This window comes from Dendrobates tinctorius, unplaced genomic scaffold (genome assembly GCF_039654945.1).
Source record: "Dendrobates tinctorius isolate UK_male_01 unplaced genomic scaffold, ASM3965494v1 ptg000079l, whole genome shotgun sequence".
Lineage (NCBI taxonomy): Eukaryota > Metazoa > Chordata > Amphibia > Anura > Dendrobatidae > Dendrobates > Dendrobates tinctorius.
In genome coordinates this window covers 16884927-17161064 of record NW_027361747.1, presented here as the reverse complement: position 1 = coordinate 17161064, position 276138 = coordinate 16884927, and the positions used below count along the sequence as shown (strand labels likewise).

The following is a 276138-nucleotide window of genomic DNA, read 5'->3' as shown; positions in this document are numbered from 1 at the left end:
GCGAGGTCTTCCATCAGAGAGAGGTGTGAGTATCTAACTCTGCTTAAATTGCATTTGTTGATACTAGAACAGAGTAAAATTCGTCCTTGTAGGCCACTGTAAATATGGAGTGGTTACGGAAGCAGGCAGAGAAATATGCTGGCACACCCCAGCTGGAGGGGGTTAATGTGGAAACCACGTGGTTAATTTGTATCCAGCAGTGAATGACCCTTGGCAGTATCAGCAGTATAATGGTCTTCAAATGGTTAACCCAGTCTCACAGGAGCCTTCTGCTCCTGCTTCTTCCCCGATAGCTCTCACTCATCTGCACCCAGAGGTCCATGCTCTTCAGGGAGGGGTCACTCCTCCTCGTCCCTATGCTCCACTGATTAGGGAGCTATGGGAACATGAGGACCGGACCCTGACTAGGGATCTCTTTGGGGTGGAGGTGCCAGCTGTTGGACGGAAGCCGTGTTCAGATGGGGATGATGGATTTTTTGGGCTTCCCACGGCAGGTAACACTGATTGATGGGGTGTACCCCCTGTTCCCCTTGCCCGCCTTGCCCACCTTTCCCTGGGCAATGATGGGAGATCTTATGTCAAAGGGCGAATAGAGGGGCTTCCATGGGAAGATATCCTCATCGATACAGGAGCCTCAGTTTCAGTAACAAGACACAAATTGTAGTCACCCCCTGGACTGCCTGAGACTACTACTTTGGTAGGATTTGAGGGCTCCTGTAGTCAAGCAGTAAAAAGTCGTCCAGTAAACCTGAGATTTCAGGACACAGGGGGGATCGAAGAAAAGGGGTCTTCGATGCGCTTTTTGGGTAAACCCACAGTTACGGTCCACTATTTTGGGAACTGATGTTTTGGGAGCAATGGGAATTGTTGTTGATATATGTAACGAAGTCCTGTGGTGGAATAAAGAAGCCACTATGTGTTCTGTAATTGTCCCTGTGGAGGAGGAGGAGAGTCACAAATTACCCATTGCTAGTTTGGGATTATGTACTGTTGAAAATGTTGAAAATGCTGACAATGATGCTTTAAAAAATGAATTGAAGCAAAGGTTCCCTGAATTGTGGATCTCAAAGAAAACTGATGGTGGGTTAATGCAAACTCAGGTTAAAATTGATGGTGAAAAACTGCCACCTTTCCAGCGTCAGTACCGTATTCCTGAGGATGCAATCCCTTACATAAGGGTTGCAGTCGGTGAATTGGAAAAGCAAGGTGTTGTTGTGAAAGCTAATTCCCCATGTATCAGTCCTATTCTACCTGTAAAAAAGGAAGATGGCAGTTTTCGAATTGTCATGATCCAGGACTGGGTTTCGCTTTGACCCGTCCTGATCAGACTAATTGTTCCACCTCTCTCTGACAGAGGGCGGCTATTTAATGCTCACTGGACCTAGGTCCAGTGTCAGTTATACTCCTGCCCTCAGCTGAGTTAGTTGACCTTGTGCGTACGTGTGCCTTGTGCCTGCTATCTTGCTTGCTTGTTTGGTTTTTGATCCGGTTCTGTCCCTGTTTCGAGTTCTGCCTGTCCCTCTTGTACTGCGCTACTTCTCGTGTATGACTCTCTGCTTGTGACCCGACTTCTCTCTGATTGTCCCCTTGGTACCACGTTGCCCTCTTCTGTATGACCTTTGGCTTTGTCTGATCACCCGTCTGTTTGTCCCTCCTGTGCCTCGTTTGCCCGGACTGTGTGTGACTTCTGTTTTGCCTGACTCTGAGTTGTTGTATGGTGTCCTGTCATCTCTGAAAGCAGGACGCTAAGCCCCGCCCCCTTGAAGTCACATGACCTAGGTCCTGTGCCAGCTTGCTAACTTCTGTGTCTGCAGGTCCTGTGCCTCTTTACTTTCCGGTGCTGACAGGTTCCTGACACCTATAACTTGAAGCACGCATTGTCACCTCTGCTGCCCTGCTCCACAGGTATCTTTTAGCACTATTTCTGTACTCAGGACACGCGCACTGGCTCAGTGAGCGAGTGTTGTGCGGGGTTTTCCTGACATTATAACTGACCGTTACAATTTTTTTTTTCTGCTCCCCTTCTCCTGTGTATGTGATGGATCCTATGCACGCTTTTTCTGAGCAGGTAAAGCTGCTGACTCAGATGTCTCAGAAACTCCTTGGAGAACGAGTCCTAGCTCAGTCTCAGCAGCTGGTCGCTGACACTGTGCAGGGGGTATTCTCATCAGGGGCTCGGGATGTTACATTAGTTTCCCCTGAGTCTCCGGTTAAGTTACCGGATACCTTTTCTGGAGCTAAAAGGAAGTTCAGAGTTTTCAAAGAGGGCTGTAAGCTTTTTTTTTCATTGAGACCACACTCTTCTGGGGATGAAGGTCAGAGAGTGGGGGTCATTATGTCTCTGTTAAGGGGAGCCACCCAAGCTTGGGCTTTCTCCCTTTCGGCCACGGCCCCTGAGCATATGAATGTGGATGCATTTTTTGAGGCCCTGGGGCATATTTATGATGAGCCTGATCAGATGCGTATGTGTTGTGAGTTCATTTTCCCCTTCACCATTGAGGTCTGATGAACTCCCTCTTCTGGTGAAGGAAGGTAGTGAGGCTGATTACCAAGCACCTGAGCAGGATGATGATTACTGGGTGACTGGAATTGCTGACTGGATATAAGGCAGCCGACGCCCTTCTGCCTTGCTGGTGATTTCCCTGAGGGATTCTAGGAGACCAGTCTGATTCCTGCTCCTCAAAAGCTAAGTTTTCTGCTCTGCTTTTTGCATTTGTGTTTTGGTTTTGTTTTGCCTTGTTTTTCTGGATTTCTGCCTTTCCCTGCTGGGTGTGCTGAATTCCTTTTTGCTCTGTCTTCAGATAATACCTGAGTACTGATATAGTCTTTTTGAAGCCTAGCGTCTTGAGGGGTTTTTTCCCTATCAGTCTGTTGGCTCTTGTTTTTGAGTGGGTTTTGGCGGACTGCAGACAGCAGCTTTACTATTCTGTCCTATTTAGTTAGCTTGGGCCCCATCATTTGCTCAGCCTATCTTTCTATCTGTGTGGGTGTTTTTTCATCTTGCTTCACCGTCATTATATGTTTGGGGCTGCCTATTGCTTTGGGGTCTGCTCTGGGGCAGTTTAGATTTCCCTTTCTGTCTTTAGGCTATTTAGTTCTCCGGCTGTGATCGAGGGATCTAGGGCACCATAGGAACCCCCCACGGCTACTGCTAGTTGTTGTTGTTAGGTTCAGGGGTCTGCAATCCGAAAGCTGCCAACTTCTCTGGTTTTCTGGACTTAGCTAGTATTTCTGTTTTTGCCTCCTATGGTGACTCATTCATAACACTCCTGTCCCCCTTGTGATCATGATGTCCAAGAACGCAATTTGATCACCTTCCAACTCATATGTGAATTTGAGACCCACATTACTGGAATTCAGGTGTGAGACAAATGACACAAAAGAATTTTTATCACCTGACCACAGGATGAGGATGTCATCAATGTACCGACCCAGAATTGAATCTGTGGGCATCATGTGACCTTCTCATCCTGGAAAATGACTGTATCCTTCCACCAGCCCAGGAGCAAGCTGGCATATGTGGGGGCTTGTGTACTGTTTATTGTAAAAAGTAGAGAGTGCACTCAGCTATAGTGTGAGCTTTTTGACACTATTCCAAAAAAAAACCCTCAGGGGTCAAATATTGCACACAGCCTAACATAAAGTCAATTAAAACATAACCTTTAATGAACATTAAAAGGACATAACACACCAAAACATTACAAAAAAGTGCTCATGTGGACCAGTGCTCAATATAAAATGGTTTGGTCTCACCATTGGTATTAGATATAGCATTCCAGCAATAGGGCGTATCCTGCTGGAGAGACGATCCACTCATGGGGAGCCGAGACATGGGAAAACCAGTGTTAATATAAAGTATTCCCCTACAGTCCCTGCCGTGCCTCAGTGTTACTCCTGTCCTAAAGGGCATGTCACACTAAGAGATATCGCTAGCAATATCGCTATAACTAGTGATGTTATAGCGATATTGCTAGCGATATCGCTATGTGTGATACTTACCTACGACCGGCTCCCCCGCTGGTTATCGCTGATCGCGCGAGAACGTTCAGGACTGTTTCTCGTCAGCTTCCTGCGGCGCTTCCTGCTGTGAGGACGAGTGACGCGTGGAGCCGGGCGGGAGGACGCAGGATCGCCTGGTGTGACAGGTAAGTAGCGATCCCCGTCCCCAGCGATGTCGCTGGTGAGATCTGCCTGTGTGGCAGCTCACTAGCGACCACTTAGCGATGTACCAGCGATCCTGACCGCATCATATCGCTGGTCGGGATCGCTGGTACATCGCTAAGTGTGACAAGGACAGGCCCTAAGTGGATCCTGTAGTGGACACCCCCACTGATAAGGGGAAAAATAGACAGAAGCTCCCTACGTGTTTCTTCCCCAATGGTGGGGATTCATCAGGGGAGTCAAATAGATATAAAGCAATAGGACAGGACCAAACCATTTTTTATTGAGCACTGGTTCACATGAGCACTTTTTTGTAATGTTTTGTGTGTTATGTCCTTTTAATAGTTCATTAAAGGTTATGTTTTAATTGACTTTATGTTGGATACTCTCTAGGCAGTGTGCAACATAAAAAGTAGAACGAAAAAATTTAGAAGAAACACTTAGAAGAAAAAAAAAGAAAAAATAAATCAGATGTGAAAAAAAAGTTTGTATAAAAAAATTAGGCTGGTTTCACACTTGCGTTTTTTTTTGCGGTATTTTAGCGCTAAATAGCGCATGCTTTTTTTCCTATACTTTGCATGGGATGCGCTTATGTGCGCATACACATGCGTTTGTACGCGTTTTTCCGCGCATGCGTTTTTTTGCGGTAGGCGCTCGGGCGCACAAAATGCATCCTGTTGCATTTTTTGGGCGTCCGACTTGCCTCAAAAAAACGCATGCGCGCGCAATGCGTTTTTTTACAGCAAGACACCCATTATAAGTCTATGGGTGCGCATATGTGCGCATTGGCATGCTTATGTATGCGTTTTTTTGCACATGCGTTTTTTTTGTTAACCATGGAATTTAGGGGTTTGGGTTAGAGTTAGGGTTAGTTAAGGGGGTTTAGGGTTAGGGTTAGGGTCAGGGTTAGGGTTAGGGTCAGGGTCAGGGTTAGTTAGGGTTTAGGGTTTGGGTTAGGGTTAAGTATGGTTTGGTTAAAGGTTAGGGTCAGGGTTAGGGTCAGGGTTAGGGTTAGGGTCAGGGTTAGGGTTAGGGTCAGGGTTAGGGTCAGGTTTAGGGTCAGGGTTAGGGTTAGGGTTAGGGTCAGGGTTAGGGTTAGGGTCAGGGTTAGGGTTAGGGTTAGGTTTAGGGTCAGGGTTAGGGTTAGTTAGGGTTTAGGGTTTGGGTTAGGGTTAAGTATGGTTTGGTTAAGGGTTAGGGTCAGGGTTAGGGTTAGGGTTAGGGTTAGTAAAGTCATGGTTTGGGTTAGTGTGAGGGGCCAGCTAATGTTTGGAAAAAACGCAAACGCGGTAAAAACGCACTAAAAACGCATACAAACGCATAAAAACGCTGGGTTTTTTTCATGCATGCTCATAAAAATGCTTGAAAAAAACGCAGCAGTTGTATGCTTTTGTATGCGTTTTTTCAATGCGTTTTTTTGCGGGAAAAACGCGCTGCAAAAAAAAGCAAGTGTGAAATTAGCCTTAGAGATGTTCACTACACTAATAGTGTATAAATTTACCAGGCGATAACTATTCTTTTTTTTTGCAAAAGAAAACCTGACGTCACCAACAATGATTATGCTCCCTTAATGCACTCGCTAAAAATCTACAAATAATTATTTGTTTGTAAAATAAAAATGATTATCACTAAAAATGCGACGTACGCTCCCCTAAAGCACTAGAAATTACCCGGTGATACCAATTTTTATTTTATGCAGAAAGATGCTACCTCTCTACCTATAAAGCTACTCTGTCTGATTTTTTTTTCTCTAAAACAAATTGGACGTCACCAAATACTGTTATGTCCGCTACTCTAACACGCTACCTCGCTACCTATAAAACTACTCTGTACAAACTACTATTATTTTTTTCTACACTGAAAATTCTGCCATGCTAACTAAAAAAAGAAAAAGTTCCTTGGCGCAGTCTCTGATCAGCAGCAATACAGATCGGACGCTGCGGCCACAGGAAGAGCACAAATGCTCAGCGCAGGAAGCTGGGCAAAAAAGTGCTAAAAATTCATTTGGGAGTGGGGGGAGGACTGGAACAGGGATGGGAGGGACTGGAACAAGGATTGAGGGGTTGCTGATACTGCTGTGATCACAGGTAGGTCACAGAGCAGCTTCTCAGGAGAAAGATCGCAGGAGGATCTCGGCAAAGGTGGATGCACCAGTAGGATGCAGGAGATCGCAGGGGGATCGCACTGGCCACCAGTAGATCTTTATCCCATGTACACAGGGGGTCTCACAACCACTCTGCATGCTAGCTCTGAGGTAAAGATGGTGTGCATAGTGGTGATCGCTATTTTAGATTAACCACTTTGGTGATGATTGGCCAGAAACTATTGTTCAGCCAATCAGCGCCAAAGGGGTTAATCAGGCGAGGTGATGTTGTGATAACCCTACCCATTGTGACGGCCGTGATTGGTGCTGTGTCACTGATCACAGCATGTCAAATTTTTTTTTTGCTTGTTTTTTTCAACTTTATTGACACATTGCTGTGATTGTCTGGTCAGAATTAATGTGATGCAACGTGGTGACCAGAAATAGTGGCGCCGTATATACTGCTCTTTGTGGGAATGCGGTTTCCGCAGAGCAGTATGTATATTGTGCATGTCGGGAAGGGGTTACTGTGACCTTTCTTTTCTAAAATGTAATAAAAGCATATTGATATTACATATTGAAATAACAGGACTTGTACAGACTGTGAGGCAGTGACCCCTGTTATAGCTAGGGGCACTGTGTGTTCTCTCCTGGATATGCACGGAGGCTTATTGAGGCTAGGAGGATGCATTGCGGACACATGCGTAGCTGGGATTGCAATGTGGAAGCAGTGACCAATATCACAGGTAAGGGTTGCTGTGCGTTCTCCCCAGGATGTGCACAGAGGTGTATGAAGGCCATAGGTGTGCATGGCAGTCACGGGCATAGCAGTGACTGCAATGCACACTGATAATAAAAGTGAATGTTAGTCTTGGACATGTTAATGTCCAAGGCAGAGGTACGGAAAACCTGCTCTGGATGTTGTGTTTGAAACAGATTGCAGTATGATAGTGTTGCAGTCTGTTCCATTCCAGATCCAGGTTTTCCATGTAGCTGAAAGCCACAGGTTTCTGTGATAAAAGCCCTGCAGAAAAGGGTTAGTGAGATCTGAGCAGCTCTGAGTGAGTCTCAGGTGTGTCAGGGCCAGAGAGAGGCCTGGCAACTCACCACGTACACAGAGATGCAAGTTGTTCACAGTGACTGGTCTCGGATGTGGACAGTCCTGTGCCCGGAGGTGAACCTGAGGTGGATGTCCTGTGCCCGAAAAATGTGTAGCGATTGCAAAACCGGAGGATATCCTGGACTGTGAACGGCTGTGTGAGTAAAGACACTGTGATGCAGCGGTGCAAGACACCCATGGGAACTAGTCAGAGGAGAACTAGCATGTGTAGTGCCTGCAACATGTAATGCTGTGTGAATAGAGTCTTGGAGACAGTGCATAGACACCCACGGGAACTAGTCAGAGGAAGACTGGCGTGTTTAGTGCCTGTAAAATGAAGGATGCCGTATAATATATATTCTGCAAATGGTGAAATGGATACTAATTATATGCACTGAAGTAACAAGCACTTGTGTGGATTGGACTTTTATGTGTGAAGACAACACATTAAAGGGAATCTGTCACCCCATTTTTCAAATATCAGCTGCCGGCACCGCCATCAGGGGCTTATCTACAGCATTCTTTAATGCTGTAGATAAGCCCCTGATGTAACCTGAAAGATAGGTGAGTTATATTATACTCCCTGTGGGGCGGTCCGGTGCCTCCCATCTTCTAATGGTGACGTCATCTTCTTTGCTGCTTGTCGTGGCTCCTGCACAGGCGCACTGCTCTGCCCTGTTGAGGGCAGAGCAGAATACTGCAGTGCGCAGGTGCCGGACCTCTCCCAGTGCCTGCGCACTGCAGTACTCTGCTCTGCCCTCAACAGGGTACAGCAGTGCGCATGCGCAGGAGTCACGATGGGAAGCAAAGGAGAGGACGTCACCGTTAGAAGATGGGAGGCGCCGGACCGGACCGAGACACCCTTCGGGCCATGACTGGACCCGGACCGCCCCTGGGTGAGTATAATGTAACTCGTTTTTCTTATCTTTTCAGATTACATCGGGGGCTTATGTACAGCATTACAGAATGCTGTAGATAAGCCCCTGATGACGGTGCCGGCAGCTGATACTCGGGGTGACAGATTCCCTTTAAAGAGACTTGTGTTTGAATTTTGTGGGTCACAGCCTCTTCACTGCGTACGGTGCTACCACTGCCTTACAAGACCCATGAAAGAAAAGAATCATGTCTCCTCCATACTGTGTCCCTGTACAGCGATGCTCCCAATTATCAGCTGTGCAGGGAAACAACGCAGCTCCAGGCACGTTTATAATGGCCGTGGGCGGCGAAAGTGCAGGAGAAAAGCCAAAAGGGACCTCATTTCTCTGCTATGTCTACAAGACCCCACTGATATGAATGCTACAGCATATCCTAGCTACATGTAATATTATTCTGACATGGAAACACTCTGAAAAGCTGATGGAGAAATTAAAAAAAACAAACAAACTTCAAATAGCAGCCAGTGATATCTGATTTTGAGATTTGTAATGAATATAAAACCGCAATCTTAGGACCATTAAATCCATTACCAGCCTACTTTATAGACGATTAATTGCCAACACAAGTTATTTTACCCACAAATATCTCTGCAGCTCCCCCTTTTAACTGTATGAAAAATATGAAGATTTATCAGTGTGTGCCCACATGTTATCTGTACAGCGCCATATATTAACCAAAATTATGTGAAATATATAATAAAATACACCATTAGTGCCTTGTCCCTTTAAATCTGCACATACTTCTGTCACCGTGGTAACGGCATTACTAAACAACCAATAGAATTGCTCAGTTTGTAGTTGAAAACAAACAACAAGTCCTATGTCATCAGTTTGTTACATCTCATCCGAGAGTGAAGACAGACACCTGCGATCAGCGAGAGATTAAAGGGAATCTGTCACCCATATTTAGTGATATCATGTAAAGATATCACCCAATTGTGCGTCCCATAAGGATTCTAGTAGGGCTTTTGACTCCCCCGACCCCGCACCTTTGAGGCATAAATACCTTTTTTATCTTGTTAGGGATGTATGCAAATCGCCGCTGTCTGGTCCGATGGGCGTGGCTTAGTTGCCTTCTCCCCCCCACCTCCTCGGCTTGCTGCACGTAATCTTCATCTGTGAATAGCACAGATAACGTTGGTTTCCACGCTTGCGCATTGTAAAGGCCTCTGGCGCCTGCGCAGTTTGCTTTGCTCAACTGTGAGCGAAGCATATAATCGCAGCATGCGCCGGTATTTTCCAGTGTGGTCTATACCCCGGAAGTGTGTCCTGCATAGTCCTGTGTCCTGGATCAACACTGTAGGCATAGGGTAGTATTAGTAGTGATAGGAAAGAAGAATAACACTGTAATAAGATAGGCGGGTATTAATAATAATAATAATAGTAAAAATATCAAATAGTTTTATTTACATAAACAACAAAAACGCATTTAAAAAAATAACTATAGTAGTACAATAAGTAGTGTAATATTAATTATATAACATGTAATGACATTATTAATTTTGATCCAGGGTTCTCGGACTGATCACCTTTTCCCGCGGTCAAGAAGGAATTTTTCCCCTGGGCACAAATTGGCTGAAGGTGTCCAGGGGTTTTTGCCTTCTTCTGGATCAACAGCTTTAGGCATAGGGATTTTAGCAATACCATTATTAGAATCACAAGATTAATAAAAAAAAATTTATAAAAATAAGTTAAAAAAATGATAAAAGTTACATTTTTATTTAAATATTGAAGCAATAATAAAAATGGTAATAATAATAAATTAGTGAGGCCTAGGCCCAGGTAGTTAGTAAGTCAGTGTTAAGTTAGTGTAGGGACCCATCTGAAGAGGTCGCCTTGTCGTTGGCAGATGGGCTCGCATTTTTCTCAAAATGTGCGCTAAGAACCTCATATTTCTATGTACAGATGTAGCAGTAATACCAATCAGCAGACAGATATCTGTGTACAGGCATTTTGTCATTTCCTTTTGTGCAGCAGCACAGGGCAGGTATACAGGTACAGGGTGCTCATATCTAGTGATATCATAACTGGGCCTTCAGGGTAAAATGCTGAAGATACTGGAAGCTAATAGGAAACTAGAACTTGTCAGTGACTGATTCCCAACAAGTGATGAATATGTACACAGCAGTCAGGTACCAGGACCCGCTCTATAGTGCACATTTTCATCAGGCAGGTGCCATCAGGGCACCTAAAAGATCCTGGTAACTTAACCCCTTATATAACACAGACAGTGGAAACCACAGCATCTTGACACTTTGGACAGAAGAGAGAGGTGTGATCATGGTGATGATGAGCTTCTATGGCAGCCGCGGATCTATCAATGGACCCACTGGCGTAACTACCGGGGTAGCAGCCAAAGCGGTTGCTTTGAGGCCCGGGCTATATAGGGGCCCGGGTCCCCGACTCCAATCGGCGCTACCCGGGTAGTGCAATTAAGTATACTCAGGACCCCATAATGGCTATCCCGGCTGAGGAAAGATCTATGAGGACACCGATCACAGTTATGTCTCCTGCTCTGCAGCTATTAGAAACACCTAGGACTGATTAGTTTGCTATTTGCAAATTTAGTCATTGCCCCATGCCCACAGTAACACTGTGCTAGGACTGGTGTGACCAGGACTACTGGGCTCCTAGAGTGGGCAGATGAGCTCATTTTCAGCAGTAGCCGGTTGAGGAGAGTGGAGTGACTTGTATGGAGATCCTGCACAAGGAGCAGCTCACAAGGTGGAGAGTTAGCTGTAGACGTGGTGCCCGGGCTGTGATATGCCGTGCAGGCTGCTTAGTTGCTGCCTCTTAGGACCCTAACTTCACCCCTAACAGACACAGCAGAGCTCGGAAGGCTGCAAGTGACCGGAGATCGGCTGATTAGCAACTGCTTCGTCTCCTGCAGCGGCACCTGTCACCTCAGAAAAGAGCCCTACAGAGCGGAGGCCAAGTAATGATGAGTACCGGGAAGAGTCCGCTACTCACATGCCCTATATGCAGCCTCCAAAAGTAAAGCCTCCCCTCGCACCCAGCGCCTCCTCCCTCCTTCACTGCTGGCAGGCTCCATTCCTTAAAGAGGTTGTCTGATGAAAACAAGCTATCACTTATCCACAGGCTCAGTGATAACTTACTGATCAGTGGGGTCCGACCACTGGGATCCATCGTCTGATCGGGAACTTTATTCTGTTAGAGATGAGCGGAAAAGCAGGAACCAACTGCAGCTCCATTCATTCTCTATGGGGTTGCCGGAAAAAGCCGAGCTCAGCGCTTGGGGGCCACATAGTGAATGATGGAGAGCACCCTGGAGTAATAACATGGACTCTGCTCCTCAGCTTTCTGTCTGTATAAGTGGCTCAGCCTTTTTCTACCCTTTTGCACCCGGCTTGTGAGGTGGTCAGGGCCGGACTGGGACTAAAATTCAGCCCTGGCATTTGAAGTTACACAGGCCCACTAGTCACATGGTGACTATATAATATCTTTGTACACTTGTAGTTATAATAATCTTTTAATAATAATCTTTATTTTTATATAGCGCTAACATATTCCGCAGCGCTTTACAGTTTGCACACATTTTCATCACTGTCCCCGGTGGGGCTCACAATCTATATTCCCTATCAGTATGTCTTTGGAGTGTGGGAGAAAACCGGAGTACCCGGAGGAAACCCACGCAAACACGAGGAGAACATACAAACTCCTTGCAGATGTTGTCCTTGGTGGGATTCGAACCACTGAGCCACCGTGCTGCCCAAGAGTAGTTGTAGTTTACAAGAAGTGAGAGGAGATTAACACGACTATATAACATGTAGTCACAGCTGTGCCCAGTATTTCAGCTCAGTCCTATTTATTGCTTTTAGGTACAGTACTCCTCCCAAATCTCTGTCCCCTTTTGTATGCATGATTACAGAATTCCTGGCAGAACTGCTCTCTATTGGGCAACCAGACCCCCTGGTCATAGCCACCCCTATCATACCTCCCAACTTTTGAAGAAGGGAAAGATGGACAAAGACTGCGGCGCGCGCAGCTGCAAATTTTTGGCCACGCCCAGCCACACCCATTTCACAACTAGTCACACCCATGTCCACACCTAATCGCACCCATATAGCACTGCTGATCACACTGACTGGTACTGAGGGCACAGTGGCTGGCATTATGGGCACACTGACTGGCACTAAGGAAGAGAGAAAACAGAGAGAGAGAGAGAAAAAAGAAAACAGAGCGAGAAAGAAAGAAAGGGGAAAGAAAGAAAGAACAGAGAGAGACAGAAAGAAGTAAAGAAAGAAAGAACAGAGAGAAAGAGAGGGAAGAAAGAACAGAGAGAGGAAAAAGAAAGATTAGAGAGAGAAAGAAAGAACAGAGAGAGAAAGAAAATGAGGGAAAGACAGAACAGAGAATGAAAGAACAGAGAAAGAAAGAAAAAGAGAAAGAAATAAAGAAAGATTCTACAAAGATACTATAGCAGCCCGGCTCCCATTGTAGTGCCCACCTGAGCCTCCCAGTGCAGGACCTATCATGATCCGCTCACATGGCCGGCATCCCCGATTCCAAGGCGATCCCGCTGTCAGTGCTGTCGGAGGAGGACACGGTGATGGATCTGAAGCATTCCTGGTTCCGTCACAATCTCCTCAAGAAATTATCTCATTTCCGGTCAGCTTCCAGCACATCACTTCAGGTGGAACGTCATGTGTGTGTTTTAAAATGCTCCTCGGGGCTCCGCCGTGTACTCCTGTGTCCGTGGGAAATGCCCGCTTTGTACACACTTGGCTCCGCTCCGTACATCCCGTACACATATGGCTCCACTCCATACACACATGGCTCCGCTCCGTACACCTCGTACACGCGCGGCTCCGCTCCGTACACCTCGTACACGCGCGGCTCCGCTCCGTACACCTCGTACACGCGCGGCTCCGCTCCGTACACCTCGTACACGCGCGGCTCCGCTCCGTACACCTCGTACACGCGCGGCTCCGCTCCGTACACCTCGTACACGCGCTGCTCCGCTCCGTACACCTCGTACACGCGCTGCTCCGCTCCGTACACCTCGTACACGCGCGGCTCCGCTCCGTACACGCGCGGCTCCGCTCCGTACACCTCGTACACCCGCGGCTCCGCTCCGTACACCTCGTACACCCGCGGCTCCGCTCCGTACACCTCGTACACCCGCGGCTCTGCTACATCCACACTGTAAATCCTGACCCCACACATACTTACCTCAACCAGCACCATGACAACAGCAAAGCAGAGTCTTGCAGACGGTAGAGGCAAGGCTGAGCGCACAGGACCTGTGATGAGGTCACAGGAGGGGCGGAGTCAGGGGTGACATGAACGGGGGTCTGCACAAAGGCTCCTGATCATGTGACCCCCTGACTCCTCCCCTCCTGTGACCTCATCACAGGTCCTGCGAACAGAGCGAGCAGGCAAGCGAGTGCGACGCTGTGAGTGGCTGCGGGGGGGAGGGGGTCTCATGCTAAGGGGGGGGGCGTGGCGTGGCGGCTTATCTCCCTGCAGTGCGGGAGGAACTTGAAACTATCACCGCCATGCCCGCAGAGGGCATGGCGGAGGGCAGGAGCAACAGTGGCCGCAGCAGCTGGCAAGCGGCCAGATGATCGGGCGCTGCCGCCCGCGGCCCACGTGACAGCGGCCCAGCGGGAAAATGCCCGGTTGGTTATATTGCCAATCCGGGCCTGGAGGTGGTCCCTGTGTACCTTCTCCTATGAAGAGGAGGAAGCCCCTTTTCCCCTTCTGCTCTCAGTAATCTGTGGCTTTTCATGATTGCTCAGTGCCGCTATTATATGTAATAAAGACCATTCCTCACCCCTTGTCTGGCCTCCTTCCCCCCCCAGTCCGACCAACAGACAAGATAAAAATGTGAGGTGGAAGATCCTTAAGTATTAGATGTGTTGTGAAAAGTCTCCACAGCAAATCCAGAGGAAACTACAGGGTGACCCACTTGTGAAAACTGTGCCAAGCCCAGCAGATTTTGGTGTGGATTTTTTTTTTTGCACATTTCATAGGTGGGGCAGCGCTTCCTTGTTTCCCCACCGCTTTTTGTATCCTGACATTCAGACATTTTGTTTGGTGACAATTTCCAAAAATTAAAAGTAGCAGAATATCAGTTAGGTAATAATCCACATTACTCAGGGAGGAAAGCAAGAATGTGATGTTCCAATTTACAAAGAAGCCTCCTCCTGACCGGATGAAGACGTCAGTGGAAGCACATCGCGGTTTTGTGTTCTCTGGCTGAATATCGCGGATTATGCGACGTCCCGCGGATTTTCAGCATCCATGTTGGGCTGTTGTACGACGTGTGGATTGCTCTGCTTGTTGGATTCTGGCGTTACCACCAGCACTGCCTTTACTTTGTGATTTCTGTGCCGCTTATCATTTCTATTGGCAGCATGATATACCAGCAAGTGATGGCTGCCACAATCATGGAACAACAGGTTATTGCTGGAGGCTGTGATACAGAGACCATCATGGACCAGATGGCACACAAGCACCAAGGCAGGGGGTGCAGGGGCTTCCTTTCATTTTTGCACTTATCTGGACTGTGTTTAGCTATAATAAACGAAAAAAAAGAAAATCATTGAAAAAAATAAATTTAGATTTTATTTGGCAAAATTGCCCATCGCCATCTAATGAACTGTTGATGTCCACCATCTCTGCCACTGCTGATGTGTATAATGTCATGGATCCCATCACCGTGTAGTGTAAGCCGACACTACACACTGGCGGGCACCACGCACATTAGCCGGCACCACGCATATCAGCCAGCACCACACACACTGGCCGGCACCTCGCACACTGGCGGGCACCTCCACACTGGCCGGCTCCACGCACATTAGCCGTCACCATGCATACTGGCCAGAACCACGCATATCGGCCAGCACCACACACACTGGCCGTCTCCTCGCACATCGGCCGTCTCCTCGCACATCGGCCGTCTCCTCGCACATCGGCCGTCTCCTCGCACATCGGCCGTCACCTCGCACATCGGCCGGCACCACACATACCGGCCGGCACCTCGCACATCGGCCGTCACCTCGCACATCGGCCGTCACCTCGCACATCGGCCGTCACCTCGCACATCGGCCGGCACCACACATATCGGCCGGCACCTCGCACATCGGCCGGCACCTCGCACACCGGCCGTCACCACGCACACCGGCCGTCACCACGCACACCGGCCGTCACCACGCACATCGGCCGGCACCAGGAAAAGCCACTCCTAGATATTCCTGATATGTGGAGAGACTCACAGGTCTTGTGTTGGTAGATGTTGTGATAACTAATAATCACTGCTCCAATGCCTCCAACGTTCTGGGATTAATTGACCCCAGTGGTGACTATTCTAAAAAAAAAACTAAATGAGGATTAGACATTCACTGAGCTCCAACCAAAAGTCCAACAGAAGTGCGACATTATTCACACCACGTGCGTAAAGAGTATTTTGTCCTCAAAGCTTAAAGTTAAAAAAAAAAAGATCACAAAACAGCAAGAAACACTGAGCTTGTAATTACTAATTTTGAGTGTAAAAAATTACTTGTGCCAGGTAGTGTTATCATAGTACATCAATCACTAATTAATCTATGTATATAAAGTATAACACTGCCTGGCACAAGTCATTTTCACACCTAATACCAGTAATTACTGATCGTTGAACTATGGTAACACTGCCTGGCACAAGTCACTTTCATATCTAATACCAGTGACTACTGATTGGTGGCACTGCCTGGCACAAGTATTTTTCACACTCAAGCTCAGTAATTACTGATCGGTATACTATGGTAACACTGCCTGGCACAAGTCATTTTCACACCCAAGCTTAGGAAATACTAATCGGTGTCTAAAAATTTAGCTACATTCTTTTACAATATATTAAATAAGAGAAACGGAAGTATCACCTGGTGTGCAACATGGCCTTGCCATGTGCACATTGCGGATTCTGCTGCGGATCCGTAGCGTTTCAGGCTCTGCAGGTCCGCAGAATTAGCTGCGTTGTACAGTACCATTGTTTTAAAAAAAAAAAATACACTGCGTACATGCTGCGGATTTTTCCGCGTGGATTTGCTGCGGATTCAAATCCACAGTACGTCAATTCTTTGTGCGGAATCCGCAGCGGTTTCACACCTTCTCCATTGTAGAGGTGTGAAACCCCAGGCTAATCCGCAGGTAAACTGCAGGTCTTTTGACCTGAGGATCCACCAATAAGGCTATGTGCACACGTCCGGAATTCCCGCGGATTTTATGCGTTTTTGCCACGGTTTTCGCCGCAAAAACGCTTACAATCCGCAATTCCGCACATGCTGTGCTAATGCTGCGTATTTTTCCGTGGCGGAATCGCATCGCAGAAAAATACGCAGCATGCTCATTCTTTTTGCGAAATCGCTGGAATTCCGCACACATAGGAATGCATTGTTCCGCTTATTTTCCGCATGTGTGCCCACCATGCACAAAGTAAGCGGAAAATGTGCAGATGGTACCCAGGGTCTGGAGGAGAGGAGACTCTCCTTCAGACCCTGGGTACCATATCCCTGTTTAAAAAGAAAAAAAAAAAAAAAATCGTGATATTCTCACTTTCCGGCGTCCCCCGCAGCGTTCCCAGGCCTCAGTGATGCTCCCGGCAGGTTCCGTTCCCAGTGATGCCTTGCGACAATGACCTCTGATGACGTAGTGGTCTCGCGAGCTTCTACGTCATCTGGGGTCATTGTCGCAAGGCGTCGCTGGGAACGGGACCTGCCGGGAGCATCACTGAGGCCTGGGAACGCTGCGGGGGACGCAGGAAGGTGAGAATATCACAATTTTTTTATTTTTTTTATTTTTAACATTATATATTTTTACTACTGATGTTGCATAGGCAGCCTCAATAGTAAAAAGGTAAAAAGTTGGTCACACTTGACAAGCGCTATGTTTGACAAGTGTGACCAACCTGTCAATCAGTTTTCCAAGCAATGCTACAGATCGCTTGTAAAACGCTAGCATTCTGCAAGCTACAGTTGTGGCCAAAAGTATTGACACCCCTGCAATTCTGTCAGATAATACTCAGTTTCTTCCTGAAAATGATTGCAATCACAAATTCTTTGGTATTATTATCTTCATTTAATTTGTCTTAAGTGAAAAAACACAAAAGAGAATGAAGCCAAAAGCAAAACATTAATCACTTCACGCAAAGCTCCAGAAATGGGCCAGACAAATGTATTGGCACCCTCAGCCTAATACTTGGTTGCACAACCTTTAGCCAAAATAACTGCGACCAACCGCTTCCGGTAACCATCAATGAGTTTCTTACAATGCTCTGCTGGAATTTTAGACCATTCTTCTTTGGCAAACTGCTACGGGTCCATGATATTTGAAGGGTGCCTTCTCCAAACTGCCATTTTTAGATCTCTCCACAGGTGTTCTATGGGATTCAGATCTGGACTCATTGCTGGCCACCTTAGAAGTCTCCAGTGCTTTCTCAAACCATTTTCTAGTGCTTTTTGAAGTGTGTTTTGGGTCATTGTCCTGCTGGAAGATCCATGACCTCTGAGGGAGACCCAGCTTTCTCACACTGGGCCCTACATTATGCTGCAAAATTTGTTGGTAGCCTTCTGACTTCATAAAGCCATGCACACGGTCAAGCAGTCCAGTGCCAGAGGCAGCAAAGCAACCCCAAAACATCAGGGAACCTCCACCATGTTTGACTGTAGGGACCGTATTCTTTTAAATGCCTCTTTTTTTTTTTTCTCCTGTAAACTCTATGTTGATGCCTTTGCCCAAAAAGCTCTACTTTTGTCTCATCTGACCAGAGAACATTTTTCCAAAACGTTTTAGGCTTTTTCAGGTAAGTTTTGGCAAACTCCAGCCTGGCTTTTTTATGTCTCGGGGTAAGAAGTGGGGTCTTCCTGGGTCTCCTACCATACAGTCCCTTTTCATTCAGACGCCGACGGATAGTATGGGTTGACACTGTTGTACCCTCGGACTGCAGGGCAGCTTGAACTTGTTTGGATGTTAGTCGAGGTTCTTTATCCAACATCCGCACAATCTTGCGTTGAAATCTCTTGTCAATTTTTCTTTTCCGTCCACAGCTAGGGAGGTTAGCCACAGTGCCATGGGATTTAAACTTCTTGATGACACTGCGCACGGTAGACACAGGAACATTCAGGTCTTTGGAGATGGACTTGTAGCCTTGAGATTGCTCATGCTTCCTCACAATTTGGTTTCTCAAGTCCTCAGACAGTTCTTTGGTCTTCTTTCTTTTCTCCATGCTCAATGTGGTACACACAAGGACACAGGACAGGGGTTGAGTCAACTTTAATCCATGTCAACAGGCTGCAAGTGTGATTTAGTTATTGCCAACACCTGTTAGGTGCCACAGGTAAGTTACAGGTGCTGTTAATTACACAAATTAGAGAAGCATCACGCGATTTTTCGAACAGTGCCAATACTTTTGTCCACCCTCTTTTTTTATGTTTGGTGTGGAATTATATCCAATTTGGCTTTAGGACAATTCTTTCTGTGTTTTTTCATTTAAGACAAATTAAATGAAGATAATAATAACAAAGAATTTGTGTTTGCAATCATTTTCAGGAAGAAACTGAGTATTATCTGACAGAATTGCAGGGGTGTCAATACTTTTGGCCACAACTGTAATTACGCTTGCAAAACGCTAGTTTTTCGCGGGAATTCCGCATGCGGATTTATAATAATAATAATAATAATTTTTATTTATATAGCGCCAACATATTCCGCAGCACTTTTACAATTAAGCGGGGACATGTACAGACAATAAATTCAATACAAGTTAAGACAATTTAAACAGTGACATTAGGAGTGAGGTCCCTGCTTGCAAGCTTACAATCTACAAGGAAATGGGGGGACACAGAAGGTGAAAAGTGCTTGTTAATTCAGGTCTGGCAATTATAATAGGGATTTTCATATAAAGCTGCATGATCCAGTCATCAGCCTGTGTGTTTAAGTGCAATAGTCAAGTATCAAGTGCAGTTATCGTGTGCATGGAGGGTGGAGACAGATGAATAGTAGGGTGCAGATTCAGAATAATATTTGGAAGGAGGGAACAGGGCAAAGTTAGTTTACTGAATAGTTGATGTGGTAGGCTTGTTTGAAGAGATGGGTTTTCAAAGCGTGCTTGAATAGATCGGGCTAGGTATCAGTCGGATCGTCTGGGGAAGTGCATTCCAGAGAGCTGGCGCAGCACGAGAGAAGTCTTGGAGACGGAGGTGCGAGGTTCGGATTACGGGGGATGTTAGTCTTAGGTCAATTGTAGAACGGAGGGCACGTGTAGGGCGATAGACAGAAATGAGTGAGGAGATATAAGGCGGTGCAGAACTGTGGAGAGCTTTGTGGGTGAGAGAGATGAGTTTATACTGGACCCTGTAGCGAAGAGGTAGCCAGTGTAATGACTGGCACAAGATGGAGGCATCGGTGAAGCGGCTGGACAGAAATATGACCCTGGCTGCCACATTCAAGATGGATTGGAGAGGAGAAAGTTTGGTAAGAGGGAGACGGATCAGAAGAGAGTTGCAGTAGTCCAGACGAGAATGAATAAGAGCGACAGTAAGAGTCTTAGCAGATTCAAAGGTGAGAAAAGGTCGGATTCTGGAGATGTTTTTAAGATGCAGGTAGCTGCGGAATTGCTGCGGAAAATCCGCATGTGTGCACATAGCCTAACAGTAGGCAGTGTCACAGCTGACCTTCTCCTCCTCCCTTCACAATCACATTTGTACTCGCTCATTAGATACTTCAGTACAAAAGATAGGAAGGGGTGTGACCATGGTGGCTAATGTATAGGTGTTGTTTCCCGATTCAAAAAAATCATCTGTACTCTGCATCTCCACAACCTCTCCAGGGTGAGGAACACAGTTTATGCTCCTGGAACTAATCTTAGCCCTGACCTCTAATTATAGCCACTCAAGCCGAATTCTAGTTAAAGGAGTACACCGAGGAAATAAAAAAATGTTTGTGCTGTCCCTAAACTATAAAGGTGAGACGCCAAATGCCGTTTTATTATCTTTACAAGACTTGTAATCAGAGTTACAGGTTCTGCTCCTCCTTCCTGTCTGGGACAATAAGTCACACAGACAGTCAGAGAAGATGGGCATGGCCTGCTACTGGACCTTAGTAGCAGCAGCCAGTCCCTGATAATGCCTCCCTCTCTGCAACAAGAGGCGAGGGGGACATGGCCTGCCCTCAACCTCTAGTAGTAGCCAGGCCTTTGATAATTTATCACCTTCTCTGCAGTGGGAGGTTAGGGGACATGGCCTGCCCTCAACTTCTAGTAGTAGCCAGGCCCATGATAATATCTCCTTCTCTGCCGCACAAGGTGAGGGGACATGGCCTGCCCTCAACTTTTAATAGCAAACGGTCCCTGATAATGTCTTCTTCTCTGCTTCACAAGGTGAGGGGACATGGCCTGCCCTCAACTTCTATTAGTAGCCAATCCCTGATAATATCTCCTACTCTGCAGCATGAAGTTAAGGGACATAACTTGCCCTCAACTTCTAGTAGAAGTGTGGCGCCCCTGAGGCTCAGTCGCCACAGAGGTACTGCACCTTCTCCTAAGGTGTAGTGCCCCACCACCTAGGTAAGTTGGGAGCTCCTTTCCACACTCCAACACTCGCATCCCACACGACAGGGTAGTTCAGCACAACCACATTGAGGGCTCTCTCTCCTCCTAGACATTAGGAGTGCCTTGGTGGTTCCCTGCTTGGAACACTGGATGTGCTGGGAGGTGGGCGGAGTTGAGATCCATATAAAAGTTTGGGAAGGTTTAGAATTACAGATCAGTCTGGGGTCAGTCTGACGGGAGGTCAGGCGAGAGGACAGTCAGTCAGGAGAGTCTGAGGACGGGTCTGAGGAGGAGTGCTGCAGCTGCCTCAGTGATCTGAGCCAGCTGGCACGGGAAAGGAACAGGAGAAAGACGTAGAACTGCAACCTAAGCTTCCAGAAGAGAGAGAAAGAACAGTGCGGAACGAAGGAGTAGGAGAACAGAGAGGAGACGTGGGTTGGAAGAGGAACCCTGTCTATAGGTTCTCAGCGCAAGGCCGGGGCCCGGTCCCCGAAGTTGTATGGACACTTATGGTTCTGCAGCAGACACCGGTGGAGTAGTTGGCTGTAAATTCACTACTCCCATCTAAGACTTGGGGCACAACAGCAACTGAATAGAGAGCCAGGACTCCGGAGAAGGGAGTCCCCGAGAGAGGCTACAGCTGTCTGCCATACGAGTAGAGTTGTTAGGAACATCTGACAGGAGGAACTCCAAAGTACCACGGTAATGGAGCTCTTTACATCTTAAGGCGCAATAGAGGAGTCATTCAGGAAAGGTACATGTTGGCGGAGTGTTGGAGAGGAGAATCCTGACTTGCCCGGGAGGTTGATTGAGTCTCTGCCCCGGAGGACACAGCACGGAGGCAGGCACCAGTGTGTACCACGGACTGTGAGTAAAGCTTTGGAACTGCAAGCCCTGGTGTCTTCCATTCATTTGTGCGCCAACACCGTCAGCACCGCTACATCTGGGTACCAGCATTCTCACACTGCCTGCGCCTCTTCTCATCTATTGCAATTACACTGCCCTGGGGTTACAGCTTCACCTGTGGGGAGCTACACCATCTATGCTGCAACACACCATCAGCCCCAGAGGATCTGCACGCAGCGTTGGCTTAATATCTTGCTTGCCAAACACCACAGGTGGCGTCACGAACTATTCCATCACATAAACTATATCACAAACCACCATTGATTTGGGCGCCCAGGGCCACGGACCGGGTCACCGCTGCTGTGACACATTTCCCCCTGACACCGGCCCAGTACCGAGTACCCCACAGCCCTGGGAGGGCGACCCAGAAGCCAGGCCCCTAATAATGTCTCCTTCTCTGCAGCACAAGGTGAGGGGACATGACCTTCCCTCAACCTCTAGTATTAAGCAGTGGCTGATATTGTCGCCTTCTCTGCAGCATGAGGTGAGGGGACATAGCCTGCTGTTATGAATGGGAAACCGAGGAGGAAAAAAAGACAACAAGCTAAGTCTCAGAAAACCAGAGAAGTTGGTAACTATGCAGATTGCAGATCCCTGATCTTAACCGCACAACTAGCAGCAGTTGTGGAGCGTTCCTACATTGGTCCTAGACGCCTCGTCTTATATCCAGTCTGATACTCCAGAGATCCAATCATTATCTTCCTCATCAGGTGGCAGATCACTACCACTTAAACCAACCGCACTACCTCCTGTCAACACCAGAGGGAGAACTCTCAACTGGTGGAGCAGAAAATGAGTTCATGACAGCCTTCCCTCAATCTCTAGTAGTAGCCAAGCCCTAATAATATCTCCGTCTCTACAGGGCTACTAGCAGGGAGCAGGCCACATCCCCTCTTCTGGACTGGCTGTTACTCATGGAGGGAAGCTTCACAGCTGTGTGACATATTGTCCAAGATGGGAAAGAAGAGCAGCCAGGAGCAGATCCTGTCACACAGGAGCAGATCCTGTCACATGGAATTACAAGTGTTCTAAAGATAAGAGAACTGCACTGGGCAAGTTATCTTTATACTGTAGTTTGTGAGAACTGGGACAGTACAAAAATGTTTTATCTTCCCGGAAAACCCCTTTAATCCTCTAGCCCTCATCTGTAATTATCTTTACACAGCGCTTGCATTTGGCCTCGTTGGAAACCATGTTTTTGGCTCGAGTTCTGTCAGTGAAAAATCTGCAGTAGGACCAGTGTTATTCAATTGGGTTGTTCAGATCACATCTTTGTTTTTCATGAGCTGAATGTCCATGTAAAAAATACAAATTTCAGAATGCACTATTTTCTTCTAGATTTACACCTATGTCTGGGTATGTTATAAGTCAGACCGGGGTAAAATACAGGCCGCAGCATGTTCTCACCCACCCATCGCCGCCCACGTGCCGATGCAGACAGCGGTGAAGACATTGGTGGGGGACAGAGCCACCAGCTCTTTCCTACCCCAATCAGCATGTGCTATTGAGACAGCCGATGTAAAGACATCACTACACTACATTTGCTGTGCAGAGTCAATGCACCATAGACGACAGCAGAGCACCAGGGGAACGGGAGCAAAGTGCGTATGTGGATTTTTTTCATTTGTGTACGGGATGAGTGCCTGTATAGAGGAGGGCTATGTGGGGTCTTATACTGTATATAGTGGGGCTATGTGTGGCTTATACTGTATATAGAGGCAGGAGTGTACATGGTGCTCCATAGCAGAAGTTCCAACTGGGTCCCCCCATTAACGAAGAAAAAGTCTGTGTGGTCACAGATGAGCACACCCCACAACTTTGCAGCCCTTACCAAGTTATTTTTCTCCTATTGAAGCCCCTTAGTGTTCTCACACATTAAAATACCCGCTTCATGGTCTCCAATAGTATTGTATAAGTAACCAAAATGGGGAAGTAAAAGAAGCCCAAATTGTAAAATAAACAACCAAAATGGGGAAGTAAAAGAAGCCCAAATTGTAAAATAAACAATCTTTATCAAGAAATATATTAAAAGGAACACAATTACAGAAAAGGCAAGAGAAATCCCCTGCATACAGGACCAATCAATATATCATAATATAGAATACATTATCTACAAACACTTTGAGTCAAAGGTGACTTGTAAAAGTAAAGTGCACGGTTGCAGTTAGATGATATGGGATGTAAACTGGAAGCAATCTTCAGCACTGAATATACTAAAATATAACACGGATCAGTAATGGCTTCTATTGGTCAGATGTGCGGTAGCAGTAAATATTGTTAACAGGTAGATGAAATTCAGAAAGATCAGTACAAATGTGGGTACAACAGGGACACCAATTGGTCAAATAAATGATTGCACTTTGTACTGTGATAAAGTCGATATACAATTTACCTGGCACCATATATGTAAATTGTATCAAGAATGATCACATGAATAAATACTGATATATTCAGTGGCTTGCAAAAGTATTCACCCCTCTTAGCATCTTTTGTGTTTTGCTACTTCACATCCTGGAGTTTCGCTTGTTTTATTTTTAACAGTTTGAAACAGTTCATGTAAAGAGTATGCCTACAACTGTGAATATTTGGTTTTCTTTGTGAAACAAACAACAAATAAGACAAAATCACTGAAAACTTCAGTGTGCATAACTATTCAACCCCTTAAACTCAGTACTTTCCAGAGCCTCCTTTTGCAGCAATTACAGTGGCACGTCGCTTTGGATAAGTCTCTATGAGTTTTCCACATCTTGCCACTGGGAGTTCTGCCCATTTCTCAAGGCAAAACTGCTCCAGCTCCTTGAAGTTAGATGGTTCCTCTGGTGACCAGCAATCTTCAAGTCTGACCACAGATTCTCAGTTGGATTAAGGTTTGGGCTTTGACTAGGCCACTCCAAAACATTTACGTTTCCACTTGAACCACTCAAGTGTTGCTTTAGCAGTATATTTTGGGTCATTCATTGTCTTGTTGGAAGATGAACCTTCCTCCCAATCTCAAATCACTGACAGACTGAAACAGGTGTTGCTTAATAATATTCCGGTATTTCACACCATCTTTTCTTTGACTCAATTTTACCTCTTCCTGCTGCCAAAAACCATCCCCACAGCATGATGCTGCCACCACGTTTCACTGTGAGGATGGCGTTCCTGGGGTGATGAGCTGTTTGTTTGGAGCCAGACCTAGTGTTTACTTTGGTAGCCAAAAGTTAAATTTTGGTCTCATTCGACCACAGCACCTTCCTCCATACATTTGGGGAGTCTCCCATGTCTTTTGGCAAACATAAAACAAGCCTTACAATTTTTGTGTTTAAGCTAAGGCTTTTTTCCTGCCCACTCTTCCATAAAAGCCACCTCTATGAAGTATATGGCTTATTGTGGTCGTAGGGACAGATATTCCAGTCTCTGTTTGGGAACTCTGCAGCTTCTCCAGGGTTACCTTTGGTCTCTGTGCTGCCTCTCTGGTTAATGCTATCCTTGCCCGGGCTGAGTTTTGGTGGGCGGCCCTCTCTTGGCAGGTTTGATGTGGTACCATATTCTTTCCATTTGATGATAATGGATTTGATGGTGCTCCGGAGAATAATTAGAGATTGGGATATTTTTTCATTATAACCCAACCCTGACTTGTACTTCTCAACAACTTTGTCCCTGACTTATTTGGAGATCTCCTTGGTCTTCATGGTGTTCGGTTAGTCGTGCCTCTTAAAGTTGTTGCAGCCTCTGTGGCCTTTCATAAAAGGTGTGTATACAGTTGTGGCCAAAAGTATTGACACCCCTGCAATTCTGTCAGCTAATAATCATTTTCAGGAAGAAACTGAGTGCAAACAAAAATTCTTTGGTATTATCTTTATTTAATTTGTCTTAAATGGAAAAAAACACAAAGAATTGTCCTAAAGCCAAATTGGATATAATTCCACACCAAACATAAAAAAAGAGGGTGGACAAAAGTATTGGCACTGTTCGAAAAATCATGTGATGCTTCTCTAATTTGTGTAATTAACAGCACCTGCAACTTACCTGTGGCACCTAACAGGTGTTGGCAATAACTAAATCACACTTGCAGCCAGTTGACATGGATAAAAGTTGACTCAACCTCTGTCCTGTGTCCTTGTGTGTACCACATTGAGCATGGAGAAAAGAAAGAAGACCAAAGAACTGTCTGAGGACTTGAGAAACCAAATTGTGAGGAAGCATGAGCAATCTCAAGGCTACAAGTCCATCTCCAAAGACCTGAATGTTCCTGTGTCTACCGTGCGCAGTGTCAAGAAATTTAAAGCCCATGGCACTGTGGCTAACCTCCCTAGATGTGGACGGAAAAGAAAAACTGACAAGAGATTTCAACGCAAGATTGTGCAGATGCTGGATAAAGAACCTCGACTAACATCCAAACAAGTTCAAGCTGCCCTGCAGTCCGAAGGTACAACAGTGTCAACCCGTACTATCCGTCGGCATCTGAATGAAAAGGGACTGTATGGTAGGAGACCCAGGAAGACCCCACTTCTTACCCGGAGACCTAAAAAAGCCAGGCTGGAGTTTGCCAAAACTTACCTGAAAAAGCCTAAAACATGTTGGAAAAATGTCCTCTGGTCAGATGAGACAAAAGTAGAGCTTTTTGGGCAAAGGCATCAACCTAGAGTTTACAGGAGAAAAAAAAAGAGGCATTTAAAAGAACACAGTCCCTACAGTCAAACCTGGTGGAGGTTCCCTGATGTTTTGGGGTTGCTTTGCTGCCTCTGGCACTGGACTGCTTGACCGTGTGCATGGCATTATGAAGTCAGAAGACTACCAACAAATTTTACAGCATAATATAGGGCCCAGTGTGAGAAAGCTGGGTCTCCCTCAGAGGTCATGGGTCTTTCAAATATCAGGGACCTGGAGCAGTTTGCCAAAGAAGAATGGTCTAAAATTCCAGCAGAGCATTGTAAGAAACTCATTGATGGTTACCGGAAGCGGTTGGTCGCAGTTATTTTGGCTAAAGGTTGTGCAACCAAGTATTAGGCTGAGGGTGCCAATACTTTTGTCTGGCCCATATTTGGAGTTTTGTGTGAAATGATCAATGTTTTGCTTTTTGCTTCATTCTCTTTTGTTTTTTCATTTAAGACAAATTAAATGAAGATAATAATACCAAAGAATTTGTGTTTGCAATCATTTTCAGGAAGAAACTATTATCTGACAGAATTGCAGGGGTATCAATACTTTTGGCCACAACTGTATACTGACAGGCCGTGGGACACTTAGATTGCACACAAGTACACTTCCTTTCACTAAGCGTCTGACTTATGAAGGGAATTACTTGCATCAGAAATTTTTAGAGGCTTCATAGCAAAAGAGGGGAATACATATGCACTTATATGCAATATTTAGTTACTTGATCCCATAAATTTAATTAATGGCTATATTTTTGTCACTTCATCAACTTAGACTGTTTAGTGCTAATGCATCACACCAAATCAGATTACAAACATATTTAACTACAAGTTATGTAACAAAACAGGGAAAAGTCAAGGGGGTAAATACTTTTTGCCAGCCACTGTATGATGCAGTGTTAATGCTGCACAACATTAAAAGTAGAATAATTGAAGTTGCAAAAACAAGAAAAGATACAGTACTGGTAATATTAAATACATATGAAAGTATGTATAAAAACATATGTAAGTAAATGGGAGGACTGCTGAGAACCTCAGTGACTCATATGCTCATTGCTGTTAGCATGGCAAACGGGTAAGAGTAAACATAAAGGTTAATATCTTGTCTTCTTCCTGGGGATGTCTGAATTGTAACTAACAGTATTTACTGCTACTTCACGTATGACCAATAAAAGCCATTACTGATCCATGTAATATTTTAGAATATTCAGCGGCTGAAGGTTGCTTCCATTTTCCATCCCATATCCTCTAACTGCAATTGTGCACTTTATCATAAGCCATTTTTAACTCACAAAATGTTTTTCTGACTCTGTGTTTGTAGGTAATGTGTGGCACCCCTGAGGGTTCATTCGCCACAGAGGTACTGCACCTCCTCCTGAGGTGTAGTATCCTACTCCCCAGGTAAGGTGGTAACACCTGACCAGACTCCAGCACCTACATCCAGCACAGACACCTTAGAACAGCAGAGCACCCTTTATGGCAGCTGCTTTGGTTCATGAAGGGTGCTGGGTGGTGGGTGGAGCTTAGAAACACTAGAGGGGAAAGCTGATAGGAAGTTAGGTCAGAATCCCCTGAGGGGGAGGAAGGCAGAGGTTCCCCGTAGGGGGGAGCAGAGAGAACTCTCGACAGTGATAATCCCCGGCGGGGGATAGTGATAAGGCGTAGATGCAGCAGCCTCCTGTAAGCTGGAGCTGTTTGCAAGGAAAAAGGAAGAAAGAAGGATCAGTTGTTCAGAAGGAAGATAGATAAGCATGGAACGTGAGGAGAGAGAGACTGGGGACTAGGGCTAGTGCGGAGCCATTCTCTAAGTTCATTGCTCCAAGGCCGGGCGCCGGTATCCGAGGCTGTTTGTGATACTAATGATCCTGCAGCAGAAACCAGAGGAATAGGAGTTGTGCCCGCTCTATTCCCACCAAAGACTCAAAGACACAGTGGCAACTTGTGTGTGAGCCGGGACATGATTGATGGAGTCTCCGAAGCAGGCTACAGCCGCCTGTCATACGAGTGGAGTTTAAGTAACATCAAGGAGGCACTTGAGTGTAATTCAGAACTGAAAGTACTTCAGATTAGCGCTAGAGAGGAGACGTTCAGAAAGGCATATTTGGAAGGGAGTGCTGGAAGGGTTAATCCATCTGCCTGGGAAGTTGGCCGAGTCCCTGACCTGGAAGCTGCAGCACTGAAGCGGGCACCTGTCCGTGCCAGAACGTGAGTAAAAGAATTGGAACTGCATTCAGCTGCGTCTTTGCCTTCTTCCTGCGCAACCCACTCAGCACTGCTACATCTCTGTACCTAACACTACACCATCTACCTCAACACCTACTACTACTGCCCTGGGACTACAGCTCTACCTGTAGAGAGCTTTTACATCTTTGCTGCGCCCACCAATCTGTCCCAGAGGATCTGCACTGCAGCGTTGGCTTAACACCTTCCTTACAGAGCACCACAGGTGGCGTCACGAATCATCTACCTATAAACTTTATTCAGCTACAATTTCACCCATTTTACATGGACACCCAGGGCCACGGACCGGGTCACCTCCACCATGACATCCCTTTGATACACCGGCCCGATACCGAGTGATCCCCACAATTGCCCTGGGGGTGATCCATAATATATTCTATTATACATTTTTTGAAAAGCAAACACAAGTGGGCACCATCCAACTAGTATTAGAGAAATAATACCACGGGGGATCACCACATGCAAGTATACTGAACCAGAAGGCAATATAAAAAAGAGCTATGCATATAAGTAGGATCACCACGCAGAGAACATCTTATACAAAAAGTACATATAATTTTTATTAGCAAAAAAAGCATCAGAAACACCACACGAAAGGTTAAAAACAATCATGAGGACAAGAGAGAGTCACCAGGAAATCACAGAGGTGATTGATAACATGTGAACCACTGGCTGCAGGAAAATATTGCACTCAAAGAAATTAGGCAGATCCTACAGTATAGTCAAGCTACTAATCTAGCTCACTTCCACACAATATCAACAGACGTAAATACAGAGGCAAATCAACAATAAAAAGTATATATGAATATACATAATAAAGTGAACTGTATTATTCAGACCACTAGTGGTTATAAACCATGTGTGAATTACAGACGGGTATGTACCCTAAATAAAGGGTCAGATTGTTCCTGTTAGGGAGAACCAGGCTACAAGCAATGACAGCTTTTGAGCCCTACCAAGCAGTCTTCCAACAATCATCATAGATTTCTCAAACAGAGAGGACTCCTAATAGTAATGAGAAGATAAGTGGCGCCGACCCTAATACAGAATCCAATACTTCACCACAGAGTAGTCAGTCAAATAAACAGTCAGTCGCCCCATCGTCTGAAAGGAGTGCTAGCAGCCAGAGCGGTATGCGGAGACCCACGCGTTCCAACACCTAAAGTGTCTTTCTCAAGGTGAGTGTAGCTGATGCTGTTCCATGCAGCTATTTAAACCCAAATAATCAAAATTCAATCATTACCAGCTGGCAGCTTGCGGCGTGCAGGTACCAGGAAGCATGGCGCAGACGCGGAGGGGTCACCCCCGGAAGTAGACCCTGTTCCGGGTCAGATAGCTAACAATGAAGTGTAACAAGCGCGTCACTGGGAGGCGACCGCTTGTGAGCGATGCTAAAATGAAAGTAGCCGGCCTAGCATAATGACTACACGATCTACCTCAACACCTATTACTACTGCCCTGGGACTACAGCTCTACCTGTAGCGAGCTTTTACATCTTTGCTGCGCCCACCAATCTGACCCAGAGGATCTGCACTGCAGCGTTGGCTTAACACCCTCCTTACAGAGCACCACAGGTGGCGTCACGAATCATCTACCTATAAACTTTATTCAGCTACAATTTCACCCATTTTACATGGACACCCAGGGCTACGGACCGGGTCACCACCACCATGACACATCCCTTTGATACACCGGCCCGGTACCGAGTGATCCCCACACCTGCCCTGGGGGATGATCCATAATATATTGTATATTATATTGATTGGTCCTGTATGCAGGGGATTTCTCTTGCCTTTTATTGTTAATGAATTTCTCACTAAAGATTGTATTACTATTTGGGTTTCTTTCGCTTCCCCTTTTTTGGTTACTTATTCTTATTTGGAAATGCCCCATTAGATATTGGCCTTATATAGGTATTCAGTCCCACAAAGTATGATGCCAACAAATGGGCTAACAAACACAGAATACCCCCACAGTGAATTCTTACACATCACCCTCCAGACGCATAGTTTGATGACCCTACATTACCCCCACACTCCAAAGTATAGATCCACAGTGACTCCAACACAGTATGATGGCCCTGACACAGCCCTCCAAACAGTAAGATGTCGCCCACACACAGCATGATGGCCCTGACACAGCCGTCCAAACAGTAAGACGTCGTCCACACACAGTATGATGGCCCTGACACAGCCCTCCATACAGTATAATGGCCCTTACACCCCTCCACAAAATATGATGCCGCCCACACAGTATAATGACCCTGACACAGTCATCCATACAGTATAATGACCCTGAGAAAACAAAAAGCAAAAAACACAAATATCCTGAACTAAAAAGTAAACTGCAAATAATGCATAAAGGTAATAATAATAAGGGTATTTAGTAAACATAATTTTGATCAAAATAATGTACAAGCCATCCCGCCACGTCACGGCATCCCTTGTGGGACAGTCCCTACTCTAGTATTTAAAACCTTTTCACTTGCCAAGTGACGTGAATGTGAACAAGGATCGAGCGACTGAACCACTAGTAAAAGCTTAGGCCAGACAGGATGGTTTTCCCAGCTCAGAAAGAGGGCGGTCACACCCATATATGCACTGAATGCACAATGAAATGAATAAAAAACGAATCTGAACTGAAAAAGTAAGTTAATGTGTATGCACAATGTAAGTGCATATTAACACATGACCATTAACCAGAGAAAACAAAAAGCAAAAAACACAAATATCCTGAACTAAAAAGTAAATTACACCCCTCCACACAGTAAGATGTCACCCACACACAGTATAATGACCCTGACAGTCATCCATACAGTATAATGACCCTGACACAGTCATCCATACAGTATAATGGACCTTAAAGCCCCGTCACACAGAGCGAGATCGCGGAGTGCGACATGGATCAGCGACCGGCCCCCCCTGCCGGGTATCGCTGATCGCGCTCGAACGTCCTGGGCCGTTTTTTGATCGTTGGTCTCCCGCTGGCCAGCGCGCATCGCTGCGTGTGGCAGCGGGAGAGCAACAATCAGCGACACTGGTTTCCAAGGTAAATAGGGGGTATCTAAGAGCCGCACGGCTCTTACATACCCGCTGTTTACATTGGAAACCAACTTGCTCGCTGGTCCTGATCGCTGGAGGGGCTGTCTATGTGACAGCTCACCAGCGATCAGCTATGTCACAGCGATCCCATCCACGTCGGATCGTTGGGACATTGATACATGTGACGGGGCCCTTACGCCCCTCCACACAGTAGGATGTCGCCCACACAGTATGATGGCCCTGACACAGCCCTCCATACAGTATGATGGCCCTTACACCCCGCCACACAGTAGGATGTCGCCCACACACAGTATGATGGCCCTGACACAGCCCTCCATACAGTATGATGGCCCTTACGCCCCGCCACAGTAAGATGTCGCCCACACACAGTATGATGGCCCTGACACAGCCCTCCATACAGTATGATGGCTCTTACCCCTCGCCACACAGTAGGATGTCGCCCACACACAGTATGATGGCCCTGACACAGCCCTCCATACAGTATGATGGCCCTTACGCCCCGCCACACAGTAGGATGTCGCCCACACACAGTATGATGGCCCTGACACAGCCCTCCATACAGTATGATGGCCCTTATGCCCCGCCACACAGTAGGTAGTCGCCCACACACAGTATGATGGCCCTTACACAGCCCTCCATACAGTATGATGGCCCTTACACCCCGCCACACAGTAGGTAGTCGCCCACACACAGTATGATGGCCCTTACACAGCCCTCCATACAGTATGATGGCCCTTACACCCCGCCACACAGTAGGTAGTCGCCCACACACAGTATGATGGCCCTTACACAGCCCTCCATACAGTATGATGGCCCTTACGCCCCGCCACACAGTAGGATGTCGCCCACACACAGTATGATGGCCCTTACACCCCGCCACAGTAGGATGTCGCCCACACACAGTATGATGGCCCTGACACAGCCCTCCATACAGTATGATGGCCCTTACGCCCCGCCACACAGTATGATGGCCCTTACACAGCCCTCCATACAGTATGATGGCTCTTACGCCCCGCCACACAGTAGGATGTCGCCCACACACAGTATGATGGCCCTGACAACCCTCCATACAGCATGATGGCCATAACACCCTGCCACACAGTAGGATGTCGCCCACACACAGTATGATGGCCCTGACAACCCTCCATACAGCATGATGGCCCTTACACCCCGCCACACAGTAGGATGTCGCCCACACACAGTATGATGGCCCTTACGCCCCGCCACACAGTAGGTAGTCACCCACACACAGTATGATGGCCCTGACACAGGCCTCCATACAGTATGATGGCCCTCACGCCCCGCCACACAGTAGGATGTCGCCCACACAGTATATCAGCATACACATAGCCCTACAAACAGTATAACGCACCCCACGAGCCCTCCTAACAGTATGACGGAACCCTGGAAGAAAAAAATAAAATGCAAAGACGAAAAAAGGTAAAAAACGTAATAATTGTCCTTCTTTGCACTAGTTTGCCGCCAGTGAGCTCCCGCTGCACCTTCTCGCTGCAGTGCACGGCGCCGTGCATACACAGGTACAGCGCAGCCTGACCGCTCTGGAGGCGGCTATCCTCAGCACCGGGAGGAGAGATCACGTGTCCTCACCAGGCGCCTGCGCACTACAATGTATTCCCTGTTGTGTCCTAGAATCTCCCTGTCGCTGTTTCCTGGGCCGGGCTGCGCCTGCGCAGTGTTGTGGCATTAGTGATGGTGGTAGAGTGACGAGCTTGGCGCTCGTAGTGCGCAGACAGCGGGAATTATCTCTGCCACGTTGTAGAGGAGCGGAAGGAGGCCCTGAGCGGAGAGCGGCGGGGACGGCTCGGTGCTGCGCAGCTGTGTGGTGAGTGTCGTGCGGCCGTGTGCATGCTGTGTGGGAGGCGTGTCCTCCTTGTGTAACACACTTGTGCTCCTGATAGGACACACCCCCTGATGTACAGACAACTTTCCAGCTGCCCCTGGTCGTGCCCACATGGGCAGGGGTGTTATCCATACGGTAGGCCTGCCATGTATGACTCATGGTGTGTGTGTGACCCCCATCTGTAGCAGTGGGCTACGCCGGCCCCAGTGTGTCCTGTGCTGTGGAGCAGCAGCTGTCTGCAGGGTGCTGTGTACTGCACCTTCCGGGCCAGCCCCGGGCTCTGCATCCATTATACAGGCTCATGGGTTCTGCTTGTCTGTTATTACATATTCATGTTGTGTAATCTCCTAACATGGTGCAGGCTGTACTCCCCATCATGGCCGTAGGGGGCAGTCATGGAGCCCTGTCTGGACTGTTAGCTGTGGGTGCTGACCGATGTAACATGACTTCTATGCTGTGAAGTAGGGCTACAAGCAGATAGTCCATATGACCCACATGCTGTCCTGGCACAGGGAACCCTGCAGTGTGTCTGCCCCCGCTAGGGGCTTATCCCAGGGGGTGATGACGGTAAGCGCACACGACTGCCTCCTCTCCATCTGAGAAAAACGGGCCCCTTCTGATCAGAGGTTGAAAAAAAGTTCTCTTCCCCCCCCCCCTTCTCCACGCTGTCAGTCCGTGAAAATCTGACTGCGCTCCGATGTTTGTCACGGACCCATAGATTTGCATTGCCAATATTGATCCGACACTTGGACATGTCTCTGATTTTTATTACTGGGACCACTTGTATGGAAATAGATCAGACGTGCACAGCCCTATAGGTGCCAGGGCTATCCCTGAAAACCGCAGATGGCACGTACAGTCAGTGACGTGCCTGCGCCCTAACGCTGCAGATCCTCCTGAGTAGTACTGATGATGGGGTTATGGTAACATGTCTGTGATAACCGGTGTTTTTTTTCAGGAGGGTGGGAAGCCTGTGTGTCCCGTCTGTGCAGAGATTTTGTAATAGCTAATGCGTACAATCTAAGGCCACCGTCACACTATCAGTATTTGGTGAGTTTTCTACCCCAGTATTTATAAGCCCAAACCAGGAGTGGGTGATAAATCCAGAAGTGGTGACGTGTTTCTATTATACTTCTCCCATGATTGTTCCTCTCTTCCTCTCCTGGTTTTGCCTTAGGGCCCCGTCACACATAGCGACTCACCAGCGATCCCGACAACCATATCAACGTGTCAGGATCGCTGGTGCGTCGCTACATGATTGCTGGTGAGCTGTCAAACAGGCAGCTCCACAAGGGACGCCGAGCGGGCGCATCGCTGTGTACGTTAGTTACCAGCGCGCTGATGCAGGGAGCTGGTAACTAAGGTACACATCGGGTTTCTAAGCACCGTGCGCTGCTTAGAAACCCTGCGTTTACCTTGGTTACCAGCGCGCTGATCGCTGGTCATTGCTCTCCCGCCTGTCACACGCAGCGATGTGTGAGGGCCAGCGGGAGAGCAACGACCCAAAAAAAGTCTTGACCTTTCAGGAACGATCAGCGATACCCGGCAGGGGGGCCGGATGCTGATAGCTGTTATGTCTCAAAACTTGTAACTCAGCAGCGATCTCGCTATGTGTGACGGGGGCTTTACAAATACTGAGGTAAAAAACTGACCAAATACTGATAGTGTTGACCATGGCCTAAGGCTAAGTGCACACGTAGCAGAAAATTTCTGCTCAAAAACCTGACTCCCTTCCCAGAAACCGCGCGTTTTCAAAACGCATAGAAATAACCAGAAACGCAGAAAAATCCGTGAAATTAATGAGCATGCTGCGTTTTTTACCGCAATGCGTTTTTTTCACAGTAAAAAACGCATCAGTATGCACAAAGTGCAAAATGCATAGAAATGAATGGGCAGCTTATTTTTAGTGGTTTTATTGGAAAAACCTCTAAAAATACCACTAAAAAAATGCTGTGTGTGAACACAGCCTAAGGCTATGTGCACACGCTGCGGTTCCGCTGCGGTTTTGACCGCAGCAGTTCTGCAGACAGTACAGTAGCATGTTATCCTATGGGATTTACATTCTGCTGTGCACATGATGCGGCTTTTTAACTAATGAAAAGCTGCGTTTTTGGAAACCGCAGAAACAATTGACATGTCAATTATTTCTGCGGATTCTGCTGCGGTTTGCCACCTATTCATTGTCCAAGTGGCAAACCGCAGGGCAAAACTGCAGGTAAAACCAGTTCTGCAGATGAAAAAATCCACAGGTGAATCTGCAGTGTTTGCACATAGCCTTAGGCTTCTTCCAGACAAAGCCATCATTTTCTTAAGTGCTTTTTGTTACGATTTTCGTCAGTGTTTCAGATTTCATAATATGTGATTTTTCTGGTCTAAAAAAATTAAAAAAAAAAAAAAAACTCTCCTGCCCATTGCACTATTACAACTAGACAGGGCACATAGATGACAATGTGTTCTGTAAGTGCGTCTACATGGGACCCATCGACTTGTATGGGTAAAAAAGAGACGTGATTCAGGTAAAAAAAAAAAAAAGACATGTTTTATTATTATTTATTTATTTATTTATTTATTTTTTTTACAGACTACTATAATGGGTAAAAGTTCTATCCATGAAACACGTAAATGATTCACAAACGTTTGAGTAAGACCTTGGGTGACATCCAGGAGTTATCGTGTGTATTCCTATGTAGAGGTTGATGGTTGGTGTATTAGCATTTACGACGCAACCCGACAATTTGCAGACGCAGATTATAAAAAATGTGAATATTAGAACATTTCATCCTGTCCTCATCACGTCCTCGTGGACATTACTGTGCAGGTGCTCATTAAAATTAAGAGGAGCAATCCATGCCATCTCTGGACGCCACTCTTGACTTTAGACGCCTCCTGACAAAGGTTTTGGGTTAAACACGTGTGAAGGTACTGTCACACTTAGCGATGTACCAGCGATTCCGACCAGAGATATGACGCGATCAGGATCGCTGGTGCATCGCTAAGTGGTCGCTAGTGAGCTGCCACACAGGCAGATCTCACCAGCGACATCGCTGGGGACGGGGGTCGCTACTTACCTGTCACACCAGGCGATCCTGCGTCCTCCCGCCCGGCTCCACGCTCGTCTCTCCACAGGAAGCGCCGCAGGAAGCTGACGACGAGAAACAGTACAGGACGTTTTCCTGCGCGATCAGCGATAACCAGCGAGGGAGCGGTCGGAGGTAAGTATCAGACATAGCGATATCGCTTAGTGTGACAGGCCCTTTAGAGTTACTGAATCTTGGCGAGGTACTTATGGTTTACACTTTAACCCCTTTACTCCCAAGGGCGGTTTGCACGTTCATGACCGGGCCAATTTTTACAATTCTGACCACTGTCCGTTTATGAGGTAATAACTCTGGAACTTTTCCATGGATCCCGGTGATCCTGACATTGTTTTCTCGTGACATATTGTACTTCATGTTTGGTAAAATTTCATTTATATAACTTGCGTTTTTTGTGAAAAAAAATGGAAATTTGGCGAAAATTTTGAAAATTTCGCAATTTTCCAACTGAATTTTTATGCTCTTAAATCACAGAGATATGGCACACAAAAAACTTAGTAAATAACATTTCACATATGTTTACTCTACATCAGCACAATTTGGGGACCAAAATTTTTTTTTTGTTAGGAAGTTATAAGGGTTAAAAGTTGACCAGCGATTTCTCATTTTTACAACACCATTTTATTTTTAGGGACCACATCACATTTGAAGTCACTTTGAGGGGTCTATATGATAGAAAATACCCAAGTGACACCATTCTAAAAACTGCACCCCTCAAGGTGCTCAAAACCACATTCAAGAAGTTTATTAACCCTTCTGGTGCTTCACAGGAATTTTGAATGTTTAAAAAAAAATGAACATTTAACTTTTTGTCACAAAAAAAGTTCAGGTTCAATTTTTTTTATTTTGCCAAGGGTAACAGGAGAAATTGGACTGGAAAAGTTATTGTGCACTTTGTCGTGAGTACGCCGATACCTGATATGTTGGGGGAACCACTGTTTGGGCGTATGGCAGAGCTCGGAAGGGAAGGAGCGCCGTTTGACTTTTTCACTGCAAAATTGGCTGGATTTCAGATTGGACGCCATGTCACGTTTAGAGAGCCTCTGATGTGCCTAAACAGTGGAAACCCCCCACAAGTGACCCCATTTTGGAAACTAGACCCCCCATGGAACTTATCTAGATATGTGGTGAGCACTTTGAACCCCCAAGGGCTTCACAGAAGTTTATAACATACAGCCGTACAATTAAAAAAATCATATTTTTTCCACAAAAATGATCTTTTCACAAACAATTTTTATTTTCCCAAGAGTAACAGGACCCCAAAAGTTATTGTGCAATTTGTCCTGAGTACGCTGATACCCCATTTGGGCACAAGGCAGTTTAACCACTATTTGGGCACATGGCAGAGCTCGGAAGGGAAGCAGCGCCATTTAACTTTTCTGGCTGGAATTGAGATCGGACACCATGTCGCGTTTGGAAAGCCCCTGATGTACCTAAACAGTGGAAATCCCCCAATTCTAACTCCAACCCTAACCTAACCCTAGCCCTAATGGGAAAATGGAAATAAATAAATTTGTTTTTATTTTATTATTTTTCCCTAACTAAGGGGGTGATAACTGGGGGTTTGATTTACTATTTATGGCAGGTTTTTATTTTTGGCAGCTGTCGCACGCTAAAAGACGCTTTTTATTGTAAAATTAGTTTTTGCATCACCACATATAGAGAGCTATAATTTTTCCATATTTTGACCCACCGAGTCATGTGAGGTCTTATTTTTTGCGGGACGAGTTGACATTTTTATTGGTACCATTTTCGGGCATGTGACATTTTTTGATCACTTTTTATTCTCATTTTTCGGACGCAGAATGAACAAAAACAAGCGTTTCATGAATTTCTTTTGGGGGGGTGCGTTTACACCGTTCCGCGTGCGATAAAATTGATAAAGCAGTTTTATTCTTTGGGTCAGTACGGTTACAGCGATACCTCATTTAGGTCGTTTTTTTATGTTTTGGCGGTTTTATGCAATGAAAACTATTTTATATAAAAAATAATTATTTTTGCATCGCTTTATTCTGCGAGCTATAACTTTTATTTTATCACTGTAGATGCTGTGTGGCGGCTCGTTTATTGCGGGACAAGATGACGTTTTTAGCGGTTCCATGGATATTTATATGCATCTTTTTGATCGCGCGTTATTGCACTTTTTGTTCGGCGTTATGATAATAAATCATTTTTTTTGCTTCGTTTTTTATTTTTCAAGGGGTTAACTAATGGGACAGTTTTATAGGGTGAGTCATTACGGACGAGGCGATACCAAATATGTGTTCTTTTATTGTTTTTTGTTTTTTTATTTTCAAAAAATGAATTTATTAGGGAATATTTTTTTTTTTTTAATTAGCGATTTTTTTTTTTTAAAAATTATTTTTACACTTTTTTTTACTTTATTATAATGTCCCATGGGGGACCTCACTGTCCTGTGACAGATCGCTGTGACAGATCAGCGATCTGTCACAGGCACTGCTGCAGGCTTCCTCATGCCTGCGCTCTGCGGGCAGTGCGGAAGCCAGCTCCCTGCAGGCCCCCGAAGGTCCCCGTCGCCATATTGTATCCGGGGACCTGCAGGGAAGGCGACCCCCGCAGCGGCGCTGCACATCGCGCTGCTGTGGGGGTCGCAGGGAAGCACAGAGGGAGCCCCCTCCCTGCCGATGCTTCCTTTAACCCCCGGTACACCGCGATCATGTTTGATCGCGGTGTGCCAGGGGTTAACGTGTCAGGGGCGATTCGTGACCACCCCTGACACATTGTGCCTGGTGTCAGCTGTGATAATTAGCTGACACCCGGCCACGATCAGCTCCGCTCCCCCCGTGAGCGCAGCTGATCGCGCTAGACTTACTATTCCGTCCTTGGGACTTAGGTCCCAGGTCACATGGACGGAATAGTATGTCTAAGGCCTCTTTCACACTTCAGTTATTTGCATCAGTTAAAATCCGCCAAAAAGGCAGACAAGCGGATCCGTTCTCAACTGATGTGAACGGATGGCATAGGATCCGTTTTTAGACGGATCCTGAAAATGAGGAAATTTAAAGGAACCGCTGGCCAGAGAGAGAGAGATCGAGAGACTGAAAGAGGCCTAATGTAGGAAAGGGGTTAAAGGGACTGTCGGCACAGAATGTTCAAATCAAGTACAGGCACTCGGTGCATCATGGCAGAGCCAATCATTTTTATACACCTTCCCTCCTGCTTGTTTTCCATCTATCGCTGCCATTTTCTGGCTCTATGAAGCCAGAGCTCTCAATCAAAGAAGGGTGTGGAGATTGAGGGAAAACAAGCTGGTAGAAAGGGGTATATTTTAGATGATAAGACGCTCCGGATTATAAGACGCACCCCAGATTTTGAGGAGAAAAATAGGATTTTTTGTTTTTTAATAAAATGGTGCTTCTTATAATCCATGCATCTTATTTCTTACCAGGGGATGGTGGCTGCAGTGAAGCGGGGTCCCAGGTTCGATGCTGGAAGAGGCAGGAGTGGGGTGATGCTGCAGGCTGGGATGAAGGGGTGTTCCGATGTGGGGCGCACCGCTTCGGGTGTCTCCGATGCTGCGGGGGGGCTCTGCTGACATTTTGTGAAAGGCCGGAACCCCCGCAGTTCCATGGTTTCCTATGCGATGGACTCCGGGAAGATGGCCGCCGGGGCAGTGCATGCACGGATGGAGAGCCCGGGAGATGAGATCTGTGCTGATATCTCATCTCCCGAGAACTTGACACCGAGCTCTCCATCTGCGCATGCGCCGCCCCCGGCGGCCATCTTCCCGGAGTCCACCGCATAGGAATCTATGGAACTGCGAGGGCTCCGGCCTTTCACAAAATGTCGGCAGAGCCCCCGCAGCACTGCCAGACACCCCCTCATCCCAGCCTGCGGCCTGCAGCAATAGTATATCCGCATTATAAGATGCATCCCCATTTTCCCCCCAAATTTTGGGGGAAAAAAGTGCATCTTATAATCCAAAAAATACAGTAAATTATTGGCCCTGCCATGGTGCACTGGGAGTCGGGACTTAGTTTGAACAATCATTTTGTGCCAACATAATCCATTTAAGAACAATGGGGCATTGTATTATTATGTTTTCATATGCAAAAGAGGGTAAGCTTACTGAGTGGCATTCATCAAGTTTGACTCCGCACACATTGATTTCAGCTGAACCCTCTGATATCAGTGGGTTTGGACAACGGTCTAATATGTATGGGAGCACCAGCGACTGATGATCGGGAGAGATGTCAACCACACATGTTTGATTTTGGACTGCTGATGGTATTGTTCTCCGGGAGATAAGTCATCGGCCAATGTGTCAGTCGGCGGCCTAAAGGTACTGTCACACTTAGCGATGTACCAGCGATATGGTGCGGTCAGGATCGCTGGTACATCGCTAAGGCCTGTTTCACACTTGCTTTTTTTTGCAGCGCGTTTTTCCCGCAAAAAAACGCATTGAAAAACGCATACAAAAGCATACAACTGCTGCGTTTTTTTCAAGCATTTTTATGAGCATGCATGAAAAAAACGCAGCGTTTTTATGCGTTTTTATGCGTTTTTATGCGTTTTTATGCGTTTTTAGTGCGTTTTTACCGCGTTTGCGTTTTTTCCAACATTAGGTGGCCCCTCACACTAACCCAAACCATGACTTTACTAACCCTGACCCTGACCCTAACCCTGACCCTAACCCTGACCCTAACCCTGACCCTAACCCTGACCCTAACCCTGACCCTGACCCTAACCCTAACCCTTAACCAAACCATACTTAACCCTAACCCTGACCCTAACCCTTAACCAAACCATACTTAACCCTAACCCTAACTAACCTTAACCCTAACCCTTAACCAAACCATACTTAACCTTAACCCTAACCCTGACCCTAACCCTTAACCAAACCATACTTAACCCTAACCCTGACCCTAACCCTGACCCTAACCCTTAACCAAACCATACTTAACCTTAACCCTAACCCTGACCCTAACCCTTAACCAAACCATACTTAACCTTAACCCTAACCCTTAACCAAACCATACTTGACCCTGACCCTAACCCTGACCCTAACCCTTAACCAAACCATACTTGACCCTAACCCTGACCCTATCCCTAACCCTAACCCTGACCCTAACCCTTAACCAAACCATACTTGACCCTAACCCTAACCCTTAACCAAACCATACTTAACCTTAACCCTGACCCTGACCCTAACCCTTAACCAAACCATACTTGACCCTAACCCTGACCCTAACCCTTAACCAAACCATACTTAACCCTAACCCTGACCCTAACCCTAACCCTAAACCCCCTTAACTAACCCTAACTTTACCCAAACCCCTAAATTCCATTGTCTAAACTAATGGTAAAAAAAAAACGCATGTGCAAAAAAACGCATACATAAGCATGCCAATGCGCACATATGCTCACCATAGACTTATAATGGGTGTCTTGCTGTAAAAAAACGCATTGCGCGCGCATGCGTTTTTTTGAGGCAAATCGGACGCACAAAAAATGCAACAAGTTGCATTTTGTGCGCCCGAGCGCATACCGCAAAAAAACGCATGCGCAGTAAAACGCGTACAAACGCATGTGTATGCGCACATAAGCGCATACCATGCAAAGTATAGGAAAAAAAACGCATGCGCTATTTAGCGCTAAATTACCGCGAAAAAAAACGCAAATGTGAAACCAGCCTAAGTGGTCGCTAGTGAGCTGCCACACAGGCAGATCTCACCAGCGACATCGCTGGGGACGGGGGTCGCTACTTACGTGTCACACTAGGCGATCCTAACGTCCTCCTGCCCGGCACAACAGGAAGCGCCGCAGGAAGCTGACAACGAGAAACAGTCCAGGACGTTCTCGCGCAATCAGAGATAACCAGCGGGGGAGCGGGACGTAGGTAAGTATCAGACACAGTGATATCGCTAGCAATATCGCTATAACGTCACAAGTTATAGCGATATTGCTAGCGATATCGCTTAGTGTGACAGTACCTTTACAAGCGCTCGTGTATGGGAGAGTTGGCTGAGATAGTTGTCAACCAAAAGATCATCCGAAGCATCGTTTGGCCGACAGCTATTGTGTGTGGCCAGCCTTACTGTTTCGCCATTTTGGCTTCATCGTGTGTGTCTGAATAAAGTCTCTTACAGTCTCAGTGCTCTTCTAATGGATATTGTGGATGTTCCCTTTTTTTTTTTTTTTTTTTTTTTTTTTTTTTTAACATTTTGTTGTTGCCTACAGGCTGACTCATCACACAGTTTCTGCCAATTTTCTGTAGTAAAACTGTTTTTCTATTGCACACAAATGTTGAGACTTTTAATGTTTTTATGCCAGTCTTTACCACCCACCCACACTTTTTGAAAGAGGTGAATATATAATCATTTTCTCCACTGAAGTGAAGTAAATTACAACACCGTGTATTCCAATCCCTGACTGGAGTACATTTCTTGCTGTGATGCATGGCAGCTGAAAGATGCACCAAATTCATTAAAGGATGCCGCTTGGATGGCTTCCAAGATATCAGTCTCGATGAGTAAGGACCTTTTATGTTCTATTAATTCTACTTGTGTTAGTGCTCTTACTTACACATTGTAGATTGGTTCAATACTTTACATTTTTATTTTGAGACCAACATCAGTTTGCAATAGAGAATATAATCTTTTCTATTATATTTACCCTGTGCTCTGAATCCAGGCCTGATTTTAGCTTACAAACAGAGGCAAAATATGGCTTAAATCAAGAGTGTGAACGAGACCAGGCGGTGCCAACCACAATCACATACAGAGGCCAATGGACTGGCCATTCACTTCTGAATGTGGGTATTTATTATTCGCTCCTCCTTGAAGAGTCAATTTGCATAATTAGCGCATTTCCCAGTGGAACATTGCAGCATTAAGCCTCCTCATCTCGACATGCTTAGCATGTCATTCTCCACAAGGAGAAATGATACTTTTTGGATATCGATCAGACGCCTCTCACAGCCATATCAGATCTCACACTTTGCACTGACGAGGGGCAGTACCCCGAAACACAGTGTCTGCAAATTGAGATTCTGGCTTGGCTTTTATCCTAAGTCATGTAACAAGGCTCGTTAAAGGGTCAACATTGACTTTTAGGATTGCTGCTTCCAATAGGTGGCGTTAGAGTTCTAGTCCTCTTCCTCTCTGAAGAGACAATTTGCATAATTAGCATATTTCCCAGAGGAGCATTGCAGCTTTAAGTCTCCTCACCTCGACATGCTTAGCATGTCATTCTCTGCAAGGAGAAATTATACTTCTTGGATATTGATGCGAGAAACTCACACGAATTTACGAAGTTGGGACACATTATTCATGTACAGTTGTGGCCAAAAGTATTGACACCCCTGCAATTCTGTCAGATAATACTCAGTTTCTTCCTGAAAATGATTTCAAACACATTCTTTGGTATTATCTTCATTTAATTTGTCTTAAATCAAAAAACACAAAAAGAATTGTCCTAAAGCCAACTTGGATATAATTCCACACCAAACATAAAAAAGAGGGTGGACAAAAGTATTGGCACTGTTCGAAAAATCATGTGATGCTTCTCTAATTTGTGTAATTAACAGCACCTGTAACTTACCTGTGGCACCTAACAGGTGTTGGCAATAACTAAATCACACTTTCAGCCAGTTGACATGGATTAAAGTCGACTCAACCTGTGTCCTTGTGTGTACCACATTGAGCATGGAGAAAAGAAAGAAGACCAAAGAACTGTCTGAGGACTTGAGAAACCAAATTGTGAGGAAGCATGAGCAATCTCAAGGCTACAAGTCCATCTCCAAAGACCTGAATGTTCCTGTGTCTACCGTGCGCAGTGTCATCAAGAAGTTTAAAGCCCATGGCACTGTGGCTAACCTCCCTACATGTGGACGGAAAAGCAAAATTGACAAGAGATTTCTACGCAAGATTGTGCGGATGTTGGATAAAGAACCCCGACTAACATCCAAACAAGTTCAAGCTGCCCTGCAGTCCGAGAGTACAGCAGTGTCAACCCGTACTATCCGTCGGCGTCTGAATGAAAAGGGACTGTATGGTAGGAGACCCAGGAAGACCCCACTTCTTACCCCAAGACATAAAAAAGCCAGGCTGGAGTTTGCCAAAACTTACCTGAAAAAGCCTAAAACGTTTTGGAAGAATGTTCTCTGGTCAGATGAGACAAAAGTAGAGCTTTTTGGGCAAAGGCATCAACATAGAGTTTACAGGAGAAAAAAGAGGCATTCAAAGAAACGAACATGGTCCCTACAGTCAAACATGGCGGAGGTTCCCTGATGTTTTGGGGTTGCTTTGCTGCCTCTGGCACTGGACTGCTTGACCGTGTGCATGGCATTATGAAGTCTGAAGACTACCAACAAATTTTGCAGCATAATTTAGGGCCCAGTGTGAGAAAGCTGGGTCTCCCTCAGAGGTCATGGGTCTTCCAGCAGGACAATGACCCAAAACACACTTCAAAAAGCAATAGAAAATGGTTTGAGAGAAAGCACTGGAGACTTCTAAGGTAGCCAGCAATGAGGCCAGACCTGAATCCCATAGAACACCTGTGGAGAGATCTAAAAATGGCAGTTTGGAGAATACACCCTTCAAATATCAGGGACCTGGAGCAGTTTGCCAAAGAAGAATGGTCTAAAATTCCAGGAGAGCATTGTAAGAAACTTATTGATGGTTACCGGAAGCGGTTGGTCGCAGTTATTTTGGCTAAAGGTTGTGCAACCAAGTATTAGGCTGAGGGTGCCAATACTTTTGTCTGGCCCATTTTTTGAGTTTTGTGTGAAATGATCAATGTTTTGCTTTTTGCTTCATTCTCTTTTGTGTTTTTTCATTTAAGACAAATTAAATGAAGATAATAATACCAAAGAATTTGTGTTTGCAATCATTTTCAGGAAGAAACTGAATATTATCTGACAAAATTGCAGGGGTGTCAATACCTTTGGTCACAACTGTATGTGAGGTCATAAAAACTGGCACCCCTGAAGGTGGATATATGCAAAATTGCCTTTATTTTCTGCCAAACGAACAGGAGAGAAAAAGGAAAAATGACGGGTGCGTTCACACGTCTCAGTACACGAGTGTTCTATCCTCAGCATGTTACAGTAGCAGCAAAGTGAAGGATGTTTTGCAAAATGTATCCACGAGCAGCGGTAAAACAATCTGTAGCAGAAGTTGACCTGCGGCGCTCATGTCATATCCGTGGCAGGCTAATGTGTGCTGCGGATTTCTACCTTGCATGGTGTATGTGGAGGTACAGAAGTGTGCAGGAATAGCAAACTCAGCTGCGCTCATAAGTCTAATGTTGGCAGATGATAAGTTTAATGTTTTGCTATCCGCTTTGAAAGGAGAAAGACCTGTTATGGCAGAGGCTGCACCCAGTGTTACTGAGAGGGAGGACCTGGTGTAGGAGCAGTGGCAGCATACAGTGACCAGGGTTTATCAGGAATTTGGGCTAATGGCATTCTGGCTAATGGCATTCTGAATTGTCGCGTTGTTTTCGTCCCTAATATATATATATTGGATCTAGTCGTGGAATCATGGAATCATAGAATCATAGAATCGTAGAGTTGGAAGGGACCTCCTGGGCCATCTGGTCCAACCCCCTGCTCAAAGCAGGATTCGCTAAATCTTCCCAGTCAGATGTCTGTCCAGCCTCTGTTTGAAGACTTCCATTGAAGGAGAACTCACCACTTCTCGTGGCAGCCTGTTCCACTCATTGATCACTCTAACTGTCAAAAAGTTTTCTAATATCTAATCTGTGTCTCCTCCCATTCAGTTTCATCCCATTGCTTCTAGTCTTTCCTTGTGCAAATGAGAACAAAGTTGATCCTTCTACAATGTGACAGCCCTTTAGATATTTGTAGACAGCAATTAAGTCTCCTCTCAGTCTTCTCTTTTGCAAACTAAACATTCCCAAATCCTGCAACCTTTCCTCATAAGACAGGGAATGAAGTGATCTTATACTCAGTGGTTATAACACAGGCAAGTACCCTTGTTAAGCATGGATGATTGAGCACAGGCTGCTCCTGAAGCAGGGTCCACTCTGTTCGGAAGTCGCAGGATCTTTGTAGCCAGTGATTGACAGCAGCGGTCAGGTAACTTGAAGAATGCATCATCGGAAAAACATCTGCACTCTTCAAGTCACCTGACCGCTGCTGCCAGTCACAGGCTACAGGCGGTCCTGTGACTTCCTAACAAGGCACAGACTTCCGGGGGAGCTTTCCGCCAGATCTGCAATGGCTCTGGATGGCTAAAATAATAAGCAGTATGAGACCATTGTAGCATATGTTGCAGCTTTGCATTATGACATGGCTTATTTTTTTCCTACCTGTAAAGACAAACAGCAGGATGAGGAGTATGATCTGTCTATCATTGCTCCTGTTCTACACATTGGCATTACTGGATGGATCATGGGTTGGGCCAGAATGGCAGCAGATATTGTCAGACACTTACGTGCAATGCTTTTCTCATGGTTTGGATGCTGCAGTAATTGTTGGTTGCAGTGTAACCCTAATGGCCACATCTGCAGCTTTTGGAAGAATGGCAGCTAAATTACGGAGGTGGAAGTGCACTCCCAGCAGAAACAGCTGTCTAATTACTAATGAATTAACAAGCCTGTGTTGTAGGGTATCCTCCTGTGCCTCGGGGAACTCTGCTATGTAGCTATGAGGAGTAGTTAAGAAGATAGGTAAAATAAGGAACTGGACTGAAGAAAAGCTCATCTCACCCTTGTGGAACTTGAATAGGAGGAATTCCTGTATCAGAACTGCTCCTGTTCTAAGCAGCGCTCGTCTCCTGGTGCGTTCACTGAAGAATAGCCTGAAGATTGGTTCAACTGTAACAAGGTCTTTTCTTTATACTTGTGCATGCCTTGTCCACGTTTAGAAATCCGTGAGCTTCTAAGGGTACGTTTCCACGTACCGTTCTTGCTGCGCTTTGGATGGAGCGGAAAACCCAGTCTGCCCAAAGCCCCGTCCCCGTCTGGCCGCGCGGTGATTCCGGATGTGCTCAGGGAACACATCCGGAATCACCGCAGGGTAGCCAGAGAGTAGACAGTTTACCTTGCGGAGACTGAGCGTTAGGGTACCGTTACACATAGCGATGCACCAGCGATCCCGACAACGATATGGATCGCTGGTGCATCGCTAAGTGGTCACTAGTGAGCTGCCACACAGGCAGATCTCACCAGCGACATCGCTGGGGTCGGGGGTTGCTACTTACCTGTCAGACGCGGCGATCCTGACGTCTTCCTGCCCGGCTCCACGCGTCGCTCGTCGGCGCCACAGGAAGCGCCCGATGAGAAATGATCCAGGAGCTTCTCGCGCGACGAACGATGAGCAGCGGGGGAGCCGGTCCGAGGTAAGTATCACATGCAGCGATATCGCTAGCAATATCACTGCAATGTCACAAAATCGGTGACTTTACAGCGATATTGCTAGCGATATCGCAGTGTGTAACGGGGGCTTTAGCCTTAAATCGATAATTGTTTGAATGCTTGTTTAAACAGGCAGACCAAAGTAAGCGATACACACTCAGCGACCACTTAGTGCACACAGGCTGCCGTTGTTCTCAGCAGTGCGGGTCCTGATTACACAGGATGAGGCATCACAGATCTTCACACTGCATAAAAGATCTTTCCAACCGATGCACAAGCGATTTGCAAAACGCTCAGTAATTGTTTAATCAGTAGCCTGTTTACATGACAAGATAATCATGAAACATTTTATACAAAAAAAAACGCTCATTCACACTTATCAAAAGCAGTGTAAATGCTCTTTGAGAGGTTATCCGGGGCGTTGTAAAAAAAGAAAACATGGTGCCTAGGCACCAACAGGTAGGGAATTGCAACTTGCCTGCCTGTTGTGCCGGCGCCATTCTCCCCCGGCACAGAGCGATCACAGACTGGGAGTCAGCTGTCTCTGCTGACACAACGGTGCGGGACTTCTGCCATCATTTTAATTGACATCCAGATCCCCAGTTAGGCAGCGGGAAGACAGCTGTCAGTCAAAATGACTCCGGAAGTCCCCGCCCTGTCTACGGAGCAGAAAAGAAGCCTCTGCTCTGTAGATGGGACATCAGCAGAGGCAGCTGAATCCCTGGCAGGAGTCGTATGTGACAGCTCTTGGTCGGTTAAGAACTTCTCCGTGCACAACAGGCAGGTAGGTTGCAATTGCTGCCTGTTAGTGCTTAGGCATGTTTTTTGTCTAGGATACTCCCTTTTAAGGTTCAGTAGTCATCCTTTAGAAAGGATCCAGCAGCCATCCATTGACAAAAAAAAGCAGGGCTATGGAGTGGGTAAGCCAAACCTCCGATTAAATATCCATGACTCTGATCCCTCTGTCCGGCCTTACTATTGAGCCTGTACATAAAGTGCAGCACAGATTCACCTCAACTACAACTCCACAGCATCGGTCACTACTGAGAATGTACATAAAGGGCAGCACAGATTCATCTTATCTACGACTCCACAGCACTGGTCACTACTGAGCATGGACATAAAGTGCAGCACAGATTCATTCCCCCCTACGACTCCACAGCACTGGTTAATACGAAGCATGTACATAAAATGCAGCACAGATTCATCTCATCTACGACTCCACAGCAACGGTCACTACTGAGCAATGTGCATAAAGTGCAGCACAGATGCTTCTCATCTACGACTCCACAGCAATGGTCACTACTGAGCAATGGGCATAAATGCAGCAAAGATTCATTCGCCCCTACGACTCCACAGCACTGGTCACTACTGAGCATGTACATAAAATGCAGCACAGATTCATCTTATCTACGACTCTCCAGCAACGGTCACTACTGAGCATGTACATAAAATGCAGCACAGATTCATCTCACCTCTGACTCCACAGCACTGGTCACTACTAAGCATGTACATAAAGTGCAGCACAGATTCATCTCATCTACGACTCCACAACACTGGTCACTACTGAGCATGTACATAAAGTGCAGCACAGATTCATCTCATCTACGACTCCACAGCAATGGTCACTACTGAGCAATGTGCATAAATGCAGCAAAGATTCATCTCATCTACGACTCGCCAGCACTGGTCACTACTGAGCATGTACATAAAGTGCAGCACAGATTCATTTCCCCCTACGACTCCACAGCACTGGTCAATACTAAGCATGTACATAAAATGCAGCACAGATTCATCTCATCTACGACTCGCCAGCAACGGTCACTACTGAGCATGTACATAAAGCGCAGCACAGATTCATCTCATCTATGACCCCACACCACTGGTCACTACTGAGCATGGACATAAAGTGCAGCACAGATTTATCTCATCTATGCCTCCACAGCACTGGTCACTACTGAGCCTGTACATAAAGTGCAGCACAGATTCATCTCAACTATGACTCCACAGCACTGGTCACTACTGAGCCTGTACATAAAGTGCAGCACAGATTCATCTCATCTATGACTTCACAGCACTGGTCACTACTGAGCATGTACATAAAGTGCAGCAAAGATTCATCTCACCTCTGACTCCACAGCACTGGTCACTACTGAGCATGTGCATAAAGTGCAGCACAGATTCATCTCACCTCTGACCCCACACCACTGGTCACTACTGAGCAAGTAGATAAAGTGCAGCACAGATTTATCTCATCTATGACTCCACAGCACTGGTCACTCCTGAGCCTGTACATAAAGTGCAGCACAGATTTATCTCATCTATGACTCCACAGCACTGGTTACTAAGCATGTACATAAAGTGCAGCACAGATTCATCTCAACTAAAAGCCCAGATCCTTAGATCAGGAACAGAACAGACATTTATAGGACATTTCATAACTCTCCCAAATTCTTATGAAAACATTTACAGCACAGCCTGCATTGTACTCCTGTACCCAATTTATTATATATTTTAGTAGTCGGCCTATTTTATTCCCAAAACAGTTGTGCTGACAACTTTTTTTGTCCACCTGAAAAAATTTGATCTCCATTGGATTTGTTTTTTCAACATTGAAGTCTGTGGAAAATGGATCGGTTAATTAGCCATCAGTTTTTCTCCCATTTGAAAAGGATCTGTTCTTTTGCTTACTGGAGGTGGAAAAGTGAATATTTACTGGATGTGAGCATACAAGTAATTAACTTTATGAAACATATCCAGTAAATAAAAAACGGATCCATATCAAATGGAAGCACAATGGCTAATTAACAGATCTGTTTTCCATAGACTTAAATGCAAAATGGAAAAATGGATCCAGTTGAAATCCGGCAAAGCGGAGGGGATTTACAGAAATCTCATGCCCTCTGTTACTTTTAAACGCATCGTAAACTCACCTGTGCGCGTTTCAGATTTGCAACGTCTGTTACGGGTACGCTGAATTTCCCCATATACTTGCATTAGGTGCGGAATTTCCACAGGTAAAATATGCACTTGCGTTTTTAGAGCATTTCCTGCACGCATCAAAACGTAGGTAATCCGCATCTGAGCATGTCTATAAACTTTATGAAAGCCAAATTCTGCACTGCCACTGATGACATGACTGATTTATACCTGTCTCTTTTCTGCCTTAATATTATTTGCTGCTCCATTTCCTTTTGTGCCTGACAGTCACCTTTGTTTCTTTTACTATCATGAAAGGGTACACATCCGGCTGTGAAGGGGTTGAAGGGTCCTGAAGGAAGTGGAGAGGTGGCGTATGTCTGAAGAGTTTACCCCTCTGTAAATCGGAGCCTGCTCCATCCCATCAGGTCACTGCACTTTTTATGGGAACCAGTAAGCAGATATTTGCTCCCCAATAGAAGGCATGGAATAAATCTGGCCCCCAATAGTCAGAATTATGCCATGTATTGCAAATTTGTCCCAACATAGCCAGTGCTTCTGATTCTGCTGTAATTGGCCGGCTTTTATCTAATGTGCATGGCCAGTTTTCAATTTGACCCAATGTATTTTTTGCAAGTTTCAAGGTTACTCCGGTGGAGGCTTTTACTCCCTTGGTTCCGGTTACACTCAGCCCTGTTTAATTTACGGAAATGTTTTTTTTTGTTTTTTTGTTTTTTTTATATAAAGGTCATAAAATATTTGGGCAGTTGTGATACTAACAAAGTATTTACTCTTTTTTTAATCTCCTGCTGCATTATTGATGTGCCCATCTGGCCACCTCACCGCTGCAGTCAATCACTGGCCTCTACAGTGATTATTTGGTTGTTTTATCACTTTATGGTGAACTAGAAACCTGTTTTGGAACTCTGGCATCTTGGTTACCCGAGGTATGCAGGTCAGATGTAACCAAATTTAGAAGTAAATAGTTTTGGTATTTTTTCAAATATTCATGTGAGTGAAAAAAGTGTCTGATAAGAATTAAAGCCGGTCTGTCACCAGTTCCTGCAAATTTAAACCGTATACGTTATTAAATAGACCTAATGAGCCTGTTGTGCTTACTCTGTATATCATGTAAGGATGGTAGCATGATCCTGATATTATATCATCATATTATGAATACAGCTAATAAGTCAGTACATTCAGTCTTGACAACCTGACCTAGTGATTAACACCCTCTGTAGTTCAGGGGTCCCGAGTTCAAATTCCATCAAGGAACAACATCTGCATAGAAACTTATGTTCCTCACATTTTTGCGTGGGTTTCCACTTGGTGCTCCAGGTTCCTCCCATATTGACCTCCCAGCAGTCCTCCCAATCTGTGCATGCGCTGCCACGGCACCACTTTTTTTGTTCTAGTGCTGCCCTCAGGAGGCAGGTCACTCACAAGGCAGTGATCTGTCGTACAGACACCAGAAGCTGGCAGAGGGGCCAGGGCAGAGCCGTAGACTCCACACCCAGTCCTGCCCTTATACACTTAAAGCTTATTCCACCAAAATTTCAAATGTGGATTAAAGAACAACCGCAATGTGGAATTCTTCATAAAGGGAACAGATCATGTCCTTTGTAGCATGTGAATTGTGCTCAGTGCGTTGATAGTGATACAATGTGCATCACCGACGTGTTTTTTTTCATTAAAAACTGTGCTGTAATCACGTGCAAAAAGCACTTTATATAGTTAGATTGTACCTGCTCATTTAGTCACAGGGGTGTGCTTCATTCAAGCAGAAAGGTAGAAATTCAGCACTCCCAAATGGAGATAGCTTAAGTCTTAGTCTTTATTAGAAGTCTACAAAATCACGAACCAGAACAGGTGACATGTTAAAGTTGACGCGTTTCTGGCAACAGCTCTTAGTCATAGAATGACTTCTATGACTAAGGTCCCAGCTTCACTGACTATGCGGCCGGAGCTGCTCGTCAGAACGCGTGTGCAGCTCCCCGACACTGCGCAGGCGGGGCTCTGCCATACACTGCGCAGGCGGGGCTCTGCCATACACTGCGCAGGCGGGGCTCTGCCATACACTGCGCAGGCGGGGCTCTGCCATACACTGCACAAAAGCAGGATTTTTCAAAGCGGATTTGAGTGACGTTGGCGCCACCCCGGGAACATCATTCAAATTGCACGGGCGGCAACATGCATGACTGAATAAAATGAAGCACACCCCTATGACTAAATGAGCAGGTACAATCTATATAAAGTGCTTTTTTTTCCACACGATTACACCGCCGTTATTAATGAAGAAAGGCGTTAGTGATGCACATTGCGTCCCTGACAACACACTGGGGGCAGATTACATGTTAAAAAGGACGTGACAGGTTCCCTTTAAAGGTAGCAGAGCCATTGTGGCCGAGCCTCTACTTTACATTGCTAGATCATGCTGACAGATTCTCTTGAAGCGATGGCATATTCATGTCATCACTGTATAAAACCAAAATACCTCATCAATGACGGAGCCCCATACAGCGTAATTTGCTATTAAAATGGTGGATGTGTATCTGTGCCCCAGCTGCACAGGTGCAGTGACAATTCGAGTGCATGTGTACATATTATCCAGGATAAGGTCTTTAAAACTACTCAGCAAAATATCTTCATTTTTATTGCCTTCCTGGTGACTAGTTGTTCTGTGACACCTGACCTGTCACTGTTGTCAGGGATGGGCAGGGTTAGCGAGCCAAACAATTGTCTACATTCATATAATGTGTAAGGAATCTGAGACTATTGAGAGTTATCTTATGAGATGCTGTCTGTAAGGGCTGGTTTATGTGTTATTGTTTTGTGACTTTCCAAATTGCTTATTATGAGAAGCGTTTACTGTGTGCACATAACCTAAAGGGTAACTGTACGTCTCAATTTGCAACTCTGAGCTGTTGAGAGAGTTGTTGCCCATGAGATGGACTCCTGCTCTTCACTTCTTAGTCATCACACAGAGTAGAAGTATGGAGGAAATTATACCGTGTTATTGAGCTGTGTCTATGTGAATCCTTCTCTGAGGTTTAAAAAAAATTGTTAGAAAGCTGAGCACCATCTCTGTCTCTCCCTCTGCCTGTTTCTTCACATTGTTCCTGACTCTTTACACAGAGTATATTAAGAGGTATACCCTGTCACATCACTGTGCTTGGCAGTCAATCTAATTAGTGGGGAAGGAAGCAGAATTCTCCGATCCGACATTAGTTACTTTTTCACATGTACTATTGCCTTTTGAAAAGTTTATTGAAGCGACCATTCCCTTTTAATGCTATTTCACATACAACATGCATGTCAAACTCTGGTCCGTGAGCCGAATCTGGCCCACAGGGTGATAAATTTGACCTGTGATACCAGAACCAAGACCCCTATGTGGGGGCCCTTATTCTGTAAGGAGGACTTTGTGTGACCCATTATACTATAAGGAGGACAGAGGGGCCATTATACTGTTTGTAGGACTTTGTGGGGCCCGTTGTTCTGTATGGAGGACTGTATGTGACCCCATTATACTGTATACTGGTTGGCTGGCAACTTCTACGAGTTTTTAATTTTGTCCCTCTGCGCGTTTGAGTTTGCCATCCCTGACATAGACGTGCCACATATACAGAAAATCTAATTTGTCGGGAGTGATTTGTTCATTTGAACCCCATAGAGCTCCATCCTAATGTTGAAAATGTTTAGGATTAATCTATCTCTGGTGTGTACAACCAAAGTTTTGTGCTCTTTTATTAATGATTTTCCCCTTATAAACAAAGCATGTGCATTAATGCATATGGTCCAATGCTATGTAAAATGAATCCAGAAGACAAGAATGTTTTGTGTGCTTTACCCTGCAGTTTTGGTTGTTCCTTCCAATCATAAATGAGTGGGGTTGTGGGTTTGCCAGGATGACTCACTAGTAAAGTGTTCTCCTGATACTACATCAGCCCATGCTTCATGCTCTGGCATGCTGACATACCCACCTTCTCACTAGGTTAAAGACAATTTTTTATTATGAATTTAGATTTATTTTATTACATTTTTTGCTGTATTGTGCTTTTATTCTGGGAAGAAAAATAGAGAAATGTTTATACTGATAAAGAAATCTGAGTGTCTAAATTCCCACCTTTTATCTGCTACTTTGGTTTAATTTTTAATGTTGACTAGTTATAAAAAAAATGTTCCTGCTAGATTTTCTTTAATGTCCCAAAAAATGTTTAGACCATAAATTATTTTTCTTTACATATTTTACCTGTAAATGGAAGAAGAAATGACAGCCTTAAAGGGCATCTGTCAGTAGGAACAACAGTCAGCCGTCTATATGGGCTTTTAGATCATAGGATAAATTGATGCCTTGATATCTGATCCGATATCTTATTCCAAAAAAATCAACGTTTTTCTTAATATGTAAATGAGCCTCCAGAACTTATTTTGTATGAAAGGAGGACTTTCCAGTTTTGTGATGCAACAACGACATCGCTGTGTGTGACACGTATCAGCGACCGCCCCCCCTGCCGGGTATCGCTGATCGTGATGGATCGTCCTGGGCCGTTTTTTGATCGTTGGTCTCCCGCTGGCCAGCACGCATGGCTGCGTGTGGCAGCAGGAGAGCATCGATCAGCGATGCTGCACGCTGGAATCCAATGTAAACAGCGGGTATCTAGGAGCCGCGCGGCTCTTAGATACCCGCTGTTTACATTGGAAACCAGCTTGCTCGCTGGTCCTGATCGCTGGTGTGTCTTTATAACCAGGGCTGTGGAGTCGGAGTCAGTTTTGGTTGGAGTCGGTAGAAATGTACCGACTCAGACTCCAGCTTTTTAAAAAATGTATTAATATTTCATAATTGAACTTTCATATGAATTTTATAAATGTTACTCAAATATATGTGTTCTATCAAACTATGAACAACAGTGATAAGCAGTTCTGCTGGAGATAGACATTTCTTACTTCTTGTGTGTCACTGTTCTCCACTGCCCTTATCTAATCTTATACTTGGTTAACCTCATGCTGCCCCAACCCCCCTACTTACAATGTATGAAACTGAAAGTGAAAATGTGTTGCAAATTCTTAGTAGTAAAGCTCCTCCTCTAGACTAGATCATAGTAGGTGTGCGTCATCCAAGCATCTCACAGCTGCCTGCTACTCAGAAGAGGAAGACTGTAAGAAGTATTATCCTTTCAACAAACTTTGCATCAGTTAACTGTGAGTACATGAGGAATAATAACAGTATTACTGACCACTATATCAGTTGTACGACCTGGCAATAATTTTGTACAATTGTTTTTAGGAAAAACAATTGTCATTTGGATTGTGAATGCAGAATTAAAAACCTGAGAATGTCAAAGAAGCATCACATTAAATCAGCTGTATTTGAACATTTCACCATCACTCAAGATAGAAAACATTATGTCTGTCAGTGTATGACAAATGATCCAGACGAAAACAAATGCTGTGAAGCCAAGATGAGTGCATATTCAGGCAAAGATAAAAATGCTCCTACCAGAGCTTCTAATCTAAAGAGACATTTACAGCGCTTTCATCCAGAAGTACTGAAAGCAGTGGATGAGAAAGACTGCATCCAAACCAATGAACCAGTGCCCAGCTCTTCCAGCCAAACAAAGGAGCAGAGAACTTTGCAGCCATCAGTTGCAAGATATTTTGTCAGTGACAAAGTTACTGTGACAATGACAGTAGTTACATTTAAAAAACAGATCATAGAGCTTGTTGTAAAGGATAGTGTGCCTATTGCATTATTTTCACGACCAGCTTTTATGTGTCTGAATGGGGAAATGGCCCGACCAGCTTTTGTGTGTCTGAATGGGGAAATGGCCCGCAAGCTTGGTGTTTCTCTGGAGAGAGAGAGTATTAGAAAATTAGTAATCGAAGAAGCTTTTAAACAAAAGGAAGAACTTAAAAAAACTCTCAAGGGACGCTTTCTGTTTCTTAAAATGGATGCCTGCACACGTCACAGAGTGAACTATTTTGCCATCAATGTCCGATTTGTTTGTGACAAAAATGAAATAGTTACCAAGACATTGGCAGTAAAAGACACCAAAGCTCATCACACCAGTGAGTTTCTCCAGGTCTTGGTGGAAAAGGTTCTGCAAGACTATGAACTTAAAAAAGAGCAAGTTCTTTCTGTCGTAACTGACAATGCTTCAAATATGATAAGTACTATTAAGCTAATGAATGAGAGTAATGATGGTGACCAGCAGCTAGAAGAACATTCTGGGTCCACAGACACAGAAATGTTTGAAATAGAGGAACACAGTATTGTAACTGAGGAGCAAACTGAAGTTGCTTCAGATGAACAGCAACATGATAGTTTAGATGATCTTGTTGAAACTGTGTCAATATGTTCTTTCATTCATCACATGTGCTGTGTTGTGCATACGCTACAGCTGGCTATAAGAGACAGTCTGCAAGAAGGACATGCTGCTGCACTGATTGGCAAGGTGAGAAAATTGGCTACTGTTGCCAGAACCCCTAAAGTTGACTCGATTTTGAAGAGACGTGCTGGAAAAGGGGCAATTATTGATCAAGCCACACGATGGGGCAGTACTTAATGATTCAGCGCATGGTTGAACTGAAAACCTTTCTTGTAGACATGGCTAACCCTCAACTGACGCTAAATGAAAGTCAGTGGAATCAGGTGACTGAGCTGGAAAAATTGTTAGAGCACCCATTTACAGTGACTAAAAAATTACAAGCAGAGGACTTAACTCCAGGTATTTTCTTAAAGGAGTGGAAGAACCTGATGTTTCGCCTGTCCCAAAGAGGAGGGTTAATTGCAAGTGGCATTGCTACATCAATGAAACAGAGAGAGGAGCTACTATTACAAAATAACATTCTTTTGGCAGCTGTTTATGTAGACCCAATGCATCGGATTCTTCTAGATGATCAACAGCTAAGTAAAGGAAAATAAGCTCTGTTTGAAATAGCAGTAAGGATGAAAGGGTTGCAGAACAGTCAGGAGGAACAAGAAGAATTTGGTCGTCCTGCCACATCTTCACCCTCATCATCAACTGATGAAGAATTTAATTTCGAAAAATATTTGGATCACAAGGACCGTGCAAAGCGTTCCCGCATAGAAGAGTCATCCCCATCAAGGAACACAGCCAGTACATTTCAGCAGAATTTTTCATGTGCACTAAAAGAAATTGAGAAATTTGACCGTTCATCAAAAATAACAGTGCAACAAGCGATTCCTCTGTATCCTGACATTGTCAGATGTTGCCCGAGTGGTTACTGCTTTGTCACCAACACAAGTTAGTGTAGAGAGGTTGTTCTCTGCTCTCAAAATAATTAGATCAGATTTGAGGGCATCCATGAAGGAGGATCTGACAGAGGCAATACTTTTTCTGAGGACAAATTTATAGATTTCTTCTTATTAACTGCATAAAAGTGTTTATTGCATATTTACTTACAGTTTAGAAAAGTTTATAAAAGTTATTTGCTATATTCTAATTGTATTCTAATAAATGTAGTTTTTGCTCTAAGTGGTCTGATTACTTATATGATGGTGAGAAACTGAATAAGCACGATGTTTAATATTTTACAACAGTAAATTTGTTGTTATGAATTGGCCATTTATGAAGGAGTCGGAGCCTGATAAAATCCAGGAGTCGGAGTCGCAACTGTGGCTTACCGACTCCACAGCCCTGTGTCTAACGATGTCCCAGCGATCCCATCTATGTCGGATCATTGGTGGGATCGCTGGGACGCTGTTATGTGTAATGGGGCCTTAAGCGAGCCAAGTCTCTGCAGATCCCTAGAGTCACTAATCTCTATGTAAACATTCTGTAAATTCTTCCTGCTTAATTGCATAACCAAACTGTAAGGGTACCGTTACACTTAGCGATGCACCAGCCAGAGGTCGCATTAACGCCTGTCTGGGCGTCTATGACGCACAGGCAAGCGAAAAAACGCCTTCAGATTAGTATGATACGTCCAAGGGACGCATCGTTCTAAGCTACAGTGGCAGCGAGTTGGACGGAGATGGGGAAAGGGCAGTATCAGATGTTGCGGAGCGACTCACGTCATCGCGGCGCACCCTCTGTGCTTGTCTCTCAGCGGGTGGTAGCGTGCAGCAGCGGCCGTACGGACACGTGACCTGCGTGACTGACGTCATCGCGGCGCGCGTGTGTAGCATCAGTCGGCCTCTCCGCGGCCAATGGCAGCCGGGGGCAGGGCTTGCTGGCTGTGCGTTAATGGCGGCATGTGACGTGGGTGTCACTCGTACGGTGGTCAGCACTATTATGGAGATGGGGGTGCAGTATACGCATAGTGGGGTGTTGGGCATAGTTATGTTAGAGAAATCCTGATAGCATTTTTGCATTCTCCCTTTTTTTGTCTAGATTAGCGATGGAGTCTGGTAAACGAAAGCAAGTGAGCTTGTTGAACTATTTTAGCAAGAGCAGCACGTCCAAGATAATTGCAAATACTGAAAATAGTCAGGAGGAGACAGAACATAGCCCTCATACTGAGTACTGTGCTCACTCCATACAGAACGATGTTGAACTTGAGTCATTTGCTATTCAGGCTGAGGACAATCCCGGCTGCAGTAGTATTAATGATAGTGACCCTAACATACCAAGTCTTTCAGAGGCAATAAGTAATGATGGCACTACTCATCCACCCTCAAACAAAAAAAATAAGTTGCATAAAAAGTTCTTACACAAGTGGCTGCGTGAATTTGTTTGGCTCGAATACGATGGAAAAAACTTACCGTGCTTTCTGTCGTGACTGTAGGGCAGCAAAAATGAAAATAATCATGGCCACAAGTGGTGCTGTTAACTTGCAGCGTTCAACATTTCTGCGCCATGAAGAGACAATGGAACATAGAACATCTTTGTCCTCTCTTAACCAAAAAAACCTTTAGCTAAACCATTTCTGGTACCCAGCAATGAAGCCACTGCTGGAGAAATAGCTGTGTTCAAAACACTTTACACAATGGCAAAAGAAGAAATGCCTCAATCAAGATTTAAACCTATGATGATAATGAAATCACTAGGGAATAATGATATCAAAGAAAAGCACATTTGCCTTCACCATCAGATGCTTTCTGAGGTGCAGTCAGTAATGTCTGAAATACTTGCTTCTGACATAGATAATGAAGTGAAGAAAAGTCCATGTATTTCCTTGCTGATTGATGAATCCACAGATGTTGCAGTGCATCATAAAATGATACTTTATGTTAGAACAATTAATGACACTTTGCCACAGACACACTTTTGGGCCAATGTAGAGGTCACTGGAGAATGTTCAGCCGAAGCCATTGTTAATGTTTTGAAAGACTTTTTGGAGAAAAAAGGTGTGTCTGTTAGTCAAGTCATTGGCCTTGCTACTGATGGTGCAGCCGTGATGATGGCTAGGCACAGTGGAGTAGGGAAAAGGCTGCAAGCAATGTTTCCAGTAATGTTACATTTTCATTGCATTGCTCATCGGTTGGCTCTAGCAATATCACAGGCATCTGAAGGCATCCCTCAGATGATAAATGAACAGCATCTCATTGGAACACTGGATTCGTATTTTAACAGCTCTACGATACGGCATGAAAGCCTGCGAAAAATGCAGGAAGTGTTAGAACACGATCAAATCTCTCTTAAGGAGATTCACACAGTGAGATGGCTTTCTCTTGGCAGGGCTGTTGACGCTTTACATGAAAGCTTTGATGCAGTAATTTTAGTTCTTACAGATTTTGTGGCCACAAAGAAGCGCAGTGTAGGTGAAAGAGCTCCTGGATTACTTAAAGCATGCTCAGAATATGGCTTCATTACCATTCTTTGTTTACTTAGAGATGTTCTTGAACTAATCAATAGAGCCTGCAGAGTATTCCAGTCTGAAGATATCAACTTTTCTATTTTACTTAACGAACTGACTTCTGAAACTGCTTTACTAGAAAAAATGAAAGCGACCTCAGGAAAGCATCTTACAGCTTTATCTGAAATGTCTGCAAGTGAATGCTATTACAGAGACATAAAAATTAATGTTCGCAGTACATCTCAAACCGAGTTTCAAACTGTAAAGGAAAAGTTTCTGAACAATTTATTGCATAATTTGAGCGAGCGTTTCAGTTTCACAGAATTGTCCATTTTAACAGATCTAGATCAGATTTTAAATCCAACGTGTCTTCCTCAAGTCCTTTTAAAGGATGAGTCATTTGAAAACATTGTTCACAAGTTTTGTGTGCCAGAATCTGAAGTTTCCACCTATCAGTGCAAACTTCCAAATGAGTCAGGTTTACAGAAAGAATGGCTAGAAGTCTCAGACCTCCTTAAGACTGTGTGCACACGCTGCGGATTAGGTGCGGATTTTGTAAAATCCGCAGGTGCGGATTGCTCTGTGGTTTTTCATCTCCTCAATGGAGGAGATGGCAAACCGCAGCGGAATCCGCAGAAAGAACTGACATGTCAATTCTTTCTGCGGATTGAAAACCGCAGATAATCCGCGCGGAAAATTCCGCACCGTCTGCATTGCGGTTTTTGATTCCCATAGGGAATCATGGTACTGTACACCGCAGCAAAATCCGCAGCGTGTGCACACAGCCTTAAAGGTACAGAGGCCGCCTGAAAATGGTTGACTTTTGTCAGTTTATTATTTCCTACAAAATCGATGATATGGCAATTTATCCTGAATTTTCGGCTCTTGCTTCAATCGCACTTACTCTTCCATTATCGACGGCAAGCTGTGAACGTGGATTTTCTACACAAAACAGGATCAAGTCAAAGAAACGAAGTCGACTAACAGATATACATCTTGAAGATCTGTCAAGAATTTCTGAAGAAGGACCTTCATTTTCTCTTACAAATGAGACTGTTCAATGCAGTTTTGATATTCAGGCAGCAGTTGCACTCTTGAAGCAAAAAAAATCGCAGGTTGAATTTCTAATTTTTTTCACATTGGGGATTTAATGCACAAGACTTTCTGCTAGCCTTAGTTTCACTGTTCCAGTTCATCTTTTTTTCAAATGTTCTTCTGTTGACCTCTGTTTACATGGTCTATTGTCCTGGTCCTTGAGTGACGGATTTTGTTCAAGAAAGGTAAGGATTCACAGAATCTAACTTGACAGTGCATGATATAAAATGTGTTTTGAATTCTCCAATTTCTCTATTTGTGTAAAAAATCATTGTGTGAAGTTCTAATAACGTTTCCTAATGTTTTTTTTAATAGCACGGCAATGTATACCCCTGTATGGCCAATTTTAATTCATACAAATTGCGTACTCCTCCGTGGTGAAAAATACTCCTCAAAAATATTGGGAGGAGTATTTTTACTCCTCTGAAAAATATGTAGCGCGACCTCTGGCACCAGCGATCCCGACAACGATATGGATCACTGGTGCATCACTAAGTGGTCGCTAGTGAGCTGCCACACAGGCAGATCTCACCAGCGACATTGCAGGAGTCGGGGGTCGCTACTTACCTGTCAGATGCGGCGATCCTGATGTCCTCCCGCCCGCGTCCACGCGTCGCTCGTCGGCGCCACAGGAAGCCGAGCAGGAAGTGCCCGACGAGAAATGGCCCAGGACGTTCTCGCGCGACCAGCAATGAGCAGCGGGGGAGCCGGTCGGAGGTAAGTATCAGACATAGTGATATCGCTAGCAATATCGCTATAACGTCACAAAATCGGTGATGTTACAGCGATATTGCTAGCGATATCGCTATGTGTAACGGGGGCTTTAGACTAAAGGTACTGTCACACTTAGCGATGCACCAGCGATCCCGACCAGCGATATGACACGGTCAGGATCGCTGGTGCATCACTAAGTGGTCGCTAGTGAGCTGCCACACAGGCAGATCTCACCAGCGACATAGCAGGGGTCGGGGGTCGCTACTTACCTGTCAGACGAGGCGATCCTGACGTCCTCCCGCCTGCGTCCATGCGTCGCTCGTCTCCACAGCAGGAAGCCCAGCAGGAAGCTGACGGCGAGAAAAAGTGCAGGACGTTCTCGCGCGATCAGCGATAACCACGGGGGAGCCGGTCAGAGGTAAGTATCAGACATAGCGATATCGCTAGCAATATCGCTATAACGTCACAAAAAACAGTGACGTTATAGCGATATTGCTAGCGATATCGCTTAGTGTGACAGGCCTTTAAAACGCCTATTACTGGGAATTTCTCATATCTTTACCACTTTTTCCAGAAATAATTTGTGTCCTGCCTCTGAAATCCCCAATTAATATATTTCCAAGCAATGGTTTTAGTACTGCAATTCTAATTTGCCATTTATCTAACACCCAGTACCCAATTATAATTTGCCTGTTCCAGTGCACATTAGATAGCTGTTGGCCAAATAGTTATTCAGCTGATGGCTGTATCTCCTAAGTCCTCCATGTACAGTAGGGCTCAGCTTTCACTTCCTCAATTGATCTTTCGCTCTTGATTCACTGGTGAAATCTATCTTAAGGCCTCTTTCAGACCTCAGTGTGTCCGCTACGTTAGGGTACCGTCACACTTGGCGACGCACCAGCGATCCCTACAACGATATGACCTGTAGGGATCGCTGGTGCGTCGCTACATGGTCGCTGGTGAGATGTCAAATAGTCAGATCTCACCAGTGAAGCAGCAGCGATACGAAACGATACGACGGTCATTGGGACCCTGTCTCTCGGACTTGTAGTATTAAGGTCGTTCGTCGTTGTCCCTGTCAAACACAGCGATGCATGCTGACCAGCGATTAAAAAAAAAAAATGGCCCAGGACATTCGAGCATGATCAGCGACATTGCAGCAGGGGCCCGATTGCCGCTATGTGTCACACGTAGTGAGATCACTGTTGCGTTACAAAATCGGTGACGCAAGTCACGCAACAGCGATCTCGCTATGTGAGACGGGGTCTTTACACACGTACAGTATACCCATTCAAGGTGAATGGGTCTGTGCACATGTTAGTGCGTCTCCACTGACCGTGTGTCTATTGTCAAAATACGCTGACATGTCCGTATTTTAACAGCAACACGGGCCGCAATACCGTCCCGCACATATGCACACTGATAACACATGGATGACCTCAGCACCGTGAGAAAAAGTCACTGAGTTCAGGTCAGTGATTTCACCGCAGATTTGACTTTTTTTCTCACGATTCTGAGGTCACCGCAGTTCAGCCCCGGCTGAGAACACATCCTCAGTGACTCGCGCCGGTAACCTCTATGAGTTCACCGCTGCTAACTGACGTTGTGCTTGCAGCTGTTCAGTCACCAGTGGTTTTTAACCTGGACGGTCGTATCATGGCACCATTCAAGTTGACAACTATTTATCCCCCGACATGGATTATGGCATGGGACTGAACGTCGGACAGGTGAGGGATATTGTTGTTTTTTGTTTTATTACAGGACATGAGGAATTCAGTGGAATTAAGCGTTAGGTGAATATAAGCGTTTCGTTATTTTTAAATAAAAATGGTAAACTGTGTTTTTGTTTTGATTTCAAATGAAAGACTTTAATCTGGCTGTGTGTGTATTTACCATGTTAACTATAGGATTAGTAATGGATGGGTATCTTACAGATGTCTCTCCATTACTAAGCCGTGGGCATGATGTCACCTGACAATGCAGACCCCACAAATATGAATCCCACTTGTCACTGCTACAGGGCAAGTGGGAAAAGCCGAGCAAAGCGCCAGAATTGGCACATCTAATAGATGTGCCTTTTCTGGGCAGTTGCAGGCTGCTATTTTTAGTCTGGGAGGGGGTCAATATCCATAGCCCCTTACCAGCGTGAGAATACCAGCCCCCAGCGGTGAGCTTTTAGCAAGGCTGGTTGTCAAAAATGGGGGGGACTCCACACCATTTTTAAAAAAAAAATTATTTAAATAATAAAAAAACACCATGAGGGCCCCTCTATTCTTGATAAGCAGCCTTACTAACACTGACAGCTGAGGGTTGCAGCCCACAGCGGTCAGTTTTGCCTGGCTGGTTATCAAAGCTACAGGCAAAACCACGCTGTCTTTTTTAAAATTTATTGAAATATTTATAGCGCAGGAGGCGGGTGATGAATACTCCCATCAGCCAACGCCTGCTCTCACTGTTATTAGTGGCAACAGGTGTACGCTGATGGGAGTAGTAGTCCCATCAGCCACCGCCTGCTGTCGCTGTTATCAGTTGAAGAGAACTCAACGTTCTCCCCTACTCGCTCTGATCACTGGCAGAGCACGGGATAATGATGAGAATCGTCTTCAGCTCCCGGCGCCGGGGAACAATTCTAACTGTAGAACTGCTTCCCAGGTGGCAGTACATGTGTTCGCCACATGTATGACACACATGGACATGGTTATCTCCGGTATGGGAAATATCAGGATGTGTGAAACCAGCCTTAAGGGAGTAGAGACTTTCCCATTAGTGCAATGGGAGACGACAGTTGGTGCTCATTATATTCAGTGGATGGGAGGAGCTAGAGGCAGACCCAGACTTTCTGCTGTAAATTCATCGGGGGCGACAGACTTCAAGCTGAATTTTTTTTTTTTTTTTTTTAATAAGGGTAATCTGTCTCTGCTCACTTGTACATTGGGAGATGAGGGGCCAGTTATGCCACATTTATGGATATTTGCTGACTTGTGAGTCTTGGGTATCAGGCACCTATCCTGAGGCTCATTACCCCTTTAAGGGCTTTTATGTCTCAGCCTGAATCTAATCCAATTGCTTTGGAGTGCCGCTTATGACAGGCAGCAAATTGTTTTTTTTTATTTCTTCTTTTTTCTTCTCCTCTTTGCTGCAGAGCTTTGAAGGTAATTTTAGCTATAGTTGCTAGGAGAGATCTTTATCTACCTGATTCGTGAAATGGCACACATTTTTTTTTTTTCTTAATAAGAACTTTACTGTTACGGTGTGGAAAATAAAGGAGGGACCTGGAGGTGGACCCTCTGGGTCACGGCTCCAGAGCCCCCGAGGGCGAGCTGACCAGGTGAAACCCACCCCCTATACAGGGAGCGTTAGGAGCAGGCCCCCGAGGGATGGAACCGTAACAGCCAGAGCCAAAGGGACGACCAGGGCTAGAAATATGAGAGTCTGTGGCGAGGAGGGACAGAGTCCAGGAGCACGAAGGGACTGCAGGAACTAGGGAGAATAGAGACAAGCAGGACCGGGAGCATTAGAGGCAGACGGAGGCTGGTGACTGTGGGCGAGAGAGGAAGGAGAGCCAGGTACGGACAACACACAGAGGCCGGACGGATAGCAGAGGGTAACGGACCAGAGATGCACTAAGGACAAGACAGAGACACTGGACAAGGCAGGTGGGGCCACAGAGCAGAGAAGCTACCGGGGCAGCGCAAACAGGACAGAAGGATAGCGCAGAGGATACAGGGACCTGAGAGGAGCGGAAACGCTAGGGCAGGAACAGCGTCACCGCAGAAGATAATCAGGCATCTTACCTGACAAGATGCCTTGCTGAAATAGCCGGTGGGCGCCGCCATGTTGTGGGCGGAGCCACTGCGTCACTGCTCCCAGAGGTCCGAGCGCCAAGGGAATAGACCGGCGCAGGCGCGCAGGAACGACGACGGGGAGTCCGGATGTCTGGAGCGGGGACGCGACGTGGAGCAGGAGCGCGCCGGGAGGCGTGCAGGAGGGCAGCGGGGCCGCGCTGGTAAGTATGGCCGGTAGGGGGCATGAAATTTGCCTTAGAGAAGGATGTAAAACTCCGGCTGACCCTGCTTCTTAATACATCCAGTCAATACGGACATAGCTTCTCAAGTTTTTATTCTGTGTAAGTGGGGGGGGATTTGTTTCAGAATTTCTGTGCATCCATATGAATGTTGTTGTCTGTTTAGCTTAACGTTAGTGTATTGCTGAAATGAACTGGTACTGAATGTTCTGCACAGACTGGAGTGTTCTCTTGTCAGCTTTTATAGCTTCAGTAAGTCTGCCTATGTCTATTTGGGAGCCTAGAGAACATCCACACGAATAAGATAAGGGAACGACTACAATAATGACCGTTCTGACCACTCTCTTTATTTGGCCGGTTCCAAGTGTCTGACCTACAGTTGAAACCAGAAGTTTACGTAGACTATATAAAAAGACACACATGTCTGCTTTTCTCAATATCTGACATGAAATCAGAATAAACCTTTCCTGTTTTAGGTCAATTAGGATTACCATAATTATTAATATTTGCCAAATGCCAGAATAATGAGCGAGAAGGTTCTAGGCATCTTTTATTACTTACTGCAAAGTCAAAAGTTTACATACACTAAGATTACCATGCTTTGAAACAATTCTGGACTGCCCATATGATGTTGTGTTTGGAAGCTTCCGATAGATTTGTTTTGTAATACATATGAAAGAAACTTTGTAATATATCATATTAGAGAAATCTGCTTTTTTCTTCTATTGGACTGATCATTTGTTCTCAAAATTCTCATTTTACTGGTAAAATCTGTCTTCAGTGAATAATAATAAATAATAATACATTTTATTTCTGTAGCGCCGACATATTCCGCAGCACAGACATGACCATTATCTTGATCTCAGGCCCCAGTAGAAATAGTTTGAGAAACCCCAATATAGAGGATACCTCCTTTTTGAAGGTTCAAAAGCCTTCTTCACCAGTAACTGGTGTGGTGGGCATTTTAGTACGCCAGGGGCCAGCATTATGGCTCCTCAACAATGTGACCAAGGTCAAGCCCAAATGAGTGGATAAATATAGAGAACAACGCAAACAAGTTACAGGAGGCAAAAAAGTGACACAGTAGACTGATATAAGGAATTCACAGAAAGTGAGAAACCGTGCTGGCAAGTTACGCTCGAACAGTCAGTCACCAGGGATCCAAATATCAATATCCAAGGTCTAGTCAAGGTGACAACTGGTAGTGAGCCAGGCATAACAAAAGTGCAGCAAGAGAAAGCAGAGCCAAAATGTATATTCTATCTCAGCCGTGATCGGCACCATCTTTGGCATTCATGGAATATTCCAAAGACCTACTGATAGGGAAGCTAGATTGTGAGCCCCATCGGGGACAGTGCCAATGATGTATGTAAAGCGCTGTGGAATTAATGGCGCTATATATGTGATTTTTTTTTTCCTGAAAAACCTGCTCTAAGCTTTTGTGGGGGCATGCCCCCCCATGTGTTGCCTATGATTGGTCAACCTCATGTAGGGGAAGAAGTGCACGCTCCATTCATTCTCATTGTAGTGCTGAAGACCAGGAGCACATCTCTTGGCTATTTTCAGTGGCTCCATCAAAAATAAATGGAGCATTAGTGAGCATGAGCTCACTCCTCTGTGAATGGAGCAGTGGTTAATAATGTACATTGCCACTCCTTTGATTCTTATGGGGGTGCAAATAGCGCTTGGCTATCTCTGGTGATCCAGTAGAGAATTAACCCCTTCATGACCTTCGACGTACCCAGTACATCCCGGTTGGGAATAACTTGCCAACCTTGGACGTACTAGGTGCGTCCTGGCTATTTAGCGCGAACAAGAGCTGTGCGTGCACGATTGCTGCCGGGTATTTGGCTAATACCATAGGAATGGTGCCCGCACCACTTCCGGCAGTTTAACCCCCCCCAAATGCTGCTCAATATCTGCCCTCCGATCGGCAAAACATGCCCCCCCCCCGCAACGTCATTGCGGGGGTTGATCGTTGCCATGGTGTCCCAACGTTGTTTTAACTACATCTGGGACACCAGGCTGCAGCAAGCTTGTTGGACTATCCTAAGAGCATGGTCTAACAAGTTAGTGTGAGAGCAGACTGACAGTTTTAACGCAATGCAATGCTGGTGCATTATAAGTCTATGTTCCCACGATGAGGAATAGTAGTGTTTTGGATGCAGCAAATTTTCACAGAGTTCTAATTAACACCCTTGTTTGTCAGTAGATGCAGATTCACTGCATGTAATGAAATACAATTGTTTAAAACGAGCAGACAGCAATCAGAAGTTGACATGCTGCGGCTCTTAAACCACGTCACTTGGAGATTTAGATGGAAACCCCAAAGTAAGTGCTCAGTGTAGAGCACTGGAAAAATATGATCCCAAATTTTTCGTAAAATGTTCTCAACAAAAACTTCAAATCAATCCACAAAAAAGCAAGTATACAGGACATGCAAGTTACTGGTAGTACACAGGCTCTGGAAAAGTGAAATGGCTCCTTGCTCCCAAAAAGAAATTTGGCAAATTTTGTGCTCCCAAATCCAAAAGCTCCCCTCCCTTTTGAGCCACAGTGTGCTCATCAAGAGAATGCCAAGAGTGTGCAAAGCAGTAATCAAAGCAAAAGGTGGCTACTTTGAAGAACCTAGAATATACCGTATTTTCCGATTTGTAAGATGCACTTTTTTCCCCCCAAACTTGGGGGGAAAATGGGGGTGCGTCTTACAAAGAGGATATACATTACCGGGTGTAGGCCGCAGGGTTGTCCGGCTGTCCGTCGGCGCTGTGGGTGTCTCCGGGTGCCCAGCCGTGTCTCCACGTGCCCAGCGGTGTCTCTGGTTCCAATCCCGGTGCTCTAGCGACATTTTGCGACAGGCCAGAGCCCCGGGGCTCCCTCTCGGTTCCCTCTGTTTTGGGCTCCGGCAATATGGCGGCGCATGCGCTGATGGTGATCTCGGGACAGATCTCGCTGAAATCTCATCTCTCGAGATCTCAGTCCCGAGACACGCACAGCGCCAACGGACACCCGGTAAATGTGGGCAGAGCCCCCTGGCAGCAGTACAGCCCCCCCTGGCAGCAGCGCAAGCCCCCCCTGGTAGCAGCATGAGCCCCCCCCTGGCAGCAGCGCAAGCCCCCCCTGGAAGTACAGCCCCCCTGGAAGCAGCACGAGCCCCCCTGGCAGCAGCATGAGCCCCCCCCCCTGGTAGCAGCACAGACCCCCCCCTGGCAGCAGTACAGCCCACCTGGCAGCAGTACAGCCCACCTGGCAGCAGCGCGAGCCCCCCTGGTAGCAACACAGACCCCCCCCTGGCAGCAGCGTGAGCCCCCCTGGTAGCAGCATGAGCCCCCCTGGTAGCAGCACGAGCCCCCCTGGCAGCAAAATGCACATCGGAGCACCATCTCATCCCATCCTGCGGCCTGCAGTATCACCCCACTCCTGCCTCCTCCAGCAGCGACCCTGGGACCCCACTTCACCGCAGCCACCACCCCCAATAAGACACCTGGATTATAAGAGGCACCACCATTTTATTAAAAAAAACATTTTTTCCTATTTTTCTCCTCAAAATTTGTGGTGCGTCTTATAATCCGGAGCGTCTTATAAAGCGAAAAATACGGTAAGACATATTTTCAGTTGTTTCACACTTTTTTGTTAATTATATCATTCCACATATGTTAATTCATAGTTTTGATGCCTTCAGAATGAATCTACAATTTTCATAGTCATGAAATAAAAGAAAACTCTTTGAATGAGAAGGTGTGTCCAAACTTTTGGTCTGTACTGTATATATGTAATCGATATTACATAATGTATTGCATATTTACAATTTATTACAGTTTTTTGTGTTCTAAAGTTGTATTCCAATAAATAGAACAGAATATCTATCTAAATATCTTGATTATTGGATCATAAAAATCATTAAATGTCTGATGTTCACATTGTACTACAATAAATTTTTCACTTAAATATAAGCAATATGTGTGGGAGTTGGAGTCGGTGTAAGGGAAATTGAGGAGTCGGAGTCGCAGGTTTGGCTTACCGACTCCACAGCCCTGGGTAGTACAGTGGTTTCCAGTACATGGACCTTAGCTGTACATTGGTACTTTATACAATGCTTTTAGGGCTAATGCACACAAGCTGTCACCCATACCCTGCTGTTGGATACCTCTGATTTTATACATATTGCAGTGTACACATACCAGCAGATTTTCAGATCGACCGCTGACCCCAAAAATCCTTTTTTCCATCCTATTTGAATGTTTTAGGTTTTATTTTATCTTGTTTTCGACCTTAAATTTCTTGCCAACTTTTCTATCCTTAAGTGATGTCATCTTGCTGGGATTCCCCTTCATGTTAATGGAGTCGTGCTGTATTTACCCTGGGAAAGCTAATGACAGAGCATGCCCGATCAGCAGTGTCATACCTGTCCGTACTTGTCCTTCAGACACACCAGGTGCTCTACTTACTTTCCCTTTTAATGTTGTATGTGACCTTCGGCCTTGTCCTCATACAAACTCCATGAACTCATTGACCTGCATGTGTTAAGAATGCAGGAGTGTTTTCTATTACTGCTGATAACAATTGATATTCGTTTGCACATTTTGCAAGATAACCACGATCACTGCAAAAGTCGTAATGTTTTCACTAAAATGTAGCATTCAATGTAAAGCCCCCTTTACATTTAGCGATGCACCCGCAATCCCGACAACGATACGGCCCGGTCAGGATCGCTGGTGCATCGCGAAATGGTCGCTAGTGAGCTTCCACACAGGCAGATCTCACAGCGATGCAGCAGCGATACAGCGGTCGTCACTTACCTGTCAGACGCGGCGCTCCTGACGTCCACGCGTCACTCGTCGGCTCCAGCAAGAAGCCCAGCAGGAAGCGCCCGACGAGAAATGGAGCTGCACGATCTCGCGCGATCAGCGACAGACAGCGGGGGAGCCGGTCGGAGGTAAGTGTCACATGTAGCGATATCGCTGCTGCGTCACAAAATCGGTGACGCTTTAGTGATATCGCTATGTGTAAAGGCCCCTTAAGTGTTTGCGTAAATATTATGACACTGACATACTGTGTGTACATACAGTGCCTTGCATCCCCCTGGAACTTTTCAACCTTTTCCCACGTATCATGCTTCAAACATAAAGATACCAAATGTAAATTTTTGGTGAAGAATCAACAAGTGGGACACAATTGTGAAGTTGAATGAAATTTATTGGTTATTTTAAATTTTTGTGAAAAACTGAAAAGTGGGGCGTTCAATATTATTCGACCCCTTTACTTTCAGTGCAGCAAACTCACTCCAGAAGTTCATTGTGGATCTCTGAATGATCCAATGTTGTCCTAAATGACTAATGATGATAAATATAATCCACCTGTGTGTAATCAAGTCTCCGTATAAATGCACGTGCTCTGTGATGGTCTCAGGGTTCTGTGTGAAGCACAGAGAGCATTATGAAGACCAAGGAACACAACAGGCAGGTTCGTGATACTGTTGTAGAGAAGTTTAAAGCTGGATTTGGATACAAAATGATACATAAATATTTTTCTATATTTAGCACCTTGTAATATGTGCACAACAGTGTAAATATCATCTTTGGGGGAATATTTGTTTGCTGCATCAACTTTTTTGTGGTATATATTGGTTGTTGAGGTACTCCCGTTGTTTACCCACCTTTTTCTTCTTGTACTGGTGGTCCCTGCCTTGTTTTTACTAATTTATGTGTCATTAATAAAGATTTTGTCTATTGTCATTAAATGGCCCTGTGTGAAGTGTTTTTGTAGGTTTTTTATGTAGTCTGCTTCATTGCCTTATTTAACCCCTTCCTGACATGAGACGTACTATCCCGTCCATGGGACCCGGGCCCCTATGCCCATGGACGGGATAGTACGTCTAGCGCGATCAGCGGCGCCCACGTGAGCGCCGCTGATCGCAGCCGGGTGTCAGCTGATTATCACAGCTGACACCCGGCACAATGTGTCAGGGGCGGTCACGGACCGCCCCCGACACGTTAACCCCTTGCACACGGCGATCAAACATGATCGCGGTGTACCGGGGGTTAAAGGGAAGCGTCGGCAGGGAGGGGGCTCCCTCTGTGCTTCCCTGAGCCCCCCACGGCAGCGCAATGTGCAGCGCTGCTGCGGGGGGCTCCTTTCCTCCAGGCCCCCGAATCCAAGATGGCGTCGGGGGCCTGAGGAAGCTGGCTTCCTCAGTGCCTGCAAAGCGCAGGCATGAGGAAGCCTTCTGCAGTGCCTGTGTCAGATCGCTGATCTGTCACAGTGATCTGTGATGTGACAGATCAGCGATCTGTCACAGAACAGTGATGTCCCACCTGGGACTATTTAATAAAGTAAAAAAAAAATAAAAAGTGTTAAAATAATTAAAAAAAAATCGCCAAATAAATTAGAAAAAAAAAAAAAAAATATTCCCCCAATAAATCCATTTTTTGGAAATAATAAAAAAAAAAACAATAAAAGTACACATATTAGGTATCGCCGCGTCCGTAATGACCCGCCCTATAAAACTGTCTCATTAGTTAACCCCTTTAGCGAACCCCTTAAAAAATAAAAATAAAAAACGAAGCAAAAAATAATGATTTATTATCATACCGCCAAACAAAAAGTGTAATAACGCGCGATCAAAAAGACGCATATAAATATCCATGGTACCGCTGAAAACGTCATCTTGTCCCTCAAAAAACGAGCCGCCACACAGCATCATCAGCGAAAAAATTATAGCTCGCAGAATAAAGCGATGCAAAAATAATTATTTTTTATATAAATTAGTTTTCATTGCGACAAAAACATAAAAAAAGACATAAATGAGGTATCGCTGTAACCGTACTGACCCGAAGAATAAAACCGCTTTATCAATTTTACCGCACGCGGAACGGTGTAAACGCACCCCCCCAAAAGAAATTCATGAAACGCTGGTTTTTGTTCATTCTGTGTCCCAAAAATAGGAATAAAAAGCGATCAAAAAATGTCACGTGCCCGAAAATGGTACCAATAAAAACGTCAACTCGTCCCTCAAAAAATAAGACCTCACATAGAATCATAGAATCGTAGAGTTGGAAGGGACCTCCTGGGCCATCTGGTCCAACCCCCTGCTCAAAGCAGGATTCGCTAAATCATCCCAGTCAGATGTCTGTCCAGCCTCTGAAGACTTCCATTGAAGGAGAACTCACCACTTCTCGTGGCAGCCTGTTCCACTCATTGATCACTCTAACTGTCAAAAAGTTTTTTCTAATATCTAATCTGTGTCTCTTCCCATTCAGTTTCATCCCATTGCTTCTAGTCTTTCCTTGTGCAAATGAGAATAAAGTTGATCCTTCTACAATGTGACAGCCCTTTAGATATTTGTAGACAGCTATTAAGTCTCCTCTCAGTCTTCTCTTTTGCAAACTAAACATTCCCAAATCCTGCAACCTTTCCTCATAAGACAGGGTTTGCAGACCGGTCACCATTCTGGTCGCTCTTTTCTGAACTTGCTCCAGTTTGTTGATGTCTTTTTTTAAAATGTGGTGCCCAAAACTGGACACAATATTCCAGATGAGGTCTGACCAAAGAGGAGTAGAGGGAAATAATGACTTCACGTGATCTAGACTGTATGCTTCTGTTAATACATCCTAGAATTGCATTTGCCTTTTTTGCTGCTGCATCACACTGTTGACTCATATTCAGTCTGTGATCTATTAGTATACCCAAGTCTTTTTCACATGTGCTGTCACTTAGCCCTATTCCTCCCATTCTATATATGCTTTTTTCATTTTTATTGCCCAGATGTAGTACTTTGCATTTCTCCCTGTTAAAAACCATTCTGTTAGTTGCTGCCCACTTCTCCAGTTTATTTAAATCTTTTTGAATCCTCTCTCTCTCTTCTCTAGTATTAGCTATCCCTCCTAGCTTTGTGTCATCAGCAAATTTAATCAGTTTACCCTCAATTCCTTCATCTAAATCGTTGATAAAGATGTTGAACAATACAGGGCCCAGGACAGAGCCCTGTGGTACCCCACTTGAGACATTCTTCCAACTGGATGTGCAGCCATTTACGACCACTCTTTGGGTCCGATCACTAAGCCAGTTATGAATCCACCTAACAGTTGCCTTGTCCATTCCATACTTAGTCATTTTTTCAATAAGGATTGTATGAGAGACTTTGTCAAATGCTTTGCTGAAGTCAAGATATACTATATCTACAGCATTTCCTTGATCCACCCAATCAGTGATACCGTCATAGAAGGAAATTAAGTTAGTCTGACATGACTTATTAGTTAGAAACCCATGCTGACTCTGTTTAATCACTTCATTCTTATTCAGGTATTGACATACATGTTGTTTAATAATTTGTTCAAAGATCTTTCCTGGTATAGAAGTCAGACTCACCGGCCTATAGTTGCCTGGGTCCACCTTCTTCCCCTTTTTGAAGATAGGAACAACATTTGCTCTTCTCCAGTCTTCTGGCACTTCTCCTGTTCTCCAAGAATTTTCAAAGATTATGGAGAGGGGTTCAAAAATTTCTTCTGCTATCTCCTTCAGTACTCTGGGGTGTAATTCATCTGGACCTGGAGACTTGAATTCATTTAGGTTAGCTAAGTGTTTCCTCACTATCTTTCTGTTTATAGATATCCTGGATTCTTCTATTCCCTTAATAGGACAGTGAATAACAGTTGATGTTGCATTTCCTTTCTGAAGGACTCGGTGGGTCAAAATACGGAAAAATTATAGCTCTCAATATGTGGTGATGCAAAAACTATTTTTACAATAAAAAGTGTCTTTTAGCGTGCGACAGCTGCCAAATATAAAAACCGCCATAAATAGTAAATCAAACCCCCCGTCATCACCCCCTTAGTTAGGGAAAAATAATAAAATTTTAAAAAAAAGTATTTATCTCCATTTTCCCATTAGGGTTAGGGCTAGGGTTAGGGCTAGGGTTAGGGCTCAGATTAGGGTTAGGGGTGTGTTGGGGTTAGGGTTGGAGTTATAATTGGGGGGTTTCCACTGTTTGGGCACATCAGGGGCTCTCCAAATGCAACATGGCGTCTGATCTCAATTCCAGCCAATTCTGAGTTGGAAAAAGTCAAATGTTGCTCCTTCCCTTCCAAGCTCTGCCACGCGCCCAAACAGTGTTTTACCCCACATGTAGGGTATCAATCTACTCAGGACAAATTGCAAAACAATTTTTGGGGTCCAATTTCTCCTGTTACCCTTAAGAAAATAAAAAATTGGCAAAAATATCATTTTTGTGGAAAAAAATGATTTTTTTATTTTCACGTCCGAGTGTTATAAACTTCTGTGAAGCACTTGGGGGTTCAAAGTGCTCACCACACATCTAGATAAGTTCCGTGGGGGGTCTAGTGTCCAAAATGGGGTCACTTGTGGGGAGTTTCAATAGTTTAGGTACATCAGGGGCTCTCCAAACACACATGACACCCGCAGACCATTCCATCAAAGTCTGCATTCCAAAACGTCACTGCTTCCCTTCCGAGCCCCGACGTGTGTCCATACAGTAGTTTTCTCCCACATATGGGGTGTCAGCGTACTCAGGCCAAATTGGACAACAACTTTTGGGGGTCCAATTTCTCCTGTTACCCTTGGGAAAATGAAAAAATTGGGGACTAATTGATCATGTTTCTGGAAAAAATACGATTTTATTTTCATGCCCTGGCATTATAAACTTCTGTGAAGCTCTTGGGGGTTCAAAGTGCTCACCTCACATCTAGATAAGTTCCATAGTGGGTCTAGTTTTCAAAATGGGGTCATTTGTGGGGGGTTTCCACTGTTTAGGTACATTAGGGGCTCTCCAAAGGCAACATGAACCCGCAGACCATTCCATCAAAGTCTGCATTCCAAAACGTCACTACTTCCCTTCCGAGCCCCGACGTGTGCCCATACAGTAGTTTTCTCCCACATATGGGGTATCAGCATACTCAGGACAAATTGGACAACAACTTTTGGGGTCCAATTTCTCCTGGTACCCTTGGGAAAATAAAAAAAAGGTGACTAAAAGATCATGTTTGTGGGAAAAACACAAATTTTTTATTTTCACGCCCGGGCATTATAAACTTCTGTGAAGCACTGGGGGGGTCAAAGTGCTCACCACACATCTAGATAAGTTCCTTAGGGGGTCTAGTTTCCAAAATGGTGTCATTTGTGGGGGGTTTCCACTGTTTTGGTACGTCAGGAGTTTTCCAAACGCGACATGGTGTCCGATCTCAATTCCAGGCAAAAACGTCAAATGGCGCTGCTTCCCTTCCGAGCTCTGCCATGCGCCCAAATAGTGGTTTACCCCCACATGTGGGGTATCAGCGTACTCAGGACAAATTGCACAATAACTTTTACGGTCCTGTTACCCTTGGAAAAATAAGAATTGAGGGTGAAAAGATCATTTTTGTGGAAAAAATATGATTTTTTAATTGTACCGCTGTACGTTATAAACTTCTGTAAAGCCCTTGTGGGTTCAAAGTTCTCACCACATATCTAGATAAGTTCCTTGGGGGGTCTAGTTTCCAAAATGGGGTCACTTGTAGGGGGTTTCCACTGTTTAGGTACATCAGGGACTCTCCAAACGTGACATGGCGTCCAATCTGAATTCCAGCCAATTTTGCATTGAAAAAGTCAAACGGCGCTCCTTCCATTCTGAGCTCTGCCATGCACCGAAACAGTGGTTCCCCCCCCACATATCAGGTATCTTCGTACTCAGTACAAATTGCACAATAACTTTTGCAGTCCAGTTTCTCCTGTTACCCTTGGTAAAATAAAAAAAATTGAACCTGAAGTATTTTTTTTATGAAAAAAAGTTAGATCATTTTTTTTTAAATATTCAAAAAAATTCCTGTGACGCACCTAAAGGGTTAATAAACTTCTTGAATGTGGTTTTGAGCACTTTAAGGGGTGCAGTTTTTAGAATGGTGTCACTTTTGGGAATTTTCTATCATATAGACCCCTCAAAGTGGCTTCAAATGTGATGTGGTCCTAAAAATAAAATGGTGTTGTAAAAATGAGAAATCGCTGGTCAACTTTTAACCCTTATAACTTCCTAACAAAAAAAAATGTTGGTTCCAAAATTGTGCTGATGTAAAGTAAACATGTGGGAAATGTTAGTTATCAAGTTTTTTGTGTGCCGTATCTCTGTGATTTAAGGGCATAAAAATTCAAAGTTGGAAAATTGCGAAATTTTCAAAATTTTCGCCAAATTTCCGTTTTTCTCACAAATAAACGCAAGTTATTTGAATGAAATTTTACCACTAACATGAAGTACAATTTGTCACGAGAAAACAATGTCAGAATCACCGGGATCCATGGAAGCGTTCCAGAGTTATGACCTCATAAAGGTACAGTGGTCAGAATTGTAAAAATTGGCCCGGTCATGAACGTGCAAACCACCCTTGGGGGTGAAGGGGTTAAGGGATATATTTAGGTGTCTTTCAAAATTGTACGAGCCAAGTGTCAGCGACGGTGACCATGTCAGATGGACCCTGAATTCGCCTCTCCTTGTGCCTAGTAAATAATGCTTTAAGTTTTAACCCACAATTTAATAAAACAAAATGACATTGCAAGCAGTAAAAAGTCTTTGATCAAGAAAAAAAATTGACTTTTAGACGTGCTACTACTAAAAAAAAAAAACCTAAAACTGTCTGATCATTAACAGTGAAGTCTGGTTAAACATTTTTGTTTCGTCCTGTTCATAAATACAAACCTGAAGCTATGCGAGCATGTGTAGAGGAAAGTAGGTAACTGGGCCAGCAGGTTACTAGGACACTGGAGAATAAGCGAGTTCATTGACTTGCTCTTTTACAGCCTGCGCCAGATAAATCCCTTCAGGTCTGTTTACACAGCCCTGTGTTATGATGATATTCCCACAGTATCTAGTAAAGGAGGCTTTCTTCGCTTGTGACAGGCGCCTGTGTCAGTGAGATCAGCACTTTTTATAGAATGGACGTCGCTACCGCAGTCTCCATTACTGCCATCTTTAATCACTGCCTTTGAAAGAGAGGAGGGAGGTTAGTATGTTAAATCACAACTGTAGCACGATTATTGCAAAGGACCATCAGCACCCGAACGATCACTTGTGTAATCTGTCATTCACATCACTATTATTGCAAAATTGTGGTAATTGTTTGTCACACATCCCCATGTGCAAGTGGGCAGCTATCTGCTGTTGGTAATGGGGAAAAGGGACAATATTTCTGCGAACAAATATATGCCCCCATACAAATCAGACTAAAGCTGGCCATAACCGTTTATGATGATTATTGATTTTGTGTACAGATAATGTCAAGGAAAAGAATGTACGACACGTTGGGTTTGCGACAGCTGATCTTTTCGGTCTCTGGGATAAAAGTTGCTGCCGAGTATGACAATAATTTTCTCATAGAGCAAACAGGAAGGCTCAGTTGAGCCAAGTGTTCTGTGTATGGGGGCTGGAAGATGTATGAATGTTCAGCTGGCAACGATCCAATTTGTTAATGTGTGTGGGGGAATTTTTGGTTAGTATAACATACAAATCGACTTGCTACATCATTTTTTTTGTATCTGTCTTCCTCTTACCAGACTTTCTCTAATCCATCCTGAATGCAGCAGCCAGGGATGAATTTCTATCCAGCCACTACACCGATGCCTCCACCCTGTGCCAGTCATTGCACTTGTTACCCATTTGCTGCAGAGTGCAATATCTTATCTCTCTCATTCACTAAGCTTTCCACAGTTCTGCACTACTGTACATCTCTTCCCTTATCTCTATGACCCTATCCGTACTCTCCGTTCTGCAACTGATGTAAGACTAGCATCATTCACAATCCAAACCTCCTACTTCCATCTCCAAGACTTCTCTCATGCTGTGACAGTTAACTGGAATTTACTACCTCAGACCATCTCATTAATACCTAGTCCTCTCATTTTTAAGCGTGTTTTAAAAACATCACTTTAGACAGGACTATCATCTCACTTCAGTAATCTAACTCTTCCCTGTTCCAACTTTCTACATTTTACCCACAATCTGCTTCCTCCTATTCCTGACTCCACATCCTCCATGCGCCCAGGAGTAGCACTTGGCAACTGTACTTATAATGGCTGATGACCTGATCATGCAGCTTTATATCAAAAAACCCATATTTATTATGATGGCCGAGCCATATGTGACTAGCACTTTTTACCTCTTGTGTCCCCCTTATTCCCTCATAGGTTGTAATCATGCGAGCAGGGTCCTCGCTCCTTCGGTAACTGTTGAACTATGAGTTACTTTGAAATGTCTTGTGTCTGTACATGTCTCCCCTTAATTGTAAAGTTCTGTGGAATATGTTGGCGCTATAGAAATATAATTATTTTTTTCTCGCTTACGCAGCACCATCATATTCCACTGCACTTTACAGACATTATCATTACTGTCCACATTAGGGCTCACAATCTAAATTCCCTATAAGAGTGTCTTTGCAGTGTTGGAGGAAAACAAAGTTACCCAGGGGGAGGGTTTGAGCCCAGGACTAGAGTTGAGCAAATTTTTCAAAATTCGGTTCCGAATACGATCAGCGGCGAATTTTGTTTTTGTAATATTCGCCGAATGTCATTGGAGTCAATGGGAATAGAAATGACCGAATATGTTCAGAATCGATCCTCAATCATAAATTCGGCACGAATAGGGTACCAATATGTCACGAATATGGCAAGTTCAGCTTCGGAGACAAATTTCGAACATATTCGCTTAACTCTACCCAGGACTCCAGCCCTGCAAATTAACAGTGTTAATCACCGAGTCATTGTGCTGACATCAATATGTGCTCATTTTAGTCGGTATAGCTGCCCGTCGAAACGCTCCTAATGGGAAGCTGACGCGTCCTGCCTGATGCACAGCCGGCATATATCAGACGGTGGCATTGAAGCCATGTATGCTTAACTCTGTAATGCTGTATTGTTTCAGAGAAAAGCATAGCTTAAAAGCTGCTAGGGATTGAGCCGTACGAGTGCCTACTTGTCTTCTCCCAAGTTAGACAGGTCCCACTGGGTGAGACCTGTCACTGCAGGGCAGGGAAAAGGCAATGGAGGACGCACCTGTCCGACTAGTCTGTCATGCGGCTCGGTCCCCGGCAGAGTTTAACTGTTTTTTCTCTGAAACGCAGTAGTGTTCCATAGTTGACCATACCTAGAGGTAATCATACAGCCAGTGTCTGATGCATGCTGCCTGCTCCACGGGCATCACGTATCAGTTGGCAGGTTCTTTTTAAGGCTCTCGTTCATACGTGCTTTTTACGACAGGGCGTGTGGATGACAATAGTGGCAGTCTTTGGTACTAATGTTTCCATCCGATATCGAGAATACACAATCCAGAGCCTCCTCTCAAGACTGTGTAGGGTAAAAACAATTACTCTATTCTAAAAGTCATGGAACTGACCCCTCATGTCACCGGTACAAGCCGACACAGTCATAAAATTGTAGTAGCTTGTTTTCTGAATGAGGCTGCATTTGTATTTCTGCAGATCGATATGTGTCCTGCTTTGTTCTGCAAGCTGCATTAATATCCGATCAGACCAGATCCTATTATGCTGCAAAACACATCTTTTTAACATCTATTGATTTTGCAGATTTGTTCAGAATATTGTGGAATAAGTTAAAATGGATAGTAGGTGAGAAGAATGCTGAGCTTCTGTGAGAAGGCATGTAGCTGGAGTTACAACATTAGTAACTTGGTTTGTTCAGGGAGTTTTCTGGGATCAGGTGAATTTGTCCATGGCTAGAAAATAGGGTAAAACGATAGAAGACCAAGCACTCGCCTAGTAAATCCCCTTATTGTTAGTGCAGTTGACCATTTTCTCTACAAATGAGAAAATCGGTCCGGCTCGTTTCATTATTAGGTTTGTGGTCTCTTATTACCACAAAATGAAGCTCACAGGTTTTTACTTTTTGGCCCCTGAATAGGGCCGTCTCCACGTTTTCGTGGGCCGGCCCCGGACGAGAGTCTCTCAGTGGCCCCTCACAGGGCCCAGCCTGCCACCCTCATCCTTCACATAAATCACTCCACCAGGGCCTAGCCTGCCTCCTCCTTCACGTATATGACACCCCCACTTCATCCTTTTGCTTACAGCCAGAAAAGGTGGGAGCACTGTCTGGGAGAGGAACTTAGAGCCACCAGGAGCCCAGGATGCTGCTGCGCTACTGCCTGACGTGAGGCGTGAGGGTGTCCTCCCTGGTACTTTTTTGATGGAATCTCACGGCAAGGGCCCCACCCCCTGCAATTGCCGCACATCCGTAAGGAGCAAGTGATGGGCGGCATTAGCAGGATGGATACCCAAGAGCAGGATCAGACTCAACGGAAAATGGATGCCCGCAAACTGCACGAACGGTGTCCCCGATGGCCAGTGGGTCCCCGCACTTGCCTGGGTGCGCCAGGTGGTGACGCTGGCCCTGAACCTGGATGCTAATTACTGGGGAGTTTTACTCTGCAGCATTTTGAAGGCTTTTTCCATAATGGTCACTCATTACCTATTCATAGGATAGATACAGTCAGGTCCATATATATTTGGACAGAGACATTTTTCTAATTTTGGTTCTAGACATTACCACAATGAATTTTAACAAAACAATTCAGATGCAGTTGAAGTTCAGACTTTCAGCTTTCATTTGAGGGTATCCACATTAAAATTGGATGAAGGGTTTAGGAGTTTCAGCTCCTTAACATGTGCCACCCTGTGTTCTCTGGCCATTTCCTCCACCAATCAGCATGTGAAATAGCTGACACAATGACATCATCTCATTGTATCAGCTGTGTACCGCCAGAGAGAAGAGCAGAGCGCCTGGGAACGAGACAAAGGTGAGTATGTGGTGTTTTTTATTTTTTTTTTTTCATGTGTGTGAACATGGGGATTCTATGGGGGTGAACATGGGGATTCTATATGGGTGACAGACAGCACAAGGGGATTCTATAGGGGTGACATACAGCACATGGGGATTCCATGGGGGTGACATACAGCACATGGGGATTCTATGGGGGTGGCAAACAGTACATGGGGATTCTATGGGGGGTGGCAGACAGTACATGGGGATTCTATGGGGGGTGGCAGACAGCACATGGGGATTCTATGGGGGGTGGCAGACAGCACATGGGGATTCTATGGGGGGTGGCAGACAGCACATGGGGATTCTATGGGGGGTGGCAGACAGCACATGGGGATTCTATGGGGGGTGGCAGACAGCACATGGGGATTCTATGGGGGGTGGCAGACAGCACATGGGGATTCTATGGGGGGTGGCAGACAGCACATGGGGATTCTATGGGGGGTGGCAGACAGCACATGGGGATTCTATGGGGGGTGGCAGACAGCACATGGGGATTCTATGGGGGGTGGCAGACAGCACATGGGGATTCTATGGGGGGTGGCAGACAGCACATGGGGATTCTATGGGGGGTGGCAGACAGCACATGGGGATTCTATGGGGGGTGGCAGACAGCACATGGGGATTCTATGGGGGGTGGCAGACAGCACATGGGGATTCTATGGGGGGTGGCAGACAGCACATGGGGATTCTATGGGGGGTGGCAGACAGCACATGGGGATTCTATGGGGGTGGCAGACAGTACATGGGGATTCAATGGGGGGGTGGTAGACAGCACATGGGGATTCTATGGGGCTGTCATGCAGAACATGGGGAGGCTATGGAGGTGACATGTAGCACATGGGGAGGCTATGGGGGTGACATGTAGCACATGGGGAGGCTATGGGGGTGACATGTAGCACATGGGGAGGCTATGGGGGTGACATGTAGCACATGGGGAGGCTATGGGGGTGACATGTAGCACATGGGGAGGCTATGGGGGTGACATGTAGCACATGGGAAGCTATGGGGGTGACATTCTCTGCATGGGGAAGCTATGGGGGTGACATGCTCTGCATGGGGAAGCTATGGGGGTGACATGCTCTGCATGGGGAAGCTTTGGGGTTATCTTGCAGAACATGGGATGCTACGAGGGTGACATGCTGCACGTGGGGAGGCTACGGGGGTGACGTGCTGTACATGGTGAGGCTATGGGACCTCATGCAGTATATGGGAAGGCTGTGTGGGGCTCATGCTGTATATGGGAAGGCTGTGTGGGGCTCATGCAGTGTATATATAGGGAGGCTGTGTGGGGCTCATGCAGTGTATATATAGGGAGGCTGTGTGGGGCTCATGCTGTATATGGGGAGGCTATGTGAGGCTCATGCAGTGTATATATAGGGAGGCTGTGTGGGGCTCATGCAATATATGGGGAAGCTGTGTGGGGCTCATGCAGTATATAGGGAGGCTGTGTTGGGCTAATGCAGTATATAGGGAGGCTGTGTTGGGCTCATGCAGTATATAGGGAGGCTGTGTTTAGCTAATGCAGTATATTTAGGGAGGCTGTGTTGGGCTCATTCTGTATTTGGGGAGGTTGTGTGAGGCTCATGCTGTATATGGGGAGGCTGTGTGAGGCTCATGCAGTGTATATATAGGGAGGCTGTGTGAGGCTCATGCTGTATGAGGAGGCTGTGTGAGACTCATGCTGTATATGAGGAGGCTGTGTGAGGCTCATGCTTTATATGGGGAGGCTGTGTGAGGCTCATGCTATATATGGGGAGGCTGTGTGAGGCTCATGCTGTATATGGGGAGGCTGTGTGAGGCTCATGCTGTATATGGGGAGGCTGTGTGAGGCTCATGCTGTATATGGGGAGGCTGTGTGAGGCTCATGCTGTATATGGGGAGGCTGTGTGAGGCTCATGCTGTATATGGGGAGACTGTGAGGCTCATGCTGCATATGAGGAGGCTGTGTGAGGCTCATGCTATATATGGGGAAGCTGTGGGGCTCATGCAGTATATAGGGAGGCTGTGTTGGGCTCATGCAGTATATAGGGAGGCTGTGTTGGGCTCATGCAGTATATAGGGAGGCTGTGTTGGGCTAATGCAGTATATAGGGAGGCTGTGTTGGGCTCATGCAGTATATAGGGAGACTGTGTTGGGCTCATTCTGTATTTGGGGAGGTTGTGTGAGGCTCATGCTGTATATGAGGAGGCTGTGTGAGACTTATGATGTATATGAGGAGGATGTGTGAGGCTCATGCTGTATATGGGGAGGCTGTGTGAGGCTCATGCTGTATATGGGGAGACGGTGAGGCTCATGCTGCATATGAGGAGGCTGTGTGAGGTTCATGCTAAATATGGGGAAGCTGTGGGGCTCATGCAGTATATAGGGAGGCTGTGTTGGGCTAATGCAGTATATAGGGAGGCTGTGTTGGGCTCATGCAGTATATAGGGAGACTGTGTTGGGCTCATTCTGTATTTGGGGAGGTTGTGTGAGGCTCATGCTGTATATGGGGAGGCTGTATGAGGCTCATGCTGTATATGGGGAGGCTGTGTGAGGCTCATGCTGTATATGGGGAGACTGTGTGAGGCTCATGCTGCATATGAGGAGACTGTGTGAGGCTCATGCTATATATGGGGAAGCTGTGGGGCTCTTGCAGTATATAGGGAGGCTGCCTTGGGCTCATGCAATGTATAGGGAGGCTGTGTTGGGCTAATGCAGTATAAAGGGAGACTGTGTTGGGCTCATTCTGTATTTGGGGAGGTTGTGTGAGGCTCATGCTGTATATGAGGAGGCTGTGTGAGACTTATGCTGTATATGAGGAGGATGTGTGAGGCTCATGCTATATATGGGGAGGCTGTGTGAGGCTCATGCTGTATATGGGGAGGCTGTGTGAGGCTCATGTTGTCTATGAGGAGGCTGTGTGAGGCTCATGTTGTCTATGAGGAGGCTGTGTGAGGCTCATGCTGTCTATGGGGAGGCTGTGTGAGGCTCATGCTGTCTATGGGGAGGCTGTGTGAGGCTCATGCTGTATATGGGGAGGCTGTGTGAGGCTCATGCTGTATATGGGGAGGCTGTGTGAGGCTCATGCTGTATATGGGGAGGCTGTGTGAGGCTCATGCTGTATATGGGGAGGCTGTGTGAGGCTCTTGCTGTATATGGGGAGGCTGTTTGCGGTTTCATGCTGTATATGTGGAGACTGTGAGGTTCATTCTATATGAGGCTCATGCTGTATATAAGGGACTGTGGGAGGTTCATACGATATACAGAAGGGGCTGTTCTTGGGTTCAAAGATAATATAGGGGGGTGTCAGCATACTTAATTCTGCTCAATATTAAGTGATACAATTAATATTAATATATTAATATTGAGTAGAATTAATTTCAAGCTATTGGTTCAGCCCTCTACAACAGTCATGATCTCTCATGTGGCCCCTCGGGAAAATTAATGGCCCACCCCTGATTCAATGACATGTTTACCAGGAGCCTCCCGAGAAGGATTGATCATTTTGAATGATAATGTCCTAGACTTCTACTTTTGCCAAGAGAAGGCCGTCTTCAGAAGAGGCTGGCAGTGGCTTACTCTGCTCATGCCATGAAGATCGCTTGAACATTAGGTCTCACGGTCATTACTTCTTGCAGAAAATGTGATCCCTCTAATGAATCTTTTATTTGTGTACTTGATGCCTTACCCTTCTAGCAATGACTCTGGTTGCCAGAGGAGAGCAGCGCAATATCCATGCCCCTGTAGCCTGAGCAAAAGCCATTAAGCCACATGCTCCCAGTACTCTTACCATCTGTATTGCGGAGATATTTTTATGCAGTAAATAATTTAATTTTTTTTTATACATATCAGTGTCTGATTGCCGTACAACAGAGCTCTCTGAGTTAGTACCACTCGTGACAGATTCTCCCGTCTTGCCCTGCCTCTCTGGAAATATTGTAATGATGGCACAGATACAGTAACTATGGAAATGCGTGCCATATTCGGCAGTGAATCATCAATTCATTTCTAACTATTTACAAGTTTTCTGTCGATTCTGCATGTTGGATTTAATAACATATAGGAGGATACTTGATTTCTGTACATTTTTGTAAGTTTAATGGGAGTGATAGGAAAAGAAGGCGACGTTCCCTTGTATACAGACATATCCTCACGTTTGGATGGCTGTAACACGCATGTTGTATGTAGAGCTCTGCACTCAAGATAACATAATTGTATTTATTGTCTTTCTTCCAGAGTTTAATCTGAAGATGCTGAAGACTGGAGGATTGTGAAGATTTACCTCTCTTGGTACCCACCCGCACTGCAGGGGAGACCCTTCACTCCGAACACACAGAGAAGGTAACCACAGATGCTGGCTGTAAGATTGGTGGGTAAGGGGATGGGCACAAATGTCAATATTAATAGTCTCCGGTGATAAAAACAGCACTGCAATGCTGAAGCATGGATCCTGGTGAGGATAGCTGCACTCTGTAGATTCATATTTTCCCAATATATGGTCCCTGATTAAGTTCTTGTCAACCAACAATGTAACAAGGGCAATTACACAGATACAGTGCTAGAGTTGGCACCTCTCACACACAGGGCTGTGAGCCATCAAGCCTCATTTAGATGCACATTTTAATTATCATTTTGTTACTGGCTGCATAAAGTGTGTGTGTGTGTGTATATGTATATGTATATATATATATATATATATATATATATATATATATATATATATATTCCATATTCAGGACCCACCCTAAGAAAGAGAATATCTACCCTGTCAAAGAAACGCTTCTGAGTCCTGATGACATTTTTGTATATTGAAGCCATGGAGAGCTTAAAGTGGAATCAAATGCATAGATATCTGCTTTGGTTGAATAGTGGCAGATGTGTCTTTAATGTGGGGATATTGATGTATGCGGGGATTGGAATCATATCCCTATGATAACACTGAAAATGCTGCCTGATGATTTTTGTCTTATATACAGTAGTTATATCAGCAGTGAATTAGTAAGGTCCGGTCAGCAGGCGAAAAGTGGGCAGTAGTTGATCATTTTATGGTCTTTACAAGGAGGTGTTTTTTCATAGGATCCTCCGGGATGTGTCTTTAGGCTGCTCCGCATAATTACCCTGTGAACATCCCCGGTTTGGTAAAGACTATGAAGATTAGACTAAATAAAAAGGCCCGTATCTTTTTAACTGTGTGATGGCTTTAGTAAAAAAAAAAAGCATACTCAGTAGAGCCTCAGAAATATAAAATAAGAACAACTGGCTACTCTTTGACCTGGTGATAAGTCCTCTTTAATGGAGTGCACATTTGTCTTTTACTTGGATGGGTATTTTGTTGCTTCTCTTTTTACATTTAAGTGTCTCTAAAAACAAAGTGTCTGTTATTGTTTTTCCTCTGTCTGCTCGGAGCTGTGTCAGGTCTTGTTTTTCTCCTCGCGCATCTAGTGAACTTTGTTTGCTTTCGACTGTTGTTTACTTAAATTGGCAACTTGGCAGCTGCCCGGTCACGATTACACCGGCATAAAGTAAATACGGAGGAGAATCAGCCGGCGCGGAGGACTCTGGGAGCCGCTCACCGAGCAGCAGGTTAATCATTAGGAGTCCTATTATAGGCTGTAAATTAGAGATGATCGAATCGGTCATATACCGAATTTCCTTCCTGATTGGTGTCCGGACTCGCTCTTAATCACTTCTCATCTTTTCGCAGACCACACCAGCTTCCAAATGTCTCCTACAAGGTTAAAGTGTGGGGTTTTGTGTTCTCTTCCATAAGAAGCCATAAGATGAGCTCCATTGCAGACAGGTATGTTTATCTGATATAAGCTTACAATTCTGCTATATAACCCATGATATCGGCGCCGCTAGACTTTCCATAACTCCACCATTGCTGAATTTTTTTTTTGACATGTAAGGCTCATTATTTTGTCACTTCTGCATATGTGATGGGGAAAACTCCGGGCACATACGTCAAACCCATCCATAGACCCCAAGCCTGTCTCGGGCTCCCTTTATGACTGGGCACAATATCCTGAATCATTCCGTACGGATTCATGCCACACAAAAAAACACCTTATGTGAATTTGTGAATTTCATGTACCTCACACTTCAGTGTGAACCGACACTCGCCTATACTGGCTGATTACGTTTGGAAACCATCATGATGCAAATGGGCGTCATCCAGATGTTCACAGACCCAATATAGTATGTAAAGCTGCACTGTACTAGAGTGCTTCTCTATAATATTCAAATGGATATTAATGTGTTAAAGTGTTTCCGGTCAATAAAATATAGTGAATGTTGGTGCTTTTCATATTGGCGAGCAGAAGGCTGTCCGATCGCACACGTACTGTGGAGCTGTTGGTATTTCTATGGGTGCCATATAAGGTTTTGTCCATGTAGAAGTCTAAGAAAAGCCTAGAAAAACGATGCAAAACCTAGAAATGAAAAGGAATCTAGAAGGGTTTCTGCTATCTACCTTCTAGATCCCCTCTGAAATGTAAAGTGCTGCGGAATATGTCGGCGCTATAAAAATAAAATTTATTATTATTATTATTATTATTATTATTATTATTATTATTATTATTATTATTCTAGCCAAAGGACAGAAATCCTAGGAACCTTCTTTTTTTTTGTATATTTCGAAAATGAAAGAGGGACTGAGTAAGGGCTCGTGCACACGACCGTATGTTTGGTACGAGTGCTATCTGTTAAAAAAATAAATAAATGGATCACCCCCAGACCAGTGTTATTCAGTGGGGAAGGGCAGATGAATGATTTTTTTTTCACAGACCAATTCCGCATGTGAAAAAAAAAAAATCACAGCATGCCCGATTTTCCCCCAGAAATCAAATGACTCAGCCATTCAAGTCTATGGATGCGAGAAAAAAATTGCCTGCCATACGGAGACACAATATAGCATCCTATCTTTACGGAGACGTTGCAATTCTGTAACATAGGAAGCTGGTCCTGTAAATGATTATTAGCTGCTGGTATAAAAAAAAGAAAAAAAAATGGATTGCATACGGATGAAAAGGAGAAAAAGAATCGTCCCACGGTCCTGGATGAAACCCTGAACTATTTATTTATACAGGTGAACCTGCCTATAGAGTGATCGGCACACTGCTGTCTTGTAGAGACAGATTTTTTAAATTATTTTTTGGATTGCGTTGCGAGCTGCAGTGAGCCAAAAGCAAAGGAGGTAGTCATGGTCATTACCACCAATGGCTGTGTTTTTTTTATCTTTCAAATTTTGACCTTAAAATTCCAGCGAATAGGTAAGCAACGTAATTTCTAATGTTCGTTTGGTACCAGGAGCTATACAAAAAGTCTCCACCGTCCCCTTGGGATGCAATGAGTGTAGATCATTTAAAAGAATAGAGAAAAAATTAGTCTCACACACACACGGAGATGATCCTGTCCCAGGATGGACGCGCATGGATAGTGTCAGAGTAACCATTTCATGTATACAAAGGAAGAATGCAGCTGTGACACATCATGACGGGTACATATATAAAACGTCACCTTTATTTCAGCTACGGCGGTAAGCCTTATTTGTGGTCTCCTGAATAAGCTTACCGCCGAAACTCGTAAACTAAATAAAAATCAAGTTTTATACATTACCCTGGAATGATGCCTCCGCGCTGGATTCCTCCTCCTTTAGTATATTTTGTTTAAAGTATTACTTTTATTACATTATTTAATAGTATATTGCATACATTTGCATCTCCACACACATTTGCTGCAGGAGCCATGTTTAGGTGTATGCATGTAGATTATGCTGTTGTTAATTTTTCATCTTTGGTAACAATATTTTTGTCTTCCTAGAGATGACGGGAGTAATTTTGATGGACTTTTGGAAGAAGATGACCGGGATAAAGCAAAACGGTATTTTGTTTTCATTCAACCATATTTAATTCCCTTAGACGAGCTTCTACACGTCCTAGAAAGAGAAATTTAGTTTGCATGAAAAATTAGTGGAAAAGGGTTTATTAAGCTAATATTCAAAAAATGTGTCATACCAAGGACCACAGACAAGGATTACAGGAAATTTCAAACTATAGAAAAATTGCATATGTGTATCTATCGGCAATAGACTCCAAAATGTTTATGTAATGTCTGCACATTAGTGCCATGAGCATGTGTAGAGCTGGCCTTATACTGTAGATGGCTGTTGGCTGGACAATATTTTATCGATACGCTGGGGCGCTCCTAAGGCTGGGGCGCTCCTATGGCTGGGGCGCTCCTATGGCTGGGGCTCTCCTATGGCTGGGGCTCTCCTATGGCTGGGGCGCTCCTATGGCTGGGGCGCTCCTATGGCTGGGGCGCTCCTATGGCTGGGGCTCTCCTATGGCTGGGGCTCTCCTAAGGCTGGGGCGCTCCTGTGTTCTCTATAAGAAAGCTGCTGAATGACACATCAGTGGACGGCTTTTCTCCGAAGAACACTGCGATTAGCAGTCTGAAATCGGACATGTGCACTCGACATCTGCTCCCACCATCAGTCAGTCTTTGCCCCGTACACATTAGACCATCGCTTGAACCCGTTGATATTGGTGAGCTGTATATGAGGGCCCATCTGTCTTTGTTGAGCAGATTTTGGTTACCTTCGCAGACAATCATTATATTTCCCATTAATCCAGAAAGATACAATATTTGTTGATTTAAGAGTTAGATTAGATAGGACAAATCTTGTCCCAAAACATGTTTCGAACGTGAAGACCAGATCTTTAGTCCTATACAGATTGTAAGGCAGGCATCGGTATAAATAACCATATATTCACAATGCACAATTGTACTCACGAATGCCCATGACTGACTGCATTTATCTTTATCTATAGGGTGTCACGGAATAGGTCGGAGAAGAAGCGCAGAGACCAGTTCAATGTGCTCATTAAGGAGCTTGGGTCTATGCTGCCCGGAAATGCCCGCAAGATGGACAAATCCACAGTGTTGCAAAAGAGTATTGACTTTCTGCGGAAACACAAAGGTGTGAATGGGCATTGTCCAGTTGTTTTTCATCTTGCCTTAAGGCCCCGTCACACTTAGCAATGCACCAGCGATCCCGACCACGATATGACCGGTCAGGATCGCTGGTGCATCGCTAAGTGTCAAATAGGCAGATCTCACCAGCGACGCAGCAGCGGTCGTTACCTGTCAGACGCAGAGATGAAGACGTCCTCCCGCCCGCGTCCACGCGTCGCTCGTCGGCGCCAGCAGGGAATCCCAGCAGGAAGCAGCCGACGAGAAACGGCCCAGGACGTTCTTGCACAATAAGCGATAACCAGCGGGGGAGCCGGTCGGAGGTAAGTATCAGACATAGCGATATCGCTAGCAATTTCGCTGCTACGTCACAAAATCGGTGACGCTTTAGCGATATCGCTAGCGATATTGCTTAGTGTGACGGGGCCTTTAGTCTCATTATGTCATTTAGTTTGTGTTTAATAGAATAAGAAACTCTATATCCCGCCCTGGTTTCCTTATGATTGCTTTCTTAGGGTGCGCTTACCCTGCACAATTATCGTCTACCAGCACACCTAGGAACACTCAGTTCCCGATAATCGGCCAGTGAGAACAGGCCACCAGTCATTCGACAAATAAGTAAAATATTTGTTAAGGAAAATAATTTTTAAGCCTCATAAAAAATCCATTCTCAGCAGCACATCGTGTGTAAACAGGACCTTAGCTGCCGAGAACAATGGCTGCCTATGTGCACAAAACAATCGGTTACCCATTGTTTTGTGTTTATGGTGGCACATTCTGTCTGTGTAAATTGTGTAAGGCCGGGCAGACATCTGGGATGGTTTAGTGAATCCTGCTTTGAGTAGGAGGTTGGACCAGATGGCCCAGAGGGTCCCTTCCAACTCTACCATTCTAGGATTCTAAAACAGTGGAAGTCTCAGAGAGCCCCAGAGCTTTCAATAGGGCAATGCACTGGGTCTGGACATACAGCTTGCCTTTGTGACATTATCGCTCAGTGCACAAGCAGAGAAGTAACACTGAATCCATTACAAAACCGGTGCAAACTGAAGCAGAAGGGCCCCAATACTGCATGCTGTGGACACAACATCATGGCACTAAATTGGTGCAAGCCAGGATCTTTCAGCCTTCTCCCTACACCGTTTACTAGTAAAAAACAAAATACCTTGGTAGGAGATTGTTCACTTCTTGCTGCCATCTTGATGGTGTTACCGATAGTGAAGACGCATCCTTGCTCCTGTTTGGCAGATTATGACCCTGTGTGAAGGGAATGTAACACTGACCAGCCCATCAATGGGTCTTCCTACATGGGACTGCCAAGCTCACAGCCCGATCATCATTTTACATTATCAGCTCTGCACATACTACATAAATATAACTCCGATATTAAGGTTCAGGCACAATCTTATTCGTTCTATTTTTTTCTGTACCCCAATAAATGATGCTGAATATATGATTTTTTTACCCACAGAAATTAGTGCACAGTCTGACGCCAGTGAAATCAGACAAGACTGGAAGCCCGCTTTCCTTAGCAATGAGGAGTTTACACAGCTCATGTTGGAGGTAAGTGCCATTGTCTCTGCCATTGTATTCACCAGTGCCCCCTAATAAAACCACTGGAGTAGTTTGCTGATGCCAACTTTTGCATTCACATAAGGTCACATTATTCTGTGCATTTGGTTTCTGATTGTCTGCAATCTCACACACTGTGGCGCATGTGCTCAGAATAGTCAGTTGGTCTTAAGCGGGAGTCACACATAGCAATCTCGCTAGCGAGATCGCTGCTGAGTCACAACTTTTGTGACATAAGAGCGATCTCACCAGCGATCTCACCAGCTTAAAGCTGGAGTCACACATAGCGACTTACCAGCGATACCGACACTGATATCAAGGTGTCATGATCGCTGGTAAGTCGCTATATGATCGCTGGTGAGCTGTCACACAGACAGCTTCACCAGCGATCAGCACAGCGATGCCGAGCGCCCGGCATCGCTGGCTATCGCTGTAGAAAATAGATTCAAAATAAAAAATATTGTTATTCTCACCTTCCGACGTCCTGCGCAGAATAACCACAAGACGTCACGGTCTCGCAGGAGCGCGAAGTCTCGCGGTCATTCGTGCAAAGGATCACTGGGACCGGAGCGTGGAGAGAGGCGGGAATGCTGCGCGGGACGTCGGAAGGTGAGAATAACAATATTTTTTATTTTAATTCTATTTTTTACAGCTGATCGCTGGTCTCCCGCCTGTCACATGCAGCGATGCATGCTGGCCAGCGGGAGACCAGCGACCAAAAAAAATGTCCAGAGGTTTCTTACAGCGATCAGCGATACCGGCAGAGGGGCCGGTCGCTGATCGCTGTCACACACAGCGATCTCTCTGGTGAGATCGCTGTTACATCACAAAAGTTGTGACTCAGCAGCGATATCGCTAGCGAGATTGCTATGTGTGACTCCTGCTTTAGTCTATATTTTGATAGTTATGCTAATTTATATGTTTCCACAGGGGACCTGTATGTAGTATTTACTTAGGACTGATATAGCTTGCATGACTGAATGACCATACAGAAAGGTATTGCAAGTCATTTGCCTTTCCATTATGGGATTTTCTTCTGACAACAGCATTTAAACCAAATGGAAGCAAAAAATGTGTCACTGATCACTCCGGGCCAGGCTTTTCTAATGCCATCGAAAAGCATGGAAATGTGTTGTTTAAATTAATGACAGATCAGAAAACAAATGGATGACTCAAGGCCACCATAGCTGGTCTTTGTGGGTGGCTTTCTTCTGTGCCATTTAAGACCTATTCCAAGTAGGGACTATATATATATATATATATATATATATATATATATATATATATATATATATATATATATATATATATATATATATACACATATGCTCTGTTAAGGCACATCAGCATGGATTGTTTTTAGGAAATTTGTTTAAAAGAAAGCCGTGAGCTGATTCATACTGCCAGATCCACATGCACCAGAACCTCATGCACCATGACTCAAACATTGGCTGTTTTTGTAGCCATAGATGTTCCACTCTGAATGTTGCAGCATTTCCAAGAAAAGATTTATTTACAAAGCTGTATAGGGATGCTGACTAGTCAGAGTCCGGTCCATGGTGGCTTCTCCCTGTCCCTCTCCCATTGACTGGCAGGTCTCGCCCTACATGTGTGTGTATAATGTCAGTCTAGATGAGCAGAGTGCGGAGAAGTCGCCATATCTTGGACTAGTGATTCTTGTTGCATCCTTCCCATCAGACATTCAAATGTACTTTGCAGCATTTCAGTGAAAACATACACGGCTGCCATAACGGAGACTGTCCCAGATTCATGCAGCCCGTGGTTCTGGCAGCCGGCATGAATCAGCTCTCCAGTGTCCTTCAAAGTTTCACATCTTTTTCAAGACTATATTTTCTTTGAATTCCTGTAGGTAACTATATACAGTATGTGTCTCCCTTAGGCGAGTTGATTTTGGCAGCTTTAAATGTATTTCTACGTTGTTTCCATTAGGATTGGTGGCCAGAAGGTGACGGCTACATTGCAGAACCCAGCCAATATGCTGTAGGGATAGTTCAGAGAGACATTTATCGCCTAGCCACAGAATAGGCAACACTTGTCTGGTCACCAAATCCATCATTGGCTCCATTCAGACTGCGCAAACCCCCTATTCTGTGCTCGGGAGAGAGATCTCTTCTTTGGGCCAATGTAGAAGCTGTAGATTCAGGTCTGCTAGTCGCACCTTCATGGAATCAATACAGCTTGATTAATTGGGAAGTATTTTTTAATGCAGTTTTTAATTGATGAATTCTTCTTTCCGTTCTAGGCCCTGGACGGATTCTTCCTGGCTGTTATGACTGATGGAAATATCATCTATGTATCAGAGAGTGTTACACCGTTACTTGAACACTTACCTGTAAGTGTTGATGGCTGATCAATATTTTTGGAATTTACTATGGATGTGATTGGTGTCATTCGTGCAGCAAGGCCCCTGCTGTAAATATCATTGTTGCACTGAGCTGGCCTTGAGCTTTTATGATGAAAGTGAGAGTTTAACCTACCAGGCCACATCCATAAATGACGCACACCCTGCCCAAGACCCCGGGACTGGCACTGCAGCATGCGGCGCTCAGTAAGGGCAGCACAAATTAGCTGACTAGTTACTGATAAAGCAGGTCTGTCACTACATAGCCCACATACATGATTAAATGAATATCTTAGACCTGATGAGGCTGGTGTACATACTTTGAAAATCCATGTATGAATGTTTGTAAAATCCTCTGAACGTCATCAAGCCTGACATTAAAATGATCATTACTCTGTCGCCTCATTGGGGGACACAGGACCTTGGGTGTTATGCTTTCTGTCCACTAGGAGGCGACACTATGCTTAATCTGAAAAAGATTTGGCTCTGGCTCCTCCTCCACAGTATACACCCCTGGGCGGCATCCGCCTTACCTCAGTTTTTGCTTAGTGTCGCAAGGAGGCACACCTAAGAAGATTCTTCTTGACACAAATGAAGAAAAGAGGGTCTCTCGGAGACTCCCGGCATGGCTCCCTCCTCGGTCCTCTTTTTAGCGGTACCCGATTGAGGTAGAGATGGCTCTTCCCCATGTCGCTCCCTCCCCAGCCCTTCGGGTGCATGGTTCGAGGTCGAGAACTCCCTCCTTCCCCAGGCCCTGGGCCTTTTTGGGTTGAGGCTGAGGTGAGGAAGAATTCCTCCTGATGGCGGTGAAGCGCCCTCCCTAACCCCCTCTAGGGATGTTATGTTGAGACGCCACAGGTAGGAGCTGCGTTCGCAGCGCTAACTTTATTGTAGCCCCAGCACTGCTGTGGTCTGCTATGGGGCCTGGGGCTGTCATATTTGGGCCACAGTATGCAGGGATTCCTGTCCCTGCGGCAGCATCAGCCCTCTAAAGAGGTCAAAAAGACCCTTCATAGGGCTGCGCTGCATATATAGGGGCGTCCGGGCGATATGGCACTCATCCGGGGGGGTTTTGGTTCGTTTTCCGCCCCCCCTCCGGACTACCGCGCCGCTCTGGAGCCCTTCCCGGGCAGGATTTTGTACTTTAGACCGCGGCTTTGGCCTAAGCTGAAGCCGCCGCCCTTGTTACCGCTCCCGGCCTGCCCCCCTGGATGATGATAATGACGCTGCACAGCGTCATACAGGGGGCGGATCGAGCCAGGAAGGCGCGGTTTTGCCTGTCTGCGCGCCCTTTTTCTGCTCTCCGCCCCTCCTCCCTCCCACCTTTTTACCTCAGGGAAGAGAGCAGCGCTGCTATATTGCTCAAGAACGCTGCACAGTCTCCAGGGGGCGCAGAACCGAAGTTTTTCTGCTGGCGCCGGATCTAGGAGCACACCGGTGGGGTAAGGCACAGCAGGATATTATCCTGCTATGAACGCAGACTCCCTATAGGTTCCCTATAGCGCTCCTCTGCATAGCCACCCCTGTAAGGTTTTTGGTCATAGAATAGCCTGCCGGCACTCAGTGCACTATGTCGGTCTCCAGGTCCGAAGGAAAAAAAAAACAGGTTTATCTGCTGTTACGCAGTCTGTTCAGCCTGCAAAGCCAATCTTCCCAGTGGCAACATGCACCGTACTGCTAGAGTTGTTCCCAAAATGCTGGGTCAGTGCCCCAAGAGGCTCCTGTCGCTGTTTCAACTCCACTGACATGCCGGTATGGGCCGCATCTATGTCACAGTCCATAGATACGCTGACTTCCACATTGCTTCAGGCTATGCAGGGTCATATCCCAGCTAAAAGCGGACAGGCAGTCCCTGGCAATGCTAGTAGTGAACGGTCCCATAGGTCACGTTCAGCTACGTTCTCCCATGGCTCACGGTCGTCCCGCTCTAGGCAGAGACACCGTAATTCTAGGTCTCCTAGACCGTCTCGTTCCAAAGACGGGCGCAGCAGAACTCCACAGAGATCTTCGGGCATGGAAAAGCGGCGGTCCAAGATCCCCTCCAGGCAACGCCTCAGCGATGCGCAGGATTCAGAGGGCATCTGTGACTCCGAATCAGAAAAGGAAACATAGGAATCTCAGGCTCCTTGTCCTCCTAGCAATACAGCGCTAGTTGAGGACATTATCACTTCTATTCATCGGGTGCTGGTTTTATCCGATGCTCCCCAAGAACCCCCAAAACATAAGATCTGTTTTGAGGGGTCCCTGAAGTCCCTAAAGTTTTTTTTCTGATCACCCAAGCTTTCAGGACATCCTTGATAAGCATTTTTCGCAGCCTGCCAAAAAATTCGCCAACCGTAAATAAAACCGTAAAAAAGGGCTAGATACCCTTTTTTCTCAAAAAGACCAAGAAGTGGACAGATCGACCGGAAATCGATCCCCCTATCTCTAGGCTTGCAGCACAGTCTCTCCTCTCGCTGCCAGATAGCTCAACCCTGAAGGATACAGCAGATCGGCAGGTTGAGCGCATGGCTCGTTCAATTTTTGAGGCTGCAGGAGCCTCCCTAGCTCCCGCGTTCACCTCAACGTGGGCAGCCACGGCCATTCTGGAATGGGCCAAAAGATTGCAGGAGAGCCTCCAAAAGTTTTCTCCTCAGATGTTCGATCAACTAGTTCAGATAGCGGTGGTGGCAGATTACATACGCCTTGCAACTTTTGATTCTGCAAGAGGCGTAGCAGGTATAGCAGCGAATGTAATTACAATCAGACGTATCCTCTGGCTGTGAGAATGGGAAGCGGAAGCGTCTTCAAACAAGTCTTTTACGGATCTCCCGTACGTCAGTGGGAGATTTTTTTTCGGGGAAAAATTAGACAAGATGATTTCCAATACCACGGGGGGGTAAGAGTACCTTTCTTCCCCAACCGCAACCTAAACGTACGTTTAAGCGATGTAACCAGGCTAGGTTCTGGTCTTTTCGGAACTCCTCAGGCTAGGCCGCTTCACGTCCTTCACAGAATTACAACCGTTCCCCCTCACAGGGACAACCAAAGGATATAGTGAGGACATGATGTTAGACACAGCGTTTAGACAATCGGCCGTGTTTTCTAGAAAGGCTGGCGTGATGTCAGGAGAAGAAGCGAATAATTGGGTGTCATCAGCATAGAGATGGTACTAGAAACCAAATCTACCGATTGTTTGACCAAAAGGGGCAGTGTACAAGGAGAAGAGGAGGGGGCCTAGAACCGATCCTTGAGGAACCCTAACAGTAAGGGGAAGGTGAGAGGAGGAGGAACCGGCAAAAGATACAGTAAAGGAGCGGTCAGAGAGATAGGAGGAGAACCAGGAGAGAACGGTGTCCTTGAGGCCAATGGAACGGAGCATAGTGAGGAGGAGCTGATGATCCACAGTGTTGAATGCTGCAGAGAGATCCAAGAGAATTAGCATGGAGTAATGACCATTTGATTTAGCTGTTAGTAGATCATTAGAGACTTTAGCGAGGGCAGTTTCAGCGGAAACCGGATTGGAGAGGGTCGAGAAGAGAGTTATCAAAGAGATGGCGGATAAGATGGGAGTGGACCAGGCGTTTCAGGAGTTTAGAGATGAAGGGAAGATTAGAGACAGGTCTATAGTTAGCGGCACAGTTTTGGTCGAGGGATGGTTTTTTAAATAGTGGATGTATGATGGCATGCTTAAATGAGGAGGGAAAGATACCAGAAGAGAGAGAGAGAGAGAGGTTAAATATTTTAGTTAGGTGAGGGGTGACAGCAGGGGAAAGGAACTGGAGGAGATGTGACGGAGATGGGTCACTGATGCAAGTGGTTGGGCGAGAAGATGCAAGGAGCCCGCTTACTTCTTCTTCTGTGACTGGTTCAAAATCAGAGAGTGAGCTAGTGAGGGAGAGAGGACAGTGCATGATATGAGGTGATTGGGAGATAATTTCCTGTCAAATCTGGTCAATTCTTACTTTGAGGTAATTGGCCAGATCGTCAGCTCGGAGCTCCGTGGTTGGGGCCTGTACTCTTGGGTTGAGTAGAGAATGAAAAGTGTCAGAGACGTTTCGGGTTATTGGACAGTGAGGTGATGAGGGTGTTTGAAATAGGTTTGTTTGGAGAGGTGAACGGCAGTGTTGTATGTTCTAAGCATAAACTTATAATGGATGAAATCTTCATGTAGATTGGATTTTCTCCACAGACGTTCGGCGCACCTGGAGCACCGCTGCAGGAAACGTGTTTGCAGGGTGTGCCAGGGTTGTCGCCGTCTGTGTTGTGATGTTCTATTTATAGGGGGTGCAAATTCATCCAGGGCACTTTGAAGTGTTTCATTGTAATGCTTCAGTGCAGAATCAGGACATGAGAGGGAGGAGATAGGGGCCAATGAAGACTGCAAGTTCTTCATAAGTTTCTGGGTGTTAATGGTCTGTATGTTTCTATAAGTATGGACAGTGGGGGTGACCTGAGCCGCCTGGCAGTTCTTGATAGAGAATGAAAGAAGATTGTGGTCAGAGAGCGGGTGAGGGGAGTTTGCAAAATCATCCACTGCACAAAGCCGAGAGAAGACCAAGTCGAGGGAGTTTCCGTCTTCATGCGTTGGAGAATTAGTAAGCAGGCGAAACGAGGAGGTTAGAGGCATTGACCTGGTCTTTAATCTGAGCTGCTGTTAACCTGCGATTTTTGAGGCTCGTGACTCGGATGAACTTATCCTCCGCAGCAGAGGTGACTCTTGGTCTTCCTTTCCTGGGCCGGTCCTCATGTGAGCCAGTTTCTTTGTAGCGCTTGATGGTTTTTGCCACTGCACTTGGGGACACTTTCAAAGTTTTTCCAATTTTTTTGACTGACTGACCTTCATTTCTTAAAGTAATGATGGCCACTCGTTTTTCTTTACTTAGCTGTTTTTTTTCTTGCCATAATACAAATTCTAACAGTCTATTCAGCTGTGTATCCACCAGACTTCTGCACAACACAACTGATGGTCCCAATCCCATTTATAAGGCAAGAAATCCCACTTATGAAACCTGACAGGGCACACCTGTGAAGTGAAAACCATTTCCGGTGACTACCTCTGAGCTCATCAAGAGAATGCAAAGAGTGTGCAAAGCAGTAATCAAACCGAAAGGTGGCTACTTTGAAGAACCTAGAATATAAGACATATTTTCACTTGTTTCACACTTTTTTGTTAATTATATAATTCCACATGTGTTCATAGTTTTGATGCCTTCAGAGTGAATCTACAATTTTCATAGTCATGAAAATAAAGAAAACTCTTTGAATGAGAAGGTGTGTCCAAACTTTTGGTCTGTAATGTATATGGATAGCTAACACCAATAGCAATCAAGAAGAAGCAAATTATCAAAAATAGTAGATAACAATTTTTATTTAAATATATAGAGAAAAAAACAATTAGCAACATAGTAACAGGACTACAAGTGCAATGGTCTCACTCAATTGCATTAAGGCATATCAAATATGATATATATGAAATGTGAATAGCATAATGGATTTTGGAATTTAGAAAAAACATATGAGATGCTTAGCACAAAATTTGGCCAAAAGATGTGAGCCCATTCACCAACGTCAAGGTGATCTCATTGAACGGGTCCCTGTTCTAACTGCCTCATGTAAACTACTGGCTAATAACAAGATAAAGCCTATATTTATAGCAAGATAGGAACCAAAAAGTGATTGGATGTAATTAAAATCACAGCTTGATGAAGGTCGGAGTGCTCTGTCAGAAAGCTAACATACAAATGACAGAAAAAACTGACGGCACATCCTAGTCTGAATAGGTGCATACCAAAAAACAGCTTACATATCAAAATAAGGAAATTACATCCAATCACTTTTTGGTTCCTATCTTCCCATAAATATAGGCTTTACCTTGTGTGGTTGAGTAACCACTGAGTCCGCTAGGGAGCGCTGTGTGGATGTCCCAGGAGAAAGGATGAATGGCAGAATACGGAATGGCCGTTATGTATCCCAAAGTGGGTGGCTTTGGGATGGAGACTTATGTGTTGTTCAGCAATGATATTGCTGAGGTGTTGCTTCAATGTATAAGGGAGAAGTCTCCAGGTAACTAGAGATATGGGCTGCCCTGGTTACCTACAAATCCACCTAGGGGTGTGTTTAAGAGTGTCATAATAAAGTATATGTGTGGCTGTGTGTAATAGGACCTTTAGTGAGGTCATAGCCATGTGATCACCTGTGGGTGTGGTTATGGACCATATAAGGTACCTGAGGTCCGGTCACATCTGATTGGGCCATGTGGAAGGTCCCGGCAGGCCTTGGTAGAGGAAGGTGTGCTACCTTCCTGAAGACCACGTGTTGAGGCTGCTGACCCGGTGAGGCCTGTGGATATTGGCTGTATGTGAGGACGGATAAGCCTCCTGTGTTTGCTGAGGCTCCAGGACTGAGCCCTAAATAATGGACACTTATACTTGTTTTCGCCTGAGCTATAGGCTATTCCTTATGTTATGTGCTGGTTTATGGGTTATGGAGCAATAAACCCTATGAACTTTTAAAGGAACGTGCCTTTTGATTGATTCCCGTGGCTCCTGAGCGAGTTGAATCCCTACACTTGTTATTAGCCAGTAGTTCACATGAGGCAGTTAGAATAGGGACCCGTTCAATGAGATCACCTTGACGTTGGTGAATGGGCTCACATCTTTTGGCCAAATTTTGTGCTAAGTACCTCATATGTTTTTTCTAAATTCCAAAAGCCATTATGCTATTCACATTTCATATATTTCATATTTGATATGCCTTAATGCAATTGAGTGCAACCATTTCCTTATTTTGATATGTAAGCTGTTTTTTTGTATACACCTATTCAGACTAGGATGTGCCGTCAGTTTTTTCTGTCATTTACAAGTGCAATGGGACATAGAAACAGAGAACAGCAGGTGCATACCCCATTCAGTAGATAGCTTATTAATGAAGTATGACTTGGTAATATGTCCGGGCATAGCTTAGTTAAGCAATTGTAAATTGACAGTATGTCCAGACATAATAGCAATAATCTTTATTTTTATATAGCGCTAACATATTCCGCAGCGCTTTACAGTTTTCACACATTATCATCGCTGTCCCAGATGGGACTCAAAATCTAGATTCCCTATCCGTATGTCTTTGCAATTTGGGAGGAAACCGGAGAACCCGGGGGAAACCCACACAAACACGGGGAGAACATACAAACTACTTGCAGATGTTTCCTTGGTGGGACTTGAACCCAGGACTCCAGAGGTGCAAGGCTGCAGTGTTAACCATTGAGCCACCGTGCTGCCCAGACATGAGATAATCAGTACTGAATACCTATCTTAATAGATGGTACTATGGTACAAATAAGAGATAAATAGTATTGAATGTAGTAACAAGAAACATGTTACTAGTATACTAGTCAAGATTGCCAACAAGTCATACCACAGTTTCACAATAAAGTACTGAATCACATGCAGTTATTACAAATAGTTAGATTCAAATACCTGTAGCCATAGTTAGTAGGGTATGCAGTTTGCTCACAAGCACCTCAACGCGCGTTTCACCACATCTCTATGTTACTATGTTGCTAATTGTTTTTTCTATATACATTTAATTAAAAATTGTCATTTACTATAATTGTATACCTGCGCTAGGCTGGGATGGGCTACAGGACAATAGGCAAGCAGCTTGGTGAGAAGGCAACAACTGTTGGCACAATTATTATAAAATGGAAGATACAGAAGATGACGGTCAATCTTCTGTGGTCTGGGGCTCCGTGCAAGATCTCGACTCGTGAGGTAAGGATGATTCTGAGAATGATGAAGAATCAGCCCAGAACTACACAGAAGGACCTGGTTAATTGCTTAAAGAGAGCTGAGACCACAGTCTCAAACATTACCGTTAGTAACACACTACGCCGTCATAGATTAAAGTCCTGCTGGGCCACACAAGGTCCCCCTGCTCACGCCATAACATTTCCAGGTGTGTTTGAAGTTTGAGAATGACCATCTGGATGATCCAGAGGAAGCATGGGAGAAGGTCATGTGGTCAGATGAGACCAAGATAGAACTTTTTGGTTACGACTGCACTTGCCATGTTTGGAGGATGAAGGATGAGTATAAGACAAAGAACTCCATCCCAACCGTGAAGCATGGTGGGGGAAATGTCATACTTTGGGAGTGCTTTTCTGCAAATGGAACGGCATGACTGCATCGTATTGAAGGGATGGATGGGGTCATGCATCGTGAGATTTTGGCCAACAACCACCTTCCCTCAGTAAGAGAATTAAAGGTGGGTCGTGGCTGGGTCTTCTAGCATGACAATGACCCGAAACACACAACCAGGGCAACTAAGGAGCGGCTCTGTAAGATGCAGTTCAAGGTCCTGGAGTGGCCTAGCCAGTCTCCAGAGCTGAACCCAATAGCAAATCTTTGGAGGAAGCTGAAACTCATTGTTGCCCAGTGACAGTCCAAACCTGAAAGATCTGGAGAAGATCTGTAATTGCAAACAAAGGTTTCTGTACCAAATATTAAGTTCTGTTTTTCTATTGTATCAAATATATATTTCATGTAATAAAATACAAATTAATTATGCAAAACTCATACAATGTGATTCTCTGATTTTTATTTTTAGATTCTGTCTCTCACAGTTGGAGTGTTCTTATGATAAAAATTACAGCCCTCTCCATTCTTTGTAGGTGGGAAAACTTGTAAATTCGTCAGTGTATCCTATACTTATTTTCCCCATTGTCTCTGTTTCTAGGTCAGACCTATAGGTTGTGGCCTATTACACCTTGTGTATTATTTTCTTAACTTTCTGACTCTCTTCTCTTTCAGTCTGATCTTGTTGATCAGAGTATATTTAATTTTATCCCCGAGGGGGAACATTCAGAAATCTATAAAATCCTGTCTACGCACATGATGGAAAGTGCTTCTTTGGCTTCAGATTATCTGAAAAGTAAGTGTCTTTACATTAATTCTTATTAATCGTAAGTGTCTTATTTCATTGTAGACCGCCAGGATTTTAACTCCTTCACGTCATGACTACTTTACTTTTATTTTGTTGTAGTTTTTTCCTCACCTTCTTCCACAAGCCATAACTTCTTTACTTTTCCATCGACAGTCATGAGTGCTTGTGTTTTGCAGTGCAACCATTAATCGCCTCTTGCCAATTCTGGCGTTTTGATTGTTTTGTCATTACAAAGTTTCTAGATCAGGCTATTTCATGTAATATTTTTATATATTGGACCTTTAGGGATGCAATTATGGATATTTTTTTTTAATATTCCTTATTTTTAATGGGGAAAGGGGGGGGGGCGTGAATTGAACTTTTATATTTATTTTTGTTCCATATTTTTAAAAACATTTTTATTTCACATGAACATCATCACAGACCAGAATCTGGTGTTCACAGAACCATCATGGTAAACATGGGAATTTTCAGCAGACCACCGGTCATCATTGCAACCCATCGAAGCCCCGTGATCGCTTCACATGCGCGCCAACTGGCTGTCAGAGCAGCGTGTCCCCTTACTAGAGATTGACACTGGCATTTAACAGGTTAACAGATGCCCTTTTGAGGACGTCCTGTTTAAGGGGGGAATTGTAGAAGCTGCTGGGAAGTGACTGCAGGGCCATCCTCCTGTGATGTCCCATTTGAGACTCCCCTGAAATGAAACGTCACAGGACATAAAAAAAAAATATAGGGATCAGCTGTATGGGAGAATAATAGGGATTATTAAAATATAGGAAGTGGTCAGGTGAGCAACGCCAGTCTTAAAGGGAATCTGTCAGCAGGTTTTTGCTATGCAGTTTTGACAGCACCATGGTGTAAGGGTACAGACCCTGATTTCAGCTATGTATCACTTAGTTTACTAGGTGCAGCAGTTATCATAGAATAACAGTTTTCATTGCTGCAGAACTCAGAATGCTCAGCCCTATATAACCCCGCCCACACCACTGATTGGCAGCTTTTTGTATAGTGACAGAAAGCTGCTAATCAACTCTGGGGGTGTGGCTGGACCAAAAGGCACTAGTCCTATAGTGATAATCTCCTGCTCATAAAAGACAGCCCAGTAAGTGACACATCACTTGAATCAAGGTCTCTGCTACTACATTATAACGCTCTCGGGTTACATAGCAAAAACCTGATGACAGATGACCTTAATTGAATCGACCCTTAATGTAGATTCATGCTTTTATGCCATACTACATTAAAATGCGAGTAACTATGACTCATGCTGGTAGAAAAGGGCCCAGATGGTGAACAAAGTGGTTACTAAAGCAACCATGAATTTACAAATGGCAATTAGAATTTTTAGTCTTGTGACCATTTACAACTAGCCCTGCTGTGTAGTTCTGTAGTTTGTAATTCTCTCCTGCACCTAACTGATGTGCCACATGCAAGGCAGGCTGCTAGAAGAGCCAGGGCTGAGGCACATACTGCCTGTCAGAGGAGCGAGAAAGCTACTCCACAGTGAAAAAAGCACTCCTCCTCCTCCCATCAAAACGTTTATCCCCTTAATATGTTGCACTCATTAGATTATATAGCACTGGGTGCTCACAATTGCTCATTTGCCCTTCCATTTTGCTAATTTAAGAAGATATCAACTTTGATTGGAGTGCTGCAAAGAATAAAAGGATATATATGCATGTCCTCAACTTGCATAAGTTCCCGATTGTATGTGTGTGTATATATATATACAGCAACCTGCATGTTACTCTTACTGCAGTCTTTGTTACATAAACATGCTACCGTGGCCTACAGCATCTCTGGACTTGTCTCCGATTGAGCACGTCTGGAATGTCATTGGTCGGCAATTGCAAAAGTTGCTGCCAGCAGCAGATCTTGATGATTTGCCCAAGTGCATTCAGTGCAGCAGAACATTCCTCAGACATCCATTAATAACCTCAATGATGGCAGCCAAGACTGTAAATGCTTGGATTTCTGCACATGGTGTTTTAAAAAATCTGCTTCCATTTTCTTGTCATGTCATTAAAATGTCTTTTAATTTCCTCAATTCCATGACTTTTTTTTTCGTGGTGGTAATGCAATTTCAATGTTATTCAGGGTAATATAAATGACTATAAATTTGGTATTGCTGTAATTGAACCGATTTGTTGAATCAAACTTCTAAAACATGTCTTTAAAGGGAATCTGTCAGCAGGTTTTTACTGTTTAATCTGAGAGCAGCATAGTATAAAGCAAAAAAACCCTGTGTTATCAGGAGATTATCACCACACCGCTGGACTAGGTCTCCCATGCTACCCAATCCGACTAATCTGTGTAACACTGTCCCCATCACACTGCCAGCTTGCTGACAATGTACAGTGCACACATGGAACTCCCAATACAGGGGTGTGGGTGGTTATACACAGCTCCACATTATGGCCACTGCTACATCTACAACAGAGAAAACGCCACAACTACGCCAAGCAGCCCAGTACATTGCTGTATCAGGGCATTTTGCCCTATATTCTACTGCTCTTGGATTACATTGAAGAAAAGAACATATTACAGGCACTGGATACCCCAGTGGATGGTAAAAAATCTGACGCATTTCAACTCAAGAGTCTTAATCTTGGATACAATCCATGTAATATGTTTGTTTAATGAAAGAAATAAAGGAATAATTTTTACACTTGCCTTCCTGCCTCAGATCACTGGAGATTACTGTGTATATATAAATCAATGGTGCTATATAAATAAATAATAACTATCAAATATGCTTCTTTTTTTGTAATGGCAAACATTGGGTGATTTGAAATTTTAGGCTTTATTATTTATTTATTATATATAATATGTATGTCACCATATGATGCATGAACCTGTTTGATACCTTATTTAATGCACTGCAATTCATTAGTGGTACATTATATTGTCAAATTAACTACAGTGGTTTGCAAAAGTATTCACTCCCTTGGCAGTTTTCCTGTTTATGTTCCCACCTCACAACTTGGAATTTCAGATTTTTTTTTTTTTTTTAGGGTTTCCATCAGTTCATGTAAAGAACATGTCTACAACTGTGAACATATGCTTTTATTGTGAAGCAAACAACAAGTGGGAAAAATAACTGAAAACTTCAGTGTGCATAACTATTAACCCCCCCTAAAGTCAGTACTTTGTAGACCCTCCTTTAGCGGCAATTACAGCTGCAGGTTGCTTTGGATAAGTCCCTATGAGCTTTTCACATCTTCCCACTGGGATTTTTGCCAGTTCCTCAAGGCTAAACTGCTCCAGCTCCGTCAAGTTAGATGGTTTCCTCTGGTGAACATCAATCTTCAAGTCTGACCACAGATTCTCAGTTGGGATAAGGTCTGGACTTTGACTAGGCCACTCCAAAACATTTACACCTTTCCCCTTAAACCACTCGAGTGTTGCTTTAGCAGTATACTTTGGGTCATTGTCTTGTTGGACGGTGAACCTCCGTCTCAGTCTCAAATCACTGACAGACTGAAACAGGTTTTACTCACAAATATCCCTATATTCCATCTTCTCCTCGACTCGACCATTTCCCCTGTCCCTGCTGCCGAAAAACATCCCCACCGCATGATGCTGCCACCACCATGTTTCACTGTGGGGATGGTGTTCTTGGGGTGATGAGATGTGTTGGTTTGGCGCCAGACATGGCGTTTACCTTGGTGGCCAGAAAGTTCAATTTTGGTCTCATGTGGACACGGCACCATTCTCCATACATATGTGTAGTCTCCCATGTGTCTTTTGGCAAAATCAAAACAAGCCTTACAATTTTTGTGTGCAAGTAAAGGATTTTTTCTGCCCAATTTTTCATAAAGATCACCTCGGTGGAGTGTAAGACTTATTGTGGTCATATTAACAGTTATTTTTTAAAACCCAACCCTGACTTATACTTTTCAATAACTCTGTCCCTGACTTGTTTGGAGATCTTCTTGGTCTTCATGATGGTGTCTGGTTAGTGATGACTCTTGCTTAATGGTGTTACAGCCTCTGTGGCCTTTATGAAAAGGTAAAGGGTATACACTGACATACCCTATGACACTTAGATTGCACACAGATGGGCTTCCTTTCACTAAGTATGGTAGTAACCGTTTTTTGCAGATTAAAAGACGCACCGGATTCTAAGATGTACCTCAAATTTTGAGAAAAATGTGTAAAAAATTTTTTTAATAAAATGGTGGTGCTTCTTATAATCCATTGCTTACTGGGGTGGTGGCTGTGGTGAAGCGAGGTCCCAGGGTGGAGGAGGCAAGAGTAGAGCGTCGCTGCAGGCAGGGATGAGGGGGTGTTCAGATGTGTGGAGCTGCAGGTGTTCAGTGCTGCGGGGGCTCTGCCGACATCTTGTGAAAGGCCATAGCCCCCGCAGATACATGGTTTCCTATGCGGTGGACTGGACTCCGGGAAAATGGCTGCCGGGGGCGGGGCATGCGCAGATGGAGATCTCAGCACCAAGATCTTAGGAGATGAGATCTCCCGAGATCTCCATCTGCGTATGCGCCGCCCCCAGCCGGCAGCCATTTTCCCGGAGTCCAGTCCACCGCATAGGAAACCATGTAACTGCGGGGTCTCTGGGCTTCCACAAGATGTCGGCAGGGCCCCCGCAGCACCGAACAGCCACACTGCACATCCGAACCACTCATCCCAGCCTGTGCCGGTAAGTAATATCTGCATTATGAGACGCACCCCCATTTTCCCCCCAAATTTGGGGGGGAAAAAGTGCATCTTATAATCCGAAAAATACGGTATGTAATTGCTTGGAACAGAAATTTTTAGGGGCTACATAGCAAAAAGACAAGACATATGCACATACCAATTTTTAGTTATTTGATCCCATAAGTTTAATTTTTGCCTATATTTTTCTCATTTCACTTCAGCAACTTAGATTATATAGTGTTGATGCATGACACAAGAAATCAAATTACAAAAATATTTAAATACATGTTGTAATTTAACAAAATAAGTAAAAAGACAAGGGAGTGAATACTTTTGCAAGCCACTGTATCTTCAGTGAAGAAGACGTTTATAGCGGTCCTCTGCCTTTTTTGACAAGACCCTGCAATCATGTGGGAGGCTGACATTATGTAATCTAGGGATATGTTCAGCCGCACAGGGGCCCAGGAATTAGGGGGCCACATCAAGCTTCAAAGCTGGTGTGATTTTTCATTCTGATAAATTACAGATTACAAAGAGCCCATATACTGTTTTTGCACAGGGGCCCTCTTCTGTCTGAGTCTGCCAGTGGTGTCATCTGTATGAATATAACTTGCCAGGGCGGTTTAGAAGAAAATCTTAGTTTGATAAGATGTACTTTTTAGCAATCATGTATTTTTCTTTCAGCAAAAAATGAACTTGAATTCTGTTGCCACATGCTGCGGGGAACGGTGGACCCAAAAGAACCAGCCACATACGAATTTGTAAAATGCATTGGAAATTTCAAGTCTTTAAACAATGGTAAGTTGTATCAGTCTGCACCATGAACACTGGAGAGCTCCAGTCTGTATGCAATGGGGACTGCGTTTACTGTGGTCAGCGGTTCACTTTATTCCAGAAAATCCCTTTAAATTGTTCGGTCACTCAGTGGAGAGCGTCGTGCTAAGTCTGCCATAGTCTATTTATTTTACTCACTTATATAGCACCATTTAATTCCACAGCGCTTTACAGACATTATTGTCACTGTCCCCATTGGGGTTCACAATCTAGATTCCTTGTCAGTATGTTTGTGGAGTGTGGGAGGAAACCGGAGAACCCGGAGGAAACCCACGCAAACACGGGGAGAACATACAAACTCCTTGCAGATGTCCTTGGTGGAATTTGAACCCAGGACCCCAGCGTCACAAGGCTGCAGTGCTAACCACTGAACCACCGTGCTAGTTGGAAGCGAGACCCAAGCACAGGACCACTGTTTTTGATGGTCATATACTCTAATAGGCTACACTGTGTATTGTCAAAGATTGAACGGTGAAAGATTGGAGCCCCCACAATACCTTGTAGAAGATATGAGCTTATATACAGATCTTACAGTAATTCTTTGCTTTATTTTAGTACCAAACTCCACGCACAATGGCTTTGATGGAGCATTACAGAGGTCGCTCAGGCCCACGTATGAAGAGCGAGTGTGTTTTGTAGCTACTGTACGGCTAGCTACACCTCAGTTTATTAAGGTATATCTTCTCTGAGGTTTGCAGTGATCAATTTCAAGACCTAAATATCTGCTGCCCTTCTTTTGCTTCCTTAGGAAAAGTCCCTACATGCTGGAGCTGGCTGTGTTATACATCTTACACATCAGTCTACCTGTGGCATCAGAGACACAGACAACCTGTCAGCATTATTGTGCACAGTAAACTACAGACAGTGTCAGGTCGGCGCCGTTACACTGATTACAATTATACCTGGGTTGATCAAATCCATCTTGTGGTTGTTGTCAGCAGTCTGCATTATGAATACGTAATCCGAGCACCACATGAAGACCCCCACAGGCCGCCCCGGAGCACGAGCATATCAGTAACTCAAAATAAGGATTAACCCCTTCCTGACATGAGACGTACTATCCCGTCCATGGGACCCGGGCCCCTATGCCCATGGACGGGATAAGCCGGATTACTTACCGGTAATGCTCTTTTAATGAGTCCACGACAGCACCCACTGGAGGTATCGGATCCGCCCATTTGGAACAGGAAACCCTACAGGAAAGATAAAAGGGGCGGTCCGCCTTTCCTCCTCAGTTTTACGTTTCAGAGTACCAGAAGGACCGCCAAGGATTAGGCAATGTTCTCTTATTTTAACATCTTTCTTATCCATTATTTGGTAATACTTTAACTATTGATATCTTTAGGGGTGGAAGTGAACGGGTGCTGTCGTGGACTCATTAAAAGAGCATTACCGGTAAGTAATCCGGCTTTTTACTCTTCGCCACGACAGCACCCACTGGAGAGATTCCAGAGACCATCACCTGGGTGGGACCACCGTGCCAAGGATAGTCCTGCCAAAGCTTAAGTCAGAGGTTGATGAAAGATCAAGTCTGTAGTGGTTATAGAAGGTAGAAGGGGATGACCAAACTGCCGCCTTACATATAGTTTCAATCGGAACATCTCCCTTTTCCGCCCAAGAGGTTGCCATTGCCCTGGTGGAATGCGCCCTGATGTTCCCTGGAGGATCTTCGTTTTTTGCGGAGTAGGCTAAACGAATGGCCTCTCTGATCCACCGGGAAATGGTGCTCTTCGTGACTCCATACCCCTTCTTACAGCCCTGAAATGAAACAAATAGGGCCCTACTCTGCCTCCAACTGTTGGACCTCTCAATACATTTTAGGACAGTTCTTTTGACGTCCAGAGTATGGAACCTCTGCTCTTCCGGAGTAGAGGGATTTTTATAGAAGGTTGGGAGGAGTATCTCCTGAGATCTATGGTATTTTGTTGCCACTTTTGGCAGGTAGGCAGGGTCTGGTTTTAATACCAATCTGTCTTGGTATTCTTGAAAAAAAGGTGGATCTATTGACAAGGCCTGAATATCACCCACTCTTCTAGCTGAGGTTAGTGATACTAAGAGGGCCATTTTAAGTGCTAAGTATTTGAAGGGTATTGTGTCGATCGGCTCAAAGGGGTCTACCGTTAGGGCGTCTAAGACCAGATTTAGATCCCATGTAGGGACGGAGGGTATGTGGATTGGAGTTATTCGTTCACATGCTGTAATAAAACGAGTTATCCATTTGTTGCCTGCTATATTATGGCCATATAGTGCTCCTAATGCCGATATTTGTACTCTCAGTGTATTTACTGCTAAGCCTAAGTCTTTCCCCTTCTGCAGAAATTCAAAGATTGGGATTATCGGAACTTCTGTTGTATGAGGTACTGTATGGAATTGAAGAAATTTTTTCCATATTCTAATGTAAATCTGGGTCGTGGACTGTTTTCTACTTTGTAGTAGTGTAGTAATTAAGGACTCCGAGAATCCTCTTGTCCTCAATAACTGCCTCTCAAATTCCACGCCGTCAAGTGCAAGCTGAGCACTTGAGGGTGGAAAAAGGGGCCTTGGGAGAGTAGATTGGCAGTCGGAAGGACCCAAGGATCTGTTATCGACATAATCTGCAGCCACGAAAACCACGGTCTTTTTGGCCAGAACGGTGCTATTAAGATTATTCTTGCTTTGTCGTCTCTGATCTTCCGAATTACTTGAGGTAGGAGGATCAATGGAGGGAACGCATACGATAGGTTGAAATTCCATGGAACTAGAAAGGCGTCCAGTATGTTTGGGTGATCTGACGGAGATAGGGAGGCAAAGGTTTTTATCTGCCTGTTCTCCCTTGTGGCAAAAAGATCCACCTCGGGTTGTCCCCATGCGGCTACTATGTCCCTGAAGACCTTCCGATTGAGGCACCACTCTCCTTGTCGTAGAGTGTGACGGCTTAGGAAGTCTGCCTTTTGATTGCTCTCGCCTCTTATATGAAGGGCCGAGAGGGACAAAAAATAGTTTTCTGCTAAGTTTAAAATTTTTGCCGCTGAAGACATCAGAGTCTCTGATCGAGTTCCTCCTTGTCTGTTTATATATGCCACTGTGGTGGTATTGTCCGACAGGATCCTTACATGCTTCTGTTGGAGCTGCGGAAGGAAGTTGTATAGAGCATAGAACACTGCAGTCAGTTCTTTTAAATTAGATGAGTAATCACATTCCTCTTTACTCCACCTTCCCTGATAAAACCCATTCTCCATGTGGGCTCCCCAGCCCTGGGGACTGGCATCGGTGGTTACAATACAGGATGGAACTATAACCCATGGGACTCCTGAACATAAATGGTCATCGTCTAACCACCACTCTAGGGAAGTCAAGACTTCTTGTGACAGGGTTATTTTGCTCTGTAAACGACCACTATGTCGCTTATCCTCCTGGAGGATCTGGTGTTGTAGTGTACGGACATGGTACTGGGCCCACCGGACTGCCGGGGTGCAAGAATTTAGTGATCCTAATAGTGACATTGCTCCTCTTAAGGATACACGTGGTTTATCTATAGCTGCTTGTATTTTTTGTTTTGTGAGGATGATTTTTACCTGGGGTAGTAGACATCTCTGGGTCAAGGAATCTAGTTGAAATCCTAGAAATGTCTGGAGAGATTGCGGATCGAGTCTGGACTTTTGGATATTGATGATCCAGCCAAGGCTCTGAAAAGAGGAGACTGCGTCAGTCACGCGTTCAGTACATTGTTTGACTGAATTCCCAATTACTAGGAAGTCGTCTAGATATGGTACAATTAGTGTGTCCTTTTGGCGAAGGTAGGCCATCACTTCTGCCATCACCTTGGTAAATATTCTTGGTGCCGTGGAAAGCCCGAAGGGCATGGCCGCGTATTGGAAATGACGAATCCTGCCCTCGACTTCCACTGCGACTCTTAGGTATTTCTGGAATCTGTTGTGTATAGGGAGATGATAATAAGCATCTTTTAAATCAATCCCTGCCATTACGCAATTTGGGAAAAGAAGCTTTATAGTGGATCTAATCGATTCCATTTTGAACTTATAATTTTTTATAAATGAATTTAGCTTCTTTAAATTAATAATGGTTCTAAATGTACCGTCTGGTTTAGACACCAAAAACAGGGGAGAGTAAAAGCCTCTACCCTGTTGTTCCTCAGGGACGTCAACTAAAACTTTTTTAGCTAGCAGGACTCGAATCTCGTCTTCGAGAGCCTTTTGCTGAAGTGAGGAATTAAGGCGAGTTATAACAAAGAACTCATAGGGGATTCGAAGGAATTCAATCTTTATTCCTTCCTTGATTATATTCAAAATCCATGGGTTTAACGTAATTTGTTCCCATTTGGTAAAAAAAAAATTTTAATCTGCCCCCAACCGGTGGGTCTAAACTTTTAATTTTTTTCTCTCCTATATGTTGGCCCTCTGAAGATGGTACCCTTCTGCTTTTCGTCTTTCGTGGCCCATCTCGTTCTGTCCGATTGTCTTCTTCTCCCGAATGGCCGTCTTTTAAAGGTTTTCCTATAAAACGGAATGGGAGAATCACTGAAGGCCTTTTTTCTTTCTTTTGCCTTGGCGAGAATTTCGTCTAAGGCTTTTCCGAAGAGGAACTCACCCTCGCATGGGGTTGCACTAATTTTGGATTTTGATTGTGCATCCCCTTTCCAGCTTTTTATCCAAAGCGCGCGTCTGGCGTTATTCACCAGGGCTGCCGACCTTGCTGCAAGTCTTAGGGTGTCCGCTGAAGCGTCTGCCATAAAGGCAGCTGCCCCTCTTATCAACGGGATGGCTGCACGCAGTTTCTCCCTTGACACTCTTTGCTCAATCTGCTGGTCTAATTGATCTAGCCATACCAGCATTGACCTAGCAGTACATGTGCTGGCTATTGCGGGTTTGAATACCCCGGTGGTGGACTCCCAGGACCTTTTGAGCGAGGATTCAGCCTTTCGGTCCAATGGGTCTGCTAACAATCCAGCGTCCTCGACCGGGATCGAGGTTTGTTTGGAAGTGGAGGATATGACAGCGTCCACCTTTGGTATTTTAGACCATTTTAATAGATCTTCATCAGTGAACGGGTACTTCCGTTTTGAAGCGGATGGGAGAAAACCCCTCTGGTCGTGTTTTTCCCATTCCCTTTTGATGAGATCTTTAATTGCCGGTATTACTGGAAATGATCTCCTCTTTTTTTCTGCCAATCCCGCAAACATAATGTCCTGCGCGGTCTGGGCTCCCCTTTCCTCTTCACACCCCATAGTATTCCTAACCGCTTTTACCAGGTTATCTACGCTGTCCAGAGGAAAACATGCGCGTCCTTCCGCCTCCGAGGATGATGATGAGGACGTGGATGCGGAGCCTGAGTTTAACCCCTGTTCTTCCTCTGACTCTGAACTGACAATAACCTGTTTTCTATGCCTGGACTCTGCGGGAGTGCTGGCGCGGTTGATGGCTTGTATTTCCTCCCTAATTATGGCTCGGATATCCTGAGAAGATATCGTCGGCCCCTGCCTGGTCTCTTTCATGCATTGTTTGCAGAGTTTTTTGGGGTAGGAGTCAGGGAGAGGCTCTGAACATAATGCACATTCTTTGTTTTGTTTTTCCTTTTTTCTTTGACTGAAACGGGAGGTCAAAGGTAAAGAGAGGGGGGAGGGGGGGGGGAGGAGAGGAGGTTAGCTTAATAGGTAGAGCATATGCTTTGCACACTCACCCAGTGAAGCTTAATACCGGTTCAGATGGCTGAGACGGTTTGGATCGGGTTTCTGCTGCCTCGCTCCTGCGGGCAGTCTCCGTCCTGGCGCTGCGGTCCCTGGTGGAGTTTCCCCCAGCTGAATCCCCTGCTGGGGTTTGCGACTCTGCGGGGGACGACATGTTCCAATGTTGCAGCGCTGCAGCGCTGTTTTATCTGTATCGTTGCCCCGGAAGTCGCCCTGTCACAGGGCGCATGCGCCGCGTCATCGCCATCTTACCCCGGAAGTTCAACCATTACTTCCGGGGTATGGGAGCGTCGGGCGCCGGCCTGCTCCCGCGCCACCGCTATTAACACACGCGGCTCGCGCGCACATGGCCTCACCATCCACGCTATACCCCCACCGATGGGAATGGGGGGGGGGGAAATCTCCCGGATGCCAGACCGGCGCGCTCCCTGGTAAGACCGGGCGGCCCTCCCCGGACCCGGCCATTACCACTATGCCACCAGACGAGGGGGGAGCCGTCAAACGGAGTCTCCCCCGACGCTGCCTCCGGACCGCAGCCCCTGCCGTTCCCGAAGAGACCGCACAGGCGGATGCATGGCCCAGGTAAGATCCTGCAGGATCCTGCTCCATTTGGAACAGGAAACCAAAACTGAGGAGGAAAGGCGGACCGCCCCTTTTATCTTTCCTGTAGGGTTTCCTGTTCCAAATGGGCGGATCCGATACCTCCAGTGGGTGCTGTCGTGGCGAAGAGTAAAAGTACGTCTTGCGCGATCAGCGGCGCCCACGTGGTGAGCGCCGCTGATCGCGGCCGGGTGTCAGCTGATTATCACAGCTGACACCCGGTACAATGTGTCAGGGGCGGTCACGGACCGCCCCCGACACGTTAACCCCTTGCACACGGCGATCAAACATGATCGCGGTGTACCGGGGGTTAAAGGAAAGCATCGGCAGGGAGGGGGCTCCCTCCGTGCTTCCCTGAGCCCCCCACGGCAGCGCAATGTGCAGCGCTGCTGCGGGGGGCTCCTTTCCTCCAGGCCCCCGAATCCAAGATGGCGACGGGGGCCTTCGGGGGCCTGAGGAAATGGCTTCCTCAGTGCCTGCAAAGCGCAGGCATGAGGAAGCATTCTACAGTGCCTGTCAGATCGCTGATCTGTCACAGTGATCTGTGATGTGACAGATCAGCGATCTGTCACAGGACAGTGATGTCCCACCTGGGACTATTTAATAAAGTAAAAAAAATAAGTGTTAAAATAATTAAAAAAAAAAAATCGCCAAATAAATTAGAAAAAAAAAAAAAAATATTCCCCCAATAAATCCATTTTTTGGAAATAATAAAAAAAAAAAACAATAAAAGTACACATATTAGGTATCGCCGCGTCCGTAATGACCCGCCCTATAAAACTGTCCCATTAGTTAACCCCTTTAGCGAACCCCTTAAAAAATAAAAATAAAAAACGAAGCAAAAAATAATGATTTATTATCATACCGCCAAACAAAAAGTGTAATAACGCGCGATCAAAAAGACGCATATAAATATCCATGGTACCGCTGAAAACATCATCTTGTCCCGCAAAAAACAAGCCACCACACAGCATCATCAGCGAAAAAATAAAAAAGTTATAGCTCGCAGAATAAAGCGATGCAAAAATAATTATTTTTTATATAAAATAGTTTACATTGCATAAAACCGACAAAAACATAAAAAAATGACATAAATGAGGTATCGCTGTAACCGTACTGACCCGAAGAATAAAACTGCTTTATCGATTTTACCGCATGCGGAACGGTGTAAACGCACCCCCCCAAAAGAAATTCATGAAACGCTGGTTTTTGTTCATTCTGTGTCCCAAAAATAGGAATAAAAAGCGATCAAAAAATGTCACGTGCCCGAAAATGGTACCAATAAAAACGTCAACTCGTCCCGCAAAAAATAAGACCTCACATGACTCGGTGGGTCAAAATACGGAAAAATTATAGCTCTCAATATGTGGTGATGCAAAAACTATTTTTACAATAAAAAGCGTCTTTTAGCGTGCGACAGCTGCCAAATATAAAAACCGCCATAAATAGTAAATCAAACCCCCGTCATCACCCCCTTAGTTAGGGAAAAGTATTTATCTCCATTTTCCGGTTAGGGTTAGGGCTGGGTTAGGGCTAGGGTTAGGGCTCATATTAGGGTTAGGGGTGTGTTGGGGTTAGGGTTGGAGTTATAATTGGGGGGTTTCCACTGTTTGGGCACATCAGGGGCTCTCCAAATGCAACATGGCGTCTGATCTCAATTCCAGCCAATTCTGAGTTGAAAAAGTCAAATGTTGCTCCTTCCCTTCCAAGCTCTGCCATGCGCCCAAACAGTGTTTTACCCCACATGTAGGGTATCAACCTGCTCAGGACAAATTGCAAAACAATTTTTGGGGTCCAATTTCTCCTGTTACCCTTAAGAAAATAAAAAATTATTTTTGTGGAAAAAAATGATTTTTTTATTTTCACGTCCGAGTGTTATAAACTTCTGTGAAGCACTTGGGGGTTCAAAGTGCTCACCACACATCTAGATAAGTTCCGTGGGGGGTCTAGTGTCCAAAATGGGGTCACTTGTGGGGAGTTTCAATAGTTTAGGTACATCAGGGGCTCTCCAAACGCACATGACACCCGCAGACCATTCCATCAAAGTCTGCATTCCAAAACGTCACTGCTTCCCTTCCGAGCCCCGACGTGTGTCCATACAGTAGTTTTCTCCCACATATGGGGTGTCAGCGTACTCAGGCCAAATTGGACAACAACTTTTGGGGGTCCAATTTCTCCTGTTACCCTTGGGAAAATAAAAAAATGGTGACTAAAAGATCATGTTTGTGGAAAAAATACGAATTTTTTATTTTCACGCCCGGGCGTTATAAACTTCTGTGAAGCACTGGGGGGTTCAAAGTGCTCACCACACATCTAGATAAGTTCCTTGGGGGGTCTAGTTTACAAAATGGTGTCATTTGTGGGGGGTTTCCACTGTTTAGGTACATTAGGGGCTCTCCAAAGGCAACATGACACCCGCAGACCATTCCATCAAAGTCTGCATTCCAAAACGTCACTACTTCCCTTCCGAGCCCCGACGTGTGCCCATACAGTAGTTTTCTCCCACATATGGGGTATCAGCATACTCAGGACAAATTGGACAACAACTTTTGGGGTCCAATTTCTCCTGGTACCCTTGGGAAAATAAAAAAATGGTGACTAAAAGATCATGTTTGTGGAAAAAATACGAATTTTTTATTTTCACGCCCGGGCATTATAAACTTCTGTGAAGCACTGGGGGGGTCAAAGTGCTCACCACACATCTAGATAAGTTCCTTAGGGGGTCTCGTTTCCAAAATGGTGTCATTTGTGGGGGGTTTCCACTGTTTTGGTACATCATGAGTTTTCCAAACGCGACATGGTGTCCGATCTCAATTCCAGCCAAAAGCGTCAAATGGCGCTGCTTCCCTTCCGAGCTCTGCCATGCGCCCAAATAGTGGTTTACCCCCACATGTGGGGTATCAGCGTACTCAGGACAAATTGCACAATAACTTTTACGGTCCTGTTACCCTTGGAAAAATAAGAATTGAGGGTGAAAAGATCATTTTTGTGGAAAAAATATGATTTTTTAATTGTACCACTGTACGTTATAAACTTCTGTAAAGCCCTTGTGGGTTCAAAGTTCTCACCACATATCTAGATAAGTTCCTTGGGGGGTCTAGTTTCCAAAATGGGGTCACTTGTAGGGGGTTTCCACTGTTTAGGTACATCAGGGACTCTCCAAACTTGACATGGCGTCCAATCTGAATTCCAGCCAATTTTGCATTGAAAAAGTCAAACGGCGCTCCTTCCATTCTGAGCTCTGCCATGCACCGAAACAGTGGTTCCCCCCCACATATCAGGTATCTGCGTACTCAGGACAAATTGCACAATAACTTTTGCAGTCCAATTTCTCCTGTTACCCTTGGTAAAATAAAAAAAATTGAACCTGAAGTATTTTTTTTATGAAAAAAAGTTAGATGTTCATTTTTTTTTAAATATTCAAAAAAATTCCTGTGACGCACCTAAAGGGTTAATAAACTTCTTGAATGTGGTTTTGAGCACTTTAAGGGGTGCAGTTTTTAGAATGGTGTCACTTTTGGGTATTTTCTATCATATAGACCCCTCAAAGTGGCTTCAAATGTGATGTGGTCCTAAAAATAAAATGGTGTTGTAAAAATGAGAAATCGCTGGTCAACTTTTAACCCTTATAACTTCCTAACAAAAAAAAATTTTGGTTCCAAAATTGTGCTGATGTAAAGTAAACATGTGGGAAATGTTAGTTATCAAGTTTTTTGTGTGCCGTATCTCTGTGATTTAAGGGCATAAAAATTCAAAGTTGGAAAATTGCGAAATTTTCAAAATTTTCGCCAAATTTCCGTTTCTCTCACAAATAAACGCAAGTTATTTGAATGAAATTTTACCACTAACATGAAGTACAATATGTCACGAGAAAACAATGTCAGAATCACCGGGATCCATGGAAGCGTTCCAGAGTTATGACCTCATAAAGGTACAGTGGTCAGAATTGTTAAAATTGGCCCGGTCATGAACGTGCAAACCACCCTTGGGGGTGAAGGGGTTAAACAACAACCACAAGACGGATTTCATTAACCAATGTATCATTGTAATCAGTATAACTGCGTTGACCTGACACTGTGTGTAGGTTACTGAGCACAGTCCTGCTGACAGGTTCCCTTTAAATGGCACCATCCATAGTGACCTCAGCATCTAAGTTGTTTTACAGAAGGGGTGGGCTATCTTACTGTAAGCCCATCACCGCCTTGTGCCCCTATTACAAGGGTGTGAATTGTATGCCCTGGAAGTGCCCTAATATTTGTACAATATTAGATTAACATATCTTCAAAAACATTTATTTAAATAAGAAAATTTTTAAAACAAAAAAAACTGTATAAACTTGGAATTTGTTGTAATTGCAATGATGCATAGTATGAAAAAACATAATCATCATGGAGTAAGATGTCGAAGTCAGAATGTACTCAGTCACTGTTGTGTCATAAATTAGTTAGTCTGTCGCTTCACTATGCAAGTGCCTCCAGCTTATATTGCTTCATTTCAAGTTGGTGTAAAAAAAATAATTACAAAATGGACAAAATTAAGCATTGTGTAAAAAATGTGACTCTTGTTTTCTTTCCAAAAATTATGTCATCATTAGGCCCCTTTCACACATCAGTTTTTTTACGTCAGTCACAATCCGTCTGGTCGACGGATCCGTCGCAGATTGTGAAAAACTGATGCGACGGGCGCATCCGTTTTTTCATCCGATTCTTCCGTTTTTCGAAGGATCCGTTTTTTAAAACTCCCACAGACAGATCTATAGATAGATAAATATGGGATAGATAGAATATATAGACATATCTATGGATATATCTATGGATAGATATAGATAGATAGATAAATAATAGCAAGGCCAATGTTTATTAATGAACAATATGTTTTATTTTTAAAAAAAACGGAAAAAAATGGCGTGGGCTCCCGCACAATTTTCTGCACCAGACGGGGAAAGCCGACATCTGGGGGCCAATATTTGTAGCCTGGGAAGGGGGTAATACACATGTCCCCTTCCCAGGCTATGAATATCAGCTCGCAGCTGTCTGCATAGCCTTTACTGGCTATTAAAATAGGGGTACCCCCCAAAAAAAATGATGTGGGATCCCTGTTGTGAATTCTCTTTCTGGCCTCCCTCTGGTTATTACTGAAGGTAGTGGAGCTGGTCAGATTGACAGAGGGGTTGCGAGTTCTCTTTCTGGGCTCCCTCTGGTGGTTACTGGAGGTAGTGTAGCTGATCTAATTGACAGAGGCTTGCCACCTGATAATGAGGATGACGATTGGAGATCTGGGGTTTCAGATTGGGATTTAAGACAGCCGACTCCTTCTATCCCTGCTGGTGTTTTTCTTCCTTTGCCTTCAGAGGTCTGATGTCTCCTGCTCTGTCCCTGCATGATTCAGCTAAGTGGTTCATTTGCTTTTCTTTTTGCATTTGATCTGGTTTTGTCTATCTCTGCTTTGTGCAGGTCAGCCAGCTCCGGCAGGGGCTGTGCTGAATCACCGTCCATATGTTACTGCTTAAAATCATAGAATCATAGAATCGTAGAGTTGGAAGGGACCTCCTGGGCCATCTGGTCCAACCCCCTGCTCAAAGCAGGATTCGCTAAATCATCCCAGTCAGATGTCTGTCCAGCCTCTGTTTGAAGACTTCCATTGAAGGAGAACTCACCACTTCTCGTGGCAGCCTGTTCCACTCATTGATCACTCTAACTGTCAAAAAGTTTTTTCTAATATCTAATCTGTGTCTCCTCCCATTCAGTTTCATCCCACTGCTTCTAGTCTTTCCTTGTGCAAATGAGAATAAAGTTGATCCTTCTACAATGTGACAGCCCTTTAGATATTTGTAGACAGCTATTAAGTCTCCTCTCAGTCTTCTCTTTTGCAAACTAAACATTCCCAAATCCTGCAACCTTTCCTCATAAGACAGGGTTTGCAGACCGGTCACCATTCTGGTCGCTCTTTTCTGAACTTGCTCCAGTTTGTTGATGTCTTTTTTAAAATGTGGTGCCCAAAACTGGACACAATATTCCAGATGAGGTCTGACCAAAGAGGAGTAGAGGGAAATAATGACTTCACGTGATCTAGACTGTATGCTTCTGTTAATACATCCTAGAATTGCATTTGCCTTTTTTGCTGCTGCATCACACTGTGGACTCATATTCAGTCTGTGATCTATTAGTATACCCAAGTCTTTTTCACATGTGCTGTCACTTAGCCCTATTCCTCCCATTCTATATATGCTTTTTCCATTTTTATTGCCCAGATGTAGTACTTTGCATTTCTCCCTGTTAAAAACCATTCTGTTTGTTGCTGCCCACTTCTCCAGTTTATTTAAATCTTTTTGAATCCTCTCTCTCTCTTCTCTAGTATTAGCTATCCCTCCTAGCTTTGTGTCATCAGCTTGTGCCACTTTGTTTTGTCCCCTGTTATATTGGTCTCTTTTTGCTTTGCTTTCAGAATATACCAGAGTGCTGATATAATGGGGGCAAAGTCGTGCAACTTCAGTGTTTTTGTGCATCAGACGTGTTGGACTTTTTCAGGGTTTTTTGCGTGATTGCAGACAGTGTCTTTCCTTTCCTGTCCTGTCTAGTCAGTGTGGGCCCCATCATTTGCTCAGTCTATTTCCCTACCTGCGTTTGTGTTTTCATCTTGTCTGACCGACAATATATGTTTTGGGGCTATCTATTACTTTGGGGTCTGCTCTGGGGCAGTTTAGATTTCCCCTTTCTTGCTTTAGGCTTAGTTAGCTCTCCGGCTGTGCCGAGGCCTCTAGGATCATCGTAGGTACGCTCCACGGCTACTGCTAGTTGTGTGGATAGGATTAGGGGTCTGCAATCCGCATAGTTACCTACCTCTCTGGTTTTCTGTGGATTAGCTTGGGCCTGCTATCCTCCTCGGTGACCCATTCATAACAGGTTCTCCTATATTTTATAGCCAGAAAGGCTACGCAGACAGTTGCAGGCTGATATTCATAGCCTAGGAAGGGGCACTTAACCCCTCTCTTCCCACTGCGGTGTAGTGGTGGCATATGGGGTAATAAGGGGTTAATGTCACCTTGCAATTGTAAGGTGACATTAAGCCTGGTTAATAATGGAGAGGCGTCAATAAGACGCCTCTCCATTATTAATCTTATATTAATAAAGGGTTAAAAAACACACACACATAAGAAAAAAGTATTTTAATGAGATAAAACATGACACCTTTTTTTCAAAATTTTTATTGTACGCCTATCCAGTCGAAGCCATCGATCACCTGCAAAAAAATAAACAAACAAACCAACAATATACTCCCTGTCCAACGTAATCCCATTAATAACGATTGTCCCACGACGATCTCCCCTATAGAGCTGTCACATCAGCAGATGTGACCTCTCTATAGGCCTCCGATGACACACTGACCGGAGATAACTCTGTGGCAATGTGTCATTGGAGATAAGCCTCTCGCTTTACGGCACTACAGCGTGAGAACATTTTAATGCCGCAAAGTGACAGGTGAACTCCGGTGACTTGTAATCCCATCGGACGATGCCTGCACACACAAGCACACCCCCGCACAGAGCCCCGTAGACCCACCCGCAGACCCCCCTCCACACATGCACACACACATAGCCCGCGCACACCCGTGTTGGAGCATGCGCAGTTAAAAAAACAAAAAAACAAAACACGAGTCTGACACCGGATTCCGTCATTTGTCGGACAGCGACAGCCGCCCATAGGCTTCCATTCTAGCAAAAATTGGACAGTGACGGATTTGTCGCTGTCCGATTTTTCGACGTAGACAAAAAATGTTCCTATGTCTGTCGTCTCTGGCCGCCGGACAAAGAATTTCCGACGGATCCGTCGAACGATGGATGAAACGTGTGGCCATCAGTCGCTAATACAAGTCTATGAGAAGAAAACTGATCCAGCGGCATCAATCGCCGGATCCGTTCTTTTCAAAATTCGACAGAATGTGACTGATGGCAAAAAACTCATGTGTGAAAGGAGCCTTAACAGGAGACACAATATAATAACCCAATCCTGCAGACATATTACCTTATATCCATCTTCAACTTATGTCTAATCTACCATGTTTGTGTGTATGAAGTAGGGGACAGATGGAAGAGAGAATAGCTGCAGGATCATACTAATTTTCTTTGCAGTCTGGTACCATGGTGATTCTTTGCTCCAAATACATGCAGAAGCCAAAGATTTGTGATTTGGAAAGTTGTTTTGTGTTCAGTGCATTGAAAAAAAAAAGTACAGTATGTCCTGTGTTTGATGGTTTATTGATGCAGATTGTTACAGTGCTGTTTTCTGTCCCTGATGCCAGGAAATGTGCACTGTGGAGGAGCCTAATGAGGAGTTCACATCTAGGCACAGCTTGGAATGGAAGTTCCTCTTCTTAGACCACAGGTAGGTAGATCATGAAGCCTGTGAGTGGTTTTTGTGTAGGATGAGTATCTCTTCTTAGTTTACTGCTAGGCAGCTCTCCATAATAAAAGGGAACCTGTCAGCTGATACATGCTTCCTGGTCCACAGGCGCCATATATCAGACGCTGGCTGCATGGGTTCAACCATGATGTTCTTCTTGTTTCAGACGCTGGCTGCATGGGTTTAACCATGATGATCTTGTATCTGATGCTGACAGCATGGGTTCAACCATGACATTCTTCTTGTAGCAGACGTTGGCTGCATGAGTTCAACCATGACATTCTTCTTGTAGGAGACGCTGGCTGCATGGGTTAAACCATGACGTTCTTCTTGTATCTGATGCTGGCTGCATGGGTTCAACCATGACGTCGTTCTTGTATCTGATGCTGGCTGCATGGGTTCAACCATGACGTTCTTCTTGTATCTGATGCTGGCTGCATGGGTTCAACCATGACGTTCTTCTTGTATCTGATGCTGGCTGCATGGGTTCAACCATGACGTTCTTCTTGTATCTGATGCTGGCTGCATGGGTTCAACCATGATGTTCTTCTTGTATCTGATGCTGGCTGCATGGGTTCAACCATGACGTTCTTCTTGCATCAGATGCTGGCTGCATGGGTTCAACCATGACGACGTTCTTTTTGCATCAGATGCTGGCTGCATGGGTTCAACCATGACGTTCTTTTTGCATCAGATGCTGGCTGCATGGGTTCAGCAATAACGTTCTTGTATCAGACGCTGGCTGCCATGACATTCTTCTTGTATCAGATGCTGGCTGCATGGGTTCAACCATAATGTAGTTCTTTGAAAAGATACGTTGTTTCAGCGAAAAACGTACTTTATAACCTTCCAGGGGCTGAACCTCATGGGAGGCTAGTCCCTGGCAGCTTCTCCTCACCCACTATCCTGGAGCAACAGGTCTTTGCCTACGTGCATGAGTGTATGGCAAGAGACCTGTCAGTCATTGGCAAACGTACCTGGCTGAAATCATGCTTCCAGTGTTTGATGCTTGCTGTTCGTGGATTGGCTGTCAGGGTCCCTTATAAAACTATCCCCCCTTCAAAGTCATTTTATTTAATTGCACAACCTTTCTACTAATCTCCATATTTAGAATCCTTAGTCTTTTGTGCTTTTTATTATTCATGACTGTTATACCTAATCCAACTCCCACTGCATTTCTAAGCTGATGTTTGGTATAAGGTAATTTTTTTTTTAATCATTTTTTTTCTTTTTAAATAGCTTTTGCCATGTGACTGAGCCATTCAATATCTATGAATGATAAATGTCAGATGCAATTGAAAACTTTTTTTTATTTTATGATGCATACCATGTAAATGAGAGTAATGGCTATAATTTTATTATTTTTGAACCATTACTTACCTCTGCTAAGCCGCTTGAAAACATCTTGGCGTATAATACACAATATGCTTTTAGAATAAGGAGTCTTCCATGCTGTTTATTAGCTTCAATCACCTTTCAGCTGCACAGTTTACTCTGTACAGTATAGGGCAGAGAGGAGATTTGACTTACTGAAGTCCTTTACTTCCTCCCTGCTGCAAGAATAACATCTTGCGCATACACAATTTACAAGCTGTTTGCCAAAGGATATATATTTGTATGTATATGTAATATATATATTTTATGTATGTATTTTTTCAATACACTTAGCTGATGTCTACTTTCTTTGTATTCTAGGGCTCCTCCAATAATCGGATATTTGCCGTTTGAGGTTCTCGGCACTTCAGGCTATGATTACTATCACGTGGACGACTTGGAGAACCTTGCAAAATGCCATGAGCATTGTAAGTGGTTTAGTACTATTTTTAGAGCATTTTACGATTATTGTAGGAGTTAATGACCTTGTTTAAAAGGGTTTTCTTATTTCCACTGTTCATGAATATGTATGCACCAGCTGCAGGAGGGGATTACTCTGGGAACAGGCGAGCAGGTTTTTGTTACTCGGGGCTTGTGCAAGTACCGTAACCTGCCGTGCTGCGCGGTGTCCTTAACTCCTGTTAGCGTACATCGCTATGGGAATGGCAAAGCACTGGCTGCTAGGTTGCTTCTGTAACTTTGGCCCCTTTTAGCCAGTGCATAAGCACATCAATTCTGGTCTCCATAATAAATGGATGAAATGGGAAATACCGTTTAACTCCTTAGCGAGCTGGACCAGAATGAGGAGCTGAGCCCTCTACATACCGAGGAGATGTCAGCTGTATCATACAGCCTGGATCTGCCTGTAACCACAATGACCAGAGCTAGTTCACTTTAATCACCTCTGTTTTAACCATTTAAATGCTGCTTAGATGTGAATGCAGAAAGCCAATGGTTTTCAATGGCAGCTGGGGACCTGCAGAACACCCTCCATGATTGCCATCTTAGTCCTTTTATGAAGACCAGCTTCTGTCTGGGCTTCATAGGATAAGATCAGTCACAATACAAACTGTAGTACTGGGAATCTTGTATCCAGGTCATTTCAACCACAAAATAAACACTGAAATCAAAATCCAAAAAATAAACGCAGAATTGTGTTTTGTCTTCTTCACTATTGCACCCAACTTGAATTCTTTTTTTAACCACATTACATTACTCTATATGATAAAAATGAATTGCGTTATTCAAAACTAAAGCTTTGTCCCGTCAAAATGAAGCCCTCATACATCTATGTTCACAGGTAAATATAAACTGCAGGAGAAAGAAGAAATGTTCCAGTTTCTGGTAAAATTTTCAGAGTAATCTTTATTCCATCAAAAAACAATTAAAAAAAAAATATGTATGTGTGTGTATGTGTATATATATATATAATACACACATACATATTTTTTTTATATATATATATGTATGTTGGACAGGAACAGGAGCAAGCGACGCGTTTCGTACACATTTGTTCTTAATCAAGCTTACTTGAAAATGACCAAACACCGGTCTTAAATACACAGGTGCAATTAAACAAGACACGAGAAATAATTAGCTGATTAAAACTAACACACTATGAAAGGAAAAAAAGGGAAAGGGAGCAAATACAAAAAGGTGAATAAATGTTAAAATCCAAATAGATAATAAAACGAAAACAAAGGAATAAGAGATAAATGGGATGTGACAACATAAGAAAATATACAAAATCTCAATAATGAAAAGCTTTTTCGATTCTCAGATTCAATCCCAAAGGGGAACGAGTGCCCAAGTTAAAAATCCAGAACACCTCCCTCACCATTAGGTATCTCTGCGTGTCACCACCTCGAGCCGGTCTAGTAATTGTCTCAAAACCAAAAACCTTGAGAGATGAGAGAGTGCCTCTTGTATGTCAATAAAGTGTTTGGATGCAGAGGATATATGCCTATTGTATGATTATTACCAGTAATATCATTAATATGTTCGTTAATACGAACTTTTAATTTGCGAGACGTACATCCAATGTACAGCTCATTACAGGCTGCACATTCAGTGGCATAAACAACGTCATCGGTGTTACAGTTAATGAATTGCTTAATGCTAAAGCTCTGACTGTTGTTAGATTTAAAATCTTTTTACAAGGGCACACTCCCGTTTTAAACAATTTGTTAATTCTAAGGACAGGAATGTTTTTTTAAGAAATCCACGAGACGGGGCGGAAGGAAACATAGGAAAACCGCAAGGTATGGTTACCCGCCAACGGAGGCCTCTCCAACTTTAAGTCCAGAACACAACGTATTGAACTTACCATCACGAACATTCTCACCAGAACAAATGACATTACTTTCTTATGGTCTTAATTTCATCCCTGACCAAAATTCTTATTTATTTGCAACAATTTGTGATGTTAATCGTTTTCTATGTACTTTGACAATCAAAAGACATTTTTGGTTTGATGTTTCAAGTGATGATTTACCTGAAAATATTATTTCCAACCGTTATCGCTGCTTTAATTTTAAAGAACAAGTCTAACCATTACATTATCAGGATACTCTTTCAGCACCTGCATTCATTACTAAAAATCCTTTTTTTTTTTTTTTTTTTTTTTTAACCCAGTTCAGTCCTGTACAGGCTGCATGGATAGATTTCAGGACACAGTGGACAAGGAATTAAAAAGTCTTTATGATGTAACCCATAACAAGAATTTGGCGGGACACAACCTCTCCCTGTCCTTGAAATCTGAATTGTCTCTTATGGAAGATATTATATTTAAAATGTCTGACAAGGGAGTGTGGTGGTTATAATGGACAAGGTACTTTATGCAACTCAACTCAACAGTATTTTGGAGGATCGTTCCACTTATTACAAATTGTTATCGGATCCCACTTCCAATTACTAACAACATACTGTTGATTTGATGAAGGTTTTGCTTTCAGGGTTCTTATGAAAAAACAGACTGATTACCTTATTGTAAAACACCCAGTTACCCCCATTTTACATGCATTGCCCAAAGTACATAAGGAAACTAATCCACCTCCCATGCGGCCCATTATAAATGGAATTGGCTCTGCAAAATAATTTTTTCGTGATTGGTTTGATACTCTTTTACAGCCTTTAGCCCAATGTTCTCCTGGAGATATCAAAAACTCTAATGATATTTTCAAAATTCTGTTCGATAACATGTAATGTAATTTCTGTGTACACTTCCATCCCACAACACACACCATTGGAAGCATTGACTTTTCATCTCCATAAATACAGTAACTATAATCCAACCCTTCAAATTTATATAACTTAAGTCACTTCATTTCTCATGTCTCATAACTACTTATTTGATGGCTCCTACTATTTACAACATCGAGGAGTGTCGATGGGGGTGAAATTCTCCCCTTCATTAGCAAATCTGATGACGTCTTATTGGGAGGAATTATTTTTGTATTCTCCAGGTAATCCATTTTTGGAGTCCATTGATTGGTATGGCAGATACATTGATGATACACTTCTTATTTGGGGTGGCGATGTGTCTGCCATACCACTCTTTGGCAAATACATAAATTCAAATGAATTTAACCTTCAATTTACCATCAACCGTGATCCTTCCAGGATCACATTTCTGGATTTGGAGCTAACTGGGGTGGTGGATGAATTTGTTGTCTCCTCCATTTTTAGAAAACCACTTTCAGGCAATACCATCATGCACCATAGGAGTAGTCAGCCCAAACATGCAGCTAAAGCAGTTCCCACTGGTGAACACATTCGTATCAAAAGAAATTGTAGTAACCCCACTGACTGCAGTTTTCAAAGCAGTCAATTAAATTACAGATTTGCCAAACGGGGATACCCCCCCCCCCCCCCCCCCATGTACTGAAAAGAGCACAATCCAACAATCCATTTGTGATTTAAAAAAAAAAAAAAAAAAAAAAACAGATCTTCATTGCTTGTTCTCAAGGAACCTAATCACAATATCACACACTCAAACCAGTTTTTTTCCACCCAGTAAACAGCCCACAATTCTTTAGCAATAATCAGATTGTACTAAGTCACTTGGCTTTACTGTTTGAGGATGATGTTTTTTCTTCCATTCTCAAATCTGGATGTTCTGTACTTGTCAAAAAAGAACCTTCACTGGCAAATGGACTTTCTCCCAGCTTTTTTTCCAAGATCCAAATCTGCAGGTACCTGGCTTAATTTTAAAGGCTTTTTCCGTTGTGGAGCCCGGCGCTGCAGAACCTGCAGCTTTGCGTGAGAGTGCTCTTCCTTTTCTAATTCTGACAACAGTCAGAGCTTTAGCATTAAGCAATTCATTAATTGTAACACCGATCACGTTGTTTATGCCATTGAACGTACAGCCTGTAATGAGCTGTACATTGGATGTACGCCTCGCAAACTAAAGGTTCGTATTACCGAACATATTAATGATATTACTGATTAATGATATTATTAATCATAATAGGTACCGTATATACTCGTGTATAAGCCGAGTTTTTCAGCCCCTTTTTAGGGCTGAAAAAGACCCTCTCGGCTCATACACAAGTCATATACCCAGAAAGCTGGCAGGGGACGGGGAGCAGGAGACATAATTCTCACCCTCCTGGCGTCTGCATATCCAGCTCTGCTACATCTCAGTCCCGGGGTCTGCATCTCCCTTCCTGTCTTCTTCCTGTGCTGCTCACATGGTACCACTCATTAAAGTCATGAATATGGACGTGTCTCCACTCCCATAGGGGTGGAGCCTTATATTCATGACTTTAATGAGCGGTACCATGTGACCAGCACAGGAAGAAGACAGGAAGGGAGATGCAGACGTGAGGACTGAGATGTAGCAGAGCCGGATATGCAGACGCCAGAAGGGTGAGTAGGACTGGCGGAGGGTGAGCCATGCCATATTCACCTGTCCCCGTTCAACCGCTGCGCTCAGTCTCCCAGGTCCTCTGGCTGTGACGTTCAAATAACAGGGCGTGATGACGGGTTTAGTACGCGCCCTCTGCCTGAACAGTCACTGCAGAGCCAGCGACGTTGAGGAGCAGCAAGGAGAGGCGAGTATGTCATATTTTTTTTTAAATCGCAGCAGCATTATATGGGGCATATATTATTATGGAGAATCTTATGGGGCCACCATTAACCTTTGTGCAGCATTAGATGGAGCATCTTATGGGGCCACCATTAACCTTTGTGCAGCATTATATGGGGCATATTTTAATATGGAGCATCTTATTGGGGCCACCATTTTACTTTTATTAGTATCTATTTTTATTTTTGAAATTTACCAGTAGCTGCTGCATTTTCCACCCTTGGCTTATACTCGAGTCAATAAGTTTTCCCAGTTTTTTGTGGCAAAATTAGGGGCCTCCGCTTATACTCAGGTCAGCTTATACACGAGTATATACGGTGTATCCTCTGCATCTAAACACTTTATTGACATACATAGAGGCAATCTCTCAAGGTTTTTGGTTTTGAGAAAATGATTAGATTGGCTCGAAGTGGCGATAAGCGGAGACGCTTAATGATGAGGGACGCATTCTGGATTTTTAACTTGGGTACTCGTTCCCCTTTGGGATTGAATCTGAGAAATGAAATAGCTTATCATTATTGAGAGTTTGCATATTTTCTTGTTTTCACTTTATCCCATTTATCGCTTATTCCTCTGTTTTCATTTTATTATCTCTTTGGATTTTAACATTTATTCACCTTTTTGTATTTCCTTCCTTTCCCTTTTTTTCACAGTGTGTTAGCTTTAATTTGCTAATTATTTCTCATTTGTGTTTAATTGCACCTGTGTATTTAATTGCACCTGTGTATTTAAGATTGGTGTTTGATCATTTTCAAGTAAGCTTGAAACATGTCTCTTGCTCCTGTTCCTGTCCACTATATATATATTTTTTTTTGATGGAGTAAAGATTACCGTACTTCGAAAATTTTACCAGAAGCTGGAACATTACTTCTTTTTCCTGCAATTGCTACACATGAGTGGTCGGCTCGTGGTTCCATGTACGCTGGATTCCTATAAACTTCAACGGGGAGCTGCCATTATCCTTCTCTGTTTTCTAAATATAAACTATATTTATATATAACTTTCTAAAAATGGCTCTTGGCAGAGGAATAAAAAATGAAAGAGCAAAACTGAAGAAATCACCAGTTCTAGGAGAGGTTAATGCGTAAGGCTCAGTGCACACTGCCTCTTAGGCTGGTTTCACATTTGCGTTTTTTAGCGCTGGAAAAAAACGCATATGTGCGCATGCGTTTTTCCCCTATATTTAACATGGGTGCGCATACCTGCGCGCTTGTAAGCGCATGTATGCGATTTTCATGCGCTGCGTTTTTTTGGGGTGTGCGTTTGTATTTTCCAGACGCAGCATGTTGCATTTTTTGGCCCTGCAAAAAAGCGCATGCGCACATATGCGCACGTTTCGCGCTAAAAATGGCCATTATAGCCTATGGATGCGCATATGTGCGCACTGGCATGCTCATGTATGCGTTTTTTTGCATATGCGTTTTTTTTTTTAACCATGGAATTTAGGGGTTTGGGTTAGAGTTAGGGTTAGTTAAGGGGGTTTAGGGTTAGGGTTAGGGTCAGGGTTAGGGTTTGGGTCAGGGTTAGGGTTAAGTATGGTTTGGTTAAGGGTTAGGGTCAGGGTTAGGGTCAGGATTAGGGTTAAGTATGGTTTGGTTAAGGGTTAGGGTCAGGGTTAGGGTTAGGGTTAAGTATGGTATTGTTAAGGGTTAGGGTCAGGGTTAGGGTCAGGATTAGGGTTAAGTATGGTTTGGTTAAGGGTTAGGGTCAGGGTTAGGGTCAGGGTTAGGGTTAAGTATGGTTTTGTTAAGTGTTAGGGTCAGGGTTAGGGTCAGGATTAGGGTTAAGTATGGTTTGGTTAAGGGTCAGGGTTAGGGTTAGGGTCAGGGTTAGGGTTAAGTATGGTTTTGTTAAGGGTTAGGGTCAGGGTTAGGGTCAGGATTAGGGTTAAGTATGGTTTGGTTAAGGGTTAGGGTCAGGGTTAGGGTCAGGGTTAGGGTTAAGTATGGTTTGGTTAAGGGTCAGGGTTAGGGTTAGGGTCAGGGTTAGGGTTAAGTATGGTTTTGTTAAGTGTTAGGGTCAGGGTTAGGGTCAGGATTAGGGTTAAGTATGGTTTGGTTAAGGGTTAGGGTCAGGGTTAGGGTTAAGTATGGTTTTGTTAAGGATTAGGGTCAGGGTTAGGGTCAGGGTTAGGGTTAGGGCTTAGGGTTTGGGTTAGGGTTAAGTATGATTTGGTTAAGGGTTAGGGTCAGGGTTAGGGTCAGGGTTAGGGTTAGGGTCAGGGTTAGGGTTAGTAAAGTCATGGTTTGGGTTAGTGTGAGGGGCCACCTAATGTTGGAAAAAAACGCAAACGCGGTAAAAACGCACTAAAAACGCATACAAACGCATAAAAACGCTGCGTTTTTTTCATGCATGCTCATAAAAATGCTTGAAAAAAACGCAGCAGTTGTATGCTTTTGTATGCGTTTTTTCAATGCGTTTTTTTGCAGGAAAAACGCGCTGCAAAAAAAAGCAAGTGTGAAACTAGCCTTAGCCATATTTTCCAGCATATATGTTAAATGTTAACGTTAGTTGTCATACAGCTCCATTCACTGGACAGAAGGCAAGAATGTCCTATTTACCTCTATTGGGGCAGTGTGTGTGATTACACATTCTTTTTTTTTTTTGGGCTTAGGAAAGTGCAGCAGATTTCGCTGTTCTTTATGGAGAGCTGCAAAAAAAAAACCCTTCATGCCATGTGATTATTATCACTATGGGCAATGCCCCTGTGTGTCTGTTCCTACATACTTCTGTACCTTGCTTATCAATTGCAAATAAAGACAGAAAAATGGAGTAGCCATGAACCACAGGAATAGAATAAAAGGTGAGGGGAAAAAAAGAGGAACAACAAGTATGATGGGGTGTTCCTACCCATCAAAATTATCCTCCATTGGACAAAAATCACCAACTATTAAAATAATGTACCTAGGTGATGAGTGACTAGTGTGAACTAGCTCAAGGTTCTGAAATTTAAAGCCTATGAAAACATTCAGTGCATGTAGAAACTCCGAGGAGTAAAAGAGAGGATAGATATGCTAACTTTAAAAGTGTTCAATGTAATGCAAACTGCAAATTATGCTGATTTCATAAATTTCATCAAGGACAGTCAAGTAAATCATAGTGCACAAATACCCATATATGTAATATAGACCACTACTAGTCGCAAATCAATAATAGGATCCGCAACTTATCCATGGTGTATGGCGACGGAACGTCCTACACTGCCCTGACGCGCGTTTCGCTATCTCAAGGGAAGGTGTCGGAATCTCTAGTATTATATTGTTTTTTTTACCCCCTTTTTATTATAGTAATGCAGTATGGAAAAGGCAAGTCTTGTTACTATAGATTCTTGACAAAGGGGCAACAGTGGATTTGGTTGCAAACTCGCTATTATATCACCTACCATCAGTGGAACTCCAGACCCGAGTTCATAGTGTGCACACACACTGTCGTAAGGTAAGATCTGCGAGTATCGGTCATAATTCAGGAGTGTTATGTCTGTATATGTTTGATATACATAGCATAGGGCATTATTGCACTGTTACTAATACGAGGGGCTGCTGATAAGTCTTTGGCTTTACCCAGAAAGAAACGAGATAGGAAGATGAAACTTTACATTTATTCCACATACTCTCCACTGATTTCAACACACTTCTTACATCGGCATTCCAAGTTCTGAAAGCCTTTCAAAAAGAAGGATTTTGGTTGTGACTGAAACCAGGCATCAGTAACAAAGGGCATCAGAAATTGTGAGAAATTTGGTACCCTGGAGGTGTTTCTTCAGGTTTGGAAACCAGTCGGAGGGAGCTAGATCTGGTGAATAAGGTGGGTAGTCAACCAGCTGGAAGCCCAGCTCCGCCAGTTTTGCCTTGGTCGCTTGTGCAGTGTGAGCGGAGGCGTTGTTTTGCAAGAATAAGATTCCTTTGGACAGCTTGCCGTGCCTTTTGGCCTTCAGAACTGCCTTCAATTGGTTCAAAAGTTCACTGTAATGCATTGCATTGATGGTGGAACCCTTTTGAAGGTAGTCCACTAGCCGCACGCCCTCCTTATCCCAGAACACAGACGCCATCACCATAGTGACTGATTTTTACACCCTGAACTTCTTTGGATGAGGAGAACCACTGTTCCTCCACTCTTTTGACTGCTCCTTGCTTTCAGAGTCATACAAATAAATCCAGGTCTCGTCCATAGTGACCAGTCAGTCCAGGAAGTTCTTTTGGGGTCTGGAAATGCTGACAAATGGACCAGGAAGTTTTCACTCACATGCCTTTCTGATCTGTTGTCAAACATTTGGGAAATCACTTTACAGATAGGTTCTTCATGTCCAAATTTTCATGGATAATTACACAAACACGTTCATGGGAAATCCCCATGATGTCTGCTATTGGTTTATCTGAAATTCGTTGATTCTCCAGTATGAGGTTGTGCGCAGAATTGACGATCTCCGGAACAACAACCACTCTCGGTCGTCCAGGACGTTCCTCATCGTTGGTGTTGAAATAGCCCGTTTTAAATTTGGCAACCCAGTTCTTAACTGTAGAATATGAAGGGCATTGATCCCCCAATGTCTGAGACATATCACCATAGCTTTCGCAGACTTTTATTGCAGAAACAAGAATTTTATCACTTCTCTGCTCTCATTTGCTGTGAATCGTTGCCATAGAAACAAAAAAAAAAATCACAAAGCCAAAGCCTTATCAGCAGCCCCTCGTAACCCCTGAACCACCAATAACCAGTCTTTTTTAGTTATTTTTTCTGCCTATTTTGTTTCTGAACTATTTAGGAACATATATAAATGATAGCATAATGTTATACACGATTTTTTGTTAAAGCAAATAATTACAAATTATACCCTCTTTGGCATGATTTTTATTGTTTTTTTTGTGCTGTTCACATTATAAAATCCTTTTGAGCTAATTCTTAAGGTTATTACAATCGTAATAACTTTTTACCGGGTAGATTTTCTTTTGTGTAGTGTATGTGGAATATTTTTTTTTTTCTAGTAACTTTTTTCATATTTTTGGTTTATTGAACTTGTAACATTCTTTTTCTTTATATTTTATCATCTTGTATATTAGGTTCCCTACAAACTCATAAAAGAACTTTGGGGACCAGTATTGTTTGTGGTGTTCAGTGTTTTTTTTTTTATTGTAATACACATGGGCTTATTTCAACTGGTCTCCCCGCTAATAAATTAAACTGTTGGTGTGAGACTTACCTTAGGCTATATTCACACATTGCGGCCATGGTGTATGTATATTTTAATTTTTCTTTTTATTTTGTTTTCTTCCAACACCGCAAAAATTCATCATTTCTCCTTTGCCTCATTGGGGGACACAGGTCTGTGGATGTATGCTACTGCCGCTTGGAGGCTGACAAAAAGTGAAAAAAAGAGGTTAGCTCCTCCTCCGCCATATACACCCTCGCCCCGATTGCGGTCGGAAACCAGTTCATGCTTAGTGTCCATTGGAGGCAACACGTCTGTCTTTTTCCAGACTTGTTTTTCTATGAAGATGAGACAGGGGCGACGGACCCTACTGAAAGGGTCCGATCTCTCCAAACCAACAACGGGCGAGCACTTGCGAGTGTCGCCTTCAAGTATCCTCTCCCGCAATGTGGGACATGATGCCGGACTTAGCCCTGACCACCCTAAGGTATTGAAACCCTAGGCTGTACAGAGGCACAAGCACAGTCCGTGTGGCCCCCACTGCACCACCAATGCAAGACTGCGGTGCTGCTAGGCGGCGGACGGTCCCTCTCCTCATCCCTGGGAGGGAAAGATGGAGCTAGGGTGCCTGCACCGTCCTTTATGCGGCCCTCCCCAATAACCTGAGCTGAAGCGTCATCACGGAGGAGGATGGCCTGGGAGGGCTCCTGCAGCAGCGTTCCACAGGTCTGGCGGCCCTTAGCCTGGTGCAGCTTCCGCTACAGGATAGCGCTATCGCGCGTTTCCGGGCATCCGGCAGCGCCGGCCCCTTGTTCCCAGTCTAGGCCTCCGTGGCCGGCGGGTCTCCCCCCCGTTGTGGGCGGACACTAAAAATCCAACTCCCGGCTTCGGCCGTCGCGTCACTTCCGGCGGGCCCGCCCCCGTGGCCTGGGCGGGCGCCAAAGAAATTTAGCCCCCGGCTTCGGACCGACGCTAGACCGCAGGCGGAAGTACTGACCCCAGGACTCCTTCCGGTGGCCCGCCCGCAGCTGAGGCGCGCACTTTTTTGAATTAAGCGGCGCTCTGCACTTCCAGGATGTGAGGGAGCACAGGACTAGGGTAAGTGCTACCCCCCAAGAGGCCACTCTAGGTGAAAACAAAGAGTGCACACTCTCCCCGGTGGTCTGCATAGCTGATGCCTGGCAGATACAGCCTGTCCGGAAAAGCTAAGACACACACGTTTCTATACGCTGCATGCATCTCCTGTCGGTCCGCTTTTCCACAGGCGCAGAGCAAGTGATTATGTGAAGCCTGTGATTCCGAACGCGCCCAGGAGCCCTCCCCTGCGACAAAGCCCAGTGTACCAAGTCCCCCGGAATGGGTTCTATCTCTGTCACAACAGTCTATGGTGTCACGAGAGCAATCGAGTCCCTTTGCGCCCCAGATAGGGGCAGGGATAGTGGCTCGCCTGTTTGAGGGGTCCTCCACCTCACAGGAGCCTCTGGCCTGCAGGTGCCGCTCTCACTCCAGGCAGACGCAGGGGAAACAAACCCACACAGCGTCTCCCGTTGCCTCGGCATCTGTGAGTTCTGATTCTCGCTCTCCTTCACCAGTAGTCGATAGCGAGCAAAGCTCAGATTACGACTCGGACAAGCCCCTTGACCTAGATACTCTAGGTCATCAGGAAACAGTTGACAGCCTCATTGAGGCCGTCAACCAGACTCTGGGGATTGAGGATGATTCCACCTTGACTTCAGGCCATAAGGTGTCATTTAAGCCATGGTTCCCCAACTCCAGTCCTCAAGGCCCACCAACAGATCATGTTTTCAGGATTTCCTTTGTATTGCACAGGTGAAGCAATTATCACCTGAGCAATACTAAGGAAATCCTGAAAACATGATCTGTTGGTGGGCCTTGAGAACTGGAGTTGGGGAACCCTGATTTAAGCGAGTCAAGCGGCCTTACAGAGTATTTTGCACTCACCCAGAGTTTGAGGACATAGTGCAACGATACAGGGAACGGCAAGACAGGCGCTTCTCGGGCCAGAAGGCGCTCGAGGCAAGGTATCCGTTTGCCCAGGATCTCCGTAAAAAATGGGCGGAATCCCCAACGGTAGATCCACCCGTGTCACGCTTGGCCTCTAAAACCATGTTATCCGTACCTAGTGGTTCTTCTATTAGGGATCCCACTAATCATCTCATAGACAGCTTGGCTCGCTCAGTGTTTGAGGCATCAGGGTCAGCACTCTGTCCCTCGTTCGCGGCAACGTGGGTAGCCAAGGCCATGATTTCTTGGTCAGAATCATTGAACAGAGCCTTGCAAGATATGGACCTACCAGCAGAGGTATCAGATTACTATGGCCAGTGACTACTTAATCAATGCATCTTTAGATGCGGCCAACTGTGTGGCACTTGCTGCCGCAAATGCAATTTCCATTAGGAGAGCTCTATGGTTAAGGACATGGCGGGCCGATTCAACCTCCAAGAAGTCCTTGACTTCTCTGCCTTATCAGAGCGGCCGCCTGTTCGCAGGCCTCTATCGATATCCAGGACGCCTACCTACATATCCCCATTTTCCCTCCGCATCAAAGATTTCTACGCTTCGCCATCAACGGTCTACATTTCCACTTCGCAGCACTGCCCTTCGGACCAGCCATCACCCCCAGAGTGTTAACAAAGGTCATGGCAGTCGTCATGGCCATCCTGCGCTCCTGGGGCATAGTCGTCTTACCTTACCTAGACGACCTCTTGGTCAAGGGCCCTTCATTTCGGGCATGCGAGGAGAGTGTCAACATCACGTTAGATACTTTCCCACTTAGGGTGGTTGGTCAACCTGAAGAAATCTTCCCTTGTTCCAGCTCAGAGGTTTTCCTTTTTAAGAATGATCTTCGACACCTCCCGAGAGTTGGTAATTCTAGCTCTCCAGCAGGGAGTCCGGACACTTCGCCAACCAGTCCCTCATACCATCCGTTTCTGCATGAGGATTCTAGGGAGAATGGTGGCAGCAATGGAAGTGATTCCTGTTGTGAGTTCATTCTCTGGTTCACCAGTTGTGAGTTCTCCTTCCAGACTCCCTCTGGTGGTAACAGGAGGTAGAGAGGCTGATTTGATCGGTGAAAATCTGCCACCTGAGAATGAGGATGACGATTGGATCTCAGGAGTCTCATATTGGATTTAAGACAGCCGACGCCCTATTCAGTTGCTGGTGATTCCTTCTGGCTTGTCAGCTCTTGGTTTTCAGCTCTGTTCCAGTCATCTAAAGCGAAGTTTTTCTGCTAATGTTCACACTTGATTTTGTTGGTCTATTCAGTTTTTTGTGTGGTCTGCCAGCCCCGGCTGGGGGCTGAGCTGAATTTCCACTCTTATTTATCAGTATTTTGCCAATTGGCTTTTTGTCCCTTACTAGTTCTGTATCTTTTTGCTCTGTCTCAGAATATTTCACAGTGCTGATATAGTGGGAGAAGTCTAGTGACTTCAGGGTTAGTTTTGCTATCAGAAGTGTTGGACATTATTTTTGTAGTGTTTTATGCAGGTTGCAGACAGTGTCTTTTCTTTCCTTTCCTTTCTAGTTAGTTTGGGCCCCATCATTTGCGCAGCCTATTTTCCTGCCTGTGTTTGTGCCTTCATCTTGTTTCACCGTCAATACATGTGTGGGGGCTATCCAGGGCTGTGGAGTCGGAGTCGTGGAGTCGGAGTCGGAGTCGGTGCTCATTTTGGTGGAGTCGGAGTTGGAGTCGGTATAAAATGGACCGACTCCGACTCCTAAAATATATAATAAATTGGGTACAGTAATTCAATGCAGGATGTGCTGAATATTTTTTCATAGGAGTTTGGGAAAGTTATGAAATGTCATATAAATGGCTGTTATATTCCTGATCTAAGGCTACATTCACACACAGCGTTTTTCCTGTGTTTTTTGAGGATACGTTTTTCAGCTGCAAAAGCTGATCATCTTTTTAAAAAACTGCATCACCTGAAAGGTTTTTGAGCTCATAGATAATGTTTTCAATAGCAAAAGCAGATTAGAAATCTGCTCTATCTATATATCCATATCTGTCTATCCATATCGTATCTGTACCAAAAAGAATGAAAACCGGGTAGTACACCAATATATATTCTGTTCTATCTAAATATCTTGATTATTGGATCATAAAAATGATTAAATGTCTGAGGTTCACATTGTACTACAATAAATTTTTCACTTAAATATAAGCAATATATGTGGGAGTTGGAGTCGGAGTCGGTGTAAGGGAAATTGAGGAGTCGGAGTCGCAGGTTTGGCTTACCGACTCCACAGCCCTGGGGCTATCTATTCCTTTGGGGTCTGCTCTGGGGCAGTTAGTTTTCCCTTTTCTTGCTTTAGGCTTATGTAGTCCTCCGGCCGTGATGTGGCATCTAGGTTCATCGTAGGCACGCTCCACGGCTACTGCTAGTTGTGTGGTAAGATCAGGGATCTGCAATCTGCATAGTTACCAACTACTCTGGTTTTCTGTGGATTAGCTTGTTTTGCTTTTTTCTCCTCGGTGACCCATTCATAACACCGCCCCGTCCGGATTCAATCGGACAACGCCACGGCGGTGGCTTACATAAATCATCAGGAGGGGCACCCGCAGCAGAGCAACCATGCGCGAGGTGGGGCACGTTCTTCACTGGGCCGAGAGGAACCACTCGGTGATATAGGCAGTCCACATTCCGGGTGTAGAGAACTGGGCGGCAGACTTCCTCATCCGGCAGTGTCTTGTATCTGGGGAATGGTCACTACACCCCGAGGTCTTCCAGCAATTTTGCCAACAGTAGGGAACACCGGATGTGGACCTGATGGCCTCCAGGGTGAACGCCAAGGTGCCCGCATTCGTCGCTCTGTCCAGGGACCCGCAGGCAAACGCCGTGGATGCGTTGGTTCTGCCATGGAACCAGTTTCGCCTTCCATACCTATTCCCCCCGATACCACTGCTTCCGAGAGTCATCAAGAAGATCAAGGCAGAAGGGGTTCCATTGATTCTGCTGGCCCCAGACTGGCCCCGTCGGACATTGTACGCAGACCTAGTGCAGCTACTCCCCGACGTTCCCTGGCGGCTGCCAGAGCGTCCAGATCTATTTTCCCATGGCCTGATTTTCCACCCGAACTCAGGGGCCCTGTGTTTGCCGGCTTGGCCGTTTAATTTTGGATTCTGACCCAGGAGTCTTACCGTATCAGAGGCGCATCGTTTCCAGCAGGGATCAGAGCACACTGTACTCGGGCTGTGGGCACCTCTTGGGCTCTTCGGCACCAGGCATCGGCAGAATAGGTTTGCAAGGCGGCAACCTGGTTCAGCCTGCACACATTCGCAAAGCGCTACAATATCCATACTCGGGCTTCAGTGGGCGCGAGCCTGGGTAGAAGGATTCTCCAAGCAGCGGTGGCGCACCTTTAGATAGGAGGTGCATGTAGCTTGGATCGGTGAGTCAACTTCTGACCGAGGGACTGCTTTAGGACGTCCCACAGTCCTATGTCCCCCAATGGGGTGAAGGAGAAACATTGTTTTTTGTGATCACTCACCGTAAAATCCTTTTTTCCGAGACGCTCATGGGGGACACAGCACCCACCCTGTTAGCCATTTGGCCCTTGTTTGTTTAATGTTATCTGCATTAAAGTTGATTTTGTCTTATTTTTTGATCTACTGCTTTTGCACCAAAGTGGTTTCCGCCCGCAATCGGGGCAAGGGTGTATACAGCGGAGGAGGAGCTAACCTCTTTTTTTCACTTGGCGTCAGTCTCCAGGCGGCAGTAGCATACACCCACAGTCCTGTGTCCCCCAATGAGCGTCTCGGAGAAAAGGATTTTGTGAGTTATCACAAAAATCCATGTTTTTCAGCGATTTTTGTAAAAATAGTGGCAAAAACATTGCAGTTTTACTGTATCCGTGGCAAGAAAAACACAGTGGCCACAATGTATGAACTCATTTTTAACAAGAACCAAAATTTGCTGAGTTGTTAGCCTTGTAATAAACGCATTTTAGTTTAAAGGGAATCTGTCACCTCAATTTTGCGCTGTATGTAAATACTTCACAGAAAAAGGAAAGTCCAAGGAGTAAAATCCAGAATTTTCTTTATTTGTTCCATTAAAATACAAGCATACAGAATACAATATTATTCTGAGTCTATGAGCATATACCGCTCGAAACGCGTACAGAACCTCCTGGGCACTCTCTGTGCGGCTATCCCATGCCAGGGTAAAAACCGTAATGATGACTATAGCAGCCATGCTTGTATTTTAATGGAACAAATAAAGAAAATTCTGGATTTTACTCCTTGAGCTGGACTTTCCTTTTTCTATTAAGTATTTCAAGACGTCTAAGTGGAGACGTGTCCTTGCTCGGACCTTGCTGCAGCATCAATGAGGGGTGAGCTGAACTAAATCCTTTTTTTTTTTTTTTTTCCCGCTGTATGTAAATGAGTTTGGTCCCATGGGCGGTGTTTTGGCTCCTTCCCTTCACCCCTCCTTGGCCGCTGTACGCAATATTTCAGGTAATTTCCGTAGTTGTCCGTAGTACTTGCGTGCGCATTGCAGTCTCCAATCGCGCATGCGCAGTATGCTTTGCCCAACTGCCGGCAAAGCCGAAAAGCATTAGTGCGCATGGAGAAATGGCAGAGAAATACCTCCGGGACATAGTTCACCGGCGCATGCGCACTAATGTTTTTCGGCTTTGCCAGCAGTTGGGCAAAGCATACTGCGCACGCGCGATTGAAGATTGCAATGCACACGCGCGTAATATGGGTGACAACTATGGAAATCACCTAAAACAACGGCCAAGGAGGGGTGGATAGAAGGAGCCAAAACACTCATTTACATACAGCGCCAAATTGAGGTGACAGATTCCCTTTAACATATTTTGAAAAAGATGCAAGAAATGCCAGACGTAATAAATCTGCAAAAATAAAAAGACCAGCTCACCTATATTTCCAACTCTTAATCTTGTGGGGCTCAGAGCAAAAGCTGCTGCAAGACGATAATCCATTGGAAAAAGGATGATTTGTTTCATTCAGTCTGAATGGAGTAAAATAAACATTTCATTTCAAATCCATGATAGAGATGTTTAGAAATAATGGTTAGTTTACTATATTTGGATAGAGTTGGACAAATCCATGATCCTTTTTCCATTTAATAAATGTGCTCTTTGTGTGTGTAAGAATGTGTGTATACATGTATGTGTATGAAGAATAAAATAATATTTTGAAGGATGAAATCAATTATTAACATGTACTAAATACATTAAAGCGCCACTCCAGCATTTCATTTTTTTGTTCATTGCTGGAGTGGAGCTTTAAAAGTAAGCCTCGTGCCCTAGTCATGTAGTCTTCACCATTTTACGGAGCCTTTCCAGTCCCATGGCGCCGTCTTGTGAGCACAGCTTCTGACTGGCCGGAGGTCATAAGTTTTCTCACAAGCTTTCAATGCAAGTCTGAGAGGCAGAACGAGGATCTCATAGACTTACACTGATTAGTGACCTCCAGCTCGCTCCTGCAGCAGCTGGCAGGTCACAAACTCCAGGAGATGGACCAGAGCGGCGACGAAGACGGATGAAAAAAACGGAAGGTGAGTTTCAGATAGGGGATTTAGATTTTAGGCACCACTCCATAGGTGAATTAAAAAAAAACGCTGAATTGGTGCTTTAAATGACTAACGAGTTACATCCCATGATAGGAGTTTGGCTTTAAAGTTTCTTTTCAGTGGATAAAGGTGGTGAGGTTTGCCTGAAATAACATATATTCAGTAGTTGCACCATATTCTTCGACATGCAGTGTTTTGTGAAATACAAGCTACTGGTAGATACATGTAAGGCGTCGTTTTTCATATGCCTGTTCTGATTTTCACAGAACACAGACCATTGTATTCTATGGTACAGTTCCAATTTCCATGTTTTTTTGCAGACCATGTGTTTCCAACAAAAAGTCTGAAATATCTGTTCTGTATGAATGTCACTTGTGAAAATGACCCATACTGGTCAATGGGTTTATGAAAATCATGGATGGCATCATTGTCCAATCTGTGTACTGTCCGTGAATTGCAGTGAATAGGAGAAACTTTATTTTTACTCTTCGCCACGACAGCACCCACTGGAGGTATCGGATCCGCCCATTTGGAACAGGAAACCCTACAGGAAAGATAAAAGGGGCGGTCCGCCTTTCCTCCTCAGTTTTGGTTTCCTGTTCCAAATGGAGCAGGATCCTGCAGGATCTTACCTGGGCCATGCATCCGCCTGTGCGGTCTCTTCGGGAACGGCAGGGGCTGCGGTCCGGAGGCAGCGTCGGGGGAGACTCCGTTTGACGGCTCCCCCCTCGTCTGGTGGCACAGTGGTAATGGCCGGGTCCGGGGAGGGCCGCCCGGTCTTACCAGGGAGCGCGCCGGTCTGGCATCCGGGAGATTTTCCCCCCCCCCCATTCCCATCGGTGGGGGTATAGCGTGGATGGTGAGGCCATGTGCGCGCGAGCCACGTGTTACTAGCGGTGGCGCGGGAGCAGGCCGGCGCCCGACGCTCCCATACCCCGGAAGTAATGGTTGAACTTCCGGGGTAAGATGGCGATGACGCGGCGCATGCGCCCTGTGACAGGGCGACTTCCGGGGCAACGATACAGGTAAAACAGCGCTGCAGCGCTGCAACATTGGAACATGTCGTCCCCCGCAGAGTCGCAAACCCCAGCAGGGGATTCAGCTGGGGGCAACTCCACCAGGGACCGCAGCGCCAGGACGGAGACCGCCCGCAGGAGCGAGGCAGCAGAAACCCGATCCAAACCGTCTCAGCCATCTGAACCGGTATTAAGCTTCACTGGGTGAGTGTGCAAAGCAGATGCTCTACCTATTAAGCTAACCTCCTCTCCTCCCCCCCCCCCTCCCCCCTCTCTTTACCTTTGACCTCCCGTTTCAGTCAAAGAAAAAAGGAAAAACAAAACATAAAGAATGTGCATTATGTTCAGAGCCTCTCCCTGACTCCTACCCCAAAAAACTCTGCAAACAATGCATGAAAGAGACCAGGCAGGGTCTTTCTTCTCAGGATATCCGAGCCATAATTAGGGAGGAAATACAAGCCATCAACCGCGCCAGCACTCCCGCAGAGTCCAGGCATAGAAAACAGGTTATTGTCAGTTCAGAGTCAGAGGAAGAACAGGGGTTAAACTCAGGCTCCGCATCCACGTCCTCATCATCATCCTCGGAGGCGGAAGGACGCGCATGTTTTCCTCTGGACAGCGTAGATAACCTGGTAAAAGCGGTTAGGAATACCATGGGGTGTGAAGAGGAAAGGGGAGCCCAGACCGCGCAGGACATTATGTTTGCGGGATTGGCAGAAAAAAAGAGGAGATCATTTCCAGTAATACCGGCAATTAAAGATCTCATCAAAAGGGAATGGGAAAAACACGACCAGAGGGGTTTTCTCCCATCCGCTTCAAAACGGAAGTACCCGTTCACTGATGAAGATCTATTAAAATGGTCTAAAATACCAAAGGTGGACGCTGTCATATCCTCCACTTCCAAACAAACCTCGATCCCGGTCGAGGACGCAGGATTGTTAGCAGACCCATTGGACCGAAAGGCTGAATCCTCGCTCAAAAGGTCCTGGGAGTCCACCACCGGGGTATTCAAACCCGCAATAGCCAGCACATGTACTGCTAGGTCAATGCTGGTATGGCTAGATCAATTAGACCAGCAGATTGAGCAAAGAGTGTCAAGGGAGAAACTGCGTGCAGCCATCCCGTTGATAAGAGGGGCAGCTGCCTTTATGGCAGACGCTTCAGCGGACACCCTAAGACTTGCAGCAAGGTCGGCAGCCCTGGTGAATAACGCCAGACGCGCGCTTTGGATAAAAAGCTGGAAAGGGGATGCACAATCAAAATCCAAAATTAGTGCAACCCCATGCGAGGGTGAGTTCCTCTTCGGAAAAGCCTTAGACGAAATTCTCGCCAAGGCAAAAGAAAGGAAAAAGGCCTTCAGTGATTCTCCCATTCCGTTTTATAGGAAAACCTTTAAAAGACGGCCATTCGGGAGAAGAAGACAATCGGACAGAACAAGATGGGCCACGAAAGACGAAAAGCAGAAGGGTACCATCTTCAGAGGGCCAACATATAGGAGAGAAAAAAATTAAAAGTTTAGACCCACCGGTTGGGGGCAGATTAAAATTTTTTTTTACCAAATGGGAACAAATTACGTTAAACCCATGGATTTTGAATATAATCAGGGAAGGAATAAAGATTGAATTCCTTCGAATCCCCTATGAGTTCTTTGTTATAACTCGCCTTAATTCCTCACTTCAGCAAAAGGCTCTCGAAGACGAGATTCGAGTCCTGCTAGCTAAAAAAGTTTTAGTTGACGTCCCTGAGGAACAACAGGGTAGAGGCTTTTACTCTCCCCTGTTTTTGGTGTCTAAACCAGACGGTACATTTAGAACCATTATTAATTTAAAGAAGCTAAATTCATTTATAAAAAATTATAAGTTCAAAATGGAATCGATTAGATCCACTATAAAGCTTCTTTTCCCAAATTGCGTAATGGCAGGGATTGATTTAAAAGATGCTTATTATCATCTCCCTATACACAACAGATTCCAGAAATACCTAAGAGTCGCAGTGGAAGTCGAGGGCAGGATTCGTCATTTCCAATACGCGGCCATGCCCTTCGGGCTTTCCACGGCACCAAGAATATTTACCAAGGTAATGGCAGAAGTAATGGCCTACCTTCGCCAAAAGGACACACTAATTGTACCATATCTAGACGACTTCCTAGTAATTGGGAATTCAGTCAAACAATGTACTGAGCGTGTGACTGACGCAGTCTCCTCTTTTCAGAGCCTTGGCTGGATCATCAATATCCAAAAGTCCAGACTCGATCCGCAATCTCTCCAGACATTTCTAGGATTTCAACTAGATTCCTTGACCCAGAGATGTCTACTACCCCAGGTAAAAATCATCCTCACAAAACAAAAAATACAAGCAGCTATAGATAAACCACGTGTATCCTTAAGAGGAGCAATGTCACTATTAGGATCACTAAATTCTTGCACCCCGGCAGTCCGGTGGGCCCAATACCATGTCCGTACACTACAACACCAGATCCTCCAGGAGGATAAGCGACATAGTGGTCGTTTACAGAGTAAAATAACCCTGTCACAAGAAGTCTTGACTTCCCTAGAGTGGTGGTTAGACGATGACCATTTATGTTCAGGAGTCCCATGGGTTATAGTTCCATCCTGTATTGTAACCACCGATGCCAGTCCCCAGGGCTGGGGAGCCCACATGGAGAATGGGTTTTATCAGGGAAGGTGGAGTAAAGAGGAATGTGATTACTCATCTAATTTAAAAGAACTGACTGCAGTGTTCTATGCTCTATACAACTTCCTTCCACAGCTCCAACAGAAGCATGTAAGGATCCTGTCGGACAATACCACCACAGTGGCATATATAAACAGACAAGGAGGAACTCGATCAGAGACTCTGATGTCTTCAGCGGCAAAAATTTTAAACTTAGCAGAAAACTATTTTTTGTCCCTCTCGGCCCTTCATATAAGAGGCGAGAGCAATCAAAAGGCAGACTTCCTAAGCCGTCACACTCTACGACAAGGAGAGTGGTGCCTCAATCGGAAGGTCTTCAGGGACATAGTAGCCGCATGGGGACAACCCGAGGTGGATCTTTTTGCCACAAGGGAGAACAGGCAGATAAAAACCTTTGCCTCCCTATCTCCGTCAGATCACCCAAACATACTGGACGCCTTTCTAGTTCCATGGAATTTCAACCTAGCATATGCGTTCCCTCCATTGATCCTCCTACCTCAAGTAATTCGGAAGATCAGAGACGACAAAGCAAGAATAATCTTAATAGCACCGTTCTGGCCAAAAAGACCGTGGTTTTCGTGGCTGCAGATTATGTCGATAACAGATCCTTGGGTCCTTCCGACTGCCAATCTACTCTCCCAAGGCCCCTTTTTCCACCCTCAAGTACTCAGCTTGCACTTGACGGCGTGGAATTTGAGAGGCAGTTATTGAGGACAAGAGGATTCTCGGAGTCCTTAATTGCTACACTACTACAAAGTAGAAAACAGTCCACGACCCAGATTTACATTAGAATATGGAAAAAATTTCTTCAATTCCATACAGTACCTCATACAACAGAAGTTCCGATAATCCCAATCTTGGAATTTCTGCAGAAGGGGAAAGACTTAGGCTTAGCAGTAAATACACTGAAAGTACAAATATCGGCATTAGGAGCACTATATGGCCATAATATAGCAGGCAACAAATGGATAACTCGTTTTATTACAGCATGTGAACGAATAACTCCAATCCACATACCCTCCGTCCCTACATGGGATCTAAATCTGGTCTTAGACGCCCTAACGGTAGACCCCTTTGAGCCGATCGACACAATACCCTTCAAATACTTAGCACTTAAAATGGCCCTCTTAGTATCACTAACCTCAGCTAGAAGAGTGGGTGATATTCAGGCCTTATCAATAGATCCACCCTTTTTTCAAGAATACCAAGACAGATTGGTATTAAAACCAGACCCTGCCTACCTGCCAAAAGTGGCAACAAAATACCATAGATCTCAGGAGATACTCCTCCCAACCTTCTATAAAAATCCCTCTACTCCGGAAGAGCAGAGGTTCCATACTCTGGACGTCAAAAGAACTGTCCTAAAATGTATTGAGAGGTCCAACAGTTGGAGGCAGAGTAGGGCCCTATTTGTTTCATTTCAGGGCTGTAAGAAGGGGTATGGAGTCACGAAGAGCACCATTTCCCGGTGGATCAGAGAGGCCATTCGTTTAGCCTACTCCGCAAAAAACGAAGATCCTCCAGGGAACATCAGGGCGCATTCCACCAGGGCAATGGCAACCTCTTGGGCGGAAAAGGGAGATGTTCCGATTGAAACTATATGTAAGGCGGCAGTTTGGTCATCCCCTTCTACCTTCTATAACCACTACAGACTTGATCTTTCATCAACCTCTGACTTAAGCTTTGGCAGGACTATCCTTGGCACGGTGGTCCCACCCAGGTGATGGTCTCTGGAATCTCTCCAGTGGGTGCTGTCGTGGCGAAGAGTAAAAAGCCGGATTACTTACCGGTAATGCTCTTTTAATGAGTCCACGACAGCACCCGTTCACTTCCCCCCCTAAATATATCAATAGTTAAAGTATTACCAAATAATGGATAAGAAAGATGTTAAAATAAGAGAACATTGCCTAATCCTTGGCGGTCCTTCTGGTACTCTGAAACGTAAAACTGAGGAGGAAAGGCGGACCGCCCCTTTTATCTTTCCTGTAGGGTTTCCTGTTCCAAATGGGCGGATCCGATACCTCCAGTGGGTGCTGTCGTGGACTCATTAAAAGAGCATTACCGGTAAGTAATCCGGCTTTTTCCATATGTGATAATTCGATAATGGTAAAAACTGCATCACTGACATTTGGATGGAAAACACTGATGATACTTGTACCTTTTTATTGCACAAGTGAAAAATCATTGAGGTCTGAATGAGTACGAGGGTAGAGTATAATTAGACACACTCTAATGTCAGTACATATGTGCAGGGACGAGGACTGCACTGAGGTTGGAAGTCCGAGGTGCTGGTGAAGTGAGGTGTAGCACAACGTACTGTAAGTAGAGATTCACTGCACACTCCTTTATGTATGCAAACAGTTTATTATACATGTAATGTTTTTGACATAAGCACTGGCCTGAAAAAGTGCAGGGATAGGCGGCATAAATAATGTTTAAATCCCTTAGGCCTCTTTCACACTTCAGTTTTTTACAATCAGTCACAATCCGCCAGGTTTTGAAAAAAACGGATCTGCAATTTTCTTTTGAGGATCCGTTTTTTTCCCCCATTGACTTCCATTATTGGCGGATTGTGACAGATTGCCGTCCGTTGAATCCATTTTTTTTGTGAGGATCCGCCAAAAGTTGCTGTCCGTCACCATCCTCAAAGATTTCAAAACGGAGCTTGCAACGTTTTTTTCTCTGACGGATCCTCCAGACACTGAATTAACCCGAAATTCTTTCTGGGTGCCGGACAAAAAAAAAAATCTCTCTTTCTCTTTCTCTTTCCAGGCTGAGATTCCTTTAAAAATGTTGTCATCAGTACTAAAACGGATCCGCCATCCGTCCTTTTGGCGGATTTTGACTGATGCAAAAAACTGAAGTGTGAAAGAGGCCTTAGCTGTGCCACAGGTTTGAATATAGAAATCATCCTCCTGTTCATGCAGGACTATATTGAATGTCAAGGCAAAATTGGGTTGAGTGTATTCTAAAGTTTGATTTGGTTAGGCGATCAGATGTGGCTTCAAGGCCCCTGTTGTGGGTAATTGACATGTACAGGTCATTGACATCTAGTGTGACTAGTGAGCTGTCTACAGTTACCGACTTGAGGTTACTAATGAATTGGAGAAAGTGGCCTGTATCTAGAAAGTATTATCGTTTTGTTTTTATGGTAAGAAGGGTGACTATTTTCTCCAGATAGATCGATAATGGAGTCTGTAGATGTCACTATGGGGTGTCCGGGGGGGGGGGATTTGTCAGTGATTTGTGTATGATTGGTAGAATGTAGAAAACCGGTGTAATTGGGTGTGGATTGGTGAGGAATGAACCTGTGTTTTGATCTATGGTGTTCTTTTGGAAGTATGGTCTGTTGGATTTTGTCCCTAATTCTAGCAGTTTGGTCCCTAGCGACCTTCTTGTAGGTCCTACAGGACGGATGTCCTGTAAACCACTGAAGATTGTACAGGTGCATCTCACAAAATTAGAATAGCATCAAAAAGTTAATTTATTTCAGTTCTTCAATACAACAAGTGAAACTCCTATAGAGTCATTACAAACAGAGTGATCTATTTCACATGTTTATTTCTGTTAATGCTGATGATTCTGGCTTTTAGCCAATGAAAACCCAAAAGTCATTATCTCAGGAAATTAGAATACTTTATAACACCAGCTTGAGAAAAGATTTTTAAAATCTGAAATGTTGGCCTAGTGAAATGTATGTTCAGTAAATGCCCCTCAATACTTTGTCGGGGCTCCTTTTGCATTACTTACTGCATCAGTGCGGCGTGGCATGGAGGCGATCAGCCTGTGGCACTGCTGAGGTGTTATGGAAGCCCAGGTTGCTTTGATAGCAGCCTTCAGCTCGTCTGCATTGTGGGGTCTGGTGTCTCTCATCTTCCTCTTGACAATACCCCATAGATTCTCTATAGGGTTAAGGTCAGGTGAGTTTTCTGGCCAATCAAGCACAGTGATACTGTTTGTAAACCAGGTATTGGTACTTTTGGCAGTGGGGACAGGTGCCAAGTCCTGCTGGAGAATGAAATTTCCATCTCCAAAAAGCTTGTCGGCAGAGTGAAGCATGAAGTGCTTAAAAATTTCCTGGTAGACGGCTGAGCTGACTTTGGTCTTGATGAGATACAGTGGACCTACACCAGCAGATGACATGGCTCCCCAAACCATCACTGATTGTGGAAACTTCACACTAGACCTCAAGCAGCTTGAATTGTGGCCTCTCCATTCTTCCTCCAGACTCTGGGACCTTGATTTCCAAGGTCTAATGTGAAGTACGGGGTATTGTCAAGAGGAAGATGAGAGACACCAGACCCAACAATGCAGACAAGCTGAAAGCTGCTATCAAAGCAACCTGGGCTTCCATAACACCTCAGCAGTGCCACAGGCTGATCGCCTCCATGCCACGCCACATTGATGCAGTAATTGATGCCAAAGGAGCCCAGACCAAGTATTGAGTGCATTTACTGAGCATACATTTCAGTAGGCCAACATTTTTTATTTTAAAATCATTTTTTCAAGTTGGTGTTATAAAGTATTCTTATTAAGGCTACGTGCACATGTTGCGGATTTTGATGCGGATCCACAGCGTTTTTGGACTTTCGGAATTGCATCAAATCCGCAGTGTCTTGCCCTGCTAATATTGGTCAATGGTAAATTAAGAATTACTGTGCAGATGCTGCGGAAAAATCTGTGCAGATTTGCAGCATTTTTTCCCCCACAGCATGTCCATTCTTTTTGCGGATCCGCAGCAGCGTTTTCAGTCTGGTACATATATATTCTCTCCCTCTCCCTGCATTTTCATGACAATATATGAAAGGCTTATTTAAATAATTTTTTAAATATGTATTTGCGCCATGATATTTTTTGATTTTTGCCCTTTTTCTTTTTTCACAGCGACATTATGAATAAGACCCTGGCAGTTTTGAAATGTGAAATTATTTATGATGCACCTTTTCATGCCCGTGCTTAATGTCTAAAACACTACCTGTATAATAAACTGTTTGCATACAAAAAAGGAGTGTGCAATGAATCTCTTCGTACAGTATAATTGTGTAAACAGGGCATGGGATCATTATTTTTGTGTTAAATAATTTCTCTCCTTGATATTGCAGCTATGCGGAGGTCGGCTCGGAGAGGAGGCGCGAGCTTGGGATTGACGATTCCCCACCAGAGATCATCTCGGATAAAGTGAGTGCTTGTCACTTGTCTTCTTGATTTACAGGATCTTTGCTGCTTGGATAACTTTATTAAAAATGTCTATTTTTACCTTAAAAAAATGCATATCTGCATGTAATGTTCAGTATGGTTTGTGTATGCAGCACACATGATTTTTTGTCAGAAATTAGTGTGGTTCCTGATGCAAAGCATTAATAATATCCTGTATCATTGGTGCCACGTTAATACACCCACATATTCCTGAGAGCTACACCCCACTGGCCAGGGCAGCATACGATTTCCATCTAAAGTTGCATCTCACCTCTCATGATCTGCACCACCGGGTGCGGAGTATCTGTCCATAGTTAATATTAGGACATTGCACAGTCCAGTTTGTGAGAAGAACATGGCGTTCATTGATTGTGTCTTTTCAGAATCAGGACAGTGCTTCAGACAATCATATAAATAAGGACAGCCTGAAGGATGCCTTGGAAAGGTTTGATGACAGCAGGACACCATCTCCATCATCCAAGAGTTCAATCAAGTCATCTTCTCACACAGCAGTGTCTGATCCATCATGTGAGTATTGAGAAGCCATACATTAAAAAGTACTTCTGTATTCATCTGATTTATTCTCTAGACCGAGCAGACATTGTTGTGTCGCATCCTAAATGAATGTTCTGTCCTGTTTCCGATGTGTGCGTATCTCCAGCTACACCTACCAAGATTCCCATAGATACCGGTACACCTCCACGACAAGCTCTATCAGGCATGGACAAGAGGCGCTCCTCCATCAGCAGCCAGGTGAGACGGCTTAGTCATGTGCCAGAATGATTAAGTAATCTACTAGTAGTCCTCTGTTCTCTTTATGTGCTTATTATTTGTCCTTCTAGTCAATCAGCTCGCAGTCTCTGAACCAGTCCCTCTCGCAGCCAGTACAGAAGCAGCCCGCTCCTGCCATCCACCTGCAGACGGGGATAAGTCAGGTGAGCCGCAGTGTTGTCCGACATCCTATCTATAGCTTTGGATGTGTGTCTGGGGTAGAGACTGTTTCCGCTTCTTTTTTTTACTACCCTGTTAAGTGTATTTTGGAAGGGTTTGAGCTGTTGCCATTTTTTTAATGATCTTCAGCCCATATTTCAGTTTACGGCACAGTTCGGAGCCATGAAGCACCTTAAGGATCAGCTGGAGCAAAGGACACGCATTATAGAAGAGAACATCCACCGGCAGCAGGAGGAATTGCGGAAGATTCAGGAGCAGCTGCAGATGGTCCATGGTCAGGGTTTCCAGGTACTGGCCTGTGGCTCACTATACATTGCTTCTACCTTATTTGCATTATAAATGATTTTCCCATTATAACTACAAGATTTTATATTGTATACTGTTTTATGACAACCACATCTCCACTGAAATAACAGCACTTAACCCAGAGTAATTTGGAGTCGATTGTGGGAAATTAATTTTTCAAATATCCAACTTCATCTATTATTACTGGAGAATAAATATGGAATCGTCCACCTTTAAAAGGAATCTGTCACCAGGTGTTTACTACCTCATCTAAGAGCAGCATAAAGTAGAGACAGAGAGCCTGATATATCACTTACTGGGCTGCTTGCTGTAGTTTTGACAAAATCCCTGTTTTATCTGCTGTAGACCTAGCAGTTCTCTAAATACTGAGCTCTGTATAACCCCGCTCCCACCACTGATTTGCAGCTCTGTGTGCACTGCGTAGGCAGAAAGCTGCCAGTCAGTGGTGGGGGTGGGGTATACAGAGCCCATGAATATCGGGAAATACTTGGCAGCAGGTTTATTAGTACTTTATTAGTTCTCTAGTGATCTCCTGCTGATAAAATTGTGATTTGTGTTAAAAATTGCTGTAGGCAGCACAGTAAGTGACACATCACTGGAATCGGGGTCAATCTCAATACATTATTCTGCTCTCAGATTAGGTGACAGAAACCTGCCTTCAAATTACCTTTTAATTATTCAATTTTGTTGCAGCGGATTTCCTTTTGAAAATCCATATCCCTGTATTAAAAATAATAAATGTATTTTCTACTCGCCTTCCCCAGGTCCAACGCTGCTTGTCCGCCTCTGCTTTGATGATTGATCACAGGCTGCAATGGTAACAATAAGTCTACACAGCGGCTCATATGACCCCGTGACTGCTGCAGCTTGTAAATAATCTCTGGAGCACAGACACAGTAACTGTAGTTGGATTATTTTTACTAGGTGGATGAGTATTTTGGATAGAAGGTTGGATATGGAAAACCCCATTTAACGCCTTAATGTCCAATGACGGAAATAGTCCGTCACTGGACATTTCCCCCTCTTTGATGTGGGCTCCGCAGGAGAGCCCACATCAAAGCCGGGACATGTCAGCTGTTTTGAACAGCTGACATGTGCCCGCAACAGGCGTGAGCGGAATCGCAATCTGCCCGCGCATATTATCTAGTTAAATGCCGCTGTCAAACGCGGACAGCGGCATTTAACCAGCGCTTTCGGCCGTGCAGCCGGAAATGTGTGCATCGTTGACGCCCGTCACGTGATTGGGAGTCAGCGATATGTTGGCAAAGCAACCAGAGGTCTCCTGGAGACCTCTATGGTTGTTGATGCCAGATTGCTATGAGCGACACCTGGTGGTTGGTGCTCATAGCAATGCTGTAGTTCTGCTACATATAGGCGATCTGCTCATCGCCTATATGTAGCAGAGGCGATCAAGTATGGGATGCTATAAGCCTCCCATGGAGGCTATTGAAGAATGCCAAATATTAAAAAAAAAAAATGTTTTTAAAAATATGGAAAAAATAAAAAAAAAATATAAAAGTTCAAATAACCCCCCTTTCACCCCATTCAAAATAAAAGAATAAAAGAAAAATCAAATATACACATATTGGGTATTGTCGCATTCAGAATCGCCCGATCTATAAAAAAAAAAAAAAAAGAGGCTTAACCCGATCGCTAAATGGTGTAGCTAGAAAAAAAAATCAAAACGCCAGAATTTCGTTTTTTTGGTCTCTAACATTACATTAAAATGCAAAAACGGGCGATCAAAAGAACGTATCTGCACAAAAGTGGTATCATTAAAAACATCAGCTCGTCACGCAAACAATAAACCCTCACCCAACCCTATATGACAAAAATTGTAGACGCTACGGGCCTCGGAAGATGGCGCAATTGTTTGTTGTTTTTTTTTTAAACAAATTTTGTAATTTTTTTTTCACCACTTAGATAAAAATGAACCTAGACATATTTGGTGTGTATGAACTCGTAATGACCTGGAGAATCATAATGGCAGGTCACTTTTATCATTTAGTGAACCTAGCAAAGAAACAAGTGTGGGATTACACTTTTTTTTGCAATTTCACAGCACTTGGAATTTTATTCCCGTTTTGTAGTACATGACATGGTAAAAACAATGGTGTCTTTCAAAAGTACAACTCATCCCGCAAACACAAAGCCCTCACATGGCCATATTGACGGAAAAATAAAAAACTTATGGCTCTGGAAAGAAGGGGAGGGAAAAATGAAAATGCGAAACCAAAAATACCTCTGGTCGTTAAGGGGTTAAGTCAGAGAATTTGTGCAACCTATCTTGCAACATACAGTAAAAAATAATCTAACTTTTTAGATAGGAGCCTGTGGCTGGCATCTGTCAATCATCCAGTAAAAAAATAAAATGTCTACTTTGTGTAATGTGATGGCTCATCGGACCTGTACAGTGTGTTTTGTTATTGTTAGTGATGTGAGCGCATTTCTGTATATACAGTGCACTCAGTTATGTAAAAGCAAGCCGCCAATCTCTTCCCATACAGAACAATCCTGAGTTTTATTGTGAACACATTCTGTAATATGTCAGGTTTCTCTTCCTCTATTTTATGTTATATTTTGTGTATTGCTTCTTATATATAATTATTTTTGTCTTGGAGATGTTTCTGCAGCAGCCCACCCCTGGCTTAAACTTTGGACCTGTGCAGGTTTCATCTGGAAACGGCTCCAACATGCAGCAGCTACCGCAGCTGACAATGCAGGGCCAAGTGGTGCAGACTAACCAGCTGCAGGGGGCTATGAACCCCGGCCACATGGGAGCGCCGCACATGCTCCAGCAGCAGTCCATGCAAAGCAGCAGCCAGGTACCACCTGTACTCACTGAAGGAATGGCAGGGATGCCTTGTGTTCTGTTCTCTAAGCCGACCCTCTCCTATCACAGGGCCAGCAAAACCTACATGGAGGGCATTCACAGCAGACATCGATGTCCAGCCAGGCACCACTGTACAACACTATGGTCATCTCTCAGCCATCCTCTGCCAGTATGGTGCAGATGCCGTCCAGCATGCAGCAGAATAACCAGGGAGCCGTAACTACGTTTCCTCAAGACCGACAGATAAGGCAAGTAATAAGAAAGCCGACGCTAGTAACGAATGGAAATGTAGGCGCTTGTCTGTGACTGGACAAGGCCTTGTCAGGTTACAAGGCAGGAAGGGAAAAACATGGGTGTCTTTGTAGCCTGCTCTGTATTGTAGGCTTGGACTCTTGACCTTTCCTTACAGCAAATTTGGAATTTACATACAATCCTAAATTTATTACAGGTTTTCACAAGCGCAACAGATAGTAACCAAACTTGTGACTACACCAGTGGCTTGTGGGGCAGTCATGGTTCCTAGCACAATGTTCATGGGGCCGGTGGTAACTGCGTATCCAACGTTCGCCACTCAGCAGCAACAGCCGCAGGCCATTTCCATCACCCAGCAGCAACAGAGCCAGCAAGAGCAACCGCAGCAGCTGCAGTCTGTGCCGCAACAGCAAGCACAGCTCGGCCAGCAGCCGCAGCAGTTCTTACAGGTAATGCTCTCCTCCAAGTGGCTAAGGCTACATCCGGTGTATGTCATGAAGGTTGTGTTTGGAGGCTGAAACTTTAGACTTTAGGAACTTTAACCTATAATTGTCAGTGTGTGATTTTTTCCTGTTTCTTCTGTTTCTTCAGGCCTCCAGGCTAGTTCATGGAAACCAGTCTGCTCAGCTCATCCTCTCCTCTTTTCCTGTACAACAAGGCACTTTCGCTCCATCCCACCAGCAGCAGCTATCTCGGCATAGGACTGACAGCATGAGCGAGTCCTCTAAAGTCCAGCAGTTGTAGGAATGTCTTATGGTGGACACTTCAAACAGGTCCCGGATGGAAGTATTAAGGGACAGTATTGCGGTTGATGATCACTACTAAAGCAGCACGATGAATGTTTGGTACGAGATGGTGGCGCTTATTCGCTGGCAGCCAACACTTCTTTGTATTGTTGGTCCTTCTATAACACAGACATGATCTATGGTCAGCACTGGGGTGAATTATTATATTTTGGGGGATCTTCTGATCCTAGAGATGCCTGCAAAGCCTCACCTCTCTGTGGTAACAGTGTCTTATGTTCTAGTTTTAATGCAAAACTAATCTTTTCCAGTTTTAGCATTTTAAATGCTATGCCAGTTTTTATTACCTTTTACCTCTTCATATATACACCACGTGGTGTATAACCCCCCTATGTTTACGTGTCTTTCACTGGATGCGGAAAGGGCGTTTGCTATTGAACAAATTCATAGGCATTAAGTATCCTTCATGCCTTTTTTCTTTTATCTTCTTGAAATCTAAAACAAAAAAATAACTACCTGTTGTCATATTTAAAGGGGTTGTCTATGGTTTGGGAAAAAAAATCTACTTCATGTTACAAAAGCTAATACACTCTTTAGCCTTGGGATGAGCTGCAATACCAGACACAGCCTGCGGATTAAAGTGGCGCTGTTTCAGGGGCAAAAATAAAGTTGTGTAATCTTTGGCAATCCCTCTAATGGGATTTTCCCATTAAACACATTTATAGTACATTGATTGTCATCTCTGAGACCTAAAAGATCCCTGGTTCCTGGCTCTTTAATCTCAGGGATTTTTATCAGACTATAGTTAGTACTACATCTACAAAGGATTCAGTTCTCTTGAACCCTTCAGTAAGATCAATAGTCCCATGAAGTTCTATTTCCATGACATTAAATTGGAAGTATACCTTCTCACAATAGCTTGAAGAACCTTACATGAGTGTCAAATTAACGGTTGGCCCTTATGTATATCTACGCACAAGTTCAGGCTTTTTTCCGTCTTTTCCCTTGTAATTATTGGGATAGCCCCTTGCTGTCATTGTGTTTTATATGTTTTTGGCAGAAGTGATGATGTTTGCTCTTTTCAGGAAGCGGTAATGTTTGCGCGGCATACGTAGCAGTGCAGCGACATCGGTTAGACTTTCTTGGTGCATCAGAGAAACAGTCAAAAGCCAAAGCATATGCTGGGTATCGCATCTCATTTAAGTCAAAGACTTTCTACATAATTTACCCTTAGTGTGGGTCATAAATGACTGACATTGTCCTATACCCACCTAGAGGATCGGATACCAAATCAAATTTACTATGCTTTTTGCTTACTTATTGCTTTGGTCTTTGGCAAGCTTGAGTGTCAGATGACAACATGGTATGTTGTGTGCAGTTGTCTTACTCACCGGTCACTTCACCTGCCACCTCTTCCTGACCACTGTAGTAGTGGTCTAAGCAGGTTAAGGTGCCCATCCAGGTTCCATAACTGTCAGCATAATGCTTATTCAGCCAACAGCTATGCCTTCCGACACCCTTATGCTCTCCAGTAACGACAGCGGGCCCACAGAGAGTGAATTAATGAAGCGGAGGAATATATGACTGACCACCCCTCCATTTGGGGGCCCAATGGTTAGACCCCCAGAGACTGGAGAGAGAGAGGAGACCCTAAAACACAAAGGAAAGTCTGTGTATGGTCACCTTCAGTTCACTTTTACTTCTGAGCTGCATTACATAAAATAAAGCAATGCGACAGGATGTGAAGGGTAACAGGTCTGGATGTTGAGAGAAGGGAGGGATAAGAGCGGCTTCAGAGGAACATCCACTGAAGTTTGGACTTGAAGCTCCATATGCAAGCAGGTGTAAAAAAGTGATCCAAAAACCTGTGTTTAAGGAGTGTTCTCAAGTTCTTAAAGAGCTTTAATTAGGTAACAAGAAAATAAGCAATTTTGCAATGGACTTGCTATCTGCAGTCGTTCTTCTACAGTGAGTGATTTTGGCCCCAATTTATCAAGACTGGCATTGTTCTCTGGCATTGGATTAATGAATCAGGAGTGTCGGATGAGTCACGTGTGTGTGCCTGACCATGCCCCTGTCCTGCCTCAGCTCCATCCACTTTCACCTAGCTGGGCAGAAATGGTGTGAGAAGTTAACAAGTCACAAAGTTTAACACCAGAGTTCTGATGTAAAATCTTTGAATCAAAACCATTTGTCTTTCATAGTGTACAGCTGGTTTCCATGCAGCTCTGCCTCTAGTGTCTGGCTGAGAGTGCACAGTAGTTACTTTCCAGAAGAGGAGTTAACTCTTAACATCCCATTCAGCTCTCTCCAGTCCATTGATTTCTGTGTGCTTGGTTCAAATGCCCTGTAACTACAAGGATAACAGTGCATACTCCTAAACAAACCATTTATGGCTAAATGTGCCAGCAGAACTTGCACTTTATAGTTCTACTAATAGTACAGTTCTGTTCATTAGAGCTGTCACACGAGGAGGAGATCCTTCTGTGCTAAACAGCTGGATGTAAAGAAGCTGTAAGGAGACTGCATTGCCTTGCACTGCTCAATAAGGGTGTATTCTCAAGTTCTCTATAGGATTATTCCAGTGCTATTCATTTTCACATTTAGAGGTGATGTCACATCTACAGATACTGGTTAAAGACGGTTTCACATTTGCGCTTGTGTCCACAACGTTTCTGACGCATACATCCGCATGTGTCGTGTTTTCCTATCTTTAACGTTGTGGGTGCAGGTACATGCGTTTGTATGCATTCGACCGCGTTTGCTTGTGCATGTGTCGCTTCGGGTTGTGCAAGCGGGGCGCGGCTAACGCAACATGTTGCAATTTTTGTGGCGTCAAATTGCCGCCTCCAAACGCATGCGGATGCTTGCGGAAGGAATGCGTCTAAACAACGCATTAGTCTATGGGAACGCATGCGTACACAAGCACATGCGTGCGCTTTGCGTTTGCATACGCAAGAATTTACATAAGACACTCCCGTTGAGCGTGGCTTATGTACATTCAAAATTTCGCCGTGAAAATAGCACTTGCCAATCGTCCGCAACAGCAAACGCGTGCATGCGGTTGCGGACGATACGCTGCGTACTCAACCGCAAATGTGAACCTAGCCTAATATAGACACTTGTACTATGTGTTAGAATAAGACATGTGAATGATACCCATGATATCGTGAAGAGATTCAGAAGGCATAGCTGTCTACCAGACAAGATGTAAGGTGATGACTATTGAAGGTGTGTGGGCACCTTAACCTGCTCTGCAGAAGTGAGCGGTGGCAGGAGGAACATACAGGTCAAAAATTTACTTATTGAAAATCTGATTCATCCTTTAAAAAAAAAAAGCAAAAAACTTTTATTCTGCACTTTGGGACATATTTTTTTGTGATATGGTCGGTCTTCTGGGACTAAAGGATTTGCAGGTCCTACCCTGTGCATTGTATTATGCCTGAATTTTGTGTTTTTAAGCTTTAAAAACGTTCTCTCCAAATCCCCGGTCATTTACATTTGTCATTTTTGAGCAGGTCTTTGCAGGAACCTCTAGAACCAAAGGTCATCTGTGTGGTGGGGACAGTGGTTGGCATGTTACCCATCATGCCTGTAAGAAAACAAGAAGGTGTAATCAGTGCTATTTTTTGTAAACCACATTTACACACATTACCACATTTTGTAACACTATTTTGAGGATGTTTTGAAGATTTATTGTTGTATAGATGGTGTAAAATATTCTGTAAATATCTACATATATATATGGATAATATAAAAATAACCGAATTTTATATGCTGCATGGCCGTAGGCTTTATGTCCTGAGTTTTGTCATGCCGCCTCATTGTCCTTATTGTTTTTTATTTTTGGTAATTTTTGTGTATTATAATTTTGTCCCGTGTTGTACTGTTCACCATTTGTTTGTGCGATGTTGTGGGATTAGTACGCTTGTGCATTGTGTGTGTGGGTTTTTGTTTGTTTTTCCCTTTTTTTTTTTTTTATTTTGGTGGTAATTTATAAATATATCAAAATGACAGAATAATTTGACAGCCATCCCCACTTTGGCGACTTCTCATGCTGTTTTCCCCATACCTGTTCATATGTTGAAATTTGCACTTTTTTCCTCTCGGAAGCTATTTTTATGTATTGGGAGAGATATTTTGATCAGAGATTTTAAGAAACTACATATTGAAAGTTCCGTTCTAGGAGTAATTTGCACAAAAAAAAAATATATATATATATAAATATATCTATACATGTACAATGTATTTTTGTCAGCCCTGCGCTATTATTACTGTCTATAGAGGGCTATGATCCGAACCGTGGCCAGCGGAGATTCTTCTATACAGTGCCTTGTACTTATATTCAGGGTAGAACACGGAAGAGGACGGAGCACTTTCTGCATCTACCTTTTACGCTCTGCAGCAGCATTTATTTCATGTGTAACCCAAGTAGATAAAGGTAGACAGTGTATACAGACATATTGGTCTGGGACTACAACGTGAAAGATGTCACATAGATGTGACGTTTGTGGAAAAGGGTTTGTGCACAACGTAAGGTGCGCGATTCCTGCTGATCGCACGTACCCTACCGGCAGGTCATCGGTAAATGTGATGCTCACGCCTCGATGTGGAAGTAAGTGGAGCACAACTAACCCTTTTAAGTATTTTTTTTTTTTTTTTTTTTAGAAAATTTTACTATATAATTTTTATAAGCTTTAAATCACTTAAAGTGGTTTTCCAATATAATGCAAATTTGGTCAGAGGTAGAAAACTGTGTTTTTGGTCTGACTGCAGTCTATGGAACAAAACTGACACCATACAGACAGCACTAGGATCAATGTTATTGAATGGGGCTGTTCAGATGACGGTTTGTTTTCCTCTTTTTTACATGGACCGAATGTCCATGTGAAAAAAATCACTGCGTACACTATTATTTCATATGACCGAAACCTATTATAGTCTATGGGTGCGTCAAAAAAAAAAAATGGAATCCCATAGGGATCGAGTATAGCATCTGTTTATTTTTACTGATACATTGTCATTAATAATATAGGAAACTGGGTTTGGGCTTATAAATTGCATTCAATGCCGCTTTGTATAAAAATAATGCCATATAGGTGACAACACAGAGCAAAAATTCTCCTTTTTTTTTCTTTTTACGCTCGTATGAACTTAGGCCGGTCTCACATTTGCGCTTGTGTCCGCAGCGTTTGACGCATACATCCGCATGCGTCGTGTTTTCCTATCTTTAATGTTGTGGACGCAGGTACATGCGTTTGTATGCTTTCAACCGCGTTTGCTTATGCATGCGTCGTTTCGGGTTGTGCGGCGGGGAGCGGCTAACGCACCATGTTGCAATTTTGGAGGTGGCAAATTTCCGCCTCCAAACGCCGGCGGACGCTTGCGGAAGGAATGCGTCTAAACAGTGCATTGCAGTCTATGGGAATGCATGTGTACTCAAGCACATGCGTACGCTTTGTGTTTGCATACGCATGAATTTACATAAGACACGCCCATTGGGCGTGGCTTGTGTACATTCAAAAATTTGCCTGGAAAATAGCACTTGCCAGTCGTCCACAAACGCATGCATGCATTTGCGGACGATACGCTGCGTACTCAACTGCAAATGTGAACCTAGCCTTAGCCTCACAGTGTAGCTGACAAAGCCCCCAGACAATGATGGAAGAGGGTGAGGATCGAATCATGAGTTTTAAATGACCGATCTGTTGTTCCTATGAGAGAAGCAACCAGCGGTGTTTCATGCTATTGAAAACAGATGCATGTGCGGCAGGTACAGAGGTGACGTTTGGCTCTATAGGGGGCGTATGACAGCTGATGTGTATGTCTGACTGGCCTAAAGCCCATCTCATGTTATCTCTCCAGCTGAACCATTCTATTGCTCTTTATTAACCACTTCAGGCCACTGACTAATGTTCTGGGTTTGATGTTACTTTGGCTGAATTCATTTCTCCATGTTTCACGGTTGGTATGAGACCCTGGACTAACTACAGATTGACCTGAACAAACAGTCTCATAGGTATATACATGGACCTGGCATAGTGGTACGTATATAGACGCAAACACGGACTTTCAAATTTAGCCTTAGCCTTTTTTTTTCAGTTTCGGAAGATCCCGGTTCCCCAGTTTCAGTTCATTTTAAAATAACAAACATAGCTTTACTCAACCTCTCCTGGTCCAGGGCTGGGTCTCTGCCACTGCTCCTGATGTCAGAGGCTTTAGCCGCATCCCTGACATCATGTCAACAATGCAGCTACAACAGCTAATCAATGAGGTCAGCGGCTTGTGCTGACATGATGTTACCACTGCAAACAAGATCATACACCAAGATCAGCAGTGGAGACTCCGCAGTGCAGCCAAGGTGGGTGAGCGCAGTAATACACAAGTTAAAACAAAATGCAACTGGAAGACTGGTGTTTACTGAAACTGAAAAAAACCCTTTACAGAAAGCCCAGAAGCATGTCTGCCCCCATGATGACTTGTATTTTCTATAAATATGTTGCTAGTACATAATCCCTTATGGTCATTAGATCGGTAAATTGACTTAAAGATGTTGTCCATGACGTTACCATTGATGACCTAAGTCTGATCGGTGGAGATGCGAAGCTAAGTGCTTAGTTAAGGAGCTGCACCGTCTAATGGCAAGTGGGGTACATCAGCTCCCTATTAATTTAGTAGGGAGGGATGTGCAGTACCTGGCCGCGGCCACTATCAGTAGATGGAGCAGCTCCGGAAGTGAGCCCTTTTGGCTGCCATCTACATCGGGAAAAGCCGATTGGTGAGGGTGCCGGATGTCGCACCCCCCAATAAGACATTGATGACCTCAAAGATGGGTAAAGATATTTCTACCTTGTCTTATTCTAATTTCATGCAAACACATTTTTATCTGTTGTAGTGTATTTGGAAAAATGAATGTGTGCACAGAATAGAAGGCCCAGGTACTTTACCAGGTTTTGTTAGAGAAAAAGGTGTGAGCCTGGGGCTGGTTCCCCTCCATTATTAAAAAACATTACAGAAGTTACACATGTTTATTTTCATATACCACCCTTAATCATTGCTATATAGTTAGTATATATGAATTTATATCACTTTTTGCCATGAATTCTCTTGCAGAAAAAAAAATCGGTCTTTATTAAACGGTCAAGATGCAGAACCAAAGAAGTGTTCTGGGAACTCCACTTAATGTTGAGCAAATGTGTCCAAACTGTTCAATTCACTTTGGTTGTCTGTAGAGACCGTGTATGTTGTATTGTTTTTCCTAGGACATTAAATGTTTTAATTTTGTAAAGAAAAAAAAACAAATGTGGTTATTTTTGTTTTGACTTTTGTATTGGATGTGTGTTTTGTTTTGTATTTTTTTTTTGTTCAGCTTGGAATCCAGAGAGGTCAAACACTTAGTAATTAAAAGACACTAATTGTTTGGATTGAAAAATGGTGCCATCAGTTGTTCAAATTTTGTTTAGATTTTTATTTACACAAATAATTGGACAGCCTAACATCTTTAATATATGCAGCATAGGCAACTTTTCCTCGTGTCGAGGAGCATGTGGGTTGGATGTCGACCAAGTCATTTTGGCGCCAACTAAACTTAGGTGCAGTATTCAAAGCAGCCACGATACAGCTTTCCAAATTATACAAATACTTTTTTTTTTCTCTGATTTTCCTAAATGGTTGATACAAATTCATATAATTCACACAAGTTCATACAGTGTTCAAATCATCAACCGTTAGAGGATAAATCACATTTTATTGGACAAAACTTCAAATGATAACAGTATTTTTTTCAAAACTAAATAACTCATAATGCATTGTTCCAAATTATTATGCACAACAGATTTTCCAAACATTTCATAGGTTGAAAACAACTGAAAACGGTAATTTGTTGAATTTGCAGCTTTAAGAGGTCACATATACTGAGCTTTTTCAATCAAAAACATCTCAACAGGCGTAAAGGGAATTTCTCACCCCCGGGACGTATTCCTTTTTAGTATAAGGAAATAAGAGACTATTTTTCAGCAACAAGACCGCAGATATGAGGCATACAGGTAAGACTAGTGTAACGTTTCTATCGCTTGTATGCCCATATTAATATTTTATATACATCCGAGGGGGTGACAGATTCCCGTTAACACAGGACCCCTTCTTTGACATCACCTTCACAGTTCTTGCATCCATTGAAATTGAGAGTTTTTGGATGGTTTCTGCTTTTATTTCTTTGCAGGATCTCAGAATAGCCTCCCACAGCTGATTTGATATGAACTGCCCCCACACATACAGATCTTTTTCTTGAGGATACTCCAAAGATTCACAATAGGGTTGAGGTCAGGGAAGTATGGTGGCCACGCCTTTAAGGGTATATTTCCACGGGCCGGAATCCTTCAGGATTTGCTGCGGATTGGACGCTGTGTACAGCCGCAGCGTCCAGATGTTACAGCATAGTGGAGGAGATTTTATGAAATCCCGTCTCCACTAAGCGTGCTTGGCCGCATCTGGCTTCCCTGCGTAACCAGACATGCGGCGCATCTTTATAGACCGCAACATGTCTATTTATCTTGCGGAGATGCTCAGTCTCGGCAAGATAAATAACAGTCTATGAATATATAAAGTACAAATCGTCCCGCAAAAAACAAGCCCTCACATGGCCATATTGACGGTAAAACAAAGTTATGGCTCCGGGAAGAAGAGGAGCGAAAAACAAATGCAAAAATTAAAAAAGCCGCGGGGTGAAGGAACCTGTCTTTCTGAGATCAGAAATGTTACAGATTGAAGTTAATTATGAAGACGACGCTGAGGAAGGGAAACGGCGTATTTATCGTATATCCTAAATAAATAATTTCTGTAGGTCGATAATGGATTTCTCCCAATTTACCATCTATCCCAACTTCCTCAGCAGCAAGCAACTGATAAAGATGGTCCTGAAGAGTCGCTTCAGATGCTGCCGGCAAGGGCCAGTTGTCTAGGTAGAGAACTACACAAATACCTCTTTCTGTGAAGATTGCAATGACAGAGGAAACAACTTTTGTGAATATAATGGGAGATTATATAATTCCAATGGTCTGGAGCTGAAGATGTTTCACAGTAGCCCTGATGAAGACTGCGATTTTTCGGTATTTTTGACACTGGACCTCTATGAAAATGTGGAAGTAAGCATCTTTTAGGTTTAAGGACATCATAGCATTTCCCTGACAAAGAGGGAGGACAGACTGAACAGCCTCCATTCTCAAGTGCTTCTTCACTATACGTCTGTTGAAGTGTTATAGTTTATGAGGAATTGGTATTTCTCTTATTATTTGGGAACTAGGAAGAGCTGAGAATAAACCACTAAGGACCCATGAAATGTTCCAGGTGCTAGTCCTCCGTTTGCGTCCCTCTGTCCATGGCAGGTGACAGGTTCCATTCCTACCATCCCTTGTATACCGCCTTCTCCTCTTCCTCGCTACAACATGCTCAGACCTTCCGTCTTCATACTAGGGTTTCCTGCTCAGAGGTTCATCCAGGTCCGCCCCAAGAAGCCGACTTGGACGAAATTTGATGTTGCAGAGAATGCTCTTAGGCTGAGTTCCCAAGGTGAGTTTTTGATGTTGCAGATTTCCTGCACCATTTCTGCACCCATTGAGTAAATTAGATTTACTTGCATGTTTTAAAAAATATACAGCATCAAAAACTCATTGTGGGAATTTATCCTTAGACTTCCAATCTACATTCCAGAGTTTGATTTAGATGGCTCTTGTACCAGCTGAGGAAAGAGCCATAGATCTGACTCATAGCATGGTTTGTGTAACAGCAGCATCAGAAAAAAAAATCCACTGCCACAACAATCTACTGAACTTGAATGCTGACAGCATGTCTTTTCTTGAACCCTTGAACTCCAGTTCTTCCTGGTCACGATGGATCCACTTCCTGAGCGCTTCAATTGTATCACAGGAAACAAAACTGATCTTGGCCTGGAATGCGGCTGCATCTGAGCGTGCAGTCAGATCTGCTATCCATAGGTTCCTTAAGGGAAAGTTCTCTGAAGGAACCAGAATTCATCTGGACAGTTTGGCTTCAGCTATGTACACCTAGGGGGACATCAACAAGACAAGATTCTGTTAACTTTCACTGAGGAACATGAGCTTGACTTTTTTTTTTTGCTAACATAAAAGTGGCTTTATGTATAATTTTCTGACTTGGTGGGCATAAGTAATGTGAGTTCATCTACTCTGGAGACCCCTCTGAATGAGTAGACTTGCTTATCCCTCAAGACTGCTGAGAGAGGTGACCCTTTGGGCCTCCAACCAGATTACTTGGATAAGTTTGGGAGTTTCAGAATCACACTCGGCTTCTTTGTGTCTGCATTTTCAAAGGAAGAATTTACAACATCCAGAACTTTCATCTCTATCCTCAAATTGGGAGATGTCCTCTCAGCCCCTGAGCAAGTTGTTCGAGGGAAGATTTTATTTCATTTTTAAGCTCCAGAATGTTAGAATGGACATAATCCTTCACCCAAATCACAGGGTCCCTGTTTCAGGGTGGACTTCAGGACAGGTTTGATGGCATACAGTCCTGACTATAGAACAACTCGCTGCCATCAGGCACATGATAGTTGCATCCTTTATGAGCAAGATGTCTCCTATTTCCTGGACACTTTTTAGGGGCAGGTTCCATAAACATGTGAATAAATAATGTTATTAGCAAAATCGCAATAAGTAGAGATGCACTGGAAAAAACATTGTGTAATACACACATATGGCCACAAGGTGGCAGTAGAGCACAGTCTTGAATCAGTACAACATACAGGCATCCTAATAGCAAACCAGAACTCAAGGCAGCAAGGGCACAATGGAGAGCGGACAGAAGCCTTATGTCATGTTGACACGTTCAGTATTTTCCATCAGTATTTGTAAGCCAAAACCAGCACAGGGTGATAAATACAAAAGTGGTGACGTAGTTCTATTATACTTTTCCAAGAATTGTTCCTTTCCTGGTTTTGGCTTACAAATACTGATGGAAAATACTGACCAAATACTGAAAGTGTGCACATGGCCTTACAGGAGTTGTCCAGCTGTTATATTGATGGCTATCCTAAGGGATAGGTCATCGATATCAAAGCAGTGGGGGATAAGGCTAGTTTCACACTAGCGTTTGTGAGCGCAGCGACGGCCTGCGCACGGCCGCCACTAAGCCCCGCCTCCACCGGTATCTCCGCCTCCGGGCGCATGACGTTGCATGCGTCATGCGTCCCCTATCTTCATCACAGAGGGCGCAGGCCGTGCGCAGTCTGCGCACAGTCTGCGTTTGGCGCCGCATGCGTCCTTTTGACGGTGCACCGAGCACAACCAAAATGCAACAGGTTGCGTTTGGCGCTGCTCGGCGCACCGTCAAAAGGACGCATGCGGCGCCAAACGCAGACTGTGCGCAGACTGCGCACGGCCTGCGCCCTCTGTGATGAAGATAGGGGACGCATGACGCATGCAACGTCATGCGCCCGGAGGCGGAGATACCGTGGGGGCGGGGCTTAGCGACGGCCGTGCGCAGGCCGTCGTTGCGCTCACAAACGCTAGTGTGAAACTAGCCTAAGACACTTGGCACACCTGCCAATTAGCTGTTCCCGTTGCCGGCCTTATGTGATTAGTTGCAGGGCTGAACTTCACAGCCCAACTGTATAGTGGATGTGGCACCATGCTGCACACAAGTCCCCATTCGAATGAATAAGAAAGGATGTGCAGTACCCCCCCCCCCCCCCACTATAAAGTTTAGGAACCTGAGCTACTCTGCAATTGAGTACATCCAGCCGACAGGATGAACAGCTGATTGGTGGGGGTGCTCGGTATTGGACCCTCACCGATTTGATATTGATGACCTTTCCTAAGGATAGGCCATCAATATAAAAGAAATAGACAACCCCTTTAAAAAGGCTAAAATGCCACCATCGAAAATGCCTATTAGGAATTACAATGACCTTAAAGCCAACAAGATTAGAGAAACTACCTCCGCAAACGAATGTGACTGAGAAGAGAAACCTGTAAAGTGTGTGTGCACACAGTTTCTGCTAAAAAAAAACCCTCAAAAAAACTGTGTGCACATTCTGATAGTCAGCTAACAAACTTCAAATATCACCACCTGATTAGTAGTGATGAGCGAGTGTGCTTGGATAAGGTGGTATCCAAGCATGCTCGTGTGCTAAGTGTCTTCAGTGCATGTCTCCTGGCTGTTAGACAGCCGTAACACAGGCAATCTCTGCATGTGTTGCGGTTGTTGAGCATCCAGGAGACATGCAGCCTCGTGGGCTTCAAAATATTTTTTGAGCACGCTGAAGACACTCAGCACCCAAGCATGCTTGGATACCACCTTATCCAAGCACATTCGCTCATCACTAGTTGTTTGGCCTTAGGATACAAGTCTGCAGTCACTCGCGCTTGTGTGAGTTGTATTTTCCGGTGCCAGGAGCGAGCGGTCATTGGACCGAAAGTAAGCAATTTGTAAACTTCTGGTCACATTCCAAGTAGACGTGTCCGACCTCGCTCAGTACACTTGTGAGTGAGGCCATGAACGTCTAGTCTGCATGTGTTCGCATGTATGTAAATCTCTTACTTGTGGTCACGGGCTCATCGTTGATGGCACTGGAGAATAGTCTTAGTGTGCCTAATGTGATTCTCAAGTCTACAGTCACACCTGTAAGGTTGGACTAACCCTTTATTTAAAAGCTCTATCTACCTTATCTGCTCACATTACAAGATTACCCAATTGTTGTGCTGCTGAAAGGGATGTAAAGGAACACTCCTTCTGAAAAGTATACTACCCTAAGCAAAAATCCACCTAGACAGGCTTAAGGTCATCGCCACAGTCTCCACTTGCGAGTGTAAAGGGCTTTCTTCCCCAGGGAACTAATTCTATTCTCCGCAACTGGTTTTGGAACTTGGCTGTTGCTGAGCTCGTCAGGGCAATCCTTTTTTTTTCTTATTAAAGAATGTACCAATACAGGTACAAGCATGAACGTGCTGCTGGTTTTATTATTGCACTTGCGCAGCCACTGCACCTAAACATACAGTTATGGGCACAATAATAGCAGTGTGTTTAAAACAGCAGAGAAAAAGCTCAATCCTCATAATAGCATTTATTTCCCCGTACACAGAAGCACTGGGAGCGCTGCACATTTATCTGCCAATGAAAACATGAACACAATATCCACTTTAAAAATGAAGAAAAAGGAATAACAGGCTGCTCAAAAATGGAGTGTCTGAATTTTCATTTAGAAACTCAAATAATGACTTTCTAAACTGAACTGTGTTTCCAGATTTAGCGTTTGTGTTAATCCATGAACTAACACTAAGGCCGGGATCACACATGCGAGAAACTCGGCCGAGTCTCGCATGTTAATACCCGGCACTGCCGCCGGCACTCGGGAGTGGAGCGTGCGGCTGCATGTATTGCTCTGATCCGAGTGCCGGCGGCAGTGCCGGGTATTAACATGCGAGACTCAGCCGAGTTTCTCGCATGTGTGATCCCGGCCTTAGTTATATAGCCTTTAGGCTGAGTGCCCACATAAGCGTTTTTTTTCGCGTTTTTTCCATGCAAAAACGCTTAAAAAATGTATACATTAAGCATGCCATTCTTATAATGCATTCTGCAAGTTTTGTGCACATGATGCGGTTTTTTCTGCATAAAAAAAACGCATTGTGGTAAAAAACGCATTTCCACCTATATTCTATGAGACTGGGGATGCTCCGGAAAAAAACGCATAAAAAATGTGCAAATAAGCGTGTTTTTTCCTGGGAAGGAGTCCGGTTTTTAGTCAGGAATTTTCTGCATACGTGGGTACATAGCCTTAATTCTGTTAACTGCTTTACATCTGAGGCATGGAGCCACCTACTATCTGACACCTGTGGACCGGTATTCCAGCCCAAGCTCACCGGACTACATTCCAGTTTTGTTTTGCATTCTTAGGTTTTGTATTAAACAACAGCATCTTTGATGTCACTCCACAAATTCTCAGTCAGATTGAGGTCGGGGGATTGAGCTGGCCATGTCACATCAATCTTGTTGGTCTGGAACCAGGATTGTGCCCACTTGCTGGTGTGTTTGGGGTTGTCATCCTGCTGAAACACCCATTTCAAGGCTGCTACTTCTTCAGCAGAAGGAAACTTGACCTCTTCCGGTATTTATATTCAAACTAGTCCATGGTGTCTCCATAGTTGTCACCAAACTATTATGCTTGGACCTCCATGTTTTAGTCTTCAGTGTACTGTGGCTTGAACTCAGTGTTTATGGGTCCTGTCACAAACTGGCTGCAGCCTTTACACCCAATAAGAAGAATCTTGCTCTCATCTGGCCAGACGATTGTGCCACTTCTCTTTCAGCCAGTCAATGTGTTCTTTGGAAAACTAACCATTTCAACATGTTTGTTTTTTTCAGCAATGGTACTTTATGAGGGTTTCTTGTAAATAGTTTGGCTTCATGTAGGCATCTTCTGAAGGTCGCAGTAAGTAACTGGAGGTCTTTTTTGATATCCCTGTAGCTGATCATTAGATGCTTCTTTGCCGTTCTGGTTATTCTAGGATTGATGTGGATGGTAGTATTTCTTTTCCTATCACAATTGTAAGGTTTTGACATTCAAAAGCATTAAGCAGCCAATGTTCTGCACTTTTATGTTTTCCTCTGTCAAATCAACTTCTTGATTAAAGTTCTTTCTTCTTTGGTACAAGGTCAGGAACGACCCATTTTACTCACTGAGCAAGGGCTGAAACCAGCAGGTACAACATTTGCAGCCCTCCTTTAAATAAGGACTATAGGTCACCACTGATTCTTCACAGGTTGCATGACATCACTAACTGAACTCTGCACTATTATTTAGAACTCTTGAATTTTTTCCCATGTTGTATGATATTTTCTGCCAAAACATTATTAAACTGCTATTATTTTGCACATAGCTGTACACTGGGTTCTTGGTGATCTGTCTGGTTAAAGAGAATCTGTCAGGTCTAATAAAAATATCAACCTGCAGATATAGGGTTAATCTGCAGGTGAATAACGTTCTGAAGGTGTCCTGCCTCAGGACTGCGAGTGCAGCACCCGGGAGAAAACTAACTTTATTCCTCCTGGGAGCAGCCATCATTGCTGACTGTACTGTGAGAGGCCGCCGCTCTGTCAGCATATGTACATAACAATCCACTACATTTTAATGATTTCCCCCAAAAAGCAATTCAGTGAAATAAAACCACTGTCAGATTCAAGGCTTTGCTTTACTTTTGTAAATATATGTAATAAATTCTTCAAAAGTAAGAACTCTTGAAGGGAAAAACAAAGGGCGAAGACAGGCCATATAAATCGGACAAAGACCGTGCTGCATGGACTGGTGGGTGGGTCTCCCGAACAGAGTGTGACAGCTACATAGAAATACATGAAGTTGTTACGCTCGAGTCAGAAGAGGCATCGTACATTGCGCTCCGATCTGCTCCATGATTCCACAGCCCCCAGTTCCATCTCTTTACAGACTTGACTTATTATGGAGGTATTGGCCCTACAAAGTGTTTCATGTAGTATTAGGCTTCAGTGCGTAGCATGAGCCCTCTTGACCAAACCTCACGTGACGTCACAGGGCCTAATAAGCACAAGAGGCACCAAGGATGCTGGATGCAGAAGTGAAGACCAAATCTGACTTCCATGGAGGGCCAGACTGGATGCCGAACCAGGAAGTGAATCTTTCTGCCCAATTCTAGTATTAGGCTGGGATCACACATGCGAGGAATACGGCCGAGTCTCGCATGGTAATACCCGGCACGGCTGTCAGCACACGGGAGCAGAGCGTGCGGCTCCATTTATTTCTATGCAGCCGCACGCTCCGCTCCTGAGTGCCCGCGGCAGTGCCGGGTATTACCATGCGAGAGTCGGTCGTATTTCTCGCATGTGTGATCCCAGCCTTAAATATTCTCACGCTTCAAAGTTATCCTTTATCAATAGTACAGGACACAATGTCCTGATCAGTGGGGGTCTGATCGATGATCTCAGCTATCTCTGAAGCGCCATTGAAAATTTATGGCATGGTAGGGTGCATGATGGACCACTGCTCCATTCATACAGGGCAATCAAAAAGAGCCTCTGTTCTCAGGATTGGTAGTGACCCTACGGTCAGACCCCAGCAATCGGAAAGCTATGCCCTTCCAAACTTGAGTTCCCTTTTAACTCTTTGTGCCTCTATACAGACTGCAATGTGTTTTAGGGCTTGGAAAAATGTTGTAGATGTCATTTTGCTGTTCATATCTAAACATTTTAAGAATTCAATTTGTGTGCGATAGAACACTTGACCTCTACTGCTGTGTGACCTGTAACTGCTGATATTTATTGGTTTCTATCTTCATTCCTCACTCTGCTGCCATATAATTCTATTTTCTTTTGTGATGTACCATCTATAATAATAAATGCCCTAACCAGCTTCCGGTTGTAACAACTTCCGTCCAGTTGTAACCGGTGACGTCACCACACACACACGCACGTTAACCCTCAACACACCACACCGCCTCAACACACACTCCTCTCACCTTTCACCTCCACTCATGTCCACTCACTCTTTCACTCCACATACGTTCCTTTCTCTCACTCCGTTTCTCATACTCACACCGTCATCGCCGCTGCCCCAACATCTTCCTCCGCCGCCGCGATCCAGACGTTCTCCAAGCCGCCATCGGGATCCAAAAAGATGGCGTCGGCGACATCTCGCGAGATTTCGCCGACGCCATCTTTTTGGATCCCGATGTCGCCCATGCCAGCGACATGTTGTTGCGGCGACGCCATCTTGAATATCGCGGGACTTCACGAAATCCAAGATGGCGTCCCGCAAGAACATGTCTGCGGCCTGGAGAACGTCTAGATCCTGGATCGCGGCGGCGGAGGAAGATGTCGGGGCAGCGACGATGACGGTGTGAGTATGAGAAACTGAGTGAGAGAAAGGAACGTATGTGGAGTGAAAGAGTGAGTGGACATGAGTGGAGGTGAAAGGTGAGAGGAGTGTGTTGAGGCGGTGTGGTGTGTTGAGGGTTAACATGGCAAGAGGTGTGAGGCTGTGTGCACACGCTGCGGATTTTGCTGCGGTTCCGCAGCGGTTTTGGCCACTGCGGACCCGCAGCAGTTTTTGCTGCGGTGTACAGTACCATGATTCCCTATGGGAATCAAAAACCGCAGTGCAGACGGTGCGGAATTTTCCGCGCGGATTATCTGCGGTTTTCAATCCGCAGAAAGAATTGACATGTCAATTCTTTCTGCGGATTCTCCTGCATTTTGCCATCTCCTCTATTGAGGAGATGAAAAACCGCAGGGCAAAACCGCAGAGCAATCCGCAGGTAAAACCGCAGGTCTTTTGACCTGCGGTTTCACCTGCGGATTTTACAAAATCCGCGCGGATGAATCCGCACCTAATCCGCAGCGTGTGCACACAGCCTTAACGTCGGCGAAATCTCGCGAGATTTCACCGACGCCATCTTGCATTTGTGACATTGCGTCATTTACCTCACGCCGACTTGCTGTGCGGACGCTTGGCATTGCCTGTACCACCATAACTACTGCTGCCTTGGTCCTATGCCTGTTTACTGCCGGTGTCTAATTACAGGGCCAATTTGCCTATACTGCCATAACTATTGCTACCTTGCTACTCTGCCGGTGTCTAATTACAGGGCTAATTTGCCTCTACCGCCATAACTACTGCTGCCTTGCTCCTCTGCCGGTGTCTAATTACAGGGCCAATTTGCCTCTACCGCCATAACTACTGCTGCCTTGCTCCTCTGCCGGTGTCTAACTACAGGGCCAATTTGCCACTACCACTTCATAACTACTGCTGGGCAATTACAGGGTCAATTAGTATCTGTTTACTCTACAATACTCCAGGACGCCTTCTTCACTGCCAGATAACTGCCAAATAGACTCCTTTACCTGTGCCAACATGAGTCATAACAAAAAGTATGCCAATAACAGTGAAAGGAAAGCAGCTTTAGCACTACGACAAAAACAACGCCGTGCTAATGAGACTCCTGAGGAAAAACACCATCGCCTTAAGATTAAGGCTTATAAACGCCGTCGCCTCACACACGAATCCCCTAACTCTAAATCCATAAGATTGGCTGAAGAAGCCTCTGCACGCCGTCACCGCCGACAACAGACGGCCTCTTCCTCATCATTATTATTAGACTCACAACAGGATGCTTCCACATCAGCATGTGTAACAATTTACTGCTACACTTCATCCCTTAAGCCGTTCACTGACATAACTAATCAGCAATCTGTTTCTGCCCTATCAATACCACCATTCAATACCGATGCACAGTATGCCAATGCCAGTGAAAGGAAAGCAGCTTTAGCACTACGACAAAAACAACGCCGTGCTAATGAGACTCCTGAGGAAAAACAGCATCGACTTGACAAGATTAAGGCTTATAAACGCCGTCGTCTCACACACGAATCCTCTAACTCTAAATCTATTACATTGGCTGAAGAAGCCTCTACACGCCATCACCGCCAACAACAGACGGCTTCTTCCTCATCATCTATTCTATAATAATAAATGCCCTAAGCAGCTTCCGGTTGTAACAACTTCCGTCCAGTTGTAACCGGTGACGTCACCACACACACGCACATGTTAACCCTCAACACACCACACCGCCTCAACACACACTCCTCACCTTTCACCTCCACTCACTTTCACTCCACATACGTTCCTTTCTCTCACTCCATTTCTCATACTCACACCGTCATCGTCGCTGCCCCGACATCTTCCTCCGCCGCCGCGATCCTGGATCCAGACGTTCTCCAGGCCGCCGACATGTTCTTGCGGCGACGCCATCTTGGATTTCGTGAAATCCCGCGAGATTCAAGATGGCGTCGCCGCAAGAACATGTCGCCGGCGTGGACGACTCGGGATCCAAAAAGATGGCGTCGGCGAAATCTCGCGAGATTACGCCGACGCCATTTTGGATCCCGATGTTCTTGCGGCGACGCCATTTTGGATCGGCGAAATCCCGCGATAGTCAAGATGGCGTCGCCGCAAGAACATGTCGCCGGCGAGGACGACGTCGGGATCCAAAATGGCGTCGGCGAAAACTCGCGAGATTTCGCCGACGCCATTTTGGATCCCGACGTCGTCCACGCCGGCGACATGTTCTTACGGCGACGCTATCTTGACTATCGCGGGATTTCACGATACTCAAGATGGCGTCGCCGCAAAAACATGTCGCCGGCGTGGACAACGTCTGGATCCAGGATGGCGCCGGCGGAAGATGATGTCGGGGATCGTGGAGCAGCGGCGATGACGGCGTATGAGAGACGGAGTGAGAGAAGGGGTCGTATGTGGAGTGAAAGAGTGAGTGGAGATGGTGAAAGGTGAGAGGAGTGTGTGTTGAGGAGTGTGTGTGTTGAGGGTTAACATGGCAAGAGGTGTGATGCGATAGCATCGGGCCATAATCTAGTTCTTTATATAACGGCTTGCAGAAAGCTCCATTCCCATGGAATGGATCTGCAAGAAATCTGATGTGTGACGGTAAAAAAAAAAAAACACCCGATCCATACATTGAATTCTCTTCCCAGCTGATGTCAGGAGGCAGATTTGCTGCCGCCAGTGAATGAGAACATTCTTTTCACATCCAAATATCTTTGAAATGGCAAAACACAATTGGAGGTTGGTGTCAGCATTAGGACCCTCAGCAATAACACAACTTTGAGTCTGGGGGGGGGGAACCCCTTTATGAATGGATTCAAATGTGGTGCATTTTCTTCTTTTGCAGTGATTTTCTACAACTGAGGCAAAACTGCAACATTTTTAAGTGGTATCGGTGGGTATGGGTGCATATGTCAAACATCAGGGTGCTACACTTGCTAAAGCATTGCTAACAGATAAAAGAACAAGTTGCAGAATTGTGTGCACACCATTATCCAAATGTGAGTACAGGGTTGTGGTGATCATCCTTAGAATGATACACACAGTTCTAACATTACTTTGTTCTCTTGTTCCTGCTACAATTTTTAAAACAGAAAAAAGTTCCATGCGCACAATGTGTGAACTCGGCCTTGTAGAGCAGCTCCCACCGTTCGTAGCTACCAGCAGGGTGGCTGTACCGGGAGCGCAGTCATAATCAGCAAGAATGCAGCAAAGCAGACAAATATGGGATTGTGGGGCAGCGCACGCTGTGTAACTGTACCCTTCAAGTACAGCCACATGTCTATGTCATGGCACACACAAACCGGCCCAAACCCAGCAGCCTCACAGACATTAATGAGGCCTAGCGCAGGTCAGGAGACCCGCAGCCAGTCCCCACTTGGACAGCGACATATGAATGTGTGAATGTTATCTTACTTCTCTACTACATAAACCTGCCTTGACCTGGGGTCCAACCATCAGGCAAGACAGATAAAAATCATGCAAACACTACAGTAGCTTCTAACAGATTTTAATGGGATTCTGTCAGCTCAAAATGACAGTATACACCAAGCACATGGCCTATAGGAGATATAGACCCTATAATAAGAGCACCTTTAATGCTTTACCTGCTGCTACCATTCTGTAAAAACAGAAATTCAACCAGATATGTAGATTGGGGAGTTCTGTGCTCCCTGGGTGTGGCCAAGAGGCTCAGTGCACTGCTCCATCCACTGGTTTTGCACATCTCCGCCTCCCTCACAGGGCTGTGGAGTCGGTAAGCCAAACCTGCGACTCCGACTCCTCAATTTCCCTTACACCGACTCCGACACATATTGCTTATATTTAGGTGAAAAATTTATTGTAGTACAATGTGAACCTCAGACATTTAATCATTTTTATGATCCAATAATCAAGATATTTAGATAGAACAGAATATATATTGGTGTACTACCCGGTTTTCATTCTTTTTGGTACAGATACGATATGGATAGACAGATATGGATAAATGGATAGATAGAGCAGATTTCTAATCTGCTTTTGCTATTGAAAACATTATCTATGAGCTCAAAAACCTTTCAGGTGATGCAGTTTTTTAAAAAGTTGATCAGCTTTTGCAGCTGAAAAACGTATCCTCAAAAAACACAGGAAAAACGCTGTGTGAATGTAGCCTTAGATCAGGAACAGAACAGCCATTTATAGGACATTTCATAACTTTCCCAAACTCCTATGAAAAAATATTCAGCACATCCTGCATTGAATTACTGTACCCAATTTATTATATATTTTAGGAGTCGGAGTCGGTCCATTTTATACCGACTCCGACTCCACCAAAATGAGCACCGACTCCACAGCCCTGCTCCCTCACTGGTGAGTGTGAAGCACTGGCTTACCTGAGCGCTCCCTGCAGCCAGTGTGTCAATCACCAATGAGGGAGGCATGCAGAACCAATGGATGGAATGGTGCACCAAGCCTCATGGCCGCACTAAGGGTACAGCAAGCAGCCGTAGCATTGAGGGGTCCTATCTCCTACTAGGACTGTGCTTTGTGTATATTGTTAGTCTGAGGAGGCAGGCTGTACTTTTCCCCAGTTCACACTATACTGGACCCACTCTTTAGAAACATATTTAGACAGACAAGGCTATCACAAAATATTTTAATAATTTACAGCAGATAAACATTATTTTTCATCAACCCATATTTCATTTGAACCTTGTAGGTGGTGGAAAGTGGCTTCGGCTGCTGTGGGACTCTTTAGTGTTCACTCCACCATGCACTGAAATCAAGGTAAGGTTAACCATACGGGTAATTACATATCGTACACATCAACTGCAAGTCACAGGATAAAGTATGGCTGTGCGGCAAATTACACACGGATTCCCTGCTGCTCTGTGTTCTGGCTCTTACAATAAATATCCCTGAAGGTGTGTGTAGCGCTGCACTTCATCCTGGAAGACCACGTTACCGAGGGTACGGAAACAGTGGTAGCTGCAGCCAACAACATATAGGGCCCCATTCATTACTGCATTTGTGCCCCTTTTTTTCTAGTTTTGGCTGGTTTTCATTTACACTTAGTTCTTCTTTTGATTTGCACCTTTTTTTTGCTGTCTATTGTATCTGAATTGCCAGCTTTTAGTTTTACATTCGCCATTATGAGTAGGGTTTCCGGATTACTTCAGCTTATTTATCATTTGCAATGTTTTATATTGTTGCAAATATACTCCAGGCCCTCCTGAGTAATTTCATGTACAATAGTTAATTTAGCACACTGTATGCATCATTCTGCAAAACATTAATTTTGTGCTTAAAACAAAAATAAAATCATACAAGTCAAAGCCATAAACACCGTTTTTTTCCCTTTATGCTAAATTCAGGAACTGCATTGAAGAATTTCACTTAAAAGAACCAAATGTTGAATCTGGCCCATAGTGTAATGGATCCGTAATGCTACAGGCTGACGCCTTCTGTATTAGCTGCAAGTTCTGACAGGTTGGGCTGACAGTTTCATGTGTATGAGCGCGACGGCTGACCGATTGTTAAGGGAAATGTCTATTGGGTAAGACAGATTACCGCTTTTATAAGCTGCTGGCCCACATGGCAGGGGGCAACTTTTTCACAGAGAACACAGGAGTGTCGGCTGAGATGGCTGCCAGCTGAACGAACGGCCGAAGCATCGTTTTGCCGACAGCCTTCTAATGTGAATGGCAGTGACCCAAACTAAAAGTTGCCAATCAGGATGAGAGTTTCAGGTTAAATAGATGCCAAAATGACATTACAGGCATCTGAATACAGGGGTACTAATGATGGACGGGGGACGCTGGAGTGAGAGAAAGGAGGAACCTATAATACTGAAGCTGAGCAGAAGTCAGGGCAAAATGGACCAATTATGACAATATATAATACATTGGATACAGTAGTACAATACAGGACATGCTGTAAATGTTTTCATAAGAATTTGGGAAAGTTCTGAAATGTCCTATAAATGTCTGTTCTGTTCCTGATCTAAGGATCTCGGCTTTTAGTTGAGCTGAATCTGGGCTGTGTTTTATGTACATGCTCAGTAGTGAGGCAGGGATGTGGAGTCGGAGATTTGGCTTAGCGACTTCTCAGCCCTGGCAGACGTTTAATAATGCAGCCACAGAGCGGGTAAACGATTAGGAACTAATGAGCTTGTGCTGGAGTAAAGTGTTAGAGCAGCTTCATCTGAAAATATCAGTAAGAGACATGCAGCATGTGTAATACCTTCTCTTTTATAGTATTGTGGCAGGAAACCCTGCATAATGTTCTATTTTATATAAGAGGAAAGTGGGGTAAATTAATATAAAGTTTCACTCTGTAGTTGAAAACCATGATTGGCATCTCACAGTGAGGGCCTGACTGCCTCTGGGATGGGTCTGGCGGTACAGCTCAGCCTAACTCACTTAAATGCTGCTGAGCAGAAAAAACAAACATCGCTCATGAACAAAACAGTTTCTGGGAAATGGCAGTCATATTTTTACCCTTATGACCCCTTAAAGAAGCACTCAGTATTTTTGTCTGTACAGTGCACCACGGGTTATTTAGTATAGAATAATGTAGAGGCCATTGGACATATCTGCTTTAGTATACATGCAAATTATGAGTTGTCTGCCATTTTGGTTCCTTCTGCTCCAACAGGCTTCCTGTAATATCCCTAGCTTTGCAGACAGAAGGCACAGAGTCTCATTACTGATCTATATTACTGGTAGTGCAGTGTAGTTTAGAACTGCTGAGCCATGATGTGCATTCTGAGTATCATATGTGTTGCCCTCTGCTGGTAACAGGTTTCTCCATGTCAGCTCTAACAAGCAGGAGCAGCACAGTCAAAACTTCTTTTCAAAGCATAGATTCCCCAGTCTACACACAGAACTACCTGTGATAAGGTTCAAAACGATTGGATGTAACAGGGATCGGATAAAACCAAATACTTGAATATTGTTGGTAAGTTAGCATTACACATGCAAAAAAATAATACTGCTGGAGTGCCATGATAAACCAGTTTCATCTTTAGAAACGACAAAAGAAAGTGGGTTTCTTTCAATAAGCCTGTCGAGCAAATAAAACATATTTCTATTTTATTTCCTTAGTTGAAGTGAAAACGTTTCACATCCATAAACAAAGACTTTTCTGCTGTTAACCAATCTGAACAGACAGCATGTCAAATATTGACAACTTCTACATTCTGGATACTGCGCCCGGCAATGGCACAATAGTGTTGGAGAGATGCTTGAGGATAAATGTTTACGAGGAAAACTGTGCCTTTCAAAAACTTCCATAATAGCTTTAAGCCATAGATAGATCATGATGTAAATGGCCAGCTCCAGACAAGACCTGGTTCTGCTTTTAAGTGTATAGAATCGTTACCTGTTTCATAAGAAAATGCAAGCAAAATGACGACAAAATGCTAAGGGCAGAGTAGGCCTTACATCTGTAAATATGGCTGAATTCACAAAGGTGGAGATAAAACAGGAGTCAAAAACTTAGATGACAAAACATAAAAAATAGTCACCAGCATTGCGTGATTCTGTACAGAGGACATCTCTTCTAACACCTTTGTACATTATATACAGAACTACAGTACAAAAAGGAGTCTCTTTCCACAATCTAAATTTTAGAAGAAAAAAAAAAAAGAAGCTAAAAACCAGCATCCGGACTTATAAATAAAGCAGAGAAAGCAAAAGCAAGGAAAACTATTCCACCGATGATAGTCACTGAAAAAGAGGAACAAAACAGAAGAGACAAGTTAGGACTGGTTTGGATATTTTGCTTTGTAAATTTCACTCACTTATCAATCCAACCGATCTAAATCTTTCTATATCCACACACAAACACATACATAACCCGAGGCCAGGTACTGTATCGCACGCATGTGAACGAGGAGCACGAGTCTACAGCAGAGTCCGCCGTGGAGGAGACCACCTTAGCATCGGGGCTAGTCTGGTTTGAATTAATAATTCATGTTTAAAATACAAACACATTTCCTGACCATCACCTATTTATTTTAACATTAAGGCTCCCATACACATTGGACTAAAGATGTCTGAGTCTGCAGATATTGGTCATTAGTCTAAAGTGTATGCCTCCACCATTAATTTTCCACAACCAAACCTTTGGTTCTCTGACAAAAGCCTCTCGCAGAGGACTCTGGCAGCTGCCCACACAAATAACAGGGGCACTCAACTAAACCCAAAACTAAGGTGCAGTCAGAAGGGAAAGATTGTCCAAATCGTTTGACCAACTGCTCTCTCATATGTATGGGGGCTTTAGTCTGGAGAACATGGGAATCTAGAATCTGGCCAGACCTGAAGCAGAAAATTAAGCAGAGCGAACCAGTGACATTTGTGAATCTACCTGAATCGTTTTCTGCTTTGAGTCTCATTCACACATCTATGATCCTGTCCATATAACAGGAATGAACCCCAACAGGGGAAATAACGTGCACAGTTTGGTTAGAAGAAAATTCTTTCCTTCAGCATAAGGATCTGAACACATCACAGCTGGGAACACAAGACTACACTATCACTATGTAGAGGAGGGCTTTATATTTTTTCTTTCTACTCTTAAAACCAGAAGGTATAAAGTACATTGGGGCCTCCAAACTGCCCCCTCAAAAGTATATTGGGAGAATTAGGAATTGGGCACATTGAATTTGCCCATGGTAGATCCTCTGTCACTGCAGATTACAAGTGGATAAAGCAGCTAAGAGAGCATTGGGGAGACAGCCAAGTGATGTGTGTAGCTAGCTTATGGTCAGTCTTTATACAGTGCTGTGCAAATTAATTGGGACAAAGCATTTTTTAAGTAAAATCGTAAGTTGGTTACCAGTCAGTGATTCAAACCAGTTTTAACTGCTTTGAACAGGCACTCACAACTTTTTTACTTGAAAAAAAGCTTTGTCCCAATTAATTTGCACAGCACTGTATGAACCGGTACATACAGTGGGGCAAAAAAGTATTTAGTCAGTCAGCAATAGTGCAAGTTCCACCACTTAAAAATATGAGAGGCGTCTGTAATTTACATCATAGGTAGACCTCAACTATGGGAGACAAACTGAGAAAAAAAAATCCAGAAAATCACATTGTCTGTTTTTTTTTCATTTTATTTGCATATTATGGTGGAAAATAAGTATTTGGTCAGAAACAAGCAATCAAGATTTCTGGCTCTCACAGACCTGTAACTTCTTCTTTAAGAGTCTCCTCTTTCCTCCACTCATTACCTGTAGTAATGGCACCTGTTTAAACTTGTTATCAGTATAAAAAGACACCTGTGCACACCCTCAAACAGTCTGACTCCAAACTCCACTATGGTGAAGACCAAAGAGCTGTCAAAGGACACCAGAAACAAAATTGTAGCCCTGCACCAGGCTGGGAAGACTGAATCTGCAATAGCCAACCAGCTTGGAGTGAAGAAATCAACTGTGGGAGCAATAATTAGAAAATGGAAGACATACAAGACCACTGATAATCTCCCTTGATCTGGTGCTCCACGCAAAATCCCACCCCGTGGGGTCAGAATGATCACAAGAACGGTGAGCAAAAATCCCAGAACCACACAGGGGGACCTAGTGAATGAACTGCAGAGAGCTGGAACCAATGTAACAAGGCCTACCATAAGTAACACACTACGCCACCATGGACTCAGATCCTGCAGTGCCAGACGTGTCCCACTGCTTAAGCCTGTACATGTCCGGGCCCGTCTGAAGTTTGCTAGAGAGCATTTGGATGATCCAGAGGAGTTTTGGGAGAATGTCCTATGGTCTGATGAAACCAAACTGGAACTGTTTGGTAGAAACACAACTTGTCGTGTTTGGAGGAAAAAGAATACTGAGTTGCATCCATCAAACACCATACCTACTGTAAAGCATGGTGGTGGAAACATCATGCTTTGGGGCTGATTCTCTGCAAAGGGGCCAGGACGACTGATCCGGGTACATGAAAGAATGAATGGGGCCATGTATCGTGAGATTTTGAGTGCAAACCTCCTTCCATCAGCAAGGGCATTGAAGATGAAACGTGGCTGGGTCTTTCAACATGACAATGATCCAAAGCACACCGCCAGGGCAATGAAGGAGTGGCTTCGTAAGAAGCATTTCAAGGTCCTGGAGTGGCCTAGCCAGTCTCCAGATCTCAACCCTATAGAAAACCTTTGGAGGGAGTTGAAAGTCCGTGTTGCCAAGCGAAAAGCCAAAAACATCACTGCTCTAGAGGAGATCTGCATGGAGGAATGGGCCAACATACCAACAACAGTGTGTGGCAACCTTGTGAAGACTTACAGAAAACGTTTGACCTCTGTCATTGCCAACAAAGGATATATCACAAAGTATTGAGATGAAATTTTGTTTCTGACCAAATACTTATTTTCCACCATAATATGCAAATAAAATGAAAAAAAAACCAGACAATGTGATTTTCTGGATTTTTTTTTCTCAGTTTGTCTCCCATAGTTGAGGTCTACCTATGATGTAAATTACAGACGCCTCTCATCTTTTTAAGTGGTGGAACTTGCACTATTGCTGACTGACTAAATACTTTTTTGCCCCACTGTATACTGAATAGTTACATATAATTTTTTCTTTCCTAATTACGGTAGTTGTAAGGCTGAGTTCACACGTTGCATTTTTTTCGCGTTTCCGCGGCGGTTTTAACCGCGCGATTTTGCAGCGAAAACGCGAAAAATAAGCATCCCTATGGGATTCCGCAATGCTGTGCTAATGCTGCGGTTTTTACCGCGGCGGAATCGCTTCGCGGTAAAAACCGCAGCATGCTCATTAATTTGCGGAATCGCGGCGATCCCGCACCCATAGGAATGCATTGTTCCGCTTGCTTCCCGCATGTGGCTGTGCACACCATGCGGAAAGTAAGCAGAACAATTGCGGATGGTACCCACGGTCCGGAGGAGAGGAGACTGTCCTCCGGGCTTTGGGTACCATATCCCTGTAAAAAATAGAATTTAAAATAAAAAATATTGTTATTCTCACCCTCCGACGTCCCGCGCAGCCTTCCCGCCTCTCTCCACGCTCCGGTCCCAGTAGTCCTTTGCGAAAATGCTCGCGATGACGTCCGTTCTCGCGGTCATTCGTGCGACGTCATCGCGAACTACCGCGAGACGTCGCGATCCCGCGAGAACTGACGTCATCGCGGGCATTTTCGCAAAGGATTACTGGGAACGGCTGCGCGGGACGTCGGAGGGTAAGAATAACACCGTTTTTTATTTTTTTTTTACATTCTATATTTTACTACTGATGCTGCATAGGCGGCCTCAGTAGTAAAAAGTTGGTCACACTCGTCAAACACTATGTTTGACGAGTGTAACCAACCTGTCAATCAGTTCTCCAAGCGATGCTACAGATCGCTTGGAAAACGCTAGCATTTTGCAAGCTAAATACGCTCGCAAAATGCTAGTTTTTCCGCGGGAAAATCGCGGGAATTTAAAATGCGATTTTCCCGCGGACTGGAATTCCGGAATTCTCGCGGTAATTTCCGCGAGAATTCCGGTACGTGTGAACTTAGCCTTATAAGTAATAAAAATAAATCAACCTGTCTACTTACCGGTTCGAACTGAAATCTTCTGTGCAATCATCCTTCCACCAATGACTGCTAACCCAGTGCAAAGGCAATGTCCTACAGTACCACCAACAGCGACGCCAAACGGGTCCTGCAAGAAAAACACCATGACATTTGCAGTTACTAGTAAGAGCAATAAGGAAACCTGTTGGAGATGACTACTCAAAATTATGAGATAATACCTTTTAGAGAGGCGGTCCTGTGAAGAGGTTAATGTACATTAAAATCTGGGTGTGCTCTTCACTATACTACTTGCCAGCTAAATCTACTGACTACATACTAGATTTAGAGTAAACTTTCAAAGAGGAGTATATCGGCATTCTCGTAATTTCAGAGCGAGTACATCAGCCTCATCAGATCTATTAATGTAATGTGTGCAGTTTGTACTAAGATAAATGGTGACAGATCTGCTCTGAAATTAGACATAGTTTAAAATCTATTATTTAAAATATTTTTTTTTTCCAAAGAAAATATATTCACCTCTCTGGCAGCCAAGACAATAGTAGTTAGCTGTGAGCGATCCCCCCACTCTGCCAGGAACGTCAAAGTGAACGCTTGGACAAAAATTGGGGAGATGAACTGCATCCATTTCTTCTTGGGAACCGCTGGTCCAATTCCACTTTCCACATCACTAGGACCGTTCAGGAGCTTGGTTCTCTGAAGCTTGGAGATTAAAAAAAAAAAAGAAAGAAGGAACTTAGAATATTTGTACAATACTCGACATGTGTGAATTTCTAAGCGATCTTTTGTCAGAAATTAGGGTGGGTGAAATTTTTTCACTGCAGCTTGACGAGGATTGTACAAAAGTAACAAGCGCGATCACCATGGTTAACAAAGTCAGATTTATAAGTACCTCTTCATCCTTTCTTTTGATTTCAGCTTGAACTTCCTCCAGCTCCTCCTGACCTTCATCCGGACTCATTTTTAACCCTTCCCGTAACATTCGAATTCCGAATATTGCAAAAAGAGCCGTGGATACGTAATAGGTGTAAACCCTGGGGATGACTGTGGTGGCGTAGCCAAACAACACTAAGGAGGGGGACAAGGAAAAGGCATCAGGAAACGGAAGCAATGTGGTCATGGACAACAAGAATTAACGCTTCTTAAAAGAGTCTCACAAAATGCATATTTTTACCTAGGATGTCACGAGATAGGTGATAAATGTGTGACTGATGGGGATATGACTGCTTAGACCCCACAATCCAAGAATAGATGCCTATTGTGTGCATGGAGCGCTAATGCATGACTACTTCTCCATAGACCTCTGCGGCAGCGGCAGTGTGTGTGCACAACCATGGCTCCCATAGAGAATAAAACAGTGATCATGCATGTGCACTACTACTCCAATCTGACAGGGGACACGGGATTTTTGGGATCAGCGGGGATCTCAGCCATCAGCCACCCACTGATCATACATTTAACAAGCGAATGGCAAACATATCTTTGGCATTTTCCACATTTAATTTAGGTTGTTTTTACCAATATCTTTCTATGCTGCAAATGTAGCCATGAGCAGAGCTTTATACTAAAACACACAACACCATAATAAACTATGCAAAAAAAAGTCACCTGATAAACAAGTCATCAGTCCTAAGGCAAGCATTGCTCCAGCGAGGACGGTCAAGCGGTTATAGCGCATCGCCATGATGGCAGCTATGAAGAAAGTCTTATCTCCCAGCTCTGACACAATGATCACAGATATGGCCGCTACAAAGGCATGGATGAAGCCCAGGTTAGCAGTGGGGCTGGTGTCTGCATTCCCAACTTGTACAACAGGTGGTTGGGTGGGATTCTGCTGTGGAACAAGGTGAAACATAACCATTATTCATAGCCATTATTCAGTCTGCATATTAAATCGGCATTAAATTGTAATAATAAACCATCACATGTATGTGCACGCTCGCCTCATTGCTGTAATTACAGACTTCAGCCAGAAGTATTTCCAGCGGGAACATAAAATCCAGTGTACAGTCTGGGGTAAGTAGCATCATACATAAAGTTACAGATTACGAGGGCGAGTTGGGTCCGGCTGTTTTCGCTGCATCACTGCGGGATCCCCACTAACACCTACAGGTGCTCTCTTCTAAGATTCATGATAACGGCGGCTCACACCTGTATTCCCCTGGCATGGAAGAGAACAGTATGTCCCTCGGTTGCCTTATGGATCACAAAGGTGAATGACCTAATGCATATGGAAGATCTAACTGCGTCCTTACATGATACCTATGCAAAGTTTAGAGATACTTGGTTTAGCTGGCTACAATAACATTCAGAGGAATATAGATCTTATTGTAGAGATTGTATGAACGGTGGTATCAAAAGAAAGATAGCGAGCATTGAACAGTGGTGTTCTTCCCTCCCCCTGTTACCCTCTCTTATCCTTATTTTTTTCCCCTCTCTTCTTGTTAAATTTCTTTATTGAGTAGTTTATCTTCTCTTTACACCTCTTTTCTTTATTCCGTGTAAAGGTGTTTAGTTATATGGTATTGTTTATACACACAATATGTAAAAATATGGACAGTCTAACATTTATTGATGTGTTGGATTTGTTATATTGTTCTGATTTTCTGAAGTAAAATTCCATAAATAGAGTTATAAAAAAAAAAAAAAAAATCCAGTGTACATACAGCCCCCATCCATCCTGCCGAGCTGACCTAGTAGGATAATTGTAATTCACCGCACACTCATGTGGATTATCATGCCAAATGATTTATGTTTTATTCACACACAATCTGGGAGCGTAACAGAATAATACAGTGGAAGCGATATATACAATGTTTCGGCTCCGCCGATGCCTTTTTCACACAATCGCTTATTCCAAAGACATACTGATAGGGAATTTAGATTGTGAGCCCCATCGGGGACAGTGATGATAATGTGTGCAAACTGTAAAGCGCTGCGGAATATGTTAGCGCTATATAAAAATAAAGATTATTATTCCAGTGCCAGAAAGGAGAAGGGTATAAAGAGAAGGCATGAAGATCCCTGTGATGTCACAGAGAAACTAGTTAAATGTTAATATTCTTGTCGGGTGCAGGATCACCATCAATGGCTGGTAGGGATCTGCAGGGGTTAATGTTCCGAGCGGCGCTCCCGCGCCTGGCTGAGTCGGCGTGTGTCCGTTATACCAGCACCTCGTACATCACGAGACCGGCTGCACACTAACATTTATTCCTGAGCTGACCCAGTATTCAGTGTAAAGCAAACAGCCAGCAGCCGATATAAAAGTGCATGTGTATGGGAAATGGTCACAAGGGAGTACGATAGGGCACTGCTGTCAAAAAGAAAATGACTGTTAGGCCATGTGCACACGATGCAGATTTGCAGCGTTTCCGCAGTGGATTTTACCGCGCAGAAACATTGCATATCCGCATTGTGATGTACAGTACCTTTAAAATGAATGAAAAAAAAAAAAATGCTGTGCAGACGCTGCGGATTTTTCCACGCGGTTTTCCTGCGGTACAAAATCCGCAGCATGTTACTTCTTTTGTGCGGTTTTCTATCTCCCGTTACCAAATCCGCAGGGGGAAGACCGCAATGGAAAAACGCACAAAAACCGCATGAAAACCGCGTGAAAAATGGAAGAAATCCGCAGGAAAAATGCAGGTCATTTGACCTGTGGTTTTCTTCCATTCTGCACGGAAAAATCCGCAGGGCTCAAAACTCCGTCTGCACTCAGCCTTAGGCTATGTGCCCACGTAGCGTTTTATTCCGGACACTAAAAACCGGACTCCTTCCCAGAAATCGCGCGTTTTTTTCCGCGCGATTTCACCGCGATTATGCCACGATTTTCGCGTGCGATATTCAAGCACTTTCCAAGCGATTTGAAGCATCGCTTGGAAAGTGATTGACAGGTTGGTCACACTCGTCAAACATAGTGTTTGACAAGTGTGACCAGGTTTTTACTATTGAGGCCGGCTATGCGGCCTCAATAGTAAAAGATAGAATGTTAAAAATGCAAAAAAAAATTGGGGTATATTTACCTTCCGGCTTCCCGCGCTGCCATCCCGGGCCTCAGCGTTCCCAGTAATGCCTTGCGAGACCTGTGATAACGTTGGTCTCGCGTTGCTATAGCGATCTCGCGAGACCGCTAGAGTCACGCAAGACTACGTCATCACAGGACCCTGCCGCAAGGCATTACTGGGAACGCTTAGGCCGGGAATGCAGCGCGGGACGCCGGAAGGTAAATATACCCCGATTTTTTACTCTTTTTTTTACAGGGGTATGGTACCCAGGGCCTGGAGGACAGTCTCCTCTCCTCCACACCGTGGGTACCAACCGCACATGAGACGCTTAACTTCCCGCATGGTGGGCATAGCCACATGCGGGAAGTAAGCGATTCTCATGCATTCCTATGGGTGCGGAATCGCAGCAATTCTTTGCGATTCCGCACAAAAGAATGAGCATGCTGCGTTTTTCCGCGATGCGATTCCGCCGTGAAAGAAAGCGCAGCATTAGCACCAGGGCTGTGGAGTCGGAGTCGTGGAGTCGGTGCTCATTTTGGTGGAGTCGGAGTCGGTATAAAATGGACCGACTCCGACTCCTAAAATATATAATAAATTGGGTACAGTAATTCAATGCAGGATGTGCTGAATATTTTTTCATAGGAGTTTGGGAAAGTTATGAAATGTCCTATAAATGGCTGTTATATTCCTGATCTAAGGCTACATTCACACACAGCGTTTTTCCTGTGTTTTTTGAGGATACGTTTTTCAGCTGCAAAAGCAGATCATCTTTTTAAAAAACTGCATCACCTGAAAGGTTTTTGAGCTCATAGATAATGTTTTCAATAGCAAAAGCAGATTAGAAATCTGCTCTATCCATTTATCCATATCTGTCTATCCATATCGTATCTGTACCAAAAAGAATGAAAACTGGGTAGTACACCAATATATATTCTGTTCTATATAAATATCTTGATTATTGGATCATAAAAATGATTAAATGTCTGAGGTTCACATTGTACTACAATAAATTTTTCACTTAAATATAAGCAATATGTGTGGGAGTCGGAGTCGGAGTCGTGGAGTCGGAGTCGGTGTAAGGGAAATTGAGGAGTCGGAGTCGCAGGTTTGGCTTACCGACTCCACAGCCCTGATTAGCACAGCATGTGCGGAATGCCATAGGAATGCATGGGGGGCGTTCCGTACACGATTTTTAAACGTTTTTGAGCCGAAAATCGCGGCAAAAACGCTTAAAAATCGCTACGTGGGCACACAGCCTAAGGCAACTTATAGAATACACTTGGCAGTGTAGGACATGAAAAATCACTGCCAGCCGAATCCATCTAACACACACTAAGGACGCTAATACTTTAGCAATTGGGGAAGATACATTTGCTGCAGACGGTTATAAAAAAGCAATCAAAAATGTCCAATGATATTCCTATAGAAAACTAAATGTACAGCAATGTGAGACAAAGTATTGACATTATGGAGGAGAAGTGGAGCAGAAGCTATTGCCAGCCGCATTGCTGGTTTTAAAATGTTTCTCTAAAAGTAAAAAAAATAAATTAAAAAGATGGAATCTGATTTTACTCTACTTTCCACTTTTGCTAAATCTTCCAATAAGTAAGCTTTCCCTTTTTGGAGCTATTTGATATGATTGAGGTATTTCAACAAGGTAAGCTATCCCTGATCCATCAGATACAGGATGACATTGACTACTAGGGGGACAACCAATGAGACCCCCAGCGATCCCGACAATAGGGCTCTGCAGCCCAGCCTGTATAAAGCAGCGGTAGATCATGGGCCGGTCAGGGTACAGCCGACAGAGAACGAGTAGGATCAATGCGCCCATGACGGACCTCCACTCCATCCAGGCAGGGCACTAAAGAGCCCCAATCTCAGGATTACTGGGGGTTCCTGAAGCAGTACTGCCCCACTGATCAGGAGTTCGTTCCTAATCCTATGGATAGAGGATACCTTACCATTGTGGGAAAAACCCCTTTAAACATAAAGGAGCAATTTTGATTTTGCTTTAGTGTCCCTTTAAATTTTTTTTGTGTTAAAACAAGTAAATCATCTATCCATAGAATAGGTGACAATTAAGTTATTGTGGGTTCAACTAATGAGACCCAGTCACCAAAATGTGTCCTCTGTTGGTATAGGGCAGTGGTTGTGCCAGAATAGCCCTAATATTTCACTTTTTTGTGCATGCAGCTGGACAATGACAATCCTGACCCCAGACACTAGAGAGACATTTCTAGGACAAAGCTTTGCACCTCTGGACAACATATATGCTCAACTCCCATACCACTACACCACACAACCCAAAAATAAGAGAAACCTCAGAGCCATGAAACAGCCGATGGCAATCCTTCTAGGACAGAGTCATTAGAGCTGATGGGCTCAAGATGGACATACTCTCTGCCTTCACAATACAGCAATGAAACAGCAGATGGAGCAAGAATCTGATAAAGAAGCTGACTGTACAACAGGCCATGGCCTCTCTGCAGGAGGTACAAGAGATTCATTTTAATTAATCGGATTAACGAAGGAGAAAATAAAAGGTCACATCATTAACGCTGCAGCCCATATAGAAGATACAGTGGAAAGCTGGAACCAAAATTGGCACAAAACGTATTGATGAAGAAATGTCTATCACTTCAATGACCAGTATGACCAGGACATTCAGTAATAGGTCATGACACAAACAGGACGAGCAAACAGTAGTACTGCACTGCTTAAAGGGGAATTGGCTTTTCTACATATTTTTTACCATTTGCTGACTTTCCAATACAAGGCTGTAAAACAAGAAAATGTATGTGTGCCAATGGTTCTCTCTGGAGCTGGAGGTATAATACCCAGTTCACAGCTCACAGTAGGTTGCTGAAGGCTAAATATTGTTCTGGGCTGTAGATTTATCACCTACAATCTTTATGATATACAGTTAGGTCCATATATATTTGGACAGAGACAACATTTCTAATTTTGGTTCTAGACATTACCACAATGAATTTTAAACAAAACAATTCAGATGCAGTTGAAGTTCAGACTTTCAGCTTTCATTTGAGGGTATCCACATTAAAATTGGATGAAGGGTTTAGGAGTTTCAGCTCATTAACATGTGCCACCCTGTTTTTAAGGGGACCAAAAGTAATTGGACAGATTAAATCATTGTAAATAAAATGTTCATTTCTAGTACTTGGTTGAAAACCCTTTGTTGGCAATGACTGCCTGAAGTCTTGAACTCATGGACATCACCAGACGCTGTGTTTCCTCCTTTTTGATGCTCTGCCAGGCCTTCACTGTGGTGGTTTTCAGTTGCTGTTTGTTTGTGGGCCTGTCTGAAGTTTAGTTTTTAACAAGTGAAATGCATGCTCAATTGGGTTGAGATCAGGTGACTGACTTGGCCATTCAAGAATATTCCACTTCTTTGCTTTAATAAACTCCTGGGTTGCTTTGGCTTTATGTTTTGGGTCATTGTCCATCTGTAGTGTGAAACGACGACCAATCAGTTTGGCTGCATTTGGCTGGATCTGAGCACACAGTATGGCTCTGAATACCTCAGAATTCATTTGGCTGCTTCTGTCCTGTGTCACATCATCAATAAACACTAGTGACCCAGTGCCACTGGCAGCCATGCATGCCCACGCCATCACACTGCCTCCGCCGTGTTTCACAGATGATGTGGTATGCTTTGGATCATGAGCTGTACCACGCCTTCGCCATACTTTTCTCTTTCCATCATTCTGGTAGACGTTGATCTTGGTTTCATCTGTCCAAAGAACGTTCTTCCAGAACTGTGCTGGCTTTTTTAGATTTTTTTTTAGCAAAGTCCAGTTTAGCCTTTTGATTCTTGATGCTTATGAGTGGCTTGCACCATGCAGTGAACCCTCTGTATTTACTTTCATGCAGTCTTCTCTTCATGGTAGATTTGGATATTGATACGCCTACCTCCTGGAGAGTGGTGTTCACTTGGTTGGCTGTTGTGAAGGGGTTTCTCTTCACCATGGAGATAATTCTGCGATCATCCATCACTGTTGTCTTCCGTGGGCACCCAGGTCTTTTTGCATTGATCAGTTCACCAGTGCTTTCTTTCTTTCTCAGGATGTACCAAACTGTAGATTTTGCCACTCCTAATGTTGTAGCAAATTCTCGGATGGGTTTTTTCTGTTTTTGCAGCTTAAGGATGTCTTGTTTCACCTGCATGGAGAGCTCCTTTGACCACTGTTTCCTTCACAGCAAAACCTTCCAAATGCAAGCACCACACCTCAAATCAACTCCAGGCCTTTTATCTGCTTAATTGAGAATGACATAACGAAGGGATTGCCCACACCTGTCCATGAAATAGCCTTGGAGTCAATTGTCCAATTACTTTTGGTCCCTTTAAAAACAGGGAGGCACATGTTAAGGAGCTGAAACTCCTAAACCCTTCATCCAATTTTAATGTGGATGCTCTCAAATGAAAGCTGAAAGTCTGAACTTCAACTGCGTCTGAATTGTTTTGTTTAAAATTCATTGTGGTAATATCTAGAACCAAAATTAGAAAAATGTATAACAGGCCATAAGTAGAGTAGCCATCTATGCTTTTTGAATGTCAAAAGGGGGGGGGGGGGGGGGGGGGGAAAAAAACATTTTAGGAATAATGCCCAAAACATGTCACTTCAAAGCACTTCAGTGACCTATCACAGACTGACTTACAGAGGAAGACTTCCTCCAGCAGTTTACTTCCTTCTAATGGGCATATGGCAACCTCTGAGAAACAACCCTATAGCATTATATGTCCTCCACCAAACTGTACTACTGGCACAATAGTTAGGTAACTTTCTCCTGGCATTTGTCAAACCCAGACTCAGACTGCTAGATAGAGAACACGTTTCCACTGCTCCAGAGTCCAGTGGTGGCGACTTTACACCACTCTATGCAATGCTTGGCATTGTGCTTGGTGGTGTTAAGGCTGCATGCAGCTTCTTTCCCACTGAAACCTATGTAATGAAGGTCCAAGAGCATAATTCTGTGCTGTTAATGGCAGGGCAAGTTGGTACACTACAGTTATGGAGCCTGCAGAGCGTTGTTGACTTTTATGCACTATGCGCCTCAATCCTGGCGACCCCCATTCTGTAGTTTTATGTGATCTCCACTTAAAGGAAATCTGTCACCCCATTTTTCAAGTATCAGCTGCCTGCACCGCCATCAGGGACTTATCTACAGCATTCTGGAATGCTGTAGATAAGCCCCCTATGTAACCTGAAAGATAAGAAAAATGAGTAATATTATACTCACCGAGCGGCGGTCCGGTCTTGGTCCGATGGGTGTTGTGGTCCGGCGCCTCCCATCTTCAGACGGTGACGTCATCTTCTTTGCTGCCTGTCGTGGCTCCTGCGCAGGCGCACTGCTCTGCCCTGTTGAGGGCAGAGCAGAAAACTGCAGTGCGCAGGCGCCAGACCTCTCCCATCGGACCAAAACCGGACCGCCCCTGGGTGTGTACAACTAATTTTTCTCAACTTTCAAGGTTACATCGGGGGCTTATCTAGAGCATTACAGAAAGCTGTAGATAAGCCCCTGATGGCGGTGCCGGCAGCTGATACTCGACAAATGGGGTGACAGATTCCTTTTACTGGCTGAGTTGCACTGGTTCCTAAAAGGTTTCTACTTTTCAATAATACCACTCATAGTTGGTAGTTTCATATCCATGCACACAAGATATCACAATTGCAATAGTCTTGCAATTTAACACAAAAAAAAAATATAAATAAAAAAAAAATCACCTTATTAGACCTGTTTCACATAGCTAACATTCTCGATCCGAGTACAGCTTGTGATATGTGGACCGGCTATGGGTCTTGCCTACATGGATCGAGTTTGGGTCATCAGCTGACAGTCCGGACATTGCAATCTGTGCCCGGACCGTAAATGCTGGATGTGAAACTGGCCTTCTAATGACTAGCACCCAGCAGGCTCCAGCGGAGCATTAACATCTCTGCGCTGCGCACAGCTGCTCATTAATAATGCAGCCGGTTTCTGGGCAACTCACGCTGGTACTTCATGGTACACACAATGATGCCAACTAATCGTCAGAATATTAAATGTCCCAGGAATGAGGAAGTTGTGCGGCTCCTAAGTAAACTCACACCTTTACAGATCGCGTTTCACAATTCTACTATGGGGAGAACACGGTGATCAGGATTCATCATTCTTTTACGCCTTTTTGAAGTTTGGATTTTTAGAATTTTTTTACTTTAGTGCCCAATTCATTATGGCTTTTGCACCAGTTTTACTCTAGTGTACTCAACAATATAGAAGCGTTATTCATTATCTGGATGATTTTGGCCAATTCATTTTCAAAACTCTCGAGCAAAGTTACTACAGTGGAGCGCAAAATCTGACTTTTTGGTGCGGCTGAGGACTGACATACACATTCTAAAGCCTATTTAAAAGAGTGCGAGACATAACTTACAGATTGTCGCCAATAACCCACCAGAATTAAAAAAGACAAAAAAACCCACATCTGATGAATCAACACTAGTGATGAGCGAATGAGCTCGGGTAAGGCGTTTCGCGAGCATGTTCGGGTGCTATCCAAGTGTTTTCGAAAAATATGTTTGAGTCCCCTTGCCTGCATGTCACGAGGCTATTCGACAGTCGCGAGACACACAGCAGCAGGAACGCAAACATTTTTCGAGCACGCTGAAGATACTCGGTTAGCACCCAAGAATGGCGGATAACGCCTTATCTGAGCACGCTTTCTCATCACTAACTGAGACTTATGTATGTTAATATACAGCTCTTTAAACAGCTAAACAGGAAAGCTAATGGAGAACCCCAGGCATGCTACCTTTCCATCTCAAATTGTGAGCAATGTTACTCAGTTCTTCAGACAGATTCAGTCCCTACAGTGGGACCGCGCATCTATAGGACATTTATGGCATATTCTGTTGATAAGACGTTAATATCCCAAATTCCCCTTTAAAGCATCACACACATCGCAGAAAGCATGTGCTATGATTTTCAACTTAATTCACTGCTCAAAGCCACTGAAAAATCTACACGTATCAAAGGCCAAAATCTGTGTCAACTCCGCAATGTAGTAGACATGGTGTAAACTAGAAGACTATTGTATCGGTGCAGGTCTTTTCCACTGGACTGGGGTTTATACTATATACATGACTGTCACTTGCTGCAGATTTTCATTGCGGACACAAAGACAAGGGTTACACACCAGGGTGTCTGACTGCTTTCACCAACTCACACTGCAATGACGATTTTCAGCCCACCCACCCCTAAAAAAAGGCATTTATGTAAAAGGAAAAAAGTTCCAACATGTCCCATGTGCGTACAATGAAGCACTTTGGCTGACTGTACTACACATGGAAATCCTCAGCTGGATAGAGCCACTCTGTTAGCAGCTTATACAAGGAGAAAAAGTGGAAAAAAGCCCACTCCAAGAACATGATAATAAGCGCAGTGTATCCAAATGACCAGAACGAGTACCATATCCCAGCCACTGCATCATCGAGACGTGGTACAATGTTAGCTCAGCAAGAAGGTGCCGCCGACAAGTCTGTAATAACCATGGAGCGTCATCCTGCAAACAGTTTGCTTTATTGATCATAAGAAGAAGTGGTGAGGATTTTGGATTAGAATCCATTCACGGTCAGTGATGTAGGGAGAGGTCTGGCATCTGTGGGCCGATGCCGAGAGCCGCACCTAGACCCTGCATCTTACATAACGCTGGCACATCAGACGCCTGTATGCTGCCTTGGGCAATCCACAACATCAATGTGCAGAATATCCGCAGCAAGCCCGAATTACGGGCTCACCTATTCTGCTGCTTCAGGGTTGGGATTTCACAATCTCTTTTGCAGAAATCACAAGTGAGGTCACCCTAAAGCAGCCAGCTAAATACTGAAAAATTCCTCTTAAAGGGACCGTGTCCACTTCTCATATTCATGACCTAATTATTTGAACAGGAGCTTATCTGCAAATCTTCACAACTAAACTACTCTTGTCTACATCGAGTTGCAGCCAGAGGTTAGAACAGCCAGTCAATGGGGGTGCCAGGTATCAGACCCCCACCGATCCGATAACTCGTGACCCATCCTAAAGACAGGTCCTAAAGAGAAAGTGCAGGAGAACTTGTAATCTTTACTGCAATCCAAGCACTGTTTTTTTTTGTTTTGTTTTTTTTTTTTCATGTAAAGCGTTTACATGCAACTCTGCCCTATATCAGAAGAAAATGCTGAGTGCTTCAGCTGTGAGGATACTGCAGACAACCCGCTGTAAGGACCAAGATCAGCGATTACATAGATCCTGGCCATTTAAAGAGTCATTGGTCATGTAGGTGTTTAGCTACAGGAAGGAGGATCTTCTTCCTCTAAAGGCCCCATCTCACATAGCGAGATCGCTAATGCGTCACCGATTTTGTGTACTCGCCTGCGATCTCGCTACATTTGACACGCAGCAGTGACCGGCCCCCCCGCTGGATATCGCTGATCGTGCAGGAATGTCCTGGGCCATTTTTTCGTCATCGACATCGCGCTGGCCAGCGCGCATCGCTGTGTTTGATCGCTGGATTGTTGCTGCGTCGCTGAAGAGATCTGCCTGTTTGGCAGCTTACTAGCGATCATTAAGCAACGCACCAGCAATCCCTACCAGGTTGTATCGTTGTCGGGATCGCTGGTGCGTTGCTAAGTGAAACAGGACCCTTAGGGTAGGTGCACGATCAGTAAACGCTGTGGGCTGGACGCTGTGTACTTGTGCAGCGTCCAACCCGCAGTGTTCAGATGCTACAGCATAGTGGATGGGATTTCAAGACATCCCATGTCTACTGCGTCCAGAGATGCCCAAGGAGACGGACATGCGGCGCAGTTTTACAGACCCCAGTATGTCTATCTTGTGGAGATGCGAGCCTCTGCAAGACAGATTTCACCCATACATGTACTGGATGTGGTGAATCCGCACGATTCAGTGACCACATGTGGATTCACCGGCCTTCAATATCCGGCATCACTTTGGGTGCAGCGGACGTGATGTGTCCAAAGTGCTGCCGAGCGTCTGCACTTCCCCTTAATTGGCTCCCTGCGACATGATGGTGGCAATACCAACATGAGGTCTACCAGGAGCCACTACACCTGCCACAGCCGAAGGCCACGAGGGCTAGAGATCGCCTGGCAGTTTATCACCTACAGACAAGGGGGCTTTGGTATAGTGAGGATAACCAAGGAGAATGGAAGGAAGCCGTCAGCAGATCACACTGGGCTGTTCACGGGGGACAAAAGGGAAACAAGGCGACTAAAGTGACAGAAGACAGTTTATTAGAAGTTGTCTAGTTTAACGGAAATATATGTATATAGTATCTCAGCTCGTACGGCTACGGCCAGAAGGAAAAAACAAAAACGGGATACGTCTGAAGTGTCACCCTCTGTCCCGTCACCTATAAGGAAATATATGTATTCACACACCATATAACATACACATGTATACATACACACACACATATATATATATATATATACACACACACACTATTTACCAGCATACATATATACAATGCACTAACCTACATATACACACACACTGTACTAACCTACATATATACACACACTAAATACTAGCATACATATACACACTGTGCCAACATACAAACACGCATATATATACATACACATACATACACACTAAATACTAGCATATATATATACACACACACACTTTCCTAGCGCACACACATTCGCCCCACATCTCCCAGGCCGCGGCCTCACCTCCGCCCGGGCCAGCTCCTCGGGTCTCTGGGGCAGCGGCGGCTCGTGGTTGCGGTGGGTCCCGTCGTCCTCCTGGATGGCCGGCACCAGGCCGGGGAGAAGCAGCACACAGAGGCCGCAGAGGAGCAGGGCCGGCGGGCATCTCCCCCGCTGTGCCGCCTCCATGGAGTCGTTGGGAGCTCGGTCTTAGAGGAACTTGTTGGCCGCCGTTCCCGTCCGGCCGGTTCTCCCGTCTCCACACCGCACTCACACAGCCCGCCCCTCTGCCATCGTCAGCTGCAGAAAATCTAACCCGCCGAGGCGACCAGCTCACTAGCCCGCGGCCCATTGGTCAGAGGCAGTGACACAGGAAGTGCGTAACGCCTACGACAGCAGGGACTGTGCTGGGCTCAAGCCAAGAACAGACGCCATTTTCTTGAAGAGATGTGGACTGGTAGAGGCATCAGCCGCTACAACAAGCCGGCGAGGATAAGCAGACAACAGGCGGCTACGCCGGCCATTCTCTAGCGTTCAGAACATGGACACGTGACCTCCTGCGAGCGACCCCCAGCTCCCCCTAGTGGTCATAGAAACAGGAACGCCAGTGCCCCTAGTGTCAGCTCTGCTAGTTGGCAAAAACATCTGCTCTAGTTTAGGCCTCGTTCGCACCTTCAGTATTTGGTCAGTTTTTACCTCAGTATTTGTTTTTCCAATAAATTTTATTAAAATTTTAATAACCGGGAAAGGGTAGGGGGAAAGGGAAATAATGCGCATTGTCATGCAATCAATCCATAAAATACATAGAACAGATGGATATTTGTCAGATCAAAAACAGTCAAAACAGTTTACACAAATATAAACTAGAAATAAAAAACAATGCCGTTATGGAAATAGTTCTATCCAGCGGTTCCATTTACAAGCAAATTTGTTACTTGAGTTATTTGAAATAGCAATTTTATTTTCATAAGATTTATGTAAAGAAGTTTTATTAATTAAATCTTGTAATGAGGGAATATTAGGGGACTTCCAAAAAAGTGGGACATCCAGAGGAAAAGTATCACGTCACCACTTCTGTATAGATCACCCACTCCTGGCTTTGGCCTAAGTTCACACAACCATATGTTCAGTCTGTTGTCCTTGGAAAAACCCACAGCAGTCTGACCAATGCTACGCAGTTGGGTTGTTCGGCCTGGTTTTTGTCATGGACTGAATCTGCCCATGAAAATAATCACATCCTGTATTCATTTCATGTCTGACGAGGCTCGCCCACTCCAGTCTACGGAGACAGACGGCCGTATGACACGGAGGACGATCACATCGCAGTGTACGGCCGTCAGCTCTCCTCACCTTAGCGGGCAGCATGTATTTCTATGCAGCGGCCACGCTCAGGTCAGGAGAGCCGCCGGACAGTCCGAGGATTGCGATCTGATCGTCCTCCGTGTCATACGGCCGTCTGACTGCTCCCTAAGGAAATCATCATGTTCCACACAGATCAATTGGGTGGTATCCGATTTTTACATACACTGCATTTCAGTTCAAGAGGCGCTCGTAATATTTCCTTTTTTAGGTAAACCTGTGTAAGTGTATGTAACGTAGTGTCACTCACCAATCGCCGCGGTCCCAGTTTGCAGCGCAGTTTCGCTCTTCTCTCATTACTTCTGTAGTGACTCTCCTGGTCACACTGAGCTCCATGTATGAGCCAGAAGTCACTTTTTAGGCCGGTTTCACACATCCTGATATTCCCAGTACCGGAAAAACCGGTACCCGAGATATCCGTGTCTTGTAAATGTGACATTTGCGGGACACGTGTGGCAACCATGTGCCGCATCAGTACCACACGGACGGCCGCTGGGGAAGAAGCGCTGTTCCCCGGCGGCAGGTGCTGAAGGCGGTTCTCATCATTCTCCCCTGCTCACAGCTGGGGGCTGGTATTCTCAGGCTGGTAAGGGGCCATTGATATAGGCCCCCCAGCCTAAAAGCACCGCCCCATAGCTGCCCAGAAAAGGCACATCTATTAGATGCGCCAATTCTGGCGCTTTGCCCGGCTCTTCCCACTTGCCCTGTAGTGGTGGCAAGTGGGGTAATAGTTGTGCGGTTGAAGTCATTTTTTTAGGTGAGATCAAGCCCACGGCTTAGTAATGGAGAGGCGTCTATAAGACACCCATCTATTTCTAATCCTATAGTTGCATGTTAAATAAAGACAGCCAGAATAAAGTCTTTTATTTGAAATAACGCTAAATACAGTGTTCCTTTTTTATTATTAGGCCTAATCCCAGCGAAGCCCTCGATCTCCTGTAATAAAAGTGAAATAAAAAAACAACAATATACCATACCTGTCCGTCGTTCTGTCCCACGCAGTAATTCATGTCTTGGGGGCTAAATAGTTTTCAACCTGGATGGGCCAAGATGCAACCGCCCCGGCTGAAAACCACTGGTGAATGAGGAGATGCTACGAGTACAGATTCAGTGACTAGCGGTGAAGTCACTGATGCTGTAATCTCAGCAGGCCTGAACTGCGGTGACCTCTGGACCGTGGGAGAATGCCAGTGTTGAAGTCAAGGCAGCTCAAGCTCAGTGTCTTCACAGCAGATCACCGTGACCTCATCACTGGCATTTTCCCACGGTCCAGAGGTCAATGCAGTTCAGGCCGGCTGAGAGCACAGCATCAGTGATGTCACCGCTAGTCACTGAAGCTGCACTTGCAGCATCTCCTCTTTCACAAGTGGTTTTCAGCCTGGGGTGGTCGCATCTTGACACCGTCCAGGTTGAAAACTATTTAGCTCCCAGACATGGATTACGGCGTAAGTCAGAACGACGGACAGGTATGGTATATTGTTTTTTTTTTTTATTTTACTTTTATTACAGAAGATTGAGGGCTTCGCTGGGATTAGTCGTGATAGTAAAAATGGAAAACTGTGTTTCGCATGTTATTTCAAATAAAAGACTTTATTTGGCTGTGTCTTTATTTAACATGTAACTATAGGACTAGTAATGGATAGGTGTCTTATAGACGCCTCTCCATTACTAAGCCGTGGGCTTGATGTCTCCTGAAAGGTGACATCAACCCCACAACTATAACCCCACTTGCCACCGCTACAGGGCAAGTGGGAAGAGCCGGCAAAGCGCCAGATTTGGCACCTCTAATAGAGGCGCCTTTTCTGGGCAGCTGCGGGCTGGTGATTTTAAGCTGGGGGGTCTATATCCATGGCCCCTTACTAAACCTGAGAATACCAGCCCCCAGCTGTGAGTTTTGGCTGGTTGATTAAAGAAAATAGGGGGAACTCACATTGGGTTTTTCATTCGATTATTTAGTTAGATCGCAGGCGGTGGCTCAGGAATACCCCGATCATCCGCTCGTGCTGTCACTGTTATTAGCGGCAGCAGGTGTCGGGTGATGGGAGTAACAGTCTCAAAAGCCCCCACTGTTGTGAGTTCATTTTCCCCTTCGTCACTGAGGTCTGGTGAACTCCCTATTCTGGTAAAGGAAGGTAATGAGCCTGATTATCAGGCACCTGAGTCTAATGATGATGACTGGCTGAGTGGAGTCACGGACTGGATATAAGGCTGCCGATGCCCTTCTGCCCTGCGGGTGATTTCTCTGTGGACTTCTAGGAAACCAGTCTGATTCCTGCTCCTCTAAAGCTAAGTTTTCTGCTTTGCCTTTTAGCATTTGTGTTTTGTTTTTTTTGCCTTGCTTTTCTAGATTCTGCCATTCCCTGCTGGGGTGAGCTGATTCTCCTTTTGCCGGTTGCTCTGTCTTCAGAATATTCCTGAGTACTGACATAGTCTTTTTGAAGCCTAGCGTCTTCAGGGCCTTTTTCACTGTCAGTCTGTTGGCTCTTATTTTCATGGGGTTTTTCACGGACTGCAGACAGCAGCCTTCCTGTCCTTTCCTATCTAGTTAGCTTGGGCCCCGTCTTTGCTCAGTCTATCTTTCTGTCTGTGTTGTGTTCTTTCTTCTTGCTTCACCGTCATTATATGTGGGGGGCTGCCTTTTGCTTTGGGGTCTGCTCTGGGGCAGTTTAGATTTCCCTTTCTGTCTTTAGGCTATTTAATTCTCCGGCTGTGATCGAGGGGTCTAGGGCATCGTAGGAACCCCCCACGGCTACTGCTAGATGTGTTGATAGGTTCAGGGGTCTGCAATCCGATAGCTGCCAACCTCTCTGGTTTTCTGGACTTAGCTAGCATTTCTGCTTTTGCCTCCTACGGTGACTCAATCATAACAGAATCACCCGCCATACCGCAGATCCTAGGGTACTCAATAGCAGGAAAGAATTGTGTTTAAAAAAAAGAAAAAAAAAAGTGTGTATATTCTTTCCTCTATATCTCTGAGGCCGTAGGGGGAATTTTTTTTTGTCTCTCAATGGAGATAAAGCAATTGTCTTATCGTGTGGAGCAGCTCGCTGCGGAAGTGCGTGGAATTTCCGCCTACCTTGCTCATTCGCATGCTGTTGAACCAAAGATCCCTACACCTGATGTATTTTTTGGGGATCGATCTAAATTTTTGAGTTTCAAAAATAATTGTAAATTATTTTTTGCCTTGAAGCCTAACTCGTCAGGGAGCTCCGCGCAGCAGGTTAAAATTGTCATCTCTTTGCTGCGTGGCGATCCCCAGGATTGGGCGTTTTCTTTGAAACCAGATGATCCTATTCTGACTAGTGTGAACGCATTCTTTCAAGCCTTGGGCTTGTTGTATGACGAACCTAATGCTATTGATCAGGCTGAAAAGACCCTGTTGGCATTGAACCAGGGTCGAGATTCTGCAGAGTTGTACTGTCAAAAGTTCCGAAAGTGGGCGGTCCTTACTACCTGGAATGATAATGCCTTGACTGCTCTCTTTCGGAAGGGTTTGTCAGAAGCCGTAAAAGATACTATGGTGTGATTTCCTGTTCCCTCTGGTCTGGACGATTCTATGTCATTAGCCATTCAGGTTGATCGGCGTTTACGTGAACGCAGGATTGCACAAGAGGTGTTGCCACCGATAGAACAGACGTCTGAACCTATGCAATGTGATAGAGTTTTGTCTAAGGCGCAACGTCAGGAGTTCAGAAGGCGTAATAAGCTGTGTTTTTTCTGTGGAGATGCCTCGCATATTATTTCTGTTTGTCCTAAACGAGAGAAACGCTTTGCACACACGTTTTCTGTTGGTGGTGTTCAACCTAAGTTTCTTCTGGCAATTACTCTGATCTGCTCCCTGTCCACATTTTCTGCCAAGGCTTTTGTGGATTCGGGAGCAGCGCTAAACCTAATGGACTTGGATTTTGCTAAACGTTGTGGATTTCCGATGACACCTCTGCAGACGCCTATCCCTTTGAGGGGGATTGATGCTACTCCTTTGGCGAAAAATAAACCTCAGTTTTGGACCCAGGTGGTCATGCGGGTCGCCCCAGACCATCAAGAAAATTGCAGATTTTTGGTGTTACATGGTCTGCATCATGCCGTTGTTCTGGGGTTTCCCTGGTTGCAAATTCATAACCCAGTCTTGGATTGGAAATCCGTGTCTGTGGTGAGTTGGGGTTGTCGTTGTGCCTTTAGTGAGGCTCCGGTTTTTTCCACCTCTCCTCAGTCGCATGATGTTCCTGACTATTTGGCGGACTTTTATGATGTATTTAGTGAGAATGAGTCTGCGTCCTTGCCTCCTCATAGGAGTTATGACTGTGCAATTGAACTGAGCCCGGGGTGTAAATTTCCCAAGGGTCTGCTCTTCAATTTATCTGTACCCGAGCACGAGGCTATGCGGTCCTATATTAAAGAGGCGTTGGAGAAGGGTCATATTAGACCATCCTCTTCACCCTTAGGTGCCGGGTTTTTTTTTGTGGCCAAAAAGGATGGTTCTTTAAGGCCTTGTATTGATTATCGTGCCCTCAACAAAATTACTATTAAATATCAGTATCCGTTACCACTGATTTCGGATCTATTCTCTAGAGTTAGAGGTGCTTGCTGGTTTACCAAGCTTGACCTCAGGGGGCGTATAATCTTATCCGCATTAAGCAGGGGGATGAATGGAAGACGGCGTTTAATACTCCGGAGGGACATTTTGAGTACCTGGTGATGCCTTTTGGGCTCACTAATGCCCCTTCTGTCTTCCAGTGCTTCATGAACGATATTTTCCGAGACTTTGTCGATAAATTTTTGATTATCTATCTGGATGATATTTTGATCTTCTCCAAGGATTGGGATTCTCATGTGGAACATATTCGGACTGTGTTTCAGATCTTGAGGGAGAATTCCCTGTATGTCAAAGGATCGAAATGCCTTTTTGGAGTACAGAGGATTTCATTTTTGGGATTTATTTTGTCTCCATTAACTATTGAAATGGACCCGGCCAAGGTACAGGCCATTTATGATTGGGTTCAGCCCACTTCTTTGAAGGCCCTCCAGAAGTTTTTGGGTTTTGCTAATTTTTATCGGAAATTTATAGCAAAATTTTCTAGTATTGCCAAGCCATTGACTGATCTGACTAAGAAGGGTGCTGATGTGTTGAATTGGTCTCCGGAGGCTGTTGCTTCCTTTCAGGAGCTGAAGCGAAGATTTACCTCCGCCCCGGTTTTGCGGTAACCTGATGTCTCACTCCCGTTCCAGGTAGCGGTGGATGCTTCTGAGATTGGTGCAGGAGCTGTTTTGTCCCAAAAGGATCCTGTAACATCTAAAATGAATCCCTGTGCTTTCGTTTCCCGAAAGTTCTCTCCATCTGAACGCAACTATGATGTGGGGAATTGGGAACTGTTGGCCATGAAATAAGCATTTGAGGAGTGGAGACATTGGTTGGAGGGAGCTAAACATCAAGTTGTGGTCCTCACTGACCACAAGAATTTGATTTACCTAGAGTCGGCTAAACGCTTGAACCCTAGACAGGCTAGGTGGGCCTTGTTTTTTACACGTTTTGATTTTGTGGTCTCTTTTCTTCCTGGAACTAAGAATGTCAAGGCAAACGCCCTCTCTAGGAGCTTCTTTGCCGATTCTCCTGTGGTGACCAAGCCTTCTACCATCTTAGGCGAAGGGGTAGTTCTTTCTGCCACCTCGCCTGATTTGAGACTTGCTCTGCAAGAGTTCCAGGAGGACAAACCTGAGCGTTGTCCCAGTGGAAAGTTGTATGTTCCTGACCAGTGGAAGAAGAGAGTGATGTCTGAAGTTCATTGCTCTGCATTGGCTGGTCATCCAGGTATTTTTGGTACTAGAGATCTGGTGAGTCGCTCTTTTTGGTGGCCCACCTTGTCTCATGATGTCAGGAATTTTGTGCAGTCCTGTGGGACTTGCTCCCGGTCTAAATCTTGTTCTCGCTCTAGTGGGTTGTTGATGCCTTTGCCGGTCCCCAGGAGGCCATGGACCCATATTTCAATGGATTTCATCTCTGATATGCCGGTCTCTCAAAGAATGACTGTTATTTGGGTGATTTGTGATAGGTTCTCTAAGATGGTTCATCTTGTACCACTCCCTAAGTTGCCGTCTTCCTCTGAGTTGGCGCCCCTGTTTTGGCAACAGGTGGTTCGCTTGCACGGGATTCCTGAGAACATTGTATCTGACAGAGTAGTTCAGTTTGTGTCTAGATTTTGGAGGACTTTCTGTTCCAAGCTGGGAATTCAGTTTTCCTTCTCCTCTGCTTTTCACCCTCAGACCAATGGGCAGACAGAGAGAACAAACCAGACCTTGGAGTCGTATTTGAGATGTTTTATTTCCGCTGATCAGGATGATTGGGTTTCATTTTTGCCCTTGGCCGAATTTGCTTTAAATAATAGAGCTAGTTCTGCCACTTTGATGTCACCTTTTTTTTGTAACTTTGGGTTTCATCCTCGATTTTCTTCAGGGCAGGTGGAGCCTTCTGCCTGCCCAGGTGTTGACACTGTGGTGGAGAGAATGCACCAAATCTGGGACCAAGTGGTGGATAAGTTATCTCTCTCCCAGGAAAAGGCCCAGCGGTTTTCCAATCGACATAGGACCACTGGTCCCCAGTTTAAGATTGGTGATATGGTGTGGTTATCATCAAAAAATATTGCTATGAAGGTGGCTTCTCCTAAGTTTAAGCCTAGATTTATTGGACCTTACAAGATTTTGGAGATTATTAATCCGGTCTCTTTTCGTTTGGCTCTCCCTGTCACATTTAAAATCCATAATGTGTTCCATAAGTCCTTGTTGAAGAGGTTTGTTGAACCAGTTGTTCCTGGGGTGACAGCTCCGGACCCTGTATTGGTTGAAGGTAACATGGAATATGAGGTAGAGAAAATACTGGATTCCCGTCTGGCTAGACGGAGACTCCAGTATTTGGTTAAGTGGAAGGGTTATGGTCAGGAGGATAATTCCTGGGTCTCTGCCTCTGATATTCATGCCAAAAGATTGGTGCGTGCCTTTCATCGGGCTCACCCTGATCGCCCTGGTTGAGGGTTCGGTGACCCTTCCTCAAGGGGGAGGTACTGTTGTGAGTTCATTTTTCCCTTCGTCACTGAGGTCTGGTGAACTCCCTATTCTGGTAAAGGAAGGTAATGAGCCTGATTATCAGGCACCTGAGTCTAATGATGATGACTGGCTGAGTGGAGTCACGGACTGGATATAAGGCTGCCGACGCCCTTCTGCCCTGTGGGTGATTTCTCTGTGGACTTCTAGGAAACCAGTCTGATTCCTGCTCCTCTAAAGCTAAGTTTTCTGCTTTACCTTTTAGCATTTGTGTTTTATTTTTGTTTGCCTTGCTTTTCTGGATTCTGCCATTCCCTGCTGGGGTGAGCTGATTCTCCTTTTGCCGGTTGCTCTGTCTTCAGAATATTCCTGAGTACTGACATAGTCTTTTTGAAGCCTAGCGTCTTCAGGGCCTTTTTCACTGTCAGTCTGTTGGCTCTTATTTTCATAGGGTTTTTCACGGATTGCAGACAGCAGCCTTCCTGTCCTTTCCTATCTAGTTAGCTTGGGCCCCGTCTTTGCTCAGTCTATCTTTCGGTCTGTGTTGTGTTCTTTCTTCTTTCTTCACCGTCATTATATGTGGGGGTCTGCCTTTTGCTTTGGGGTCTGCTCTGGGGCAGTTTAGATTTCCCTTTGTCTTTAGGCTATTTAATTCTCCGGCTGTGATCGAGGGGTCTAGGGCATCGTAGGAACCCCCCACGGCTACTGCTAGTTGTGTTGATAGGTTCAGGGGTCTGCAATCCGATAGCTGCCAACCTCTCTGGTTTTCTGGACTTAGCTAGCATTTCTGTTTTTGCCTCCTACGGTGACTCAATCATAACAGATCAGGGTTAATGTGGGGGGTTAATGAGTGGAGATCAGGGTTAATATGTGGGGGGTTAATGAGTGGGGATCAGGGTTAATGTGTGGGGGGTTAATGAGTGGGGATCAGGGTTAATGTGTGGGGTGGTTAATAAGTGGGGATGGGGTTAATGTGTGGTGGGTTAATGAGTGGGGATGGGGGTTATTGAGTGGGGGGTTAATAAGTGGGGATGGGGGTTAATGAGTGGGGATGGGGGTTATTGAGTGGGGATGGAATTAATGTGTGGAGGGTTAATGATTGGGGATGGAATTAATGTTTGGGGGGTTAATGAGTGGGGATGGGGGTTAATGTATGGGGGGATTTGGAGTGGGGGGTACATAATGTGTTGTGGGATTTGGGAGTAGGGACAGGGGGTTAATGAGTGGGGATGGAATTAATGAGTGGGGATGGGGGTTATTGTTTGGGGGGTTAATGAGTGGGGATGGGGTTAATGTGTGGGGGATTTGGAGTTGGGGTACATAATGTGTGGGGGATTTGGAGTGGGGATGGGGGTTAATGAGTGGGGATGGGGTTAATGTGTGGGGGATTTGGAGTGGGGTACATAATGTGTGGGGGGGATTTGGGAGTGGGGATGGGGGTTATTTAATGTGTGGGGGATTTGGAGTGGGGATGGGGGTTATTTAATGTGTGTGGGGAGATTTGAGGACACAGTATGTATGAGGAAACAGTATGGGGGTTGGGTGCAGACAGTATGGGGAGCGAACGGGTGAATGTATGTGGACACAGTATGGGGAGTGTGGGTGATGAGATGTGTGCAGACACAGTATGGGGAGTATGTGTGAACAGACAGTATAGAGAGTGAGGGGGTAAATATATGAGGAGACAGTATGGTGAACAGGTGGGATGTTAGAGGAGACAGTATGAGGAGGGAGGGGAATAGTGTGAGGCGACAGTATATTGCAGACATTTTTATTTAGGAGCATTATAATGACACTTCTAGCTTTAAGGGCGTCGTGTGGAGATTTGCTGCAGAAGACCGGAGAAGATGGACGTCTGCAGAGACGAGATGTGGATGGAAAACTCATCATGGGGTCTGGACAAGAAGAAGAAAAGGAGAATGACTCCAGAGACGTCATCTATAAGGTACCTGGATGTAAATGTTATTTGTGCTACTGACTAATTCTCATGTTTTTATTTGTTAGGAACATTAAAGGGGGTGTCCAGGTCTGTGATGAGTCTGCAGACATTCTATGTGACTGCAGACTTCTGAATTCTCACAGTGCTCACTGAACGCCGTCAGGATTCTCTCGTGCTGGTAATTTACATACATGCGGTCACATGCTGACTAGACATGTGTGGCCTCACTCAATGAAAATGAACAGAGCGAGGCCAGGCACGTCTAGTCGGAATGTGGCCAGAAGTATACAAATCACATACTTGTGCTGACATGACTGTACATCAGCAAGGGAGAATCCTAAATGTGTGCAGTGCATTCGTTGTGCGAATTCAGACGCTGCAATGTCAGGATTCAGCTTTGCAGGTTCCAGTAGTCATCACACGGACACTTCACTCAAATGCGATTTTTATACTTGACAACGAGCGTCTCTTCCTGCTTACAGTTTTTTACTGAACATTGAGAGCATTAGGGAGAGCAGCTCGTGGGTACATGGCTAAGTGTGCAAGTCGCATATAGACTTGGTTTTGGGGGTGGGCGCCGAACCAAATTCTTTCCCCGGGTGCCAGGAAGCCTAGATACGCCTCTGCAGGTACTGGTACCCTGCCTTAAGCAAATGTCCTTGCATAGAGCACACTGCTTTTCCTACATCTTCTTCCTCCAAAACTACAACTCCTCAAACCCCTCCTCTCCTGTGATGGAGCGTGCACACTTCCTTATTCAGGCAAAGGTGTACAATCTGACAGTAAGTGATTGGGTGAAATGTATGGATGCAATTAAAACAGCAAAGACCTTAGCCCTCACCATAGCTGGCAATACAGATACATCATATTACACAAGCAGGCATTTTGTGGCACTACAGGCACGGGCGCCACACAAACTCTCGATACATGATCCTAGCCATCCTCCCTTCAATACAGACCAGTCGTCCTGTCCCCTTTGCATCAAAGCACTCCCAAAGTATGTTGTTTCCCCCTTTCCATGCTTGACATTTGGCACGATGTTCTTGGAGTTGTACTCATCCTTCTTCCTCCTAACACGGCGAGTAGAATTGATACCAAAAACTTCTGTTTTGATCTCATCTGATCACATGGCCTTCTCCCATGCTCAGGTGTCCTCCGAGTATTTTGGCGTGCTCGTAGATTTAGTTTTCGTCGCCTCAGCTGCATGATTTGTGGCTGCTAGACAGCCTGAATATATGTGGGGATTCCCTAACAAACAGGCATTCCTCACATGTATTCAGATTCTCCAGCAGTCGCAAATCATGCAGCTGAGGCGACGAAAACTAAATCTACGAGCACGCCAAAATACTCGGAGGACACCTGAGCAATGAGTATACTCACTCATCACTAATCTGGACATATGCTGGTGTGAGCAGGGGCATCTTGTGTGCCATGCAGGATTTTAATCCATGACGGCGCAGCGTGATACGAACGGTAATGTTTGAGACTGTAGTTCAAGCTCTCTTCAGGTCATTGACCACATCCTCCCATGTAGTTATGCGCTGATTCCTGACCTCTCTCAGAATCATCCTTACCCCACGAGGCAAGATCTTGCATGGAGCCCCAGACCGAGGAAGATTGACCCTTATCTTTTGTTTCTTTCATTTTCTAATAATTGTGCCAACAGTTGTTGCCTTCTCACCAAGATTTCTGCCTATTTGTCCTGTATCCCATCCCAGCAGTGTGCAGGTCTACAATTTGTCCCTGGCATCCTTAGATAGCTCTTTGGTCTTGGCCATGGTGGAAAGATTGGAGTGTGATTGAGTGTGTGGACAGGTGTCTTTTATACAGGAAACAAGTTCAAACAGGTGCAATTAATACAGGTAATGAGTGCAGAGTAGGAGGGCTTCTTAAAGAAAAATTAACAGGTCTGTGAGAGCCAGAGTTCTTGCTGGTTGGTAGGTGATCAAATACTTATGTCATGTAATAAAATGCAATTTAATTATTTAAAAACCATACAATGTGATTTTTTTTTACTGTTTGATTCTGTCTCTCACAGCTGAAGTCTACCTATGATAAAAATTACACACCTCTCCATTCTTTGTAGATGGTAAAACTTGCAAAATTGTCAGCGTATCAAATACTTATTTTCCCCACTGTATGTCCTAGAGTTATCCTTTGGTGAAGTGGAAAAGTAGAATTAAAAGTCTCAGGATTGGGTAAAAAATGTTTTGTTTTTTTTTACTTAGTCCCTCAATGGGACTTTCAAATTTAGCAGTCGGATCGCTGGTATAATGCATTGCAATGCTTTATGTCTGTCAGTGCTGCACCGACATACACGCTTATTAGACAATGCTCTGAGAATGGTCTAACAAGCTTGCCGTAGCCAGGTGATCAAGATGTCGTCATGACAACCTCACGTGACCATGGCAATGATCGGTCCTTCGCTGTAACGCCGATGGGAGGGTAGACTGAGCCGCCTCCCTCTCTGTAAGTGTTGTAATACTGATTGCAGCAGCATTCAGTGGGTTAAACAGCCGAGAGCTGTGTGTGTACTGCTCCTGTCAGTGAGAGCTGGGTGTCAGCTGTCATGTTCACCCAGAACCCGGTAGCGATCGCATGCATGCAGAGCATGTGCCGGCAAAATCACCAGGACATATCCATATGTCCTAGGTCTGGAAGTCCTTCCAAGCCAGGATGTATATAAACATCTAAGGTCATGAAGGGGTTTAATAAGATATGTCACCAAGTCTTTTATGTAATCTGAGAGCAGAATGATATAGGGGCTGAAACCCCGATTCCAGTGATGGGTCACTTGCAGGTCTACATACTGTCATTTTGATACAATCACTATTTTCTCTGCTACAGATCTAGCGGACCTCAAATGCTGAGCCCTGTAAAACCCCGCCCACAAAGCTGCAAATCAGTGATGGGGCAGCTTTACACAGAGTAATTGCCTAGGAGATATATCTAGTCTTCTAGTGATAATCTACTGCTGATAAAACACTGATTTTATTGAAAAAGTTCCTGACTTCTTCCTTTTCTGTGTACGCTGCACTGTGTTATCGGCGGTGTGCCTAGGGCATGGGTGCGCGTGCTCCTGTTCTTAAAGGGGCAGCGCATGCACATGGTAAATCCCCCAGCATTTGCTGAAAGGCATTTAGTTAAATGTGTTATCACCTGCAAGATGTCTCCCAGCCAATGGCTGGGAGACATCCTTTATAAAAGACACCTTCCCCTATTGGGAGGTACCTGAGCAACCCCAATAGCTCTGTTGGGTGGTTGGTTGTAACTGTATGTTGCTAGGTTCCCCTTTCCTAGTCTGATGGTGTCCCATATTCCCGCTAGTCTGCCATAGTAGTTAACCCTTGTTTCCTGTGACTGCTTCGATGGTGTCCGTACTCCGTGGCCGCAATGGCAGCACCTGTCTGCCACCCTGGGGGATGAATACCCAGGCCAGAATTGTTAACTGATCCCTGTGGCCACCCTGTCTGCACAGAGAGAATCTGTCCCAATGGCTGATCCAGTGTGAAATTGGCCCCTTTGGCCATCCTGCTTTGTCCGAGTATCTGAAGTGACGTCTCTGTCCCTTTGGGGTCAGCAGCCACTTCTGGATGTCGCCCTGGAGTGGCACCTGGCAGCTACCTGCTGCACAAGTCTGACCTCACCCCTAGAGGCTCCATCGAACACCAAGGTAGCTGCTTAGTCACGCCGCTCAAGGGTAAGTTTGGTCTATGGCACAGTGGGTCCCTGAACAGCACCTAGGAGCACATCTCTGTTCATGGTTTGTGTTATCATGATTACTTATTATTTAACCCCTTAAAGACCGCCGATATGCATTAAAACGACATCCGTTAAGGGGCCTTATTCCCTGATTGCCGTTTTAAAATGGCAATCATGAATAAGGCTGTAGCGCCCCCCAGAGTCAGAAAATCTCCATGGTCTCCGCCGCCATGGGGTAACTGAGACCCTGGAAAACATGATCAGGGCCAGATTTTACGGTCCTCGATCACAAAAAAAAAAAAAAATGTGCCCACTGTTAAAATCATTTCTCTCTTTTGACATGATCTACATGTCAGAGGAGAGAGGAATGAGATCCCCGAGTCCACACGATACATCTGCCACTCCTGGGCCTTCTTGGTCCGTTGCCTGGCCCTCCGCAATTCTTCCTGGAAAAAAAAAAAAATGACCTAACAATGTGGAATTTTTCCTATTGGTTCCTTTTAATCACTGTGATAGAGTCTATCACATTGATAAAAAAAATAGTAAATCAAATCCCCCTTTGTCACCTCCTTACTTACAAAAATATATTTTTTCTTATTTTATATTTTTTTCCATTCTTTGCAGTTGGGGTTGTGTTTATGCTTGTGTTAGGGTTATGGTTGTAGTTAGGCTTGTGTCAGAGTTTGAGTTAGAATTGTTTTTTTTTTTTTAAAAACGTAAAAAAAAAAAAAACGATGACGATATGACGGCTAGTGTTGAGAGCAAGTGCCGCTACTCAAGTTTGCTTGGGTATGCACAGAGTATCACAGATCCCCATGTTTTTTTGTTGGGTGTCTAATAGCTGCAAAACATGCGGGGTGGGGACTCGAACATGTCATACGACCACCTGCGATATTCAGTGCATACCGCATGCACACTAGAGTAGCAAGCACTTGCACTCAACACTAATGACGAGGTTTTCGATATAACAACCTAATGCTATAAAATCTTCTGTCGTATCTGTGGGTTCAAAATGCTCACTATAACCCTGGATTAAATCTTTGATGGGTGCGGTTTCCAAAATGGCATCACTTGTGGGGGGTTTCCACTGTTTAGGCACATCAGGGACTCTCCAAATGTGACATGGCGTCCACTCTCGATTCCAGCCACTTTTGCTTTTGAAAAGTCAAAAAGTAATTAAACAGATTTCCCACATGTACGGGGTATCGGCGTACTCAGGAGACATTGCACAACAAATTTTATGGTCCATTTTCTCTTGTTACCCTTATGAAAATAAAAAAGTTTGGGTCTAACGTACATTTTTTGTGAAAAAAAGTTAAATATTCATTTTTTTTCCTTCCACATTGATTCAGTGCCTGTGATGCACATGAAGGGTTAATAAATTTCTTGAGTGTGGTTTTGAGGGGTGCCGTTTTTAGAATGGTGTCACTTTTGGGTATTTTCTGTCACTTAGGTCCCTCAAAGTCACTTCACATTTGATGTAATCCCTAAAAAAATGGTTTTGGAAATTTTGTTGGAAAAATTACAAATCGCCTGTCCATTTTTAATCCTTCTTACTTCCTAACGAAAAAAAATAATGTTTCCAAAATTGTGCTGATGTAAAGTAGACATGTGGAAAATGTTATTTATTAACTATTTTGTGTGACATAACTCTGGTTTAAGGGCATAGAAATTAAAAAAAGTTTGAAAATTAAAAAACGGTCCAAATTTTCACCAAATTTCTGTTGCCACAAATAAATGCAAGTCATAGTGAAGATTTTACCACTACCATGAAGCGCAATAGGTCACAAAAAAAATTCTCAGAATCAGTTGACGCGTTCCAGAGTTATTACCACATAAAGTGATAGTGGTCAGAATTGTAAAATTTGGCTCGGTCATTAACCCCTTTACTCCCAAGGGTGGTTTGCATGTTAATGCCTGGGCCAATTTTTTACAATTTTGACCACTGTCCCTTTATGAGGTAATAACTCTGGAACGCTTCCATGGATCCAGGTGATTCTGACATTGTTTTGTTTTCTCGTCACATATTGTACTTCATGTTAGTGGTAAAATTTCATTCATATAACTTGCATTTATTTGTGAAAAAAATGGAAATTTGGCGAAAATTTCGCAATTTTCCAACTTTGAATTTTTATGCTCTTAAATCACAGAGATACGGCACTCAAAAAACTTAAGTAACATTTCCCACATGTTTATTTTACATCAGCTCAATTTGGGAACCAACATTTTTTTTTGTTAGGAAGTTATAAGGGTTAAAAGTTGACCAGCGATTTCTCATTTTTACACCACCATTTTATTTTTACGGACCACATCACATTTGAAGGGGTCTTAATGATAGAAAAATACCCAAAAGTGACACCATTCTAAAAACTGCACCCTTCAAGGTGCTCAAAACCACATTCAAGAAGGTTATTAACCCTTCAGGTGCTTTACAGGAATTTTGTGAATGTTTAAAAAAAAAAAATATATGAACATAACTTTTTTCAAAAAAAAAATTACTTCAGGTTCAATTTTTTTATTTTACCAAGGGCAACAGGAGAAATTGGACTGGAATAGTTATTGTGCAATTTGTCCTGAGTACGCCGATACCTGATATGGGGGGGGGGACCACTGTTTGGGTGCATGGCAGATCTCAGAAGGGAAGGAGCGCTGTTTGACTTTCACTGCAAAATTGGCTGGAATTCAGATCGGATGCCATGTCAAGTTTGGAAAGCCCCTGATGTGCCTAAACAGTGGAAACCCCCCACAAGTGACCACATTTTGGAAACTAGACCCCCCAAGGAACTTATCTAGATATGTGGTGAGCACTTTGAACCCCCAAGGGCTTCACAGACGTTTATAACGTACAGCCATACAATTAAAAAAAAAATAATTTTTTCCACAAAAATGATCATTTCACCCCCAATTGTTATTTTCCCAAGAGTAACAGGACCCCAAAAGTTATTGTGCAATTTGTCCTGAGTACGCTGATACCCCATATGTGGGGGTAAACCACTATTTGGGCACATGGCAGAGCTCGGAAGGGAAGCAGCGCCATTTGACTTTTTTGGCTGGAATTGAGATCGGACGCCTTGCTGCGTTTGGAAAGTCCCTGATGTGCCAAAACAGTGGAAACCCCCCCCAATTCTAACTCCAACCCTAACCCCAACACACCCCTAGCCCTAACGGGAAAATGGAAATAAAATAAAATGTATTATTTTTCCCTAACTAAGGGGGTGATAACGGGGGGGTTTGCTTTACTATTTATAGTGGGTTTTTATGTTTGGCAGCTGTCACACGCTAAAAGACGCTTTTTATTGTAAGAATAGTTTGTGCATCACCACATATTGAGAGCTATAATTTTTCCATATTTTGACCCACCGAGTCATGTGAGGTCTTATTTTTTGCAGGACGAGTTGACGTTTTTATTGGTACCATTTTCGGGCATGTGACATTTTTTGATCGCTTTTTATTCCGATTTTTGGGACGCAGGATGAACAAAAACCAGCGTTTCATGAATTTCTTTTGGGGGGTGCATTTACACCGTTCCGCGAGCGGTAAAATTGATAGAGTGGTTTTATTCTTTGGGCCAGTACGGTTACAGCGATACCTCATTTGTCTTTTTTTATGTTTTGGTGCTTTTATGCAATGAAAACAATTTTATATAAAAAAATAATTATTTTTGAATCTCTTTATTCTGAGAGCTATAACTTTATTTTTTCAGTGATGACGCTGTGTGGTGGCTCGTTTTTTGCGGGACAAGATGACGTTTTCAGCTGTACCATGGTTATTTATTTCCGTCTTTTTGATCGCGCGTTATTGCACTTTTTGTTCGGCGGTATGATGATAAAGCTTTATTTTTTGCTTCGTTTTTATTTTTTAAGGGGTTCAATAAAGGGGTTAACTAGGGGGGCGTGGCCTGCTTGCTAATGGCACCGGTCACTTAGCTGCTGAGCTCCAGCCACTTCGACTCCTAATCGGCTCATTGCGGCTCGCCAGCGGCACCAATCTCTCTGCACACGGGGGGGAGTGCTGCGGAGGTATCCAGGATCGTAGCATGCCAAGGGGAAAATCCCAGAAGAAGCCGTCCCCGGCGAAAGTTACAGACTTCTTCTCCAGCACGGGGCGAGGGAAAATGGCGGCAGCATCCTCCTCCACAGCTTCCTCACGCTCATCCAGGAGGGGATCCACAGCAGGCCCAGACTTGGACACAGACGCTGCAGATATACCGCTTACCAAAGGTACAATGCAGAAACTGCTCAGTGCCCTCCGCTCATCACTGCAGCAGGATTGGAAAGATATGGTGGCTGAGCTGAGGGGAGATATCACTGCCATAGGCAGCCATACAGCACATATTGAATCTAAAATGGGGGAGCTGACAAAGTCACACAATAGCCTCATTGATGCCAATGCAGCACTGGAGGAACAAGTGCAAAAGCTCCATACCAAGGTCTTGGATTTAGAGGACAGGTCCCGCCGAAATAATATAAGAATCAGAGGAATTCCAGAGGCCATACCAGACAAGGGGCTGCAGAGTTTTCTGGGCTCCTTGCTGCAGGAGCTGCTCCCAGACCTGACTGCAACTGATTTCCTGGTGGACAGAATACACAGAGTCCCTAAGCCTAAATCCCTCAGTGCTGATGTCCCTCGGGACACTTTAGCTCGCCTGCACTTTTACAAGACCAAAGAAGCCCTGCTGCAAGCCCTGAGAAAGAGACCCCCTCTGTCTGAGCAATTCCGGCACCTGTCCATTTTTCCAGATCTGTCTGCAGGAACCCTGGCAAAAAGGAGGGAATTTGCTCCTTATACCAAAGTTCTCAGGGATGAAGCTATATCCTATAGATGGGGTTTCCCTGTAAAGATCCTGCTTTTCCGAGCAGGAAATACCCACGCCTGCCATTCCCCACAGCACTTGGCAAAGCTCCTATCCTCATGGAACTTGTCAAATCTCCCAGCCAGATCTCCAAGAGCTACAGGATCATCCCAACAGGATAAAGTGAATGAAGATTGGTCCGTCGTGTGAGTTATGTGATATGTTTGAGTCGCGGCTGAGACTTAGTTGCTACTTTTAAGGTCCGCTGGTTCTGTTCAACCAGGACCCTGAACCCCCATGGCGGTAAATTTCCACCATACCGCAGGCCCCTTTTTTGGGCTTTTTTCTTTGTGGACTGATGCTCCCTACATCAGTAATGTTAGTGATGTCAATATTGTTAGTGTTATCTCTTTCCTGCCTAACCTTCCTTTTCCCCCTGCAGCTCTAGGCAAGAGACTTTTTTTTCATGTACAATGGTACTGAACTGTATGTCTATAAATGTTAGGGGTCTGAACTCGCCAGCCAAGAGATCCATGTTTTGGCGGGAAGTGGTTAAATCCAAATGTGATGTAATATGTGGTCAGGAGTCTCATCTCCTCCAAGGGGACTCGCACAGGTTAAATAATGCTAAATTTCCTTTCATACTGCTGGCTTGTGGAAAAAAAAAAGGCTGGAGTATTCATTTGTGTAAAAAATACTGTTGCGTTCACACTACATTCACAACATTTAGACCCTGACGGTAGATACGCCATTATTAATTGCTCCATAAATGGATCTAAGTATACTATTGCAACCGTTTACGCCCCCAACTCTGGTCAGATCAGCTTTTTGCGGAGGTTTCTTTCCAAGCTTTCATCCGTTAAAGAGGGTAAGCAAATAATCTGCGGGGATTTTAACATGGTAATGTCCAGCACTCTGGATTGCTCCAATACTGCTGTAAAGAGGAAGGAGATGAGCACAATTTCAGAAAGGCATCTCCATGATATATGGAGATACCAACATGCAAATGAGAGGGACTACACATTCTTCTCGCCTCGGTTCACCTCTTACAGCAGATTGGACTACTTTTTGGTTGATAGCTCACTTATTATGGATTGCTCAGATTCAAAAATTGGACTTATAGCTTGGTCGGACCACGCCCCCATATACCTGACAGTTCAGGAGCAAAACCGCGCGCCTGTTTTTGCCCGGTGGCGCATGAATGACTCCCTCCTAGCCTGTAGACAAATCTCTGAGGAGTTGCAGGCCGACCTCGCAGAGTTTTTTAACTTTAATGATAACAAGGAGGTGACAGAGGAAACGCTTTGGTCTGCACACAAGGCCTATTTTAAGGGGTTCATTCATCAAAATTGCCACTAGGGAGAAGAGGAGGCGTCAGGCAACTTACAAAGCTCTACTGTCCCACATAGTACTTTTGGAAGCCCACAATAAATCTGCCCCAAACTTGTCGATATCTGATGAACTCAGGAAACTAAGAACACAGCTCCGCCAGGTGTTGATGGCAGACTATGAGAAAAACTTAAGATCCCTCAAACAGCGGTACTATGTGATGGGTGACAGGGCGGGTGCCTTACTAGCCAGGAGGGTTAAAAAACGAGAAATGCAAAATAAAATTGAATACCTCGTGACGGGTTCTAATGCCACAATACGCAACCCAACGGAAATAGCCAACGCATTCGCTGACTTTTACCAGTCTCTCTACAACCTTAAAAATGACCCCACTGCCCCAAAGCCTACCCAAACGGCAATTAATTCCTTCTTAAACAATATTAATCTTCCTCGGTTATCTGCAGTACAGCTGGAGCAACTAAATTCCCCTTTTTCTCTGGAAGAGGTTCGCCAGGCGGTGACCACAGCCAAAAGAAATTCAGCTCCAGGCCCAGACGGCCTCACTAACTCCTATTATAGGCAATTCACTGAAACCCTGTCTCCTTTCCTCCTGAGACTTTTCTCCTCTTGGCGAGCCACAGCAGATATTTCACCAAATAATCTAGAGGCCATTATAACTACCCTGCCAAAACCAGGAAAACCCCCTATTTCACCAGGAAACTTCAGGCCAATATCCCTCCTAAACTGCGACTTAAAATTGTACGCCAAAATAATCTCAGCTAGAATACATAAAGTTCTTCCATCACTGATTTCCCCGGATCAAGTGGGGTTTGTGGCGGGGAGGCAGGCGAAAGATGGGACGAGACGTATGCTGGATCTGATTGCGGTGGCTGAGGGGAGGAAAATCCCCAGTGTATTCCTGTCCCTGGACGCAGAGAAGGCGTTCGACAGGGTGCACTGGGGATATCTGAAATCTGTTCTGGCCAAGTTTGGTTTCAAAGGCCCCATACTTAATGCCATAATGGCGCTGTACTCTAACCCTAACGCCAAAGTTCTGGCATCCGGATTTATATCTCGGAGTTTTGAATTAACCAATGGGACACGCCAGGGGTGTCCGCTCTCCCCTATCATCTATGCCCTTGCTATAGAGCCTCTGGCGCAGACTATCCGTGAATGCCCTCGGATCTCGGGGATTCGAGTGGGGAGTATAAATCATGTGGTCAGTCTATATGCAGATGACGTGATTTTATCTTGCACTAATGTAGAGGTGTCCCTACAACACGTAATGGAGATCCTGTCCTCCTTCGCTCAAGTCTCGTATTACAAGCTTAATATTACCAAGTCCTTAATTTTTCCACTCTTCTTGCCAGCCTCTACCAGAGCCACTCTTTCTCATCTTTACCCTTTCAAATGGGACGACGAGGGAATCCCCTACCTGGGTATTATACTGGCCCCGCTACACTCCGTGATCCGGAAAAATCTGCTGACCCTGCACACCTCATTGGATAAAGAACTTACTCGCCTTTCTCTTCTCCCACTCTCTTGGGTGGCGAGAATGCAGACTTTTAAAATGATCTGTCTCCCAAAAATTATCTACTTACTTCGGTGCCTGCCCCTAACAATTCCGCAACGGTATTTCACCAAAATTCATTCGCTAATGAGTAAATTTATATGGGCTGGGAAAAAACCTAGAATAGCCCTGAGATGTATGCATGCCCCGTTCAGTGGTGGAGGAATGGGTATTCCTAATATTCTAACATATCACAGAGCTGCTATCCTGGAACCGGCTCGAGATTGGTGGAAGAATGATTCAGACTTGAGATGGTTACAGATTGAGTACACCTGGGCACAGGCCCACTCCCCTAAACAATTCATAGACTCCCTGCTCCTAACCCCTTCGCCCCCCGGCGATCTTCTACCCACCACAGCAGCTCTAAAGAAAGCTTGGTCCTTATGGAGCAAGCCAGTGTCACAGGCTCTAGGTCCCAGCCTTCCCCTTAGATCGCTGGAAGCCTTCATTCCGAATTTGAATCTTGCCGCCTGGACATGTGGAGGTCCAATTACCCTAGCAGATCTCTATAGAGAAGGCGTCCTACTCCCATACTCAGAAATGTGTGTTAAATTTAACCTCCCCCGACACAGTTTATTCCAGTTTTTTCAAATACGTCACTTCCTTCAGTCCGCTCCTCACCTACCGGTTCCCACAACAGCCGACCACGCCGCAATTAAAAAATTCTTTCAAAATAGCAAAATCAAAGGCCTTTCATACATCCATAACCTGCTAAACTCCCCGGAACCGGACAAACAATTGCCGTATATGCTCAAATGGGAAAAAGATCTAGCCTCTCAGCTTCCGTCGCAAGAATGGTTCGCGGCCTCAAAATGGATCCACAAATTCTCTTCATGTCTCAATCACATAGAGCAATTAAAAAAGGTTCATCTGCGGTGGTACAACTCCCCTACTAAACTGGCTTCTTTTTCCCCACATATGTCACCTTTGTGCTGGAGGGGATGCAACCACAGGGGCACCTTGTGTCATATGTGGTGGTTTTGCCCTAAGTTATCTAACTTCTGGCAGGAGGTGTTCAATGTAATCCATGAGGTTACTAGTCTCCGTCTTTCCCCAAACCCAACCTTATCGGTGCTACACATTGGCCTAGATGGGATCCCGGATCTTTTAAAAAATATCATTTCTCACATTCTCATAGCCGGCAGGTACTGTGTGGCATACAAGTGGAGGTCGGTGAGCCCCCCTACAAAAACAGAACTAATTGAGAGGACCAACCTACACTGGCTATACGAAACCAACTTGACCCCCAATCTAGAGAAGAGAATGGTGAGACTTAAACAATGGCATCCGTGGGCCACTTCCCTTTATGCAACGGCCCTCCCCCAGATACAGACACCTACACCATAAATAAATTGATTGTGCCTAAGAATGCCATGCATGTAGAGCTGCTTCCCCTTCCCCCTCCCCCCCTTCTATGTTCAAGTTGTTGTTGGAAGGGGTATTTAATGTCCCAGATTGATATTCTAATAATGGCTCGAGGTTATTCCACCTCTTGCTACTCATTGCTCCTGTTCTTGATGTTTTTGTATGAGAAGTTTGTATTTTTTCTGAAAACTCAATAAAAACCTTTATGATAAAAAAAAATAAAAAAATAAAGGGGTTAACTAGTGGGACAGTTTTATAGGGCGAGTCGTTACGGACGCGGTGATACCAAATGTGTACTTTTATTGTTTTTTTATTTTCAAAAAATGAATTAGGGAATATATTTTTTTTTTTTAATTTATTTGGCGATCTTTTATAAATTATTTTTACACTTTTTAACTTTAATTACATTGTCCCTGGGGGGACATAACTGTCATGTGATAGATCGCTGATCTGTCACATCACAGATCGCTGTGATATATCAGCGATCTGTCACAGGCAGTGCTGCAGGCTTCCTCATGCCGGCGCTTTGCAGGCATGAGGAAGCCACCTCCCTGCAGGCCCCTGAAGGTCCCCACCGCCATTTTGGATTCGGGGACCTACAGGGAAGGAAACCCCCACAGCAGCGCTGCACATCGCGCTGCTGTGGGGGTCTCAGGGAAGCACGGAGGGAGCCCCCTCCCTGCCGATGCTTCCCTAAACCCCCGGTACACTGCGATCGTGTTTGATCGCAGTGTGCCAGGGGTTAACATGTCGGGGGCGGTCCGTGACCACCCCTGACACACAGTGCCGGGTGTCAGCTGTGATAATCAGCCGACACCTGGCCGCAATCAGCTGCACTCCCCCCCCCCCGTGAGCGCAGCTGATCGCACTAGACATACTATTCCGTCCTTGGGACTTAGGTCCCAGGTCATATGGACGGAATAGTACGTCTAATGTAGGAAAGGGGTTAAGGTCAAAATTGGCTCGGTCACTTAGGGGTTAACAGCCTTCAGCTCAGTTTCGAGTCATGGCGAATTGATGGATGGACACTGTAGAAAGAGCGATCTTGTGCAAGTCTAGATAGGTCCACATCATGATCACAGGCTCTTCTAATTCTAATGAATTCCCCTTTAGGAATCGCTCTGATGCAATATGGGTGTGTGCTGGTTGCTTCAAGTATAGTATTACCTGCTTAAACATGTAATAAATTTCTTAGTGAGTCACCTTTCAAAAAAACCACAAATTTGTAGATAGCAAAAATTTGTATTTATGTACTGAGAAAAAAAAACAGTTTAGACAAGACACCACGACACCATGCAATGAGCAGTTTGTCTGTGTAACAACTGTACCACTTGATACTGTCCACAAAAGGATTTTGACAAGAAAAAAAAAAAATAGTAAGACTCCCAAGGTGACGTCACCAAACATGAAAACAAAGGTGGAAATCTACATCTGCAGGTAATGCACATCGTTATACAGAAAAAAATATTCGCAATGCTCATCTCTTCATACAAATAGGCATCTATAAGATTACTAAGACCCTCATTTAGGGATCCAACTCCTACCACAATTAGTCGTAAAACTGGTGAAAACTTACCTTTATGAACTTTGGACAAACCATGTAAAATTGGCACCACTGGATTTGGAATCAACAGACCTTCTACTTGTTTAGATATCAAAGCTCTCACAACTCCTTTTTGCAAAACCTTTCCCAGTTTCTTTTTGCACATATCTGTAGGGTTTACATTAAGTTGACTGTATGTGTGGGAAGTCTTTAAATTATTTAATATCTGAATGTGATAGAGGGATTTACCCATCATGACCACCACCACATCTCCTTTATCCACCCTCCTGGTACTATGTTTGTTGTTTTTAAGCTCCAGTCTAATCCGCTCTCTCTCAGATAACTCTCTTCTCCACCCTCTCCAATCCGGTTTCCGCTCTTTACACTCTACTGAATCTGCCCTCACTAAAGTCTCCAATGATCTACTAACAGCTAAATCTAATGGTCACTACTCCACTACTAATTCTCCTTGATCTCTCTGCAGCAATCGACACTGTGGATCATCAGCTCCTCCTCACTATGCTCGGCTCCATCGGCCTCAAGGACACCATTCTCTCCTGGTTCTCCTCCTACCTCACTGCCCGCTCCTTTAGGCCCTTTTCACACATCAGTGTCTCCGGTACGTGTGGTGTTTTCTCACGTACCGGAGACACTGACACACGTAGACCCATTCAAATGAATGGGTCTATAACATGTCAGCATGTTTTCACAGACCGTGTGTCCGTCTGCAAAACACGCAGACATGTCCGTTTTCAACCGGAAACACAGGCCACGAAACATGCCGCACACGGAGAACAGTGCACACTCAGCGAGTCCGTGCCCAGCTCTGCCCCGTCTGCAGGACTCCATGACCCACAGCAGCGATGGAGGAGTCCAGCTCAGAGCTCCTGCAGCTGGAGCCCTCCTGATATCCTCCGCTGTGTGCTCCCCTCTCACCTGGTGCCAGACACCAGCCCTGTCCTTCTGCTCCAGACGCCCACACTCACTCGCTGACTCCCCGATGCCCGCTCCCCTCAGACGGCCACCGGCAGGGCAGGGGAGAATGGCAGCCAGTTTCAGCACCTGCAGCCGGGGAACAGCACTTACAGTAGCGCTTCTTCCCCGGCGGCCTTCCGCATGGCACTGATGCGGCACACGGGTGTCACACGGTTGCCACACGTGCTGCATGTAGTACACACACACACGAACACTGATAGCTCCGGTACTGTTTTTTCCAGTACAGGAAATATCAGGACGTGTGAAACCGGCCTCACTGATTATTTTGCTGGCTCCTCCTCCTATGTTCCCCTTACTGTTGGGGTTCCTCAAGGATCAGTCCTAGGCCCCCTCCTCTTCTCTTTGTACACTGCCCCTATTGGTCAAACAATCAGTAGATTTGGCTTCCAGTACCATCTCTATGCTGATGACACCCAATTATACACCTCTAGTCTTGACATCACACCTGCATTATTACAAAACACCAGTGATTGTCTTACTGCTGTCTCCAACATAATGTTCTCCCTCTATCTGAAACTGAACCTGTCAAAAACTGAACTCGTGTTGCCATTTGTAATGAGTAGAAGGTGGGATAAACTTAACATCTTCTAAATTTGTTTTATTATTAAGCTTTAGAGCCACCTGTCAGTCAGTGCCACTCATTATGTACTGCGCAATGTGCCCGTATGACTGAAAGCCCGAAGCTGCCGGGAAGAATAAAGTTAATTTCTACCCGGCACCGGGGCTCCTTTTGGGGGCACCAGGCAGCTTCAGAAAGCTATTAACCTGCAGATATATCTGCAAGTTAAGTGGTTTTTTTTCCCCATATACATGACAGGTTCCCTCTAAGGGCTCATGCAAATGTCCATGGAACACGGCCAGAGCAGAGACCATAATGCAGTCTGGCTGCGGGACTCCCAACCTGAGCGTGACAGCTTCATATAATGGCTTAAGGGTATGTGCACACGTTGCGAATTCTGGTACGGATCCGCAGCGGATTTGTCCCTGCGGATCCGCAGCAGATTCTCATGCGGTGTACAGTACCATTATATATATAAAAACCGCTGTGCACATGCTGAGAAAAATTCCACGCGGAAATGTAGCGGTTTATTTTCTGCAGCATGTCAATTCTTTATGCGGATTCCGCAGCGCTTTTAAACCTATTCCATTCTAGGAATCTGCAGGTGTAAAAACGCAGGCACAATCCACACAAAATCCAACTAAATCCGCAGGTAAAATGCAGGTCATTTTACTTGCGGATTCAGCAGATTCTGCACGATAAAATCTGCAACATGTGCACATACACTAAGGCGGTCATGCTTAGGTCAGGAGACCTGCGGCCAGTCAGTGCTTGGAAGTCTACATGAGCTTTAAGGCCTTTCAGACCTCAGTGTGTCTGGTACGTGTGGTGACAATTTTCACATGTACCAGAGACACACACACACACACGTAGACCCTTTCAAGTGAATGGGTCTGTGCACATGTCCGTGTGTTTCGATGTACCGTGTGTCCATGGGAAAGAAAGGCTGACATACCCATTTTTTACCAGCATCACAGGCCACAAAATGTCCTGCACACAGTGATGTCATCCGTGTGACACGTACTGGCACCTGAGAGGCAGCAGTACAGTTGGCGCTGGCTATTTGCGGTGAACTCCGTGATTTTTTTTTTTTCTCACAGTGCTGAGGTCACCGCAGTTCAGCCCAAGCTAGAAACGCAGCCTCAGTGACTGGCAGTAACCTCAATGGGGCCATCACTAGTCAATGATGCTGTGCTCGCAGCAGCTCATTCACCAGTGGTTCTCAGCCTGGACGCTCACATCTTGGCACCATCCAGGTTGAAAACTGTTTATCCGCAGGGATATTGTTGATTTTTTTACTTTTATGCCTTATTACAGGAGACAAGGGATTCAATGGAATGAGCGTTATACTCACCTGTTATTTAAAAAAATAAATAAATGTGTTTTGTTTTAAAATAAGACTTTATACATGCTATGTCTTTATTTACCATACAACTATAGCATTAGTAATGAATAGGTGTTTTAGTGTTTTATAGATACTTCTCCATTACTAATCCGTGGGCTTGATTTCACCAGACAATACAAAGGTGACATCAACCCCACAAATATGAATCCCACTTGCTACAGCTGCAGGGCAGGTGGGAAGAGATGTCTAATAGATGTGCCTTTTCTGGGCGGCTATTTTTAGGCTAGGGGCTCAATAGCCATAGTCCCTTACCAACCTGTGAATACCAGCCCCCAGTAGTTAGCTTTAGCAAGGTTGGTTGTCAAAAATGGAGAGACCCGATGCTGTTTTTTTATTAAAAAAAAAAAACAAAAAACAAAACCCTCAGACAAACAGCGTGGGGACCCTCTATTCTTGGTAACATACCTTGCTAATGTTGACAGCTGAGAGTTGCAGCCCCCAGCTGTGAATTTTGCCTGGGTATCAAAAATACAGGGGGACCCATGCCATTTTTTTTAATGTATTTATTTATAGTGCCGCCACGTGCCCTCACTGTTATTAGTAGCAGCAGGTATAGGCTGATAGGAGTAATAGTCCCATCAGCTGTCGCCAGCTCTCGCTGTTATCAGTTGAATATAACTCATCATTCTCCCATGTTCACGATAATCGCTAGCAGAGCAGGGGAGACTGATGAGAGCCATCTTCAGCACCCGATGCAGCGGTACAGTTAACACTGTTTTCCCGCTTCTCAGGCGTAGGTACATGTGGTACTGATGTGGCACACTTGTGCTGCAAGTATTATACACACACTGACATCTCCGGTACCGTTTTTCCCGTGCCGGAAGCATCAGGACATGTGATACTGGCCTTAGCGACGATTGCAATCTACTTCTATTACCCTTTTTCAGGATTGATTTGAGAGTAGCCTCTCAACACTTTTGCTTGTTCTTAGTAAGTGATAAATTCATTAATGAAACATTTTGATAAATTGTTTCTCCACTTTGTTTCAAACTGACGGATAAATGAAGGTGGGCAACATCTTCATACGAGGGTATTACGATTGGATCATGGCCACGCTTCAAGGGCAGCGACTTTTTACACCAGTCTTTAAGAGGCATCTAGAAGGCAGAAGCTCCTGATTCACTAAGAGGATTAAGATTTCTGATGTCTAATACATGATGAACTGTGGTGTACCTGACAAGCTGTGGAGTCACACTCTTGCCACACCCCAGCACTACCCATTATGGTGGAGTGGGAAGAAACTAATGTGAAACCGCGAAAGGTTACAAAATTATAGTGAAACTCTAAGTTTTGAAAAGCAATTTATGCCAGAATTCTGGTGACATTACTTTGTTGAATTGGGGCCCATGTTTTATTTCTTGAATCAAACATTTTTCCAACTTTAAGGGTTCTTTTAGTGATAAGTGAACATGCTCGGTTAAGGCATTATCCGAGCATGCTTGTGTGCTCAGATAATATGTTTGAGTCCCCACAGCTGCATTTTCTCGCTGCTGTTTGTTAGGCAATTTCTGAATGTGTTGTGGCTGTCTAACAGCTGCGAGACATGCAACTATGTGGAACTCAAACATAGTATTCGAGCACGCTGGAGTCACTCGGTTGGCACCCGAACGTGCTCAGAAAACCCCTTATCCGAATACATTCGCTCATCACTAGTTTCTTTTCATTCTTGCGATTCCTGTTTGTTGGATGCATGGGTTCCAAACACCTGGGCTAATTTGGCAAGGCGCACCTCTTCATGCAAATTGTCCATAGCGAAAAACAGCATTAAACCAATGTGCAAAAATATTGCATGCTATTCCGAGTGCCTGAAAAATGTGTGTAGAAATATTGCAGGGCCATAATTAAGAGCAAATGTGGATCCACAAAAAAAAAAAAAAAAAAAAAGGAAATACAGGAACCTGGATGGCCGTGCATGAAAATGTGAAGTCCAAAAGGAAAAAAAGTTCAATGTATCTCACCGCTGTAATATAAGTTACTGTATCTGCACACTATATCGGATGGGTATGTATGCATTCATTTAGTTCAGCCTTGTTTCCTGGACAAGCCACTCCACTATTATATAAACAGAGTAAAGAAGAGAACCATTAGATACAAAATGCAATCAATCTTTATGTGGAGGAAAACTACTGTATGGCAGTGCGTGAAAGGGAAGGAGCGCCATTAGAATTTTGGAATGTCAAATTTGCTGAAATATTTAGCGGACGCCATGTCGCATCTCGAGAGCCCCTGATGTACCTAACCAGTGAAAACCAGCCACAAGTGACACCATTTTGGAAAAAAGACCGCTCAGGGAATTTCTCGTTGCGTAGTGAGCATCTTGAACCCCAGGCGCTTCACAGATGTTTATAAAATGTTGAGCCATGAAAATCTTTAAAAAACACTTTTTTTCACATAAAAAGTTTGTATTTTCACAAGGGTAACAGGAGAAAACAGACCCCAAAATTTGTGCAAGTTCTCCTGAGTTCATCAATACCTCATATGTGTTCGAAAATGACTTGAGGCACATTGCAAAGCTGAGACTGGAAGGAGCGCCAGATTTTGCTCCACTGGTTTGAGGGTGCCATGTCACATTGACAGAGTCCCTGGGGTACCATAACAGCAGAACTCCACCATAAGTGACCTCATTTTACAAACAAGCTCTCAAAGAATTTATCTAGGGGTGCAGTGATCATATTGACACCATGGGTGTGTCAGCATTTTATACCATTACGCAGTGTAGAAAAAATAATTTTACATTTTTACAACCAAAATTGTGTGTTAGCCCCAAGTTTTCGGGTATGTGCACACGTTGCGGATTCTGCTGCGGATCCGCAGCGGATTTGGTACCGCGGATCTGCAGCAGAACTCCAAGTGATGTACTACTATTGTAGTGTAGGGAAAGCAAAATCCGCAGTGCACATGCTGCGGATTTTTCCACGGAGATTTGCTGCCGATTGAAAACTGCAGCATGTCACTTTTGTGTGAAACTGCTGCAGTCTTCCACCTGCTCCATTCTAGAAATCAGCAGGTGGAAAACCGCACAAAAACTGCAGGAAATCCGCAGGTAAAAACGCAGGTCATTTTACCTGCGGATTTAGCAAAATCTGCAGGGAAAATTCCTCAGCAGATTTAGCACTGTGTGCACATACCCTTACTTTTTCATACTCTGAAATGGGTGTATAATATATATATATATATATATATATATATATATATATATATATATATATATATATATATATATAATAAAAAAAAAAAGGCACCAAAATTTGTCCCACGATTTCTGATAAATTTAGAAATGCCCCATATGTGGCCGTACAGTATTACTTAGCCATACGGAGACTCAGGAGGGACAGAGCAATATTTGCCTCCTGGAGCGCAGATTTTCCTACAATAGTTTGCGGGCTCTATACAGAGCCCCTACAGGCTAGAAGAGCAGAATCCCCCATGAAGTGACCCCATTTTGGAAATTATACCCTTTTGGGAATTTATCTACAGGTGTAGTGATGATTTTGACTCCATGGGTGTTTTCCAGAAACAAGCTGCAGTGGATGCAAACTGTAGTGACCAGTACATTATGCCCAACTCATACTTTTGGAGACGCGCACCCATAAACTAGGCGGACTCTCATCTCTACAGAAATAAAAAACATGTGGGCAGTAAATGTGGTTTAAGCACTCTGGGGCTCAGAAGGGAGGGGGTCATTTGGAAACACAATTTGAGGGGGGGAGCCATTTAGCTTTTCCAGAACCTTTGTCCTACCAGTAACGTGGAAGCCCACTATAGTTCCGTTAACAAGTGACAGACCTGAGAGGTAACCTGCTTTTTTTTGTGGATAGAGTTTAAGCTTTTGTTGGGAACATGTTACATAGCATTTTGATCCCATTTATCCAACGCTCTACGATGAGCACTTACTTTGGGGTTTCCATCTACATCTCCAACTGAGTCGATTCAGATGAAACCCCCAAGGGATCCATTCACTAAAATAAGTGACAACATTGAACAGATGCCAGACAGTCCAGAGTAAGGCTGAGTTCACACGTGGCTTTTTTTTGCGTTCCCGCGGCGGTTTTAACCGCGCAATTTTGCCGCGAAAAATAAGCATCCCATGCATTCCTATGGGATTCCGCAATGCTGTGGTTTTTACTGCGGTAGAATCGCTTCGCGGTAAAATACACAGCATGCTCATTAATTTTGCGGAATCGCGGCGATCCCGCACCCATAGGAATGCATTGTTCTGCTTACTTTCCGCATGTGGCTGTGCACACCATGCGAAAAGTAAGCAGAACAATTGTGGATGGTACTCACGGTCCGGAGGAGAGGAGACTGTCCTCTGGGCTTTGGGTACCATATCCCTGTAAAAAAAAAAGAATTTAAAATAAAAAATGGTGTTCTTACCATCCGACGTCCCGCGCAGCCTTCCCGCCTCTCTCCACGCTCTCGTTCCCAGTAATCCTTTGCGAGAATGACCGCGATGACGAATAACACCATTTTTTTTAAATTATTTTTTACTACTGACGCTGCATAGGCAGCCTCAGTAGTAAAAAGTTGGTCACACTCGTCAAACACTGTTTGACGAGTGTGACCAACCTGTCAATCAGTTCTCCAAGCGATGCTACAGATCGCTTGGAAAACGCTAGCATTCTGCAAGCTAATTACGCTTGCAAAATCGCGGGAATTTAAAATGTGATTTTCCCGCGGAATGGAATTCTAGCGGTAATTTCCGCAAGAGTTCCGCTACGTGTGAACTTAGCCTAACTATCTGGCATGTTGTCCTTTTCAGAAGTGCACAAAACTGTAGCTGATGGTGCTTTTATCTGCCTCATTATAGGGAATCTTCCGCCAGTGGTTCTGTCTGAATCGTGTGTTTCAGAGATTTACATGGAAATCCCCGATGCAAGCTGAGCGCAGGATAAAATGCGCCTTACTGAACTCTTTGGGAGGCAGAATTAAAAAAAAAAAATTAAAAAAAAAAAAAATGTGAAGAATTGTTTTTATTTTTTATGCTGTTCCTCGTGCAGTACAAGTGATTAGGCGACTTTATTCTTCGAGTCGATGCGATTAAAGAGATACCAGATTTATAGAGGGTTTTTATGTTTGGCAGCTGTCACACACCAAGATCCTTTTTATTGCAAAAAATAGTTTTCGCATCCCCACATTTTGAGAGCTATAATTTTTCCATATTTCAGCCGAGTCATGTGATGGCTTGTTTTTGCGGGACGAGCTGAAGTTTTTATTGGTACAATTTTCGGACACATGACATTTTTAGATCACTTTCTAGTTTGATTTTTGGGAGGTAGAATGAACAAAAACCGGAAATTCAGGAATTTTTTTTTTTTTATACCATTCAGTGTGTGGTTAGTACGATTACAGTGATACCTCGTTTTATTTTTTTTTTGTAGGTGTTGGCGCTTTTCCGTAATAAAAACTATAGAAAATTATTTTTGCATCGCTTTATTCTGAGAGCTATAACTTTATTTTTCTGCTGTTGATGCTGTATGGCGGCTTGTTTTTTGAGACAAGATGACGTTTTCAGTGGTACCATTTTTATTTACATTCGTCTTTTTTGATCGCATTTTACTTGACCGTAGGATGATAAAAAAGGCAAAAAACAATGCGTTCACTGATGGGGTTAACTAGCGGGACAGTTTTATAGAGTGGGTCGTTCTGGAAGCAGTGATACTAAATGTGTATTTTATTTTTTACATTTACTTTATTGCTGACATTTTTACACGTAATATGTTTTTTTACATTGTCCCACTATGGGACGTCATTTTTATACTGACAGATCGCTGATCTGATACGTTGAATTGCTTCTGCGCTGCAGAACATCAGGTCAGTCTGACAGGCAGGGAAGAAGGTGAATCAGCTCCTGCTCGGCATGCGAAAACAATCGCAACATGATGTGATTTCACCTGAGAATCGGATTGCACGCACCCGTAAAAGTCTATGGGTTGAACATCGCACTGCACTTGGATATCACCCGAGTGCAGCGAGATTCCCGCTGATGCCAGCAGCAGAGGAGGTGGAGAAATTACTTTCTCAGTCTCCTCTGCAGCTGTGCTGTGATCCAATGGGAGAGGACGGGAGCACAGAGCACTGACACTCGGCTCCCACTCGCAGCACAGAGAATCATTGGCTGCCATACTCTAATGGATCCCGGCCTAATGCTGTGAAGACTGATCGTCTCTAACAATCCCCAGAACTTTTGGCTTCCAGTTCTATCACTATGGAACAATCAATCATTCACTTTTTATTTTCCTTGAATACAGAGCGCACATATCTCTCTAGTAAACATGTATTTAATGTTGGTGATGAGACATTAAAATTGCAGTACAAAAAAAAGTGAACACCCCCCCCAACAATTGCAATTTCTATTACACCGAAAACCTTTACAATATTTGTGCTGACCACCCTGAGAAAACACTCTGCGTTAATAAATGCTTACACATCCTTACCAGTCCCTACATCGTGTGGAGCAGGGGCACGGTAACATCCAGTTGGCAGTTTATACAAATTTCTCATTTTATTGGAAATGCAAGCATTTACGAAAACCAGAGATCCGAAGAGCTGTCTACATATTCTCCTATAAGGACAATGATGATTAATAGTGATGAGCGAACGTGAGACCTGACACCGCTCCAGACGTGCTATGTCCGTCATTAAAACACAAATGGTATAAATGCTTTTCTGTTAGTGGGGTACGAATCAAATTTCTGAAGATAAAACTCATGGCATAAAACAGCAGCCAACGACTGGTTAAATAAAACAAACAAAACTTGCAGCCACCAAGTCAGATGTGTTAGTCCAAAGAGGAAGGCAATGGAAATGTAAATCAGCAGTTCAGCAAAGTAGTGCGGGCAGGACACGTTCTCAAACCAGTCTCCAGACGGCATCACGTGCTGCATGGTCACAACCTTCCCTGCAACAGAAAAGAGCAAAATGCGTCATAGCAATGTCCCTCAAGGTTATCAGGGATAGTCGGAGACCAGTAAGGGTTTGTTCACATGTGACTGATCTTACATCTCATGCGGGAAAACTGGGTTTCAGCTGCCCTAGATCAACACCCGACTGTCTAACCTCTTAGATGCCGCAGGAGCAAGTGAGCGCAGGGTCTAATGGTTAGAAGTGCCATGATCTGATCTAGGTGAGGCCCAGACATTAAATTAGTATTTCACTTACCAGATTTATCCTTCCTGAGTCCAGCGAGAATCATATGACATCTGTTCTGATGCAAAGATGCCCAGATATAAAGAAGACACCCAAAGATGTGGAACCAGCGCAGCTGTAGTACGAGACTGGGAACAGTGACTGCAAAAGTAGAGAATCATTATGGGGGGGTTCAGGGATGTACGTAGAAGGCATCATGATATATTATCTGAAAGAGATACTACAATGTATGTTATGTGCAGGGACAAGACGCCTCTTAACATCTGCACAACCCAACCTTACGTGTATGGAGCGCCGCCGCACCCACTGGCCCGGCGTGTGTATAAGGCCAGGGGGGGGGTCGGGGTCACACTTGCGAGAAACTCGCACAAGTCTCAATAACTGGACCGGAGCGGTCAGCTGCACAGAAATACCCGGGCTTAACACCGGCAAATTCCCGCCACTCACACTGTGTGTCTGCTTGGAAAGTGAGGGGGAAAATTCATAACTCCACAGTTATACAGAGTGACTGGAGACTTGTCAGTTTTGACTTGACAACCCCTTTAATAAATAACTTGTTCCACTCATCCAACACACAAAAAAGGGAACCAAGTACACGACCCAGCAGCTGCATGACGCCTGCACAGCGCTATTTCGTCACAAGACTTTTTTTTTTTTTTTACACTTCTTCATACATTTTCAAAGTTTGCAACATTATGAAACAGGTGCCAAGTCGGTAAGACAGCAAGTATGGGACAGGCAGGGGTTAAATAGTTTATCAAATGTTGTCTGTTTATAGTGAGACTGCCACTTCATACCACAGTACACAAACAATAAGGCTATGGGCCCATGTAGCGTTTTATTCCGGACACTAAAAACCGGACTCCTTCCCAGAAATCGCGTGTTTTTTTATGATCGCGATTTTCGCGTGCGATATTCAAGCACTTTCCAAGCGATTTGAATCATCGCTTGGAAAGTGATTGACAGGTTGGTCACACTCATTGAACATAGTGTTTGACAAGTGTGACCAGCTTTTTACTATTGGAGGACAGTCTCCTCTCCTCCACACCGTGGGTACCAACCGCACATGAGACGCTTAACTTCGCGCATGGTGGGCATAGCCACATGCGGGAAGTAAGCGATTCTCATGCATTCCTATGGGTGCGGAATCGCGGCAATTCTTTGCGATTCCGCACAAAAGAATGAGCATGCTGCGATTTTTTCCACAATGCGATTCCGCCGCAGGAAAAAAAGCGCAGCATTAGCACAGCATGTGCTGAATGCCATAGAAATGCATGGGGGGCGTTCTGTACATGATTTTTAAACGTTTTCGCCGCGATTTTGCGCCGAAAATCGTGGCAAAAACGCTTAAAAATCGCATCGTGGGCACACAGCCTTACTCGGACTTACACAACAGCAGTTGATGAAGAGAACCAGGAGGTGAGAAATAAAAATTGATTTTATAACACATTAATAAAATCATACATAGAAAAAACATCATATAGGTAATGAGCACATAGATAGAGCTCATAGATTTAGTAAAGTGACAGTGCTTAAATCATTCAAGAAGCTACATACGGCGAAACGTGCGTTGGGGTGAGGGGGAAGCGCCATCCATCTACACTCCTGTTCCTGACCAAGGTACTATATACTACGCTTATATATATTTATATGCTCATTACCTATATGGTCCTTATATTCGTCCTGGTCTCCCTTTTTGCCTTTTACATTTCTTATTGAGTCATTTAGGGTTTATATCCTCCTACTATTTAAATGTATTATATAAGAAAACTACACAATTTTTGTTTTTTTCCACCATAGACTTTTACAACTAGCCTGGATCTAGACCAACTTAGGGGCAGGAGTCTTGATTAAGTTTTGCGCTGGGTATTTGTAATTTATTACAATATAAAGCATAGTCATACTTCCATCTCCTATATATTATTGGTGGTATACAGCCCTTCTGGGCACTCTGCTCTTTTACAGGTTTTTTTTTATATATATGATTTCATTAATGTGTTAAATTAAAATTGATTTTTTTTTTTTTATCTCCCCTCCTTGTTCTCTTCATCGGTTGCTGTTACGCAAGTCCGAGTTTTTTGTTTGTAGGCAGTTAAAGTTTCATGTGGTTAAGTGGGTATAACTGCAAAGTGTTAAAAACAAGCACCGCTGCAGTTTACCTCTTAAATCTCCGTTCAAGAAGAGAGGAATTTTTAATTCTATAGCTTGACGCTTGTTACCCAAGTAACTGGTCACTCCTGCAGAGTATGAGATGGTTTACTAGGCAAGAAGCAGGCGCTTGTAATTGCAGCTTTGATGCTGGACGGACAGCGAGATGCAACAGTCACAAGGCTAGCTCTGATGAAACATGGGAGAGCGCTCAGCCTGGATCAGCAATGCGACCATGCCGCTGATCTGAGCATCTTCAGAAGCAAACTCCTTTCGGCGCGTAGGAAGCAGTTAGGCTGAAGTGTGGTGCACTCCTGAGCACCAAGAGGAGGACAGCCTTTACTATTGGACTTCATGCAAAGCTGAGTAGGGGCAGGTGATGGTTCTTACATTAGGGCCACAAAGGCAAGGCTCCGCTAACCGATGGCCCACAATTCTGGCTCTACCCTTACAGCGTCCCCTCTTCATATGCATCATATGTAACAGGGAAGATTTATCAACACACAAACAGTTTTCTACCCTAAAACTGCCCTTTCCTCCCCCCTTGAAGCTCACATCTAAAATATTGAAAATTGACAATACATTTTTCACACTCACCCTTCTTGTAATCCAACTCGGCATGATCGAGTACAGTTATTCCAAGGAGGAGATAGTAGCCAATTCCAAGACAATACTGAGCAAGATGGATGACGCCGCCGGAGAAGACGCTCACATATAGACACTCAAGTAACCGTCTGAGACTGTGCAGCCACAGCAAGGACAGAGCCATAAGAGAAGACAGCTCTCCATCTAGAACACATTGTAAGGGCGGAAATGAAAAACCTTCAGTACCAAAATCAGCCGTTGTACACAGGGTGGCAAACATCCACGTATAGTTCCCAAGTATGTGCCCCACAGCGAGACTACCGTTTTATCATGACACTTGTTAGAGTTTGATCAATAAATTTTGGAAGCTGGAGCATTCCTTCCCTTTTATCATTATGTGCACGTGAGATTACACGAGTTCAGTGCTTCCACATGCCACAAGCTGCTTCAGGTGAGCTGGTCAACTTTCTGCTTAGTACCGGGAACCTGTCAGGCCGGTTTCTCTAATCAAACTTGTATTGGTCAAAACATGTAATTGATTACACCTAGCGGTGTGTATCCACTGGAAGTAGTAACTCTAGATTATATATTTTCACATGTAAAGAGACATGGAATAAATGGCGCTAAATATATATTGGGGAAAAATAAACAGATGTATAGAAATGTATATAATGATTACAACACATGTCTATACCAAATAAATTAGCGCAAGGTCAATATAAACAAAAATGACATGGTCAGTTAACTAAAATAGCATCAGTGATATAGATAAATGATATAATTAAATTACTAAATCTGTGAGCTACGCTATTTGGTTAAGTGATGGTGCTTAGATTACTCAAGAAGCTACATACTATGGTATGTTAGTGAATAAATACACATAAGAGATCTAAAATGATAAATAGTGTCCATACATCAGTATTACAAAGAGCCAAATGAATGAGCTGACCAACTGATACAAACCCCACATACACTGCAGCTACCCGACGCGCGTTTCACCCGAGCTCTGACGAGGTTCATTTGGCACTTTGTAAGACTGATGTATGGACACCGTTTATTCTTTTACATCTTTGTATATATTTACTAGCATACCACAGTTTGTAGCTTCAAGTGATTTAAGCACCGTCACTTCATTAACAGCTACGCTGTTTGGCTTTTATTAATTATATATCATTTAGCAAAATTAGGAAATGGTTGCACTCAATTGCATTAAGGCGTATCAATGTGAAATACAAGTAGTGTGAAGAGCGGAATGGCTTTTGAAATTTAGGATAAACACATGAGATACTTAGCACAAAATTTGGCCAAAAAACGTGAGCCCATTCACCAACGTCAAGGTGATCTCAAAATCGAATGGGTCCCTGACCTGACTGCCTAATGTGAACACTTACCTCTGGCTAATAACTTGGTAAAGCCTATATTTATAGGAAGGTCAGAACCAAATGTGAATGGATGGAATTAAAATCACAGCATGGTGAAGGGCAAAGTGCTCAGTCAGAAGGCTAGCACACAGATGACAGAAAACTGACAGCACATCTAGAACTAGTCTGAACAGGTGCATACCAAAAAACAGCTTACATATCAAAATCATCATTTATCTACATCACTGATGCCATTTTAGTTTACTGACCAGATCATTTTGTGATACACTAATTGTGGTTTATATTGACCCCCCTTTTCTGATCTTATTTAATTAACCTTGCACTAATTTATTTGGTACAGAAATGTTATATTGTTCTAATTTACGTGTAATCATTGAGTTTGAGGGAGCGGGAGGAGAAGAAGGATATGACTGTTAGGCTATGTGCACACGCTGCGGATTGGTTTGCGGATTTTTTATCTGCGGAACCGCAGGTAAAACGACCTGCGGTTTTACCTGCGGTTTATTATCTCTACAATGGAGGAGATGGTAAACCGCAGCAGAATCCGCAGAAAAGAATTGACATGTCATTTCTTTCTGCGGATTCAAAACCGCAGCTTTTCCGCAGTTAAAAATCCGCAGCATGTGCACAGCAGAATGTAAATCCCATAGGATAACATGCTACTGTACACTGTCTGCAGAACCGCTGCAGCCAAAACCGCAGTGTGTGCACATAGCCATAGACACTCCGGGATTATGGAGAGCAGAGGTGACGTCTGGGCCAGAGAGGTAGATCTGAGTGTCATCAGCATAAGGGTGGTACTGGAATCCATGGGACTTTACGAGTTGCCCCAGGCCAAGTGTATAGATTGAGAAAAGTAGGGGTCCTAGAACATAGCCTTAGGGGACTCCAACAGAGAGAGGGTAGGATGAGGAGGTAGTGTGAGGTTGGAACGGTATGAGGAGATCTAGGATAGGGCAAGGTTTTTGATGCCAAAGGAGGAGAGGATCTGTAGTGGGAGGAAGTGGTAAACTGTGTCGAAAGTAGAGGACAGGTCTAGAAGGAGGAGTAGAGAGTATTGTCCATTAGTAGGTTGTTAGTAATTTTGATCAGGGCTGTCTCAGTGGAGTGATGGGGACGGAAGAGCCGGATTACTTACCGGTAATGCTCTTTTAATGAGTCCACGACAGCACCCACTGGAGGTATCGGATCCGCCCCCAATGGAACAGGAAACCCTACAGAGATAAAAGTGGGCGGTCCGCCTTTCCTCCTCAGTTGTATTTCAGAGTATCAGGAGGACTGCCAAGAGTTAGGCAATGTTCTTGCATTTCTAAGTTTAACTTATTTACTTTTAGGACATACACTTTAATTTGTGGTGTATTTATGGTTATCATCATCTTGATAGGGAGGGAAGTGAGTGGGTGCTGTCGTGGACTCATTAAAAGAGCATTACCGCTAAGTAATCCGGCTTTTTACCCTTCGCCACGACAGCACCCACTGGAGAGATTCCAGAGACCATCACCTGGGTGGACCACCGTGCCAAGGACAGTCCTGCAAAAGCTTAGGTCAGAAGTTGATGAAAGGTCAAGTCTAGTGATTATAGAAGGTAGAAGGGGTTGACCAAATTGCCGCCTTACATATGTTTCGATTGGGACGTCTCCCCTCTCGGCCCAGGAGGATGCCGTTGCTCTGGTAGAATGTGCTCTGATAATTTCTGGAGGGTCTTCACTTCTCGCAGAGTAGGCTAATCAGATGGCATCCCTGATCCACCGGGATAAGGTGCTCTTTGTGACTCCGTACCCTTTTTACAGCCCTGAAAAGATATGAACAGAGCCCTACACTGCCTCCAGCTCCTGGATCTCTCAATGTATTTTAAGACAGTTCTTCTAACGTCCAAGGTGTGGAATTTCTGTTCTTCAGGAGTGGAGGGATCACTAAAGAAGGTCGGGAGGAGTATTTCTTGAGATCTATAGAATTTTGTCGATACCATAGGAAGGTATGAGGGGTCTGGTTTCAATATCAACCTATCCTGGTATGTCTGAAAAACGGGTGGGTCTATGGATAGGGCCTGGATGTCGCTAACTCTCCTGGCGGATGTTAGAGCTACTAAGAGGGCTGTCTTGAGTGACAGGTATTTTAGAGATATCGTGTCTATTGGTTCAAAGGGGGCTTCCGTTAGGGCGTCTAAGACCAAGTTTAAGTCCCATGGAGGGATTGTAGGTATGTGAACAGGGGCCGTTCGTTCACAAGCTGTAATAAATCGTGACACACACTTATTCCCTGCTATGTTATGGCCATAAAGTACCCCAGACACTTGGACCTTCAGCGCATTTACTGCCAGACCTAAATCTTTCCCTTTTTGTAGAAATTCCAAGATAGGAACTATCAGGATTTCTGTGGTATGAGGGGTTGTATGGAATTGCAGAAATTTTTTCCATATTCTCGTATAAATCTGAGTAGTGGACTGCTTCTTGCTCTGTAGGAGTGTAGCAATTAGCATTTCGGAAAACCCTCTTGATTTTAGTAGCTGCCCTTCAAATTCCACGTCGTCAAGTGTAAGCTGTCAACTTGGGGGTGAAAAGAAAAAAAAAAAAAAAAAAAAAAAAGGGCCCTGGGAGAGTAGGTTGGGAATCGAAGGGAGAACCCAAGGATCTGACGCCGACATGGTTCGTTGCCATGAGAACCATGGTCTCTTGGGCCAGAAAGGTGCTATTAAAATTACCCTCGCCCGGTTGTCCCCATAGGGCTACTATGTCCTTGAAAATTTGGTGATTTAGGCACCACTCTCCTTGCCGAATTATGTGTCGACTTAAGAAGTCTGCTTCTTGTTATTTCCCTTGATATGAAGGGCAGAAAGGGACAATAATTTTCGGCTAAGTTTAAGATTCTTGCTGCAGAAGACAGAGTCTCTGATCGAGTGCCTCCCTGTCTGTTTACGTACGCCACTGTGGTGGTGTTGTCTGATAAGATCCTGACATGCTTCTGCTGGAGCTGTGGAAGAAAATGACAAAGCATAATGTACTGCCGTTAGCTCCTTTAAATTAGATGAGTACTGCAGTTCCTCCCTACTCCATCTTCCCTGACAGAAGCTATTCCACATATGGGCTCCCCATCCGTGGGGGCTAGCGTCGGTCGTTAGGATATGGGATGGCAATATTACCCATGGAACTCCCGTGGATAAATGATTACTATCTAGTCACCATTCTAGAGTAGTCAACCCTATCTCAGGAAGTCTTATCTTGTTCTCGAGGTGACTGCTGTGTCGTCTGTCCTCTTGGAGGATCTGATGTTGCAGTGTGCTGATGTGATATTGGGCCCACTGAACTGCCGGGGCATAAGAAGTGAGCGATCCCAATAGCGACATTGCCTCTCTCAGAGACATGCGTGGTCTGTCCATCGCTGCCTCAACCTTATTTTTTACCTGAGGGAGTAGACATCTCTGGGTTGTATAGTCTAACTGGAGAGAGAGAGAGAGAGAGAGAGAGAGAGAGAGAGAGAGAGAGAGAGAGAGAGAGAGAGAGAGAGAGAGAGAGAGAGAGAGAGAGAGAGAGAGAGAGAGAGAGAGAGAGAGAGAGAGAGATTTAATGGTGGATCTAATGGATTCCATTTTAAAAATTTATAATTTTTAATAAACTTAAGCTTTTTTAGATTTATGATGGTTCTAAACGTACCATCGGATTTGGGAACTAAAAATAAAGGAGAGTAGAACCCTCTACCCTCTTGTCCCTCTGGGACGTTTACTAAGACCGCCTTGGATAGTAGACTCCTAATTTCCATTTCGAGGGCTTTTTGCTGTATTGCTGAGTTAAGGCGGGTTATAATAAATGAGTCGTGGGGAATATGAAGGAATTCTAATTTCATTCCTTCTTTGATTATATTAAGAATCCATGGGCTTGAAGTTATCGCTTCCCATTTTGAAAAAAAAAAAAAATGTTCAATCTACCCCCTACTGGAGGGCCTGATTGTTCAGTATTTGCTTTCTTTTTGGAATGTTGAACCTCTAAACATGCTACCCTTTTGCTTCTCCTCCTTTGCGGGCAATCTAGTTGATCTATCCGTTTGCCTCCTTTTCCCAAACGGTCGCCTTTTAAAGGTTCTCCTGTAGAAAAGGGATAGAAGAATCAGGAAAAGCCTTCTTCCTTCCTTTGGCGAGTATGTCGTCTAGGGCTTTCCCAGAGAGAAACTCACCCTCGCACGGGATCGCGCAGATCTTAGATTTTGCTTGTGCGTCCCCCTTCCAGCTTTTCATCCATAGTGCCCGCCTGGCGCTGTTTACTAGACCTGCCGATCTTGCTGCTAGTTGTAGGGTGTCTGCCGATGCATCGGCCATGAAGGCTGCTGCTCCTCTAATTAATGGAATAGCGGCTCATAGTTTTTCCCTGGACACCTTCTGCTCGATTTGTTGGTCCAATTGGTCAATCCATACGAGCATTGACCTGGCGGTGCATGTGCTAGCCACTGCTGCCTTAAAAATGCCCGTAGTAGTCTCCCAAGACCTTTTTAACGACAACTCCGCTTTCCGGTCTAGTGGGTCGGACAGTAAGCCCGCATCCTCTACCGGAAGAATAGATCGTTTAGAGGTGGAGGCTACAGCAGCATCAACTTTTGGAACTTTTGTCCATTTTAGTAGCTCATCGTCGCTAAATGAATATTTCCTTTTTGAGGCCGATGGGAGAAACTTCTTTGATCATGTTTTTCCCATTCTCTCTTTATTAGGGCCTTAATTGCCGGTATTACTGGAAAGGCTCTCCTTTTTCTCTCTGCCAAACCTGCAAACATTATGTCTTGCGTGGTTTGGGCGCCCTTTGTCTCCTCACACCCCATAGTGTTTCTGATTTGACCAGGTTTTCCACGCTATGCAGGGGAAAGCATGATCGTCCCTCAATCTCTGATGATGACATGAGTGAGGAGTCAGAGACCATCTCTTGTTCCTCCTCTGAATCTGAGCTGAGGGTCACTTGTTTTTTGCTCCTAGTTTCTGAGGGAGTACTAGCACGGGCGATAGCCTGTAGCTCCTCTCTAATTATGGTCCGTATGTCTTTTGATGACACTGCGGCTCCCTGTCTAGTCTCCCTAGTGCACTGTTTACAGAGCTTCTTGGGGTAGGAGTCAGGGAGAGGTTGGGCGCATAAAGCGCATTCTTTGTATTCAGATTTTTCTTTTTTCTTCGTCTAAGAAGAGGGGGAGACATGGCGAGAGAAAGGAAAAAGAAGGAGGGTGTCAGCTTAATAGGCAGAGCATATCTTTGCACACTCACCCATGAAGCTTAAGGTACCGGATCAGTTGGCTGAGACCCCGTCCTGGATCTTGATTCGTCATTCCTACGAGCGGTGTCTGTGGATCCTTTGGCAGCACGGTCCCGGGAGGTACTGCCCCCTGCTGGAGTGTGCACGTCTCCTGGCGATGACATGATTCATCGCCCCCTGCTCTGCAGCTTCTGCTTAAATAGGGCCTCCCTTTTTTTTTTTTTCTTCTCTGGCCCGGAAGTCCTCCGGGCTCCCTCGCACTTGCGCAGTCGCGCTTGTGGGCGCCCTGTCTCAGCCATCATGCCCCGGAAGTTCATTCATTACTTCCGGGGCTTGGAGCACTTGCATCGGGTGGCGCATGCGCAGGCCCCGCTCTGCACACGGGTCCGCGTCTCTCAGCCCGCTGCCGCCACCGCTGCTAGGATTTTTTTTTTTTTTTCTTCTTCTTCGCCACTGGCGCTCTTACCCATTCTGCAGAGGAGGCTTTTCCTGGTCCCGGAGTCGCCACTGATTATGCTGCCCGACGCGCTCCAGAGTGAGACCGGGCGGCCCTACCCGGACCCGGTCATCACTTAAATCCGCTCATCAGACTAGGAGGGAGCCGTCTAACGGAAACTCCCCCGACGCCGCTTCTGAACCGCAGCCCCTGCCGTTCTCACGGAAACTGCACAGGTGGCGTGCACTGGCCCAGGTATGTAACTGAAGGGTTCTTCCTGAGGTTCCCCTGGAACAGGAAACCAAAACTGAGGAGGAAAGGCGGACCGCCCCCTTTTATCTCTCTGTAGGGTTTCCTGTTCCAATGGGGCGGATCCGATACCTCCAGTGGGTGCTGTCGTGGCGAAGGGTAAAACCAGATTGTAGATTGTCAAAGAGCAAGTTAGATGATAGGTGGGAGGAAAGTTCAGGGTGGACGTGCAGCTCCAGGAGTTTGGAACCGAACAGGAGCAGTGATATTGGGCGATAGCTGGACAAAGCGGTTGGGTTGAGGGTTGGCTTTTTAAGGATAGGCGCGATCGTGACATGTTTGCCAGTCAGAACTTGTTCTGTACAGATATAGCCACATATGGCGTATATGTCCAAAATCTACTGCAGCAGCGCTACAGATTAAAGAATTTTTTTTTTTTTTTTTTAAATCTTATCTAAAAATCCGCAGGATAGATTCACCAGCAGTGTGGATGTGAAAACTGCAGCAAATCAATTTATGCCACGGATTTCGCACTTTGTAAGGCAGGAAAAAAAAAAAATCTGTATTCCTACAACAAGCAGATAAGTCCTATGTGCAAATACAACATGCTTATGTAGTGGCTTTTTTAGCCAAACAACCCTTGTGGAAATGGCCTTATAGATACAAGTTTCAGACTTCTGCAAATCTAAACTATTTGGTAAGGACAACTAATAAGTAATGGTGGCTACTGTTCTATCCCTCCTCCACGGACAATGTGGACTGTCCAGATCCTCTTTATTAATGCCCTTTTGCAGGTGCATTGCCTTAGGATTCCTTATGTAAGCAAGTTTAAGAAGGAAATGCAACACAGTGCACTCACCCGATATCTTTTGATTGGAGTCCTTGTGGAAAAAGTTAAGTAACAGCTGCATCCATTGTGGTAATTGGACACTGAGCAGTGAGGAGCGCACAAGAAGTCCCAGCAGTGCCCCATTCCAGATTACAGACAAGAAATAGAAATGCCAAAACCACCTGGGAAAAAAAAAGTGATATAAATAAATGTGACCAGCGTCTCCTCTAATCTGGCCATCAGACGGATGTTGCACCTATACGGGTCACTCCACAGACAATAAATCTACTAATGTCAGTACCCCTCATGTTGTAGATACGTGTATAGCACCAATATAGGTAGTACCCCTAGAAAACTATGTGGCAAGTGAAAGTACAGTAGGGGGGTGCGAGATTCCTGATGTGTCGAAGTATTTGGCCTTTACATAAATGCGGCTACACCTCCAATAGTTGTGGGCAGCACAACTATACAGTGTGGGGGGCACGGGGTCTCAGTAAGTCGCACATGAATAAATAATTGCACATGTTAAACTGCAACAAGCCTGCGCCTCCTTTCATCACAAAGCCAACACACATTAGATTGTCTGTCATTCTTGCAACAACTGCACAGGGTCACCTTTTTGAAGTTAAAGCCTTTGCAGATACTGCAACAACACAGTAAGAACATTTACATGGGCAACTGATTGCAATGCCTCATTTGCACACCACATCTAAGGCCTCGTGCACATGGCCGCATTTTCAGAGTAAAATGAGAGTGTATCGGATCACACACGGAGAAATGTTATTCTACAGGGCCGTGTACACATGCCTCGCTAATCTCCGCTCAGAGAGGTGCACAAAGAAAAAAGGCAAACACGTAAAAAAGGGTTCAAAACACCAAAAACAGGTGCAAATAATATCGTAATGAGTCGGGCCTACAGGGAGAAAATGTACTCTTATCCTTCCTGCGGCCGCTCACTTCCAGTCATTGGGGCAGTTCAGGGGCAGCATGGTGGCTCAGTGGTTAGCACTGCAGCGCTGGAGTCCTGGGTTCAAATCCCACCAAGGACAACATCTGCAAGGAGTTTGTATGTTCTCCCTGTGTTTGTGTGAATTTCCTCCCACATTCCAGAGACATACTGATAGGGAGTTTAGATTGTGAGCACCGATGGGGACAGCGATGATGTGTGCAAACTGTAAAGCGCTGCGGAATATGATAGCGCTATATAAAGCTTATTATTACCCGGCACAGTGAGTGACAGCCTGCTGGGCACAGTGTGTGTGGTGAGCTGTCAGTGTACAGTTGTGGTTACAGCGCTCAGTGTAACCGGAAATCCGGCCGTTTGAACCCAACCCACGGCTGAGCCTCGGGCCACACACTCACATGTTATGTTGATAGTTGTAAGACAAAACCAGGACGGTCACAAGTGCTGAAGTTCTGGCTCACAGACATTAATGGAAAACACTGATTCAATAAGTGAGGCCGAGACGCTGAGAAACTTAACCAGCCAGCATGCGCAGTGGGCCGCCCAGGAGCCACAACACCAAGGGGGAGACGGTGGCGGCCCAGGAGCCCAGACACCTAAAAGAAAACCTGCTTCCTGAAAAAATATTTAAAAAAAAAAAGAGTCTGGTCGGTTAGTTGTACATGACACCCCCAATGTGTAATGGGGGAGAAAGCAGCACTGTGCTTCAGGGGACCATTATAGACAGTAATGATGATAGGCAGGTGTGTGTGTGTGTGTGTGTGTGTATACACACACACAGCTGTAGTCTGAGCACGTGGGGTAGAACTACAAGTTCCAGCATGCAATGCTGCCAGGTGGCAAAAGAGTCCAGACAGAACGTGGACAGTAACCAATCACATTACAGGTGAAAGTCGCAACCTGATTGGTTGCTACGGACAACAACGACCCAACACGTGACCGTAGTTTACCTCTTAGGCAGGTCGAACCAGCACAGCCACGCGGGCCGCGCACGCAGCTTAGTCTTCCCATAGCGGATGAGATCCTGGAAGACGCTGCACAGGCCGACGCGCTGGCTGCTGCAGTCCCCGATCAGATGTAAGAAGAGCGCCAACAGGAAGACCACGTCTAAGAGGGACCAGAAGCCGGCCACCAGGCTGAACCCGGTCCCGGGGAGGAGCAACATGGCCGACTGTCCTGTCACCTCGGCGCTGCCGGGATTTCTAACCTAACATATCCGCCTGCGCTCCGCCCCCTCCACCTCTATGCCGTGCAGGAGTGTGTGCTGCGGTTGACGCTGCACAGCTGGTATTGGACTGCAACTCCCGGCATGCCCTGCCTGAGGGGGCTCGCACAGCGTTACTATACGAGTTTCACCCGTTATCCATTATCAACCAATCACAATACAGTTTTATTTGTACAGCTGGAGTTAACTCTGAACTGATTGGTGTCTACAATTGCCTGAGTCTCCCTGTAATGTGCGGTTCACTGGCATGTACCATCACATAAGGCGAGGGGTCTCCCGCTAGTACCACGTCAAAAAGTGAGGGGTCGACAGCCACTACCACATCATATGGTGAGGGACTGCCGGACAGTACCACCACATAAAGTGGGGGGGCTCTAGCTTGTCCAACCACATAAGGCGAGGGCTCCCCATCCTGTACCACCATATAAGGTGACGGCAGGGGCGTAACTAGAACTGATTGGGCAAACTTTTAAACGGGGCCCCCTCAAAGACACGCCCCCTTCAAGACGCACCCTCTTACCGATAATGCATACTAGAGTTGGCTGAGTGGCTGGCCTGGCATTACTTAAGCTGAGACAGTGAGGGCTGGCTGCCTTCCTCCGCGCAAACCGACCTCCAGGAACTACATTTCCCAGAGGTCCATGCGGCAGGCAGCTCTGCAAAGAGCTAATAGACAGCGACGGCTCAGGGAAGGGGCGGGACTGAACTGAAGCAATACACTGGCTGCAGGCAGGGAGGCGGGCCCAATATGTGCTTCGCTCAGCACAGCAGGCACAGAAATGCAGCGTGGGCTGCGAAATCATAGTGTACATTTTTTTCCACCGGATCCCCTACACTACATACACCGGGCCGGCGGGCCCCCAAGACAGCGTTGGCCACAGCACCCGCAGTAATGTACCGTATATACTCGTGTATAAGCCGACCCGTGTATAAGCTGACCCCCCTAATTTTGTCACAAAAAACTGGGAAAACTTACTGACTCGCGTATAAGCCTAGGGTGGAAAATTCCGAAGCTACTGGTAAATTTCAAAAATAAAATGGGCCCTATAAGATGCTCCATAAAGTTCATGATGGGTTTCATAAGATGCTCCATACAAAAATATGCCTCAAATAATGCAGCACAGTGAATAATGGTGGCCCTATAACATGCTCCATAATAACATATGCCCCATATAATGCTGCACAGTGATTGGTGGCCCCTTATAATGCTACACAGTGATTGGTGGCCCCTTATAATGCTGCACAGTGATTGGTGGCCCCTTATAATGCTGCACAGTGATTGGTGGCCCCTTATAATGCTGCACAGTGATTAGTGGCCCCTTATAATGCTGCACAGTGATTAGTGGCCCCTTATAATGCTGCACAGTGATTAGTGGCCCCTTATAATGCTGCACAGTGATTAGTGGCCCCTTATAATGCTGCACAGTGATTAGTGGCCCCTTGTAATGCTGCACAGTGATTGGTGGCCACTTATAATGCTACACAGTGATTAGTGGCCCCTTATAATGCTGCACAGTGATTGGTGGCCCCTTATAATGCTACACAGTGATTGGTGGCCCCTTATAATGCTGCACAGTGATTAGTGGCCCCTTATAATGCTGCACAGTGATTGGTGGCCCCTTATAATGCTGCACAGTGATTAGTGGCCCCTTATAATGCTGCACAGCGATTGGCGGCCCCTTGTAATGCTGCACAGTGATTGGTGGCCCCTTATAATGCTGCACAGTGATTAGTGGCCCCTTGTAATGCTGCAGTGATTAGTGGCCCCTTATAATGCTGCACAGTGATTAGTGGCCCCTTATAATGCTGCACAGTGATTAGTGGCCCCTTGTAATGCTGCACAGTGATTAGTGGCCCCTTGTAATGCTGCACAGTGATTAGTGGCCCCTTGTAATGCTGCACAGTGATTAGTGGCCCCTTGTAATGCTGCAGTGATTAGTGGCCCCTTGTAATGCTGCACAGTGATAAGTGGCCCCTTGTAATGCTGCACAGTGATTAGTGGCCCCTTGTAATGCTGTGCAGTGATTATTGACCCCTTGTAATGCTGCACAGTGATTAGTGGCCCCTTGTAATGCTGCAGTGATTGGTGGCCCCTTGTAATGCTGTACAGTGATTACTGGCCCCTTGTAATGCTGCACAGTGATTGGTGGCCCCTTGTAATGCTGCACAGTGATTATTGGCCCCTTGTAATGCTGCAGTGATTAGTGGCCCCTTGTAATGCTGCACAGTGATTAGTGGCCCCTTATAATGCTGCACAGTGATTGGTAGCCCCTTGTAATGCTGCACAGTGATTAGTGGCCCCTTATAATGCTGCACAGTGATTAGTGGCCCCTTATAATGCTGCACAGTGATTGGTGGCCCCTTATAATGCTGCACAGTGATTACTGGCCCCTTATAATGCTGCACAGTGATTAGTGGCCCCTTGTAATGCTGTACAGTGATTACTGGCCCCTTGTAATGCTGCACAGTGATTAGTGGCCCCTTGTAATGCTGCACAGTGATTACTGGCCCCTTGTAATGCTGCAGTGATTATTGGCCCCTTGTAATGCTGCACAGTGATTATTGGCCCCTTGTAATGCTGCACAGTGATTGGTGGCCCCTTGTAATGCTGCAGTGATTGGTGGCCCCTTGTAATGCTGCACAGTGATTATTGGCCCCTTGTAATGCTGCACAGTGATTAGTGGCCCCTTGTAATGCTGCACAGTGATTGGTGGCCCCTTATAATGCTGCACAGTGATTGGTGGCCCCTTGTAATGCTGCACAGTGATTAGTGGCCCCTTGTAATGCTGCACAGTGATTAGTGGCCCCTTGTAATGCTGCACAGTGATTAGTGGCCCCTTGTAATGCTGCAGTGATTAGTGGCCCCTTATAATGCTGCACAGTGATTATTGGCCCCTTGTAATGCTGCACAGTGATTAGTGGCCCCTTGTAATGCTGCGCAGTGATTATTGACCCCTTGTAATGCTGCACAGTGATTGGTGGCCCCTTGTAATGCTGCAATGATTGGTGGCCCCTTGTAATGCTGCACAGTGATTATTGACCCCTTGTAATGCTGCACAGTGATTGGTGGCCCCTTGTAATGCTGCAGTGATTGGTGGCCCCTTGTAATGCTGCACAGTGATTATTGACCCCTTGTAATGCTGCACAGTGATTGGTGGCCCCTTGTAATGCTGCAATGATTGGTGGCCCCTTGTAATGCTGCACAGCGATTATTGACCCCTTGTAATGCTGCAGTGATTAGAGGACGCTTGTAATGCTGCACAGTGATTAGTGGCCCCTTGTAATGCTGCACAGTGATTGGTGGCCCCTTGTAATGCTGCACAGTGATTATTGGCCCCTTGTAATGCTGCAGTGATTAGTGGCCCCTTGTAATGCTGCACAGTGATTACTGGCCCCTTGTAATGCTGCACAGTGATTAGTGGCCCCTTATAATGCTGCACAGTGATTGGTAGCCCCTTGTAATGCTGCACAGTGATTAGTGGCCCCTTATAATGCTGCACTGTGATTAGTGGCCCCTTATAATGCTGCACAGTGATTGGTGGCCCCTTATAATGCTGCACAGTGATTACTGGCCCCTTATAATGCTGCACAGTGATTAGTGGCCCCTTGTAATGCTGTACAGTGATTACTGGCCCCTTGTAATGCTGCACAGTGATTAGTGGCCCCTTGTAATGCTGCACAGTGATTACTGGCCCCTTGTAATGCTGCAGTGATTATTGGCCCCTTGTAATGCTGCACAGTGATTATTGGCCCCTTGTAATGCTGCACAGTGATTGGTGGCCCCTTGTAATGCTGCAGTGATTGGTGGCCCCTTGTAATGCTGCACAGTGATTAGTGGCCCCTTATAATGCTGCACAGTGATTATTGGCCCCTTGTAATGCTGCACAGTGATTTGTGGCCCCTTATAATGCTGCACAGTGATTGGTGGCCCCTTGTAATGCTGCAGTGATTGGTGGCCCCTTGTAATGCTGCACAGTGATTAGTGGCCCCTTGTAATGCTGCACGGTCATTAGTGGCCCCTTACAATGCTGCTGCCGCTGTCTCAATTAAAGAAAAAAAAAACCTATATACTCACCTCGTCTCTGCTGCTGCAGCTGCTGCTCCTCAGCGTTGCCAGCCCTGCACAGTGACTGTTCAGGCAGAGGGTGCGTGCTAACTACGTCATGGCGATCTCTTACCTGAACATCACTGCCAGAGGAAGCAAGACAGCAGAGCGATGCGCTGCGGTGGAACGGGGACAGGTGAATATGGCTCCCTCCGTTATACTGACCTCTCCTGCATGTCTCTTGCAGCCTCCCCCCCCGTGCTTATTCCATCTCAGCGCTGTTCTTCCTGTTTTCAGTGTCCAGTTGGTGCCGCTCATTACACATGCGCATATGTAATGAGCCGCTCATTACATATGCACATATGTAATGAGCGGCCGCTGAAAGCAGGACGAACAGTGCTGAGAAGATGGAATAAGCAGGGGGGGGCTGCAAGAGACATGCAGGAGAGGTGAGTATGTACTTAATTGCACTACCCGGGTAGCGCCGATCGGAGCCGGGGACCCACCCGGGCCCCTATATAGGCCAGGCCCCAAAGCAACCGCTTCGGCTGCTACCCCGGTAGTTGCGCCAGTGGATGACGGTGTGCTGGCCTGTACCACCATATAAGGTGATGGGGTGCTGGCCTATATCACCAGATCAGGTGACGGTGTGCTGGCCTGCACCACCATATAAGGTGATGGGGTGCTGGCCTGTACCACCATATCAGGTGATGGGGTGCTGGCCTGTACCACCACATAAGGTGAGGGTGTGCTGGCCTGTACCACCATATAAGGTGAGAGGGTGCTGGCCTGTACCACCATATCGGGTGATAGGATGCTGGTCTGTACCACCAGATAAGGTGAGGGGTCGCCGGACTTAATTTAATAAAGGTTACATTTTATTGACCTCTAGTGGGTCTTTGCCCTTTTAGGCAATGGGATTATATTATACCCTTCCCAGGTCAGTTAATTTCCATAATGTATGTGTAAGGAGCACCTGTACTGCGCCGGGTCCGGAACTATCGTGGCTGCGCCCCAGGTTGTCCGGGGGAAAGGATAGGGGACCAGACGGACCTTTTCACCCAGAAGCAGGGGGTGTGGCAGAGAGAAAAGCACGCGCAGTGACGAGCTGTTTCCCGCCGATGGGGACAGAGCAGGTGTGCGCACAGCGTGCTCCGCTTAGCGTGCAGCCCTGCAGCTTCACGTGAGCTCGCCACTGAGATCAGCAGCAGAGGAAAGGCCGTAAGCTACGTTAAGTGCCGCTCACGGGCATAGGACCGGGGTTGTGTTCAGGACTGTTTGTTGTGGCCCTCTGCCGGACAGCACACCACAAATCTACCTTGACAATAGACTGTACGCCGCTCCCTTGACTTTGGCTGCACAAGTTTATGGACTATTGACTCAGTGGGTAAAACCGGAGACCGCCCATTGCCGCCAGAAGACATACCGCGAGCTGTGGAATCTTCCCTAAGGACAGTGCACCGGCCATTGCTGGGACTACAACCCCCATCGGATCATCCGTGGCTGAGGAAGCCACAATCACCATAAGTTTATTGAGTAGACTGCTATCACATAGTTGTCTATGTCTCTATCATTTGCCATTTAACTATTCATCTCCCTGTGAGGAGCATTTTTACTGTTCAATTAAATTGTTAACCTTTGTTCTGCCTTTCTTACGTCACTGCATCCCGCAACCTGCTTACATATACTTAAACTTTATGTGATGATAATAATAATAATAACAACAATAATAATAATAATTTTACCTCTATATAAGTCACTAGTGCGACCACACTTAGAATACTGCGTACAGTTCTGGTCTCCGGTGTATAAGAAAGACAGAGCTGAACTGGAGCGGGTGCAGAGAAGAGCGACCAAGGTTATTAGGGAACTAGGGGGTCTGCAATATCAAGACAGGTTATTACACTTGGGGTTATTTAGTTAGGGAAATCGAAGGCTTAGGGGTGATCTTATTACAATGTATAAATACACTGTGTGCCGAATTATAAGGCAAATGAGTATTTTGATCACATCATCCTTTTTATACATGTTGTCCTACTCCAAGCTGTATAGGCTTGAAAGCCAAATGCCAATTATGTAAATCAGGTGATTTGCATCTCTGTAATGAGGAGGGGTGTGGTCTAATGACATCAACACCCTATATAAGGTGTGCTTCATTATTATGCAACTTCCTTTCCTTTGGCAAAATGGGTCAGAAGAAAGATTTGACGGACTCTGAAAAGTCAAAAATTGTGAGATGTCTTGCAGAGGGATGCAGCAGTCTTGAAATTGCCAAACTATTGAAGCATGATCACCGAACAGTCAAGCGTTTCATGGCAAATAGCCAACAGGGTCGCAAGAAGCGTGTTGATACAAAAAGGCGCAAAATAACTGCCCATGAATTGAGGAAAATCAAGCGTCAAGCTGCTTAGATGCCATTTGCCACCAGTTTTGCCATATTTTAGAGCTGCAACGTTACTGGAGTATCAAAAGCACAAGGTGTGCCACACTCAGGGACATGGCCAAGGTAAGGAAGGCTGAAAAACGACCACCTTTGAACAAGAAACATAAGATAAAACGTCAAGACTGGGCCAAGAAATATCATAAGACTGATTTTTCTAAGGTTTTATGGACTGATGAAATGAGAGCGACTCTTGATTGGCCAGGTGGATGGGCCCGAGGCTGGATCAGTAAAGGGTAGAGAGCTCCACTCCGAGTCAGACGCCAGCAAAGTGGAGGTGGGGTACTGGTATGGGCTGGTATCATCAAAGATAAACTTGTGGGACCTTTTCAGGTTGAGGATGGAGTGAAGCTCAACTCCCAGACCAACTGCCAGTTTCTGGAAGACACCTTCTTCAAGCAGTGGTACAGGAAGAAGTCGGTATCGTTCAATAAAAACATGATTTTCATGCAGGACAATGCTCCATCACATGCATCCAAATACTCTACAGCATGGCTGCCCAGTAAAGGTCTAAAAGAAGAAAAAATAATGACATGGCCCCCTTGTTCACCTGATATGAACCCCATAGAGAACCTGTGGTCCTTCATAAAATGTGAGATCTACAAGTAGGGAAAACAGTACACCTCTCGGAACTGTCTGGGAGGCTGTGGTGGCTGCTGCACGCAATGTTGATCGTAAACAGATCAAGCAACTGACAGAATCTATGGATGGAAGGCTTTTGAGTGTCATCATAACGAAAGGTGGCTATATTGGTCACTGATTTTTTTTTTTCTTCTTTTTTTGAATGTCAGAAATGTTTATTTCTAAATTGTTATATTGGTTTACCATTGGAAAATAAACAAGTGAAATGGGTATATATTTGATTTTTATTAAGTTGCATAATAATTCTGCACAGTAATAGTTACCTGAAAAAACAGATATCCTCCTAAGATAGCCAAATCTAAAAAAAAAACCCACTCCAACTTCCAAAAATATTAAGCTTTGATATTTATGAGTCTTTTGGGTTGATTGAGAACATAGTTGTTGTTCAATAATAGAAAGAATCCTCTCAAATACAACTTGCCTAATAAATATGCACGCAGTGTATATGCGTGGACAGTACAAAGACCCTTCTAATGATCTTTTTACTCTTAGACCTGTGACGGGGACAAGGGGGCATCCTCTACGTCTGGAGGAAAGAAGGTTTAAGCATAATCACAGATGCGGATTCTTTACCGTAAGAGCAGTGAGACTATGGAACTCTCTGCCATATGATGTTGTAATGAGTAGAGTTGAGCGACTTTTGTTTTTTTAGGGTCGCGTTTCGTTTCGTGAAACCCGACTTTTCCAAAAGTCGGGTCGAGCAAGATCGTCCGATTATAGGGAAAAGTCGGGGTCGTCCCGAAACACGAAACCCAATGTAAGTCAATGGGGAATAAAAGTCGGCAGTGAGAGGAGGACAGGAAACACACCTACAGTGCCCATTTGAATGCCAAAAGCATCAATTCTTCTTACTTAAGCTTGTCAACCTTAATTAACTTCATAATACAAGTTACGCACTGAAAAATGGGGGTTATTTGGCTAAAGTTGTGGGGGGGGAGGGCTGGCTGCAGGTTTTCATGTGCCCTGGGCGAAAGAGCGCCCCTTTAACACATACCACAACTCATCATGCTCCGATACGGCAGAGAAATAGCGGTATAGTACAATGAAAAATACCTCACTTTTTACATCTCATGACGAGGCCCATCTATTTCTCCATACAGAATCATTGGTCCCATATAATGTTTGAAACAGTATATGATGAGCTCCACATAATGCTACAGTATATGTTGGTCCCCATGGATGAAGCTCCACTGTCTTATGGGCCCAAATAATGCTCCAAACATAATGGGCCCCATTTCTAATGCTCTAGTGTATAATGGGCCCTGTAAATGCTGCTCCAGTGTCTGATGTCCACCTTTGGAATGTTCCAGTGTATGGTGGGCCCCATCTATCATTCTCCAGAGTATAGTGCTCCCCAAAAATTGCTGTCCCAACATTGAAAACAATCAAATAAGTCTCCTCGCTAGGGAATATCTGTACTTGTCTGGACTCCTCGTCGTCCCCATCTTCCATCTCACTGCACAGTATTTCAACTTTGCAAGTGCTGTGATCCTGGGCAAGCAGGGGGGGCCCACTCGTTGGCGACGGCACTGGCACAGGGCCCCTGATAGTACGGTGGTGTGTCTGATGGCGGGTGGGCCGAACCTGCACTTTCATCTGCAGCTTCCTCTTTATCACCGTGTAAGATGGAACTGTATATGGGAAGGGTAACCTGAGTTTCATCAGGGTCAGATTCAGGTCGTGTAGCGTGCGAGGGGAATGTAATGGTCTGGGTCAATGTACCAGCAGATTCATCGAGCAGTGGCTGGGCATCAGTGCACTTGTGTCGCCCCCAGGAGTACGGTCGCCACAGTGGCATTACCTTCTTCCTAGGGAGTGTGATGTCATGCTTGGGAGCAACGAAGGATCTCTCTAGCAGGTTAACTGATTGGGCGGCGTTATTCCCACGAGTCATGACCCTCCAAACAGCGTTCATGAAGGCAAAGTGTTTGTTTTACGTGGGCAGTATGGTTGCAAAGCTGAACCTTAAAGGAATGTCCAGAAGGGCACCACCAGGAGTGGAGCCTACGGTTAAATTCGACTCCACCTGGGAAACCTCAACCATGCCAGCTACAGAACAGATGCACACATTGCAAGCTTAATTCCGTTAACGAACGAGACTCCGTCATGCCCCGCGGTCCGAGTCCGGCTTACTAGAGGGACACGTGAGGCTCTGGCACATGAGATTGGCCAATAACTGGTGTGTCATGCCCTTACATGTCCGTGGCTGCATGTGCGCTACACTGAAAAGGCCAGCGATTGTCGCTTACAGGTGCAGATAACCCGCTGAACAACGTTAGTGATGGGGATCACTGATTACAATTATTACCCGCGAACAATGATTTCCCAGTAAGTGCAGGTCAACCGCAGTTCCGGAATTAGGCCTAACCGTCATTCCTGAAAAAATGAAAAACTTACGTGTGCAAACCACAGGTGCTGTAGCTTGCTTAACAGCTCGCCAGCCGTTCTCACGCCCAGTATGGATTACACGTGATTGCACAAAGGTGAGAAAGGGTACCGTATCCCCAGATAACATGTATGGATAGCGTACACATTCAAAATATATGTCTCAGGAGGCAGGCTCAGACGGTGTTAGGCCCAGTATGGATTGCACGTGATTGCACAAAGGTTAGAAAGGGTACCGTTTCCCCGGATAACATGTATGGATAGCGTACACATTCAAAATATATGTCTCAGGAGGCAGGCTCAGATGGTGTTAGGCCCAGTATGGATTGCACGTGATTGCACAAAGGTTAGAAAGGGTACCGTTTCCCTGGATAACATGTATGGATAGCGTACACATTCAAAATATATGTCTATACATCAGGAGGCAGGCTCAGACGGTGTTAGGCCCAGTATGGATTGCACGTGATTGCACAAAGGTTAGAAAGGGTACCGTATCCCCAGATAACATGTATGGATAGCGTACACATTCAAAATATATGTCTCAGGAGGCAGGCTCAGACGGTGTTAGGCCCAGTATGGATTGCACGTGATTGCACAAAGGTTAGAAAGGGTACCGTATCCCCAGATAACATGTATGGATAGCGTACACATTCAAAATATATGTCTCAGGAGGCAGGCTCAGACAGTGTTAGGCCCAGTATGGATTGCATGTGATTGCACAAAGGTTAGAAAGGGTACCGTATCCCCGGATAACATGTATGGATAGCGTACACATTCAAAATATATGTCTATACATCAGGAGGCAGGCTCAGACGGTGTTAGGCCCAGTATGGATTGCACGTGATTGCACAAAGGTTAGAAAGGGTACCGTATCCCCAGATAACATGTATGGATAGCGTACACATTCAAAATATATGTCTCAGGAGGCAGGCTCAGACGGTGTTAGGCCCAGTATGGATTGCACGTGATTGCACAAAGGTTAGAAAGGGTACCGTTTCCCCGGATAACATGTATGGATAGCGTACACATTCAAAATATATGTCTATACATCAGGAGGCAGGCTCAGACGGTGTTAGGCCCAGTATGGATTGCACGTGATTGCACAAAGGTTAGAAAGGGTACCGTATCCCCAGATAACATGTATGGATAGCGTACACATTCAAAATATATGTCTCAGGAGGCAGGCTCAGACGGTGTTAGGCCCAGTATGGATTGCACGTGATTGCACAAAGGTTAGAAAGGGTACCGTTTCCCCGGATAACATGTATGGATAGCGTACACATTCAAAATATATAAAAAAATAAAAAACAAAAAAAAAAAAAAAACTTACATTGTGCATACACATTAACTTACTTTTCTCAGTTCAGATTTGTTTTTTATTCATTTCATTGTGCATTCAGTGCATATATGGGTGTGACCGCCCTCTTTCTGAGCTGGGAAAGCCATCCAGTCTGGCCTAAGCTGTTACTAGTGGTTCAGTCGCTCGACCCTTATTCACATTCACGCCACTTGGCAAGTGAAAAGGTTTTAAATACTAGAGTAGGGACTGTCCCACAAGGGTTGCCGTGACGTGGCGGGATGGCTTGTACATTATTTTGATCAAAATTATGTTTACTAAATACCCTTATTATTATCATTACCTTTATGCATTATTTGCAGTTTATTTTTTACTTTTAGTTATATTTGTGTTTTTTGCTTTTTGTTTTCTCTGGTTAATGGTCATGTGTTAATATGCACTTACATTGTGCATACACATTAACTTACTTTTCTCAGTTCAGATTTGTTTTTTATTCATTTCATTGTGCATTCAGTGCATATATGGGTGTGACCGCCCTCTTTCTGAGCTGGGAAAGCCATCCAGTCTGGCCTAAGCTGTTACTAGTGGTTCAGTCGCTCGACCCTTATTCACATTCACGCCACTTGGCAAGTGAAAAGGTTTTAAATACTAGAGTAGGGACTGTCCCACAAGGGTTGCCGTGATGTGGCGGGATGGCTTGTACATTATTTTGATCAAAATTATGTTTACTAAATACCCTTATTATTATCATTACCTTTATGCATTATTTGCAGTATATTTTTTACTTTTTAGTTATATTTGTGTTTTTTGCTTTTTGTTTTCTCTGGTTAATGGTCATGTGTTAATATGCACTCACATTGTGCATACACATTAACTTACTTTTCTCAGTTCAGATTTGTTTTTTATTCATTTCATTGTGCATTCAGTGCATATATGGGTGTGACCGCCCTCTTTCTGAGCTGGGAAAGCCATCCAGTCTGGCCTAAGCTGTTACTAGTGGTTCAGTCGCTCGACCCTTATTCACATTCACGCCACTTGGCAAGTGAAAAGGTTTTAAATACTAGATTAGGGACTGTCCCACAAGGGTTGCCGTGACGTGGCGGGATGGCTTGTACATTATTTTGATCAAAATTATGTTTACTAAATACCCTTATTATTATCATTACCTTTATGCATTATTTGCAGTATATTTTTTACTTTTTAGTTATATTTGTGTTTTTTGCTTTTTGTTTTCTCTGGTTAATGGTCATGTGTTAATATGCACTTACATTGTGCATACACATTAACTTACTTTTCTCAGTTCAGATTTGTTTTTTATTCATTTCATTGTGCATTCAGTGCATATATGGGTGTGACCGCCCTCTTTCTGAGCTGGGAAAGCCATCCAGTCTGGCCTAAGCTGTTACTAGTGGTTCAGTCGCTCGACCCTTATTCACATTCACGCCACTTGGCAAGTGAAAAGGTTTTAAATACTAGAGTAGGGACTGTCCCACAAGGGTTGCCGTGACGTGGCGGGATGGCTTGTACATTATTTTGATCAAAATTATGTTTACTAAATACCCTTATTATTATCATTACCTTTATGCATTATTTGCAGTATATTTTTTACTTTTTAGTTATATTTGTGTTTTTTGCTTTTTGTTTTCTCTGGTTAATGGTCATGTGTTAATATGCACTTACATTGTGCATACACATTAACTTACTTTTCTCAGTTCAGATTTGTTTTTTATTCATTTCATTGTGCATTCAGTGCATATATGGGTGTGACCGCCCTCTTTCTGAGCTGGGAAAGCCATCCAGTCTGGCCTAAGCTGTTACTAGTGGTTCAGTCGCTCGACCCTTATTCACATTCACGCCACTTGGCAAGTGAAAAGGTTTTAAATACTAGAGTAGGGACTGTCCCACAAGGGTTGCCGTGATGTGGCGGGATGGCTTGTACATTATTTTGATCAAAATTATGTTTACTAAATACCCTTATTATTATCATTACCTTTATGCATTATTTGCAGTATATTTTTTACTTTTTAGTTATATTTGTGTTTTTTGCTTTTTGTTTTCTCTGGTTAATGGTCATGTGTTAATATGCACTTACATTGTGCATACACATTAACTTACTTTTCTCAGTTCAGATTTGTTTTTTATTCATTTCATTGTGCATTCAGTGCATATATGGGTGTGACCGCCCTCTTTCTGAGCTGGGAAAGCCATCCAGTCTGGCCTAAGCTGTTACTAGTGGTTCAGTCGCTCGACCCTTATTCACATTCACGCCACTTGGCAAGTGAAAAGGTTTTAAATACTAGAGTAGGGACTGTCCCACAAGGGTTGCCGTGACGTGGCGGGATGGCTTGTACATTATTTTGATCAAAATTATGTTTACTAAATACCCTTATTATTATCATTACCTTTATGCATTATTTGCAGTATATTTTTTACTTTTTAGTTATATTTGTGTTTTTTGCTTTTTGTTTTCTCTGGTTAATGGTCATGTGTTAATATGCACTTACATTGTGCATACACATTAACTTACTTTTCTCAGTTCAGATTTGTTTTTTATTCATTTCATTGTGCATTCAGTGCATATATGGGTGTGACCGCCCTCTTTCTGAGCTGGGAAAGCCATCCAGTCTGGCCTAAGCTGTTACTAGTGGTTCAGTCGCTCGACCCTTATTCACATTCACGCCACTTGGCAAGTGAAAAGGTTTTAAATACTAGAGTAGGGACTGTCCCACAAGGGTTGCCGTGACGTGGCGGGATGGCTTGTACATTATTTTGATCAAAATTATGTTTACTAAATACCCTTATTATTATCATTACCTTTATGCATTATTTGCAGTATATTTTTTACTTTTTAGTTATATTTGTGTTTTTTGCTTTTTGTTTTCTCTGGTTAATGGTCATGTGTTAATATGCACTTACATTGTGCATACACGTTAACTTACTTTTCTCAGTTCAGATTTGTTTTTTATTCATTTCATTGTGCATTCAGTGCATATATGGGTGTGACCGCCCTCTTTCTGAGCTGGGAAAGCCATCCAGTCTGGCCTAAGCTGTTACTAGTGGTTCAGTCGCTCGACCCTTATTCACATTCACGCCACTTGGCAAGTGAAAAGGTTTTAAATACTAGAGTAGGGACTGTCCCACAAGGGTTGCCGTGGCGGGATGGCTTGTACATTATTTTGATCAAAATTATGTTTACTAAATACCCTTATTATTATCATTACCTTTATGCATTATTTGCAGTATATTTTTTACTTTTTAGTTATATTTGTGTTTTTTGCTTTTTGTTTTACATTCAAAATATATGTCTATACATCAGGAGGCAGGCTCAGACAGTGTCAGGCACAGTATGGATTTGACGGCCCAGATTACACAGGGGAGGAGCAGGGAGAGGTAAAGATTGCAAATGCTGGGGCCCTGCCCAAGCAAGGGGGGCCCACTCGTGGGCGTCGGTACTGGCACTGGGCCCCTCATAGCACAGCGGTGTGTCTGACGGCGGGTGTGCTCCACCACCGTCAGAGACACTTGATTGCACTATGAGGGACCCTGTGCCAGTGCCCGCGCCCAATAGTCGGCCTACCCACCTGTCCAGGGCAACGGCACTCGCACGGTGTCGTGCGGTAGGTGGTGACCCCGGCCATGGGGGGGGAGGCAGCACAGTTAGGGAGTTTTAGAAAGTGGCATATGTTGATGTTGGACATTCAGCTGATGCAAAAGGCGAAATAGGTGAAGTCCCAGGAAGAGGTGGACCAAAGCAAGCCATTTTTCTGTCACCCTATGTGTCATCAGGGGAAGGTGGGAGAAAATCCTTGGAAACCCATGCATGGTTCATTTTAATGAAGGTTAGATCATCCACATTTTGGGTTAACAGACGGGTCCTTTTTTCTGTCAGGATTGATCCAGCTGCACTGAAGACTCTTTCCGATAGCACACTTGCAGCTGGGCAAGCGAGCTCCTGTAAGGCATATTGGGCCAATTCAGGCCAGGTGTCCAGTTTAGCGGCCCAATAGTCAAAGGGGAATGACCTGTGTGGGAGAACATCGATATGGGAGGAAAAGTAGTTTGTAACCATAGTTGACAACTGCTGTCTCCTGTCACTTTCCATCGATGCAGTATTACCAGTTGTGTGAGCGGTATTTGAAAAATCAGTCCACAACATTGTCATGAAACCCCTGTCTCCAACGCCACTTCTGCTGTGTGCACCACGAACACCTCTGCCAAGCTGCCCCCGGCCCGTACGGCTCGTGTGAGAACCATCACCGCTGCTGTGTGCTGGGAATGCCTCAAGCAACCGATTTACCAGAGTTGCTTGTTTATTAGCCAATATTAGGTCAAGGTTCTCCTGTGGCATGATGTTTTGTAATTTGCCTTTATAGCGTGGATCCAGGATGCTGGCCAACCAGTAGTCGTCATCGTTCATCATTTTGGCAATGCGGGGGTCCCTTTTTAGGATCTGCAAGGCATAATCTGACATGTGGGCCAATGTTCCCGGTGTCAATGATGCACTGCGAGTGCTGGGTGGAAGAGCACTTTCTGGCAAATCCACATCCCTCCAGTCACGCACAAACCCTGTACCAGACCTTGCCACGCCAACATTTTCACTTGCCCCACGAGATGCATCCTCCTCCCCTAAGTAATCATCTCCATCATCATCCTCCTCTTCTTCCTCCACCTCGTCCAGGAGAGGTCCCTGAGCAGACAATGGCTGAATGTCATCAAGGATTCCCTCCTCCTCTTCCTCCTCATCAACATTGGCTGCAGACGCCTGCTCCTTAAGGTGCGTCAAAGTTTGCATGAGCAGACGCATAAGTGGGATGCTCATGCTTAGGATGGCGTCGTCTGCACTTACCAGCCGTGTGCATTCCTCAAAACACTGAAGGACTTTACAGAGGTCTTTCAGCTTCGACCACTGCACACCTGTCAACTCCATGTCTGCTCTCAAAGTGCCTGGCCGTGTATCCTCCCACAAATGCATTATGGCCTGCCTCTGCTCGCACAGCCGCTCCACCATGTGCAGGGTGGAGTTCCACCTTGTTGCAATGTCGATAATGAGGCGGTGGTTGGGAAGGTGGAGCAATCGCTGCAGCTTCTGCATACGAACGGAGTGTACAGGTGACCGGCGGATGTGCGCGCACAGTCTTCGCACCTTCTGTAGCAGGGCTGTTAACTCCGGATAATTTTTGAGGAAGCACTGCACCACCAGGTTCAAGGTGTGAGCCAAGCAAGGTATGTGGCTGAGTTTTGAAAGGGCTATGGCTGCCACAAAATTACGGCCGTTATCACTAACTACCTTGCCTGCCTCAAGATGTACACTGCCCAGCCATGACTCAGTTTGTCGCTTCAAGTACTCGGCCAGCACCTCGGCGGTGTGTCTGTTGCCCAAACACATCATCTGCAACACAGCCTGCTGACGCTTTCCACTAGCTGCTCGATAGGGGGACACATCGTGTGCAACAGTGGCAGCTGCAGATGGAGTGCTCGTACGACTGCGCTCTGTGGACGAGCTTTCGCTTCTGGAGGAGGAGGAGGAGGGTCGAACGCCTACAGCCAACTGTTTCCTATACCGTGGGCTAGGCAGCACTGTCCCACCACCGCTGTCCCCTGTGGACCCTGCATCCACCACATTAACCCAGTGCGCAGTGATGGACACGTAACGGCCCTGGCCATGCCGACTGGACCATGCATCAGTTGTGAGGTGCACCTTTCCGCTCACTGACTGCTTGAGTGCATGGACAATGCGGTCTTTCACATGATGGTGGAGGGCTGGGATGGCTTTGCGAGAGAAGAAGTGGCGACTGGGTAGGTCATAGCGTGGTACTGCATAGGCCATGAGTTCACGGAAAGCTGTGCTTTCCACCAACCGAAAGGGCATCATCTCAAACGAGATTAGTTTGGCAATGTGGGCGTTCAAACCCAGTGTACGCGGATGAGATACTGAGTACTTTCTTGACCTACTCATAGTGTCTGGGAGGGTGAGCTGGACTTGAGAGCTGCATATGGTGGAAGTAGCGGTGGACAGGGCGGACTGAGAGAGGGTTGATGATGGTGATGGAGTTGGTGTTCTTTCTGATGGCCTAGAATCAGTCTTTCGTTGATATAACAGTGGGATTCCCTGACTGCTGTGGGCTTGCAACGACACCTCAACATTTGCTGCTGTGCTAACCGGTGGGCTTACAGTGGGGGAAACAATGTAGCGTTGCTGACTACCTTCGTTGTGATCAGTTGCACATGTGGCACTTGAGGTTTGGTGTTGTGTCCACGCTTGCAAGTGCATGCTGGTTAAATGTCTAAGCATGCAACTGGTATTCAAATTTTTCAGATTTTTCCCTTGGCTAAAGGTCTTTGCGCACTTCTTACAGATAACCTTGGCCTGATCATGAGGATTTTGTTCAAAAAAGTGCCACACTGCACTCTTCCTACTTTGGCAGACATTTTGCGGCCTAGCACGCTGTGATCTTTTGACCCTCTGGACAAGCTGTCCAGCAACTCTTTTGATGTTTGGAACCTGTCTTTGGAGTGCTCCGGGCCTGCCAGATAACAGCTGTTGCGATGTCGATGTCTGCTGTGGATGCTCCTCATCTGAGCTATTGGAAGCAGCACCCTCTTCCCCCAATGGATGCCAATCTGGGTCAACAACTGGGTCATCCATCACCTCCTCTTCTATGTCATGTGCACCTTCCTCTGTGTCACCGTGTATGGTGGTATAGTGTGCGGGATGGGGCACCTGAGTCTCATCAGGGTCAGAATCTGGCTCTGTACACTGCGAGGACAATGTAGTGCTCTGAGTGAATGTACCAGCAGAATCATCCATCAGCGGCTGTGCATCAGTGCACTCCATGTCAGATTCATCTTGGCCTGGGTAATTCACCATTTCACTTGATAATCCAGGCATGGTATGTGAAAACAGCTCCATGGAGTAATCAGTAGTATGGCCTGCGTCATCCTTCAATCTTGGTTGGGGTGAAGGACACAAGGAAAGGTGTGGTTCATGAACATGAGCCTCCAATGACGACTCAGTGCTTTTACTTTTTACAACTGAAGAAGAGGAGGCGATAGAGCTGGAGGCTGAGTCAGCAATGTAAGACAAAACTTTTTCCTGATGCTCTGGCTTTAAAAGCGGTTTGCCAACTCCTAGAAAACTAAGCGTTCGAGGCCTTATGTAGCCAGACGATGACGCAGGCTCAACACCTCCTGCATTCGGTCCTATTTTGCTCTTGCCACTACCATCAGATCCACCACCAACACCATCATTACCAGCTGCCAACCCCCGCCCAATTCCACGGCCTCTTCCACCAGCCTTCCTCATTTTTGGTAGAAATGTAGACAAAATCCAACAAACTATATAGTAATGTAAAACAAGGTACAAGGTGTCTATAGGACAGTGGAGATTTAGAATTTCTGCAGACACTTGTGGACACTGGACACTTTTGGATTGTGTGAGGCCCACTGATATCTGAGCGCTATGTGACAGGCTCGATGGCACAGCTGTGACCAAAGTGACTAGAGGATAAGGGAGATTTTGAATCTCTGCACACACTTTTGGACACTGGACACTTTTGGATTGTATGAAGCCCACTGATATCTGAGCGCTATGTGACAGGCTCGATGGCACAGCTGTGACCAAAGTGACTAGAGGATAAGGGAGATTTTGAATCTCTGCACACACTTTTGGACACTGGACACTTTTGGATTGTGTGAGGCCCAATGAATATCTGAGCGCTATGTGACAGGCTCGAAGGCACAGCTGCTGTGACCAAAGTGACTAGAGGATAAGGGAGATTTTGAATCTCTGCACACACTTTTGGACACTGGACACTTTTGGATTGTGTGAGGCCCACTGATATCTGAGCGCTATGTCACAGGCTCGATGGCACAGCTGTGACCAAAGTGACTAGAGGATAAGGGAGATTTTGAATCTCTGCACACACTTTTGGACACTGGACACTTTTGGATTGTGTGAGGCCCAATGAATATCTGAGCGCTATGTGACAGGCTCGATGGCACAGCTGCTGTGACCAAAGTGACTAGAGGATAAGGGAGATTTTGAATCTCTGCACACACTTTTGGACACTGGACACTTTTGGATTGTGTGAGGCCCACTGATATCTGAGCGCTATGTGACAGGCTCGATGGCACAGCTGTGACCAAAGTGACTAGAGGATAAGGGAGATTTTGAATCTCTGCACACACTTTTGGACACTGGACACTTTTGGATTGTGTGAGGCCCAATGAATATCTGAGCGCTATGTGACAAGCTCGATGGCACAGCTGCTGTGACCAAAGTGACTAGAGGATAAGGGAGATTTTGAATCTCTGCACACACTTTTGGACACTGGACACTTTTGGATTGTGTGAGGCCCACTGATATCTGAGCGCTATGTCACAGGCTCGATGGCACAGCTGTGACCAAAGTGACTAGAGGATAAAGGAGATTTTGAATCTCTGCACACACTTTTGGACACTGGACACTTTTGGATTGTGTGAGGCCCAATGAATATCTGAGCGCTATGTGACAGGCTCGATGGCACAGCTGTGACCAAAGTGACTAGAGGATAAGGGAGATTTTGAATCTCTGCACACACTTTTGGACACTGGACACTTTTGGATTGTGTGAGGCCCAATGAATATCTGAGCGCTATGTGACAGGCTCGATGGCACAGCTGTGACAAAAGTGACTAGAGGATAAGGGAGATTAGATTGCTTTTAAAAAAGCAGTTTGCGGAGCAGTGGGTAAACAGCAATGCCAGCCTGTCAGGAAGCCTTAAAAGGCAGCCCAACAACCAACACCACTAATACACCACAATATAGCCTCCCCTTGCACTGCACACACAGTGACTGGTGTGTTGTGCAGGCCAAATTGCTAGCAGCAGAAGCAGTTTTTTTTTCTTCTCAGCAGGACAAAAAAAAAAAATTGGGATTGCTTTTAAAAAAGCAGTTTGCGGAGCAGTGGGTAAACAGCAATGCAGGAATGTCAGGAAGCCTTAGAAGGCAGCCCAACAACCAACACCACTGATACACCACTATATAGCCTCCCCTTGCACTGCACACACAGTGACTGGTGTGTTGTGCAGGCCAATTCGCTAGCAGCAGAAGCAGTTTTTTTGTCTTCTTCCCTGCCTAACGCTCTCCCTACAGAATCAGCAGCAACCTCTCCCTATACTGAGATCGGCAGAAGTAAGATGGCGGTCGGCGTGCACGCCCTTTTATACCCCCTGTGACGCCCACCAAAGCAAGCCAATCACTTGCATGCCCTTCTGAAAGATGGTGGTGACCCCTGCCTATGTCATCACGTTGCCCACAGTGTCTGTGGATCCTGATTGGCTGAAAAAGAGCGCAAAACAAACTTTTGAAACGAGACTTTGGCGCGTAAGTCGCCGACCTCGTGGCCGACCTCATCCTAGGGTCGGGTTTCGTTTCATGAAACCCGACTTTGACAAAAGTCGGCGACTTTTGAAATTTTTCGACTCGTTTCGCTCAACTCTAGTAATGAGTGATTCACTACTAAAATTTAAGAAGGGACTGGATGCCTTTCTTGAAAAGTATAATATTACAGGGTATATACACTAGTTTCCTTAATATTGCGTTGATCCAGGGAGCTAGTCTGATTGCCATATGTGGAGTCGGGAAGGAATTTTTTTCCCCAATGTGAAGCTTACTGTTTGCCACATGGGGATTTTTTGCCTTCCTCTGGATCAACATGGTAGGTTAGGATAGGATATGGGTTGAACTAGATGGACTTAAAGTCTTCCTTCAACCTTAATTACTACAGTTGTGGCCAAAACTATTGACAACCCTGCAATTCTGTCAGATAATACTCAGTTTCTTCCTGAAAATGATTGCAAGCACAAATTCTTTGGTTTTATTATCTTCATTTAATTTGTCTTAAATGAAAAAACACAGAAAGAAATGTCCTAAAGCCAAATTGGATATAATTCCACACCAAACATAAAAAAGAGGGTGGACAAAAGTATTGGCACTGTTCGAAAAATCATGTGATGCTTCTCTAATTTGTGTAATTAACAGCACCTGTAACTTACCTGTGGCACCTAACAGGTGTTGGCAATAACTAAATCACACTTGCAGCCAGTTGACATGGATTAAAGTTGACTCAACCTCCGTCCTGTGTCCTTGTGTGTACCACATTGAGCATGGAGAAAAGAAAGAAGACCAAAGAACTGTCTGAGGACTTGAGAAACCAAATTGTGAGGAAGCATGGGCAATCTCAAGGCTACAAGTCCATCTCCAAAGACCTGAATGTTCCTGTGTCTACCGTGCGCAGTGTCATCAAGAAGTTTAAAGCCCATGGCACTGTGGCTAACCTCCCTAGATGTGGACGGAAAAGAAAAATTGACAAGAGATTTCAACGCAAGATTGTGCGGATGTTGGATAAAGAACCTCGACTAACATCCAAACAAGTTCAAGCTGCCCTGCAGTCCGAGGGTACAACAGTGCCAACCCATACTATCCGTCAGCGTCTGAATGAAAAGGGACTGTATGATAGGAGACCCAGGAAGACCCCACTTCTTACCCCGAGACATAAAAAAGCCAGGCTGGAGTTTGCCAAAACTTACCTGAAAAAGCCTAAAACGTTTTGGAAGAATGTTCTCTGGTCAGATGAGACAAAAGTAGAGCTTTTTGGGCAAAGGCATCAACATAGAGCTTACAGGAGAAAAAAGAGGCATTCAAAGAAAAGAACACTGTCCCTACAGTCAAACATGGCGGAAGTTCCCTGATGTTTTGGGGTTGCTTTGCTGCCTCTGGCACTGGACTGCTTGACCGTGTGGATGGCATTATGAAGTCAGAAGACTACCAACAAATTTTGCAGCATAATGTAGGGCCCAGTGTGAGAAAGCTGGGTCTCCCTCAGAGGTCATGGGTCTTCCAGCAGGACAATGACCCAAAACACACTTCAAAAAGCACTTGAAAATGGTTTGAGAGAAAGCACTGGAGACTTCTAAGGTGGCCAGCAATGAGTCCAGACCTGAATCCCATAGAACACCTGTGGAGAGATCTAAAAATGGCAATTTGGAGAAGGCACCCTTCAAATATCAGGGACCTGGAGCAGTTTGCCAAAGAAGAATGGTCTAAAATTCCAGCAGAGCATTGTAAGAAACTCATTGATGGTTACCAGAAGCGGTTGGTCGCAGTTATTTTGGCTAAAGGTTGTGCAACCAAGTATTAGGCTGAGGGTGTCAATACTTTTGTCTGGCCCATTTCTGGAGTTTTGTGTGAAATGATCAATGTTTTGCTTTTTGCTTCATTCTCTTTTGTGTTTTTTCATTTAAGACAAATTAAATGAAGATAATAATACCAAAGAATTTGTGTTTGCAATCATTTTCAGGAAGATCCTGAGTATTATCTGACAGAATTGCAGGGGTGTCAATACTTTTGGCCACAACTGTATGTTACTTTACATTATAGAGGGGAATTCTACAGACAATAGACATTACAGAATAGCAATAAACACATAGATCAAAACAGATACCAAGAGGAATGAGGGCCCTGCTCGAAAGCTTACAATCTATAAGGAAAAAGGGGAGACACGAAAGGTGGGTGGTAACAAATGCTTTCGTTGTTCGGACCAGTCATAGTGTAAGAATCAGGTGTTTCTGTGATGCTGCATGAACCAGTTAACAGTCTAAATATGCAACAGTACAAACACAGAGGGCATGTGATGAGGGCAAATTCATTACAAAGGGGTATACTACTTGGAATGGTCAGTGGTAAAAGGAAACAGGGAAGACCAAAGATCCTTTAAGTGGATACCATCAAGAATGACGCAGGAATGAACATCAAGCAATGGAAAGAAACCATGGAAAACGTTGAAGCATTGAGAGAACAGACCCCCAGAGTATCTAAGGGTCGGAGATGACTGTATGGGTAGAATCAGAAGCAGCTCGGAAGCACTCGTAGCCTTCCATCAACCTGTTGCATGAGAAAAGATTAGTTGGAAAGCTGTCAGAGATCTGTTTGTTGATCGGATCTGCATGAATGTTCAATGGTTGCATTGTGCACTTTCTTCTTGTCATGTACAGTTATAATGATTGATAAGTGTCAATCTACGAGTACCAGAATGTTTTTCATTTGTTGCGCTTCTGTCATTTATCTCCTTGTGAAACATCAAAAACAAATCTTTTGTATTTAGTTACGAGACACCTGTCATTGTAAACCAAGTCCTTGTTTGTAATCTTAAGTGAAATCTTATGCATTCCTGATTGTTTTTTCCTGAAAAGTGGATTTATCCACAGAGTTATAATTAGTCCAAGCATTGGTATATTCCCACAGAGTCTTTTTTGAGGCAGATATGTTTTTCTAAAGAAATGCACGTCAGAAATCCATGTAATTTTTAAGAGGTTTTCCGATCTGGCATGGTGGTTGACGAGTTTCACTATGTGGTTCTTGAAGCGTTCCTCATTTTCCATATGTCATTGTGCAGCATTTTGACTTTACAATCTAAAGTTTAGAGGCGATTCTATGAGGAATCCGAGTCCGTGACCAGTCACTTCTTTGGTTTCCCCAGCGAAGTTTTCAAAACTTTGTTGGAAAAGACCTCACTGTATTAACAGAAATGTGGATTTACCATTAGCAAAACTTTTTAGAATATTTGAATTGATTTTTAATGTGGATTATGAAGCAAATCTACTTCAAAATGCTCTAAAAAAGCTTTATGGAAGCATAAACAGGGAATACGCTTATGGAACAGATAGAGGATTTTCAATAACAGCAGGGTGCCTGAACTTGTAGGATCCCTGCTTACAACAGGTGGCGCTATAGAGTTCTAGTCCTCTTCCTCTCTGAAGAGGCAATTTGCATATTTAATTTCCCAGAGGAGCATTAAATGGCGAATAAGCCCCTTTACATTGGCATGCCATGGTCGGTATGTCATTCTCCACAAGGAGAAGCATTTTACCCCTTAGACCTCAGTCCAGAGCTTCTCACCTAGCCAAATAAGATCTTATATTTTGCGCTGATGAAATGTAATAACTCAAACACCGTGTCTGCAAATTGAGATTCTGATTTGGCTTTTATTCTAAGTCATATCGCAAGGCTTTTTAAAAAGGTGCTTCTTCTAACAGATTATGCTACAGAATTCAAGTCCTCTTCCTCTCTGAAGAGACCTTAGACCTCAGTCCAGAGCCTCTCACCTAACCAAATCAGATCTCATACTTTACACTGACAAGGGGAAATACCCCAAAACTCCTTGTCTGCAAATCAACATTCTGATTTGGCTTTTAACCATGTGGCAAGGCTCGTTAAAGGGTCGATAGTGACTTGTAGGATTGCTGCTACCAACAGGTGGCACTATAATCACACCTATCCTTAAAAAGCCAACCCTCGATCCAACAGCCACGTCCAACTATCGCCCAATATTGCTGCTCCCATTCGCTTCTAAACTCCTGGAGCAGCAACTTTCCTCCCACCTCTCATCTAACTTGCTCTTTGACAATCTACAATCTGGCTTCCACCCCCATCATTCCACTGAGACAGCCCTGACCAAAATTACCAACGACCTACTTACAGCCAAAGCTAATGGACAATACTCTATACTCCTCCTTCTAGACCTGTCCTCTGCTTTCGACACAGTTGACCACTGCCTCCTACTACAGATCCGCTCCTCCTTTGGCATCAAAGACCTCGCCCAATCCTGGATCTCCTCATACCTTTCCAACCGCACATTCAGCGTCTCCCACTCCCACACTACCTCCTCATCTCACTCTCTCTCTGTTGGAGTCCCCCAAGGCTCTGTTCTAGGACCCCTACTCTTCTCAATCTATACACTTGGCCTGGGGGCAACTCATAAAGTCCCATGGATTCCAGTACCACCTTTATGCCAATGATACTCAGATCTACCTCTCTGGCCCAGACATCACCTCTCTGCTCTCCAGAATCCCAGAGTGTCTATCAGCCATATCCTCCTTCTCATCTCGCTTCCTCAAACTCAATGTGAACAAATCTGAACTAATCATCTTTCCCCCATCCCACAGATCTTCCTTTTCCGACCTTTCTATAACAACTGACGACATCACGCTTTCCCCCGTAACGGACGTCCGCTGCCTCGGAGTAACCCTTGACTCTGCCCTGTCCTTCAAATGGCACATCCAAGCTCTCTCCACCTCCTGTCGCCTCCAGCTCAAAAATATCTCCAGAATCGTCCCTTCCTCAACCCTCAATCTACTAAACTACTTGTGCATGCCCTCATCATCTCCCACCTCGACTACTGCAGCATCCTTTTCTGTGGCCTCCCTGCTAACACCCTTGCACCTCTCCAGTCCATCCTCAACTCTGCCGCCCGACTAATTCATCTCTCTCCTCGCTATTCCTCCGCTTCTCCCCTCTGCAAACCTCTTCACTGGCTCCCATTCCCTCAGCGTATCAAATTCAAATTACTAATACTGACCTACAAGGCCATCTACAACCTGTCTCCTCCATACATCTCTGAACTAATCTCCCGATACTTCCCCTCACGTAATCTCCGGTCCTCCCAAGACCTCTTTCTCTCCTCCACACTTATTCGCTCCTCGCCCAACCGCTTCCAAGACTTCTCCCGAATAGCCCCCATCCTCTGGAATTCCCTGCCCCAACACGTCCGGCTATCATCCACACTTTAATCCTTCAGACGGAATCTGAAAACCCACCTCTTCAGGATAGCCTACAGCCTGCAATGACAACCGCTGTCTCCTCACCACTACTGGAGCTACCGCCTCATAATCACTGGAGCTGCAGCAATCCCCCAACCTACTGTCTCCTTCCCCACCATCCTGTAGCATGTAAGCCTGAAAGGGCAGGGTCCTCTCCCCTCTGTTTAAGTCTGTGATTGTTAGTTTGCTTACTGTAAGTGATATCTGTAATTTGTATGTAACCCCCCTTCTCATGTACAAATCAATGGTGCTATATAAATAAATAATAATAATAATAGAGTTCTAGTCTTATTCCTCTCTGAAAGGGCAACTTGTATGTTATACAGCAAATATGGAAAAGAAATCCCCACCAGGGTAAAGTCTTTCACCTTAGGAAGTGTTTTCCTTCTCCTATGATCCAAGTCTATCCAAGTTATTTATAATTGTCCACATGAGAGGCTAATTACCTGTTGCCATGATGCTTAGTTTGGTACTGTGCATTGGACTGACAAGTAAAGAGCACTGTATGCACAAGATTTTGGCAGGGAGCAGAGGTGGTTGTTACACCGCTACGTAATACTCACCCAGCCTCCGCTCCCATGCCGCAGCCTCTCTCCACCCGACGGCCACGGCGGTCACCTCTGATGGGCTCGCGGCCGACGCCATCCCTGCATGCAATGCGCATGCGCCATAGGCCGCGGCCGTGCCTCCCTGCTGCATCTTGTGCTCCGGCTGTGCCCTGACCTGGAAGCACCTTCAGACCAATGGCAGACCAGACGGGGCTATATCAGGCCGCTTCCCCCTGAGGGAGGCGCCTGATCGTTGTGTTACCTTGCACACTGGGCCCTCCTTCCTCCTGTGCTCTCTGCAGCCTCTCGGTTCCGTCCACGGTGTTTCCTGCAGCAGCCTCGCAGCCCTGTCTCCCGTGTTCCCTGCAGTATACTCCAGTCCTGCTCCAGCGTACCTGTTCCTTCCTACTCCAGTCCTGTTCCTGTGTTCCAGTTCCATCCTACTCCAGTCCTGCTCCAGCGTTCCTGTTCCATCCTACTCCAGTCCTGTTCCTATGTTCCAGTTCCATCCTACTCCAGTCCTGCTCCAGCGTTCCAGCTCCATCCTACTCCAGTCCTGCGATGGTCAAACAGGACCATCACAAGACCTATTTCTGCTCTCACCCGCAAGGGGACAACCCCAAAAGATTGGATTCCTGAGGCGGAAGAGGCCTTTCTGACCCTAAAACCCTTTCTCCATGGCTCCGGTCCTGCATCGCCCTGAGAGCAATTGACCTTTTGTACTCAAGGTGGACGCTTCCTCAACAGGTGCCGGGGCAGTATTGTCCCATAGAACCACCTACGGTCACCTGCATCCTTGTGGCTTCTTCTCGAAGGCCTTCTCTCCATCCGAGTGTAACTACTCGATCGGCAACCGGGAACTCCTGGCCATCAAGTTGGCCTTGGAGGAATGGCGTCACCTCCTAGAAGGAGCTGTTCATCCCTTTGTCATCTTCTCGGACCACAAGAATCTGGCCTATCTCCAGTCTGCCCAGAGACTCAACCCTTGTCAGGCCAGATGGTCCTTATTTTTCGCCCGATTTGACTTCGAGCTCCGTTTCCGTCCTGGCAACAAGAATACCAAAGCCGACGCCCTGTCCAGGGTCTTCCAGCCACATGAAACAACGGAGGAACCTTCGCATATCATTGATCCCACTAGGATCATCACAGTGGCTCCAGTGAACTGGCTTACTCCTCCTCCAGGCAAGACACTTGTGCCTGAGAACCTCAAGCGAAATGTCCTCCTATGGGGGCACTCCTCCAAACTGGCCGGCCATGCCAGAACTAAGAAGACCCTTGATCTTATCACGCGCCACTACTGGTGGCCCACGCTTCGCCAAGATGTACTCGACTTTTTGGCTTCTTGTCCATCCTGTGCTAAAAACAAAGTGCCATGAAGACCTCTGTCAGGCTTGTTGCTTCCATTGCCTGTTCCTGCGGTTCCTTGGGAAAACATCGCCATGGATTTCATCGCCGACCTACCCCGCTCTTCAGGCTGCACATTCATTTTGGTGGTGGTGGATCGTTTTTCCAAGATGGCCCACTTCGTCCCTCTGCCCGGCTTTCCCTCGGCGCCGGATCTGGCCAGAGTTTTCATTCACCAAATCTTCAGACTCCATGGACTACCTCAATGCATTGTGTCTGACCGAGGGGTTCAGTTTACCTCCAAGTTCTGGCGTTCACTTTGCAAGCTCATGAACGTTTCCCTGGACTTCTCCTCGGCCTACCATCCACAGTCCAACGGACGGGTAGAGCGTACCAACCAGACATTGACGGGGTACCTATGTCATTTCTCCAACGCCCACCAGAACGATTGGGTCGACTTACTCTCCTGGGCAGAGTTTGCTTATAACAACCATGCTGGTGAGTCCTCGGCCAAGTCTCCGTTCTTCATTGTTTTTAGCAGACATCCTATTGTTCCTCTTCCGATAACCCCTGCCTCCGAGGTACCCACGGCCAACGCCTTGTCCTCTGAATTTTTCAAGATTTGGGCCGAGACCAATACGTCACTCAAGAGGTCCGCTGATCAGATGAAGAATTATGCCGACGAAAGGAGATTGGATCCTCCACTGTATCGTGTTGGGGACAAAGTCTGGCTCTCCTCCAAATTCATCCGGTTGAAACTGCCCTCCTACAAGTTGGGACCACGCTACATCGGTCCGTTTGAAATTCTTTGACGTATCAATGAAGTTGCCTACAAATTGAGGTTGCCTGCTTCGCTCCGAGTCCCGAACACCTTCCACGTCTCCCTCCTGAAACCTGTGGTGCTGAATAGCGTTCCTGTTCCTTCCTACTCCAGTCCTGTTCCTGTGTTCCAGCTCCATCCTACTCCAGTCCTGCTCCAGCGTTCCGGTTCCTCCTACGCCAGTCCTGTTCCTGTGTTCCTGTTCCTGTGTCCCAGTTCCATCCTACTCCAGTCCTGCACCATCATTCCTGTTCCATCCTACTCCAGTCCTGCCTTTGGTATTCCTGCTCCATCCAGCTATTCACACTCCTACAGTCCTACTCCAGTCCTGTCTCCTGTGTTCCACTCCAGCCACCTCTCCATATTCCAGCCTTACAGTCTACGCTTCAGTCCCACACTCCTACTCCAGTCCATTCTGAGCCGCCCCTCTCGATACCGGCTACCGTGGTACTCGAACCCCTGGGCCTGCTCCTAAGGGTTCCTGTATAGGGGTCGGTGCCACCTGGAAGCTCGCCCGGGTTCCCTCGGTGCCACGGTCCAGAGGGTCCACTCCTGGAGATTCCGGCTCCTGACCACCCACGCTAACAGTGGTGACACCCAAGAGACCCTTTGTC

At 44.8% G+C, this 276138-nt stretch overlaps 3 protein-coding genes across 6 annotated transcripts; 1 reads left to right on the top strand and 2 right to left on the bottom strand.

The window, feature by feature from the left end:
- Positions 1-33352: 33352 nt before the first annotated feature.
- On the top strand, positions 33353-161225 carry CLOCK (clock circadian regulator). 3 transcript variants are annotated; one of them, XM_073583560.1, is made up of 22 exons: positions 33353-33520; positions 86516-86620; positions 87984-88079; positions 90101-90160; positions 91111-91259; positions 92721-92812; positions 95085-95174; positions 103970-104090; positions 109446-109559; positions 110151-110269; positions 124177-124259; positions 125973-126079; positions 134028-134175; positions 152267-152342; positions 152744-152888; positions 153022-153113; positions 153203-153295; positions 153453-153599; positions 156239-156442; positions 156520-156698; positions 156899-157151; positions 157294-161225. In XM_073583560.1, exons 3-22 carry the CDS (start codon positions 88060-88062, stop codon positions 157444-157446), a joined length of 2445 nt encoding a protein of 814 aa, XP_073439661.1. In that variant the 5' UTR covers positions 33353-33520; positions 86516-86620; positions 87984-88059; the 3' UTR covers positions 157447-161225. The 3 variants fall into 3 exon arrangements, with proteins under 3 accessions (XP_073439661.1, XP_073439659.1, XP_073439660.1); XM_073583558.1 differs by having other exon boundaries at positions 153441-153599; XM_073583559.1 differs by lacking the exon at positions 33353-33520 and adding an exon at positions 33538-33673 and having other exon boundaries at positions 153441-153599.
- Positions 161226-181398: 20173 nt separating this feature from the next.
- TMEM165 (transmembrane protein 165) lies at positions 181399-200023 on the bottom strand. Of its 2 annotated transcripts, none has more exons than XM_073583556.1 (6): positions 199609-200023; positions 187473-187695; positions 186757-186932; positions 186384-186566; positions 185889-185994; positions 181399-182051 (listed from the first exon to the last, which is right to left on the bottom strand). In XM_073583556.1, the coding sequence occupies exons 1-6, from the start codon at positions 199771-199773 to the stop codon at positions 181975-181977; spliced, it is 930 nt and encodes a 309-aa protein (XP_073439657.1). In that variant the 5' UTR covers positions 199774-200023; the 3' UTR covers positions 181399-181974. The 2 variants fall into 2 exon arrangements, with proteins under 2 accessions (XP_073439657.1, XP_073439656.1); XM_073583555.1 differs by having other exon boundaries at positions 187473-187698; positions 199609-200020.
- A 33417-nt stretch (positions 200024-233440) lies between these two features.
- Positions 233441-247455, bottom strand: SRD5A3 (steroid 5 alpha-reductase 3). The gene is made up of 5 exons (XM_073583554.1): positions 247093-247455; positions 245209-245360; positions 237070-237261; positions 234337-234465; positions 233441-234076 (listed from the first exon to the last, which is right to left on the bottom strand). Exons 1-5 carry the CDS (start codon positions 247305-247307, stop codon positions 233817-233819), a joined length of 948 nt encoding a protein of 315 aa, XP_073439655.1. The 5' UTR covers positions 247308-247455; the 3' UTR covers positions 233441-233816.
- Between the last annotated feature and the right edge of the window lie 28683 nt (positions 247456-276138).

Excerpts from the sequence above, each read along its gene's own strand:
- CLOCK (XM_073583558.1), top strand. The coding sequence starts at position 88,060 with ATGAGCTCCATTGCAGACAG. Across the intron at positions 90,161-91,110 it reads GACCGGGATAAAGCAAAACG|GGTGTCACGGAATAGGTCGG; the intron begins GTATTTTGTTTT and ends CTTTATCTATAG. Across the intron at positions 152,889-153,021 it reads AGCAGTGTCTGATCCATCAT|CTACACCTACCAAGATTCCC; the intron begins GTGAGTATTGAG and ends GCGTATCTCCAG.
- SRD5A3 (XM_073583554.1), bottom strand. The coding sequence starts at position 247,307 with ATGTTGCTCCTCCCCGGGACCGGGTTCAGCCTGGTGGCCGGCTTCTGG. Across the intron at positions 234,466-237,069 it reads CGAGTTGGATTACAAGAAGG|TCACTGTTCCCAGTCTCGTA; the intron begins GTGAGTGTGAAA and ends CTACTTTTGCAG. Across the intron at positions 234,077-234,336 it reads ACTCAGGAAGGATAAATCTG|GGAAGGTTGTGACCATGCAG; the intron begins GTAAGTGAAATA and ends TTTCTGTTGCAG.
- TMEM165 (XM_073583555.1), bottom strand. The coding sequence starts at position 199,773 with ATGGAGGCGGCACAGCGGGGGAGATGCCCGCCGGCCCTGCTCCTCTGC. Across the intron at positions 186,933-187,472 it reads ACTGATGACTTGTTTATCAG|TGTTGTTTGGCTACGCCACC; the intron begins GTGACTTTTTTT and ends CCCCCTCCTTAG. Across the intron at positions 182,052-185,888 it reads GAAGATTTCAGTTCGAACCG|TGACTATCATCGGTGGAATA; the intron begins GTAAGTAGACAG and ends CCTCTTTTTCAG.